The sequence below is a fragment of the Agelaius phoeniceus genome, chromosome 4 (genome assembly GCF_051311805.1).
Source record: "Agelaius phoeniceus isolate bAgePho1 chromosome 4, bAgePho1.hap1, whole genome shotgun sequence".
Taxonomy (NCBI): domain Eukaryota; kingdom Metazoa; phylum Chordata; class Aves; order Passeriformes; family Icteridae; genus Agelaius; species Agelaius phoeniceus.
Window position 1 is genome coordinate 11,630,335 of NC_135268.1, and position 270,568 is coordinate 11,900,902.

The following is a 270,568-nucleotide window of genomic DNA, read 5'->3' on the forward strand; positions in this document are numbered from 1 at the left end:
GAAGGAATCCAATGGAATACAAACTTCATAGAATACAAACTTTGACAGAGTTCAAACTTAATCCACAGTCCTATGATTGCTTAATTCTCAGTTTTTCTGAATTTATACTGGTATAAAAGCATGCTTTTGCAATACTTCAAAATTCTAAAACACTTTAAACCCCATATAAATCTTTAACTGTTGTTTACATTTTAAAACCCTTAAAATATTTTGAAATGTCCTTTAAATTATATTTCAATATGGGAATAATATTTTCCTGTGTCTGATATAATTTTTTCCCTCTGTGATAGTTTGTTTTTGCACCCTTTGCATTGCCTGCCTGTAGTGATGGTACATCTACTACAATTCCCTGTGTATCCTGCTGATCCTTGTTTTTCCCAAGATAAGGCAACCCAAGCCTTCTTGTTGGTGAGTGCATGTAACTAATGTGTGTCTATTGTCTGCTAATACCTGTTGCCGTTTCCTGCTGGATTGATATTTCATTTTGTATCCCAACCACACTTTAATTGATCTCTGGCAAATGGTTCTCTAATGGAGAAACAGAGAAGCTAATTCTCTACAGGGATATCATCTAGGAAGTACCATATTTTTGTTTCCTCTGGATTCTACCAAGTTTTTTTTTTTCTTTTTAATAAATGGAAAGACCTCTCTGTAGTTCAGAATCAAAAAAAAAAAAATCTAGGTATAAATCAGGATGTGAAAGGAGTTTCTGTCAGCTGGAGGAGATGGTGTTTATTTCACTCACCTGACCCAAATGTAAAGAAGCAAACACTTTGTACATTCATGTGTGTCTGGGGAGGATGTAAGCAGAGATGGAACTGAGAATGGTAGACCTCATTACAGCAACCCTTAGCACCATGAAAGCAGGGGAAACAAGAGATAGGCCAACAAGAAACAGCTTCAAGTTGCACCAGAAGAGGTTTAAGTTAAATATTAGGAAAATTTTTTTCATGGAAAAGGTTGTCCATCCCTGGCACAGGTTACCCAGGGAAGTGTTGGAGTCACTATCCCTGTAGAAATTGAAAAGACAGGTAGGTGTGGTGATTAAGGACATGGTTTGGAAGTTGTGCATATCTTTATTCTTATGTCTGTTTTATTCTTGCCATGAGCACTCCCTGCTGTCTGGGTCATGAAACCAGCTGCTGCATTTCTCCTCTACTTACATTTAAAACCTCCGCAGTCTCACAATTGTGGGTTTTTTAAAACTCAGCTTCTTTCTAGTCAACAGTGTCTCATACGCACTGGTTTCTTTAAGATCCTCTCCTTTTCTGACCAAGTCTTTTGTCTTCAGTCTGTCCAAACTTTTGTTGTTAAAATATTTCCCTTTTCTCACCTCCCTGACCATGTTCCCCTGTCTAAAATCTCAATCTTTATTTCCGCCATAAAATTCCAGCCAACCTCTTTATCAGTTCTGGTTAAATCTGCTCCCTCCTCTTGGAAAGCCTTTTCATCTCCAGTGCTGGCAATGCCTGTGGATGGGAAGCAGGGGGTGTTGTTATTCATTTCCTTCTTCAGCTTCCTTCATTGAAAGCATGCTCCAAACCAAAAACATGTGGTAGATCAAATTACAGTCACCTCTCGCATTTTTCTTTTAGGAAATGCCTGGAAGTGTTTACAAAGCACTCACCAAAAGCATTCAGAAGAAAGGCTGGGCACAATTTCAGTGCTGGCATGCCAATGTGGGCTCCTGTGTTTCCGGCTTCCCTTGCAGCCCTGGCAGCCTCTATGGAGTTTGTCAGCCAAGATCACACTTAGTTCCTCACCTTGATGGTATTGAGGTTGTCACAGCCAGCTTTTCCACGTGCAGATCTTTCTCTTGGGTTTACATGGCAAGGTAATATTAAAATGAGTCCTGCCAGGCCAGAGAAATGCACATATTTCCCAGAGTCTCTCACTACTCAACCAGAAGTAACAAACCCCTGGGAACTCTGGAAGAGGAACCATTTATGTTTTCTGAGTCAGCCAGTCACATAGGGTTCAAGACTGGTGCTCAAACTTCCAGAAATCATAGAATCATGGAATCACAGAATGGTTTGGGTTGGAGAGGATCTCAAAGTTCATCTGATTCCAAACTCCTGCCGTGGGCAGGGACACCTTCCATAGACCACATTGCTCCAAGCCCTGGGAAACAGCTTTGATTCACAGCTTGAAATATTTTTTTAAGTAATGTTTATATTTCAAATCCATGTCATGAAAGCCAGTGGCAAAAAGTCTTATTCATGGAGTGTTACTGACTCTAATTGCTTGTAAAAAGAACTGTGTAAACAATGGAATATTTTGTTTGCTCAGAATTCATTAAAAATTACTCAGCTTACTCAGCTCAAAATAACCAGGACAAGTGCATTAAAAAGAAATCACTCTCTTCAAAAGCATTATTTTAAAGGAGTATTCTTAATTAAGAATACTTCAAATTAAAAAAAAAAGAGAAGAAAAATGTATTCTTCAAAATTCGGGGATGAAACTTGAATCCTATCAGAGCATTTCTTGTTTCTTTCCAGTGCAAACAAATGAAAACATCTGTTTTGCTCAAGCCTGTATTTTTGTCCTTGCCCCACACAAGAAAGATAAAAAATAAGGCATTAATTTTTCATTTCTTTCTCCCTGTGGTGCTTCCAGAGGCTGGAGTTAAGTGGCCAGCAATGCCTCCCAGCCTGTCAGGAGTGATGGTTTTTTAGGCCAGAGAGAACCTTTGGTCTCCTGCATAGCAAGAGCGTGACACTGAGCTATCAAATTAGTTATTCTGCCAACATCTTCCTGGTTCACTGAGGAGTGAATTAACCCCACCTCAGAGTGCTCCAGCAGCAGAGGCAGAGAGCACACACACTGCTCTGCTTGGGCAGCAGGGTGCTTGCCAAGAGTGTCGCTCATGGAGAAATAATTCCTTTCCTTTGGGGAACCTTCAAGGAGCTACGTAGTGGGACAGCAGCAGCGAGAGAGCTTCTCCAGGGGGAGGAAAGAAGCCCTGGGACAGCTGCAGCAGCTCCACCATGGATCTCCATCACCCACCAGAGGGACTGGCAGCAGCTTCTGGAGTCAGCACTGGTCCTGTGGGAAGTGGTGCTGAGGGAGCTGCCCCAGCAGAAGGCCTTGGGATGGGCTTTAGGGCACCCTCATCACTTGGAAAGGAGGGAGTGAGTCTGTGGCACGATGTCACCGGTCCTTCTGCCCTCCAAAAGCTTTGATAAATAAAGTCCAGCAGCTCCAGTGAGAAAATAAGAGAGGTGCAACCTGTGGTGCAGCAGAGAATTCCACACTGACCTAAATCTGTGCCTCCAGTTCCAGCTGTTGCAGTGAACTGCAAACCCATGCATTTTCTGTGATTTGTCCCAGTTCATTCTCTTTTTTTACCCTGTTCCTGGTTTCCACAGACATTTTTGGTCTTTTCATTGCTTTACTGCAATGATGTACCTCTGACTGCTCCAGTGCTGTCCATTAGTTTCCTCAAGTGCTTTGCCCCAGGAATATGTGCAGCCCTGGGGAGGACCAAGATTTCTGTTAAAGGCCATCTGCTCATAAAGTGAGTATTTATCTAAACCCCAGATTCCTCAGGTGTTCTGGGCATTTCCTGCCCAGGCCTCTACTGTCAGTGGCTGTGGCACTTGGTCACAAATTAAACATACATCATTCCTAAAAGCCATCAAAATGAGCAGTACACACTGACCTCTTGGAAGCTCTCTTGACTCCTGCAAAACATAAGAAAATTGAAAATCTGCATTTGCAAGGTCAGAAATAAAACAAAAACCTCACTTCAGCTGTCTAAAGCCATACAAAGCAAAGACCTCACCAAATAGCAAACTCTTAAAATAAATACTATTTCCTTTGCCACAATAAATGTTTCAGTACAAAGTTGAATATATAATTCATTCCACTTATCTGTAACATTTTGTTAAACTTCAGGAATTTTAAGTGAATGACTTAGGTTTCTTACAGGCTTGAGCTGCACTCTTGAAAACCTTTTGGAGAAGAAAAATGTGCCCTGGGATGGCTTTGAAGCATTTTTTTGGTTCATTGTTGAGATCTGACATTCTCCAACAGCAGACAAATTGTTTCTGTGGCCTTAATGGAAATCTGAAGCTCTAGCCAGCATTTAGAATTTCTCCTCATGGACCGGATCCTTGGCTGCCATCCTGCCTGCTTTGGTCTGCTCAGGAGGAATTTGGGGAATGTACCAAATGTTTAAACTGCAGCTACAAATTCAGGTTTTCTTCAGCTCAAGAGGGAACTACAATTAAGACATGATTGTTGTAAGGAGAAAAAACCCTCTCAGCTGAAGTGTTTCCAAGCTACTCATCAGTTCCCTAGTGTTTGTCTTACAGAAATTCATCTAGTCCTGTGATATCAATCTTGTAAACAAATACTTACCTCTTGTGATAAAATTCATGCGTGATATTTCTCTAGTAACTCCTTGGCCTGTTCTTGTCTTCTTTTAGATTGGGAAATGTGGAAAAAAAAAAAAGTTAAAAAAAAATCTCAGTTTGGATCACTCATCCTTATAATGACTTTAAAAAAACCACAAAAACATCAACAAGAAAGTGAATTGAAATAGAATTTAATATTTTCTTCTAAAAATTCTTAAAATTAAATAATAACTGTATGGCACAGCAAGAGCAGATACTTGGTCCAAATGCTTCTTCTCATAATATACCATAAGGTAAAAAGTGACGTAGTGCCAGGGGAATATGTTTCATTTTCTTGTGTCTGTGTACATGTGGATGAGGAACCTGGCAGGCAGGTCCTGTTAAATATAGGGGTTCAGCACTGCTGATTGAGTTACCCATGCAAGTATTATACCCAGAGATGCACAACTTCCATGTTACTTTTTAGTTTGAAGGGATTTGGAAATGTGCTGCTGTTCCAAGTGCCAGAGATGGGAACAGATTGGAAATGTGCTGCTGTTCCAAGTGCCAGAGATGGGAACAGATCCTGCTGGTCTGAATGGAAACATCCTCTGGTCTGTACTGGCCCTGCTGCACAGAGTGTTTCCCTGGAGAGGAACTGATGGAGTAAATGCTTTGTACATGCTCACGAGTTCCCTTTGCTGCCACCTTTATGTCACAAATTCAGTGTGTTTGTACAAGGCACAGCTGCCTCACCTCACCTGGAGGAAAACTGCCTTCCTGTGTAGGCTCTGTACGTTCCTGTTCCTTCTGGGAAGGGTTGACAGGTTTTAACTCTTCATACGAGACCACAGCTCAGGATGCTGATTCTGGAAACTCCAGAGATTTGATGTAAAGCCCTTTGTTGGGTGCGTTTTGTGCACGTGTCTTCCCACTTAAAATGAGCATGGAGATGCTCCAGGCTGCCTTTTGTAGTGGAGCTCTGCTTGTAGCCTGGCTGCTGCTTGTGCTTTGTGCAGGTGTGGACTCAGCTCTTCGCTTGGCTCAGCACCACGTGGTTGATCAGAAAGGAGCAAAATCAGTTCAGGTTTATCAGAAAGGACCGAATGGCCTTCGGTGGCCTGGCGACCTCATTCCATGTTCAAATGCTCCCGGCTCCAAGGCTGTCAGAGCTCAAGGAGCATTTGGACAAGGCTCTCAGGCAGAGGTGGGATTTGGGGGGATCCTGTGCAGGGCCAGGAGTTGGACTTTGATAATCCTTGTGGGTCCGTTCCAGCTCAAGATACTCGGTGCTTCTGTGGAAGAGACCGAGACAGCTCAGCTGTTTTCTGTGACACTTCACGCGTGTCCCCAGCCCTTCTCGGCGCCCTGCGCGGGATGGATCCCGGGGCCGTGTCCTGTCGCGGCGGTGCAGGGCTGCCTGTGCGCGGTCTCTGCCGCGGGTCCCTTTCCCGAGCGGGCGGTGACGGTCGCGACCCGGCGCACGCGCGGTGCGCCAGTGCCCCCACGCCCCCCCCTTCCCACCGCACGCGGCCGGGGCGGCCGTGACGTCACGAGGTGCCCGGGGTGTGTATCCCCCCCTCTCCCCGCGCGCGGCCGGAGCTGATGTGACGTCACGAGGTGCCCGGTGCTCCGCGTCCCTTCCCGCTCCCCTCCCTCCCCGCGCGCGGCGGGGGCCCCTGCGACGTCACGGCCCCCTTGCCCGCGAGCGCACCCGCACGCGCTTCCCGCCGCGCGCCACCACCGCGCGCCCTCCCTCGCTCTCGGGCGAGGCGTGACGTCACAGGCGGCCACTGAGGAGAGGGGCGGGGGTGGGAGGGGGCGCGCGCAGGTGCATCCGCTTCCCTCAGGGTGCCTCCCGCCGCCGTCCCGGGGCAGCGCCCGGGGAAAGGTCGGTGTTCGCTCCCGGGAGGACAGAGCGCAGGTTCTTCCCGTGCTCCGCCCGCCCGTGTGAGACTCCCATGGGTGTTGCGCCTTCCCCGACGGCAGGGAGTCGCGGGCCGGGGTCGCTAGGGGGAGGCACGGCACCGGCGGATGGGCTGAGGCTCTGAGGCAGAGGGGAGCGGGAGGGGTGGGAGCGCCGCGCCCCCCGCCCCGGTCTTGCTTTCCCTTTAGCCGCTAGCTTTCCCTGGCGGGCGTGAGGAAGCGAGGAGGATACGTATTTATTTATTTATTTAAATATTTGTTTGTTTCCTTCCCTAAAGGGTGAGGGGAGGGGAGAGGGAAGACCGGAGGAGGGCGCGAAGGCAACGCCGTCACCAGAGGAGGCGGTGGCGGGGAAGAGGAGGAGAAGAAGCCGGCGCGGAGCCTCGCCTCACCTCGCCTCGCCTCGCCTCGCAGCCCCTCCGCCGTCCCCGCCTCGCCGTCCACGGCCGCCGGAGTCACCGGCGGCCGCCCGTCCTCATGATGGCTTCGACCACCTGCACACGCTTCACCGACGAGTACCAGCTCTTCGAGGAGCTCGGAAAGTAAGGACAGAACGGGGGGTGAAGGCACCGGGGGCTGCGGGGGTCGGTGCGTGAGCCCTGGGGGGAGCCGCGCCCCGGGCCCCCTCACCGCTGCCGAGAGCCCCGCGGGAGCGCCCGGGCTCCAGCCATACGACCCCGGGGCGGCGACGGGCTCTGGGCGGGTGGCGGGAAGCTGCCCCCCCAGCCCCCGTGCCGCTATTTATTGTTATTTATTATTTATTGGTATTTTTTAGCTCTTAGGCTGTCGCGGCGTGGGGGTCTCGGTGTATGAGGGGTGTCGGAGCGCGGGGGGTGCCCCCCAGCGGCGGGGCGGGAGGCGCAGCCCTGAGCGCCATGTTGGGTGTCGCCCCCCGCGGTGTCGCCGCTGAGGGGGACACGGCCACCGCCGCCCTGTGTCCCCCCGCGGTGCGCCGGCATGGACCCAGTGAAAACCCGCCCGCCCTCCGCCCCAGCTAGCGGGATTGGTCACACGGCTTCTACCCCGCGGAGTTCACTGTTCAGCTGAATAAAATCAATGCTGACCGTCCCTGACAGAAAACCAGAAAATCCCTTTTTTTTTTTTTTTTTTAATTCTGCCGACCTCACACCCCTCCATGCTGCCCGTTAGCTGGTAATGGCAGTGGAGTGTTTCAGCTGGACTGACACTTTGCCCGGTTTTGGTTTCCAGAGGGGCGTTCTCCGTCGTGAGGAGGTGTATGAAAATCACCACAGGACAAGAGTACGCTGCCAAAATTATCAACACCAAAAAGCTTTCAGCTAGGGGTGGGTATATTTTAATCTGGCGTTTGTGATGCCTCCTCCCTGTTTCTTGTGTTCATGTGCTAAGCATTAGGAAATGCTAAAAATAGTCGAGTATCTTAACAGATTTTTTTAATACAATTTTAATTATTATTTCCTGGGTTTGAATTTTTTCCCTTTATGTCTGATTTTTTTTTTCTCTGTTAAATGTTTCATGGATTGACTGCACGGGAGTCAGAGGTTGCTGTAAATGAAGAAAAGATGTTCAAAAACTAAAATCTAACGTAATGCAGTCCCTTCAGTTTTTAATATAAATAATTTGAGTCAAAGCATTTTGCAAGCTTTTTTTTTTTTAGGGGGGACGATGGTCAATAATAAGTTTCCATTACAGATTTTATTTTAAACATTTACAGCTTCACTGACTTCTGTGTTCCCATTGCATTTAAACATGAACATTAGGGCCTATCCGACTATGAGTGAATGAGGAAAAATGTATTTTTACCTCAGACTAAACTTTTATGTGAGAAGAAAATTATGATTAGGGAGAAAAAAAAAGTGGGTTTTGAGCTAACTGTTGTGGAGAAAGTCCCCGTGATGAAGTGGTGAGGAGTGTTACTGTTCCAAGGCTGCTGTACAGCTTGTTTCTGCCTTGCCTCTGATGTGCGTTTCCAGCAGCTTGTCAGCAGCAGCGGTGGGGTTGTTATGATACATTGTAGGTAAATATACACACGGTGTGGGCTGTTGTTGTGGAAAGGGAGTCTTAGCGGTGTCGTGTCAATTGCTCGTTAATTCCCAGCTGGAGTGCCTGTGACCAGGAGTCGGCGATTAGGGATCACTCACCCTTATCGTTTTCTGTGGTTTTATGGGAATTTGCAAGGAAGACGGCAGTGAATAAGTAGTGTCAGAGCCTAAAGGTGCTTGTGGCTGCTCTGCTTCTGGCCCACAGGAATCACTGCAGGTAAAGGGCAGCCTCAAGTCAGTACGTTTAACATAAGACTTTGCTTAGGACCATATGGCAAGTTCTGATAACATGCTGCTCTCTGATAAAGATCTTTCAATGGTTGTTACTTGTGGTTGGTGAAAGTTGTGTGAAAATATACTTTTCTCTGAATTTAACTCTTTTAACTCTTACTGCAAGATTACTTTTCCTTTATATTTGAAAGGTTACTTTAATTTTTTTGTACAGTTACAGACTTGAAGGTAGGTTAAGCAATTTATAATACTTGAGATAAATATTTTCCCAAGTTCGCTTTAAACAGATTTTTTTATTATTATTTAGCACAAAAATGTGATCTGTTGAATGTTGATGCATAAAATGAAACACCACACTTGATGTGATTTCATAGATCTGAGTAATTTTCAATGTGAGAAGGCATAACAAGGTCATCATCAGGTTACTGGTAACAGGTGGGGAATATGTGCCAGTAACCAGGTTACCAATATGTCATGGGTTGTGTGTGTGATGGGGTAAATCCTGGAATGCTAGGCTAAATGAGGAAAAACTGTGTTTATAATTACTTAGCATTTGGATTGCACTGTATTTCAAGCTGTAATTTTTTGTACTTGGTTCATGCAGGAGCAGGTTGGTCCTTGATGTGCTCTGTTAAGTAGCAGAAATATTCTGGGAGAATTTAGCTCAGAAAATGGATTGAGGCAAATTTGATACAGATTTTTTTGTGGGTCCAACCCATAAAGGAAAGGGTTACACTTCAGAGCTGAGCTGTGGAGTATCTTTGGGAATCAGAACATGCATGGTGCCTGCCCGTGAATGCAGGGAATGCCTTTCCATCTCTGTTTTCAGACATCCCAAAAATAATTGCAGTTTTTTACTTGCTGGGCTGGTTTTTGTGGAGGTTGTTTTGGGTTTTGGCACTTGGAAATCTACTAAGTAGTTTCTGAAGAGCAAGCTTCTTGGAGAAATCTTTAGAATCTTCTGAGGCAGTTTTTTAATTGTAGAAAGGTGCACTTGAATGGCACTTGTGGTGCAAAAAAACTAAACCTGAAAAAGCCTCAAACTGTGCTTCTTTCTCCTGGCTGCTATTGGGGATGGAGTTTAATAATAAAGTGCTGGTTTTAGATTTAAGTTTTGTTCTACTCCATCTGAACTGCTGCATGAGGAGGTAGCAGTTCACTTCTGTGTGTCACACCTACTGAAACACCCATTCCAGTGTAAATCATTGTGGCAGCTTCATCTGTGAGCAGAGTTAAGTGGAAATGTGTCCTCTTGGCTTGGAAATGTATTCCTTGTCTAAGGCTTGCTTCCCTTCAAATCTTTTAAACAAAATGTTGTATTTGGGCCTTTTTGCTTCCCAAGCTGGACAAGAGCAGTTTCAGTGTATGCTATGGAGGAGTCAAGACTTTCAAGACTAAATGAAACTTCCTTAAAGCAGTTTTGAAATTAGAATTTATTTAAGTGCCTTCAGCCCAGTCAGAGCAGTAGTTATCTTCCCCTTTCATCTCAGCCATAAATGTTATTGGAGATTTTTCCAAATTCTTACTTTATCAGTCTTTCTAAATCTGATCTGGTCACCAGCTAATGCCAGTGAAGGTGTGTTCCCACCAGTTTCCCTGTATAGTTACAGGGAAATTTCAGGCAAATTGCATTCATGCAGAGGCATGGGCTTTGGCTGGAATTTGGAGGGAAGCTGTGCCCCCCTGTTCTAGCAGAGGGAACCGTGGTGCTTTCAAGTTGATGGTCAGTTCTTTACAGAATTCCAATTCAATGTTTTTCTGATTTTAGTAGTAGAAGTAATAAACATTGGCAGTTTGAATCTATTTCAGTATAGCAAAAATCCTTTTACTTGTTATAATTACATATATTCTATTTTTAAAGTCTTCCTAAGGTGCTATTCAGAGTTTTGATCTTGGTGTTTTCTAAGTCTAAACTGCTTGAATATCCACAGCTGGTTTTGTATCAATAGGTTATGTTCTTGCACAAGATGATTATGCTGCTGATTGGAAAAAAGGAAAGCATAGAAAGGTATGTTACCCTGTAGGAGCACAGCTTGTGCTAATTGGGAGTGGGCCTGGAGCCTCATCCCCAATGGGCTGCAGCTGTGCCAGGCAGGGGAGCAGCATTGAGGGTAAGGAGCCATGGAGTGCCCGGGGGCACTGACCAATCACCCAGGGGAGCAGAGGGCACACAGGTGCTGTGCATGAACAGGAGGGCATAAAAGGCTGGGCTGAGGAACAGGAGGGGCAGATCCTTGCAGCCTTCTGAGGTGACCTGATGTTGCTGTGTATGAGCAGCCCTGATGCCTTCTGATGAGGTGTGGGGTGAAGCCTTCTGATACTGTATGGTGATGCTCTGTGTGTTGTCGCCCTCTCGACTGTGGCACATTTTGTGGTGTTATTCTTCCAAAATTAACTTCAGTGATGAACAAGCACACAGAAAACCAAGAATAAAGTGGAGAATGTGTGTTGGCTGGTTCTGGGCTCTGTATGGTTTCAGTTGATGAAGTCTTTGGGACTTCCTTACTCTTCAGTAAGGGCTCGGGCTTGTCTGTGTTGTTTTTCATGTGTAGAAAGTCATGCAGATAAAAGTCAACTTCTGTGAAATGACTTTACTTTTCCCCTGTCTCTTCCAAATACCAAAAAATGAGCAGGTTTTCTGTTTTGCCATTATCTGTACATCTTTTTCCTTCTCTTTTGAAAGTCATCTAGCTTTGATCCAAATTGATTTCACATAAACAGACTCATTTTCTTAGTAGGTTTAGCCCTCATTTTCTGTCTTCCAAAAAAAAATAGGTAAGAGGTTGCTTTTCTGCTCATACTTGAAAAGGTACAGATAGATTGGTAGATTTTCACTGGGTGTATGTATTGCCAGTAACTCCTACTGCCGGTGTCTAGTGCCTTGGGTGCAATGTGGTGGTGTCTGTGGGAGGAGGGGGTGTCCCAGTCCCTGCTCTTTTCTGGGGAGCTGGTGTCAGAAGCTGGGCACACCTCTGCCAGCCCTTGGGCTGCTGCAGCAGGACTACCAGCGCTTTGTTGATGAGCATATGCGCTACAAGGAGTAATGTGAGAGTCAGCTGGAGCTTATTGCTGCTCCCTGAAAAGCTCTCCTGAGCTTTCAGGGAGCAGCCATTCCTTTAGCTTCAAGCCTTGGAGGTGTGTTGCTGGATATTTATCTTCCTTCTTAGCAGGAAATTTCCCAAATGTTTTTCAGTATTTCTGCTGTTCTTTTCTGGGAGCTCGTGCCTACAGGTGCACGGCACAGCCAGAGGGGCTGGAGCCAGGCTCACCTGCAGCCAGCTCCGATGGGTGTGGAGGCTGCAAACCCCGCCCCTGGGAACGGCGTTCTGTGCAGCGTTGAGTAATTGGGCTGTGGGAAGAGTGCTTCAGCCTCTAAAGCTCTCCAAGTAGGGCACCTCATGATCCCTAAAGTGATTTAGAGTACTTTAGGGGGATGAATGAAATGGGAAGAGTGCATAAGGTAGTGTTGTTCAGCCCAGCTTTTTGTGACACAGGGCTAAACGTTTTTGATGTGTCACTAGACTAACATTTCCTTTAGTCAGGTAGCTTGTGTCAGTCCATGCCAGATGTTGCGCAGGAAGGCAAGCTCTAATAAGGCTTCCAGTGTTCCACAGGAGGAGAAAATAACTCTTTCTAATCTAGCTCAAGATGTTAATCTCTGAAGCACACATTTACCTGTGCCAGTTTATTACAACACACGTATTTTTAAAGGTAAATTCTGTTCTTACGCACACGTGACATGACTCCCACACAGACAGGACTGTCCTTGGGGCATTTAGTTGTCAGTGAGGCAGATTCTGTCTTTGTGAGGACAAGATTTAAGCTTGGGATTTTAGTGGTTTTCTTCCGTGTCTTGCTGTAGTCTTGTTTCTCTGGTTAATTACTTGTCTTAAGAGTGGTTTAAAACTGTTTTTCTCTAGTATGTGAGAAGGCTCACCTGCTAACATGTAGTCACCCTTTTTAACGTTTGTGGTCAATGTTTGTGTTCAGTTTAGTAATGGCATTCTTTTCAGTTTGACATCAGTTGTAACACAACACACTCATTTGAATGTTTATCTGCAAGTATTTGTTTAATTGCAAATTACTGTAATTTAGCAGGCTGCTGGTTCTGTTGAAATTGACTCCATTCAGACAGCTCAGGCTAATGGGGAGAGAAGAGTGTTATCAAAAAAAAAAACCTCAAAAGGGATTTTTGGTTAGGTGCTCTATTTTGTGAAGGTTTGGAGCTTTTAATTCTGTTTTGGCGTTAGCATTTACTCTGGTGTTAGTGAAGACCTGAAGAGCTTTCAAATAGCACTGAGAATAAGGACTTTGAAGCTCTGTGATGGGTGTTGGTTGGTAGTAATTGATTCTCACAGTTAAACTAGATTGGAAATGAAATGTCCTGGCAGTTCATAGTTAAATTATTCATAACAAATGCTGTGTTGATTTCAATAATGTCACTTCTGGAGTTTTTGCAAGAGCCATTGTGACCAGAATTTCTCTTAGAAAGGCATGGAGAGTAAAAAGGTGTTTGCATCATCTGTCAGCTCAGTTTCAGCAAGCTCCTTAGGGGAAGAGAGGGAAATGCATATGAAAGGGGATTATTGGGGACTTCTTTGGCTGCTGGTCTCCAGCCATCTTCTGTCAGAAGTTACACATTATGGCACTGATTCATGCACTTGTACTGCGTGTTCTCTTCCTGCAAAGTGGAGACTTCACTGCACGCTTGAACAGCTTCACTTGGGGAATTGCTGCTATTGGGAGAGAAGGGAGAACATAAGATGCAGGGGAGAATAGAAACAGAATACCTTTCTAAGCTTCCACATCCTAATACTGAAATAGGGATTTGTGCTGTTCCTCCTGGTCTGAGAGAGAATGTTTTGCTATGTTCACATGGTACTTCTGAATGAAAGGTTTGGGTCAAATACAAAAATAAGGAAACTAACACAGTGGTCAATACTTTGCATTTATTGTAGATTGGTTCTGTTTGTTGCACATAATACCATACATAGAAAATATTGTTTTGGGGGAAACCACAGGCCAGCTCAGGTGTTTGTGACTTGGATCTGACCTCGTTGACAGCCAAGTAGAAATACACTTGTTCCTGGAAGGACTGAGAATCAGGCACAGACCAACCAATTTCAAGCCCTCACTAAACAGTGAAATTGAATTGTGAAAATCCCGCCATATGTAGGCATGTATTGATCCAAATGCTGAACATTAATGCACCTTCTCAGGTTGTGACTGGGCTATGTGAAGCCATCTCTGCTATGTTTATTCACACTTGTATTGATTTCACAGTCTGGTTTGAGGTTTGGATCTTTTTTTTTTTTCCAAGGAATTGAGGAATGTCTGACCTAAGAGTCTGTAATAAAAGTCAGTGAAATATTTTGATTTACAAATGTCTTTACTGCCAAAATAGTGCTTTTTGTGTGTCTGTCCTTCATTTGACCTCCTGAGAGATGTAGGCCAGGGTGTTTGATATATCCAGCTTCCTCCTTCGTGCACATATATCGCACATTTGTCAAATGCTTTGTGAGGATATTGTGGGGGTTTGGGAGATGATGTGAGAAACATAACTACCTCTGTGCTTGGAAAAAGCTTACTAGAGAACAAAACCCTAACTTAACAGTGGCAATTCCTCTATTTAATTCCTTATTAAAATAATTGTGCTTTGAAATTGAATAAACATCTGCTCTGTTGTGGAGAGGCACAGGAGTCCAATCTGTCTGTTTATTCCTTGGATGTATTGAGCTTGTGTACATCTTGCAGTGCATGTTTGTGCAAACTCCTCATCCATTTAATCCTTGTATTATAAGAAATGTCCTGTGTGTGGTATCAGGGAGGGTGGAGAGTTTGTGTGACACGGGCTTGGTGTTTGCTTCCAGGCACACAGTTGTGCTGTTACCCAGTGTTGTTTTCTAGATCGTTGTCAGCTTGTTCTGAAATTCATTGGAGTTATTTGGATCAGAGAACTCAGCTTTGCAGCCCTGATAATTTCTGTGGCATCTGATCAGAAGCTGCTGGGTGTATTCTGCTGTAGTGAGGGGTTACCTAATTCCTCTTGAAACTGTCCTTTTAGATGCCACTGGACAAAAGCAGGAGCTGTCAGAAAAGCCTGGGAGTGGCAACTTTTGCATGGGTTTTTTTGCAAATTTTGCAAATTTGCATGGGTGTCTTATCCCTGATGGAGCTTCTTTTCTGATCTGGAGCTTCTTTAGTGGGAATTGACAAGTGTAAATGGTACTACAGCATATATTTGTTTTTTCTAATTAGGTTTTTCAGTCTAGAAAATGATAGGCAATGTGCTGAGCAAACTATTACAGAGATATTTGTGCAGTTATTGCTTTAAATGGGTTGTATTTGGTAGAAAGGAACTTTGCCTGCCTGGTAGTTTGAGGGAGCTTCTGTTACATGAATTCCTGACCTTTTGTCAATACTTTCTAAGTATTTCACAGCAAAATTTGAGAGTTAATGCAGGCTTAATTAAAAAAAAAGCCAACCCAAACCTCTTAAAAGTATCAAAGTAGATTTTAATAATTGGAAATGTGATGCTGTGGATATTTGCTGGTTGAGGTGAAGCATTTTATCTTGTGGTGAGAGGCTTTTAAAATTTTTTTTACCAATAACAAAGAATTTATCACTGCTAAATGTATAAAGTTAAAATCCTGGTGATGCTTTCCAAGAGAGCTGTCTGGCATCCATAAAACCAGAATTAATTTAGGTTTGGCAGTCACTTTCAACTTGAATGTAGAGTGTGCTTGTATATGTTCACAGCTGGTTGTGGGCTTTGTCTTGCTCAGTTACAGCCAAATCAGTCATTTTGGGCTGTTTTGGGGACAGTCTTTCCCATTGTCCTACATGTGCTCTAGGGAGTTGGTTTTTTACTGTGCAGCAGTTTTGACTCAGCCATTTGCTGCCCACAAATATCAGCCTTGAAGCTGATATTTGTGAGCAGCAATTTACTGCCTGTGTTTTCAGAACTTTGTTCCTGATTTAATTGTAGTTGGGAACTGCTTACTTGTAAGTTTTCCACAATGTGGATGCGAGTGTTGCAGCAAGTCACGTTGCATATTCATGTAGCTGCACAAACAGATGGGGTTCCTACATAAAATCCATATTTGTCAATCTGATGGGATTTGCCAAGGCTTAGCTTTCATTTAAATTATAACCTCCTGGAGAGATAGGTTCATGATTTAGTGAGTCAAGAGAGGCCTTCAGGTTATTTGTATTGCACAGCAGTTCTCAAGCTACTGCTTAGGTGTGATTTAGGTTTGGGAGACTTCTTGTAGGAATGGTTTTAATGGGCTACTGCTCATTAGAATAAGTACTTGCCAAATTCAGAGATTTCTCTTGAAACCTTATTCATTTGGGTGATGTAACTCATATCCTGCAGAAAGTGAAAATGTATAAGCAGTTATAACATGGTGTAACATGGACAGACTGGTGCTGCCTTGCAGGGAGCATTCTGTGCTCTAGGGCAGATGACCTTTGCTTTCCCTCAGGGTAGCTCCAGGTGCTGCTGAACTTTTGGTAGTAAAACACACTTGGAGACCTGCTTTACACCTTTCTTTCAGAGAAAGATGTCACTAACATTGTGTCTCCAAGATGCAAGTAAGGATCAGTGCAGAAACCTTAAAAAACTAGGTTTTCCCCATTATTTATTAAATGCTGTAGTTACAAAATTGAAAAGCTTGTCTTGGTGCTTTTTATACTGAGTCTGCTGCTTCTAAAATAAATCCCCCTTGGGTGTAAGGTAGCTTCCTGCTCCTTGCATTGCACAGCATGGACAACTAGGAATTTGTGATTAGGATTGCACTAAGAAATGCTCATGGGACTAAATGCCTTGCTGGTCATGGCATAAAAGCCCTTCATTTTCAGAAATTTTTAGTATCACTGCTGCAACTGGGGGATGGGAAAAAAACAGGGTTTTTGTCACATTTTTGTATCTTTTCATGGTACTTTGATTTTCATCATTGATACTCAGTAAACTTTTGCAGGTTGAAAACCTTTTGAGGTTCTCCCTCTTTCAGTCAGAGCCTCCTGCTAGTCTGGTAACTTGAGGGAAGTGTAAGATTTATAGGGAGGTGTGTACTGGTGCTGGATGGAAGAACTCCCCAAGCCCAGTGACATCTCTTATACCTGTAGCACTCCATGGTCTTTCATTGCCATTGCGTTTTTGGGGGGAAGGAAGAGGAACAAGAGGCCCCTGGTTCAGTGCTCTGTGTGTGTGCATGTGCACATGTGAGATGCAGGAGAAGATCTGGCAGAGCCTGTGTGTGCCCAGCCAGCTTGTTTGCTGTGGGAAAGTGACTAATGCTAAATAATCTATTAACTTAGAGTCACTTAACTTGTAATGAGGGCAGGAATTGGTGTCTTTGAGTTTTTATTTATTTGTGTTAAACATGATTTGTCTCTCTAAATGAAGTAATAAATTGCTTTCATTGCCATGTTAATCAAAACATGTAATGAGATGAATTTTCCCAGAGCAGAAGTTGCTTATGTGTGGTCCATCCCCTCTGCTTGGAGCTGTGTTTGGTGTTACAGATGTTTTGGGGACCAGATCGGTGACACAGCTCATGGTGGGACACTCAGTATCTCAGAGATGCTTTGAGGAAACCCAAAAGAAGAGGACAAGAACTCACAAATTATGTGTATTTCAAACCTTTAATAGGTGCAGATTTTTTTAAGTTTCCAAGTAATGGAATTTAATGCATTTTTCAAAATGGTTATCATTTGGTCATAGTGTGTTCTTGTGGCTGTGGAAATTTCACAGCTGTTACATCCCAACATTTAGACTCCTGAAAGTGCAAAATATTTGGAAAAAAATGGGTGTTTTTGTCCTTTAAATAGTGTTGATTCACCTCCATCACCCTGAAATAGGGTTGATTGCTCTGTTACAAACTGTGTTCTTGCTTAAGTAGTTTCAGGGATAAGGATTGCTCCTCTACCAAAACTCAAGGGAAGTCAAGTTCAGAGTCATGTTTTGGCTGTCAGTGGTCTGCTCTTTGTTACATGAAACAGGAAAACCAGGTCTAGTGAAACTGAACCTTTCCACTTCCAAATCACCTTTATCTGCTGTCAGACTTCTGCAGGGTAAGAGAACCTCTGAGCATTTAGCACCTGGACCTGACCTTCAGTGAAAATTGGGAAATGAAATTCAGGTGTATTTGAGGTAAAGTTGAGTCCTTCAACAGAATAAATATTGTGATTCAGTAATTGTCCTAGGGTGACATTATGATGCTTGTATCCCCATTCATGTGCTCTGTTAATGTTGGATATTATGTTCTGTACCTTTAAGACCGGCTCTGAAGAGGGAAAGTTTTGTTTTGGTTTTCTTATCAGCCTGGCAGGACACAGAGACTGCAGCTTTTGCTGCTTTTGCTTTTCGCTTTGCTCTCTCTCGCTCTTGCTTGCTTCGCTTCTGCTTGCTTTTGCTCATTAGCTAGTTTAGCTAAACTGTCCAAATTTCTTCCTGGACTGTTTCTCCTTTCCTTTTTCTGACCATTTCAAACCTGCCCTGGACTGGGACCTGGGAAACACCGAGAGTTTGCACCCTGTGGCCTGCAGCAGCTGCCCCAGCGCTGGAGGGACTGAGAACAGAGCGACCACCCCCCAAGAGAGACTTTCTGAATTTTTCATCTTTTTCAGAGCAGTGTCATCTGGTATTGTTCATTTTGTGTGCTGGGGGGTGCTGTGCCTATTAAATAAACAGGTTCTTTCCACTTCTCTCTGAGGAATCCTTCCTGAACCAGTTGGGGGGAGGGGCCGTGTGGGTTTGCTGTCTGGAGGGGCTCTCCTTTGGAAATTCTCCTCCAAATTTGCCCTAAACCAGGACAGTAATCAAGAAAATTAACTGGGGAGGTGAATGGGTTGGTTATTTTTGCTTTATTGAAGACAGAATTTAGTGTTGCCCTCTTTTACTTCAAAGACTTTACTAAATCTGGGCTGTAAATCAGAAATGGATGGTGTTTGTTGTCTGTGCCTGGGCTGTCCTTCAGAGAAGGGTTCATCTTTCATCAGTGTATTTATCAAGGACAATCTTATTCTGATTATTTTATGTAACAGCCATCTTCCCTTAGCTTCCTCCTGTATGACAGACTGGCCATTCTCCTTATGCATCCTACAAGCTAATTTACATATTTATATGTGGATGTTTGGAGTGGGGAATTGGAATTGACCAGAAAAAAAACACTAGGAGAGGTTGTCTGAGTATCTTTAGTATCACTGGTGTCTTTATGGCAGGGTCTTGCCTGGTGAATTCCAGTGTTTATTTACAGATTGATTTGGCTGGTTCTGAGGCTGGTAATGAAGGAACTCATTTAGTAATTTCACTTCAGCTTTGCCATTCATCACTAGGTGTCCTGTCACCTCTTTTACCAATTTCAAAGCTAATTTGGTAATTTCCATTTTTACTCATTCCCTGTTGCCTCATTTTCTTTGTTTTTCCTAAATATCGGAGCGTTGCCGGAGGCTTTGATCCCTGTCTGGAACAATTCCTCGGAGTGCTGTTTCAGAGGACTTGCTGTACCCAAGCAGTAACTGATATGCAAAGATGTAGGTAGCTGCAGGGTTTTGGGGAGTTTCACAGATGATGCATATTGAGACCTAAGTCCAAACCCATTTCTTTCCATCACAGGGATGTTGAGCAGTTCTTGACACAGGCGCTTTCTATAGCCTGCTGTTTCTGTCGCCTCTGTGCCAGGTCGAGTGGAAACTGCTGTGAAAATAGCTCCATGAAACAAAGCTAAATTAGGAAGAGTTTCTGTTGAGTGTTGACTTGTCTCTGCAACCACAGATGCTCATCTAGTCAACAAAATGGCTAAAGAAACAGAAAATTGTACAAGTGCACTAGGAGCAGCCTAGTTCATTGTTTAAAGTTCTATTGATTCACACACTAAATAAACTGAAACACTTTTAAAATGTTACTAATTGTTGTTGACTGGTTCAGTCAATAAGATAGTGTGGAAAAATGCTTAACCAGCTCAATGGAGTTTTTGAGGGTTTTCCCCAATTGCTTTGCATGGCCTTTTTAAATATTTTTTTTTTAATTGTAGCGGTCCTTTTTCTTCATGTTTCTCAAACTGCAGCTTATAGGCAGCTCGTGTTCTATAGAGCTGTGATAGAGGACAGCAGAAACTTCCTGAGCAGGGAAAATGCACGAGCTCCCAGTGCCCTGAGCTGTGCTTTGTGTTTGTAGTTTTGTGAGGGAACTGTGGCAGGTACCAATAGCTGTGCTGGTGGGAGGGGCTGTGTAAGAGCACCCAGGTGCTGCCTGGCCCAGGTTTCAAGTCTTGAACATGGGGAATGTGCTTTGGGCTTTTTTCAACCAAAAAAGTCATTCTAATGATATCAAGTCTCTGCAATCTGACCTTGAAAATTAGGTGGTTTTACATAAACCAACAGTGCTTGGGTATTGAGCAATAACATAAATGTGACAAGTAACGTGCTGAGCTATGCCAACAGGTGTGAGTACTCATGAGATCAGCATCTGGGTTTGCATCTGTCAGGTTTCCTTTCCTATGTAGAGAATAGACATTTTCATTTAAAATTACATAAAGTAGGTTTTGAATTAAATTTTTTTATTATTAGTAAGCAGAAAAGTTCCACATAAAGGCACATGCTTTGCCTGTTTGGCATTAAGTTTTTTTTTCAAGATCAAGAAGTGTTTTGATAAATATGGAAGATAGATATTTAAATTAAAGGAGTATTAAGTTCCTTGCTCTTGTAAATATTTTGGTCGATTGACTGATTTAATTTTTTAAAGGGCAAGCATGTCCCTTGATGTTGATTTTACTGAATCTTAATAATGAAAAACTGATGCTACAGCAGAACAACAAAAAAAACCTCCCATTATTTTTAGTGAAGTGTTTTGGTTGAATTTCTCCCTGCATTGTGTCTGACTTGGATCATCCTCAGGAAGAAGGTAAGATCTCCACAAGGAGAGCAGTTTTCCCTTGTGGGGCATGTTAGAAAAGTTAGTTTTACAGAATAGAGGGGGGAAAAATTGAACAGCTTGTTTGCAGTATTGAAATCCAAAGTGGAGGTGTGAAACACATCTGTGCTAACTCAGAATTAGCACTGCCTCAGGCAGTAAATAACAGACTTCTGCAATCATACGAAGTTAATACTTCTTATATTGTCAGACTTAAACAGCAAACATCAGTGGAACCAGATGGATATTCCTGACATCTCTTTAATGTTCATCAGACCATGCAAGTTCTAGATAAAAAATGGGATTATGGGAATGAGAACAGAACCATATACCTAATGCTGCAATGGCATTCCTCTCGAATCTTAGTAACGTGACAAATCTCAGATATCTCAAGTACACCTGCCTGCATCTGTGTTTCATAACGCAGAGTTAATGAATCATCTCAAAGATGATTGGAAAAGCATTTGTTAAATTTCTTCTAAATTATGTAATGTAAATTCAGTGTCAGAATGACATATACAACACTTACCTGAATTACCTGTAGTGGCTCCAAAATAAGAGGTCAAAACTCAATTAATTGTCTTACTAAGCAGAGATTATCAGCTCCTTTGGCAATGTTACTACTAATATTAGCCAGAATTTTTTAATGATACTGTGATATGTAGCTATATCAAATTATCACTGTGAGTTTTGGGTACTCAAAGGCTAAATCTGCTTCTGGACTCGCATGCTGAGATGCACAGAAGACAGGAGTTTGCATATGATGTTTATGTTTTTGAAGGATTCCCCTGCCCTTCCATGTTCTTTAAAAATGGATTTATTCTTTGCCCAGAAAAGAGGGTGTGAAGGAGCTATCCAAGAGCTGTGCAGGTTGACTTGGTCTGAAAGCCTCTGTAGAGGATGTTTAAGCACATGTGCTTTATTTTGCAACACTGAGTGGGCAATAATTTCGTTCCACTGCTGTAACCTCATCATGTTTAGTCTGGTACCTGTATCCTCAGCAGCTTCAGGTGATATCATAGAGGATATGGATGATGTCCATGTCTGTGCCATTCATGTACCCTTCTGATGTTCTCTTTCTCCACCAATTTTGCTGAGCTTCTGCTTTGAGAACTGTTGTTCTCAGTCTGATGCTTGAGAAGGTTTATAAAATAGACATCTGAGTGGCGTGTATAGGTTTGTTGGGTTTGTTTTGTTTTGGTGGATTTTGTCTGTTTCTCTTCTGCAATTGCTACATCCCGTCTCTGAGATGGGGTCTCCCTGACTTCATTACAAGGTAATCTATTTTAAACTCTGTCTCTTTCATGTTGTCCCTTTTGCTTGTTTTTCTTTTCTGTGTTATGCAAATACTCAGTGTAAAAAAAGTTCTTGTAGTTAGTTAAAATGTTAGAAAATCCTCTTTTAAAATGCATACTGTTTTGAATTGAATGTATTTAGGTTTTGGATGTATTCAATTGTGGCATATATTTTAACCAAAGTATTTTAAGTGTTTAAGCAATTTTTGGAGGTCACTCATTTTCATGCTAACATTTACCCACTCCTACCAGAAATCCATTCTGCTTCAGTTTTAGTTCAACTTCCTGGATTTCAGTTATAACCTATCTATGATAATGTAAAAATAGTATGTGGGACATCAGCTGGGGTCTCTTGATGTAACAGAGGCTCCTTATCTGAGCATGGACTCCCTGCCAGGTAGAGAAGAGGAGAAAAAGAAGCATTGGCACGGCACAGAGAGTTTCATGGGTACCAAGAGAGGAGGCTTCATGATTATTTTATAGGATGAGAAACTGGAAGGTCAAAAAAAGCCTGATTATCTTATGGGGAAAGTGTGATGGCTTTTTAACCTGGTTTTTGTTGGTAGTTTTGCCTTATCAAGAAATGAAAATATTATTCTGGCATCCTATTATCCTGTCCCTCTAGCATAAGAGCTGAAGAAAAAGGGTTTGCTGCTAAGAGATTATTCAGTCATAAACTATGAGGTGTACTTGGTCTTGCATCAAGATATCAAGCAGAGTAAGACTTTGCAGTACAGTGAACTTCCAATTGCCTGTTTACAAGGATACATTTGCCTTGTGAGTGTGGGAAGATTCTCCATATTTTCATAGGCCTTTTTATGAAACAGCTCAATAAAATGCTCTGCCACTGCTGCAGCCTGCTTCTCATTAAATACATTGATATTCTGTGGGGGATTGTTGAGTGACAAGCATCGCAAATGTGCCTGAAGTTTTCCTTAATGACTAAGCTTTATTGCCTAATATAAAAATGAGCGGCTGCGCAGGAGTGAGCAATGTTGTCAAACCTGTCATCAAGTTCTCTGAGTTGGTTTGAGTGCTTGTAATGTTCTTCCTTTAATTGACTTGGAAATTGGCAAAAGTTGCTTATAAACGGGGAAAAACAATTTTTAAAGATGGTGGGAAAATTTAGCTTTACAGTTAACTGTGCAAAGGCCTCGATAATTAGCTATGGTTATATTGCCTGCTTTCATCAGCTTGGGATTTTTATCTTTTATTCTGATAGGATGAAATAACTTATTGAAGAATCTGCAGCCCTTTGACAGTGTTTGTAGGTTGCACAAAAAAAAAATAGTAAAAATATCATATTTTCATTTGTTAGGTGTGCATCTCTTGTCATTACCTGAATGTCCCTGGTTTTCCTTTTGTCAACAAAAGGAAAAAAACCTTACCTTTACTGCTAAAGAGGTCAAAAATGAAAGTTTTCAGTGTTTTCAAAAATGACACATCATGGTAACAGTGTGGTGATAACAGATTGAAAATGACAAATAATTCAGAAGCTGTAGTTACATCTTCCTCTGCTGCAGAGGTGGTAGTTAAAAAACTGAAGAGTGCATAGCTTGGTAAGAACTGCTTTGAATGCCCTCATGATCATCCGTAGCAAGACCCTGTGAAGCTTTGGGAGCACGGCAAGGTGGGGATCTGAGAAGAATCCACAATGAGCTCTCCTTTATCTGATCTTTATATTTTAAGCCTCAGCTTAATCCCCTGTGTCTGTCGGAGCCAAAGGTAGGGCAGTAGTTGTGTCCTGGGGTGACAGATCTCTGCTGCATTTGTCACCAGTGTCATGACCAACCTTTGTCTTGTACCCTTGTGTGATCAGAATGGGACCTAATTTCTCCTCTGAACTGTGTTTTTCTGATTCGCCATCTCAACAGCATTAACTTTAAAGAATAGCTTGGGAAACTGCTATTTTTTACAGCAGATTTGAACAACTGCAGTGCCAAGGACCAATGGGGAGGCAGTGCTATCGGAATGGCAGGTGCCTCTTGCACCCTCTGCCAAAGAAATTGCAACAAAAGACCAAGAGTTTCCTTTTTTTTTTCCAAAATAGCATATTATATTTTTCACTCTCTTATACTTCTGCTGTGACTCCCCTTGAAAAACAGGAGCTAGATCAGGAGCCAAAGAATTGCCCCTGGGAAAGTGATAGAAATTTACCGATTAGAGGGGTGAATTGAGTTGTCTTTTGTCTTGGAAAAAATGAGCAAATAACTGAAATGGTGTCAGTAATTCTGTGTAGGTGTTTGTAATGCTGCAGCCTGTGTTAAATCGAGCATGGGATTCTCAGAGTGATGCCTTAACCAGCTTGGCTGAATCCAAGGAGAGTTTAAATTGGTCAGAACATGAGGGTGAGACCTGCACTGTAATTCTGACAGGTGACAGTCTGTAAAATGGCAATTTCCATCCCTCTGGAAAGGCTTGGATGTAGCTGTGAAAATTACCTGTGTGTTTTCTGATGTGGAGAGATGCTACCCAGCAAGTGACCCTGGAAGTAGTGTCAGGGATTTATCCCATGAGCACTGGAGCCAATAGGAAAATTGCAGAGCATGTCAAACATTTGATGTCTGTGCAGCAATGCTGCCACTCAGCCAGGCAGTGTGGAGCCTGATGGAGGAACTTTAACTGTCCCAAGGCTTTGTGCTGATTCTAGCAAGGGCTGTGGGGGGAGAGTTTTCAAAGAGGTTTGTCTGGCTGCTGGGGTCGTCTTTGTGCAGTGTGTGAGAACAGGGGTGCAAATGGACTTGGCAAAAAGTCCCATGATCTATACATCACCTGTGGCAGCTTTAAAGGAGAACTTGCAGCTGCAATATGCTTCAATGATCCAGTAGCTGCTGGGAAGGTTTTGCTTGGATCTTGTATCCACTTCAATACGCATATTTATAAGTCAGTTGGTTTTTCCTTGGAGAGAGCTTTTTGTCAGTGTAATCCCTTTTTATCAGGGATATTCTTTGATTAAATCTCAGATGTCTGCTTTTTTTAGTGTAAATGCTGCTCTCTTAGGTGGAAGTTCAAAGCTATGCACATGACCTATTGTTGAGGTCATGTGCGTAGATTTCAAATCAAAGATCTGATTTATTTTATGTATTAATCCAATTTAAAATAATTGTCCCAAGTGACAGTTCTCTACGAAAATCTGGTTTATATCCAACCACAAATTACTATACACTTGCTACTTCTTGAACTGTACTGGGGTTTAGATTTTTGAAGTATGTGCTACCAGGCTATTTGATTAATGATTTGTGCAGAGCACTCCAGTGAGGAATTGTAATTTTGAAGTGAGGAACTGGGACTAATTTATTCTCATCTCTAGAATACTCATAAGAGAGATGTCTCTTGTGTCAAATGGGATGGCTGGTACTGGCTTGGGAAGAAGGTTTACTTAAACAAAAAGATACACACTGTTGTTTTATCCTCACTCCAGTGGTAGTACTTTTACTGTTAGGGAAATCTGATATTGCATAATGTTAAAAATCAAGTTGAAAGGTGGTGAAACTGTGTCACTTAGGAAGCTTTATATCCTGATTCAACATGACAGTTTTGTGACTTGTAGCCTGTGAATAATCCATGGCACTGGACGTACCCTAAGTCTGGTCGTGTTTACATTGTCTGCTAAATGATCATTCCAAATCCATTTCTAACTCAGAACAGGGATCATCCTGCTTGGCTCAGTGATTGCCCAGTTCTACCCAAACCCCTGGGTGCTGGTAGCACAGGTGATCAGTGCATGCCATGGATTGGCCACCCCTTGGTGGCTTGGCTAATCTGAAATTTGACGTTTTATGTGTATATGTCTGTCTATAGCACAAGGATCAATTATTGGGGTAATTTCAACATAATGGGTGCTATTTTTGTTTGCCATAGAAATCCAGAGGCAAGGAAAGCTTATGTGCAATTTATTAGAGGTAGAACTGAACAGCTACTATATCCTACAATAGTATTAAATATCCTAGCAGAATGTGGCCCTTAATTGAAAACCCTTGTGAAATGAGATTTCTGTCCATGGATTTTAAAAAAGGCAGTTGTCCTTTCTACCTATTGCAGTGTGAGCTGTGCAAGCTGCAAACTGGTTACTGACTTGATTCAATATTTTCCTCTTAAACTCCTATCTGAGTTTTTGCCTCTCTGGGATGTAGAGAGGGGGAAATTGTTTGCAGGTAACTCTGGGAAGTAGTCCAAGAGATTTGAAACAGTTGTGTAGTGTTTAATGGAATACCAAGCAAGATGTGGATCCTTGGCACCTTGCTTGTGCTCTGCCTGCCTCTTCCAGCTTCGGCAGCTTCAGGTATAATCATGTGAAGGGCCTTCTCCAGTGATGCAATGAGCAATATTTGCTCTTGCTGCTGATATGGCACAAACAAGACAGTCCCTGTGAGCTTCACTTCTAAACGCTATTATGTAAAATTCATCAAAAATTTGTAAGGGCTGAGGTCAGAACATCTTGTTTGGGATTAGCATCGCTGAGTCTTGAGTGACAGGCAGAAGGAAAATGTAGCTTCTGCTTTCCTCTTTTCCAGGTGTTTCAAACCCACCTGGTTTAAATGTATTATTATCTCCAGAAAAGAATTTCTACTGGTGTCAAATACTGTGTAACCTGTTATGTATTGGTCTTTATTTTCATATGCCACAATAAAACATCATTTATGCAGAATAATTTTTATGCTAGTAGTTGACTGAAAATAGCGGAGAGCAATATTTGACATCTTTAAAGCTCAGGATGAGATGCTTTGATCATTATTGAAAACTCTATGGAAAAGCCTGGAGAAATTGATGCTGGAAATATGAAGTATTTTTTTTACAGGTGGGAAGGTGATAAAAGGTGAAAGGCTCTTCAGCTTTTTACTCTCATTTGGTTCAGGTTAGGCATAGTGTATTTAAAATGACTGTTGGATCCTAGGACCAAAAACCTCTCCAATGTTCTTGAAGGGATGTCATTGCTGACAGAATTTTTCTTGAGTGCTGGGAAATAATGTACAGCCTGACAGCTGCACAGTCCTTGTTGGAGCAAGGAGCTGTGCCTGTTCCTGGAATGCTGGATGCTGTGTTGCTGTGTGCAGGGGGATGCGGAGGGGCTGCAGCTGCTGGTGGTGGGAGGAGTGTCCTGCAGAGACAGCCAAACTGAACTCCTGCTCATGGCTGTCTGATGGCTCCAGTGCTCACAGCTACTGCTGCGTGTGCCTCATGTTCCCTGGCAAAGACACGTCTTGTACTGCCTCTTCACCTTTCCCAGTGCCTGTGTGTGCTCCTCTGAGGGATTATCTCTGTCTGATAAGCTCCTTAGCTGCTCTGCACAGGCCTTCTCCTTCACAGATCTTCCTTTGGGATATTTATAGGTGAGGCATTAACCATACAGACCTTCTTCTTACCGGGCTGAGGTGGGCTTCTGTATAGGCTTCTGCAGGTATGAAAAATGCCAATCACTTGTTTTTAAAATTTTAATAGTTTAATAGTAATAAAATGGTTATAAAAATAGTAATACAATTAGAGTAATAATAATTTGGACAAATTGAATTAGGACAATATGAGACAATAGAGACAAGGAGTTACAGACCAAGCATGAGCCCGAAAAAGGACATCCCTGAACAAAGGATTAACTCTTAAAAACAACAGCCTATTCCATATTCATACACTTCATACATGATGCATAAATTCCACTCAAACACAGGATTCTGTCTGGTCTGTGTCAACTTCTTCCTCTGAATACTAACAGTGCCTTCAAGGCAGGAAGAAGTTGATTTCTTCTGATAAGAGGGCAATAAATTCTTTTTCTCTGAAAGATTTAGGTGCCCTGTGGCTGCTATCTGGTGTGAGTGCCTCATTCCTCTCTTAAAAAAATATCCCACTTACATAGGTCTTAATTTAACTACAAAAGTTACCTTTTAACTACAAGACTACATTTACCATATTATTAAAATGTTAATACAGTGCTACCAATCAATACATCAAAATACACATAGCGAATATCTGCATAGAGCCATATAATATGCACTTTTCACAGCAGTCTTGTTTGCTAAGGAAATTCAACTCTTGAGTCTCAAAATTTTGGAAGGTGTTCATTTAGAATTCCATTCATAAGGAATATTTGTTTCTTGTGACTAGTGGCCCTCAGGGCTTTTTTCACCCCTCTTCCTACATTTCTGCAGTCTGCATGGGACAGAGGTGGCTTGTGAACATGCAGCAGAAGAAAAGAGCAAATAGAGGAGGCGAGGCTGGAAAGAGAGTGTGGTTTTTTTCACTTACTTGTTGGGAAGCTGTGAAGCCATAATAGCTGTTTCTCTTCCCTTTTGATACTTTGCTGTGACACTGTGGAATCAACCTCCAAGAGATGGAAGATGGCCTTGTGCTGCACAGAATTACTCACCGGAGGCCATTCATTCTAGGAGGCAGACTGTAATGGAAAGGAGGTTTTCCTGCTATAATTACCTGGCATATGTTTATGTATATCATCTCTTCACAAGAAACTCTTTGAAAAGATGACTGTGCCTTCAAATCCAGTTAGGCTTTTCAAATGGCCAGTAAGAAGTACATGGAAAAGATAACAAGGATCTCTGAAAAGGCTCCCTGACTGAAAAGCAGAAATTATCACTTTTCATGGAAAAGTCTCTCTCGTATAGTTTACGGTCATTTCCACATGAAATATTCAGGCTGCTCTTCTTCCCACACTGAAGTGTGCCTGTGAGCTATCATTAGTTACTGCACACTTGTACAAATCTGTGGAGAGTGTTGTTCAGATGTTAGTTCTGTGCATAAACTCTTCTTAAAGAACTTGCTAGGCCATTAATATTAGGCTGCTTGAAATAAGTGTTTCCTAACTGCTCTTACCTTTCTGGCAAAACTAGGAAATGTGCCTTGTCTTTTTGCCCAAAGCAAAAACATTATTGCTGCTGAAATTGGTTTAAAAGCATTAATGTAAGAAAGGCTTCAGTGCCACCTGGTAAATGACTTCATGTGCTTTTACACTTGACAATATGCAGATTGATTATGAAGCTTTTGACTGTCCAAGAAGCAGCCTTTGTCTCAGTTATTTCTCTTAGAATGACAGAAAATCCCTGTGTGGTAGTATAATTTCTAGGAATGACTTGTGAGTTTGGATAAAATAATTGTGTGGTTTATACTTATAAATTAATATCTCTGGACAAGTACCTTGCTAACTTCGTAAATTTTGACATGGTTCAGACAGAAAAGCTTATTTGGGGACAATTAGGTTAAATAGAATCTTCTTCTGAACAAGTCAGGATATGAAAAGTTTTGAAAAGTTTTGAGAATTTCAAAGTGCACTGAAATGTGCTGAAAAAGCTTTTCTCTTGTGGAAGGGGAAGAAAAGGGTTCTCCTTTGCTGGAGGGAAAAAAAACAAACCCGAAATTGCAACCCAAAAATGAAGAGCTCATCTAGAGAAAAAGTGACAATTGAGGAACTTGCTCAAGACACTTGGGCGTCTTTTGCCCACATTGTGATTCAAAACCTTGCTGAAGCGCTCACAGAGGAAGGTGAATGGGAAGCACTGTGCTTCTCATGTACCATGGAGGAACTGAAGACACTTTTGAGGAGGAACATTCCTTCTCTTCTGTCCAGACAAAATGAGGTCTTGACCCCTTTTCAATTCGCTGCTGTAGTTTTGGATTAATATTCTTCTGGATATTAAAGAAGAAATTTTACTTAGCCTGAAGGATCTGCATAATATTTCTGCCAAGGCTGTCCTTCATTGCAAGCCAGTGATTACCTTCCCTCCCTTCCCCTTGGACAGGTTATGTTTATAGTCATAAAGAAGCACCAGCTAAATATAAAACAAATGTAATTAAGCAGAGCAGAGGAGTAATACATTATTCAATATTGATATTGAAAGGAACGTAAATACTTTTAATTTTTCAGTGTAAGTATTTAACTGTGTGATTCTGATACCCAGTTATGGAACACTGCCACTATTTTAACTGTAGCTGTATGATTGATGTGGTTTTATAGGCTTTTCCTTTTTTACAGGTTGTCTACCAGAAAATTTCCTTTTTAAATTTGAATAAAAAAAAATTCCATTTCTGAGGCTTTTTTATCCTACTGCTGCCACATGCATTCAGTGCTAGCAACTCTTCAACAGCTAGCAACCAGATTGGTGAGATCCTGTGATTATTAGAAAATAAGTGAATAACAAAAATCCTTGCAGCTTAGGGGTGGGTTGGAGTTTGTAGGATTTTTTTTTCCTTCTATGTGTATGTTCATGATGTGCTTTTCTGCACTAAACTGCCTTAACAAGTCTTGTGGCCTTAATGAGAATGCTTCTCAATGTGTTCCCCCACTGGCTGCTCACTGATGTGCTAATCTCTGGAGTCATCTGAAGAGCCAAAGGATTTTAACAGGTAGAGAATGTGAGTCAGACACAGCTTTGCTGATCAAAGGTTAACTTGCTCTTTAGGACACTTCTGCTTGGCAGCTCTTGGAATGCTTTTTCACTGTGGAAATTCTTCATGTTTCAGCCTGGTCTGAATCCTTGCAAGATCTAGTCCAATACTTTCATTACTTGAGTTGTCTTCAGTTGAGTCCAGATTTGAAGTATTTGCTTTTGATATTCTCCTCTCTCAGATTCCTCCCTCCCTTTCTCCCTCCCTTCACTCTTCATCTCCCATTTGGAGAAAGGATGGTGCCTGTCAACCTCAATGGGCTATCAGAAGGGTTCGTAAAGCCCATGGAGTATAATTTCCAAAAACAGGTCTAGCTGATAAAACATTTATACAAGGAACTGTCGGGGAGCTTTTGGGCTGGCGAGGCCAAAGTTAGACTTGCCCAGTGCACTGAAAGCCAAATGTGGCCATCCTGTGATCATCCTTTGGAGCCCTCTGATGTGCTGAAGTTCACCAATAGCCAGATACTACATGGAAACTTTTACACTACATTCCTGATGGTCAATTGCCATCAGAATACCTATTTTATTTTTATCTGATAGAATTCAGATTTTTATTTCATATTTTGGGAATCATTAGAAAAGAGATAAAGGAGTCCAATTTCATTATTATTGATCAATAGACAATTTTGTTCAGGCTGGACTCACTTCTGCATCCTGTTAAACCTTTTGAACTGTCTAATTTGATCTATAAGCAGAGATATTGACACATGACCCTTAACTGCAGATATGTTAAATTGAGATACAAGTGGGCAATTAAAAATGTATCTTGAAAGAGGAGTGTAATGTATATGGTATCCAGCCCATTAAGCAAAATGTCAGACTGTAGTTTGGAATTCTCTTTGCTGGGGGAAATTGGAGATTAAAGTTCCTGAGGTAGTGCATAGTGATGAAAGTAATAGTGGAGCTTGGGGGATAGAAGATGGGATTTAAAAAAGATGAGCATATTTCACTTACACATGTATTTTGCAGGAAGTGAAGGACTGAACTTAAAATCTTCTGTGAGAGATGGTTGATATCTCACATTATTACCCTCTAAACAAATACCTCAAGAAGGAAGAAGAATTATTTTTAATTTTACACTTGAACCATGGATCAATGAATTCACATCACTGAGGGTGCTGCACCTGGCTGGTAGCTTGGCTGTCCTTCTGCATGCTGAGCACTGAGCTCACTTAGGATGTTTCAAGGCTTTGGATAGCTCCCTGATCCTTTTGGGTCCCTTCCAACTCAAGATATCCTATGAATTCTTGTAGTCTTTTATGAAAACCAAGAGAAAATGTGAGGATGAGCTCTGTGTTTACTGATGAGTTGGTGCAGTGGGTTCCTGTGAAAGCAAACAAGGCCTGGTTCCTGCTTTGCTGCTCTGAGCTCTCCTGGTGTGTTATATATAGAGGTAGGGGCTGGGAAGGGATTTCTCCTATGTGTGCTCTGCCCTGGTGTTGACAGAGCACAGCATGGGCCATTCACATGAGCTCCTGATGCTTCCCTTTGCACCAGCCAATGGATTCCTGCAGTGCAGGAGCTCAGATTGGTCTGAGGAACCATGTTTGTTCTCCACTGAAAAACCTGGAGTACAAATGCAGAGGGGAATCTCTTCATACTGTAGGGTTTTCTTGTTTTCTTTGTTTTTTGTTTTCCCTGTGGGAGTTACCAGAGCTGTCTTTGGTAGAGGCAACAAAGCCTGACATGCCAAGCTTTAAACTTTTTGAGGATTTGACCCATTGATCTTGCGTGCTGCTAAGTTAGAATGAACAATTAATTGGTGGTAGAAACCTGATAAACTTCCCGTTGCTTAACAACGTCAAAGCAAACAATACTACCATGTGTTTTCTCTGAGCTTGTTTGTATTTAAAATAGCTGTGAACATGTCAAGTGGGCACATGAATTAAGTGCTGTCCGGATAAATTACTTGCAGAAATAAATTGATGTGAATTTTAAGTACTCATTTGTTTAATTTGGTGATGTTGCATTGTGCAGAGCTATTAAATTGGGGGTTTTGCAGCTGTTTCACTTACACTGGGATCTAAAGGGCAGCCTGAGTTGCTTTGTGCTAGTCTCCTGTTTATGTGCAGCAAACATGGGATCCAATGGTAAAAACACTGGCACAGTGCCCAAACTTGTCTGCTTTTGGGAGTCTCCTGTTAGGTTGGGAATGGTGGAGAGAAGGAATGTTTGACAATGTCTAGTTACATACCTACTTCACAGTTAATTGGCATTGTGTAATCAAGCCATGCATCATTTGGCTTCATCAGTTAGGAGTATTAATGCTGTAATAAAGGCAAATACTGATTGGCGCAGTGGGCTTAGTGGGTTCCAGACAATGGTTTTGTACAAGGGCTGCCAAATTATCCAAAACCTTGACATTACATTATTTAAACAAAAGAAAACATGTCCTCATAAAAATGTAAATGTAGAGGCAGTATGGCTGAAAACTTACACAAGAATTCAAATTTCAGTTTCCCTTATCTCTGAACTGCTGCATGCGGAGGTAATGCAGTTTCTGTATTGCAGCTGGATGCTGGCAGGAGCCAGCAGCTTGAACCCAGTTGTGCACAGGAATGAGCTGCAGGCATGTTTGGACATGCAGGCTGCTCCTTAGTGTCCAGTTGTTCTTTTCACTTTACTTGGTGGAGGGAAGTTATGAACCTCCTAAACAACAGCCCTAAAAATTCCTGAAGTTATTACCTCATAAAATAGTTTTGTGGTCTTGGAAGTCATAAGTGTTTCAACTCTACTCTTTAGATGGAGTAAATGAGCCCAGTGAATCAAATATTGACCAAGAGTATTTACGACCTTATTTCTAGTGGTTTGTGCACACCCAGAGCATTTAAGTGGGTAAGAACATGAGCAAGGATGGGTCAGTTCTGTGGAACTTGGACAGGTTGTAGGTGGAAGTTCAGAAGCATAGGAATGTTCAAGTGAGCTGAGCAGACTAGAACAGCAGGAGAACTTCAGCCTGGGACCAGTTTATTCTTGCTTTCATTACTCTGGACAGAGAAAATAATAGGAAATTACTCAATTTACCTAGTTATATAGCATTTCTTTCCTTTTGGATCAAGGATTCCTTACCTGAAAGCAGAGCAGAACATTATTCTGCTACTTGCCAAAGTAGATATAACCCAAATAACAAATAATTGTTTCTAATTCTTCCATTAGTTCATGTTAGTAGTTGCAATGATTAACTTACCAAGTAGCCTGAAAGTATCTTCAGGTAATGCCAAGAGAATCAGTAGTGTTTTTTTCCTGTAGGAGTGGGAAGGCAGCTCTTGGGCCCTTGGCAGTTAATACAGGTAGCAGCTACACGCATGTCTTCTGTTCAGTGTCCCTTATGCAGATGTTGCTGCTGGATGTCAAACAAAGCTTCCTGGACATTCTCCTAAGGAATAAAATGAATGCAGATCAGTCAGACCATGGCTGCTTCAGGCCAAGGATTGAACTGTGCAGTCAGAACAGCAGGTCTTTTATGCAGTGAGAAATGAGAGGTTTTTATGACTCTCTGTGGCTTTTGTCTGAAAAATGTCAGTGTGTTGGACGCTGCTTGGCCTAACTGGTCAAAATTCCATGTTTCCACTTAGTGCTTTCTGTGGGCCTGCTCTGCAGAGGAGGTCGGTGCCAGTGTTGCACAGCACTTGGATCTATCACACTTTTGTTAGTAGAGAAGTTCATTTTTAATCTGCAGTTGCTTCTCTTTGCAGCTCCTAGGTGTGGTTCTCCCTTGTCCCTGTTTAGCAGTTCATGTTTTAGTTTTTTTGAGATAACACTGGATGGCATCGAAGAAAACAGCCTCATCTTCTGTATTAGGGCTTCCAGGTATAAATAGCAGAGTTGCTGCTGATAATTTATAGCTGGTGGCTGTGCCAGTTGGCTGTTTAATCTCTTTCTCACACCTCTGATAGATAACTTGTGTCACACTGCCTTTTGTAAGGGAACTTTTTAACAGATGCTATGAATTAACAATATTTAGTAGTGGAATTACTGATGTTTCAAGATGTATCATTCTTGAGGCAATCCAGCACAGTTATTTTCCCCTCTCTTTCCTAACTGAAGTTAATAAATTACTGAAAGAGATGGTGTTACTTCAGGGAAATGACAGCATGCAAGGTGTGCTCAGCAATTCACACACCGAATAGTCTCATTTCCTATTTCAGCTTGAGACCTTCAGGTCACACCTGGTCGTAAATTTGTTGGTGGTGTTCATTTTTTTTTTTGAGAAAAAGCTTTGGCGTTGAAAATGCGGCACAGGGAGTTTCTGCTTGATGCTAATCTTGAGCTGTGCAAGGCACTGAAGTGTTGTGTACACCTGAGAGATGAGATGCTGCTTACAGCAGTCTGTCAGGTTAGGTGTTCTGGCTTTGGTGCAGGGGTATTAGGAGTCACTGTGGAGGATCTGAACAATGGATCCCTTCCTCTTCCTTGCTGGCAAACAGCTGAGATCATCTTGGTTGTAAATACTGCAAACTACCTTCTCTTGCTGAGGATGAGGTATGGGAAGAAAGGAAGAAGAGCTGTGCAAAGGCATTGACACCTAGAAGAGTAAATGAGTAAAAATCTTTGAGAAACACTAGCATGATAACTCAGGTGTGACAGCACCCTTGGAGAGGGTGCTACCTGAAGAATGAATATACTTGAGAATTTAACTGGGTTTGATACCACAGCATTACAAATGTAGTTCACTGCACATTTACTGAAAGGAATCAGGCACCTGATATTGAAGTAATTAAACATCCTGGTGGAAGAATGCTGTCAGGCATTCGGATTAGTCTATAAATAATGATTGGATTTGATTGCTTAGAGATGATCATTAATCTCTTAGGAGAACTGTGGGACTTTTTTGTCAACTGTCTTCTGAGCTCACCAGTCATATGAAACTAGGAATGTATTTAGTCACTAACTTGTGTTTTATTAGAAACAATGTTTTCAGTTCAAGTAGTATATGAAGTGTAAGAGGTTTTAATTTAAGGCCTGACTTCTCAAAATCTCCCCAGTTACCTGTCCCCTAATATTGAAAGACATTCCTGAATATCCATGTGGGTGCTTTTTCCACATGATTAAACTCAGTTTTGCAGAATTCTCAGTAACAGAAGCAAGGATCTGTGGGGGGTCTCTGCACCTTGGGCTAATCTGGAAAGCACTGTTGATGTGGTGGAGCCCTGAGATTGTTTTGCTCTAACATGGCTTCAGGAATTTCTAAAATCTGTCAGGTTCTGTAAGTGTTACTAGCCATGTGAACCAGCAGGAAAAGGGAGATGTTCAGGAGAGCAGGGAAAAAGCTCTCCCTTGACTGAGCTGTGCAGGACCAGTGGAGCTGCTGCAGACTGTGGCCTTGCATCACAACTACTGCTCTTGCTTTTTTGGACCTGGGGAGGCAAGCTGCTCTTCCTGCAGTTTTTCGGCCAGATATGCTTTGTCTTTCGAGTTTCTGTGCATTTTTTCACCAGTCTCTGCTTTTTTTTTTCTCTCATCTGCTTGCCCATGTTTGTAGAGTGAAGTACCACATCTGCTCCCCCCTGTGCCCATAGGGCTGGGTCAGAGGAGGTGTGTGGGCCCTGGGGCAGTGCAGGAGGTCTCCCCTGCACATGTGTGGAGCTGAGTTCTCAGGAAGTGAAGAGTGGTTGGCTCTGGCAGCTGTGAGGCACAGCCATGTGATGTGCCTGGGCTCCTGCTGATGTTTGATCAGCTCTCATGACCGTGCTTGGGACACGGAGCCAGCCATGCACTGCTTTGTCTGGGCAGTGCTGCAGCTCCTTGTGCTCACTGAACGTGGTCAGCTGGGTGAGAAGCATTATTGGGTGTGAAAAACGCCAATCATTTGTTTTTAAAATTTTAATAGTTTAACAGTAATAAAATGGTTATAAAAATTGCAATACAGTTAGAGTAATAATAATTTGGACAAATTGAATTAGGACAATATGAGACAATACAGACAAAGAGTTACAGACGTCTGGGTACCTTTTTCTGGGCAGCAGGAGCCCAAAAAACGACACCCCTGAACAAAGGATTAACCATTAAAAGCAACAGCCTGTTGCATATTCATACATCTCATACATGATGCATAAATTTCATTCAAATACAGGATTCTGTCTGGTCATCCTCAGCATCTTCCTCTGAATCCTAACAGCGCCTTCAAGGCGGCAAGTTCCATTTCTTCTGATAAGAGGGCAATAAATTCTTTTTCTCTGAAAGATTTAGGTGTCCTGTGGCTGCTATCTCGCTGCAAGTCCTTTCTTTAAAAAAAGTATCCTACAGAGCATAGTTTCTATTTTAAAATTTTTATAACCTAAAATTATATTTAACACACTACTTAAGAGAATTAATACAGCATTACTTTCTAACACAACACATATAATATTCATTTTAATATTTGCAAAAACCCAATCATAAAATACATGCTTTTTTCACATTGGGTAATTGCAGACAGCTATCAGTGGGTCTTTTTCAAGTGGAGCATTCAGAATGGGGAAGTGAAAGAGGTTGCATTTAAAATCACATCTGTGTGGAGCTGATCTCACCTTTCAGTATTTAAAACATGAAAGGATAACTGTTCTTAGTGGTTCACCACTTAGATTGCTCCAGGGGAAATTTGGGGTTCGTAACTCACTCTGAGCACGTCTGAAGTTGGTGAGGGTAATTTGATTAATATTAGTCAGGTTTGAATGTGGCATGTTAATCAAGAATGCTATTTCAAGGGGCAGTAATGCCTCTCTGATGCTTTTCACTCCTGCTTTTGCTGCAGGGAATTATGTTCAGAATTTCTACTCTGTGATTTCTTATGTGCATCAGCACTGGCCTGATTCCTTGCATTGTAAGGAGGCAGTTGCACAGAGGGTGTTCTTGGCAGACAGAAATAAAAATAAAGACGCAATTTTGTTCACAGAAGTTTTGCTGTTGGTAGTAATGCAATTTGATTTTTGAGTTCTAGGACAAGATTGCTTTTTGAAACAATGTTAATTTTGTAATGAAGTCCGTGTGGATATAAGGGAATGCAAGTTGTTTTGTCCCTTTTTTTTAAGAAAAGCTGCTCCAGAAGCAGGATCAAAGTTCTAAAATGTGCCTCATCTATGTTAGTATGGTGCCAATGGAATGCTCTCCTGGTTATACTCAACACAGGTAATTACTGGTTTGAATGCTTCATTTCTGGCATTAAACATTGACTTTCTTTCAGAAGAAGTGGGTGCTAAGTTTCAGAGATGGCTTGCAAAATATTGGAATGACCTAAAATACTGTGTTCTGGAGTATGATGGTCAACCCCAGAAGATGTCAGTCACTTTTGAAAGGAGGTTGCACTGTCAGGGGTGTTTGCCTCCCTGGCCATGGCTGGCACTGCTCTCTGCTCTCACTGCTCACTGCTCTCTGCCTGCCACTGAAAAGCAGCAGTGTTCCCAGCTCAGCAAGGACTGGCCATCCATCTCCCTGGGTTCTCTTTTGGTGGCATTTGCTTGATTCTTCAAGCTGAGAGTCCTTGAAGTCCTACTGAAGTATTTCAGTGGTGCTATTTCAGCCTTCCAGTGTATTAAAATGTCCCCGTGGGTATATAGTGCAAACACAAGCGTCATTATCACATTTTTGTTTTGCTTTTTGACAAAGTGATTACACATTGGAGAAGTTTGTTACTCGCTCCAAGCTGCTAATTTTCATAATCTATTGGAGATACTGAGTTGATAAAAATAAACATGTCTCTTAAATCCTAAACGGGTTGCCAAAACTGCACATAGTGAGTGGCAGCTTCTTAAAACACTTCTTTCTTACACCTGAAGCTGTAAAATAGCACTTTGCAACAGCTCAGCTTTGGAATTCAGGCTGGTAAATCAATGGAGTTGGGAAATGTTTATTTTTTTGCAGAATTGACACTTTCCTGAGTACTGCAGTCAGATGCTTTAAGTATGGCAACTCCAGTGTTTAGAGTGGTGTGGTCTCATTTAAAATACATTCCAAAAGTTACTGCTTAGGGAAAGGCATTTATTTTATTGTAGAACAATGAAAAAGTAGGAAAGAAATGACACACTACTACCAAAACTACATTTATGTCAGTGTTGCTAAAAATGCAACATGAATTAATGTTTTTTTAAAGAACCACTTAGTGTGGTCTTAGTAGTTTATGTTTTAACTTTGCAACGGTCCTTCTAATGTGAAGTTTTTGCTTGAGTTTTTATAGGTTCATTTCCCTGAGAGTAAGATCTTGCTTGTTTAATTTCCTAATGGCCAGACCTTTCCTCAGGTAGGGTTGTGTGTTATTATGTGGATTTAGTATGCTGTGAAAACAGGTGAGGGTGGAGGTGCTTACATGTATGGGGGTGCTTACATGTCATGTTAGCACTGAACCCTGACTCCTGAATGGAGTTCAGCACCTTTAGCTGGGCCAGGAGGAAACCTGATTTTACTGAAGCTGGAAAATTTGCTGTACCAGATGGTCCAAACAGACAGGTTGTTCTTTATTCCAACTAACTGGATTTGTGGCATTTGCTACCAGTGAACTCTTAAGTTGTGGGATGGCTTTAGTAGCAAGTTGTCAGGCTGGTGCTAGATCCTGGGGAGTGTCTCACTGCAGGCACTTGGTGTGTTTCAGCTGACATGGTGAAAAATGCATTTCAGTGGGTGCAGAGTCTGCAGTGCCTGGAAATCCCTGCTTTTTGAGGCTGCTCCAGCCTGAGGTGCGCAGATCAAGTGGAAGCTGTTCACTGGGTGCTGTCTCAGCACTGCAGTCAAGTACTTTTTACATTTGTTCATATTCCCCGTGCTCTTAACACGGCTGTGGTTTGCTTTTACCTTTTTTGCTTCTGACATTCAAGTTGGTACTTCACCCTTGCTCAGTCATTTCATATTTACAAATTCTACATCTCCAGCTGCTTCGTACCTGTATCCATGGAATGCACTAAAGCTCACTTAAACAGAGAGCACTTCCAATGGCAACTGTTTTATTTAACTTGTATGCAGGATTGTTTACAAATGTAGAGCAAGGATTTCTAAAAATGTGCACAAATGTGAACGTGGAGGCCCAAAGCCTGTATTTGGGACTTTATTCTGGGAAAGGGAATTTCAAGGAATGAGATACATAATTATAAATCTGTTTCAGCTTGAAAATTAAGAGGGAAGTGCAAATCTTGCATCTGAATCCTGTCTAGCTTTCCTTTTGGCTATCTAGGTCACTGCTGTTAATATGTTAATATTTCTACATTTTATCTTGAGAACCTGAGCTCTGATGTCCTTTAGACAGATGTTTTCCTGAACTTTATTTGTAAAGAAGTTATAAATTCAGTTGATTGTGACTTCTTCCTGGTATAGGCCATCAGGCTGTTGACACAGGAGCAGAAGGCAAAGCAGTTGGTGCACATGGCTTGTGCAGCAAAATGTTTTGTGGTGAGTGTACAGGGGAGCTTCCTGGTTTCACCCTGAAACCCCACAGACTGATGCTTGTCTTTGGTATATGTAAACCTCATTTGCTGTGAAGCTGCACAGTAAATTTTAGTTGTTTTTTCAGTGTGCTTTGTGCTTTTACTCTCTCAGGGCTGTGGTTCTCTTGGCCTCTGCATGCATAACAGAAGTATTTGTTGTTGTTCCATGGCCCTTGCAAAGGTGAAGTCTTAATGTTTTTATTAGCAGTGTCAATACCTAAATATTTTCTCATGCTGGCAGAGTTTCTCTTACAGCTCACACTGAGGCTGTTGAAGCCAGCTTGACTGGGAGCACCAGAGCTTAGGAGTGAGAGCACTGTGCTCAAAACCTTGAAGGAGATACAGCAGGGGCTAATGATTTGGAATAAAACTAAAAGCATAATTTGGACCTCACAAATGATGAGGAAAGTCTATGTTCCAGATCAAAGACTTGTTAGTAATAGAAGAGTTGATTTCCTGCCTCTGTATTTTTAAACATTTAAAGAACTGCCATCGCAGTGTAGTTAAATTGAGGGGGTTTTTTTATTTTAAGTCTTTTGTACTTTGATTACAGTATTAGTAAAAGTATTGGTGTAGTTTTTTACTCTTAGCAGGAACGTTGGTTTTACTTTTTGTGTATTTTGGTTGATGATTGGATTTTTTTTCAAAGGCTAATACAATAATAATAAGTACTTCTTCTATTTTCATAATTTCTTTGTGGTTAGCGCATGCTTAAGAAACGTCAAGTGTAACTTCCTTTTAGCAGCCACTTGGCAAAGGCTTTGGCTGTAGCCTGATTCACAAGGTCGCATCAAGAGACAAACCTGAGAGATCTTTTTTGCAAGAGAAAAATGTTAATGTAATACTTCATCTTATCTTTGTATTCTTGATAGTTGCGCAGGTCACCAGCTCTTCACTGGTATCTTTGGACTGTTTTTAAAAAGTAGCAACAGAGGAAATTCTCCAGAGAGTTACATTAGAAATAAAACTAATAAAGATAAATGAGCTAAATAGCTTCAAAACATCCAATTAATAATAAAAGGCAACAGAAGAGTTTGTACAAACCCCATGGGAGGAAAAACTGAAGCAAGCCATGTCCAATAAATCTTCTAGGCTAGCCTACAATATATGGCAACAGTTACTTTGTTCAGATGTGTTTCTTTTGTATGGTAGCGCTGCTGCTTTCATGGATTCTTAAAAAAAATCCAACAAGGCAGCAGCTTAATTTCTGCCTGCCTGTGACTGAGGCCTGTGAGGAGGGAGGCAACAAAATAGATAATTTTCAGTATCTCGTTCAGTATAAGGTGTATTTGCTACTTCTACAGCCAGTTTGTGGTGCTGAATAGTCTTTTGGCTGCAGACACAGATACCGATACTGTTATGGTAAAAGCTGGATTGTGGGATGTTTGAGTGAATTTTAATTAGATGGGAAACAACTCCAGGAGCCAAGTTTTTGCAGCATGAGTCATGATGTGCGTGCCGTGGAGCAGTTCCATCAGTGAGAGTTCTCCCAGAGAAATGACTACAGTGCCTGGCCCTCTGCCAAGGAAGGGTGTGAGTTTCTGGCTTTGTTTACTGAGGTGACTATTAGCTCTTCTCTGAGTAAGAGCTCCTCCAAATTCCTAATTGAAAAAAAATCTACCTTTTGAGAAGTGTTAAACTCGGGAATGAGCAGCTAACAGTAAACTTTGTGACAGAGGTAATTGTGCTGCTGTGATAACCACGATTTTGGTGCTCTGTGGTACCTTTGACATGTGGTGGGTGTTGTGTGAGGTTGTGCTCTCCTTGCAGAGCAGGGCTTTTATTGGCAGTGTCACACGTGTGGGAGCTGCCTAGGTGAAGGCTGGAGGTGCCTATGTTCATACATGGTGCACAATAACCTGCACACAGCTCATGAATCAGGCTGGAGGAATGTCCAAGTTGGGCACTTCAGAGCCATGTTTTCCATGGCAGCATCACTCTGTTTGGCGCAGTGTAAGGAAGCATGTCCTAGTCATCATGCAGGAGTTGGAGTTGCCTGAGGAGCAAAAAGGGGGCAGATTGCAGAGAAAAATCTGCTCAGCTCTCTTTGTGGTAGGTGTCATTGCATGCTTGGTTCAGGCAGTGCAGGACTAGGTGCCAGAAACCAAGCTCTCCACACCTAGTCTGGGGAATTCAGGGGATTTCTGCTAGCAGCCTGATCCTGGTGCTCTTGCCAGCAAGTGTCTGTCATGATGGACGCCCTCTTTAGGCTACAGATGGCTTCCTTTCACTTCCTTTCACCTGAGCAATCACAAACTGCTCTGGTGTGCAAAGGGGCAGAGTGGATACAGTTAACTGGGGTAATTTAATTGGGTTAAGTGGGATAGCTCAGAGTGACAAGTTCATGGCAGATTAGTCAGGTACTGTTAATAAAATAACCATTACCTGAGCAGCAAACTCCTTTGAGTTCTTAACATGGGAAACATCTACTCAGTTGCACAAGTGCAGTCTTGATGTACCAGGTGAGGGCTTGAGGAATGTGTGTGCTCCTGTGGTGGCATGAAACAGGTAATCCTGCTTTGAAAAAGGCTATTGGAGAGCTTGGTTTAACACTAGTCCACACTTTGGAACCCTCTCTGGAAAATGCCTATGAATGTTTGCTCAAGGAATAAGGATGTGCCAATCATTTGAAACACTTTTGTGTGAAGACCCTGAGGCCAAATGTCCGTGACAGTCTGCTGGTGTGGGGTGTCCAGCATCTGGGATTCCTTCAGGCTGATGGCTCCTGGAGTCCCTCCTGGCTGAGGCTGGGCTGCTGCAGTCCCCCTGCTCCAGCAGGCTGCCCAGGAGCACGTCCAGATGGCTTTGGTACAGCTCCAAGGATGGACACTGCACAGCCCACCTCGCTGGGCAGCCAGGGCCAGTGTCAGTCACTCTCACGAGAAACTGATGAGCTGTACTGGAAAGAAGCTGAGAGTTGCTGCTTTGCAATGTTTTTTATCAATGCTTTCTGTGTCAGTTCTTGGATGCTGTAGGAGAGAAGATGCTGTGGTCCTTTTTCTGTGCTGAACTACAAAGCCTTTCCATCTCTGAGAGCTGTTTCAAACTGGCTGGGAGCTCTTGGAATTAGCTGAAAGGACTGTGGGCAAATACAGCATATGAGTAATGAACTTCTGGTTTATAAATTTGGCATAGCAGTGGGACTATTTCCCCAGTGCTTTGCTGGGAATTCAATTAGAAGTGGCAGTTTTAATTAAATAACACAACTGGGGGCTGGGTTATTTCTCTCCTCCAGCTCCTTCTCAGTTTTAAAAGAGAAAATTTGGGGGTTTATCTACAGTAATTTCATTTTCTACAATAATTTCAGTTATTCTATATGCTGAGTAGAACGTTGAGCTGTACCAGGGAAACCACATTGAATGTGGTCGTTTAATAATAGTGGTACGTAACATCCATAATTTAAGGTATTTCCATTAAATAACTTTTTTGGGTATTCAACAGATTCCAGGAAAAAAACAGCAGTACCAAAGGCTGATACTTAGAGGGAAGAGGAATTGAACAGAACATTATTTTTAATTTTTTCTTTTTATGTAACCTCTATCTGGTTGAGAGGTTTTCTGCTGAGTAAATTGCAATTCTTTCCTCTTAGTCTGAATTGCGTTTAATTCTTGTGGTTTAGTTGTGGTTTGGGCTTTGTGTTTTTTTGGAGGGGGCATGGGTTGTCATGGGTGTCTGCTGTATTTTGCCAGTGCCCCATGCTGTGATTTTTTTCAAAGCTATGCTTGCATCAGTGATTGGGGTTTGGCAATAGAACATCTCAGCCATACAATCTCTAATCAGAATAATAAAATTCCTGACTGAAAGTGAAAGCGTGGGTACTTAAAAAAAATGATGTTGCTGTAAATATGTTCTTATCTACTTATGTTCTGTAAATCATCAGGCTAATCAGATTCAGTCATTTCCCAATTAATATTGACTACTTTCTTCTTTTCTTTTATAACATCACTAAAATACTGTGCAATGCTAATATCAATGATACTCCAGTATTTCCCGCTTAGACAGCTAGTATTTATCACTGTGCCAGAATTTGGAGTCTCTGCAATATTAAAATATCTTCCCTGAGTTCTTTTTTACAGAAACAAGGGATAAACATTCATTATCTGGAAAGGGCTGTTGGCTGGGTTTGTTCTATCCCTGAGATTGTGTGCTTTTAAAAGATTTATCCCATCTTCAATGCTCTTTAAGTGGAACCAGGGATGAACCTGACACCGTGAGAAACTGGGATGCGTTGACTGTTGTTTTACATATGGGGTTATTGGGTGATTCTTTTATTTTCCTGAGGTACAGAATGATTTGCTTGCCTTGTTTGTTTTGCCAGCAGAGAGATAACCCAGTTTCCTACTGTTTCCCAAGAAGCTCGATGGCTTGGGAAAAGGCCAGCAGCTTGGGAACTAACACTACACGTGCAAATAAACAAGTGTTAATTCCCTTAATAGTGGGAAAAAGCTTAAATCCCTTTAGGCAGGTTTTGTGCAACCACTGTCCATTAAGGAGGATGGCTTTCCTCCTGGGGCCTCCTGTCTGCAGCACTAGATGATGGCTTCATCTTCTGCAGGAATTCTGTATACTTACACTTCCTTTAGTTATCTTATATATCCTTTTGATTGTCTTACATACACTGATTATGTTCTGTATCTTCTGGGCATAGCATATGGCACACTGTGCAGAATGCATGGCAAACGCGCATTTAAGGGAGAGAGTTTGTTTACCCAGTAAATCCCCTAAATTTGTCAAAAGCTGAAGTTTAACTACCTGTTAATGCTTCCTTGAACTTTTATTTGTGGCTGGTTATAAAAATTTTGTTTATTTTCTCCTCGCCTTAATTAAAAGAAGAAAAAAAGCCTCAGACTTCCTTGCCTGGGAGCATCTTTATTCTCTGTCTGTAGAATAAGTGGAGTGATGCAGCTGTTGAGTCAGACAAGCTATTTAGGCATGTCTTACTGAAATAAGACAAATTAGGAATTTTGTAGAATCCTGGAATGGTTAGGGCTGGAGAGTGCCTTTAAAGTCATCACATTCCACCCCCTGCCACAGACACCTTCCACTATCCCAGGTTGCTCCAAGCCCTCTCCAGCCTGGCCTTGAATGCTTGCGGGAACAAGGCAGCCACAGCTTCTCTGGGCACCCTGTGCCAGGGCCTGCCCACCCTCACAGGGAAAGATTTTAGCCTTGGAGCTAGTCTGACCTGTTGTTAGTTTGAAGCCCTTCCCCCCTGTCCTGTCACACAAGGCTGTTGTCCCGAGTCCCTTTCCAGCCCTCCTGTGGCCCTTCAGGCATGGGAAGGGGCTCTCAGGTCTTCCTTGAAGCCTCCTCTTCTCCAGGCTGAGCACCCTGAGCTCTCCCAGCCTGGCTCCAGAGCACAGACACCCCATCTCTCTAAGCATCTTCATGGCCTCCTCAACTCACTCCAGCATGGCCCCATCTTATCTTGTGGCCCCCACAGCATTGCAAGTGGGATCCCCTGAGAGTGCAGTCAAGGGTATAAGAGCCAAAATGAGGGATGCAGGATTCCAGGGGCTCTCCAAAATGCAGTTTACTCCATCCAAGAGGTTACAGCAGTCCAGGGTCGTGGGTGACAGAGCTGTGCTGCAGGCAGGCCTGAGACCCTTAGTTTTGGTTACAGTGCATTATATACTTTTCTTTACTGAGCATCTTATTGCAGTAGAACCAATCTGTACCTTAACTATTACCTGTAGCCTATCATAACTACTATAATTACCAGATTCATGTTACTATTCTGCAATCACTAAAAGTTAGTACATTACAGTTTAAGCTAGAAGTTGTTTTTCAGGTTTCTGGCAGTGGAAAATTCTGAGACTTTTTTTCTACTTGCCACATTTGCCGACTTGTTTGCCTGTGCTATCTTTCTGCTTGGTAAAAACATCTTCTTGTTTGAGGTGGGTTTATCCTTTGCTCTAAGCCATAAAAACCCCTTCTAAGTAACACACCCTTTGCCTCCTTGGTTAGCCAGTAAGACTGGCTCAGCAATTCTTTTTTTCTATATCAAACCTTGCTTTCATTTCTATTCCTTCATCAGACTTGACATTTAAAAATCTTTCTTCTGAGCACACATATCTGTGAGACTTTCTTGTCAAACTTTCATCCTTCCCAACAAAGGGGAAGAGTTGCCTCCCTTGACCTGCTGGCCACACTTCTTTGGATGCAGGGTGTGGTTGGATTTCTGGGCTACACATGCATGTTGCCCATCATGTTCAAGGTGCATTTGGCCTTGCTGAGCCTTCCTGAGGGTCCCACTGGCCCAGCTCCCCAGGCTGCCAAGGTCCCTCTAGGTGCCATCCCTTCCATCAGCCTGGCAAACCCAGCATAGGGCTCTGTGCTGTTGGCAGACTCGCTGAGGGGGCACTCAATGCCATTGTCCTTGTCCCTGACAAAGATGTTCCAACGCTTGCCCTGAGAAATGCCACTTGTCACTGGCTTCCACTTGGACATTGGCTCTCCTCTGTGATTTGGTTTTTAATGCAAACACTGCTTTTGGGGACTATCTTTCACAAGTATGTGTTTGCAAGGCTAGTATTTCTTTTTTTAATGATTGGTTTAACAAACCAAATGAATTGCAATTCTCTCTGTCCACAAGAAAATGATTCTAAAAATAATGTCAAGACAATCCTCTTGGAAAAGACCATACCCATGTAGCTCAGATGTCATGGCATTACTATCCTGGTATCAAAGATTGTTGTAATATAAAGCTTCAGATGGTTAAATGCTATTCATGCACATGGTATTTGAGGAGGAGATTTGTTTTTATTATGAGCAAAGGCTTAGCAACTTAGCAGAAAAAAAATAATACAGTGGGTTAGTCATAATCCACTTCTTTGTTTTAAAGCAAGTGAACAGATGGAAGACAATCAAGTTACAACTTAACGTAGAACTCCTTTTTGAGTGTATTATTTCCATTGTTTGAGCTTTTTATGGCCATGTAGAAACAGTGACTTTACCTATGACTACTGTTTGCTAAAGACTGAGGTTTAGGCATCAGGAATTTTTATTAATGCAATCATATCTTTAGTCCTCTAATACTAGTGCAGCCTACTGTTATTTTTGATGAAATAGTCCTGTAGGCATGTGCTTATGTATTCTTAGTGTTTCTTCTTGTTATGAGAAGTTTTGGCTTTGATGTGCTGCTTAAATTTCCTCTGAGTCATAATGGTAGCTGCCAAACCATTGTTTTTGTTCTATTTGGACTTGATTCTAGTTCTACAGTTGTTTCCTCCTAGGGAGTTAAAGTCCATGAGCTTTTATTAAGATAAATGTCAGTGATTTGGAGTGTATTTGCATAAAAAAAGCCCTTAGTCTCTGGTAGGTTAAGTCATGTGTAATGTTCAGTTTTAAAGGAACAGTGACTACAGGAAATATTGGATATAAAAGTTGTTGACCTTTTCTGCACAATAGAATTTCCCTTTCTATTAAATATTGAACACTGTCTCATCAATAAGCTGTCAGCAAACTGAACATCCTCACTGATCATCCACTGTTTAAAAAAAATCACAAACAATTAATGCAACACCTCGTAGAAATTACATCTGCGAGGCAAAAGATGGTGACCATTGGTAGGATTTCTAAAAATAAGGGTTGCCAAAGTGAAAACATCAAGTCAGAGTTCAGAATTTGCTCTTTGCAGCAGCTTTAAAATCAGGAACTTCTGCGTGTCCCAGCCAAGTGGCTGTCACAAATCATGACTTGACACCAGTCTTGCATGTAGTAATTACTTATTTATATTAAAATAAGCTGGCATCAGTCAGAAGCTCACAATTTATTTCAAATTACCAATCTGCTACCTACATATTGCAGTAGCTGACTGTGTTTTGACTTTATATGAAGCTGGGTTTTTTTTCTTTTGTTATTAGACAATATTGTTTTAATAACATTTGTAAGGAGAAGGAGTATTTCTCATGCATGTCTTGCTGCATCACTTGAAAATTTGAGGGTGCCTTCAAAATTTTAGTTGTCAGACAGAAGTCTGCTCAGAGTTTGCAGCATTGTTAATGGATTTAATGTGTTTAAGATGGGCTCTGTAGGACTGGAGTTCAGCAAGGCTGTCAAGTCAAGTATATCCTGCAGCCCATCCTCTCCAGTGAACTATTTGAGTGCAAACAGATGCTTTAGTGTCCATTAGATTGATGAGTCAACGCCTCAAGTTCCAGGCATCTCTTACATGATTTATTTTTCTGAACTTACTTTCGATTCCTAACATCTTTTTTTCCAAATATTGTTTCCTGAAAATTGCAACTTTCTGCAGGAAATGAGCCAAGAGAACTGAGAAGCCTAAAGAAATTTAAACGGCTCAGTAGAAAATAGAAGCTAGAAAAAAATGAGGAATACTGAATGCACTCACGTATTTATCAGCAGAATTTAAACAAGTAGAGGGCAGGCAGCTTTAAGTTGAGAAGCAAAAATGAAAGGAGGGCAGTGAAATAAGGGAAAATGAAGGACATGCAGTTATGTGGGAATGGCTGAAGAAGACTTGGCTGACCATCAGCTCTAGGAATTGGCAAATTTGAGTCACAAAGGAAAATAAACTGCTGTAGGGACAGAAGGAGGCAGCAAGGGGAAGATGAGGATGTGAAGTGCATTCAGGTTTTCCTGTTACGGCAAATGCATGAGGATGTATCAGGGAGTTGCTACAAGGTGCAGCTCTGGATGGGTCAGATGAAAAGAGGTGATAGGGACAAGATGGAGCACGGGGTGACAGAGTTAAGTGGAAGGTGCAGGTTGGTGGGAAACAGATGGAGGTGACCAGGTGATCACACTCACACTTCTGTCTCTCAGGCCCTTTCTGTTTACTTTGGCACTGAAGAGTTTATAGTACTCCATTCTGTTTCAGTAGATGTGCTGTTTATATAATAAAATAATAGATATAAAAAATAGATATAAAACTGCTATATGTAGTTGTGCACATACCTTATAAAGAAAACAACAATTAACATGTATATATAAGAGACTGTTATATATATATATATATATATATAACAGACTTCCACTAATATTTTTCTTGTTTTTCTGAGTCAGAAGAGTGAAGGGAGTGAATTGCCAGCTGGCTGTTTCAATCCACAGCAAATGAGAGTATAAAAAGGTGAAAAAATAGCATTTCTTAGCTTGAGCTCAGTAGGGTGTGCCTGTGTACTCTTGGGAACTGTTTAAAGGTTCCCAACAATTGGGTAAAGTCCAGTTTGCAATCGTACCATTCTGTTGATCTCTTCTTTCTGTTCATTATGGACATGGTTAAACACAAATCATGGAAATAAATGAAATCATGTGGGCTCAGTGCTTTGCTATTAATGTCACATGTTGTCTTCACTCCTTTTGCCAGCTCATGTGAAGTCAGGTACTTGTCAGTTTTAGCAGCAGTGCTAGAAACAGCACAAATGCAGGAATATCTGCACCTTTTGGTCATAGCAGGTGTCATAGAAATCAGGGATAAAGTGTCCAAAGAAGTGCCCTAAAGACACTTGCAGTGTCTCTGCTGCTGTAATATGTGCTTTGTAGATGGGAATCAGGTCTCTGTGTCCATTATCAATTTCTCACACGCTGTGAAGGGTAAAACATTAACACAGAAAGCGGGCGGGAAGTGGAAGAAAGCCTTGCAGCAGCATCAGTCAGCTGAGAACTGTTATTGTTGGAGGCCTTTGCAGCTGAGTACAAATGTGCCTTTTGTTTTCTTAATGCTGTGGGGCAGAATTTGAAGCTCTACAGGTGTGGGGCTTGTTCATTATTTCACAAAGCATCTTGGATTAATATCTTTTGCTTTTCCTTGATATTCAGCAGCTTGGTGGAGAGAAGTGTGTCTGGGAACACAGCCACAGAAATAACTGGAGGCACACTCAGTGCCCTGATTTCTGCTCTGTCGATGTTTTTGAGCAGTGGCCTAATAGCAGAATTGGCTGTGCTATTGTTGTTGTGGGCTCCTGCCCATTCTGGAGCAGGGTATCCATGGAGAAGATGCCTTCGTACCAATGAACACCTGGTGTGTGACTGCTGGGGAACATTAGGAGGGGCTGGGATTGTTTATTCCAAGAATGTCCCAGTTTCCCAGCTATAAATACAGGGAAGAGAGGCATAAGTAACAACTCTGTTCAAATATCTCCCCAGGAGCAGGTACTGAATGCTGGAGCATTCATTTTGAAAAAGTGCTGTTGGGAATTGAAGGACTGTGTTGCGTAGCATTTACTTCTTTAGGAATAACAGGGGAGCTAACTGAGGTTTGTCTGTGAGCACTGCTGTAGCATGAACTCAGTAATGGAAAATTCAAAGAGCTGTGTGATGGACTGTTACATGAATAAATGTGGTTCGTGTTTTATCTTACCAGCTGAAAATGAATGCTTGCAAAATGCTAAAGGTCTGTAAATTGCCTTTCATAAGAAGGAGCTCAGGCAGGGGCTTAGTAATGGAATTGGTCCCCACTGTCATGGTTTGACCAAAGAGGCAGCTAAACAGCCTCACTCCCTCCCTCTTCCCACACCCTGCAGGAGGACTGGGGAGACAATCAGAGGAAATAAAATTAGGATTTTTGAGTTGAGTTAAAGATAGTGAACTAAGACAGAAAAGGAAGGGAGAATAATAAAAGTAATAGGAGGAGGACGATGACAAAAGAATTAAAACATACAAAACAAGTGATGCATGATCCAGCTGTTCGTGGACCAGTGTCTACTCAGTTCCTGAGCAGCAGCCCCAGCCAGCTTCCCCCCAGGTTTATCACAGAGTGTTTGGGGTTGGAAAGGACCTCTGGAAATCCTCTAATCCAGTCGCCTGCTAAGGTAGGTTCAGCTGGAGCAGGTTGCACAGGATGCTGTCCAGGTGAATATAAGAAAACAAATATTGGTACTGCTGCAAATTAGTTATTTTATTTGCCTACCTAGTAGAAACTCAATGCAGGCGGTCTAATTTTCTGAGGCAGGTGTCATAAATTATAATATTAGCTTTGGATCTATTAGAACATCATTATATGAATGAGAACTAGTTCAAGATTTTAAGTTTATAAAGTCTATGAGTACCCCCAGTTTTACAGCTACATTCTGTCTGTTTCAGGTTTCACAGAATTTCATTAGTTATTGTAAAGGCTGAGATTTTCATCGTTCAGTGCATTAAATCTTGTTGTTTCTTTTTTTTTTTTTTTCATGGCTCCATGTCAGATTAAACTTGTAGGTGGCTGCAAGGTTTTTTTCCATTAATAAACCCACATGATTCTCATTGCTGCTTCTTTGCAATGGTATCAGTAGTTGACAGGCAGTGATCTTTTTCCAATCTTGGAAATGGGCTGTTGCTGTGGTAGAGGCCATTGCTCACTAATGGAGACTTGCTTTCCTAAAGTAATCTAGAATTTGTAGAGCATTCCTTCTGCATTTGCTTTGCTGCGTTTTGAGCTTGTATTTTTCAACTAATTACAATTTCTTAGGCAGACAATGTAGGAGACCTGTTTGTAATTGAGTCTAGGTAATTAAAATAGAGCAAAGGAAACAAGTATATAAATGTACTTGTGTGTTCCCTTTTTATTATCTGTGACTTTCAAGCTTGGCTTCCTGCTCCTGATAATAATTTTTCCTGGTTTGTGTTTACCTGGCAGGTAAAGCAATTTTAGCTGGTGAATTATATGTTGTCAAATTGAGAGGAATTAGCTCTTTGATCTTGATAAGTGACCTATTATTGCATTTATTTTTTCCACAACTTTTCCTGTGCTACTGTTGTAACATAAACATTTGACACCAGATGCTAGCCCAAACTTTCTCAGGGTTTGGGGAGTTTGTGCCTCCTTGGTAGTTTGCCTGGCTGTATGGCAGGACCCTTGTTTCCCAGTGGGCTGTGCAGTGGCACACCTTACCCGTCAGATGTTTGGGAGCTGAGTGCTTGAAGTATTTTGGTCTGCCCTGCCCTCTGACATTCACCTTTAGCTCCCCAGCACTTGAGCCCTGGCAGGAGGCAGGGTAACACAAATAGCTACGGGTGGCACAGCAGTTGCAGTTGCAAGGACTTGTAAACAGACCCAGTGCAGAGAGGAAGGAACAGGATTTCCTAAAACTCAGAGAACAACTGTGCAGGTTTTAGAGGAGAGTACTTTTCTTGGATATCACATGAAGTTAAATTTGCATTTGGTCCCACCCTCAAACACTTAGATACTGCAGACTTACTCTTCTAACAACACTAAGGAATGCTCTATTTCTTTGGAAGTGCAGCTGTCATCTTCTGGACCTTAATGTCCACTTGAATCCCTGGCTCAGGGAGCATTTAATGCTCTTTCTGCTGCCTCAGCACAGTGTGCAGGCTGTGAGGTACCTGCAGACACCCAGCAAGTGACTGCATCACTTCATACTGACTAATAGCAATTACTGTGACACAAACAACTGAAAGAGTTAAATGCAGATTTTCATTGTTCTGATTTACACTGACAGCAGAGAACTCCTGGTTGGTAATATACTGGTGTAGTTTGGAGTAAAAACCTGAGAATATATAATGCAGTCAATAATAATGATGATGATGATGTAGATGTTACCTTCACATATTGCAGTGCACGCAGCAGCATCTCTAAGATGTTTTTACTGTGATTTGAAAAATATCAAGTGTGCTTTTTTAATCAATACAGTTATAATCAATAAATTACATTAATCACATCTAGTGTCAGTTCAGAAGCTGTGATATAGCAGTTGATAGCAAAGAAACTTCAACTGTTTATATATCATATTCACAGTTGGAGATGAAGTTCTTTATTATAGCTGTGTTATTCCTGAAGAGTCCACACAGGATGTTTTTAGCACTTCATAGAAGCCTGTCGGACACCTTCCAGGTTTCTGGCTGTGCTGCCTGATCTGTAAATATAGCTGGAGGTGGTGCAGAGCAGCCCTGGAAAGTAGAGCTGGTAGTGCACCAGTGCCACAGCTCCCACACTAAATGTCCAATAGCCCCTGGATTGTTTCTTTGCTTTTGAGGCAGTGTTCACATTTTCATCTTTGTTCTCACCCCAGCTTAGTTCAGTTTGCCTTGCAGATCATCTCCCTACTTGCTCTGGGTAATGTGCCAAGTGCTCAGCCCAAGATTAAGTTACAGCCAGAGCTGCTGGACATGGAGGTACTATAACTGTAGATGTCTGTGCTTATCTTTCAGCCTTGCTGCAGCTGAATTCAAAAATATTAATGGGAAACCTCAGTGGCAGAGTTTAACTTTAGAAAAAGAGCTTTAAGCTTATGTTGCAGATTACTAGTTCTTTTTAATACTTTGAACTTCTGATTTCTTTTTTTTTTTTTTAGTAAACATGAAGGTAAAGAGGGTTAAGCTGACAAATTTTCTCATGCAAGTGGAGGAGGCTCTTAGGCCTCAGAAAGTATGATGGGTCAGTTGACAAGTTGACTAGCTCAAGGACTATCCCAGTTCTTAAAAGCATGTGATAATAATCTGAACTGTTAACATATGCAAAATTGTTTCACTTGTTGTTAGATTGACTGCAAATATTAGGAAGTACAAACTGCAGAAAAATTAAAATTAAACAAGTTTTCCTTCTTCTCCAGATTTAAAACATGCTGTCAGAAACTTGAAGCGTTAAGTATTTTAAAGGTGGTGTTTGCTTTCTCTGTTTTATTTTACATCTGTTGTTACAGTTCTCTTGACCTACATATCTAACTGGACACTTTGCAGTAAGAATTGAACGTCTTAATTCTAACATCTGATGCGAAATTTTTGACTCTGAAGAGTTGCCATCAAAGCGACTTTTTCTAAACTTGCTCATTTCTTAATATTTTCAAGGTTCAAAGCATATTCTTTACATTTCAAGCAGTTCTATTTTCCAAAGTTGGTATTTTGGAATATTTGTGTTGTCTATTGTAGAGAACAGAGCTTGACACAAGCAGTAGTATTTTATCTCCAGAAAACACTGTTAGGGCTCAGTGATGTAGAAGTCCTGCTCTATCCAAAGGTAAAAAAAATAGCAATTCAATATTACAGTTTGGGTGAAAATATTAGTGGATCTAAATAAAGGAGACATTTTTTACAGATCTCATCAGGTGATGATGATGTGATGATTCTTTAAAGCAAATACTCTAAACTATGTTAATCTTCATACTAACAGCAACTGTTTGCTTTCTTTTGATGCAGATCACCAGAAACTGGAGAGAGAAGCTAGAATCTGTCGTCTCCTGAAGCATCCTAATATCGGTAGGAACATTTCATTGCTTTGAACACTATTTATCAGTTTAGAAAATTTAGGGGAAATGGAAATTAACAAATACAAAGAGCAGCTCAGAAATCAAGTGCAAATATCTCCAGTCAAGACTCTTTCTTTATCACATGGTGTTCCTTACGAATTCTGCCGCGGGACGCAATAATCTGTTGGATTACTTGCAGCAGTGTGCAGTGGTCTCATCTCTGAGCCAGAGATGAGCATTGCTCTGCCAGAGCTCTCTGTGCCACGGGTTTGGGGGGTTTTGAGCAGTGTGCAGGAGGGGCTGTTTGCAGGATTGTTCATGATTTTTGGAGACCTGCAGAAGAATTTCAGCTGACAGTGTCTGTTGCACAATGAGACAGACCAATGTCAATAATTAGTGCTGGTTTTAGTGAGATGCTTATTTTATATTTTACTTTGTGTTTGAGATTCCATCCTTCCAAGTTGAAGAAAGCTCTACCCTTTTTATTTCCAGAGTTGTGTGTTCTACCCATGTCAAGCAAAAAATAAAGGTATTTTGGAGGACAGGGTGTGTCTGTCTCTTTGCTTTAGAAACAGTGTAGACAGGTAAGTACCTTGAACTTAAGAGTGTAGCTGGGTTTTTCAGTTTTTCATACACTGAATTATATGCCAAGGGTATCTCTCACAAGAATATTTGCTGTACCTGAGACTTCTGCAGAAGGGTAGGAATTTGTTTGTTATGGCATTTTTAGATTAATAAAATTGTTTGGTGCCTGTGATGACTTAAGTTTTAGCTTTCATATTTTTCAGATTCTGTACTGCTTTGGTGTGTAACTCTGAACTTCATATCAAATGTTAGCAAGTTCTCTTCACAGGGTAGTCAGACAAAACAGTCCTTCTCCAGCCTGAGAACCGAGGACACTGTTGTAGTTTCAGGCCCAAAGAAGTATAAACAATGGAGAATTGAGGAGAGCAGTCTGGGAGGATGGGCCTTGGTAACCTGAAACTGTAATTGGATCATTAACCCCAATATGTAAATGGGCCAAACTTATAACAGTCTGAAAATTTGTGAGCTGTCATCCATCTTGCATCCATTTTGGGTCCATCTTGGGCAGAGCCACAAGATGGCTCTTTATTCAAAGGTGTATCCTTTGAATAAATATCTACTTTATTGCTTTAACTCTGTCTAGCCTCTGTTCCAGGTAGCCTCTTGAGGCATCACCTGGGATGAAATCAGCTCCTTCCTATAAATGATAAATAGAAAGTGAAAACGAGCGTACCATGGCTCAAAATGACATGTCAAATTTCTGCAGCATCGCTCTTAAGCTTACAGGTTTGACCTAGAAATTTGGTTAAGAAGGAAGTGGGAGTGTTATTTGTGCTATTTTATCTCACCAAAGGTTTTGCATTGTAAAATGGTGAGAGCTATGCGAATGTACAAATGCTTTTAGGGAGGAGGTGCAGCCCTTCTGCAGCTCTGGTTACACACGTGGTGTAGTCAGACTCCAGAGCCATCCACCTGGGCCTTACTAGAACCAGAACACATTTATGAGCTTCCACAAGTTGGGGAAAATGAACAAAAGACAAGAGTGAACTGATGCAGGGGAAGGGCTGAAATGCACAGAACTCAGTTGAAACAAAAGTCTAAATTGGTCCCATTTGGTCACAAGTCCTCAGTTTGTCAAGTGGCTTGTTGAGCAGTGTAGGATGGAGTTCAGCTCCTCTGGCAGGCCAGCTGTTCCACATGCAGAGTTTGTATCTGTGAGGTTTGGCTTGGAGTGCAAACAGGCAATGACAGCCTGGGTGACAGGCAGGTAGGGCTCTTCACAAACTGCATCACCACCTGCACCAAGGTGTGCAGTTCAAGAAGGAATGGACAAGGTGTTCTGCTCCTGTTTCAGAAAAACTGCCATGTTCTAGATCTGTCTGAGAGGAGATTTTCATGACCTGGAATTACCATGCTAGGGTTTGGCATCAGATGTTGTGTTCTGTAATGTTCCTTCTCCTGCAGCCATGCCCTCAGCCAGCTAAATGATCACCCTAAAATCATTCCAAGTGCTGCCAGCACCTCACTGGAGCTCTTATGCTTGGGTCACTATGACATTCCTGTTTAAATTGTCATCTCTGCTGAGTAATGGAGCTGCATCACATCAGGAAGCACAAAGAGTGAAAAAGGAAGTGTGCCAGAGGAGGGGAGCTCAGCTCTTACAATAAGTGTATGTAAGTTAAGAAAAATAAAAAAAAAAGGTAACTATTTTTTTTCAGTGTGATTTCTGTAGGAAAGCAGAAATCTAGTTTAATTGATGGGGTAGTTTCTCAAAGATGACTGTGTACAGGGAGTTATTTTTGGAAAGCTAAATAAGGCGGAATGTTAAATGATTCTGTTTCTGTGCAGTCCTTACTGTCCATGTTCATAGCCAAGAAGCGTGATGGAAATCTTCCTTGAAGAAGTTGTTTCACTTCTTCTACAAGCAGATCTCCAGTACATCTCTGAAAGCTGAGCTTTTCTGTGCAGACACTGCTTTGCACATAACGAATTCGGTTCATTCTTCATCATCTTTCTTCTCTTCATCCTTTTCATAAATCTATGATTTCTTCTCTGTCCAGCCTTGTAGTTATGATGTCTAATGAATGGTGTAGGAAAAATAAGGAAAATGGATTGCAAGCAGTATTTTCTGTTCTCCTTTTTCACATCTCCATTTCCCACTTAAGTAATGTATGTGTGGAAGTTTAAAACCCACAGAATTTCCTCATCCTTTCCCCATACAGCTACTCCTCACCAACACTCACTGTTGTGATTTCTACCTCTTCTTACCTCAGTCCTTTAATATCACTGTAGTAAAAAGAGCGCTGCTGAATTTTCTGTGGCCATTAAAATGAGGCACAAGCCTCATTAGCTGAACTTGCAGGCTTTGCGAAGAAACTTTGAAAGGGGCTCAGAATCCTTTGTTTCCCATCAGTCTTTGCAATACTGGTATTTTCTCCTCTTCCAGCTGTGCTTGAGTAATCTGGCCTGTGCTACACTGTGGTAGGAAATTTCTAGGCAAACATAGCTCATGTTCCTGTGGTAACAGAGCTCCTGGGCTGCAGGAGGTTGTGCATTAGTGTGATTTTCAGCATTGCTGTGCTTCTCAGGGTCTTACTCTGGTGACATGGCTGTACATCAGTGCGTAGAGGGTTGCTTTTTTACAGAGTTTAAAATGGATGAAAATGTAGGTTAAGCCTTGCTGTTTGGAGCACCCAGTGCTTTATCTTTGTGAGATTGCACATGGAGTTACGATATAAAAGCTTATTTCCTTTGGTGAGCATGTACCCACACAGGATTTGTCATCTTGGGTAACTGTTACTTTTCCAAAAGTTCCATGTGTACTAATGCTCCCATTTTTTAATTTAGAAGTTCGGAAAGAAAATTGCTATGTAATCATCTCTTTACCAAGAAATCCGCTGTCATTTTCCCGATTTTCTCCTTTATCTTCTTCTGGTAAATTTTGATTTCTTGGTCTTCTTTTAACTTGAGGCAAACTTAGTTTTTAGCACTCTGATTTCTAGTCTTGCAATTGACATTTTCGGTGGTGTAACACTGTTGCACCATCTTGTTATGACGTTTGGCATGGATTTACAGCTGCTTTGCTGATTTTGGTTTATGACATCCCAAATAATGATAAAATCTGCATTAGTCTGACAATAGAAGCTCTGACCCATTCTGAAAAACTGCTGATTGAAACCTGGTGAAACCATGGAATTTTTTTTTTCCCAAGTAGAGTTTCTCTTGCAGGATTTGTGCTGTGTTTAGGTAATGTTTTCTTAATGGCAGTTACACAGTCAAGATCTCTCTGTAACTGCTGGGGGGGGGCTTCTGCTGGCTCTGCATTCCCACTTCCTTGCAGCCCATAATTCCCTGCCTCTGCCACCTCCTCCAGGCCTTAGAGACAGTGTACAAGCTGTGGCAGGCAGGCAGGGTCCATTAGCCAGCAACATCAGGCTCGAGTCTGGCTCTGATCAATCTTCATCCCTTGGCCAAAGGCAGCAGCAGATTTTACTGACATGTGGCAGCTCTTCAGGTGATAAATGAAGTTCTTTTGGCACAAGGCCAGGCTGTCCCTGAGTTGCTCTGTAAGTCAGGGTACTTGGAGGTAAGTAGGACTGCCAGGCACAGACTCAGCCCTGCTAAGCCTGAGCCTGTTTCTGTGTATCTGCTGGTCCAGCCTTGGCCAGGCTGGGCTGAGGCATTGCCACAAGAGTGCTCTGATAGCAGCAAGGCCTCTGCTCCAGCAACCACTTCCCAAGGCAGGCTGGCCTTGCCGCAGGCCAGGAGGCAGCCTCAATGCAGAACAGACTGGGACAGCACAGGGAAAGAGACAAATCCCTTATGTGGTTTCATGAGTGTGTTGGTGTCCATTTGGAGTCTGCTCATTTCCATGCTCTGAGCTGGGAACTTCTCATCAATGGCTGAGGCAATTGGTAGCACCCAAAGTTGGCGCTGCTCCTCACCGCACTCTGTGCTGGTGTCTAGCTTACTAAACCCTCCTGCCACAAAAAAAAGCAGGAAAAGCCTGCATTTTGGAGTTACTTCCTGTCCCCACTGTAACACAAAACACAAACACTCAAGTTGTTAAGTTCCTCATGTGGGAAAAATAAGAAACTGTGTATTGCCTTGTCTTTTTTGAGCAGAGAGTAATTAAAGCTGGGGGGGTGTCTCCTTTATGCACAAAAATATGCCCTTTTTGTTTATGGTCACCAAGTATGTGCATGACACTTCATAAAGCCCCAAGAATCTCAGGAGAAACACTATTAATATACAGAAAATGTGAATGCAGTAACTCCTTTCTGAATTAAGTTTATTTTACTATGGCACAGTTGTGAGTAGCTCAGCTGGTGCTAGTTAAGTTACTCTATAAAGCAAACACAGGGTAAAAATCAGGTCTGTTCAGATTAAGTGGATGTAGTTCTTTAGCACAATTTTTTTTTCTGAGCTTAATTTAAGGTTTTACTTTATGTCAAAAATATATAGTTCTTTCCTGATGGAGTGCAACTCACACCAATCCCCAGCTATATAAATTTATGCTCAGTGAATGTGGTCCTCAGGGATGTATGTATAGCTATGCAAATAAATAAATAAAACTTTTAATATAAATCTCAAGCTTTAGTTTGCGTGGGACTGATGCATTAGAGAATCTCACTTCCTTTAATTATTTTTATTGCTTAGATGAGCTGATCACTTCAACAATTTTAAATCTCATCCTTTCTGTTGAATTAATTAAATTTGCAATTTCTATCATGAATAAGGTACACCATAGTCCTTGAGAGAATTAAAATAAAATATCAAGAAACCAAATAAACCAGTGATATAGCATGATTTCATATTTAATGTAAGAGCCCATTTAGTGAGCATTATAAAATAACAGATTGAATGTTTAAAGTCAGCCGTGGCTACAACAAGTAACTGACTAGTGAAGTGCAACAACAGAATACAGAAGCTGGTTTTGCAGTTGCTATTTGTGAAATTAAATGTACTGGAACAAGACTGCACCAGGCAAGAGCACACAGGGGGGCATAGTGGGGCTTGTTGCAGCTGGGTTTTCTGCAGGCTTTCTCCTTCTCAGCAGTTTTTGACTGCTGTGCATCTGATTCCTTTTATTGCTGAAGTTCTTGTGAATCTGTGTTGATGTTTAAGAGGAAAAGCCTCAAAGTTTTGACTTCTGTGGTTGGAAAGGTTTGGTGTGAAAGGGCTTCCTCCCTAAAGTGAGTGGAATGTCAGAACCCCCCAGCAGTTAAAAGATTAAGTTATGTAGTGCTAATCAATGTGTCAGATTTTCAGTATGAGCCATATGAGGCATCAGCTAATGTGGTCTGAGTGTGCCAGCAAAGGAGGGGGAAGGCAGCTTTATTTGGTGTTACAGCTTTTGTCTCTTTTGTTTGCAGCAGAATCCTTTTATTCTGCTAAGTGGCATTGCATCTTTAAGTTTTGCTCTTCTGGGTTACTGTGGAGCATAAAAATGTCTTTGAGTGCAGACAATGACACCACTCTTTGCCATGCTACATTAGTTCTCTTTCCTTTTAATGGAGCACAAGGTTATTTTAGCTCAAGTGAAGCATTGCTGGCTGCAATATCCCTGATAACTGTAGCAGGATCCATAACAGACCGAGGAAATGAAGTTTCACAAAGGTTTGCCACTGATTTTGTAATTTTCTGCCTCAGAAAGTACATGCCTAATTTGCACCAAAATAGGTAATGATTCAGTATAAATCAAGTGTGAACCAGATCTTGAAGCATTTTCCATCCCTGCTTAAGCCTCTGTTTCTGTGTTTCCTTAAATGCATGAAAGTTCTTTTCCTAGTGTGTCCAGGTTCTCTTAAACATTTTTTCTTTCCCTGAAGTCCACTCCCCTTTTGCAGCCAGTCATTTGAAATGTAAAACAGAGTCACCCACAGAAACGGGAAGTGGAATTTGAACACCTCTCTTGAGGATCCTACTGTGGGGGGTGAGGACTGGCGTGGCTGCCACACTCCCACTTGTATTTTCATCTCGTTGTGTTTTACTTTCTGTATGTGTTTCCTGGAATGAAGAGTTTCATAATTGGCTGCACTGCTGACTTCAAGAGCTGTGGAAATAAACTCGACTGAAATTAATTGCTCTCTCTCTCTGCACACACAAGATGGATCTTTCAGAACTTAGATTTTTTTGTTGTTTGAAAGCTTTGTCTGTCATGAATCTACAGCCACGTGTTATGAATACGGATAGACATCATGACTCCCAGCTAAACCACAAATATGTAATTTTCCTCTGGACTCTTTCCTCCAAAAACAGAGATCTCTACTACTTCAGCTAAACTAAGCTTTTTCTTTCAGTTAAGCTAGCACAGACATTTTTAGAGCATTTTTAGGGGATGTTGTAAGTTCTGTTCCCTTTGCTTTTACAATGTTGCTGATGGTCTAATAGGTGAATTCTGCACTGGTTCTTGGATCGATACCCAAATATTGGGAACCTTTACTTGATCTGAGGGTGAGGAAAAACAAACCCCCAACCAAAACCAGGTTGCAGTATATTGGGTTGTGTGGATGGGCATCACTGGATGGCATTAGAGCAGCTCCTGCAGGGGCAGGGGGTAAAACTTGTCATGTGTTCTCTGTGATAATCCTGCCTCAGCCTTGACATCTGTGCCTCTGGGCTCAACCCATTCTGTGGGACACTTTTGACTTGACCTCTTCCCTTTCCCTAGAGAAAATAGGGAATTCATTCAGGCAGCATTTCTTTCCCAGGCAGCCTAAATCTGCCCATTTGGGGTGTTTGGCATCCTAGCCCATGGTTACTATCACCCAGTATGTCACCCTGTGTGGGGGATAGAAGATAAGAAAATAAAGACAGTGTGGAAAGTAATCTTACCCCAGTTGCAGCTGGGACAATTATCAAAGATTAGGAACAGGCCTGACTTTAACAGGCTACAGCTGTAACCAGTGAGAGGAAGAGTGCTATAAAAGAGTGGGGTGGCTGGTTGAGAAGGGAATTGAAGTCAGGTGGCTGCTTTGTGAAGAAGAAAGAGTCAGTGCTCCGAGGAGCTGCCCACAAGAAAGCACCAAGAAGGTCTGAAACTTTTGCAATAAGGAGACAACAGTATGGAACACCTGCAATAAGATAAGAACATCACCTTTCACCCTGCTTCTGGAAAAGGTACCTCCAAGGAGAAAGGGTTGGGCTGTCTGTGCCACTTGGGAGCTGCATCCCCCTCCACACTCCCACATTTCCCTGAGGCAAGCAGACAAGGATCTGTTCAGACATGGGGGCAGGGAGAAGGGACAGGATGGGGAAATGCTGGGCACGTGAGCTGGGCGCAGAAAGACGTGAAAGGAAGGTCTCCTGGCTTTGGACCATGGGTCATGTTTTGGTTTGAGCCATAAGTCAGAAGTGGTGCTTTGGGAGCTCACTGTGGGGCCTTGGAATGTCTTTGCTCCTTTTCCAGAGGTGATACTGAGCCAGGAGACTCATTAGGAGAGACAATCTGTGGGGCTACTCCCATCTGCACATACATCTTGCTTTACTTACCTACCCAGCTCTCTGCAAAAAAATATCATGGATCATGAAATCATGTGGGTGGGAAGGAATCTCTGGAAGTTACCCAGTCCCAACTCCCTGCTCAAACCGTGTGCAGTAAAGTTAGGTAAATCAGAGCCCATCCTGCCCATCCTCTACAGTTTGGAGACTGCAGAGAAGGAGATTGCCCAGCCATTCCAGGTACCACTCCAGTGTTTCATCACCTTCCTATCCATATAAATAAATAAATGCATTTCTGTGCTTAGCTGGGTTTTTCCAGTCTCCAGCATGTGTCTGTGGCCTCTTGTCTTGCCATTTGCACGCTGGAGAAGATTTATTTCAGTCTTCCCTGCTGATCAGCAAACCAACTACTGGAAGGAAAAGTGGATATTCCCCAGTACAGCAGCATCCGTGTTAGGATGTTTTTGTTCTTTTCTTGAAATTGCATTTGCTTTCATTTTTAAATATTGTGACATGAATTCCTAAAGAAAGTGTAATTTGACTATAAACTATAAACAGCAACTTCAGAATGCAGGATTTCCTTGCTTCCAAGGTGTGGATTTGGAAGTGCATTTTATAGGCTGAACTTGTATGTGCCATGTCAGGTGCATAAATCCAATCTGCTTGTGTTCTGCATTTTATATGCATCTTCTGCATCTTTATTAATGGAATGCCCCTTCAGTAAGAGATTCTGTATCATCTTAGATACCTATTGGAAACAACACATGGAAATTAGGACTCAGCCTGCCTGCTTAGCCCAGCATGTCCATAGCTCTGCTGGGGTGTCACCCTTGCCTGTCCTTGTGTGTGGCAGGGTGTGAGGGGCTGGTGCCAGCCTGGCTTATCTTCCCCTGGTGTCTGAGGGCCAGGGGACAGCACCAGTGAGTTCCAGACAGACGGACATCCCCCTAACCACCCCTGTCTTGCAGCAAGTTTCAAGTGCCCTTTAGATTTTTCCTTGCTCCTTCAAACTTCAGCTTTTGAGAAGTCACTTCTCATTCTGATTTTGTTGCCCTGCTGTTGGGAGTATCTGTCAAAGCTGTGGCATTCCAAAGGGTGCAAGCTGGTCTGCTCCTTGGCTTTCTGCTGCATCCTGGCACAGGGTGAATGCTCTGACCCTGCAAGTAACATCAACCTCCATCACTGGCAGTGGATAAATAGCTCCTAATCGCTCAGTTCAGGCTGGGCTTTTTCAGATTTCAGCACTGGAGACTTTCCTACTCCTACAAAACTGCTGATTCTGACGTTTTTTTCAGTTGATAGGGGTTTAATGATACCTCTCTCCTCCTAGTCACTTTCCAAATTTGGAAGTTCTTTTTATAGTGGCTTCACCAGAGTGTTAGTATTCTCATGGACTGCTTCTAATTTTAGTTTGTCCTCTACATGTCTGTCTCTTTTAAATGCATCCAGCTTCTCATTCCAGCCACTCTGGGCCAAGTATGACACTCTGCTCCTGATACTTGTGCATTGAAGATGTTCTGGTGTTGCATTGTAAAAAAATCCACAGCTCCTGCCCTTGTGCTGCACAGCAGTGAGTAGCACTCGCATGTCAGCAATTGTCCCACCCCAGTAGTGCTGTTTAATTAATAGGTTTGGTATGCTTTCATTTCCTGGGTGACCTTGAGGGTTATTTAATTGTGTTTCAGCAGTTTATACTTGGTCTGGTATCAATGGTGGTAGTGCTGGGATTGTGTTGAATTTGACAGTGCACTCTTGCTGGGAAGGACTTGATGGATGATCTAAAACCATAATTGCAGCTGACTGGCTTGCAGCTATCTTTTGTAGCATATATGTATTTTGGGAGTTACTGGATGTGCTAAATGAGAGGAATATTTAGAAAGAGATCTCAATTGCAGCTAGTAGTCTGGGTTTGTGAATACAGACTGGCTTCTGCTCTCTCCTGCGGCATTTCCATCCAAGTTTATGTGGGTTGTCACCAAGCTAATTACCATCTTACAAATGGTCCCACAGGACAAGCTCTCTAATTTTCATTTATTGTGAGACTGTGATTAAAAGACAATGGCAGTTTCTCATCATAAGCCTCAAGTTTGTCATCTATTAAGTCAACATGCATTCCCTGCCTTTTGTAAAACAAACACTTGGAATCATTTGGGATCATCACTCACTGGTGAACATGCACGTTAGGGAAATGCCAGTAATTTATAGCTGTCTCCAGCTGTGGTAGCACCATTACTGTGATAGTTAATTGATAGAGGGGCAAGGCACGTTCACCCAGAACACAATACAGATGGGTTTGAGCCCAGCCCAGTGGATAGAGATGGGGTGCGATCACTATGGGAACACTCTGCCTGGGCACTGTGCTTTGAGTTACTCAGTCTGACACTGTTCACTTACTGAGAGCTCCTCCTGCTCAAGTGTTGCTTGGCTAATTGCAGAGGCTTTTGCTTTTCCAGTTTACAGCAAGGTTTTGTTCACTGCATTGGATGGATGAATGTCTGCAGCACCACACAGATGGAAACAGGAGACCAGTTACCTGACTTTTTCCTGCTTTGACACTTTTCAGACTGTGCTTTTTCACATTTGCTCTGAGTGTAAGAAACAGACTCAGTCCCTGCATTTCCCCTGTTCCTGCCATAAAGAAATTAAGAGGGATTAACTGCAGTGGTATGGATGGAGCTGTCTCTGGGATGCTCCTATTGCTCCTATTCAGAATGTTCAGGATTCCTGGTTGTGAAAGAGGGCACCAAGGACAGAGACGTCATTATAATCATGCTTTAGGCCTGTTGCATTCATTTTAGGTATTTTTCCTCAAAGCTGGTAACACAAAATTTGGGGACCTGGTCCTGTGGAATTGGTTTTAGCCTTCTTTGCTTGCACAGACATAAAAACTCCATCAGATAAAGGAAGGAAGAAGGTGGCTTTACAGTGGTACTACCTAACATGAGAAAGTAATAGTTAATTCCACAAAATACAGAGTTCTCTGTGAAGTTGACTTTATTGTCCTGGAACTAATTTTTTTGCTGGAGCAGGTCCATGGGCTGCCAAATGCTGCCATCACTTCAGAATAAACCATTTTCTGATCTCCAAGGGCTGCTGTGCGTTGGAATAATGTAGAGCATAACTGAGAAGTGATTTAGAGAAAATGTAGATTTAGTCTGGTTGGAGACAAGACCTGGTATCTTAGCACTTCTTTTGGTTTTAAATTAGGTTTTTAATTTGGAAGAGTGCTCAGCATTCAAATGGCCCATTGTGATACATAGTACTGCCATCACAGGTGCCTGGAGCCTTAGTCCCTGGAGTGGAGGATAAATTATTTGGTTGTCCTGTTACCAAACCAAATAAACACCCATTAAAAGGTGGTACATAGTGTGATTAAGTGAATTGGTGGTTGTGCTTCAGTGAGTTTTGCATGAGCCCTCAGAAAATGAGCTCAGATCTGTCTGATGTTTATAACCACATCACTGAGGGGTGTACCTACATTTGTAGTGTAATTTATGGGGCTTTGACTTCTTATAGAAAAGATGATGCAATGTGTGATCCTCTCTGCAAATCTGGAATAATTGAAGATCCCACCAATCCTGTTTGATGTAACACTTCCTGCACAGTGGTAATTCATGTTACACTTAGCACATAGGAAGTAGAATTTTAGGTCTGTCTGCATTTAAGAGCTCCCCCAACTTAATTTATTTTAAACTGATGTAGCTATTTCTTTGTGGCCACCTACTGCTCTGTAAACTGGGAAGTTGTTTCAGCTTCAATTATCTAATGCTTTGTTTTAAGCTGAATTAAGAGAGCATAAACTTTGATTTTATGCCAACATAATAACATAAACTAGAGCATTTTTCTCTTGTAGACAAAGGTTTTAACAAGTAGTATTTGTAATGCTCACTCCACAGTCTACAAGAAATAAGAGCAAATAAAGTTCCTTTGTATATTCTTTTGTCATCTTCCCATAGGGGAGTTGGCAAGAATTCCTAGAGACAACTTTATTTGAAAATGAACTTTAAATGTTAGCAGTTTAAATGTTATTTACTCAAGCTTGAGGTAGAGTAAACTTTATGACTTGAAAGTTATTTATTGTTTACAGGTCTTTATATATATAGTTTATATATATATATACATACACATATATATATATACACACACGCACACATATATATATACACATATATATAAAAACTAAAGCAGAGTAGCTTTTTCTGAACATCTGTATTTTCAGGTGACAGGAAGGACAGGACATGTCCTTCATCAGCAGGACAGTAATGATAATTTTGACATGTAGATATGTATATGCTGAAAAACTACATTCAGCCTGTTTTATCCAGTGTCTAAGATAGATTTAGAGGCAGGGCCTACAGGAGAGGGTCTTTCCTTCTTGTTCAATTCCCCATCTGGCACTGGGCATTGGTTGAGGCAATTCCAGTGCACTTTGTTTTCTGTCCCCCATCACAGCAATGCTTTAGCAGTGAGATTTGCTGGTCTGGTTTTCTCTCCAGATGCATGTTTCTTATTCCTTTCTATTGTAGGAAATGGAAAGTTCAGCCTCATGGAAATATGGTTGTGGGTTCTGTGTTGTAGCTGCAATGAAATGTGTTGGGATTCCTTGACCATGAGTGTCAGGGATTTGTTTCTGCAGGCATAATTAGTCTCCCTTATTTACTTTACAGTGCTGCTTTTCTGAGAGAGCAGTTCTGTGTCTAGGATGAGTCATGTGATAAAAGCACATCTCTGTGTGCACAGTTATTACTTACCTGGGAAGCTGCTGTGGCAGATTGTTTACAGGCTCATTGACTGCAGGTCCTTGCGAGTGGTTTAAGCAGAAATCAGAGCAGAGACACTTTCATGGAGACCCTGGGTCACCCTGGAGTTCTGTGCTTGTTCTTCCCAACAGATGCAGTCCATATGGAAAGGATTTCTGCACATGTTTACAAGTGTTTATTTGTAGGAGTGGATTTGTTGCAGCTTTTTGTTCCTGTCAGGTTCTTAGAGCGGTTAAGTGCCTCGGAACAGCAAAATGGAATTTTATCTGTGGCCATTTGCATCACATCTGGGGGAAAGGAAATCCTTAATAATTAAGGATTGTATTTCATTAAATAGTAAATGGCCTGCTTGCTCTGTGGCATTACATGATCATTTATTAAATTCCTCGTGAAAGTAGTTTGTTAAAAACATCTTCTTTACCATAATTTATTGATCATGTTCCATCAAAGTGACCACAACACTCTTCCAAATAGGGTCTAGAAACATCTTCTGTTTCAATTATTTTCTCCATAATATATCTGCTTTACAGTAGAAAATTCCTGTTTAGTCGCAGATTTGAAAGTACTTCCTTTAAAAAAATGAATGTTTGTATTTTAAGTCAATACTGGTTTTGGGTTTGGATTTATATTATTCTTTTCCTTTTTGAGCTGGAAGTTTGTTTTTTTTTTTTTTTGCATTATTAGTAAAATGAAAAATTCTGTGGATCTTGGGAAAAAGCAAACAGGAATATCAATGTTTCCATCAGCCTTTGAAAAGAGAGGGGGCAAATGTTTCTTGGTGGTTCACTGATTGAATAAGGATAAATTTGCATGCAATTTCTGTCAGGAAAAGGGGAATTTACAGGGCATTTAATGCAGTCATCAGACTAGAGAGCTGGTTCTTCAGCCTTGCTGTATTTCCATCGTGCTACAAAGTAGGTGTAATATCATCTTCTGAAGGATAACTGGGGGAGAAGGGCAGAATGCTTAGCTGCCTCCAATTGCCAGAAGGACCTGTTGTAGAAGCCCTTGTTCACCTAAAGCAGTGAGAGACGAAAAAGCCACGACTGTGTATATAAGTACTATGTTTTCAGTATTCCCTTGGTCAAAGCTGGGATTAATTACAAATATTTTTGGTAGGATGTCAATATAGCAGTGGTCACTGGATTCAAATTGTATAAAAGAATTGGATTATTACTCAGTTATTGAATTGATATCTGACATAAACATCAATAAAGCTATTTTAAATTATTTTTTTCTTTCTTTACACAGTTCTTCTAATCAACTTTCAGATTAATTTTACTAGGTTACCTTGAATCCACAAGGATTTTGATTTTACTTGATGGTCTTTACTCTGATCAAGTAATGCTTTTAAAACTAAAAACCAAAACGGCCAAGACTGAAAAGTTTTGGGAAATTTAGACCTAGTTATTGCTGCTACTGACTTAAAGATTTATCCTAGGTTTTCTGAAGGTAATTGTTACTAAATAAAGGTGCCCTAAATACAGTGGTAATTGCTTTGCAAACATTGTCTGAGGCTGCTTGGGGCATACCTGGCTCATGTGTGAGAGGTTTCTTTTCTGTGGTTCCTCTCAAGTCATGCCACAGGATTGCAATTTTCTGCTTTCCTTTTTGTTTGAAATATTTAAAGTAGACTGACTTTGTTTTCATAAGCTGATGCTTTTAAATACCTTGGAGCTCGGTCCTCATGGAAGGGGAGCATTTAAAAAATAACCCTACATGCATCTCTGAGTGGTCATTATGTAAATTGTTTATATGTCTGTCTTTAATGTATTTTAAGAAAGGAGAGCCAAGAAGGGAGGTTGTGTCCTACCCAATGGTTACAGCTCCTCAATAGCTAATTTTGTTGATCTGTGGGCCCTACATATTATTTATATAAATCTGTTCCCAGCACTGTAAATATTAAAAGGGATTAAGTCTAATTTTTAAAAATTGGGTAATTGCATTGCCTCCATTCAAGTACACTGTGTGGTTTCCTGAGCCTGTTAATTTTAATTGATGTAACATCTCTGTGTTACAGCTTGTCCTTTTATTAGTTAACACTCCATGAAATTCTTATGTCTTTATTCCTCTTCTTACATGTTCTGATAAATGTAAAAATAGTTAAAAAATGTTGGTGCTTAAAGCATCAACACTGGCAGCTGAGACATCAGTTTGCTCATAGCAAAAATTTGTGTCAGTCTTTCTTTTAATCCATGCAGTTATCCTCATAAGGCTTAATGTGATGACATTTGTAAGGCTTTTTGTTGCTTTGTAAAAAATCTTGTTAAACTTAGAAATGCAGGCCTTCAGCTGCAAAGAGGAGCTGGCTCACCCTGAAACACAAGATTTCCAGTAAATGACAGGGTTGTATATTAAATGAAGACATGAAGGTGCAGGTGTACATTTTAGTTCCCTGTTCTTTTGTGCAACAACTCCGTACAATTGTGCTGTTTTCATACATGAATAATTAAAGGTGTGCAGCTCCAGCTGTTCCTCTTAACTTCATGCATCCAGGATATAATTCCACAGAAGTGCTCTGGGCACGTGTGCACACAGAAATGCACAAACACCTGTGTTATGGTGCACTGAAAAGTAACTAAAGCCTGTGGGATAAAGAGATAAGCATCAGTTATCTCAACTGCTCTACATGGGGACTCCCAACACAGAATTAGATGTTTTGGAATACCTCTTGGGTTTTTGTTCTTTTCTTATTTAGTTAATTTTAGCTGGGAAATTTCATTTTTAAAGACTGTCAAGTCTTTAAACAAGAGTGTCTCCATGACAAAAGAGCTGGTAATTTGAGGTCATGTGCTTTGACATCAGTACCTGGAGTCACTCAGTCTCCATGCAAAATGTGATCTTTTATCGGCTTTGACAAGTAATTTTTCATTTTTTCTGTAGCAAGACTCTTTTGCTAACATTAACACTTTGGCCAAGTGACTTCTCCACGTGCCTGCAGTAGGCTGGCATTTAATCAGAATACAGTTGTTTATTGTGAGGGCCTTGATGGGGTGGGTTTTGCTCCCAAATGAATATTTTTAGAATATATGGCATTTTGTTTGTAGTACTCAACACTTGCTGTTGCAATGCCTTGGGGAAAAGGCAGTATTTCCAAATATTAAATTCTCTAGATATTTTTGTCATAGTTGAGATGGTTGTAATACAAAGCAATACACTCCATTTTCAGAAGGCTTCAAACTGGTTTTATTCTAGCATGCATGCTTTTTATACATTCCTACAAAACCCCTAAGTTTACACTTCACTCATTGGTCACAAAAGACAAAGTGCTTATTGGAATAGGCAGTTGCAGGTTTCTCTTATTTATCCTTCTTTCTTTCTTGGTTTCTATGTCAATGACCTTGGTAGAAAATTATTTCAGGGGTAAATGTGGATCCTCTTATCAAACTTCTCTCTGACTCACAGAAGTCACTGCAAAACCTCTTCTACAATTTTTCCCATTATTTCTTATTATATCAATTTTTGAGATGCACATGAATAGAATTTTTTCCCTCAAGTTTTTGGCCCTAAATAATTGAATTTGCACTGTAATAAAAAATACCCTTTGAAGGAATTTGGGAGTTACATAGTTTTGGTTCACTGCTGCTGAATAGAGGCCACCTGCTAATGATATACACAGCACTGCTGATTTGCATAAAGTCATTTAATGAATGTAGGTATTGCATTTTACTGCTGGTGTGTTTGAGAGCATTGGGGGAGGATTATTTTCTTCAATATGCAAAGCATTACTCTTTATTTAGTGTTGTTCAGAAAGCAGCTGCCCTCTCTACAGTAGAGCATTGCTACTGTACTAATCTTAGCAGATTAGCCTCTAAATATTTCAGACTCTTAGGTAACAGCTCTTATTAGTGTTTGCCAAGTTCTCTTTGCTGTACCTGATGAGCTTTATTATAGAGGGCCCCAGGCTTCCATGGTATCAGCAGAGCAGTGTTGTGTGAGAGGAAATGTGAGTGTGAGGAGCAGTAAGGACAGCACAGACTCCATTTTCATGCTGAGTTCCCTGCCTGGGAGCTATAGCTGTGACTCTTCTGCACCACTGATTTAAGGCGTTTGGTGGCTCAGCAGAGATCATTTATAGCATTTAGACCAGGCATTCCAAAGAGGATGTGGGGACACGGTGGAGCACTGAGGTGCTGAGAATGAGGCTGCAGTGAAGCTGTTTTGTTTGAAGGGAGAAGATCAGTGCCAGCAGTAGCACTCCTGAGCACTGGGTCACAAACTTTTGCATGCTCAGTTCTGCTTCCTTGTGCAGGTTTATTGTGTTTACCTTGGGATCCCAGCACATTCCCCTTGGGATCCAGATTGAAAGCTGTAGGATGGATGCTGGCTTTGGTCTCAGTTCTTGGTACTGCTGTAAAGGCTCCTGCTCTGGTGTCCACAAGAGTTTCAGGTGAAGTTCAACTGGTAACTTTATTTTCCGTCCCTTATCACTTTGCTTTATGCAGTAGAACCGGAAAGGTGGCAAAGGGTGACTTTGCAGGAAGATGGGAGTTCTGACAGTATTAAGCCACAGCAGATCTGCCACTTCTCAACAATTCTGCTGAACACAAGGCTTGCTTTGTCAGAGGCAGCACAGCAGAAAATGCTTATAAACACATGTTTGAAATAGAAAATTGTGTGGTTCAAATATGAGTAAAAAATATATCTGGTTATGGATTTTCAGTGACTGAGAGGTTTTTTTTTCAGTTTTTATTTTTCCTTTTCAATTTCAAATGCAACAATTTATCCCATATCCACTGGCAGACAGGTACCAATTCACAGAACACCCAAAGCTGACTTAAGCCATTCCATGAAGTTCCTTCCATTACATAATGAAGTTCATTTTTGAAAGGGTAGGGGGGAGGTTTGGTTTGGGGTGTTTGTTTCTTTGTTTCAGTAAGTGGTGTACGTGAGGTGTGCATAAATACTGTATTACACTTTTGGAAGTAAAATGAAGAGAAAGCATCCTTTTCCTTTTTTCATCATTGCAGGAAAGCAGAAACTTGAAGTACTTTGCATATTTCAGCAGATATCACATAAGCTTTTGTGACTTTCAAACCCATTTTAAACCTCTACTACTGATTAATGTGCCCTGTAACCTCCTAGTGGTGCACTGATTTGAGACATCAAACTTCACAGAGTTACAGGATCTATGTCTCTGGGAGTCCACAGATCTTAATCTCTACAACCAAAGGGAAAATCAATGTCTTTACCATTGGCTGTCTTAATCCTTTTCCATACTCTGTTCATCAACACAATGGATGGGGTTGCATAGAGTGAGTTTTCCCCCAGGAGCATCTCTGGTGGTTTGGCACCTTGGTGCACATCTGTGCAGCTGATGTGCTGACCATGCAACAGAACTTTGGTGTGAAGTTCAGTCTTCTCCAATAGTTTGTCTTTGTATCATGAACTAATTCAGATACCAAATTTAGCCAAATGATCATGAGCAGTTTCACACAAATATTTTAGGCAATAGGTTTAGCTGTGGTGAAATATCTTTGTCATCGAGAATTTCTCTCTGACTATTGACTGTTTGACTTGACTCCTTGCCTGGAAAAATTTGATTTTCAGTGGAAGTATGTGGAATACTATATTTTGATTTTTATTCTTTTATATTTTATATATTTTTATACTTTTTATATTTATTTTATACTTTTTATATTTTTTTATACTTTGATTTTTTTTCTTTAAAGGCAGAAATTCAAAAAGGAAATCATAAAGTTATTTGGCTGTTATGTCAAGCTGTTTTCTGTGGGATAGGCACAAAATAGTGCAGTTCAGCAGAAAAAGTCACATAAAGGAGATCATTTTACTTTTTGGTCAGATTGGAGCTGGCCCACACTAATGGCTAAATGGAAGCTAATCAAGCTAATAGGAGTTCTCCCTAAAATTATTGTTAGGGTATTTCCAGTGTGATGATTAACAATTATTTCAGGTGACAATCAGTGCTGAGGCCAAAGTGGGGCTGTTCCTGATGGTTTGTGGGCTTCCAGTATTTCTCCAAAAGGAGGGACTGTAAGCTCCCTGGGTTCCTGTCAGGCATTCCATTGCTTAGGAGCAACAACTTTGAGTTTGTTAAGCATCGGTAAGAACCCAGTAGAGGAGAGGGGCCACAGCAGGCAGGAGGAAAAGGAGCTACCTCCATTTCTTTGGTGCCCTCTCACGTGTTTGTTAATAACAGCATTGATGAAATATCTGCAGTTAATAATGATTTGGTCTAACTGAAGTCTTTTCAGAAAAGATAAATGGAACTGTTACCACTGATGAGTGCTTTGTGATTCTGAAGAAATAGGAATGGCAGTGTGAGCTTCTGATGGGAGTTATTATATTGGATGAATAATCTCTGTAATTGCTGCCTTTTGGTTGGTCATGCCTGAATCCTGCCTGATAGGGGTGTGTGAAGAACTGTGTCTGTCTGCAGTGACTGCACAAATACTTGTAGTGCATCCCCTCTTAAACTTAGTGTATTCTCAAATTGTCATCCCAGTATCCCGTGTTTTTCCAGGGCAGACTGAGTGCAGGCAGAATATCTGGGCTGTGTTGGATTAGCCTCAGTGCTAATCCAACACAGAGGAGAGCAATCCCTGGTGCACCCTTTGCTCTGCACCAGGGATTGCTCTCCTCTGCCCTTGCTTATTTGGTATTTCCACTTCACAGACATAACCACGTGCCTGGATTGACCAAAGGTGCCAACATAAGCACATGCCAAAAGGCAGCTCTCATCTTCCCCAGCTGCCTCAGCCTGTTTTCCTTTTCAGAAACAATCAGGAGTATATGAGCCTGATTCAGAGAAGGATTTGTTCCATCTCACTTCTGTGATTCAGGCCTTTGGGAAGAAAAGAAAGGAAAAGAAAGAATGTGATCCTTGAAGAAGACATCCTTGAAGATGTGTCAGACTTGAGTTTGGCTAGCAGGGAGTTAGGCTCCTCTGGCTGAGCAAAACATCATCCATCTTCTAAAATCACAGCCTCTTTCTAGTCCAGAGGGACAGATCTGTGGTTCTGCAGGCACTTGGAACCAAGTCCTGTTCTGGAGAAGGAAATGACAAAACAAGAGCACCTCCTGCTTCAGGCAGACACCAAAGCTTGAGAAGCTTTCCAGGGTGCTATCCTGGCCTTCTTGGTAACAGGGATATGACAGAGGAAAATGTTGCTCTGAATTGAAAAAGCTGTGCTTGGAGTTCTTACTAGTCTATTTAATGAACAGGATTTTTCTATCGAAAAGTATCATTTGCTATGTATAAAGCTTAAAGAGTTGCTAACTTCTTTGTAGATGTACATGCATAGCAGACCAACTGAGCTCCAAATGTTACAGGTTTAGGGCTGTATAGCATCTGTGACATACCCAAGGGGCTGTACTAAATCCCATTTCATTAGCAGTATCTTTGATGCTGCTGTACAAAGCAATGTGCCAACAGCCAGATGTTTTAGGGGTCTCGGTCCTCAGCTAGAAATGTCAAGGTGCTCTTCTAAGCTGATACGTGGTGTCTCATCCCACATTTGGTTTGCTTTAAAGATGAGACATTTGGGGGTATTGAAAGCTCAGCTCAATGCAAGAAGACAGAAAGCTGATTTGGGGATGTTTGGGGGTTTTTTGGGAGGGTGGAGGGTGGTGTTGGCTGGCCCCTTCATAAAAACATGGAATAATCTGAAATACAGAACCAGCCAAAACCACAAACTCTGATTTAGACCTACTTGGCTCTTGTGAATCATCATGAGCTCTGCACACTGAGTCAGCCAAGAGCTGGTTTTCTCTTCAGTATTGTGTAAACACAAGATGTTTCTCTGGGCTAAATATTATTAAGTTAAAAAGTCATGTTTATTTGTCCTGTATAAAAAATGATTAATACAGAAAGTTACCATCTGGGGAGATCTGAAAATTCTTTTCTTTTACACTTTTTTGCTCAGCTCAGCTTTGAATACAGATCACTTTTAGGGTACCCTGATTTTTTCATTTGATTTTATAAGTGATAATTATTTGGATCAAACTACTTGACAAGGCTTCCTGTATTACCTTTGGAAATTGCAATTTCATTTAAAGTAATTAAGGAAAACCACAGGACTTAATTTGTAGTTGTACCACGATGTGGTGTGAATTCTTAAAATCCTAAGGGAAGATGATGCAGCTGACAAGCACATTTTCAGGGAAAGTTTTAGATGTGGACACAGAGAGCAGTGTGGAAATGTGGCATGGGGGCTTAGTTAGGATGTTCTGCGCTGGCCAGGAGATTTCTCTCTTTGCAACTCTTCACAGTATGTGTGAGAAATTGATAACAAGCCCTAGTAAGTTGTTACTCTGCTGAAATTTGTGACTAATTGTGGGGGGAATTTCCTCATCTTGCTTTATTTACAACTTGCAAGATGTAATACTGCTGAGAAAAAGGTGGTATGACACTAGAAAAATAAGAGTTATGGAAAAGGCTGTTCTGAGGGTAGGCAATTTAAAACAAAGCCCCAAAACCCACAGCTGAGAACATACAGAGGTGCAACACGAGCTCTGCAGTAGAATTATAACCCCCCTCCTTCTCCCCCAAACCAGCAACAGCCATCAAAACATGGAAAAGGTGACTGGTGTTTATCTTTTCTTCCCCATTTCCATAGTGCGGCTCCATGACAGCATATCAGAAGAAGGATTCCATTACTTAGTCTTTGACTTGTAAGTATTTGTTTTGCATTTGTTTAGCATGTTGGGAATGGGCTGTTCAAACCTGGAGATGCAAGTGCAAGCTCATGGGATAAATGCCTGGTTCTGGTGCCATGAGCTGCACAAATAGATGGAAACAGCTGGAAGGACAGGAACATATTTCATCATTTGCATGTGCAAGAACTCATTTGTAAGTGTTGCTGTAAGGATCCCATTTATTCCATAAAAACTCGTAAAACTCCACTGGTGAGGTGGATTTTAATATAAAGTGTAAGTATGTAAGTAAAAGTTGTGTTCTACCTACCAAAACGAAGCAAAGATCGACTCAGAAATAAATATTTGCTGCAAGTCAGTTGTCTAAAGGAAAGATAAAAAAAAGCATGTGGAACACTAATTTCCCTACAGAAAGTCTCAACTGCTGGATTAAAAAGGTAAGCCTGAGTTTAGAGAGGGAAAGATTCTTTTAGTATTTCATTCCTGATTGATATCTTACTGCTTTATAATGTTTCATTTTGACACCACTCAGAATGTAAAGTGCCCAGCATATAGAAAGGAAATTTCCTACTGATACTCTCTTTTGCTTCAGGAATTTAAGTCCCATGAGTTGTACATGTAGCGACTGGGCCTGCATGGAGCTTGTTTTTTCCAGATCAGGCTTTTTAGTGGAAGCAGGGATGGTGACAGCATGAACTGTGCGTTCATAACTTGAAAAGAGAAACTGATTTCCTCAGTCTTCCCTGGGATGGGCAAACTTTGCCACTCCTTTGAAAAGTTACTGCTTAGGGTTTTGGATATGGACAAACCCGAATGATAGGGATTGTATTGCAAGACTGACTTACTTAAGTAAAATTATCTCTTTGAACTGTAAATTTTTAAAGGGCAGTTTATGGTTTAACAGACAGCACACCCACCCACCTACCCAAAGAGTTTTCTTAGGTCCCCCTGTGGTTTTGCTGGTTAGAATGAGAATACATTATTTCCTCCAAAATGGAGTATAGCCCATTTCTAAGCATACAAACAGAAGTATTTGCATTCAGCATGGCTAAGTTAGAACCTGAATCTTCCTGCACACAAGCAATCGTGTGCTTTCATGTGCAAGTTACATTCTGGTTTACTTCCTGACTTAACTTTTTTTTAAAGAAATCTGTAAAGACTGTAAAGACTAGATTTCAGACTAGAAATACACAAATATTAAAATAGTCTGTCTGCAGTGAAGGGATTCAGGACTCAGATCCTAACTGGGTTCAACAGAAGCTTGTGTGTGATTTGTGTCTGTCCCAGGTAAGTGCTGTGACTGTTGGCTTGGAAATGGCTCCAGGGCACAAAACACATATTTGTTCTCTGACATGCACTGGGTTTTGTTTTGCTTTTTTTTTCCTTAAGGGCTACAAAGGAAATCTTTCTATGTGAAATTGGAAAAAGCTTCTTAATTCAGAACATTTCTAAGAAGTGCATGTAAAATTCTTAGTTCTAGGGACAATATCCCTTTTAAAAAACAGTGGCTTTTTTTGTTGTTGTTGTACTGCTGTACTGTAGGAAGTGTGCCATACTATAATTGCAGTTAGTCCACGTCTGCCTTAAATTTAATATATAGTGCCAGACTTATCTCAGGGGGTTATGATTGTGATGTGAACTAGAACATTTGAACAGCTTCAGAATTGTAGATAACAGTATCTAGATCTCGATAGTAAGAGAGCAAATAGAAGCCTGTGTTTTGCAGTAAAATGTTAATGCATAACCCAAAGATACTGCCTTGGCAGAAAACTAGATTCCACAGGAAGTGCTCTGCCTTGGCTAGAACTTCCTCTGTTCCCTGTCAGTCCCATTCAGGGCAAACAGAGGAACAGCCTCAAACATATATATATACATATATATATATATATATATATATATATAGCTTTTATGTTTTGGCCATGTGGTTTGAGGGGTTTGTAAAAATTATTTTGCAAAAAAGAATATGTCTAAATGGCAGAGGCAGTGACTTTGCTGACTGATCATAGTTTCTGGAGCAGCAACAGGTTAAGAACTCATTGCTTTAATGCTCACTAGTATTATTTATTAGTGAAACTTCACCTTTTACAAACATGTGGTTGCTCCATGATAAAAAGGTACTGTATGCACTTCTTGAACACACAGGCTAAGAAGCTCCTTTTCTTTATTTAGTTTTTACTCAGCAGGAGCCTGACTGTGGTGTAACACTGTCACTCCACCCACACATGCCATCATGTCATTTTCTTAATGATTTCTTTCAGACTGTGTGGGATTTGGTATGGCTGTTTCCTCAGAAATTTCTTTCAGACTTCATCCCACGTAAGAAAGTGAAGGGAAAGACTGCCCTTTCTGTGGATAGGAAAAAACAATCATTGTTACTTTCTGTTTTGAATTTCTAATAATCTCTTTGGATTAAATGCCACAGAGATGTCTGCAGCCTATCACTTCACTTGTATACCTCAGGCTGTGCTTTTATCTGGAGAAAGAAACAGTGCTGAATGTACTCCATTACAGATATGTTTTTGAGTGAACAGTTCTGCTGTCAAATGGGAAGATGGGAGTCTCTGGAAATCCATGTGGAAAATGGGTATTGAACAATGAACTTCATGAATTTAATAATGGACTTCATGAAGCTTTTACTCCCCTTCCCTATTGGTTAAGGCAGCTGCAGTCAGGATTTGCGTCTCTTGGACCATTTCAGTTGCCAAGCACGAATGAGACTGTCTTCAGTCTTAATGATGTTAGATGAGTTCAAATCCAATCAATTCTGTCAGTATTAATTGCTGTATCTGAATGGAAACAGCTGTAGCACTTGAAAACTCTCTTGTGCAAGTCAATGAGATTCCCTATTTTCAGTGCCTCCCGTTTTAATGCACTTGATGAGATGCAACAATTGGTATGTTAAGAATCCTGGCCTTGCTTTTAGATTCTAGCTGCAAGAACTGTGTAGAATAAACAGAAAATACAAAAAAATAGCCTAATTTGGAAAACAGTGTTTGCCTCAGGTAAGTGCCTGGGCCTCTCTTTCAGAAGTAGAAAGGCCAAAAAGATGAATTTAATAATTCTGTGGACACTGTAAGATGCTTCCTCCCATTTCCATTATCAAGGAAGTGAAGAAGTAAACGTAAGCCAGGAGGAAACCACGCCAGTCTGATCATCATCAGAGGCTGGTTTAGCTGTCTGTGCTAATGTGTGTGTTTCTCCTAATTAGTCTCTTTTATTTGCAAACATAAACCAGCAGTTTTTCTCATAGTGATGTGGAGTGCCTTGGTGTTGCTTCATGCTGCTTGTACCTCTTCTGTGTAAACAAACCTATGTGCTTTATTTGTTGCCACTTTAGTATGCTCTTCTCAAAAATACAAAAGAACCAGAGCAATTTGTACAAACCAGTAGCTTTTAGGTCTTTTCATCATTTAACAATGCTTGTGAATACCAAGCAAATGTTTAGTGTCAGCACATTAGATTTCATATCCCCTTCCTCCCTCCATGCTGGAGAAGAGCAAACATCAATTTGGTACTCTCTTCTTGTCTTCTTTCTTTAGCTTGGATCAAAAAGAAGTGTTTTAGGAAAGAGTAAGATTAAGATCAAAGGATGCTTTGTTTTTTCATTCATCACAAAGTGAGAATTATTCCTCTTTACCAGAACTGTGGCAGACAAATATATATGCAAAAAGGAGTTATGAAAGACTGTCAAAATATGCATCAATCAAACATTTTGTGCTACAGCAACCAAAGCCAGTCTCTGGAAGGTAGAAAGCAAAAAGAGAATACAAATTAGGCAACAAACTACTTTACCTCCTCTAGATTTTACTCCAGACTTTTGTACAAAATAGCATTCTGTTACCTGAAAATCTCTACATTAAGAATCAGTAAGACAGAAACTCAGAAAAAGGATGGTGTAACCCAAATATAAATGAAATAATGAAAATCATGTTATTGAACTGGCCTTTCTCCAAGAAAGGAGCTGTGCTGCTGGTTGAGCAGGGCATTTCTGTCATCATTTAATGTGGCTGAAAACTGGGCTCTTCTACAAAGTGTTACTACAGCAGTTTGCAAGTGAATGTTACAGTTCTGAACATTCCAAGTATTCTCACCTTGAATTTTTAATCCTAATAAACTTAACTGTATTCAATACTAATTGTGTTCACTGTAGTATAGATTTTTAAGCATCTCCATCTTTAAGTGTCTTGCTGCACACTCAAGCTTTTGTGTTTGGGAGTTTATTGGAAATGTAATGTGCTGATATTCACATTCATAGCCAGCAATAAGATACAAACATTGATCTTTCATCTAGGAATTATTTATGTAAGCACCTGTATATGTGAAGAATTGCATTTAGCTGTGTCAGTCTATCAGCCTATAGCATAGGAATGTTACAAGGAAGTGTCTTCCTGTGCTGAGTCCCCTCTTGTGACACAGGCAGAAATTACTGAAAAGCTCATGACTCTGCATCTTATAAGGATTGCTAGAAAACTTCTGATTTTAACCTTACATTTGCTTATAGGTATTGTATGCTCATGTATTATTGTACCAATATTATCCATTACAACTTCCCTCTAGGGAGATCCAGGCTAATGCTCATCTTAAGTATTTATTTTCATCCCTCTTAACCTTTGTTTTGCCTAGCTAAACTGGGTTGGCTTCTTTGAGGGGACCTGATGAGTGAGTGACTGAGTGGCCTGGTAGCTGTTCATTCTGCACATCCAATTCTCTTTTCTGAGTTTGAGTGGCTAGAACTGGTACAATATGAGGAGGTATTTTACCTTGCTGTCACCCTATTCCAGATGCAATCCAAGATTGTGGCATCATCCTGCTCAGGGCTCATTCTGGACTGTGATCTTTGGGATATAAAAACACAGTTTTATTGCTTTTCAACCACTTTCTACCGTTAAACCATTGATTGTACCAGGAGCCCCTGAGTATGCAACGATGCACAGCCACCTCTGTTACTGGCCCCAGGATCATACAGTTCTTCCCTTGTACATAACTTATTTTCAGTGGTGCTTTAACTAGACATTCTTACTTTCTCCACAAAGATAAATGAAAAATTTCTAGGAAAAATCTGCTGTTAAACTGATTACGGTACCCTGATTCTACTGATACTTCCCTTCCAACTCAGTAATGCTTTTTTTAGGCACAGCACAAAAAGCCAGCCCCTCTGGCACCTGGGTACACCTCTCTTGTGATTTGATCTACACTGAAAGACCCTTTTCCTTTTTTAGCATTGTTGTGTTTTAGCATTTCTTACCTTTGCCTAATATTGCAGTTTTCAAGTTATCCTGAACTGCATTGAGCTTCAGCCACAATTTTCCTGGGTGGTCAGTTCCCTTTTTCCTTGTAGTTTTACTCCTTCCTTTTGACATCCATAACTGATGCCTGGCATCTTGCCTGAAATGCTGCTGCCCTTGGCTTTTATTTACTATTTATGATTGCACTTCCACCACATCCATTTCATTCATGTAATGATTTGGATGGACAAACTGTCCACTTTAGTTCCTGCACCTTGCTGCAAAACCTCTTGCATTTCTGTACAAATACTTCACTTAGTCCTGTCTGACTTCTTCCTGTCAAGTTAATTCAAGGTGCACATTTTCACTTCTGAAATCTCCTTCTCCCCATCTTGCTTTTTGTAACAGAGTCACTGGAGGTGAATTGTTTGAAGATATAGTTGCAAGAGAGTATTATAGTGAAGCAGATGCCAGGTAAGTAATTTGTTTTTCTAATGATTTGCCTTTGATAGTTCTAGGATAGTTACTTAAATATATCCTGGTGTTTGGCATCAGTTTCCCAGCACAGTCTGTGAGACTCTAGGATTTCTCCAGGAGTTCTCTTAGACTTGGAAGGGCAGAGAGAGTTTGGCAGTTTGAGCTCATGACCATGTGGTGGAGAACTCATGAGAAGTCTTGGTGTCTGCTGATCTGAAAAAAGCTGAAGTTGGACCTCAATTAGTACAACTTCTACCCATCGTTTCCTCTGCAAACTGGACATAAAAGTTCAAGTATCTCATCTATGGATTCTTAGATTTGCTGATCAAAGTCTGAAGCATAAGTTGATCTTAAAAGAATTTTGCATTAAATATGATTTTTTTTTCTTGGTCCAGAAGTGCTAATTTCCTTTTCCAATTAGAAAATTTTTGTTGTGTTTCATCAATAAGCAATTATACTGCGTGTCTCATAATCTGAGCTCAAATATGAAATCTCTGGCAATTTTCTGCAAGTGCTTGTTGAAAAACTTGAATAATAAGTTGACAATTATCATAATTTGCATGCATAAAGTATCAGGGCCACTCATCTCATGTTTGTCCTCATATAATAATAAATCTTAAATACTGTCATAAAATTAAGAATCCTAAACATTGTGGTCAATTACTTTAAAGAAAATATGTTCTACCACCACACTCTTCACATTAATTGATCTGCAAGTAAATTTAAAGAATCCTTATATTTCTGTATGTTTACAAACGCACCCCCCCAGTAATACATATTTAGTACATGCAATTTTAAATTATGCCTTTACATTTGGAGATCACTGGGAGATGATTGGAAAGAATAAAGTATTCCTAACAACAGTAGTAGGATAATAATGAACAGACAAGAAGTTACTCTGAATATTAGGAAGCTTCCATTTCCAGATCTTACTGCATCTGTAGGAATGATAGATTAATACTTTAGGCATTTAAATAAAGAACAACATGCAGCAAAACACTCTGTAAAAGAGAAAACAGCAGTAGGGTTTAGGTGGGGTGGGAGAAGAGGAGCTACATTGAAAAATTTTTCAAATAATTTTTTCCCTGCTGTGATTGAAGCAAATTTCCACTATTGATGCCAAAGGCCAGTATATGTTGTCCTTGTATGTTTTTAAGGTAGTTGGGAATTAAAAGGAAAAATTGCAATGATGATTCCTTCTGTTCCAGAATTATGATATTTTGGAAGGGGCTGTGCATATATATATGTGTGTGTATATATATAGAATATATATATATACATTTTATTTTTTCAGTACAAATTTGACCAAAGAAATGCAATATCTAGTTATGATGCATCTCTGTATTTTGTGTATCTATCTATCTATCTATCTATCTAGATTTATCTAGTGTGTGTATGTGTGTATCCCTCTAGCAGTAGTTGCTGTTCTCTGTGGATGCCTCTCCCAGGACTGTCACACTGGTCTGCTCCTGCAAGCCCTTGCTCATGCCAGTAGTCTGTACTCAGACAAACCGAGCAGTGAGTTGTGAACTACTTGCCTAAGAAAGGGTTTTCAGGCTTGGGCTCCAGTTACTGATTATGACCATTCCTTCTGAATTCCATGGTCAAAAGGTTTTGGATGAGCAGCATCTTGACTCCTGTGTATTACTTATCATCACTCTACTCGTGCCACAACGATGTCTTTAAAAAAAATGCTAAGCTCTTGTGGTGCCAAAAAAAGTCCGAAAAAGTTCCAGTGCTCTAAAATATTAATATTTTAGTTGTGCTTTTTGGCATCATGGATTGACCAAAACTTGCACACCTGGGTATGGGAAAATAGGTGCTAGTTCAGTTACTGAAAGCACCAAATTAAAATATTTGTCTTAATTTTTAATGTGGATTTTCACTCCCCAAGTGACTCCTAACTAAACTAGAGCTGGACACTATTTTAAATGAAAATGCGTGCCACCTTTTTGAATGACTTGGCTTTGTTCTGCTAATAGTTTTAAAGAAACCGTTCAATTCAAAATGAAGAATTTTTTGCTTTTCCTTAGCTTTTGACTTTTATTGTTTCATTTGTTTTCTGTATATCATCTCATTTCTGACCATTTTCTTGTTTCAGCCCTTGTTGTAATGTTAACTTCACCACCAAAAATTAAGAAAAACAAAGCATCTCAATTGTTTTACTGCCTCCACTTTATTTTTCCTGTGGCAGTTTTTGGAAACTGGAAAAAACTTCCATACTGCTGAATGAAAATACAGTCTGATGAGTATGTCTCATAGGTGTCATATGTTCCATGTTAAATGTCTTTTTTGGTTTGGTTCTGGTTTTTCATTTTTTGGATGTGCTGGAGCTGGAAATATCTCAGCAATATTGTTGTTCCAGTTCAAACAGCAATCAAGACTTGTCAAGAGGTGTAAAATTGTTTTTGTTCTTTAACTTTTTCTTTTAAGTTTTATTTTTATTTTGTATTTAATGTGATTATGTGCCTTTAAAATGTTCTCCCTTCCATTCTGCCCTTGTATCTTTGCAGTCATTGTATACAGCAGATTCTAGAAAGTGTTAATCATTGTCATCTAAATGGCATAGTTCACAGAGACCTGAAGGTCAGTATCTGGTGCCCATCAATTGGATATAAGAATTTTGGGGTTTTCTTTCGGCTGGGTAGGGGCAGAGGGTGGGATGTGTGCGATGTTCCCTTGCCTATCCTATTCACCCTCCGAACAACAATAATGCATGATGCCTCTTTCAGTGTGTGCAAGTCTATAGCCTAACATACATCATGGCAAAGGGGGGGACGGCTGCCTAAAAAGTGTCTCTTGCCCAGGCGCTGGGTTTGGCCCCGCTGTGCCCGGTGCCGGGGCTGTCCGTGTGTAGCTGTGCGGGCCGGGAGGTGACCCCTGGCTGTGATGTATGGCAGCTTGCAGATGTGACCGCCACGGCTGCGCTGGGGCCCGGCGGGCAGTGCCACAAGGAGCGGCCGCTGTGACGAGCCCTGAGGCAAGTGCCGCTGATTGCCGGCTAAATTAAGCGGCTAGGAGCTAATTATTGACCTGGAATACCTGGTTTGGAGGGGCTTGGGGACCACTTCCATGGTCGCTGCCATTTCTAACCTAATTTTTTGGAAACTTCTACAATTCTTCAATGCCTCTGTGAAGGCTTTGAGTAAGCCAGGAGGGAAAAGCACAGAGGATGCCAAATATTTAATAAGACCTTGAATTAGTGGCAAAATTTGTTCCTTTTAAAAATTACCGTTTAAAAAGGCATTGGTGTTAATTTCCAAGCGAAGCCAAGGCAGCCGCCCCGCCGCCTGTGTGTGAGGGCAGCCCCGCGCCGCGGAGCCTGAGGCCGTGGTGCTCCGAGCGGGGCAGGGCAGGGGAGGCCGGGCCGGAGCGCAGCCACCCCGGCCGCGCCCTCGGCCGCCGCCCCGCTGCCTGCTGCTGGAACTAACGGGCGCCCATGGTGTTTGCATGCAGTCATTGCATTCAGCAGATCCTGGAGGCCGTGCTGCACTGCCATCAGATGGGCGTGGTCCATCGCGACCTCAAGGTGAGTGCTGCTGTCCCGCCGCCCTCCCGGAGCAGCATCCCTGCCCCACAGGGCCGCCAGCAGCCGAAATGTAAATGCTTCCCTCTTTTTGCTTTTCCCCTCGGTTCATTTGTTTTTAACTTGGCTTCACCTACATGCAACAACAAGCTCGTACTCATCAGAGGGAATCTGCTTGAGGCTGGCCAATACCTGGCTGTCCAGCACCCAGCAGTACGGGGAGAACAATACTGTGTGTATTTGTTGAATACATGGTCTTCTGTCATCCAGAGCTTTTGGGACAGGGCATGAGGGCAACTTCCCATGTCTCATCAGCAGAATCTATAGTGCTTTTGGGAAGCACAGTAGCCTTTGCATGCTGTGCAATTTATAGTGACAGAAGGCCAGCTGCTCTGGGATCGCTGGTACAGAGACCTCTCTCTCCTGCAAATGATGACTGGGCAACAAAACATCTTTAAAAAACAGGAATTTCTACAGTGCTCTCACCACACTCACCTGAGGAGTCCAGTTCCTTCTAGATGAGCTTTAACATTGGGATAGAAACCTTCCTGAAGATAACTCTGTGCTGAGAGAGCATTCCCTCTTTTTTAACTGTGTACATATCCAAATGGCTAGAGGCATCTACTGGAAGAATGCTCTCTGCCTTTAAAATATGTTGGCAAGGAAAGAAGCAAGTCTAGATAATTTTCTTTTATTGTGAGGCTCCAAGAGAGAAGGCTGTCCCAGAACTCATAGTAAGTTTGCCTTTTGGACACTTGAGCTTCATGATCCTCAAGGAAAAGAAGATGGTTTATTTTGAAATCAAATGGAAGTCTGCACTTCGATCCTTCATGAGGCAGAGAAAAAATGGTGTGCACGCTAAGGCAGCAAAACACGCTAATCCCTTGTGGCACGGATTCTTGGGCTTCAGTTTTTTTCTGAATTAATTCTGAGGAGCAGAAATTTCCTTCTCAGTAAGAGTTTCTAGTGGTTATAATGAATAATAATGTTGGAATCAGAATGTTGTCGCCTTTCTTGGCAACTTTTACTCCCAAAAAAACTGTTCTTGTCGGACTTTATAAGGTCCATGTCATTGTCATAAGGGAACACAACGGGGTTTGCTCCAAAAGCTCAGAGAGCAGGGTGAGTTTTGAAGATGTAGACCCCAAATTTTTTACTCATTATGCACTTCTGGATTTTCCTTTGTCACATTTATACAACAGGAGACTCACAAATCTCTGTGCCATTTGTAAATCTTGCATGACAGCTGGGTAACGTGGAATGAGTTTAAAGGGAACGATGTCAAATTTGTCCAACTGCTCCAGTGGTTCTTGTCCACACTGTACATGCAGTCCTATGCTTCTGCCATCAAAAGGAGTTTTAAAAGCCAGGATTGTAGCTATGCAAGCTGATGGAATAAGGGATGCTTTCTATTACTTTTCATACATTCACACAAACAACTTTTTCTTTGGGAACGCATTAAATCCAGCTGTTGCCTGCTCCCGACCATGCGTGGGTTTCTTATTCTGACAAATCCAGGATGAATTGAAAAAACAGTGTGAGAAAAAGTGTTTCTGCCAAGCTGTAGTGCCCGGTTTCATTTGGGAAAGTGAAAACTTGAGGAAGCAGAAAACCATCCTTCTTCAGTTACAGCTTTGTGGCAAAAGCCAAAAAACCCAAAGAATTAAATGAAAGACTGTGGTGAAATCCGAGCAGAACGCCATGTGCTGAAAAGAAGATGCCAGGAGGAGAACAGCAAGATGTGGAAGGTGCTTATGGGCTGGCATGGATCCTTAAATTGCAAAACTTGATGGATTTTTTTCCAATAACTCAGTCCACAATATGATGGCATGCTTGGGGATGAGGAGATTTTGGATGATCCCGTTTTATTTAACTTTCCTTCTAGGCTGATTCAGTAGCAAACAGAGAGGAGCTTTTGCAGCCTCTTATGACCTGCAGAAGTTCTTGCTGCTGCTCTGTTTGTAATCACTGGTGTAAGTCAGAATGGTGGTGGATCTTAGACCCAGAAAAAAATTAACTTAGCTTTACCAGCTAGCAAAAGTGCACTTCCAGGTAGGAATTCCAGTTCTTGTCAGGCCATAGCCTTCCTGCTTTTGTGAAACTTCTGTGATTTTGTGGTTACGACCCTCTTATCTTCCACCAAAGAGTGGCTGCTTTAGGTATATTCAAGGAAAAATACACAGAGCCTTAAATACTTGGTATCTTAAGGATTAAAGACCTCTGGGAAAGCATGGCATAAATCACGTTAATTTATTTGTAAGTAATTTTAGCAGTTAACAGTGCCATTGTGCATGCTTGGCTGCCGCCCATCACTGGGGAGCACAAGGTGACACCATGAATCCAGGAGCAAGTCCTGCACGGTGCTGTTGATGTTTCCCAAGTAATTGCACTCATTCCCAGTTAATGCATGGTAATCACCCACATGCCTCTGGCCAGCCTCAAACGGCTGCTGCATGTTGGTTAAGCACACAGTCCCACTTGGCATGGCCTAAAAGGCTGTTGTCTTTGGCATGGGAGTAAGTCAGGAATTCTGGTGGAACATACTCATCTGTTAAAGTGTACTTCTGCAGAGAAGAGACATGCAATGGAATAAAAAAACAGTCCCAAGAGGAAACCATAAACCAAAAAAGCCAACTAAAAACCAAACCAGCATCAGAAAACACAAAACCAGTTTTGAACAAAATCACTTTTTGGGAAAGCGGTATGTGCTCGGTGGGGTAGTGCTTGTATTTCATCCAAAAGGATGAGGCTTTTCACTGCTTTTGGCTTGCCTGAAGGTCACAACCAAATAGGATCATCCGCTGCTTTAAGAGGTTTATACAAGAACAGCATTCCAGGAATCAATTACTGTGAATGAGAGGAAACCTTGCAGAACTATGTGACTGTGTGTTGAAATTAGTGTTGTTAAATGGCAAGGAGTGTGACATTGCATTGATTAAACTAGAGAAGAGTCCTCAGCTATGCACTCACTGTTTCATGTAATGTAGTTGGGGTGGTTACTGATAATTTAAGTGAATGTAGAGATTGTGTTTTGTTCTGAGGGCCCTTCATCTCAGTTTTTAAAACTGTGAAAATAGAAGATTCATCAATAACTATTGATGAAAGTTTTTTAATATTGTCTAGTCTATGACACAGCGACAAAGCGATGAGTGAGAGGACAGAAAAGATGTTCCTTTGGTGAGAGGGGAAAAAGCCACCTTTAGACTAAAGAGTTAGGGCCCCTTGTAGTGTTAATTAATAGAAGTATCACCGTGGCTGAGGTCTTACTTAGGCTCAAGCATATTTTGCTGGATACCTGACATGTATTAAAGATAGGCTTTGCTGAAAGAGGCTTATGATCTTAATTGTTTCCAGCCTCAGTACATGTGTGGGATTAACTGCCATCACATAAATAGTACCTTGGAAGTGATATGATTGCTCCTGGGTTCAACCTGGAATACACATCAAAGAGTTTGCAGGATTGGGGCCCCAGCACCAGCCTGGCCATAGTGAAGTCCCTTGTCACAGACCACTGCAGAAATTTCTTCTAAGGAGTCACAGCAATACCTGTGAAAGTGAGGTTTTGTTATTTTGTAAATGTAGAACAAAACCTTTGTTAAAAACCATGAGCATTGGAAAGACACATGTGGCAAGAAAATGCTTGGAGGGTCACAGTTCTCTGAAATAATCTGTTGATTATTTCAGTATTTTTTTAGTTGTATTTTTAAAGCAAACATTCATACAATAAAGTTGTCTTTGGACAATTTACATTTGATGTATTTGCTAACTGGAGTTAAAAGGATTCATTATGAACAGTAGAATGAACACAATTGTTATGTTCAAATCCTTTACTTTTAATTGTGTGAGTGTACCATAGCATTTCATTTCAGATGTGACCAACATATACCCTACAGAACAAAAGCAAGGTGGGAACTCTCACTAACTAACGTGGTTATTTGTAAAGGTTCTCTGCAGGCACAAACGTGGGTGTGCTGGTTTTGCTGAAAGATTTGCAATGTAAATACACCTGCCCTCTGAATACAATCACGGGGCTGTCATTGTTGGGATGTCATGCAAAACATTTCTGTTTGACAGCTGTAGATGCCTGATCCTGCAAACTCCATGGGCTGGACTAGTCATCAATGAGTCCCTGTCCTTTGGGAGTCTGCTGGCCTATTTTTCCAGTAACAAGCTCTTGGGAATCTCTGAGCTGCCTTGTCACACAGCAGGTGTCACAGCTCCATATGCCCCTTCTGGCTCTCTTCTTCACCCTGTCCTTAGTCTTGCTAAGAGCTCATGAAGGCTGATTACAGGCCTGGTAATTCTTTCCAGATAGGAATGGAAAGTGCAAATTTTGCAATTTCATGGAAAAAACTCATGGGTTTCTTCTCTTTTTCACTCCTCTAAGTATTTGTTCTTTTCCAGAGTACTGTCTAAAATATATTTACTTATCTTTTTGTTTCAATTGTTTTCTCTCTCTGAATAAAGCCTGAGAACTTACTTCTAGCTAGCAAATCCAAGGGAGCGGCAGTCAAACTGGCAGACTTTGGATTGGCTATAGAAGTCCAGGGAGAACAACAGGCTTGGTTTGGTAAGTAAATACCATTTTTCCCTCACCATTTATTCAGCATAGTGGTTAAGCCTCCCCAGCTGCCCCACTCTCACTCCAGAGTAGAACATGTAGCTGTGTGACTCTTTGACCCTGGAAAACCTGGATTTCCTGATTCCTAGCTTGTGCTACCTTCCATCAGCCTGTAAATCTGACTGAGGTGCACAGAACCCCTTTTCTCCCACTTTCTCCTGAGTAACTATAGGCAGAAAATAGGGGTGTAGAACCTGGGAGGGAGACTGGTGGTTTCCCCTCAGATGACTGAGGAATAAGGCAGTAGGGTAATACTGCTGAGTGTACCTGCCCAGGCATCAGAACATTTTGTCTGAACAGGTCTCTGTCAGCTGGAAACACCTGAAAAATTGATTCTGAAGCACTTTGGGATGTGACTTCAATGAAAGGGAAAATAGGAGGGATTGAGCACCTCAGGCTGTAGCCAGACACTAATTACAGATTACTTGTTACAGTTAATAGATGCCTCAAGGAGAATGGTGGAAAATGTTTAATACTGGTAATTTTAAACAATAGTGCATGTACAATTGTGATACACATGTCTCACGTACCACCCTCTTTGAACAGATATGAAGCATGGGGAAAATTTTATTATAAATCCCAGGTGGAAAAACATACAGAATAAAATATTTATAGCAGCTGCCTATTCTCCCTTAGAGGAGCTAGAAAGTGCAGTTTTCAATGTAACAAAGTGCTTGGAGGCTTGGAACAGAGGCAGAAAAGTTTTCCTGGGCAATGAGTTGGGAGGTTGAGTGTTCACAGCTGTAAGTACATGTAGATGCACAGGCAGTGCCATTGGACATATGTTGGCAGCTTTATAAGCCAGCCTGTTGTTTTAAATCCAGCCTTTTTATAAATGGATTTCAGTAATCCACAAAAGACAGAGGAGATTGCTCTTGCACATCAACAAACAGACCAGTGCAAAAGGAGTGGAATAGAAACAAGGCAAAACAAGTGGTTTGTTACAATGACAAAAGCATCAGGTAAACAGGAAGCATCTCAAGAAAAAAATCAGCAGATTGAAGTTGACTTCAGGACTATTTTCTGTACATAGTGTACCTGCAGGTGATGCAGAGGAGGTTGCAATGCCCTGGAAAATCTTGGACTTTGGTTTTTTTTCTGTCATTTGGTTCTTGTGAAATGCTTGGTTTAGACTCATAGCATCATGAGGACTTGGGAGAAGGGAACAGAATGTCTTTAAAATATACATGTAAGGAGGAGTTAACAAGGTAATGAAAAGCAAGTAGCCTGAAGGGGGTCTTTATTTTAAAAACTGTATTAGTCAATAAGGTAAGTGGGTTCTGTACATTTTTTGGAACTTGCTCTGCAGAACGTTTCCAGAGTGGTCTGAGTGCCTGGCTTCAGCTTTAGGAGTGCATTAGCAGGGCAGAACGTGAACTCCAGTGGACTGGGCATTTGGAACTTTTTCTCACTTTCTTTCATAAGATTTTTCTGCTTTCTACTGGATTCTGCAGCTCTTAGTGACTCATGGTGTGCTCTGATTCTAATTATAGCTCTGCATCAGTATGCTCTTCTTTATTTTTTTCTTTTTTTTTCCTCTCCTTATTCTGGTGTAGTCCTCTGGTATGGTGGTCTCTTTTCTGCTTGAACCATGGCTGTGCCTCAGCAGGAAACTGGCTTGAACTCTGTGTTTGAATACAGGGAATACTTTCCTGGTTTGCACATTTGCAAAACAAACTTGTTCCTTGCCTATTTGTAGAAAGCCTGACGGGGTTTAGTTGAAACCTGCCACCCTCTTTAGCAGGTGCTTAATGTACTGGGGAGGTGTAGGGCAGGTTGAGCTCAACAAAGAACGGATTTTGTCTTGGATTTTGTCTTGGTCCTCTGGATGCTTGGAGAAATCATATGAGTTTAGGAGTACAAGGAGTTGCAATCTCTTCTAGGCACTGCAAAGTCACAGTTTCCAGCTTTGCAAATTGCTTTAGCTAATGGAGTTAATACAAGCAGCAAAACTTTTCTGAAAAGTACACACTTGTTTGGGGGTCCCTCTGAGCAGTTACAAAATAACCTGATATATGACAGTTACCTGCTTCCTTGTGTTTTTGTTGGTTTTTTTAAAACCAAAATCAGGGCTGTGTACCCTTCTGTGTGTGCTGCTCTAAACCACTCAGAATACTGAGGAGAGATTATTTTACTAGAGGATGTAGTGACAGGACAAGTAGGAATCACTTGAAACGGAAAGAGTAGGTTTAGATCAGATAATAGGAACAAATTGTTGCCTGTGAGGGTGGTGAGGCCCTGGCACAGGTAGCCCAGAGAAGCTGTTGCTGCCCCATCCCTGGAAGTGTCCAAGGCCAGGGACAAGGTTTGGACCAACCTGGTCTAGTGGGAGGTGTCCCTGCCCATGGCAGGGGGCTGGAACAAGATGATTTTTAAGGTCCTTTCAATCCAAACCATTCTGTGGTTCTGTGTACTAAAACTGTACCAGTTATTTCAGTTTAGATCTATTTGGTTTCTTCATTGAGAGATAAGGTTAGCTAAGTACTATACTTATATTTGCTTTAGAGTTTATTTTCAAATCTTGCATAGTAATGTTCATTGAGCTGTGGTAAGTTTTAAACTCAAGATGACTTTGCTTCCCCTTTCAAATGAGCACTGCACCCAAGAAGAGATATGAAACAGCACTCTATTTAAAGCTACTCAGAACATCTATTTTTCAGCTTCTCTAAGGAGCTTAAGATGTGTTTCCTGTGTGATAGTACTCCTTAACAATTCATAGCTTCCATATCAGGAGCCTGCAAAAAACAAGCTTATTTTTCATGACCATATTTTAGCTCTTTTCTCAGTAGAATTCACAAAATATGTTCCTTCATTTCCTCCTCCCACTCCCAAGTAATTGGTGACTGCAGGGCAAAGGCTTCTTTTTTTCTGTAGTTGTACACTTTATATGTTATCACTGTCTCTCATGAGTTTTGTGGAATCCAGGGTGATAGTGCACAAATGGCATGTGGTCCTTCATGAAAACCACCAAATTCTCACCTCTCAGGAATTCCCAAGCATTTCTTTTAGGCCAAGATGCCTGAAAGAGCAGAGTACTCACTGAAATGGTGCAGACTGTTAATGGTCATTAAGTTTTTATCTGTTACAGTGTTCTAAGAAAAGTAATGTTTATACCTACTTTTTGCAGTTCTGCTCAGAGAGGCAGCACTGCTGGTAATGAATAAAGGATGAAGAACATATAAATTTTAAAGGCCAGATTGCTTCAGAGAAGCTTCCTGTAAACTTTTCTTAAGAGGTTTCCAGAAGTGGAATGACTTGGCAGAAATGAGTTCTGCAGTGGAAAGATCAGATTAGATGTAGCTCTAATTTTGTGCAACCTATATCTACTTACAAATAGGGTACAGTGGCTACATACATATAGGGTATAGTAGCTGCCCCTCTGCTTACTTTTTGCAGAGCACATACAGGTTTTGACCAGAGTTGCCTTGCCTTTTGACAGGCTTTGCTGGTACTCCAGGATATCTTTCTCCAGAAGTGTTACGAAAAGATCCTTATGGAAAACCTGTGGATATGTGGGCATGTGGTAAGAAGTTGTTCTGAAAGTCATATACAGTTCACTGTAAAATGTCTTAAGGGTCAGAAATTATATCCAGGCTACCTGATATTGTGCATCAGAAAATAGGTTTTTAATAAAAATTCAGTATTAATTTCTAGCAGAGGTCATTGGAATTTTTGTTACCCTACAAGCTTCTTTTTTAAAAAATTATTTACTAAGTTCTGTTATCATGGCATTCTTGGCCATGCCTACACAACACACTTTGAAAGAGTAGTCAAAGAATAGCTGCAGGTGTATGGTGCCTCATTAGTTAGTAAACACACCAGTTCATACTGTGAGCTGGACATTTAGTTTTGGTTCACAAGGAGCCTAAAATTTGGTCTGACCAATATACCCCATCTGGAGGTATAAACCACAAAATTAAATGTTTTCTGAACTGGAGGACAGAGCAATTGCTTTATCATCCACTTCTCAAAATTGCCTTCTGAGGCACTGGCAAGTGGCAGCTCCCCAGCTGAGAACAGGGGCTGGTTTCCTTATTTCACTTCTACCCACACTTAGTGTGTGGTTTATCTATGAAAACACTTTTCTTCAGTCAGTCAGAGGGCATCATCTCTGTCAGACTAGCAGGTGGTCCTTTCAATTTCCTATTGACCAAATACAGAGAAATTTCAGTTTCCCAAATTTGCTTTGCATGAGAATAGTTATAACAGAATCTTTCAGACACCAGCATAAACCATGATAAAGCCATAAGAATGCATTTTCCTAGAACATCCAGAATCACGAAATGTTATTTCTCCAGCTAGATAACCATTTCCAATGTTCCTAATCTGATGTTGTCAAATGCTCATTATTGCCCATGTTTTCCCTAAGAGGTCACCTTGTCAACCCCACTTCTACTGTTTTCCCCAGCCTGAAGGGGCAGTATTTCTCCCATCCCAGTGGCTGGGATGATGCTCACGAGCCTGTTGTTTTACATGGTTGTTAGGTGCAAAATTCATTTCTGCAGTTTGTTCCTTAACACTGGTGTGAATTTTCTGCAGGAGTCATTCTGTACATCCTCCTGGTGGGATACCCTCCCTTCTGGGATGAAGACCAGCACAGGCTTTACCAGCAGATCAAGGCTGGTGCTTATGACGTATGTACCATACTCTATCTGTTCAGTTATTTGTAATTGTTTCCTAGAGGGAAAAGCTAAGAACTGATAAGGTGGTGGCATATGAATTCTGCAACATCATCTAATCATATTATGTTAGACAGACAAGATGTTGGTTGTTTATAAATGATGATGAGGTAAAGGCAGAGCCTTATAATTTTTAAGCTCTTGAATCCAGCAGTGGATCCCTTACGTAAAATTGTGTAAAGATTGTACAAGACAATATACACATGTGTGTATTTTTTTCTGAAGTTCCCCTCACCAGAATGGGACACAGTGACTCCTGAAGCAAAAGACCTTATCAATAAAATGCTCACCATCAACCCAGCAAAACGTATCACAGCATCAGAAGCACTAAAGCATCCATGGATCTGTGTAAGTAATTTCCACAGGTTCAACATGATCACTTGGCAGACAAATGGTTTATGGTTTGCTTCAGCATGAAGTACTGAGTGTGTTTAGAGAAGAACTTTGGTTCTTGTTCATGCAGCTGTGTAACTATAAATTGTTAAATTACAATTACACAGATATGATCAATAGTGGTCTGTATTTATAGAGATCTCAGCTTGGGGTAAGATTTTTGCAAATTTATCTCCTTTGCCTTGACTGTGTTGTGCAGAATGTTCCCTGCGAAAATTAGAGTGTTATTTTAAATTCTCATTGAGAAGAAAGTGCAGGAAAGTAACTTTGAGTTAGATAATGCTTTGCATCTTCATTTCCCTGAAATCATTCAGATAAAGATGAAATGTGCAGGCAGGGAAATAAGGGACTTGTGAAAAGTCAGTTTGCAGGTAGCAGAGGCCTGGCTGTTCCTGGATCCAGGACTTTTCTCTGTTCTCAGTATATTCCACACCAAGACTTTTCAAGTGGACTTTACACATGGAAAAGGCTGAGTAAAAGGAACACAATGGGTTAGTCAGACAAGGTAGAAATTAAAGGCCCAAGGGGGGGACCATGGGTTGTAATATGTGTGTTGTAGAGTAGACAAACCATAAACAGCTGGCTGGGTGCCTTAAAATAATTATTTTCTTCTTCTCTCAGCAACGTTCTACTGTTGCCTCTATGATGCACAGACAAGAGACTGTAGATTGCTTGAAGAAATTCAATGCAAGAAGAAAACTAAAGGTAAGAAAAAAACTTTGCTTGTGCAAAACAAATGGTCTCTGTGCAGATGTTTTCTAGATATTATTCTTAAATGACCTATTGATAGAAGATCAGCTTTTGGCTTGAATATCTTAAAATTTCCATGAAAGCGAATAGAATTTGGCTTTAATTATAATTCAAAACTATAATAATCCTCTGTATTTATACAAACTAAAGGTATGCTCTTGAAGGAAAATCCTTAAGGTTATTCTTCTGAACTATGCTTTGTTTTTTCTTGGCCAGATATGATAACTTTGCAGATGTGAACTTGTCTAATGTGTACATTACAAATAAGCTCCTATTCCTCCCTAAAAAAAGAATCTAAGAACAATAGTAAAGTCTCTTTCATGTTAATCTATGTATTTTGAATAATTGCTGAGCCTCTGAATACTCCTGGCTTGTGCATTACATACTGACAGTTGGTAAATATTTGGATATCAAGATTGCTGATAGGTGTGTAATTAAGATTAAATTATGATTTATGCACTCATGACATGGCATATGAGAGGAAGTGCACAGATAATCCATTCTCTCAGGGTTAATTCAGTAATTAGTGCCATTTACTCGTGTATTTTCCTTTTTGTTGTGTTGGCATTAGGAGTTTTACATATGTGTGATGCTAATTTGAGAAAATGTGTGTGTACACAGGGGGCCATTTTGACAACAATGCTGGCTACCAGAAATTTCTCAGGTATGTTCATTGAGCTCCAGATTGATGCAGTTTTTATATTTTAATGTCTGTGAAGGCTGAGGTCTAATTAGGACTCATTCAGGAGTCTCTAAGTGTAATATATATCATGTTATTTCCTGTGATGAAGCAAACAAGAATTTAATCTCTTTGGGCCTAAGAAATTCTCTTACAGGTGACAATCTGAATTTTCTGTAGAATTTGAGCTCCTTCCCTGTTTTTTGATTGTTACCTGTCAAAGACAGGTGGCATTTTCATGCCTATTTTGGTGCAGGCAAATTGAAAGTTATGCATATAGCTCCACATGCACAAGTATCACCAAACAACATTTTGAGCTTACGTATTTTTATATATGTGAAAAGCCATTCCATTATTCTGTTGCATCCTGCATTAAAAATATCATCAGTACACATTCATCTCTTTATTGCTTTGCTAAGGAGTAAGAAATGTGGTAAAATGAGTCCCCATTTTCTTTCTAATGCCCAGCAGTGCCTAGCTGGTGTAAGAAGAGTTCTTTCCTCTTCATGAAACAGTTTTGTCCTGATGGCTCTGGAGATTTAGATCTTACACTAAACAAGCTCTAATAGCAAAAGCTAAAATTGCTCTTAGCAGATTTAGAATTGTCCAAAGTAGTAGAATTGCCAGAATATTGATGCTGTGTTGAATTTTTCATTTTGCCATTTGAGATTTCTAGTGAATAGTGAAACAGAACACCAGATTTAAAAATCAGTAATTTTACATATCCTCCTACTCCGTGATGTAACTATTGGAGTGTAACATAAATTACTTTGCAGACAAAAACATGATAGTGCTCTGGGCATGTTTCGAATAAGAATAAGCACTGACTCATCCAAAAACATTACATAATCACAAATGCAAGAACAACTTGTTCAATTTGCATAGTACTTGAAATACAATTTCTTTCTTAGTTAAGTTCCCTTCTTTAGTACACACCTATACACAGAGGACCACATTTATCTAAATTACCTTGAGTTACTGCTTAATGAATTCCAGTGTCTGCCAATTAATTTAAAAGTGGGAAGGCTGTAGGCTGTCCTTTTTGTAAAAATGAATTACTGTTAAATATCAAACAAACAAATCATTCCTCATCCCTTTTCATAACTGTCACTGTCTATATATGTAAGGATCAAATTCAACTTCCACGAACCAAAAAAGCTGAAGTAGTTTTAAACAGTACTTCAGCATGAAAAGCAAACAGGTTTTTTGGCTTTTTTTGGTTTTTTCACCTGACATCTCTTGTTTTACACCATAGCCACCTGTGTTTTTTCTTGATGACATTTTATTTTTTCGGTTTATTTATTCATTGTATTTCATTGCAAAACATGCTTATGAAGGTCATTTGTCCATAATGATGTGGTTATAAAAGTGTTTTACTTTCCTTTTTTTTCTTCCTTTTATGTGGAATGTGTATTTCTTGTGAGGTAAGACCCTCAGCACGTGAAAGGAACATTTTTTTTTCTCTTCTCAATCCAAGCTGCTGTTTGTCCTCAATCACTTTAATTTCTCCATGCTGTCACAAACCATTTGTTTCCAGTCTGCTTTCTGGCCTAGTAGCACTGCCTTAGGTTTTATTTTTAGCTCTTGCTTGTAGTTGCAAGAAATCTCTCATTGTGGGCTTAATTTAGAATATGCTGATTGCTTTGCTCCTGCAAATTCTTGAAATATTTGATTTCTGTGCAGTATCTGTAATTAAAGAAAGATGAATCCAAATAGTATTTAAAATCCATTGCAGCCAAACCCAGCAGAGTGGTGGCATGTGTAGCAATCCACGCTGGGCACACTCCGAGGGACACAATAAATACTCAGTGTTATTGCTTGTGGTGCCCCCATTTTACTGCCTCTCATTTACCTGTTTACATAGAACATGTAGTCTTTGGCAAGCATCAAAAGAACTCAGAAATTTCATGCACAAATTTAGTGAAAGGACCTACAGCAGTCTGTAAGAATTAATTTATGTTTTCCCATATTTTTATAAGGGCTAAGAGTGTAAAACAGGCTTTGAAAGCTATTAACTTCTGGGTTTTTTTGTCCTTAGGTTTCAGAAATATCTCGTTCCCATTGCTTTCCCTAAATAAATTCCTGAAGGTAATGGAGTGCCCACAATATTTGTGGTAATGTAAAATCTAAGGCACTCTTGCCTCAGGTCCTGAAAGCACACATTGCCTCAGGGAGTGTCCAATCTCCAAACTATGTGGAGAACAATTTGGTTTCAATATTTACATTCATGTTTCTTTAAATGAAAACATGCAGTGCTACTGCTGCACAATACAGGCCAATTTATTTTTGTTCATTTTAGCTGTAAGATGTGGCTGTGTGGGAGGTCTAATGGTAGCATTGGCTGATGTCCATAGTTATTAAACTGCACTTGGAGGGCTGATATATTAATGAAGTTAGAAACATCAGCCTGGCTTCACTTTCCAGGGTTTATTTCATGTAAACAACACAATAATGGACATTAGATATTTCTGTACGGTTGCTGAGGTGATTCTACATTTTCTGTGCTGTAAAATGAGCACCTAATGCAGATGTATCTCAAAAATAAGCCACGATTACAAGAATTAGCTTTAAAGATAAACCAGATACTTAGTAACTCCCACATCCTCAGCCAGCCTGAGCAGCCTTGGGCATGTGAAGTCCAATTGATTTGGAGTTTTGGGGGTTTTGTTAAGATAAGAATGCCAGTAACGATGGGAGCTCCATGTTGGGACTGTCTCCCCTATATATAGAACAGCAATTTCTTCTGACCTGAGCTGTGGAGCACTTTCTGATGGGAAGATTGGGTCATAAACAACAATAAAACCCCAATAACAGCAGGCTTGTTGTGTAATTTATTATTCTTCAAGTCTTTGGCAGTGATTCATGAAGCATTTACGCTTTAGTGAATAGTTTATATGGATTTGGTAGGTCAGCCAGCATGTATTTCTGCTGTGAATGTTTTCAGGTTCAGAGCTGGGCTGTGCTTGCTTGCACGTTAGCCTTCCAAATTTAATAAATCCAGATTATTTGATGCCAGTTTTAAGTGGTGGAATTCAAAGTCTGGCACGTGAATAACATTATGGCAAATGAAATTTTGAAGAAATTTGATCAGTGTGGAACATGATTCAGAAAATAGCATGTTTTCTTCATTAGGAGCTGAAGCAAAGCCTAGAATTTGTTATTATTGCCTCACAGGCAGCAACCCTCGGAAACAGCTGGCAAATCATTCTTCCTTTCCTCCTTGCAACTGTGCTGCCCTTTCATGCAAGGAGGCTGATGCTGTCATGGTGGGAATGACAGAGGGGCATTATGTGTATTGGTACCATCACTGAGATACCAGTGGGCTCTGCAGACACCTGGTCCAAGTCCCTGCCATTAGAAAAATACCTTTTCACAATCTTATCAAACTCTTCCTATCATCCAATAGGAATATATTGCAGTTGTGGAAATGGCTGTAGCCAAAGCTGCTGCTTTTACACTCACCCTGCTTCCATTTCCTCTCTGCCACGCAAGGAGCTCTCTCCTTGTAGAAGTACAGTCAATCTACAGCTTTAGTCAATGGAAAAAGAGATGTTTGATAATCCTAAGGACTGGTGATTTCCTAAAGATTTCATTCCCCATGCTCAGAGAAACAAAAGGAGGAAATAAAAGCTGAGGACATACCTGGAGCAGGGAGGCACTGGGGGTTTGCTGCACAGCTGGGTGACCTCAGGAGAAACACCTGACACTGAAATTATTTGTCTCATTTTACAGCAGCCAAGAGTTTACTGAAAAAGCCGGATGGAGTTAAGGTAGGTTAAACACCTGCTTTCTATTTCCAAGATAGATTCTTAGTCTCCACCTGTCTGTAACTTCTGCCAGGTTTTAGAATTGATTATTGCTATTTCTTTCCTTCATAGATTCTGTTAGTAAGTGCCTCTCACTAGCTATTTGGAGTGGTTCAAGTTAGTAGCTGAAGCTTAGAAATGAAATAAAACAAATACTCGAAAAGCCAGCATTAAGTAAGCAGAAGATAGAAAACTACTGGAGAAAATGCTTTTTCTTGATTTTTTAATGAACAATGATTATGTAATTAATAACACAGAATTATCAGTTAACTTGTAAATAATAGTTTGGTGGTGGGCTTTTTAGGCATCACTGTTTATGTGCAGCTCTGTTGCCTCTTTGTTTCCCCCTTGACTTTGCATTAGATTTGGTGGAAGACCAAAAGTGTACATGTAGGCTTGGCTCCACATGAGGTGTGTTCTGCCAGATGTACTTGCTATATTTGGCAGAACTTGAGGGGTTTACTGTCTCAGATCAGCTCATCCTGACTAAGAGACCTTGCTAAGAAGGGAACATTTTGGCAGCTTTCGTACATGATTTAGAGCTCCTGTTCTCACGTCACCAGACCTTGCAGGAGGAGAGATGCTTCACAAATGAAAGTTCTGCATAAATACTTGGGGGGGAAAAAAAAAAAAAAACAACAAAAAAACCAAAACCCATTCAGCAGAAAACATATTTTGTTTTTTTTCTCAGTGGACTCTTAAAGACTAATATAATGCCATAATGCTTCAAGCTTTCTTTGTAAGATTCAAAAGATATTTTTCTGTGCTCTGTGTGTTTATTCAGAAGGGTGTCTTTGACCTGAATTTTAGTTTCCTATTTAATCTTAATGTCTTACTTTAACAAACATTATAAATACTTGCTTAAATACCACATTCACAGTATATTTGTGCCTGCTGTCTGACAAATGCACTTTGCCAATCAAAAAATCCCGAGCTTAACCCACAAAGAAATGAGTACAGTACCATTGCATTGCTTCTCACTGCCAAGCAGTGGAGATCCCAGTCACATGGAGAAGCACACATTTGGAACAATTCTATCACTGCTGGAAAACCCTGACCATGTTTCATTGTGGAATAGATAAAATTTATGCACTCTCTCTGACCAGTTTTCCTTTTTAAATATCATTCCTCCTACAGGTCTACGATGCTGTTTGTTCTATCACAATCTCAATTATAATATGGGAAACAATTGTTGCCAAAATTTTGCCTAAATTTCACCTGTTGGGATTCAGTTCTTTGGTTTTCAGCACATGTTACGTATCTGCTGTTAGTCTGCATGGTCATGTGGAGCAAAGGGAGTAAATGTACATCTGGGGAAGTCTGTTTTTGTCGTTGCTGTTGTTGAGATGCTGTTATTGAGATATTCTGTAGCATTTTTACACCCATTCCAACAGCTGTAGCTGTCTTTTTCGTATTTAAAAAAAAAACAAGCCAAAAGAGAAATATACTGTACTCCATGCATTGATACTGCAAATCCAACCAGTCACGTTTTCTTCTTTTCCTTTCTCTCTGACTGGTCAATTCAGAAAAGGAAGTCCAGTTCGAGTGTTCAGATGATGGTGAGGATCTTTATCGACAGATTTTTTTTCCTCCTGTGAAACATTCACACTTAGAAAACAAACAGTTGCATTTAGCTTTGTTAACTTACTGTGAGAACTGCAAGACCTTAAAGTACAACCTTGTGAATTTTAAGCCTGCAGTTGCTATATGCCATCCACAGTGAATTGTTCAGCCATTCTTTCAAACAAGTCTTTACTTTTTTTTAACCTGGGGACATAAAAAGCCAAAAAAGTAGATGTAACATCAGCCAATGCAGCTGTTCTTAGTAAATAAGAATAGTAACAAAATAGTAATCTTGTAACAGCCTTCTCTTTGTTTTTAAAACCTCCTTATTTCAAAAGCTAATAATATTAATATTGTAAAATGTAACACAAAACAAGTTGCACAGTGATACGGTACTGCATTAATTGAGTCACTGTAGCCCAAGATGCCATGCTAAATGCTCAGGAGTAAAAAAGCCAATTTCCCAGCCTTCCCACACTAGTTTCCCAGCTAGCTTGCTCCGCAGCTCCGGGCCGTGTCCCAAGGTGTCCCAGCTGACAGTCTCAATAACTTTCCTTCCTCCTCAACTTGTTCTCCAGTCTTGTGTTCATTTGGGCTCCGTGACCCCACACGGTAACTTCCTCTCTTGCTGTTGGTGGTGGTTTTGAATGTGACCTTTGAGGTGCTCATGAGGATGGGCTCTGCCTGCTGCTGCTGCTGCCAGCAGAGAGAAGGCAAAGAGCCCTCATCCACATCTTTCACTGGGAAGCCAGCTCTCCTTGGGAAGCAAAAGCTGCTGGTCAGGCGTGAGCAGCCGTGCAGTTCTGTAGGTAAATCCTCTGTTCCGTGGGTGAATGCAGAATTCCAGTGGCAGGAGCCACAGCATCCAAAGGAGGGGCACTGGGAAGGTGCAGTGTGGTTATTGCCAGGATCCCAAACTTCAGGTGTGCGTTAAGCCTTTGGTATAGAAGTATTGTGTGAAAGATAAAGCCCCAAGATACAGGCCTTATTTGGTAAAATATTTTCATATTCTATGGAAAAAAGGCCAGTCAGGATACTAGAGTTGTGCCCAGCTGTTTGGAGTGCGTGTGTGTCTGTCCCTGCACTACTGTCACACCTCAAAGTGACTTTTGGCAAGCGATGCAGCAATAAAACATTGTCCTTCACAAAAAACAGAAGAACACTGGTTAAGCACAAATTAGCTTTGAAGGAACTGTTTCATATGACAATATTGTAATCCTTTAGGAGTGGTTTCTCTTTGGTGTCAGAAATGCATGCACCATGTGTTCCTAGATTAATGTCTCTTTCTATGAGAGGGAAAACATGTACAGCTTATTGCTGTTTTCTTGCAAAGTTTCAAAGGGTTTTACCAAGTTCTGTTTACGTGGAAGAAATAACTGTATTTTGAATCACGTTCTCTCTCTCTCTCTTCCTGATGAGTGCTGGATTCTCAATACCTCACTGAAGAAGTTTTTAATAGATTTCCTGCAGTTTACAGCAGTAGCTGTAATGAATATTGTTTCTTTTCATAGGGCTTTCACCAAGGGAGTATGGACCAAAGCCTGCTCTCCTTACTCAGGCAAAATTGGAATTGAACTTTGACTAGCCTGTTTTCTTTATATGTTCAACCAAGAACACTCATTGGGATACCACTTGGGTTTTTTTATTAAGCTGCTACTGAATAGGACTGTATGAAATCTGGTGAAATCTTCATTTCTTTCCTTATGTTTTTCCTTTATGTCCATTTGCTTTTCGCTAGGGTCTTTTTAATCTAGTCTCTCAATGACTACACTGATGCAAAAATATGAATCTGTAGTTATGCAACTCCATATGCAATTTTTGTCTTGCTTGGAAGGTTTAGTCTGCTGTCAAGCAGCTTTGTTTGTGTTCCCACTCTTCTACAGATCTCCAGTAGAACTTTCGTTTACTGAAATGGGTGAGGTTATCTTTAAAGTTTTTTCCTGAGTAAGGAGTTCAGGGTTCTGTCCATCTCAGAATCCCATAAATACCAAAGCAAGTAAAATACTTGCCAATACTTAAATATCCCCATGGAAGACTTTATGCACAAAGGTGTTTGTTCTCTCCCTATCCTGACTTGAGACAATCCTACAGCTTACAGCTGTAATTCTGCATAGAGAAATGAAATTTATTTGGCAATGAGTAAGCCAAGTCAGGGCATAATCAATTGCATTTCAATACTGACTCATATGTTCTCTTAATGACAATTTCTGCAGAAAGATCATTGTTTAAAAAATAACTGCTCCTCATCATCCTGCTGTAGAGCATCATGAACTTTGCTTTAAAATCAAAGAAAATTATTTTTATTCTATATGGGAAAACAGTATTATTATTATTATAGTATTATATAGTATTATTATAGTATTACAGTATTATAGTTATTAACAAGTATTATTAAATAACATTTAGTGTCTACATAATGTTCCCTGATTAACTAACAAAACTACTTTATATTCTTCAAAGCCAGTTAAATGCTTTTTAAAAATTAGCAAATGTGCAGTCTGTAATTCATTACTACAAATCCTGTGGACATTTCCATAATTTAAACGTATCCTAAGTAAGATTCACTTCAGCTGCAGGCTCAGTTCCTGAAATCCACAAGTGAGCTGCCATGCCTGGCCCAAAGTAAAATAATCATCATAAAGTGCTGAGGACATGGAGTCTGTGAATTTCATTTCTTTCCATTCCATAAAGTTAATTACATTTTTAGGAAAATCCATTAACAAAACAATTTCAGGCATTTCTGGTTTTGCTTTGCACACTTACTACTAAGTACTATGACTAGAAGGTTCAGTAGAACTTGGTTTTTTGGATTAAAGTCTTTTCAGATCATCTGTATCTATATACCTAGTTCTGCATGATGCTTTGGACTACCCTTGTTAAAATTGGATATGACCAAAATGTACATAATATATTTTCCTCTTTATTGAGAGAGGAAAAAATACATCTTTCAAACCAGTTTGACAATACTTGAATCTTGCTTCTTAGTGCACGTAAAAAGTGGCTCACTACATTATTTTTAGTATTTCTGTTCTTCCCATACTCCATGGTATTAATGAAAGTTAAATCTTAAAAAATGGATTTAAAGGATCCGATACTTTGAAACTTCATGCTGAGCAGTTTAATTTGAATTAATATTTTATACAGATAAAAGGCAGAAGGTGTAGCACTACGCCAAGCATAAGAGATATTGTGAGGACCTATATGTAAAGTTAAACAGAGAGGTGCTGATGGCTGGAGTAAGGCTACAGGTACCATAGTGGGAAACCTGGTGCTTCCAAGTCACAGTACCAGCACTGAGAAGCTGCCAGTGATTTTCTGCTAAAAATAGCACCACAAAAGCTCAAGGGGCACAAGTCTCTTTCTAGCCTCAGTCACATTTATTCCGAAGTGGAATCAGAAGCCAGTAGAGCAAATTACAGATTCTTGAAGCACTACAAATACTCAAATGTTATTTATGGTAGGGATAATTCATTAGAAATAAAGAACTATTGGGTGCAATGACCGAACACCATTGCATGTCACGAAATGGCAGTGACTATTTATTTAGGACTTTAGTTCTTTATTCTTCTTAGACCTGCTTAGCTGCTACTTAAGGGCTCTCTGCTAAGTGTCTCAGCTCAACTCATCCATCCCTTATCTAGACCTTGGTGCAGGGCTCTGGCAGCGCGTGGGGAGGAGCTGCCAGCCAGCTCCTGGAGTTAGTGTCCGTGTTCCTGCAAGTTCCTAAGTTCATCTTTCTGTATTCTTTATTTCCATATCTATATCTATCTATAGATACCGATACCTGTCTATAGATGTTGTGTACAGAGATATAGATACCGTGCCTACCATGAGTTCTAAGGCCTGTCTGTTTCTGTTTTCTGCATACCTACAGATAAACAACAAAACCAACGTGGTAACCAGCCCCAAGGAAAATATTCCTACCCCGGCGCTGGTATACCTGGAATTTTCCTTCTCATGCTATCTGGAAGTTTTTGACTGTCCTTCTGTTTGTTCTTCCTTTTTTTTTTTTTTTTTTTTTTTCTTCTTTTTTGCTTTTTCATGCATTTACTCTGTTTGCTTTCTAAAAACAGGTTTTGGAAAACCCTTTTTTTGTTTGAATTATGCTGTCTTTTTTTTGTGAGGAAACCCATTAGAGCGTGTTTATTGACAGAAAATGTTAAATGGAATCTGGATGCGGTAGAGTCATAGCATTTGTAACCGTAGCTGAATTTTTTGCATGCTGTGCCAGAAAGTGAGTAGAATGCGCTTGGTGTTGCTCTTAAGTCTTTGCCTGATGAGTGTTGCCACCTTCTAATGCTAACCTTTTGCACCAACAAAATCTTTTAAAACCAGCTCTATTATTTTCTCAGCTTTGTCTTAGTTAAAGTGTTGACATCCAGGAGAGCTAACAGGATTATTACTAGACTGCCATAAAACAGACCTTATTCAGATTTTCATTCCATATTTTCTGAAACTCAGCAGGACTTTGCAAGACATCTCTGGGATCAAGAGGCATCTAGAGCTAAACATATTGCTTTTTTCTCTTCCATTTAAATCAGCAGGAGACATTATTCATTAATAAGCTCTACTAAGGGCATATTCCAAATCCAAGTGATGTTCCTGGATGTTTACTGTAGTCTGGCTTTTATTAATAGCCCTATTTCTAAGGCACCTCTGTATCACAGGGCTCACCAATGTAAATGCCAGTGCCAATATACATCGTGTTGTGACTTGTTGTTTCCCATGCACATATGAATCTTCGAAAACAGGGTAATTCACACACATTTGGAAGCATTTTTCCTCTGCAATTTTTTTGAGCAGCTGGCACTGAGGCATACAGTAAGTTCTTCCTAAGGCCGAGTCAGCAGGTTGCATGCAGGAGTTTATGGCAATCTGTTCCCAGACAGAGCAGTGCCCAATGGCCCATGCTGAAAGCATGCTGGCTGCCATTTCAAAGATGACTGAACCTTTTTTTAAAAAAGTTAAAGCATTTGGGGAAATTACACTTTTAAATGGCACAAAGATCTCTCACACTTGGTTTTATGCAGCTCTGCCAAGGCAGGAGTTCAGAGCAATCCACACATTCCAAACCACGGTAGTGTCTAGGGGTAGTCATCCTTAATCCTTATCAATTCCACTGTATTTCAGTTAGATGACTTCATGCTAATACAAGCAAACATGATTAAGGAGAAGTTATTAAGGCTTAAAGATTTGTGACTGCCCTGCCTGTCCAGGTTCAGACAGGAAAGCCCACAGAGCATTTGGCCTGCTCTCATCCAGAAGTGCCTCTGCAGGTCTCCAGAGCTTCTCAAAGCCCTGCACACCCCGGTCCTGAATAAGGTCTCTGCATGCTGCTGCATTAGGTGAGATGGCCTTTTTTGCTGGCTTGCTGTTGAGGAAATCTGTGTTCGAGACATCCAGTTTCACCCCCTGGCGACAGTTAACATTTGTTTTAACTCTTGTCAGTGTTCAGCATTTGTGAGCTGGCTCTTCTTGCACTCCCTCACACCAATGAAAATGTATTTACCAATGGGAACTCTTTCTCTCTTTATTTTGTTCTCGCTCAGGAGCCCCAAACTACAGTAATCCACAACCCTGATGGAAATAAGGTATTCAGAAAGAATCAACTCCATCTTGCTTTTCCACACCACACTTTCCATCCACTATTCCTCAGTGCAAGTAGGGCCATTCCAAGAATTTGTGAAGGAAAATCTCATTCCTGCGTTTGTACACCCAGTGTCTCTCAAGCCTGTTTTCATCCATGTCCATCTGCTGCGTGCATCCTGCTGCTTCTGAGCTCCTGAAGCTCTTGGGGGAGTTGGTAGCAATGGGCAGAGCTCAGTGCCCTGTGCAGCCCAGCCTGGGGAGCAGGGGGTCTCTCTCATTTCAGCCAAAAATGCTGCAGTCTAAGGGAAACCTAAGAGTGCTGTTCTCAGAGTGTGGTGAGATGATCCCGGCGAGTTTTACGTGCAGTCGTCACTCAGACAAAGATGTTATTTCCATTTATTCCATCTGCTGTTTCTCAGCATGCTTATACTCTGTGTCGTGATGTGTCTTTGCACAGGACTTTGGTTTTCTTCCATAACATCACTGGGCAGTTTCTAAAAATATTTCACATTTCAAGTGACAAAGAGATCTTTTGATTTTTACATGTTTTCTTCATGCTCTTTTCTTTTTCTTATGTATTGTGATGTTTGCATCTGGCAGCTGATCCCTAAAACGTGTTTTGTTTTGTTTTTTTCATGCATGGACTTGAAAAGGGCCAGGAAATACCATGTGTTAATGTTCCTAGGTTTCCTGAAAAGAATTTATGCTTCAACAAGAATTTCACTGTTTGCAGTGCTGATTTAATTCACATCCCATTTATCTAGTCTTAACTCCCTGTGGTTATTTCATAAGAGAAGGAGTGGATCTGAGTGACGACATAACGCATGCATCCATTCCTCAAGCATGGAAGTGCTGATGGTGTGTGTTGTGCTTGTGTGTCCCAATCCTTTATGTCCCCTGCATCTGTCCAACACAGAACTTGTGTTTTCATGTTACTACTCTTTGAGCTCCCCAAGTTGAAACTCATAGGCCACCAGCAGCCTGTGTTTGAACAGCAGGCTGATCTTTATCGCTGAAGTCCACTAAAGCCCAGAAACCCAGATAAAATATTGGCATGACTACATCTACTTGATTTTATTACATTATCTCAACAACTGAGATACTCAATGTCCCAAAAGGTCACAGCAAACAAACAAACCCCTTAATGTGGAGAGTTCCTCCTAAATTTATCTGAAAGACTAATCCTTGTAGTATGGCAACTGGAGTGGATGCTTCAGTGTTAGAGGCTACATCTGCCCTGTGAGCTTTGCATGGTGTTTACAACTCATATTTGTGTGAGGTTTTTGTTCATTTGTAAGTACTTTATCTAATCTTTGAAGTGCTGGAGCATGATACATCCGTGTAGAGTGGAATGTCTAACACAACCGGGGCAGGGGCAGCATGGTGGCTCATTCAGTTTTGTTTGTGTGTGACTTAATTCCTCTAGTTTGACTTATTGATGCGCATTTGGGTTTGGAAGGTCTGAGTAATGCATTAGCCCTCTTGAACGTTCCTTTGGCTCAGCCTTGTGAGGACACAGTAAATGAAGGGCACTGGCAAATTTACCTTTCATTATGTAATTGTAAATCCTTAAAAGAATTAAATACAATACCAGTCCTGTCTTCTGTGTCAGATAAAAACAGATCAGTTAATCTTTTTTGTTATTCAGCTGCAAAAAAAAATAATTTTACTTTTCAAGAGAGTACAGAGATAAAAAAAACATCTAGCTTAAAACTTTCCAGCTCTCTGCAGCTGTTAGATTTGACAGTGCCCTGTTGAATTTCCCCATTATATTTCATGTTTCTGGTAATTAAGGAAAGACTGAGATACAATATCCTTGCCTTTTTAAGTGTGATGGCTTAAGAATAAACTGTCTGATAGATGAGTCATTCCTCTGCATGACTGGTTGGTTGAAGAATACTGCTACAAAGATGCCTTAGTTTGTCAAAGTTCTTAATATATTTTCATCAATTCATCTTCTTAAAAAAAAAATCACAAAAACCAATATAAAAATGAGATCATCTGATCCAATATGCTTCAGATCACTGTCATTTGAATATACATTGGATAAGTCACACGAGCAGGAAATCGGTTGTAAATTGTAGCTTGTGGAAGCCTGCATATTTGGAAGGTGGAATTGGAATGGAATGACTTATTTTGCACAGTTGGTTTAATCACTAAGCTTAAAATGGCAAGCACTCCTACTTGGCTGAGGTAATTCATACATTTCAGATGGACTTTGTAGAGTTGGATGTTAAAGAAAAAAAAACTTTCCTGTACATTCCTGTGAAGTAAAAGCATCAGAGTGCAGGAATTGTGTTTCTGTTCCCTCCTGTGGAGAATGGCAATGTTTGACATCCATTTCAGGTGGAAATGTCTCAATCAGTGTGTGACCATTTGTTTGTGAATGACATCCCACCCTGCTTCAAGGCTTTGCATGATTCCTGTAACTAATCCTGTCATTTTCCTAGGCACGCAAGTAAGGCTTGCCTTGTTTTGTACATTTGACTCATATTTACTTCTCAACAGGAATCTACAGAGAGTTCCAACACGACCATCGAAGATGAGGATGTGAAAGGTATGATTTTATGCTGGAAATGTTTGGAGAAGCAGTAACATGAGTTTTGTGGTTGTATTTCAGTAGGCCATTAAACACAGGAACCCCTAATGAATTTTAGGAGATAATAGTGTTTTCCCTTTTTTAGAAGAAATTACTTTAGATGTGTTTGAAACTTAACTGTAATTTTTCAGTTCCCAAAACACTATTTCCCATGATGTTTTGGGATTAAGAGTATAAAGTTACTGCTTTTTGACTAAGATATTAGTTCCAGTAATAATAGAAGTAGATTATAAATGTCTAAGTCAGTGCTTTGTAACTTTTACTTAGTTTATGTTTAGCATGCCATTTGTGTTTTGGGTTTGGTTTTGGTTTTTTTTTTTTCATGTCACCATTTTTATTTTTATTCTGTTCAGATGCCAGTGTATCTTTTTGGTTTCCTTTTGTTCTGTCCATACACTTATTTTAATATTCTTTTTTTCTTTAAAAAACTGACATCAAAACTTTTTTTCTAAACCTGTTTTTGTAGCTTCACAGATAATATTTGTTTCCATTTTTCCTGCTCTAAACATTATGCTGTGATGTTACACATACCTATTTTAATAGCATTATGTTTTAAAATGCAAAGGGTTTGAAAAAAAATATTTGGTTTGTGTGTCTTTGATTCACAAAATAGGTTGGCTTTTGACCTCAAAAAGAATGGTGTATGTACAGATGAAATGTGGGCCAGAGGTGATAGTAAGATAAAACAGGGAGAATGGATGCAACAAAGTGGTGGTGGTTTGAGTTACTGTGAAAGGAGAGAACAATTATAGGGATCTGCAGCTGATGCATTGGAAAACACAGTGTAATTCACCTTTAATCGTAATGCTTTGTATTTCTTTCTTCGAACTATTTGATGTAGTTTAACAACTAAGCTTATGAAATTAATAATTTAATTATAGGGCCTCCGTGTGGTGATGTAATGTAGCGTTATTACAGTAGGGTTTTAGAAAATTCTGTGTGACACTTACCACACAGAATTGTACCTCAGGGGATACAATTATACAGAAACACAACAATGAAAATAATTTGCCTAATTCTTTTATATGATTCTGCAGTATCATGCAGTTGGATGGCCACAATATATGGTATTCCCAAACCAGAAAAGGGGATCTTGCAGTAAGCACAGGTCTGAGGAACAAGATCCTGTTTGTGTCTTTCCCTGCAATGTACAGGGATTAAGTTTTCTGTTTATTTAAGAGACAAATATAATTTCCCTCTTATTAATTGTTCATGAACTTGTGTGTTTTTCACTTTTTTAGTATTCCTCTCACACTTCCCATCTTTCCTCTGGAGACTGTTTTTCATACTGTTTTATTATAAATTAAAACTAACAGTGCCCCCAGGGTCTAATTTGTAGAATGATTCAGGGAATAGGCAGTCCTGCATCCCTGACACCTCTTACAAGCTCAAGCTTCTTGCTCTAGCAAGGCACTTAGGAAAGATTATTCCCCCCCCCAGAGCAAGATTGAGTCCTGGATGTATGTTTTGTAGGAGAACAGTGAGAAAGCTGTTCTCTTGTCAGCAACAGCTACTAGAGATAAAATACTGATAGGAACAAATGGATTGCAGAGGAAGGAGAGAGAATTCTCCAGGTCCTTACATGTATGCTCAAGATGGCTCAGGATGCTTGTCACCATGTTCAGATCCAGAAGGAATGCTTTGCACTTTAGATGATAAAGAACGTTTAAGACCTTTTTGCTTTTCATTGCAGCATGGAGTAGGGCATGGGAAGAGGCTCTGTCCTTCCTGGGAAGGAGTAGGGGGCTGTGGCTGTAACTGAGCAGCAGTATTAGTGTGTGTTTTATGGCATTGCAGTGTGATCCACAGCCCCCAGGGAATGGCTCTGCAGAGGCTGTGTGTGTTATTCCGTTCCCAGTATCCCAGTGCTGTACAGACAGAGCCAGGGCCCTTTGCTTTGCTGCAAACATCCAGCTCTGCACCAGGGGCTTTGTTCTGTGGGGTTGATTTGCCTCTCTGCAGAGATGTGGCTCCCATGGGTCTGTTTTGGGGTACAGTATCTCCAGTGCACTGTGGGAGCTGGTGCATATGCATGTCCATGCCAAGTGTTATGGATGTTAGGCTTCATTAAGACAGGGAGCAATTAAAAATGTCTTACATCACCTATCATTAATGTATCCTTAGGATCAAATTCTCCTCCTGTGTGTCAGGGGTGCACAGAGCATTCTCCTCTCGTGTCAGGATCTCGTCCTGTTTTCACTTTTGAAGGCAGGTATTTAACTTGAAGACAGTAAAATCAGGTTTACTTTTCATTTTTTATTTACTGGAAATCTTAGTGTCTGTAACTTTGCCTTGTTTACATATACACTTACCCCTTCCAGGACTTGAACATACTTCTTTTAGTAGAAACACTGCTTGCCAAACAACAGTGAGCTTTCATAACTCAAGCAATAAGTTAATTATATCGTTGGAGTCTGACATGGCTTGAAGCTGTAGTTCAGGTTCCTTGCTAAGATAAATTTCTGACATTAACCATCAATCATGGGCTTATCTGCATGACAGTGATCGCTCCTGAATATGACAGGACAAGACAGGAAGAACATGCTGAGAACTGGACTGTAGGCAATGCCTTCTTCTGGGATTGTTTGTGGGATTTCTTCTTCCTGTAGTAATGAGACTGGAACTATTGGGGAGCATCTCTGTAATATGGGTTTGATTTTTCAAGTAATGCTATGGAATAGCACCATTATTTTTGTCCACCGATTTTCAGAAAGGTGAGTTGTTAGATGGACAGGAGATGTGAATTTCTCATGGTGTCTTTTTGCCCCCAGAGACAAGAATCATGCTTGGCAATGGGGAATTACTGAGCTGTAAGGCGCTTAGAGATTTGAGAAACTGTGATTTACCTGTGCTGCTTAATACATCTGGAAGGTATATTGCCTCAAAATAATGTATTGGTAATTAATTGTACACCTGTTGGCCTAATTTGATTTAACGGTAGAAAGAAAGCAGTTCAAACTATTTCTTTTGGAATAAACATTCCTTAAAAATCATTCAAATTTCTAAGAACAGTTTTTCCAAAGCTCTTTCAAAGCCCATTGTGTCTGAGTACCAGATACAGGGGTAAATCTGCGCTGGCATCTGAACAGAGTCACTCACACCTACGACCTTTACAACTGTTCTTTGGTACCCACACTGCCCCTGAAAGTACATCATTAACATTGTTTGTATGCTCAAAATTTTCTAAGTTCTTGCTGCTTCTAATTAAATTATCATTATTTTTCTTTTGGCCTTCTTCTTTTCTTCCTTCACATGTCCTTGACCCTCACACAGCTTTCACAAAGGAGGAGGACATGGAGAGGTTGAGTTCCACCCACCACTCCTCCTCTTCCATTGCTTCTTCATCCCACTGGTCACCACCCTTGCCGTGCCCCAGAGGCCACTCCTGCTGCCAGTGCCTGCTGAGGAGTCTGATCACACTCTACCTCTTCATCTTTGTTTGTTCATATGTTGTGTTTCTTTCCATCAATTCAGCGGGCAAGTCCATGAGAAATGCAAACTCAGAGAGTCAATCGCTTGAGTCTGAGCTCTCCCACTCCACTCCTTCCTCTGTACTATGTAAGTTGAGAGACTCATCTATCAGATGATCTCCTCTGTCTCTTCTCTTCCCTCCCCACCATCTGACAGAAGCTCAAAAAAGGTCAATTGCTATGATCTACCTGATCTAGGAATGACCTGTGCTTAGCCTTTACAAAAGTAAAATTTTTTAGCTATTTTTTTCTTGTCATTAATTGTAAAAATATTTTCATCAGCCATAACAGCAGGATTAATATGTCTGTATTTCAGACAGCTGTATCTTGCAGGAGTAATCTTCGCAGTAGTTTTCAACTTAGGGAGAGACATTTGCCTTAACTCTTGCTTGGATCCTGGATAGGGCCTCAGTATTAATTACCTGTTACATTTATTATATCAAGTTCCTTTCTTGAGCATCCCCATTGATAAATCAGCCTTGAAGCTGCTGTGGCAGGTGCTAACTCGCAGCATTGATAGGACAAGTGGGAAATGTCATCCTCTGCTCAGGAGGAGATCTCTGATGATCAGTGACCAACTGACAGTAAAGGAAATCTCCAGTGTTAAAATATGAGAGGGGAAAGGCGCTCTATTGGTAGAATACACCAACAGCTCTGGGTAGAGCATTTCTTGTTTGTAAATGAACTCCGAAATTCTTCAGAAATTCCTTGGAGGGGTGAGACCTTGTAACTTGGAACAGGAATGACTTCCTGGGAATGAGGGTTCTGCTTGCCAGGTTCTGATCCTGCAGCCAGCGTGTGTCAGGATAGTTGCACTGGTGGTAAGAGCGGGAATTTGCACAGATAAAAGTGAGATCCAGGCAGGCCCTTGGGAACATGGGCTGTGTGTTATTGGCCTGAACCTTATTTTAAACATGAGTGGAATTTTTGGTGGGGTCAGCTAGTGCAGGTGGGAGGAGCCAGTCCCATAGGGGATGGGCTGTCTCTGGTCCTTGCTGTTGCCAGGTAATGCCAAAAGCACAGCTTCATTCTGTGGGAGCAGTGGGATAGGCTTTGTCAATGTATGGGTGAGTGTGGATCAAACTAGAAGTACAAACATTGCCAGCACAAACATCCCAGAGCCAGGGAAAAAAAGAGGAATTAATAGGAGTTCTGGGCTGTGTAACACAGAGGGTTGGCATGTCAGTAACACGTGCCATAAGGCTTTGTTCCATCTATGGTGCATACCCACACAATGCCTTTTATGTGCCCAGCATTTCCAGATCTGAGTGCTGCCAGCCTCACATGTCCAGTTCCTCTGAACTAGTTGAGTGATTAGGCAGGAACACAGTTTAAATGAAAATAAACACAGCAGCAAAGCTTGTTGATGTCTTACTCATCAAGACTTGGGACACCATTTCTGGAGACAGCAGCCAGATTCCATGAAATTGTTGGGAAATCATAGTGCAGTGTCTTGTAAGTGCAGTGACCATGATGCAGCTTTGATCTGAGACTGTAGGTGATTTATCATTAAAAGATAATAACTTACCAACATTTGCTATGCTGTATCAGTATTAGTGTAATTTTTTAGTTTAATTACGTAAAGAGAGAGCATCTTTAGATGTAATTGATTCCATACAAATAAAAATATACTATGTATGGCATGTGATAAGTTGCTTAATTTTAATTGAAATAGACACATGAATTTTGTTCGATCTGTTTTGTCAGTACAGGGTGGAAAAGTTCCGGGATAATTTTTCAGATATTTGCCTACATAGCTAAAGAATTGAAATTTTTTTAGGGCAGTAGCAGGCTTACCAGTTTTCAGATAGGTGAGAGATACCAAATAACCCTGATAAAAGTCTGCAGATCATCCATCCATTTCATAATTGGATGACTCAGAGTGAGTCTTTGGAATTGGCATGCTCTAGGAAAAAGATGCACATGTGAGAAGACAGCTCAGATGTTTTAGTCCCTATCAAACCTTAAGGTTCAGTATGGGCTAAGACATAAATGCTGGCGTTCTGTATGCTTAATCTTGATAAACTTCTTAAATGAGAAGTTCCCTGGAGCATGCCTTGTCATCTGATGGTCTAGGTGGTTTTATGTAGATCTGAAACCCAGTCAGTCGTTTATTTTCTTTTCAGAAATTATTTAGTTGGAATATTTGTGGCAGAAATTGTAAGAAAAGCTATCAGCAGAGAATTTTCAAATATTGGTGTCATGAGAAGCATTTGTAGGAACATTGTGTGATGTTCAGCAGTCCATGCTGAAAAAAAAGCTGAATGAAATCTGGTACATCCACACAGCCAGAACTTGTTATACAACAGAGGGTAAAATTTCTAGTATCTTCCTCTTTCTTTTCAGACTTTGGTTATTTCCAGAGCATAGAAATAATTTGACTGGCTGTGTGCTTTCCATCTATCTGGTGTTTGTTGGGACAATGTTCAGATGGGAAGTGAGGCCAGGTTCCCCCTGCTGTGCTATTCCATTTTAGCAGACCACTGTCACCTCAATACCAACTGTCCTGTTTTAAAACAACTGCACAACAGGGAGGATTGGTCCCCCTGGATTTAACCCTCCTCCACAGTGTAGAGATCTGTGTTTGAGCTGGTTGTCTAGACTCCCTTTAGCCAGTGCAAATAGGTCAGATGAGTCACACTTGTCTTAAAAATCTATTTTAGGATATGATGAATTCTGCCCTGAAAGTGCTGATTTCTCTCCCTTGGCTGTTAGGGAGGGGAGTTGAGAGAACAAACTCACTTGTCTGTACTTATATGTGTCCAAAATGCTGTGAGATTAATCCAATCTGAGGTATACAGAGACACATAGTTAAGAGTACCCAGATGAAAAGTTTTAAGGGTTTTTGCCTTGAGAAACAACATGTGAGCAAGTCAGAAGCAAAATCATTTTAATCATCTCCAAGTGCATGTGCAAATGTGGAACAAGGTTACCTTGTTCTTCTGGAAAGGTGCTTCTCTGCTTAGGCATTGCAGTGCAGTGGTGATACAGACAGGCATCTGAAGGGTTGATGGCAGGAGAAAGGTGTTTCAATATCTGCCTGAAGCATAAAGTGGTTTAAATTATTGTTTTCACTGGGGTCACTTTTGAAAAAAATGATGGGTAATATGGTGGCCAGTGAGTTACAAGGGCTCTTCTCTTGTGTGTCAAAAAACATGAAGTTTTAGCTACAGATATTTCTGAAGGCTTCACTTTCACATATCTACAGCTCATTTTTATACTGCACATTCTCTCTGCAATCAAAATACCAAAATATCTGTCATTTCTGTGTGATTCTTGTAGGTTGAGTTTATAAATATTTCTTGGGGCTACAGGAAGAGAAGAAAAGCCAGAGTTCCCTGCTGGAAAATGGCAGTTTTTGCTGCTATTTTATCCTTTTTTTTTCCCTGCGATATTTGATTTCACTACCTGGGGAACTGCTCCTTGTAGGTTGAAAGTATTGATAGTGTTAATGCTTTTTGCTTAAATGGTGTTTCTCCTCATTTTATGTTGTTTAAATCTTAGTGTTAATAGTGGTCTTTAATTTAGAAAGATTATCCCTCACCCTGTAGCTGAGCAAGGAAAAAAGGTAATGTACTATAGCTAGAGATTAATGACTCATTTAAAGTTAACATATGTGCTGCAGCAATGCTGAAGAAAACATTTTAGCCAGTGATTGGAAATGTTCTTTTTTGTTCTTTTTCTTATTATTTGGTCTTTTTATAGCTCTTCTTCATAATATTTTTGTTTCAACTGCCTTTGTCTTAGTCGTATGCCTACTCACTTGCCAAAGCAGGGGGTTTATTTTTTTAGCTGCTAAACCCCTATTAATTACCTTAACTCCTTCACCCAATGGGGAAAAAGGTGTTGTAAGGAACAGGTCCATGGTCTTTTCTACAGTGTATTTACTTGACCCATATTCTGAGCAAAGAATGTCAAAGCCACCATCTTCTCCACACAAGCTTGCTAGGCCTGCAGTCTGTTTCCTTCTGGTTTTCAGGAAAATGGCTCAGCACCTTTGACTTGTCAACAGTGTTCTTCCCTCACACCTCAGTTGTTTGAAAGACACAAGGTGTATTTTTGTTCAGTTATCCTTTGTGTACAGAGTACATATTTTATGCTGTGGAAAGCTATTGTCATATTCTAAAAAACTATAGATGTGTCAGGCTTTACTTTTTGAACTGACTGTGACCACACTCTGTGGAAAAAGTAGCTGAACCAGTTTTACCAGAATCTCATTACAGTTGTCAGTTTTGTTTAGGAAGTTTAGTTGCTGTAGTTTTATTTAGGGAGTCCTGACTGCACATCAAATGAAAAGTATAATAGCATGAAATTGCCACTGTACATCAAACAGCATAATTGTCCTAGAATTCAATACAAGCCAAGTTTACTATTGGACAAAAAAATAAATAATGAAAAAGTCAAATGCAAATGGTGATTGTAAGTGACAGTTATCTGGCAGATGGGAACTGGCCAGATGCCTCTTCCCTAATGCCTTGTGTTGTCCTTGTATAGTTTGGAGTGTGTATTTAGATGGAAAAAAAACCTGGAGTGATCGAAGAGCACATGTTATGTGGAGTCCATCAAACTCAGAATGAAAATTGGATAATTTTCTTACCACTCTAAGAACTGCCAATTATTTGTGTCAGATGCTGTCTGCAGTAGCAGGACACTGTTCCTACCAATACCATTTCACCTTAGTTTATGTCCAGTGCCTTCCCTGTTTTGTCCTCTGCACTAAGGGAAGGTGCAGGGATTTGACTGGATGCATATGGCCACCAAGTCACAGCTGTATTTTCTTTCTGCTGCTTTCCAGTCGCCTTCCAATTCTCTACTTGTTATATTTCAGTTTTCCCATCTTTTTTCTTTTCCTTACTCCTTCCAGGTTAAACTTCTGTTCCAATGACAATGAAGCAGTAACACTTTTGGTCTCTGTTTGTAGTCTGGCTCCCTGCACCCCCACAAATACCCACATGAGAAGGCATAAAAGCTAAAAACAATGAGGAGGAGGAGGTTTGTGCAAAATCACAGTGGCTCCTGAGTATTTGAATTAGTCTTTGATGTCTGCTGTTATTTCATACTGCCTTGTTCTTGTACTGAGTAAGGGCTAGGAAGGAGGCAGAGAATTTTGCACGATAGGATAAATCAGTTCTGGAGCTCCTCTCTCTGAATTGTGCTTCACCTCTGCCTTTGGCTCACTGCCAGTGAAACTGCATAGCAGATCACTAAATAGCAAGAAATGTAATTTTCTAATATGTGTGTAATTGTGTGTCACTAAAAGGTGAGAGTAGCATAGTGGCTTTCATAGTTTTATGTAATGCTTGTAATTTTGTAGAAAAATTGAGGACTGAGTTGAAAGGCAGATGATTTGGCAACATCTTCCTGTTCCTGACAAGTCTGCATTGGGAACTGTGAAGCCTTTCCACAAGTGCTGACACCAGTGCTGGAGTTGGATGGTGATTGATTTGAGGCAGTGATAAGTGCTGTAATCTCCTTTGCTGGCTTTGCTGGCCTCTGGAGCTTCCTGATGGATGTGTTTGACATCCCATGGATATGTCTGCAGACACAGCTCTCCTGAGTGTTAGTACAGCCCAGGCAAACTTTGCTGGAACCCCATTAGGTAGTATAAGGTGGCTTCTGTCAGAAAGCTTCATGAAAACATAGGTTCCACTGCAATTTCATTTTGGAGCAAAAACCAGGAAAACCAGCAATTTGGCAGCACAATTCAATTTCTTCCTTCTGGGCTTGATGTGGAATTATATCTTGTGTATCTCAACATCAAAGGTACTGTGGTAAAACTCAGGAAAGGCGTGACTGATGTTAGTGAAAAGGGGAATATTGCCAACTGTCTTGAGCCAAGTGATGATAAATTATGTGTCCATGTGGTTTTGTGCCTCTCGTGTGTGGGAACTTTAGTACCATTGCAGGCATATTAATTGCTGATATCATTATCCACTAACATGAGCTCATGATTATGTAGCAACTGATCAGAGATTTTTACCTCATTTCCCACTGTCTGATTTAATGGTCTGTAATTTCCTTGTCTCTGATTGAGATGTGTTACTGGGTTATTTAATCAAATCCTTTAGCTCAGCTATATGTATGTGAGATGCTGCGTGCAGAACTGGTAATTTCCTCACTGCACGAGGTCTGCTTGTTCTGGATCTCTTTTTGCCAGCCTTCTGTAGGACTGCACCATTATTTCTGACTCAGCCATCCCACCACTTGGCTGGTGCTGGCAATGCCATGCAGTGTCCACACAGTCTGCCCCATGTTGTTTAAACCAATGATGATGGAGGCATTGCTGCTCTCTTCATTAAAAGTCTTTGTTCTTTTCACAATCCTTGTGAAAAATAAGGCAGTTCATACTTGAAATGCTCTCAGCCACAGTGCTAACAGTCAAGAGCTGCTCGCAAAAAGCCTTGGTAGACCTTTACATCCACTTTTTTCACCATCACATTTTTTCTTGCTGGTTTCTTTTTGATCCTTTTCACCTGAATGCTTTAGGTGTGCACTAAAGGAGAAGGTTAACACCACAGTGTCAGTTTTGAGCACAGCATTGGAAAGGTAATTTCTCTGTGTGCTCCCCAGCATTTTCTTTTCAAGAAGAATGTGATCTCTCTCTGCACTTTCAGTTTTAACATTCCAGGCATGTTTTTGTTAATGGTCAAACCCATGTGTGGGAGTGTGCTGTACAACTGTTGCTTGCAAACAGAGCTACTACAGCCAGACTGGCTGTAAAACAGTAATCAGCTTCCTGGAGTTTGAAGTCTAGAGTTGGGCTTGGTTTGTTTTGCTTTTTAAACAGCAGAGCCTCCGGTGAAGGAAAGATAATTAGAAGTATGATAGGGAAGTGGATTGATCTTGACGTCTGTTTAATTTCCTTGTGGATACAGGAGTGCACTGAAGGCGAATCAGTGTAAAGCAACAACGTAACATCATGTCCTTTGGTTGTAAGAAGGAGGAGAGATGGCTGTTGTGGCAGCTGGGGAGTGACAGAATCCCTGTCAGCTGTCACCTTCCACTTTGCCTTCCCCTGTAAGATTGGGTTTGTGTCTCTCCCCAGCTCGTAAGCAGGAGATTATCAAGGTGACTGAGCAGTTGATTGAAGCCATCAACAACGGGGACTTCGAAGCTTACACGTAAGCTCCTCCTTTGGAGGGGGTGAGGACAGCTGGGGTATTTGACACTGTCTGTGTAAATATGCATGTTTATGTGTGAGTGCCTGTGCTTGGAGTTAGGTACTGTTGAAATGCCTTCCCAGATGTCCCCTTGAAACACAAGATACGTGCATGGCCACTTTTCCCTGGCTTCATACATCACTAGTTTTAGAAGAGCTGCTAGTATGACTCCAGTGTAGTTAGAAGAAAATATTTAAATCTGGCTTACATCATGATGCGAGGTGTAAAAAATATCCCTTGCATTGCACAGCCACGGTTTTCATTGTCACAAGTGAAAATTCCTACTTGTAATAACACTGACTTGTGGGTCTTTTTTTGGTCAAAACATGATTTATGTGAAATGGGGTCCACTCCAAGTAAGCTCCAAATTTACTAATTGAGCTGAAACCAGAACTCCATGCCTGCTCCTGATGTTAAGTTCTGTTCTTTTCCAATGTGATGGCATGAGTAGGTGAAATGTTTGGTAGGCATAAAAGAAACAGTTAAAAATGATCTCTCCAAAGCAGTGATCCCTAACCACGTGTGCTCATTGCAGAATTTCCTCTTTTCCATAGAAAAATCTGTGATCCTGGCCTTACGTCTTTTGAACCTGAAGCTTTGGGTAATCTGGTAGAAGGGATGGACTTCCACCGGTTTTACTTCGAAAATGGTAAATATTCCAGTTTCATCTCCAAGTCTTCATCTGTTCCTTGTGACTTGTGTCTCTCATCTAATGAGCTTTTTGGTCTGGGAGTTAGTTAATTGGCTTGGGCAGGGGAAGGGAGTATTATTTTTTTCAGAGTTCTGCTATAGGTGTTTTTCAGTCTGCTTCTGCTCTGCTCATTCACACATCACAGGGCACTTCACAGGGCAGAGGAGAGTTTCAGGTATTTGGAACTAAAAAGTCAAAATTAAGAATGAGTTAAGAGTTTAATTATTTTAACTGAAAATATTGAGTACAAATGTCATAAGACGTAATAGGGAAACTGAAATGTTGGGAAACTCCAGGTGGTGCCCTCCACTTTATTTAATCCATATATGTGCATGTGTGACGGTGTTTGCAGGGGTCTTAGGATGAGGGAAGAGACGAGAATGTTGACTCCATGTTTCAGAAGGCTTGATTTGTTATTTTATGATATATATTATATTAAAACTATACTAAAAGAATAGAAGGAAAGGATTTCATCAGAAGGCTAGCTAAGAATAGAAAAGGAATGATAACAAAGGCTTGTGACTGATCAAGACAGTCCAAACAGCTGGACTGTGATTGGCTATTCATTAGAAACAATCACATGAGACCAATCACAAATCCACCTGTTGCATTCCACAGCAGCAGATAATCGTTTTATATTTTGTTCCTCAGGCCTCTTAGCTTCTCAGGAGAAAAAATCCTAAGGAAATGATTTTTCATAAAATGTCTGTGACATGCATGGATTAAACATGTTTACTTATTAAGTAGTGTATAATAAGTGATTGTGCTCTTTCTACGAAGTATTTTAGTTGTAGGTGTGATTATCATAAAACCCTAGCTATGATTTTGTATCTGCTAAGCCTGAGATGTTTGTGTGTAAAACAGATTGGCATGAGTTCTTTTGGCTTACCCAGAGCAAATGTGGTTTCTCTTGTGTGTACCCCTGTGTGTGTATGTGTGTGTGTGTGATAGCTCTGTCCAAAAGCAACAAGCCGATCCACACGATCATCCTGAACCCTCACGTGCACCTGGTGGGTGAGGACGCGGCGTGCATCGCCTACATCCGCCTGACGCAGTACATGGACGGCAGCGGCATGCCAAAGACCATGCAGTCTGAGGAGACGCGTGTCTGGCACCGGCGCGACGGCAAGTGGCAGAACGTGCACTTCCACCGCTCGGGCTCGCCCACCGTGCCCATCAAGTAAGGAACTGCCCCAGCACCAGCTCACTCCTCCTAGGCACACCACGTAGTCCAATAGCTGCTTTGGGCCTTAAAAACCGCGAGCCGTCCTCTGGTAGTGTCATTTTTTGTGGTTGTTCATTATGTGTTATACCCACTGCTGTGTGTAGTGTTGGTGACAAGATTTCTAAAATAATGCGCTTTTTTGGTTGTTGTTTTCTACTCTGATGCCCACTGATCCAACTCGGTCCCTGAACCGACAGCTTGAAGAGCAGGAAAGTGTTTTGAACTAAAGAAAGCTTGATAGAAGTCACACAAAACAGGATTAGAAAACCTAGAATACAATTGCTGGAAAACCTGAGAAAACAAAAAGCAGTAGGATATATGGAGCTGTCAGAGCTAACCAGAAAGTTTCAAGTAAAATGCGTCATTATTAGGAAAAACTGAAGTTTGACTAATATTTAGTGTGATTTCCAGCCACCTCTACTTTCCCAGGCCTAGGTATGTTCACTGCAAGTTGGGTGTTAGCCAGTTTACACATTTACTCTGTAAATTGAGCCATCTCAGTCCCTCTCACGTTCTTATCTCTTTCCCCACACTCTCTGTGCCTAACTGCTGAGTATTCCTTGTTGGGCAGTTCTGACATCCCCATGGGACAGCCTCTCATCTCTCCCATCAGCATTTCTCTCTGCTGTTCATCCAGGCCCTGCCACACCCTCAGAGTCAGTGACCAAGGTCTTTGAGCCACATTGTCACCAGGGTTAATGACAGCACACTGGGGGTTGCAATAACAAAATAAAGAGTCACAGCTTGCTCAGGAGGTTCTGCTCAAGCCATTGGCTTCTCTGCTTCTTCAGCAGCCTCTGCAAATGAGCCCAAACCTCAGTGACTGGTGGTTTCCCAAATAGGCAGCCTGGTCCAGGCCTGGCTTTGCTCAGTTGTGAGCCCTCTGTGTAGGATACAATTCCATTTGCATCAGGTGTCTTAATGTGGAGACTGGCTGAATTTCCTGGTGTGGATGGTAAGGGCTTAGATTTCATCTTTTGAACCATCATGTCTCATATTTTACTCCTTGCAACACTGTTCTCCTATCTGAAATAATACTTGATGAAGTAAAAATAAGGTAGAATGAAGTGTTAAACTTCCATGGTGATGATTTTGTATTATTTTCTTATTTAGGAAAAAAGAAATTTTATTACTTAGTGATAACTTTTTTTTTCAAAATATGAAGCCAATGGGAACAGGAGCCAAATGTTTGTTTCTACATTCCAGCTGCACTGCCAGTGTTTCAACAGATAGTATTCAAAGAGCAGTTACTCTTCCTTGAAATGCAGTTTTAGGTAAATCTTTGAGGTCTTCAAAAGGAGTGTTTGTCAAGGGATCTGAGCTGGGTGTGTGTAGAAACCAGAAAGCCCAAGTGAAGCAGGTTCACCTGGCACACTGCACTCTTGAACAGTCAGTGTTTACAGGACAGTGGCATGAAATGGACTAGAGAATCATTTAATCATTTCCTCTGATTTTTTTTCTACCTTTGTCTTTTTTGGGACTACAGGTACTGTAGGATGTCCTTTGCATCTGCTTGTGCTCCCTAATAAAGATATGGATTTCTGTGACTGCCAAGGGTGGAAGGAGAAGAAAAATCACCATGGAGTAATTTTTTTGCAGTTGCAGAGTGGATTTTGTATTGGTGAATCTTTTGAGCCAATGGGGTCAGACAGATGAGATTTCAGGATTGCAAGGGGTGTCCAAGCTTAAGGGGTCACAGAGGAGCCTTAGAGCCAGACTGAGGCTTGAGGAGAGATTCCCTGAGACAGCAGCGTAGCCCTACTTGTGTAGCACTGGCAACAATATCACATAAATCCCATAACCAGCTCTCATCTTGAATTCAGGGGAGTTTTTTGGACTTGCTCCTAGCACTATTCCAAAATATTGTTGGTCTGATAGTTCAGAGCCTTGCTTTCCAGTGTAAAATTCGGTCATCTTCAGAGAATCCTTGGTTTTTCTATGCCATGGTTGTTCTCCTGTGCTGGTTAGGTGTGCAGACATGAACTGGTTTGTAGGAAGCCTGATCAGATCATTGCCACCTTCTACTTCTGTAGGGTAAGCAGCCAGCCCTACCTCAGATGGCTTTGTCTGATAGGATCTCCATTTTCCTATTACCTTATCTCCTTACTGTCTTTTTTTGTTGGAGGTTTACCTTTCCATTAGCTTGGCTTCTTCTGAAATGCTCTGTCCAGTTGGAGTCAGGGCTTTATTTAATTCCCCAATATCTTCTCCCTGCTCTGTTGCACAATTTTTGCACTTTTGTCATCTGCAGCGCATCTCAGCCAGCCACCTGTTTACCCTCAACTCTCATTTCCAGCCAGTGAGTACACAGAAACTTCTACAGAACGTTGCACTTCCTATTATTCCATGTAATATTTTTTGATTACCCAGCCCTCAAGGTTATTTGGTTCTCCTTGCACAGTGCTCCTGTTTTCTTTTCTATTTATAGTGCCTTCCACCTGAGTGTCAGTATGCTATGTGAGATCAGTCCTACTGCTTGTGCTCAGCACTAGGGAGTCTGCTCTAGGCTGATAACTTCCCTTTCAGCACAAACATTGCCATTCTTTCTTTATTCCCCATCTTCTAAAGTCTGACAGGGAGATTCCCATGTAGCACCTAGCCAGACCCATCTTCTTCTATAACTCATCCTGAACATTTTTACACTGTCTCATATTTCACCTTTGCTTTTCCCAGTCAGAGCAGCAAAAACTCCATTTTGGAAAACTAAAGGAACCTAATTAACTTATTGTTCTAGTTCCTTTATTTGAAATTTATACAGTCTACAGATACTTATTTAATTATTACCAACACACAGTAGTTAATAATGGCAGTTCCATAATAAAAAAGTATTTTACACATCATGTCTGAAGATGAATTTCAAATCTAATAAAGTTGCAAAAACAATTATAGCTGTGATCTGCTAGACACAGTATCCCAGATGGTGTTAAACCAGTTGCTGCGAGCACAGTAGCTTCCTTGTTTTCAGGAAGGAGTGTGCATAAATCTAAGGATAGAACTGAGCTCTTTGGTAGCTATAGGTACAGGGAGAGGTAACCTTGTGGCAGAGAACTTACTTGAAAAAGGATATGAGCACAAGTATGTGTTTAGTTTATAAAAAAAAAATTATTCATGGTTTTGCTGTGAATGAGATGGGGCAAACTTGGGTTTCTGTCTGGTCCATGGTTTCTCTCTGAGTGATAGGAGTGACAGTAGGAAATTGTTCTCTGTATCCATGTTCTTAGGGACCTGTGCTAATGTGTTTGTGCAGAGCTGTCTGCTTGTCCTCGGAGACTGCACCTGCCCAATATGGGCAGTCAAAGGGCTGCTGGGCCTAAAAGTGACTCCCTAACCTAACTTCAGCCTCAGTGAGGCTTATGTTCCCTCCCTGATCACTGCTCACACCTTCTTATACTTTGATAAGCGCAGTGCCAGAGAGCAGGAATGCAGAGTCAAGAGTTTATTCTGTGTTTGTGCAGTGCCTAGCGCAGAGGGATCCCAGCACGGCTGCAGCCCCTAGATGCTACGGTAATACAAATTATGCTACAACCTCAGTTAGCTCCATACTTGCTTCCAGCTCCTTTCCCTTCCTTCTCTCTCTGCATTTGGCTCTGGCATATCTTGCATGTGAATGACACCTGATTCTTCCTTGGCACTTGGTCCAATCTTTGTACAAGAGCCTCAGTCCATGGCAGTGCCTGCGATGTCCATGCTGAGGAAGTGAAGTTACAACCAGAGATTCACAGCTGAATTCTACCCTCCCTTCCTTAAGGAATCCCTTAAGACACTTTGGCTTCCTGCCTCAGTTTTCTTTTTTATTTTCACAGCCTCTCTGGCATCTTGCAAAGATGGAAAATGTCTGTTAAGTGGTTTGATAAATAAAGGAATGCTTTGCCTGAGTGGAGGTTTTTTCCCTTGTTTTTTCCCCAGAATCATGTTTAGTGATCTCGACAAGATGTTTTTTTTTCAATAGCATTGGCTAACACTTGAGCATGTGTTGTTATCTGGTGGTGATGTTACCTCAGTAATAGAAATCTGTTTGTTTTTTTTCTCCTTCCTCCTAGCTAAAAATATCAGCGGTGCCGCTCTTGCATTTTCTGTACCCAACGCACCTGGTTGATTACCATCTTGGCCATCCCGTTCTCTTCATGCATGTTTCTGAGTGCATGAAGTTGTGAAGGTTCTTCATGTAACACATTTGTGATGCACCACGTTGCTGTATATTCCATCTGTACACTGTTAACATTTCAATGAAGGTGATGTTCCATGCAAATAGAGAATAACAAGGCGTAAAAGACAAAAAAGAGATATTGGATGGACAGCAGTAGACACACAATACATTTGTCACTTGCTACATTTATGCCAAGACATAAATTTTGACAGACAACTTTAAAATCTAACATGTTTATTAAAAAAAAAGGAAAAAAAAAGAAAAAGTATATTTTACCTTCTTTTTTTAAGAACTGGTTTTTGACTCCTCCTTTTCTCCTGAGTCCCAGGATTTTGCTTTGGTTCTGGCAGAAATGGTTAGGATTTCCGCTGGCAGCTCCATTACTGTAAAACAGATTTTTATCCTAGATGGACAAAATCACTGATAAATGGGGAAGTGTTAATATCTTGGCTTTGGACCAGCTGCAGCCTTTTTAGTTTATTAGTCTATGTAAACTGGAAAAATCTCTTCATTTGCTGGCCTGGCCATTCCAGAATTAACTGTCAGTGTTCTGATGAGTCAGCAGCTTCCGTTTCTTTTGAGTCCTTTTCGCTTTCTTATTTTGCTTAACTGAATGGTTCTGTTGGATGATTAAGCAAAATTAAAAATTGTAAGGAACTAAGTGATAATTGAGAGACAGTTTTTGAGGATTAAAATGGAAGGAAAGAGAAAGATTTTTATCGCTTTTAGGATGTACTGTAAATTTTTTAAGGAGGCTTTAAAAAATATAATATGTGGGTTAATGTATAGACCAGTTGTGTGGATAATATACTCAAGAAATATTAGGCCTTAAAGCTAAATATGAAGAGTTTACTTACATTACACTGCTGCTGTTGCTTCTCTGGAAATGAATTACGGAGACATCGGTTTTCCGTGGGACCCTCTTGCCCTCAATCCACTCGTGGTTTCTCAAGCTCCCCTGGCAGCGCTCGGTGTCAAGGCCAGCAATCCCGACAGGCTTGTCCCAGCTCCAGGCCGAGGGTAGAACGCCATGCTGGCAGCACAGAATGCAAACTTTGCAACAGGGACTGGTTCTCCTTCCCTCACATTGCTGTAAAAACACACCCTTGCAAGAATTTCAGTTTCTTCCCTTCCACTGTTGCAGGAAAGGCCAGGCTGGGCTGCTCCTGTTCTCCCCGTGGTTCTGTTAGCAGCAGACTCCTGCTCCCCGCAGCGCTGTACAGTGCATGGTGTCTGAGTCAGTGTCCTTTTTAGCCATCCAAAATTTACAACTCGGCAGCCAGAACTTTTTAAAATGGGAAAGCTTCCTAATTTGTATCATTTCACCTTTCTGTGTTGATTACTAATCAGAAGCAATTCTTAAACATGTTGATGTTGTTACTAGTGGATGTATGGTAGATGGACTTAAGCTACTCTGATAATTACTACATGATTTTAAACAATATATATTTAAAGTAAGCATCTACAATAAATGTGTTGAGCCATATTAACCTGCCAATGGGATCTGTGAAAAAAGTAATGGCCTCATTTTTTTCTCATTAATTTCTTTTTTTTCTTTTTTTTTTCTTTTTTCTTTTTTTTTTTTTTTTTTGTGAAGCGGCTATAAGTGGCATAACTATATTTAAAATTAACAAATTAGGTGTAGGGTGTTTTTTTTATACTTCTAACATAGCATGTGGTGTTGATGTATTACTGTAGACCAAGTTTGTCTTCCACACCAAGACGTGAGGAACTTGTGATTTGTTCTCTCCACCACAACTGAATTATACACTTCTGTCATTTTGGAACACTGCAGTTTACCATGGGACACAGTGTACATATTTCTTGCCATAATGGTAAATGATTGATATATTTAAGAATTAATAAATTTGTGATTTCTGCTGACATTGTGCTTGTCTTTTAATTTCCCAATTAATTGTGATCTTTGCAGTGGAAAATATAGTGTCTGTTTGAATTAAGATGCCAGAGGCACAGATGCACTTTCTTAGGAGCTGAATTTTTGGTTTGAAAATACAAGAGTTTGCTGTTGTGGTTTTTCCTTTGGTTGGTTCCTAAGTGCCTTTCCTGGGGCTGATGGCACACTGCTCATGCTCTGCTTTGTTGGTGGACTGTGCACATACCTTGTGCTTGTAGGGCCATATTTAGAAATATTTTAGGTAGTTCCAACACTTCTGTTGCTGCCTTGCTGTATTTCATATATATATGCTCAGCTGTAACACAAGACTCTGTAAGATAAGTTATTGTATGCTATATAATGCCATAAAATATATGTAGGAATATAAAAACATACATATAGAAATATAAAATACACTTATGTCTATAAATAATTAGGATTTAAAATAACGTACCAGTTTAAAAGCTTACATATATGTCTGTAGTGATTTCAGTCTCTCTTAAACCATGTTGAGCCACAACTGAGGACAGTCTTTTATACCAGCAGAAAAAAGAAGGACGAAGGAGAGGAAACAACTTGCAGCTTTCCTGGGTTAGGGAGTGCAGAGCTGGACCGGGGCCAAGGCAGCGTAGCTGGAGCAGCAGCGTTGGCGTGGCAGGTAGCCAGAGCCTGTCCTGGGTTGGTCACAATTCCAGTGCTTCTTCTTCTTCTTGGGTGGCATTTTGTAAACAAAAAAAGGTAGTAGTCAGGAGAGCGCTCAGGGGATTGGAATTTTTCACTAAACCCCAGAAGGAGCAAAAGCAGTTTAGTCTAATGGGAGGTCTCATATTTTGTCATATCGCTTTTACTTACTTTTTTTGCTCATTTTTTTCCAGTGAATGCTATTCCAGAAATCAGTTCGATTTCCATTTTAACCATGCTCCTGCATAAAGCTGTTTGACAGCAGTGGAATTGCTACTGATTTCAGGTATGCAGAGAAGAGAGATCAGTGGATAAAACCAAATGTTCAGCAGGGGGCTGGAAGAACACATTTCTTCCATATCAGGTTGAATATTTGGGAAAGCACCAGGATTTGGGGGGTGGTTTGGGGTTTTTTAATGGTTATTCTTTATAGCACAAATATTTTAATCTGCTGCCTCCTGGTGGCTTTGTAATACTGTTTTCTATTTAGGAGTGTACAAGAAGAGGCTGTTTGTTCTGAGCAAAAGGGAGCCCAGTGCTTTCATTTATTCAGTTTTTAATGTAAGTAAGGAACACAATATTTCAGGGCCTGAAAATTACCATTTCCTGGGTCTTGAATATACCCTATACATACAGCTGAGGTAATCAGATTGATTCTGTTTTCTAAAAATGGCCTCCCAGGACACATTGAAGAAAAGTACCATCTCTTAGGGCTGTATATTAAATCCAGAGTTCATTGTGTCTAGATTAACTTCACTGTTTCTTCAGTGAGTTATTAATCCATTGTAATTTATCCTCTCCTTGGGCTATTCTCTCAGAAAACAGAATTGCTTCATGCTTCTCAAGGCTTTCCTTTCTTCTTAAATTTGTGCAGTCATACTTCATACATAACCCATCATAAAAAAAACACCATTAGTCAAAAAATTAACTGTAGTCATTGAGGAATTGATCCAAATTGCTTCAGGAGTTTTAGCTTCTTCGTTCCTTACAGATTATTGGTAAAAGAGAGGAGTGGGTGGACTGGAGTTCAGTGCTGCGAGGTGCAGCTGCTAAAGCTGTTGTTCTTGCAGGGAGAGTCCTGGGCTGACACCCCTGTACAGGGTACAGGGAGGTTTGGCTCCTCACAAAAGGGAACACTTAGTAATTCTGCAGCCCATCCAGGCCTCACAGGAAGGGAAGGCTTCTCTCTCTTCCCCTCCCTCTCTAGCAGAGATCCCTGTGGCTGAGCAGGACAGGTTGTAGGATCTGCTTCCAAGGCAGCGTGTATGTGGAAGGAGACAGGAATTCTGTATGCTCACATGCTGCAGAACAGCAGTGCCAGGGCTGCCTGATCTAGCATGTGCTTGTCCAGACCCAGCCCAGGCCAAAAGCACTGCAAACAGTAAGTTTGGGGAAGAGGAGAACATTTAATCAGAGGGTGTGGCGAAGAAAATCAGTGCAAAAAAAAACCAAGCTGATAGAAAACAGGATTTCCAAGGCAAAGAGATAGAAAAGCGCTATTTCTATGTTACAGAAATGTCACATTCTTTCTTCAAAGCGGTTTCCAGAACCCAGCTGTTGGGCTGGACCATCTTAGGAACTAATTGGGAATTAGGCCTATATAACCTTTTTCATCACAGTGACCTCTGAGTAGTTAACAAAGTTAAATGGCTAAATGTGGCAAGTAGTTGAGACAGGGCTGCTTCCTTAAAATAGCAAGGGCTGAGTGTGCATAGCCACCCTCTGAAAAGTTTTGTTAAATTGCAGCACAACATTTATCAGGAATCTGACACACCTTACTGCAGCCAAGGGCCTTGCTCTTCTGCTATCCTCTGAAGTCAGCCTATAATGGAAAGATGCTGTTTCATGTCAGGGCAGGACTGGCAGCAGTGTCTGTCTGTCACCAAGTCCCCTGCTCACTGTCAGGTAATTCCCAGGAGCCAGCAAGCTGGTGCAGGGGAGAGGGGAGTATTAATTCATTAATTCACAGCCACTGTGTTGGGAGAGAGCCCATGGCAAACAGAATGGCCCTGGGGAAGTAGAGACTGCTCACCTCTCTTGCCACTCCTTTTCCCACCCTGCTGAGGCATCCAGGGCTGGCCCTCAGAGAGGACAGCTGCCCAATATGGTGACACTCACAGGACCTTGAGTTACACCAAGGGACCCTGCTAGCAACAGCCAGCCTGAGAGCAGGGGTAAGAGTCTGCCTTGGAGAGCCATACAGCTCATTGGATAAATGAAGTGCTGAACATTGGTACCTAAACACAAGTCAAACCCTTAGTGGGGATGTAGAAGAGAGTGCTCCCAAGCACCCACCTCTGTCATGTTAGAGCAAGACATGAACTGAACTAAACATCATTCAGAGCTGTCATTGTGTCCTGCACACCAAGGAGAGGTAAGTACTGAGTCAGAAGCAAGAGTTCAGTTTAAGGTACCTGGGTAAGTTCCTCAGACAAAACGGGCACCTAAACATCTACTCCCTAAATAAAAGTGGTGATTTCTGGGGCTTTTTTCTGAACAAAACTTTTTAGAGAGTAAGCACAAAAGTGGGGTCATGCCAAAATTTGCCTGCTTTGTTCATTGTAGCAAATAGAGTTATGGAAATCTTCATGGATGAATGAAGTTTCTCAAGTGGATACCTCAGTTCCAAGCAAGTCTTTATAAAGAATAAAATCACAAGCACAATGAGTAAGTATGTTTGAAAAGTCTTGTTTATATCCCACTATGTTATCAAAATTCTAAATCATCAAGCCATTGGATCACCCAACCGAGACAGAGACAATCAGAAGTTGTAAAGGTGCACGTTTCTTTTTCCAGTGGTTCAAATCAATCCTCACTAACACAGGAAGGCTTATGGAATTTACCCTTATGGACATTTGCACTGTCATATGGGTATTTTTTGATTGAAAGTAGGTACTTTTAAGTAATACAATTTAGTAAATGAGAAAGATGGTTTATTAAATTAATTTGGAAATTGGTTGGAAAGGAGATTAGTGACAGATAATATATGTTGTAGGTGAATAATTGACAGCTTTGTGTTCTTCTCATGTAGCAGCCTCCATGTGAAACCCCCACAGTCCATAAATCACAAAGTAACAGAATGTTTGGGTTTCGAAGGGACTTCTGGGGATCCTCTAGTCCAGCCCCTGTTAAAAGCAGGTTCACCCTGAGCAGGTTTCACAGGGTGATGTCCAGGCAGAGTTGAACATCTCCAGAGGAGACTCCACAGACTCTCTGGACAGCTCCTGCCAGTGCTCTTTCCTTCACAGAGCCCCTTCCCAGCAGGTCAGGCCCTCACTTGCATGGGTGCATGGGGTTCTTCTTCCTGAGCTGTCAGACCCCACACTTGCTTTGGTTGGGCTTCTCTGAGTTCCTCTCCAGCCTGTCCAGGTCTGGCTGAATGGCAGAACAGCCTGCTGGCCTCTCCTGCCCTTTTGGAAGACTGGGATGACATTGGCTTTCCTCCATTCCTCCTCTTCTCCATGACCTTTCAAAGACACACCTAATCAAAGATAAATCTAATAATACTGGAAAGTTACTCTAAAAAGGATTTTGGATACAGTAGGGCACCTTTACACACAGAGAGATTGGTAGCATGGCCAGCCTTTTGTTTGCAGACTTTGTTTCTGATCCTCTGGGTGGCCTTGGGCTGCCTGGAGGATATGGTGTAAATTTGTGCACTAGTGACTGATGTGGCAATTCCCATTTCCAGCCCATCATTGCTATTCTTTGTGCAGCTAATGTTCACATCATCTCTCTAAACCCTGGAGAACCAGTGGTTTCCAGGGTTCTTTGACAATGAACAAAATTACCTTCTCTTAAAGACTTAAACATTTTCCCTGTAAGTATTTTGAAGAACCTGGGAATATGAACTACTTGCCAGCATCTGAGAGGGTGTTGGCACATCATTGTGGGGTCTGGTTTTGGAGGCACCATTTCAGTCTCCTGTTGGGATCTAAGCACTTTAAATAGTTACATTCTCTGTGATGCAGCCAGATAAGCACAGCAGCAGTAGGCTGATTTCAGGGCCTGGATTTAGATCCACTGACAAGGATCTGGGAGATGTGAGTAGGAGGTTTTGGTCTTTTGCATTCAGGCCAGGAATCTGAGCATGCGTTCCTTGTGCAAGGTCAGTTCCATAACTACTGAGTGAATATCTGAGACAGTTCTTGTCCATTTTTTCACTGAAAAATAAGTAGGGAAGGATCTGTTTTTTGTTTGGATGCAGTTTTTAAGAAATGGTCTAAATCTTCCTGACAACAGCGGGAAGGATCCCTTTCCCTGTGCATACATCAAGCAAAGGTGCCCCAAAGGTTTAAAAGTGCCAAGCACTAATTAACACAAAGCTGAGAGCAAAAAACACTCCAAGTCTCTTTTCTTAAACAAATGGATGTGTTTGAGGATTTAAATATGTGAACAGATAGAAAAACTGAGGCTTAAAAGTCCTGGGGTTTTGCTGATCCCTGCTTTGCAGTGGATTTCCAGTGCTGGGACCCTGAGGTGCACTGGGTGTCCATTCTCTCCTCTGTAGTTGAATGGGGATCTCAGTATTTGTGTCTCACCACGTTCACACCTTTCTATAAACAGCTTCCCAGTTAAGCCCAGCTCTTCACACATGACAAGGCAGAGCTACTTTGCATCCCACGAGTCTTACACTGCCTGCCAAGAGGATGTAAGGGGGATACTTGGGAGAGTGGAAGAGCCAGAGGACAAGGACTCCAGTTTTCATTAAGAGGTCTCAGGAGCTCACACTACTCCTCTCTGAGGAGGAGTAGCTGGCACAAAGATCCAAACATTTTGATGGCAAGAGGAGACAGCAGGTGGAGGCTTCTCCTCTGTAAGATCCTTTCACTGCTCTGCCGAAATGCCCCGGTGCTGCTCCATGCCCCTCTGTCTGGATGTTTGCCTCTTGTCTTTTGTGCTGCTCCTGCCCTACCTTCCTTCTTTTCCCAACCTTCTCGTCTTCCTCCCACATGAAACCCCATTTATCTCATTGACAGCAACGTGTGCCACTCCTTGGAATGAATCATTTACTTGTATGTCTGAAATTCTACTCCCCCATCTTCTTTTTTTTTTTTTCCATTTCTCTTTTGTGTGTCACCCTTTCATGTGAGACCCGTTCCCAGGATGCAGCAGCAGCTGGAACAATAGGCAGTGTTCCAGGAGCAGCGTTGCTGTGCCCTGGTGTTTGACTGGGAGCCTTTTAAAAGCATTAGCTACTTACTCCTCTCGGTGTCACTGCCTCCCTGCTTTCAGCCTAAGACCCTGGCAGTGTGTCATTTGCCCAAGGCCACAAAGTTATTGGATGGCAGGGGTTTCTAGGTCCAAGGGTGAGTTTCCTTCCCTCAATGACAGTGATTGCAGGCTGCCTGTGAAGGATTTATGGCCAGAATATAAGGGGAGCTCAGGGAGTCTTGAGCTTGCTAGCAGCCCAGCATTAGCCCCGGGGAGCTCCCTATGAAAAGCCAGGTTCACATCTGTCCTGGCAGCTGGAACTCTGCAGCACTTCTCAAATCTCTAAAAGGCACATCACACTGTTCTGAGGGCAATATTCCAATTGAGGGCAGCAGCCACAGACCACAGTCCTCACAGAGCAGGAATATCCTGGGATACTGAATGTAACACTAGTTAATTATATTAGCTAAACCTAGCTTCCTGCATCTGTCAGCACCTTAAAGGTAAGACAGCTGTAAAATATTAGCACTATATTGTCTTTGTACATCCAGAAAAAAGGCAAAGAGGAAAAAAAGAAAAACCACAGGAAATCCTTCCCAGGAAAAAACATAACCCCAGAGTTAGTGGGGTTTCTGTTTTATTTTTGACACTGATACTGACCTAGAAAAGGAGGAAGAACCTGATCTGATGTTTAGATACTAGATGAATCTTTCTGAGCTGGCAGTTAGACAAAGGAAGATTTGAGATGGTGATGAATGATGGAGAAGATGTAACTACAAGGTTTCAGTTTTACAGTGACTAGGTTCGAATGTGGTGCTACAGAGCATACACACACAGACTGGGACACAACAAAAGGTCCTGTTATTTATTTTTGCAGGGGTGACTTTTTTGAACCTAAGGGCTGACAAAGGGGTAACAGAAGTTTAATGGCCAGCCCAAGATAGTTCCACTACCTGCACTAGGCAATGGTACCAAAATTACTGGGAGCTACTCCAGGTCCATGAGCACAAAAAAATCTGTTTTGTTCTTATAATAATAGAATCCCAGAAAGGTTCGAGTTGGAAGTGACCTAAAAGTTCCAACCCCATACCACGGGTAGGGACACCTTCTACTAGACCAGGCTACTCAGGGCCCCATCCAGCCTCGCCTTGAACACTTCCAGGGATGGGGCAGCCACAGCCTCTCTGGACAACCTGTTCCCAGGTCATTGCTGTGAGATCCTGTCCTTTGACCCTGGTTACAAAGAGATCCTGCTCTGTTCTGAGGGCTGAAAACACTCAGTGTGCTGATACAAGAGAGGTGACCAGTCAGGTAAGTGGTGTCCTCAGCTTGTAATGAACTGGGATGGAAAAGGGGAGTTCAGGATTGGAAAAACTTCTATCCACCACCCTTCATTAGCATCTGCTCAAAGAGGCCAGTGCTGGGGGTTTATTACCTTTCAGAACAGGGGGCTGGATAACAAAGTTCAGGTTTATTCTTTTTGGAGTCAGTTCCCTCCACTTATGTTCTTCTTCCAGGAGGCAGAATTTACCTACACACAACATGAAATAAATCTCTCCAGCTTAGGCTTTCCATCACATTTCAGGGATCAAGTGCTCCTGTGGGAGCTATGGAAGATAGTCAAGGCCTACTTTATTCCTGTTGCTCCTCAAAGCGAATTTCAAGATGCAAATGGGAAGTAATCTAAACCGGATTTGGATTTACAATGCAAATATTTTTAGGGTCTAAGTCCCTTTGAGATGATTGACAGTTTGAGATGTCCACAGCACAGCTTGTACATCTGCAGTGAGGTCATTTGGACTATGCACAAATGGCTTTGGCCAGAACTGCTCATTTTCATAAAATAATGCAGACTTTATGTTACACTGTGGCAAGAGTCTGATCAGGTGTCCCACCATCACACAGAAATGACCCCACAGGAGTTATTAATCATTTCTGTGACAATTTGTTGGAGCACCCACTTGTTATTGTCAGCAGTGACAATAATGATGATGGTGGAGAATCTGAGCACAACCCAGAAAAATGCGTATTTGTATTTATGAGAAACATTGCTTTTGCTTCACTGCTGCCAGCCAGTCTGTCTCCCCTCAGGAGTCAGCATAGGTCAGATGAGTGAGGAATGAGATGCCTTTGATTCATAACTCAGGATAACATTTGAGAAGTTTCTGGAATATTTTTTACACATGAGCTGCAACTTCTCATAAGAGTTTGGTTTCAGGGAATGAAACAGCAGTTACTGAGAGAGAAAATGGGAATGTGAGGGAGAGAAATATTGTGTATATGTCTTCCATTTCCTCTTTAGACTGTAATTTTCTCCTTCTTTCTCCTTTGCAGTCAAAAAATAAAACGTGAATTTAGTGGCAGGTGAGAGTATAGAGATATTACAGACACACCATAGGCTTAGTCATACTCTTCTGCTGCACATATCTTCTTTGAACTGCACTTAACCATGTGAAGGATTTACATCCAGACAAGCAGAGGATAGCTCCAGAATAACACAGTTTATAGGCATTGCAAATAAAGTAAACCCAGCTTCCATCTGGCAGAAGAAGGCCATTTTCAGACACATATAATGATACTAGAAGCATTTCTAGTGTAAGTATATTCTTGGTGTGAAAGTCTGATCATTTTTCTCATTCACATATCCTAAAAATACCACCTGGTTGTTTTTCATGGTTGTTTTTCATCTCTATTCCAAATTTAAGGGTCAGGATTTTTTTGTGACTTGGGCAATGCTTCAGGGTGTGCATGGAATATGTCGTGTACAGGCAAACAGCAACCTGCAGGGGAACAATTCTCCTAATGATGGATGTAACAGTTCAGGCAGCATCTGAAATCATAACAAGTAGATAAAATGCTTGCTGTAATTAGTGGAATGGGGAGGTTAAAGAAGCGCTGAGCATGAGTGGTGTGAAGACTTGGCACAAGCTTAGTACATTAAGGGACTTGGACTCTGATGTAGTCCCTGGTATAAATTTGGAGCTGTACTTGGTGATTTGTAAGGAGAAAAAATTTCTCTTGAATATAATTCAAGTCTGATAGCAAAATGATGCTGAAGATGGTTGCAGACATAGGCTAGAGCTTAGAAGCTGTCAGGGATATAGAAGTCCTGCCACTACCAAAGCAGGTCTGAATTCCCATATACCATTTTACCCATCTCCTCCCACAGAAGTATTTCCACTTCCTAAGGGATGAGGCATTTTGCTGTTTCTGCAACATATTTATTTGTAAGTTTTTGTAAGCCCTGCCCAGGGCTTTCTCTTCAGCACTGAAATACTGTGTGTCCAGGAGACCAGCCAGAAACCAACCAGGACCATTCAATATTCCAGTGACTTAATGTCCAGAATCTGCAACAGCTTTTCTGGTACCTTTCAATTGTCAGGCAAGGCCATAAATGCCACCCTGTAATAAGTGCAATTCAGAGTCTCTGTTGCAAAGACCTCAGAGAAATGGCAATTTCTTTTTCAACATGTTGGAAGTAAATGCACAAAACCTGCTGTACACTATTCAATCGTGATACTCAGATAATAGAATAAGCAAGCTAGGGAAATTTAGTGCAGAAGCAAAGACCTCTAGGCAACGATGTAATATAATACAGAAAAGATATAACTCAATTGGAAATAGCCAGCTGGCACTAATGGCTTATTCGTTTAGACTCCTATTTCTGGGCTGTCTGGCTTTTGGTGAGATGGGAGCAAGGAAAATCACGCCTGCCTGCCAACAGCTATCAATAAAAGCACTATTAAGTAGAGCCCTGAAGCTCAGGGGCCACTCCAAACTACCTTGATAACTGGGAATGGTTTGAGGAGAGGTCAAGAGGAGGAGATGGTCAAGAACCCAAGCTTTGTCTTCTCATCAGTTTACTGTGGTACTGAGGTTTGGATAGTGTGCTGGGGGTGGGAATACACCACACCTCACTACACATGGCCACGACAGAGCGCTCTGCTCTGCACATAGCAGAGGCCTTGTCTGTGGCAAGCCTGAATCAACTAAACTGCCTTTTAGGCCCCTTGCTGGGCCTGACAACACAGCTTGGAATGACAATGCCAAATCCAGAGCCTTTAGATGTACTGGAGGAAGGGTGAGAGCTGTGGGAAGCAGTGGGCACTTAGCATCTGGCTGGGAATGGGCTCTAGCACAGGAGTGTGACCCATCTGTCTGGGCATTGCCATTTTGGGATGGAATGCATCCTGCCTGCCTTCCTCCCTCCCCTCTGGGCCTCCTGGACACAGAAACTGGTTTGACTCCTTGGTGAGGAACACAGGCTTGGTTTCAATGTCCTATTCCACCTGCTGTGATCAAGCCCAGGCCCCATTCATATGCTTATATTATCCCTTCTTCCATTGTTTGCCCTCTGTTTTGTCATCATTCTGCCTCACTTACTTTGCCTCAGTACCCTCCAAAATGAATAACCTGATGACTTTTTCCTGGATGATCCTAGTTGTAGTACATCCATAGCCGCACTTGGTACTTCTGATACTGTTACCTCGAGGAAATAATAATAATAATAATAATAATAATAATAATAATAATAATAATAATAATAATAATAATAATAATAATAATAATAGTGATGATGATGGCAACAGCAGTGACAAGGCTATTATTATGGAGTGCCTAGGAAAGGGTGGCTGACTGGTTTTGCTGGCAGGTATCCATGGCACAGTGGTTATAGCTGTACACAGGGAGCAGCAGGGCCAGAGGAATTAAGTCACTGAATGTCAGAGTGAATGACCCAAAGCTCTTGGAAGGAAAACAAAAGAGAGTGAGTATGTTCTGTGGCACCAGTTAGAAATGACTCATAAAGAACCATACATGATACATGAATTTTGGGTTAAAAGGACCTTAAACTTCATCTAGTCTAACCCCTCTGCCATGTGTAAGGACACCTCCCACTATCTCAGGTTGCTCCAAGCTTTGTCTAACCTGGCCTTGGACACTTCCAGGGAAGGGGCAGCCACAGCTTCTCTGGGCAAGCTGTGCCAGGACCTCCCCACCTTCACAGGGAACAATTTCTTCCTAATATCCAATCTAAATCTGTTCTCTGTCCATTTGAAGCCATTCCCCCTTGTACTGTCACTCCATGTCCCTGCCAAAAGCCCTTCTCCAGCTTTCTTGTAGCTGCTTAGCTGCAGTGACTTCACATGTATATGTAACTGATGGGTTTTTTTCATTATTTTTTATTATTCTCCTTTACCTTTCCAAAGAGTAAACCACACCTGGAGCTGAGTTATAGAAGGGTCTGGGTTGGTTCTCTAAAAGTGGTTTAGTCCTGGACATTGGACTGTTGGGTAAGGTGCCAGGTGTTCCTCGTTTCCCATCAGGAGAGAGCACAGCTCCCTCATTTCTCTGAGGGTGGTTGGAGGAAGATGGTCACCCATTCTGTGGGATTTGCGTTGTACTCCTGTGAGGAGAAACTTTGAGGAATTTGCTGTGGAATTTGGGATGCTTGAGCCTTGGTGAGAAGGAGCAGATTTTCCTGTGAGTGCTCTACAAACTGTGAGACTAGGCCTCAGTGGCCTCATTGTACATTGTGTGGGAATATGGTGTGGCAAAGAGCAGTTTGGGGGACTGGGAAGGGGGTGGAAAAGGCTGCCAGAAGCTCCATGAAAGTTTCTTTAAAAGGTCACGTTCTGCTGATCTGAGCTCCTGGTAGGAAAGCAGGCCTTGGGGGGGGGGTCCTCATGTGTGAGGGGGCCAAGGGGGCCCTCATTTGTGAGGAGTTTGGGGGACTCTTGTGTGCGAGGGCTTTGGGGGGCTCTCGTGGATGAGGGGGTTGAGGGGGCCCTTGCATGTGAGGGCTTTGGGGGCCCCTTGCCAATGAGGGGGCTGAGGGAGCTCTTGCACGTGAGGGGTCTTTGGGGGGGGGCTCCTGTGCATGAGGGGGTTTTGGGGGGCTCTCACGCATGAGGGTTTTGGTGGGCCCTCATGCGTGAGGTGGCCCCTGTGTGTGAGGGGCTTTGTGGGGGAGCTATTGCACGTGAGGGGTTTGGGGTGGCTATCGTGTGTGAAGGGGCCCTCACCCGTGAGGGGGCTGAAGGGGCTCTTGGGCATGAGGGCTTTGGGGGGCCCTTGCCCATGAGGGGGCTGAGGGGGCTCTCGCGTGTGAGGGGTTTGGGGATCCTTTGTGTGAGGGGGCTTTGTGGGGGGGGCCCGTTGCACTTGAGGGGTTTGGGGGGCTCCTGTGTGTGAGGGGGCTCTTGGGCATGAGGGCTTTGGGGGGGCCCTTGCCCATAAGGGGGTTCTCGCATGTGAGGGGTTTGGGAAGCCTTTGTGTGTGAGGAGGGCTTGGGCCCTCATGCATGGGGTTGGGGCCTTGTGTCTTACACAGCAAAGAAAAGAACCTGGAGGTGATCTGCCAGTAAATGTGGCTTGGATTTTTTGCTTCTTTTTATTGCTCCTTGTGTGGAAGAGGCTTTAATTTTAAAAGTGTGTTTTCTGCATGGAAAATGGAGTATCAGTTTGCCAGGTGAGCTTCCACCTGTGTTGGAAGCTTCCACCAGCTTCCACACAGCTGCTCTTGATGTTCAATTGGAGCACATGAGCCTTTGTTTAAATAATGTTTCATATTTTGGGAACTTAGAAGTATGTACAAGTCACAGTGTGAGAGCAGTTTAGTTAAATGTGCTGGTTTATTTTCACAGACTTGGAGTTAAGTGTCCTTTTGTGGCAAAGGTACTGCTGCTCATGATCCTTTTTTATGAAAATACAGTTTATGAGAGTAATGGATTTTTGTCTTGCTGGGAATTTTACTGGATGTATGCCAGAACTTTAATGTTGATGAGTTTTTTTGTATGTTCAGCTCTGTCCACACCTTGATAAAAGTAACAGAGCTGTTGGAGTTTTTTTGTGGTTTTTAAAAGGTGCTGATTAGACTAAGTGTTTGTAGAGCTTAAAGAAATTATGTAAATGCTCTGGTTGCTGTTGCATGTTTCCATGTGTTCTTCTTCATCCTGGCCACACTAGAAGGAAACAAGAGTGTGAAAATCCTTCTTTGTTATCAGACTAATAGTAGTGGCATACTCTTTATGGAAAATAGCTTTCTACATTAACTTCTGTTTTCTCACAATTTTTTTATGGATTGATAAGTGCTGAAATACTTAATGGTATTGGAATGATTATAGAAGTGTGCTGTTTTATGTGATGTTCACTTAAAACATCTCTCTACCAGCAATGGTATGTCAGTCACTGCTATTCTAGCACCACTGTGGAGAGACTGAGCCACAATTTAGCTCTGACTGAAGTTCTTAACTCATTTTCTCAGATATGCATGTGACTGAGATGTGCTTACATGGGTTTCATTGTTTGAACAAATAACTGTTCTGCCAATAACCTTGAAGTGCTGGTTTGTGGCCTGTTAAAATCCTCGTGCAAGAAGCAGATGAACCATGCTGCAGTTTCTACCACTGAAGTGCTGTGGGAGTCGTGTTTCTCCCTCCATCTGATAAGTAAGTAAAAATTGTTGTGGTTCAGATTATGTTTGCCTAATTTCAGCCTTGTACTGAGAAGAATCTGATATTGTTAAATGATTCACAGACTGCAAGAAAAATGATGATAAGTTATTTGTTAAAAGTGAATGTTAAGCTGTAATTGTGGAGTTTTCATGTGTTGAGGATTGTATCCCTTCCCTTTTCTGATTTAATTTCAAATTCTTTGTTTGATAAGAGTCTTGAAATACCAATTGAAAAAAAATATGGTACTGTTTTTTTAGTTCTATCAATTAATTAACTGTTCTGATCTTGTTCTAACAAACTCAAAGAAACTAAAAATGTTATTAGAATAGTTGTGATGTCCTTATACTGGAGATGTGATTATTATGTACTGCAGAGGTGTGTGAGGCAAAAGGGGCATTTGACTGAGTATCAGTTGAATTTGTACCAGCAAAGGATGTAGTTATGTAATGCTTGATTTTGCTGAGTTTTTAATTAATTTCTCTGTTTCCATGAAAGATAGATAGCTTTGTGGAAAATGAAATTAATAACTGTGTTCTTAGTCTCCAGTGACAATTAGCCTGTTGACTTGTATTGCAAAGGGAGAAGTATCAACTCTGTGCAACAGTAACCTGATCCACAAACTTTAACTGCGAGTGGTCTCCGTGTATTTCTGTTTATGTAACTGTATATAAGCGCTGTTACTATTGGAGAAAGTCACAGAGAAAGTCTTTGGAATGTATTTTAACGTTACAATCAATGAGGATTTTCTATACAGCATCTCTAAGTCCTGTTTCCCAGGGCAGTTGGTGAAACAGTTTAACTGCAGCAGTTTTGGATTGGTATAAAACTTTCTGAAGGGCCAGGTTGGGCTGAGCCCCCAGGTGGTCCAGCCTGTGCCTTACCTTTACAACCTTCTCTGGGTTTGGTCAGCTAAAGCAGAAATAGGAGGGCCAAAACTGTTCACCTTTTTCCCTTTTTTATTTCTTTTAAATGTTCTTTGTTGACCAGAGAACCTATCTGTGTGACTATAAATGTATTTTAAAAGAAGAAAATTTCTGGGGAGCTTTAGAGACTAGGAAGAAAATACTAGAAATTTTTAAAAAACCCCAAAACTATTGCACAAAAACCTAAACCCCAGAGGGTTTGCAGCTAGTGGTTCTAGACAGATTAGAGCACAGAGTCCTCATGTTCTGGGGCTGCAACCCTGAGAATCAGGTGAAGGGTTGGAACATGGGAGCACTCTGAGTATAAATAAATGCATATGTTGTTTAAATTCTAAAATTTAAAATAAGGGATGGGTAGTTTTTTGCCAATAGGGGAGGACTTGACTGCAAAAATGAAAAACTTGTGGCTGCATTATTGTTTTTTTTTCTATGAAATACTGATGGTTTGCTGCACTCTAGTGGTGTTCAATAGGAGTCCTGTGCGAGTCTCCAAGTTCTGCTCAGAGAAAGCTGAAGGGTTATTTCTGTCTGATCTCGCAAATGGTCAGCCAGCTCTTTTAAGCTATATTTTAGTGTTTTTCTTCTAGCACTGGAGATAGTCATAGAAACAGGTGCTCCCTGTGTTATTCTCTGTGTTTGGGATGACTGGGTGAAGAGGGATTGGGGATTTTGTCCTTACTGCTAGTTGTGACTTAGATTATTACTCAATGTTATCAGCGTAGTCCTTCTGATTAGCACCAGTGGCTTTTCATTGTACAGCTTAGAATGTTGGTGCATGATAAAAAGGGACTGACTCACTATTTGCATTATTTCAAGGAATACCCATTTAGGGGTGTGGGATTCATATTTGTTTAGATCTCCTGCCTTTCAGCCTGATATTATGCAACTTGGAGCTCAGGCAGCATCACATGGAGGCGGGAGGACTGGGTGCAGCCTGTGTCATTACCTGGGATGGTCAGCTGGAAAGATTCTAGCAGCAACTCGGGGCTGTCTGCGGGAGGGCAGCACCACCAGGGTTAAAATTGTCCATCTGGGTTTTTTTACACTCCACTCCATGCACTGTCCTCACCCAGCTATTCCACATCTTTCCCGCAGTGCTGGAGGAAGTGCACATGGGAATGAACGCTTCCAGAACACAGCCACGCTTCCTCCTGCCAGCAGACTTACCTTAAACTTCCGAAACAACTGCTCTATCACTTGTCTGGTCCTCATCTGGCTGTTGATTCTTATTTTGGTTTCTAACCCAAAAGCCGGAGTGAAAACTGATGTCTGGGAACAAGAACAGCAACACCACGGCCTGAGCCTGAGGCACACCTCACTGGGCAGGGCTCCCTGCCCCTCAGGTGACAAAGCCAAGCCTAAAATTTCCTACCTCGTGGTTGTAGAAGTGGCCATTGATAGAGAACCTGTGAGTTTCTACTTCTGTCCTGGTGATGGTGGGGAGCTTGGTCCTCCTGCGCATGGCCGCGCCATCGCTGCTGCTGCGGGGCAGGGTGGCACAGTCGAGCTCCTGCTCCCTCCTGGACCTGAGAGTGTGACTTTCATAGCATGGATAACCTGGACAGAAGAGAACCACACATCCTGTGCAGCTGCCAGCACCCCCAGAGGAGGGAGGCTCTCAGTGAAGGGCTTCATTTACTGTTTACTATTTATTATTTTTGGGGTGGTGGAGTGGGAAAGGAACAAGGCAGAGGCATACGATGAGGAATAGGCTGCTTGCAGGGCTTGCAGTTTGCTGATTTGCTCCCTTGGGAATGATTTCTTGGATGAAAGCACAGCTCATCGCCACTGGCTGTTCACCAAGTCACCTGCACAGCCCTAAGCAGCCCTAGGTGGGTGTTTCCCCAGCTTGCAGGGCATGTGACACACAGCAAAGAGATTTCCCTTGGCTGGCAGGGAAGGGCTGATGTGTGAGAGGCCTCTTGCACTGTCACAGAACACAGAATTTTTGGTTAACCTGAGAGCACCAACACTAACTTTGCTCGAGGTCTGGCTGCTCCTCAGTAGATTTCAGTGTATCCCCGCTGATGTGATGGAGGTCATCAAACTCTCCCCAGCGAGTCATTCAAAGACAAACACGGAGTTACCATTGACTGCTCCTCAGTAACTCCTCAGTGACTGCAGTTTATCCTGTGGCCAGGGGTCATGTCATACATTCCTATCCCTGCTCAACATACAGACTTCAGCATGGTCATTTTAGTTTAAGTCATAACAAAATCATATTAAAATATGGTATGACCAGGGATCCCAAATGTAACACATCCAATGTAAAACCTGTTGAACATCAACCAAGACACAACCTAAACAACTTGCAGTAATTCCTGATCTGTTTTACAGCAACATCCTGGATTAATTACACTCAGACTACCAGGCAGGCACACAAAACACACATATTGTTGTTTAATAGTTACAGAAGAGTTACACAGGTTACACTTGTGCTGTCCAAACCAGCTGTGTATGAGAGCAGGAAGTTCCATCCAGCCTTTCAGATGTCAATATTTCCATAAATCATTGCCTAAACTCTTCAGCATAAGGTCTTCATCCAGTTACTGCTCTGACTGAGAATAAACCAATTTGTAGTGCAATATGAAAAATGAATTTCATATGTATATGTTTATATAAATATATATATAAAAAAAGTTTCATGTGCAATTGCTGCTTCCCTGGAAGAAGTGCCCAGGATGGAGCTATTTAATGCTGTGAGGGGATCGGGGCCCCAAAGATACAATTCTGGCAACATCCTGGCAGCTCTGTAGGGAAATAAGGGTGGCACTGGCCATCAGCAGAGGCTTCAGACGTGACAATAAAACAAACCTTGGGCATCCCGAGGCTTTCCCTGCTTTCACTCACGTGGCAGCGTTTGGTTTTGGCATTTTTGTTCCCTCTTCTTTTAGCCATTTCCATCCCAGGTAGGACCTTCCCCGAATGGAAATAAAGATTAAATATTTTGACGGGATTTTGAAAAACAGAAGTTTTGCCATTGGAGAGTGCGATGTGCGGGAAAATTGAGGGAGAGGAAGGAGGGGATCAGATCTCGCCTGGCAGCTGTCAGATGAGCCGCACCTTATTGGTGGCAGGGAAAAAGCCGCTGTTTGAAACCCCCTAAGCTCCCAAGGCACGAAGGGCAGGAAATGCTGAAGGCAGAGCTGGGAGCGCACGGTCAGTGCCACCTCCTAGGCCAGGGGCGCTCGTGGAGCCGCCCGAGGACGGGCACGTGGAGGAACACACAGGCGGCCGCTCTGGCTTCCAGAACACCGGGGGCACCCGCAAAACACCGCTGCTGCCGCCGTTCTCCCGGCAGAGCCCCGGCTCTCCGCGAGCGGGCTCGGGGCGCCGTGCCCGGATCCCCGGCGGGGACGCCGCGCTCGCACCGCGCTCCGTGTCCGCCAGAGGGCGCCCTGCGGGGCCCCGGGCCCGATCCAGATCCCGATGCCGCCTCAATCCTCCCGACGAGGGAGAGGCGGCACAGCCCGGGACCCCTCGGCAGACCCCGGCAGGACCCGAACGCCCCATCCCGGCTCCGGCTGTGGGCTCCATCGCCCGCTTACGGTCAACCTCGTCCCGGCATCGTAGCAGGAGCGGGCATCGAGTCCAGGCTGGGCTTTGCCCAGTCCTCAGCCCACTCTCAAGCCCAGTCCGGCCGAGAGCCGCAACCCTCCCGCCGGGGCAGAGGCAGCCCCGCCCCGCGAGCGGGCACCGGCAGGACTCGGTCTCACAGCCCCGTCCCCAGTCGCGGCCCCGCCGCAGCGCTCCGGGCTCCGAGCGGTCCCCGCTACACGGGGCCGGGGCTCACACAGCGCCGAGCGAGGGTCCCGGGACAGCGGTACGGGGGGGCGGGGCCACAGAGTGCGGGCACGGGATGCTCCAGCGGGACCGCGACGGCGGCCGGAGGTCCGGATGCCGAGCACTGCTGGGGTCTGCCGAGGTCCCGGGCGGTGCCGCCTCTCCTCCGTCGGGAGGATGGAGGCGGCAGCGGGCCCGGGATCGGTTTCAGGCCCGGGATGGCCGCGGGCACGGGGCGCTGCCGGGTGCGGGATCGCGGCCGTTTCCGTGTGGGGCCGAAACCCCGCAGGGCGCCCTCTGGCGGACACGGAGCGCGGTGCGAGCGCGGCGCCTCCGCGTGGCCGCGGTGCAGGGGGCGGGGCCGGACGGCACAGGGGGCGGGACTAGCTCAGGTGTTCAGGGCGGGCCCAGCTCAGGTGTGCGGAGCCCCAGGGCGGCTGCGCGGGGCGGGGCCGAGGTGATTTAGGCCCCGGAAATCGCCTCGACCGGCATTTGCTCACTCAGTGCACGGTGCGGACGGGAGCTCCCTGTGCGGGCTCCGCAGGTAAGGCGCGGAGGCTTCGGCCTCCCCTTCAGTCCCTCTCTCTACCCCTCTTTCCTTCTCCGCGTATTCCCTTTCTTTCTCCCCCTCCCCTCTCGCCCTGAAACGCTCCTTTCCTCTCCTCCCAAACCCCCCCCCCCCCCACTCCTTCCTGTCCGGTCCCTTCCCCGCTACTCCCTTCTATTCCTCCTCTCTTCACCGTTGCTCTTCTCTCCCCTCGGCCTTTCCCTTCCTCTCCCGCTTCCCTCCTCATTCCGACCCCTCTCCCTCCCCGTCCTCACCTCCCCCATCTCTCCTGTCTCCCCGTCCTCCCCTCTCCTCCTTTCCTCGCAGCCGCAGGGCTCGGGGTGCCGGGCAATAATAAAGCCCTGAGGGCCGGAGCCCGGCGCCCCTGCCCTCGCTGGGACCCCCACACGGGGCCGGACCCGCTCTGCGGGTGCCCCATTGCAGTCCGACACACCGCCCCACACCGCCGGGGCTCCGGCTTTCCCAACATCACACTGGGGGGGTCCTGGGGTGGGGGGGGAGGTGTGGGTAGATTAGGCTGGACCCCCTCCTCCTAAGGGGGGAGTTGGGAGGGGCCCCCTCCGGAGGAGAGGGTCCCCGGGGGAGGGGGCGGGGGCCTGGGGGGGTAACCCCGCCTCCAAGCCCCGCCCTCTCCCCGGACCCCTCCTGCGGACGGGGTCCCGCCCCGGCCCCCTCCCGGGCACCCCATCTTCCGGACCGGGGCCCGGACGGAGGGAGGGGGGGTGGGGGAAGCAGAGGGAGGCACGTCACTCTGCAGCGTGAACACACAATAAAAAGAAAAAAAGAATCGCCAGACACACGACCGTCCCCTGGGGTCCTGCACCCTCCCCCGCCCTCCGGTCCAGAGGAGAGGGATCCCCGGGCGGGGGTCGGGGCGGGACCCAGCCCGCAGGAGGGGTCCGGGAGAGAGGACGGGGCCTGGGGGGGTGGTGGAGGTGGGTAACTCCCCCTCCAGGCCTCGCCCTCTCCCCCGGTCCCCTCCTGCGGAGGGGGCCCTCCGCGACCCCCCCCCGGGACCCCTTCCTAATAAGAAAATTAGAAAAATAAACTCTGCAATACTCAATTTATCAGGGAGTCATTCAGGGTGAACATTGGCTCTGCCTCTGTATTACAAGATTCAGCATCAGCTCATCAAATTCACCAACCAAGGCTGGGGAAACAGTGTTCAAAACAAAGGAAAAGTACAATGAGTACCTGTATCAGCTGAGCACAACACACTGGGATATAAAATGTCATTTTATGGAGCAGCTGGTCTGTGAGTATTTTAAGGGGTTTTTAGACCAAATTTTGCACAGACAAAGCCAGTATCCATTGCCTGACTTGAACTTCACCTGAGCAGCAATGGTTGCAGACCTCCCATACCTGTAAGCTGGGACAGACAATCCCTCAGCACTTACCCACCAGATTCTGGCTTCATGCTCCAGTGTGTGCACTAACACGAGACCTCTCAGGGGCTACCAGTATCAGGTGCACATGGAAACACAGGGGGATTGTTTGGCTCTTTTCCTATACATTTATATACATCAATTTCCCAGTCCTTGTATAGGAATTGTCAGTTCCCATGAAAAAGAGCAGCCTCCTTCCAGCTCCTCAGCCTGAGGGCCAAACAAAGGTGCTACAAACACACACCTTCCTGCCCAGCAGAGACTGTTCAAAGGCTCTGCTGTCCAGTGACCACCATGGCCTTTGGGGAATCTGGGATATCCAGGGCAGCCAGCCACAGCCACTCACTGAAGGCACAACACGAGCCATCTTGCAATGCTAGCCTCCCTAGGGAAGTCCATCCATTACCTTTTACTGGGGAAAAAGCCCACATTCTCTGTTGACTTCAGGGTTACAAAAGAGAGTATCTGCTTCTCATCCTGAGTCTTTAATCTGATAGGATGCCGCACGCCCCAGAATATCGACAGGATTCCTTCAATGAAGGGGGTGCTTCCTTCTTGCTGGAGAAAAACAGGGAAATAGTCAGTGCTGTATAATAATGGAGTAAAAATAATCAACTAATAATAATCTGTCTCCCCTCAAAGTAACAGGACTACAATGAAATTACTGAGGCTGACACAGCCCTGGAACAGATTACCTGGAGAATGTGTAACCTCAGTTTTGAGCAATTTCCAAAACAGCCAAAGCTGCAGGCTGACCTGATCAGTTCAGGAAACCAGTTCTGGTTTATTACATTAGATGGAACCTGTCGTGCAATAACAACACCACAGCGAGTGGAGCTGGAGTCCAGTGCTGTGAGGAGAAGAGAGCACTAATTTGTGATGTCCAGATTAGTGGAGTTTCTCACCCCTAAATCCTTACCTGATTACATGTCAGTTGCAGATTCTCTTGATCTGAATAGTAAGAGTTATAATTCTTCAGAAGAGAATTGAGCTGCTCTCTAGAATAAAGATCACAATGAAAAAAAAAATTTAACATCACTGTAAAATGTGGCAGGGTAACACCCCATAACTGCACCCTTGTATAGGTTTATTAATGATCCATACATCATTTTCTGAGAGAAAAGTTTTGCCAGGCTACTGGGTTGCTCATAATTTGCTCCTTTAAAGACCCAGAGGAAATTAATTAGTCAGCCTCACATGATGTTAATAACACTGCCCCAGCATAGCTCGTACTTTGCACCTCTGTAGCAGTCATGAGGGGGAAGCAAACAGAACAACATCCACATGCACCAGTGCTGCAGGTTGCTTTAACTAGGCTGCACTTGGTTTTCCCTGCATGCTGGCTTCCATTTAGTCCTCATATTGCTGCAGATACTTTTCCTATCTCCAAACATCTACAGGATGTCTAACATTTCTATTTCTCTCTGCCTGAAACAAAACAGCTTTGCACCATGTCTTTGCTGAGAGGAGAAAGGAAGGAGATGAGGAGAACCTCTGCCAAGAACGAGGAGCCACGGAGACAAAGCCAGCTGCAGCTCAGGCTATGGAGGGCTGAGCAATGACAGAATTATTGAAATGCATTTAGAGGCCATGAGAATGAAACACTGTTCCCCACACCATTTAAAGATGGCTCAGACTGTAATTCAAGCAAGCAATTCCCAGCAGCAGAGGTGGTTAACCATGGGGAACAACTGCATGGAAGTGTACAAATCCTTCCTTGTGGACTAAGGATTACAATGGTTCCATGTCCTGCCTCACAGTGAGGTGTGAGGACACTGAGTTTGTTTCCAAATACTGCCTGTTATTTCCATGTTTGTGGGAGCTGTTGGAACAGCAGGCCCATAGATGGAACACACAGCACCCGCAAACTCTGCAGCACACGTTCCTCAGAGAGCTGCTGGAGCTGTTCACAACTCATGTACCTTCAGAAATACTATTACAACTCCTCCACCAGTTTTAAATAAAGAAGTGCCTCAGAAACCTGACAGCCCAGCATGGGGACAGGCCCCAGGAATGTGGCTTTCCCCTGGGCCCAGGTGTGCACACACCAGAGAGGAACCAGGGACAGCCAGGGGGGCAGGTACACATCCAGGCTGTGCCTGGGGGAGAGGGCCGTGCAGAGATGAACATGGAGAGCTTTCCCTGGCACACCTATCCCTCTCTCTCCACTTAATAAACAGGACAGTGTCCTGTTGCTTCAGAGAGCCTTTTCCCATGGTGAGAAGGGAAAAGATCAACTGGGCTTTTACCTAGCAGGTAACATGAGGACAGGGGCTGCAGCACTAAACTCAGGGTTCATTGCATTCCCTGCTAATTCTGTGGATGTAAATTATTTATTTTACATTATTGCAATCCCACACACAAAAAATATTTTTAACTACCTTTATCAACTGGATTCTAAACAAGGATTCTCAACATTAACTTACTTCATTCTTTAATCCTCAGAATACTGGTGGCAAAAGCCCTTCCTTGCACTGGGTTGAGACAGCTCATTCCAGGTTCTTTGTGTCTCTGTGAGGGACCACATTCAGGCCATCCCACCAAAAGGGAATGCAAGGAGGTTTGGATGTGAATCAGAAGCAAGCCCAGCTCTGATCACAGAACTGGCTACAGACAAGCAAGATGAAGCACGCCTTGGCCTTGTACACAGGCAAGCTCCAGATGCAGCTCAGGATTACCAGGCAAGTAGGAGATAGATCTGCAGTTCTGTCTGACAGATGTTGTGACAGACCTGCTGATCCTGCTCCAGAGGTGCTTCAAACTCAAGTCTCTGCACTTCACAGCATTTGGCAATCACTTTATTGACAGCTGTTATCTCACAGGTTTTTTCCAAGTAGGAAGTTGGGAAGGTGAGCTTCCTGAAGATGGATTAGAAATACTTAAGGACTTGGGGCACACTCTGAGACTCACCTATTAATCTTAGTCTATGTTGACTGCAAAGGCAAATAAAATCATAGACTAACAGCAGTTAGTGGTCTGGTAAGGGTAATCTCTGAAACAGGTTCTGTTTCTCAGAGCAAGCCCTCAAGATTTCCACAGAGTTTCTTGCCTTGTCTAGAAAAACTTGCCATTACCTTCCTCAGAAGTTTGCATAAGTAGATCTTTCAGGTTTCAGCCTTGCATTACTGCAACCAACAGTGACAAACCACACAAGCAATTAGAAAAGCCCTGAGGGAGAGATTACCAGCAGCTCACTCTGACTTGTTTGTCCTTTGTAGTAGAAACATAAGAGAAAAAAACCCATTTTCCTTCTTTTTGCCCCAGAAGGGAATACGTGCACCAGCCTAGTTCCAGGAGTGGCCTTACTGTAACACATCTTCCTCCCGCCCTAACCTAGAGACAGATGCCATCTCTGCTGAGTTTGGTGTCTGGAAAATCAGCAGCTGTTGTGACAACAGCCAAACACAGCCATTAACAGAAACCAAAGCCAAGTAACTGGCAGAACAACTCAGCCCAAAAACATAACATGCTCTGCAGATTCACCACTTTATCCAGTAGCAAAAGCAGGATACAAAGGAGCTGCAAGGTCAGGTGCCCCAGTGGTGAACCACAACAGAGCCCAGGCTGCTCTCTGGAAACACCAACCCAGGACAGCTCACCTGTGCTCTCTCCTGCCCAAGCCCTACACACAATCCCTGAATATTTATGGCAGTTTTGCTGGAGAGGTGTTGTGGTTTGTTCTATGTTTGTTCAGTTTTCCCCCATTGTTGTGTTAAATGGTTCTGCCCGAAGTTTCCAGCAAGTGTCAATCCCTGTACCCCTCCCACGTTGTCCTGGTTACCCCAATGTATCTCGTTTGTTCCCCTCCCCTGGCTGCCTGCCTGTCATCCAGCACCCCTGCCTCTTTTTCCAGAAGCTTCTGGCTGGGGTGTTGGGTGATTGGATCAGGGGCCAGGGCCCCACCCGCAACTGTATCCCATTGGTTGTTTGCTGTCGTCAATCTTCAATGTATCTTTTGTACCCCTCTTCTGATTTGTTGTTCCCAACCCCGCCTATTCCCTATAAAACCTGAGGTTTTTCCCTGCCTCAGGGCTCAGACTTCAGCTCCCCGACCCATCACCACCCCTTCCAATAAAACCTCCGTCCCTCAGAAGATCTGAGTCGCCCTTTCTTCAAGCGCCCTGCAGCTTTGGAGTTTCTACCCGCGGCCACTTGCCCCAAAGCATAACATCGCTTGAGCACAGGGTCTGGGTTTCATGCCTGGGCAGTGCTCAATCGGCTGGAGGTTGGCTGGACACTGCTTCCCTAGCCTGGGCATTCTTCATCATCCGGCCACTGCTCCAGAGAGGCAGCAGTTCAGCCAGCCAAATCATCCCACAAGCTTTGGTCAGCTTGCCCCATCAGCAAGATTGCAGGATAGAACTGGAAGAGAAGCAGTGTAACAGCAGATTCAAGGTAGAGATGAGGGATGACAGTCTGGAAATTGCATTGGAAGCAAGCCTGAGTGCATATGGAATGTCAGTTGTTCTTGAAACACTTATTTCCCTTGATGCAAGGTGAAGAAAATTTAAACCATGGCTGTCATGCAGAAAGGTCTCAACTGGGATGCACATTTCACCACAAGAACAGGCAAGTACATAGAGGAATAAAGCCCCAGAGACTCTGGTTCACCTGATACATTTCCAAAGGCTTCTGCATGCCAAGTTCACACACATGAATTACCTCTGACACAAAAGCACTGCATCCCAAATTAACAGCAGCATAAAGGGAACAACTCTTGAAGAGAAAGGGAATGATGCATCTGCTGCCTGTGTGCCCTGGGCAAAGCCCTGACAGCCTTCCTTGGAAAGGGAGAAACCAGCATTGCCCAGGCCACACAGGAAAGCATCAGGAGTCAGGAGTTGTGCTCTCCTGCAGCAAAATAAATTCCATTGCAGACCCATCCCTGGCTGAGTCCACAGGTAGTTTCTTTCCCATGGGAGGACTAAGAGCCATGGGAATGAAGAGAGGAGAGAGAAGAGAGGCTCTTTCCAGCTCCTGCACTCTTGTCACCAGGCAAAAAACAATTCCCTAAGAAAGGGGATGGAGCTAAAGGCCAGGTGGCTCAGAGTTTGGGGCAGCAGTAGGAAAAATTCCTCCCAGGGAGACTGAACTATGGAAAAGCATCCCACAAATGACAGTTAGGCTGCAATTCTGAGCTTTTTGTACAAGTAGGTGAAAGAGACACTTCCTCTGACCACAGCAGAGAGCTAGCAGCCCAAAAGTCTTTCTGCACAGATACCCTGCCATCCAAGGCTGCCAAACCCCAGGCTGCAGACAAGCTGAGCTCAATTCTGGAACTTAGGGTCAATTCCAACAGATCTCCAGGACAAGAACGCCTTCTTCCCTAACTCGTAATTTTATTTCAGAATCCTCTAGAAGGGCTGCTCTCCTTAAGGAACAAATCCCACAAACCCTAAGGCTTAATGCTCTGTTCTTTTGATTCCATGTGAAGGCCAGCTCTGCTCTGTAGACAGCTTAAGCTAAGTGGTAGGGATTGCTGTGGCTACAGACTCAGCTGTCTACAGGATCCCCTGTCAAGGAATATATGTGGAATCACTTGAAAGAAAGCAGCAAACTCATTAAATATTCAGGGCTTTAATAATTTACCTGGTTATGAACTTCTCTTCATTGATAAAAACAGAAGGCAGATGCTGTGCCTTCATAGTCACTTTCTTCATTTACTCAGAAGAGATTAATCTAAGCAAAAGGTGAAAAAAAAGTAAACGCATCCACTACTGCTACTACAAAGGATGGAATAGTAATCAAGCACAAAGCTTTACTTGGCTAAGTGACACAGGCTGGGACAATCAAGCTGAGGGCTCACTACACCATATTTTGACTACTTCATACTTAGCCTTAATACCCAAGTATTTCCCACTCCTAGTAAAAAAAGCCATAAGCCATTCCCATCAAGTGTATAACAGCACCTTAAATCCCAAGCACTACATCTACCAGGACTTTCTCAAGCAGTTTTAGGATTTGTTCAACTCCAGGATTATGCTGGAGTTGTTAGCAGTCTGAGACAGCAGCCCAGCTACTGGCCAGGATCCACGCATCCACTATGGCCAGAGCATGACCGCTGTGACTCTGCCAAGCATCCCATCCAGATTCCTAAAACTAGGCAAGGGAAGGAGTGGTGATGGTCAGCAGTGTCCTGCAGCACACCAAGGAAGCAAGGGGAATAGCAAAGAGAGAACAAGACAGTAATTCCAGGGAGGTAGCAATACAATTTACAGATTTACACACAGGGATTCAAGCATATTATGCAGGCAATGAGCCAGAGCCACGAGACTTCAACAATTCATTGCTCAATAAACTTAATTATGGAGTCTAGGCTCTTTCCTTCACCCTCAGGTACTAGAATAAAAGGAAGACTGAGGAGTTAACTGAACAAGTGGCATCACACATGGCTGGGAAAAAAAAAAACCTCAGAGAATCCCATGAAAAGCAGTAACATCTCCAAAGACTACACTGGAATTCCACTTCCATTTCTCTTATTTGGACATGATGACAGGAATCTGGCTCACAGCACTTGATGTCCATTGTCCCTTATGCCAGGGGATTGACTTAATTATGGAGTCTAGGCTCTTTCCTTCCCCCGAGTTGGGCCGGGCCGAACCGAGCCGAGCTCAGCCGAAGGCAGCGAGCAGGCCTGGCCCGGGCGCTGCACGGGAAAGCGGCTGCCGCCTCCCGTTACACACCGGGCCGCTCACGGCAACCGCTGTCTCTGCGTCCGGGCTTGCCCGGGGCAGCAGCGGGCTGGTATTCTCGTAGAGAGCCTGCAGCGGCGAAGCCGGGACAGCCGCACAGGTGTTCGGGGGCGGGGCGGTGCCTGTGCGGGTACAAGAGCGGCAGCGGCGGAACCTCCTCCTCTCGGGTTCCGCGGTGGGAGCGCCCGGAGCGGCAGCGGCGGCGCGGAGCAGGTGAGCGGCGGCGGGACTGGGAGCTGGGCCGGGACAGTCCGCGGCCTGAGCATCTCCCTGGGGCGGTGAACTGGAATATGTCCTAGCAAATCATGGGGGTTTGTGGGCATAGGAGCAGGAAATGTTTCTCCGGGGAGTTTGCCGTAGTAAAGGGCGTGATGTAGGTGGTGAGCTTTTCAAGAGAAAATTTCAAGCACTTCCTAAAAATCGAGTTAAGAGATGCAAAACATCTTAAAAGCAGGGCTGTTTGCAGCTCTTTGCAAATTAAGAGATGCTTGATTTGTGGTTGGTGTAAAATATTTTTTTAGAACAGGTCCTTGCTGATCGTTTTCTTTAGATCGAACAGTACCTTTGAAACCTCTCTTACTATGTAATTATAATGACTGAAGTAAAGCCTAAAATGAACATGCAATTGAATCTAGGTATTGACGTCTAGCTAAATTTTCATACTCTTTCGTAAAAACTTTCTAAGAGCACTAAGCAAAAAAAAAAAAAATCTGAAGTACAGACTCACTGTCCATATATTCTATTTAGAACAGCCATTTGGTCTAGGCAGTACTGCTGAGCTTTGCCTTGTGGCTGTCACCAGCAGACAGGGACAGGTGTGGTTTTATAAAGCCTTTATTTTTTTTATTTTTTTAGAGAAGGAATTGAACAGCACATAGTGTGACAAAACACTGATGATTTATGAAATATTCATTCAGTACCAAATGAAAAAGGGTAAGGGGTGGGAGACGTTACACAGGTTTTTCTTCATGTTTTCCCACTGGAAACCTAGATCGGAGAGACAAAAGGGAGGATTTTGTAAAATGGCAGCATACTGGCAGCACCTCAGTTATTTGAGCCCTGTGCAGGGGCAGGTGGTAAAACAATTAGGGAAAGCACAGGTGGTGGTTAAAGGGAAGCTGGATGCTCTTTGGGGATAAGGAAGTGAAGTGGGTGGAAGGGTGGGCAGGAAGGGACAGAGAGACTGACAGAAAAAGGTATTTGTGTATTACTGCTGCTACCTACCTTAGGTTAAACACCAATTCCTAATATGGCTCTGCTCTGGACTATTAGGGAAGCACCCTGGGAAAAGGAACACAAACAGTTGTCAGAGAAAAGCAGGTTGTGCTTGAGAAGGAGCTGTTAGAAATTTAAACTCGTGCCTGAATTATGGTTCAAGGGATAATTCTGATGGTACTTCCTGACCCTAGGACCCATGTGCCCCTGGATGTTGTGTGTCTTCCAGTTTTGTCAAAGTAGCAAAGACACTTTTGGAACTGGTTGGAGACAAAATAATTCTTTCCTAAGTCTTCCCAATATATTTAACTATGTAACACTTAGGATATAAATCAAAAAAAGAATTCAATTAATAAGCACTTTAAGATATTAGTAATAGTTCTGTGCCTTACAATATAATGAGGTTGCTACTGCAAACTGTCGTTTATCCTTGCTGGCAATGCCATATGGCTGCAGATAAACCTTTTCTGTGACACGATCAGGCAAACTCCCAGTAGATCTGTATTTGCTGGGCACTTGTGAGAATTGATCCAGATGCGCTTTTTACTGGTAATCCTAGAGTTTTGTAAGGAGCTGTAGCACAAAAGGAAGTTTATGTATGCTAGAGAGAAAGTTAAATTCTACATGTGTGTATTTTTCATCTGTGGCTCTTCTGACAAGACCTGAGAGAACTTAACCTAATCTAAGACTGAGATGCGCTTTGAGCAGGTGGTTTGACTAAATGACCTCCAGACAACTTCTCCGTGTGAAATTGTTCAGTGACTGTAACCTGTGCAGCCAAGGTACACAGTGAGCTGTGGCCGTTTATTGTAAAGGCACGTGGACAAGTGACCACAGCAGTTTGCAGAACAGCTTTCTGTAGTGCTCAGCTCCCAGGTTCCTGTATATGTGTTTTGAGGTATTTTGTTTGTTTTTGTTTGAGGATTTTTTTTGTTGCTTTGGTGGGGTGTGTGTGTGTGTATTTTGTGTTTTGTTTCTTTAAAAAAAAGGGGATAGAAAGTACCTCTTCTCCAAGGCACCCCTCAACATCTGCCTGCTTGCAGCACTTTTCCACCATGGCAGTGAAACTCCCACCAATTGTCTTTATTTGTTCTTCTGTCATCTGGGGCTTGCGCTTGATGAGGTTGACGAGCATTCTGAAAAGAAAGCCACAAGACGCAATTAATCTTGCCTGCTGTAGGATTCCTGCTTTACAAGACACCATTCCCCCAGGCACAGCTCATTTCAGGGTTTTTTTGTCATGCCTAGATGAATCTGTGCCTGTTGGTGACTCCAAACTCCCAGTCTAACACAACCATCAGTTGCAGCTGAGTAAAAACTTAGAGAAATGATCTGTATGTTGTCCTAATTAAGTACATCCCAAGATCTGCACTGGCAGTGGGCCTACATGAAACTGGTCAGTTAAGGGAGTGATTTCAGTGAATAAAAAATTCTTTTGCCTCTTCCACACTACATGATGTTATATGCTGACCAGGTCAGTGCAAACACCTAGTTCCATGTGGATTTCTGTGTCACTAGTGTAGCCCCAGTCAGATGACACAACAGGGTGGAGCTTCCTTCTGTACTCCCAAGTGCTGCAGTTCAGGACTCCCCTACAAGGTGTTTCTTGGGGCTTACTTGAGCTGCCCTGCTTCGCGCTCAGGCGGAGGAGCAGTGCACAGCTTCTCATCGAAGTTAAACATCATGGGGTCGAAGGCTGGCGGCACATATTTGGTGTCTACGCCCATGGCAGTGAAACATGGCCTCCTGTACGAGTAGAGCTCGTTGCAGCACTGGGAAACCTGCTCATTGATGGGGGTGCTCTCCTGCCTCTTGCACATGTCTTCAATGATGATGCTCAGCTGAAAAGAAAAGAGCAAAGATTAGTTACATCTTCCCAAAAAACCACAGCAACTAAGTGATGTTTTTATCACAACAGCATAGCTGGAAACACCTGCTGAGACATGGTACGTGTTTAAAATTTAAAATATATAGGTACTCCTGGAGTGAAGCATTTCTTCATCTGCAAACAGTCAGGGCATTAGGCTCCAATCAGTAGGTTTGAGGGTTTTAGGACACTGTTTTAGGACATTTCCCAAATGCAACCTGCCACAGTCTCAGGTATGGAGCTCTAGGCAACTTGGTCCAGTGGAAGGTGCCCCTGCTCATGGCAGGGTGTGGGAACTGGATGATCTTTAAGGTTCCCTCCAACCTAGGCCATTTTATGGTTCTGTGATTCCCAATTCTATGAACTCACTCTTGCTTGCTGAGACAAAGCAAAGTTTAACTAAAATTCTCACAAGTTACCATCAGCTAGGTATTTAAGCTCTCACATCCATTAAAAAATGAACAGACTTGGAATTCTGTTAGGTAGATGCTTAGCGCGGTGTTTATGAAAAAACACTGTTTGCTATCTCACCAGAATGCAGTGTTTTTGTGAGCAGGGAAAATCTCCAGGAGGAGAAGGGGAAAGAAGAAATCCAAGTACTCACGTAGTGCTCAGAACAAGACATGCGTTTGTGCTCAGGGAGATTACAGCACTTGCTGCCAACCGCTGTCATTTTCTTCCCGATTTCAAGCAAGGTCTCACTTGATACCTGAGGCATTTTCTTGGTGTAGCGGACCAGAATTCTGGCCAAGTCAAATCAAAATGACAGTTAGTAGAGCATTCCTCAAATATGGGCACATCTGGGCCACTGAAGGGAAAAGGGAAGTGAGGACTCCAGAATGTTTCTCAGGAATCGCTCACCCTTTAAGGAAGTCTGCCTCGCCGTGGGTATTGAACAGCTCGCAGTTGGTCTTCACCACATCCTCGGTTTCCTTGACGTGCTTGTTCAGTTCCTCTTGCTGCAAACAAGTGCAAATTTGTTTGTGGTATTAGAGCAAGACTTGCTGCTAACAGTCATACAAATGTAACTTCTGACCTCTTCTAAGCCTTATCTACAAAATACTCATTTTGCAAGGTTGATCACTTCTGTATAGCCAGGCTGGTGTAGGCAGGATTTGATTCCCTTGTGCATCTTAAGTTCTAACAGAAATTTCCTTGAAAAAGGCAGCCGCATTTTTAAAATTTAGTTTAAGTTAATTACCTGTTGGACTTATTTTCTCAGCAGTGGGGGTTTATGTTTATTTGCTTAAATCAAGTAAATATTTCAAATTATTATCAACCACGAGGGGAACATCTCTTGGCCAAAGCTTTAAGGAAAACTCAACTTATGCTATGTCTTGTGTGTGACTGAGTTGTGGATCAGACCTGTTAGGTGTCTCTGTGTGCTGGCCATGCATGCTCTCTCCCATCACAATCCATGAGCAGCCATACTCAGTGTAGGCTGTGAAGCTCAGACAATAACTGAGCTATTGATTGTCAGCCTCAGGACAAGCAGAATCACATCTGAGATACAGAGGCATCAGACAGTTAGTTGAGTGAGACTAGTCTGAAATAATGTGATGTGACAAATTTGGTTACTCAGTAATCTGAGATAACCCTGCATCCTTGCCATGGGCCATGGACTGCTTCATCTCCCACCAGGACATTAACCCCCCCTGGAATTAGTCTCTCCAAAAGCTTTGTCTGCTCTGCTGTGGGAGCTCCTCAACACAGTTCTTTGATGACAGGTACCAGCCCAGCATTCAAGCCAGCTGCAAACACAGCTTTGCACCTACAGCGTTCCCGTAGCACTCAGCAGGGTTGTCTGTCTTGCAGCACTTATCCAGGAGTGTTTCATATCCCTTGGTAATCCTCATAATCAGCTGTGTGGAGAGCTCAGGGTGTCTTCGTGAATATTCATAAACAAACCTGGAAGGCACAGCAGCAGACAGAGCTCCTGAGTAACGTGCTTCTGTCCTCAGCACAGTGCAGCAGTAACAAGGACATTTCCTCGGGGGAACAGTGAGCCTGCAATGCTCTGGGCACTACTTACTCTGACAGGAATGCATCATGGTTTGCCTCATAGCTTTTACACACTTCCTTATCTTGAATGTATTTTTCAACTAGTGAAGGAAGGTTGTCAGGTTTGTCATCAAACTCTGCCTCCATGATGCACTTGGTCGTTTCCACAGCTGGCAGCTCGCAGCAGGGCTTGAGTTTACTTGAGAAAACATCTTGTTTAGAGCACAGAGAGGCCACGAGCTCTGACTGTAAAATTAATACATAGTATCAGACAAGCTATGAAATAATAATTTAAAGACAGGTTAATTAATCTGCTCTCTTAGCTTCAGACTCTTCTCTTTTCACTCAGGTCACCTCTTTACTTAGCACCTTAGCTAAAAAATGCTGTTTTCACACAAAGAGAAATAACTGGGGCATGGTTCCCTCCCTGATCCTAGACACTCTGGTGAGCCAGGGCACATCCCTGAGTGCTCTGTCACAAGGATGCCTGATGGATCTTGTTATTCCTGACAGGATGCCCAGCTCCGATGGAGGACTAACCCCAGAGCCCTGGAACGAGCCGGGTCAATGAGTGTGTTCAAGTTGGAGTCAGCCAGGCAATATTGACATCATCTCACTATTGCAGGGGCTTGTTTATCTGTTCTCTAGCATTCATTAGCACTACAGGAAAGCTGGATTAGTGACAGTATGCTCGACAGGGCAGGAGGAAAAATTGCCTTTTTGACTCTGCTTTTTTTTTCCTTTATTAATGATTGAGTTGAAGTGAATAAATACCATCAAGCAGCCTCCCTGATAAATGTTCTGACAGGGCTAGATCCAGAGCTGGGCTGAAACCTACTTCGAGTAAGAGTCAACTGTGCTTATCCTGAGCTTTTGAGTGCTTGAGGAACCTTCCAGCAGTGCTGAGTACCAGTTTAAGTTCCCTGGACTGTGAACATGTAGCTGCACAAATTACTGTCTTTCTAAATATCTTTCAAATATGTCAACTTCGGTCTAAAATAGTGAGCTCACCCAGTCATCCACGCACTCCACCATGTCCCCATCGCAGCACTCTTTGTAGACATCCTTCACATCGTGGACCATCTTAACCAGCTCTGCAAAGGGAGCCTTGGGGTATTTCTGGCTCAAACGAACAAGTTTACTGGGTAGAAAAGGAGAAAAAGACCCTTGTTTTAAAGCACTGTAGGGAACAGAAACCTTGCAAGTCACCAACACATGGTAAGGTAGGTCAGGATTGTTTCAAGAAAAGACTCATTCTTCTCATCTAATTCCTGGTGGCTAACAAAAAAAAAAAAATGGGGCATCAACATCTGCCCCAGTAAAGCCAGAAAGGACCAAGTCTGTGGTTTTCCTGTTCTGCCTGAACTGTAAGAATCACACCCCAGTATTCCCCATCACTTTTGAGCACCTGGAAAGTGTTCCAGGTTGCTTGGCACAGGTAGATACAGTCCTGATGACACGTTTAAATGAAAGCTGACTATGTCTATAAGATAATCCTAGTCAATGTTGGTATATCAGACTGGCCACAGAATGAAAGCACCTCTCTGTGCCCCAACAGGTGATCCAGTTATTAAATTGCAAAAGCTGTTCTTTGTCTTACAATCAAATGTTTTAACAACTGTGGTTCTGCCAAGTCTGACTTTTTGGTTGGCTTAAGGTTCAAACTAGCACCTTACTCTGCTGATTAGTGATGTGTCCATCACCAAAAGCTGTAGGCACTGGAGTAGGGTTACAGCTTTGGCAAAAGTGTGCCTTAAACACACTGGGATCTCTGGTTCTAAGGAACATTCCAACAGTTAATTCTCCATCCTCTGGACTGGTTCCAGAGATGGTTTAATTGCTCTGCAACTCTCAAAGCTGAGCTTTTCCTAGATCTCTCTCACAGGCTGACAAGCCTACATTTTATCCAAAAAAGTGATGGGAACTTACCTTGCTTGGAAAGTCCTCTCACCATACTTGTCGAGGATCCTGCATCCGTGCTGCTGCTGCACATCTATCTTCTTGGCTCTTTCCTTGATGACAGCTGCCTGTGGTAACAGGACACACATTGTCACATTGAACTCATTATGTGCAATGGATAGGATTAATCCTGGCCTGTCTCTTCAAGTTCTTCATGCAAAGCTTTGCATGAACAGTAGCATTCTGCCTGTTTCTCACTCAGTTGCTTAGTGTTTATCCACAGAGACCAAGGTGCTGTACCTTTGCATCCAAGCAAGCACCAATATCACTCTCTGAGCAGCAGCTTTTAAGTGCATTTTCATACTCAGCAGCCAGGCCCAGGATCGCTGGGGCGTGCAGGAAGGGGTTTCTTCTTGCAACACTGTAGACGAAACTAGAAGGAAAAGGAGTGCGTTTGTTCTGTGCTCCAGTAAATGGCCTTAAACCTCTTGTGGCTTCTCTAATTTCTTTTCTAGTTTAGAAATCTACTTCAGAAATCTAGTTCAGTAATCTGCTTTTGAGACCTAATGCCTGCTTGATGGGAAATGCTCTGCTAAATCTCACCCTTCCCAAGGCAGGACTCACTAACTGTGGGTAAAGGGTGAACTCCTGATGTTCTCAGCCATCTGGTTTGACATCCATCTGCTTTTTAAAATGTGTTGTCAAATACTTGAAAATTCTGTTTTTCAGTGTGAAAAGTTCATCTATGGACCTGTCACCAACATTTTATTGCCAATTTTTGTTCTTTTCACTGTTACCTTTCTTCCTTCTTGCCAACTACACAAAGAGCAGTGGGGAGCTGGAGCGAATAAGTTATTTAATCAGGACTGGAAACACTGAGTTTTCAGCAGGTTTGGGGAAGAAAGGTCACCCAAGAGGTATAAAATGGGATCCTTAACCCCTGTTTGGAATGCAAAAACCTGCTCTTGCGAGAGATGAGCAAATGTGATCAGGGTAAGAGAGGACAAGTGGCCATTTCCCTTACTTTCCCAGGAGCTGCACGCGGTGGTCCTTGTACTCGTTGCAGATGACATCAGCAGCTGGTCTCTGGTAGGGCTGGACAAAGTCTGGGTGCTGCACTTTAAAGGACAGGAAGCACTGGTTTCTTTCGGGATCAGCTTTACCACAGCAGTCAGCCATGTCACCGTATGAGTCACGGAGCTTGTCCACTTGGCAGATTTCATCCAGGAAAACAGAGGGCTGGAAAGGGAGAGGGCAGGGTCACAACTAGTGTTTATATATAGACAGTGCCATGTGTTGTCTGCTTATCTGCAAAAGAAAAGCCAGGCTGAACAGTAAATAGGTTTTTACTGAATAAGATTTAGACCATAAATCAAATTAATCTACTGTTTTTCAATAATTTTATAAAGTTTTATTTTAGGTAGTCTGGTATCAAAACGGTTCCAATGCTTTACTGAAAAAAATTAATTATAATTTAAAGTACTCTGTGCAAGACAGTGATCTACTTTTAAGCTAAACTGAGTTTTATAAACTAAACTGAGTTTTCAGATGATTTGAAGCAGAATTTGGTGGAAACCTTTAGGGAGAACTCATATCTAGCTGAAACTGTTAGATGTCCAGGAGTCCTAAACACCTGCACATTTCTTGGGTTACCTGATTTTAGAGGAATTTTTTAAACCCTCATAAACTAAGTGCCTTAAAGTAGCCCAGACACCTTTTCAAGTCACCCCAGTGTGAAAATCCACACACTTGGGTCACTTTAATACCTAGAATTAGGCCTGTACTTCACACCTGGCGTTTTGTACCAAGTGCTAATGTGTATTTTCAGGCAATGCTAGGCTGAATGTGCCAAAGTGTGGTATTTGGTCTCCAACATAATGGCTCCATGGATCATTTAGGCACTTGTTAAAGGCAGAGGTTTAGAACCTGACAAAACCAAGTTCTTTGTTTAAGCACTGAAATCTGAGCGTTGGCCTGTGACAACAGGCCCACCTGTAAGGTTCAGGTGTAAGCCCTCAAGCAGGGTGATCCTGGCAGATGCACAAAGCGAGGAGAAATGCATTAGTGAAGTTTCACTGCCTACCAGTGGTTTTGAGCACTCGGGAGCGTCCTCGTTGGCCACACACTTATGTGCCAGGTCAACCACATCCTTCACCAGCTTGGACAGTCCATCGTAGGAGCATCTCTGCAGGTACTGGGCAAATGTGATCATGGTACTGAAACACAAAGCACAGTTTGGAACATAACACTGAGAAACATCAGGCAGTATTTTCAAAGGTGCCTCAGAAATGAACTGGTTTCTTCAAATGACATGCACAAAGGTTCACCAGAATACCATGCAGAGCACAGTGCCATATTCTACATCTGTCTTATTCTCTTCTCCTCTCTGAACATGTTTTTAACTTTCTCAATAACCTTTCTACCTTCCCAATAAAAAAGTCTTGAATATTAAATTATAAACAAACCAGAAGAGACTGTGATTGGAGTTTTCTGTTGCTTTTACCAGCAGACTCATAAATGCCATGACCTAAGCTGGATTTGGCCACTGTTACCAATTATGACCTTCAGGCTGCCTTCTGTCAGCCCTTACATGTCTGTCAGGGCCCTCTGTCTTTCCCAAAATTAGTTTCAAATGAAGATGACTGATTTGTCTCAGAAAACCTGTCACAGGTTTGTTTTTTGAGGTTGATAGTTTGTGGTTTTTCTGGCAATGTTGCCAATGCAGCATAATTTCTCTTCTAGGAGTAGCAAACCTGCATCCCTCATGCCTATTTTATTTTCAGAGATGGAACAGAGGCTTTTTCACAAGCTTTGGAAGGAGTTCTTTTCCCAGAGAGGAAGTAAGTCATTGTGGCGTTTGCAGGTCTTAAAATATTTCTAGGTTTTGCAGTAACAGTAAGGGGCTAAGTCAGTGTTTCAGTGAGACATACACACTCCCTGTGAGCTCATACAGTGTGTCTTACTTTGCCTTTTTGGTACAGTATCAAGAGGGACAAAAAAGCCATCAGAAGATGAACATTCACTTACACTGCCTTAAATGTCTCTTCCTTCAGGTCGTTGAAGCGGTGGGCAATCGGGCTCTTGTGCTCTAGGAAGGAAAACAGAGGGAGCAATGGTGCTCACTGTCATACTGGCTGTGCTGGACCCTGAAAACACATTCTGGGCCCCATGGGCCAGATTCTCCCCATGTTCAGTATTCACCTGACTCCTTTACTTAATAACTTTAGAACTTGAACTCTTTCTTGTTCATTTGTCTACAGATACCTGACTCTTAGGTCTGCTTGTCCTTCTGAGGGAACCCCAGCCTGTGATTTTTATGATCCTAATAGAATATTTACCTCTGTAAGTAGCTACTTCATTCAGATACTCAAAAGGACTGTTGGGCCTTTACTATTTAGGGTTAGCAAATGTGTCCTTTGGGTAACAACCACCACCCCCAAACACTGCAAATAAAGCAGTGCAGCTGCAGTTTGATTAGAGCAAACCTTCTTCCTCTGAACACTGAGTTATTAACTTGTCAAAAGACAGAAATTCCACAAGCACAGTGCAGCTGCTTTTTCCCTGGTGGGAAAGGAAGAAATCCTGACTCATTGACATCTGTTCATGCACCACACAGATGTTGCAGAGGCATGGCACCACACTTGCTCAGCTCAGTTGTCCTGAGTGTCCTACCCATCTCCCCACTGTCTCTTCATTTAGTTTCTTTTCAAGTCAAGCACATTTTTCTGTTCAACATGGATCAGGCTCCCACGAATTGTTAGAGAAACTAAATTAAAGACATTAAATTGATAGAAAAAAGACTTCCAAGAGAAGTAATTAGTCATTTTTTACCTGCATCCCGTGCAGTTCTTTGCAGATTCCTGGATCTGGCAGAGCTCAGGAAGAAAATAAATGAAATTAATGTTAACCACTTCATGGTTACAGGTTATGATGTGAGCAAAATTGCTCAAAAATGCTAGGAAGATTGCAGGAAGAGCATTTGCTTATATACCCTTCACTACCTGTGCTTGTAAAATATTAACCCTTGAGCTGGCATTTGTGGATTGCCATTTGGCCTGAGGAGGATTACAAAACTTCAGCTGCCCTTGACAAAAATTAATTTGATATTAGTTATTTATTCTGTGTTGTTACTTTGGGCCTTTTCGTCCTGAAGAGGTTGAACCTCCCAGCGCCCAAAAAAGATAAAGTTTTGCGTAAATTTCCTTATCAAATGACAAACAAGGAGTTCAAGGCATCAGACAAAAATGTCATCAGGGCTAATCCTATAGCTTTTTTTTTTTTTTTGCTACTATTTGTTCAAAAGCAAAGCATGTTGGTATTTTATAGCAACAGCTCACCCAGAGAGGACTCAGTCCACCTGAAATTAGAGAATTTTAATTGTAAATCACTTTATTGAGATGACATGGCTAATCTAGACATGTGTGGCTGATTTGAGCTCCTGAATTTGTTAGGTCCTGCTCTGGTTTTTCCCTGGGTGCTGCTGCTCACTGATATCCAGAAAACAGCCCAACACATGGGTAAACATGTTTAAGAGCTGTCATTTCAGAATTTTTGCAATTTCTCTTTTGTACTGACATCCTCCCAAGAGTGATCTCTTAATTAAACATTGCTCCCATCTCTGTAAAATTTCTCATTGATTAGTCAGTAACTTAGGAGATCGGACACAGGAAAAACGTGCAGTTTGCACAGAGCCCCAGGACATGGAATAAATTACTTTTCAGGATACCCAGTGAGATGCTTCAAAAATTCCCAAACAAGTACAGGGCTGGATCCTTGCTGAGTGCCAAGTGGTGTAGCTTCCCAGCGGGAGATACTAGGATTTATTGTAATTAATTTATGTCCCCAGTGTGTGGATATCAGCCCACACAACTGGAGCTTGTGTGCTGCCTTGCAGCTCTGCTTTGTGAGCACCCATGTGGTAGAGCCAAGCCTGTGGTCTCCAAACCCTTCCTCAGTCTTTAAGATTCCCTTTTCTGCTCTGTTTTTGCTCCTCAGGTGAGCAGTTTTGCCATGACTGTCTATTATTCCTAATGGGAATAGTAAGAACAATTCCATGATCGGTCCTCTGGAAATTTGACTAAGTAAGTACATGCCTAATACTTCCTTTTGTTTCTGAGTGAGAGCTTTTAAAGACATTTGAAATAAAGCAAATGGTATGTCTAAGCTCAAAATATTTGCAGGTGATTTTCATTCAGGAAAATGCCTAGGCAATGCATCTTGTGTTCCAGAAAGGTTGTTCTTTTCTCCAGGAATAATCATGTAAAACTGAGATGAGTTCATAGAATAGTTTGATACAATGACGTTTCTACAGTCTGCTGCTGTTGCAAAAACTTTCTGCATTTTCCTGAGTCTGCTCCTGATATTTTTGTAGGTGAAAGGCAGCATTCTGATAGTGATTTAAATGAACAAGGCTCTATTTTGGGAATTAAAAGGTTATTTGGATAACTCTTACATGAAGGATGGTGCAGGAAAGCCAGGCTGGCAGAAAAGCAATGTTAGATATGTCATAATATTAGACGTGGGGCTTGTTTTCAGGTGGTTGTAGCAAAATCCCACATTTCTGGAGAATGATGGGAATTGATGAGCAATCTGGAGCTTTCAGACCTATGCTGCTTTAGCCTAACAAAATCTGGGGAAAGAGCTTTTTAATTCAGTCTCTAATTATTTTACTGACCATATCCCTCTGTCAGAGAAGAGCCATCTCCTTTCAAATCTTAAGAGAGCAGAAACACACATTTAGGTATTTTGTGGATAACTACAAGGTAGTAAAAAACTGTGGTATTGGTGAATGATGTCTTGGAATGGCTCTTGAGATGCTCTCAGGCTGTACCAAAGAAGTCTCCAGAAAACTACAGCTAAGGGCGGGGAGGGCAAAGCTGAAATTCAGCACATGATTGCAGTGTTGCATCTTGAAAGCTCTCTGGAATTTTCCCTTGCAGCATTGTGCAGTGTTAGCAGGAACACTCCTGGTCCCCTGGAGTTAATATGTAAGTTTGGAATACAGGGTCCATGTTTATTTCTAGATATCTTCTGTTGTCTGTCCTGTACTTGATGCCAATGGTTCATATAACTGCTGAGAGCTGAACTCCAGTGCTCATGTTTGTTTAACAGTATTAAATAGTATACTGAGTTTCTTGTTACTCAGTGCTTTCACACTGCATTTGATTTCACTCCAACAAAGTTGTCCTGGTATTAGAAAAAGGAATTTATCAATGGTACTTTAGCATGATCCATTTTCACACTCATTTATGTCTAAAGTTACATATGATGACTACTTTGTATTCCAGGTGTGGGGAACCAAAGGACAATAATTCCAAGAGTAATTGAGCTGGAAATAAAAAGGATGCATCCTTTTTAAATATGTCATCATACCAGCCTGTGCAGAGTGGCAGAGTAGAAACAAAGTGTACTGAGACTAATATGGAATGAGGCTCTTGAAAAACAAATGTGCTGTATCGTGAGAACAGCTGTCAGAGCTGTTCTGGGAAGTAAGTGCTTTTCAAAGTAATCTCTCAGAACCCAAAGGACATCAAGAAACCCTTTACATTTGTGGCCCTCCATTTTATTTACTGCTGTTTCTTCTTCTTTTTCAAGACCTGTAGTTCAGTTTGTGGGACTGGACCATGAGGCACACACCAAACCTGGAGACAGACATTGCTGAGCCAGTAGCTGCAGTGAGTAGCTGTTTTTTAATAACTGTAATGATCAGTATACTTCTAAATAAATGTCTCTAGCTCTGTATGTCTGTAGCTCTGGACATAAGGACAGCTATCAGGCATTACTTTTTTTTCCTGCTCTGGTGCAGGATGTTTGCCATTCTTATCACTGATGTCTGACTCCCGTGCAGAGCAAGTCAGACATCTCAGATATATGGCTTTTGTTTGAACAGAGATGGATGGACTCATGGATACAAAGCAAACATAAAGACACAAGGGGTTTGATCACTGTGGCAGAACAGGCAGAGACTGCTCAGCTGTAGCTAATAGCATTCCATGTCAGGTGTATCTCGTGAGCATATCTATCAGTGAGTTCTGATACTCAGCTGTTCCTCTTCTGCCATCAGCCACCCACCTGCAGTGTTAGTGAGTTCTGGATCATTCAGATAAGGGTTTTTGAATCACCAAGATGACTGTTCTTGCTGATCCTGTGCACTTGATCCCCAGGCCATTCTAGCATCCCTACTCCTTTGTCTCACAAGTCCATAGTGTAGTGATGTAGCTGTTTTCCTTATTCGGGACTGTTTGCCAACATCATTCTTTGGCAGCAAGAACAAGAACAGTTTTGCTTTGCCTATTAAGCATTCAATTGCCTGAATATATCCAAATATACAGCCTTCAGTGCTTTTTGAGGGTGTCAATTCTGAGACTTCTCAGGACTTGTCTCTACTTTCCATGTCTGTCACTGTCATATTTTCTGAAAAATCCCTTTGCCAGGATTTCGTCTCTCTGGGAGGCTGAGAAGCCTCAGAAAAGAATGTAAACAATAATTATCTGATTGCTTTGGAATGTGTTCTGGATATCGTTTTACCAACAGGTGCATCTTTGATTGGTTCCATGTGAATTGTTTTAACTTCATGACCAATCACAGCCAGCTGTGCTGGACTCTGAGTCAGTCACGAGTTTTTATTCTTCATTCTTGTTAAGCCTTCTGTCTGTATCCTTCTCTTTCTTTAGTACAGTTTTAGTATAGCATTCTTTTAATATAATAGAATACCATAAAATAATAAATTAGCCTTCTGAGAACATGGAGTCAGATTCTCATCTCTCACCTCTTCCTGGGAACCTCACAAAGACCACACTTGTCCCTATGACTTTTTGCTCTGCCAGTTCCAGTAGGTAATCCACAAGATAGCTGAGTATTGGCTTCATCTCTTACCCATTTCTAAGGTCCCTCAACAAAAATCAGTGTTATATCTTGGTATGGGTGTATCTAAATGCAAAATAGATGTGGGAAAGAAATACCCAAGGTGCAGCATTGCTCTATTCAGGAAGTCCTTCTCAGGGGGAGATTTTTCTTCAGTATTTCTTATAATGCCTTTGATTGTTGTCTCTGGAACTGAAATTGCTGCGGTGCTGTGATTGATGTTTGGCTCATGATAGGACTATCAGTGGAGATCTATTTTCTTCCTCTTACATAAGTCCCAGAGACCTTTGGAATCCAGTGCATTCACTTGTGCCCTAGAAACTTTTTGGCACTCTGTTTCCAATTTCTGTGCTGCTCTGCTATGCTACCTGATGGCCTTTGGCAGGAGAGAAGAGCCATTTAATGTGGTACAGTCAAGAGCCAAAGCTGAAAGCTTCTGCTTGGCAAGATATTGTTAATATTTCTTTCCTAAGTTTGATGTGCTTTAGCAATAAAAGAAATAGTGAAAACTTTTGAGGAACAGCAGGAAATGTTTGGAGCATTTTTTTTGTTTTGCTTTTCTTTAGGCCATTGATCTGTAACCTTCAAAATTTTAAAAAAACTTTTTTTGTAACTGTAAGCAGGTGTTTTTTGCTAAAATCAGAAACAAAACATGTGTAGATTGAATTAATGATTCTGGGAGCCACTGGGTTTGCTCTCAACTTGAAACACTTTAGGAGTTGAAAAAAATTCTGTGTGTCTAGAGGGGCTGTAGGACTTATGGAAGATTTCTGCCATTCTGCAGGTGCCCCCCACAATGTTACTGCATCATCTGGCAGTGCTGACATTCTTGCTTGCCTTATTTTTCATTTAGTTGCATTGTAAACTTAGGGTTTTCCCATTCTGGCTGAAAAACTGCCAAGCTGGTAAATATTTTCTCCTTCATGTCCATCTCCATAGAAACAGACTCTGTTACTGCTAGAATTGTTCTCTTGTGCTGTTTTTTCTGTTAGGACCTTGGGGTTTCTTTGCTGGTTTCTTTCTTGAGAAAATGCTAGTTCATCTGTTTAAGACAACTTGTAAATGTTCAAGCATTAAGGACATAAAAGGAGTGATTATTTTCTCAGCCTTTCCTCTATTCCTGAGCAAACAATTTCTTTAGATAAAGCCCTCACAACTTTGAAAAATTAAAATATAGTTGTTTTAAATGAAATCCTGGAGCAAGAATAGCATTTTCCACCTCTAATATTTCTTACTGTCTTTGGAATTTCTTTAGCTAACTGTTGGAGCCTCAGGTGGCACCTCAGCAGGAGAAGAAAAATTGCTAGAGCCAGTTTTAGGTCCTTGTTACTGGAGCAGGCAGGACAAGACATTTTAAAATTTGGCACCGCCATTTACTTGCTGACATAAAAGGATAGTTCGCTTCTGCATATTATGCTGCATTTACAAATTCTAGGCTCTATGAATGAAATGGGAAGCATCTTTCCCCATAAGTGAAATCCAAAGACATGGTGAAATATTTCCACATTCTGCCTTAGCCTGTGAAGCCAAGTTCTGTTAGTCAAATCCAAGTACCTGTACTTTTCTGTTGTAAAAATCAACTGTTTTTCAAGCAGCATTCAACCAGACCACATTTATTAGGTCAGCTCTGGCTTGTAGTTCCAGGTTCAGTACTTCCTTCAATGTCAATCAGATTGGCAATGATATTACCAGGATCTAAGGATCTCTTAAAAGAGTACTGGAGTTGCAGCAGCAACAAAACATGTCTTTCTTCAGGTTGCTGTTTTCCTTTCCATGTTCTTTAACTGGATTTGTTGCACTATGACATGTAGTTCTGGAAACTTGGGATTCCCAGAGTTAAGGAAGTGACTACAAATAATACAAAACTGAGGAAATATTGCTTAGGTTTTTTGTTTGTTTTTCTTTAGAGTAGTGCTTATAAACTCTGATTTTTGAAGGGGTTAATAACTGGGGTTTGAAATTCAGGCTCTCTGAGGGCCTTCAGGAAGACTTGTTTTTAGAAGCAAGGTTCCTCAGTACATTTCCAGAATCAGAAAAATTTAATCAGGGACCAAAAACTGCAGTTGAGCTTAGCAATGATCTGTATAGTTCATGTGGTTCTCTTAAATAAGTTATCAAAAGATTGGTACATACATAAGAGGAACTAAAGAAATCTATCAGGCAGATCTGTGTCTGTGCAAAGCCCAAATAGTGGTGATGTTTGGTTTGGTGTTTTTTTTTTAAATTTCAACACTACACTGAGAGTCCTTCTTAAGCCATGCAAAGAAATATTAACAAACTCTTTGCACATGAAGCTTTTGGTGTTGTCTTTTGGATCAATTAGGCAGAGGCTACATTCCCAAGGGCATTCCTCTGTGGCGCTCTCCAACCCCATGCTGACAGTCCTTGACATTTGCTTTCTGCCCAAAGGCCTTTTTTCCTCAAACCAACAGCACTTCAATATTGCCAGCCAGGCATATCCACAACCTATCCACAGGTCTCAGAAACAACTCAGGAAATTCAATTATAATAATTGGTGTAGTAGTACCCTTCTCTGGTACCTTGAGTTCAGTGTGAACTTGGAGTTCTGACTTTGCTCCTTGACTCTGAGTACTGGAAAGCAGAGTGGGTTTTCCCAGTGCAAAGAGGCTTAAAGGCTTCCCTTCAAGTCAGTGTAGATCTAGGCAGATGCCTGGCTCCCTGGACTGGGAGATTGGAAGTGGGGCAAATCATGTGTCCTACCCAATTTCTCCCAGTTCCTCCTGGCAGAGAGGACAACCTAGTGCTAAGTCAAGACTGAGGGCACTGTTCCTGGTGAGCCCAGGCAGCCTGAAAATGCTGAGAGTCTGACATGAACACAAGTCTCATGGTTTCTGAGGTCTTGCTGCACTGTTGGGCACTGCAGCCTCTCTGATATCAGCAAGGAGGAGTTCTGGGATGGATCCCTTGACATCCCAGAATACAAATGTTCTTGTATCACTTGACAGAAATCTCTCAAGTTCAGAGTTTGCCCTCCCTGCAGGTTTGTCAGAGCCAATATGGAAATATAACTGGACTTTATGAAAAGTTTATCTGTACTCTGATGTTTCCAGTGAAACATTTTGGATTCAGTTCATTTACATGCTTTATTGGTGCTCTTGCCAGTGCTGGGTTATTGGTTGAATTTGATGATCATGAAGAGACCAGTTTGGTCAGTCACAATCTGCCCTTAGTGAAGCTGTCCTGGGTCACTGCTCTGTCTTGGATGTGCATCAACACTGATTCCATGAAGATCTGCTCCAAGATCTTCCCCGGCACAGAGGTAAGGATCACCGGTCTGTAGTTCCATGAGTCTTGCTTTCTACCCCTCTTAGAAAAAGTTCCCCTGTCCCCAGTCCCTGGGAACTTCAACTGATGGCTGTGACTGTTCCAAGATGATGGACAGTGGCTTGGAGACCACATCAGTTCCCCCAGGACCTTGGGATGTGTGCCATCAGAGACTCGTGGCTCTAGAATGTTCCATGTCATTCCCACTATCCCACGGTCACAAAAACAAAGTCCACTGACATGGGCTTAGGTTATTTTGCCTGTCCACCCACAAGAGGAAAACTTCACACTCCAGCTGATCATAAAATTCAATCCAGAACATAACACCAGAATTGAAAATTGTGTAGAGAAACTGAAATTGAGACTAGGCTTGCCTTGGAACTTCTGTGTGTTATGTTAGTTAGTTAGTTTGCAAAGAAAAGCAAGATTATTTCATTTGATTCTTTGTTATCAGCTAGGCAACCTGTCTGCTTCCCCTTCTGAAAGGGAAATCAGGTTTTCCCTTCCTGCTTTTAGTATATAACTGCACTTTAGGCAGAGACTCTTGTCTCTTGGTTACTGATACTGCTTAAGGAGCTTTTTGGCAACTCACTAAGGTTACCAGGTCTTCTGTGCAGGATCTTGAAATATATTCAGCATTGACCTAATTCTGGTCATGTTGAAGTCAGTTCCAAAACTTGCCTGATTTCTCTGGAAAGCGAGCTAGTTAAAAGGCAGATTGTATCTTGGATCTTTACAGGCAGATTTTCAACCCTCCCTACAATGTTTTAAGGAAGTTATTTCACAGCAAATCACAGCAATGTGTTTAGATTGGTTAGTGGACGAGTAGGATGTACCTGCAAAAGCAGGTCTAGCTCAGGTAATACTGAGATTACTCTAAAAATAATGTTCAATCTTTTCGGAAAGGAGAGCTCTGACAGAGAAAGCTTCGGTGTGTCCTGAATAAACAGGTATCAGCATTCCATAAGAACTTGCCCCCTGAAGCATTTTCCAAGCTCTCAGGCAGGAGCAATCTGCCACCTACTGTTAACCTAACTATTTGCTAAAAGAGGCCGTAGACCTCAAAACTGAGAAAAATTTTATGTTCCTGTTGGCAAAGAAAGTGACAATTGTAGAGAATTGCCAAAATGATGTATCTAAAAAAGAGATCAGCCCTCACTGGAGTTGGATTAGTAATGGAGAGAAAACTCAGCTTGTTGATTAGTAATGATGTGTGATTTATTTGGTGCTCTTATTGCAAATTATTTGTGTAATCCTTATGGAGGCACTTTTCTTGGAGAGTGTTTGCATTGTCCTTACAGGAGTCCTTTTAAATTAAAGAAACACAGAATGTGAGAAGTTCCTTAAGATATGAGGTACTGCTGATAGAGAACTCTACAAATTCTGGACTCCTCTTCTGGCTTGTGACAGCCACTATCTAACCAAGGGATGCACAGGATTTGGCATTAGGGTACATAAATGTTACATGTCAAGTGCTTTGCTGAATCCAAGTTTAAAACTCACGGAAATTAAGAAGCATTTAAGAGTTTTGGTGTACATAGAGAGACTGTAGTGATGTCTGAAGGTAAGCCTGGTAATTTATATTCAAACTGAGTTCTATAAAGTTAAGTATTGGAAATTAATATATTGTCTTTAAATTTGCTGACTTGATAACTGAGCTGAGGCTTTGCATCAACATTCATGAATGAAAATAAAAGATATAGATTTACCTTTCAAGACGCTCATAGGCCTACTCACTGGACAGTTAGAAGTTTGACATTTAAGATATTTCCTCATCAAAAAAATCTAAATTAACTCAGAGTCATAAAGAGGAAAGTAAGAGAATGACAAGTGACAGAAAGAAAATTCACCACAACAGCACTTTTTCTCTTTATTGAAAAGGTTCCTAATTGAGGAACACAGAGCTATTCAAGGCAGCTCCTGACTTTGTAACTAGCTAACAAAGTCAATGGCATTGTAAATGCCACACACACACAGAGAAATGCTTGTTTAGCCCATTGGAGATAAATTGCACGTAAAAAATCACTTAATATTTACTGTCAAATTAAAAAAAAATCAAGACATAGATGTTTAAGAATCAAATGCTTTAGTAAAAATTAATTTACAAAGTGTTAGAAAGACTTAAAATCAGACTAGTTTTAGCTGCAGGTGTGCTGCTGGCTTTTAGCTCCACCTGCTGAGTCCAACTGAAATAACAGCAAGCTTGAGCTCTCCTCTGTTTTTAAAAACCCTGTCCCAAGGGTCCCTAAAGCAGAGCAGGAACCCACAATATTAGTAAATAAGTGAAACAGCGTGCAGTGAGCAAGTGAGGGCAGGTTCTGCTTGAAAACAGAGGCTCCACGGGACCTTGGGGGTTAGGGAATTTTAGACCATCAAAAACTTGTAGATGGTTTTTCTAGTTCTAATTTGAACTCTGTAAAAATGTTCTTCCATTTTAAGTGCCTTTCTGAGATAGCAAAGGCATTTCATACACTGCCTTCACTGAATCCAAGGTCTTACTGAGTTTTACATGGAGATTCCCACTCCCTTCCTTATCCAGAGATAAAACCACCCTGGGAGGATAAATATTGTCAAGGCACACTCTATATGAGGAGAGAAAAAACAGCCTGAGCCTTGTTGTTCTGCATGCCAGCAGAAGGCTGCTTGCATTGACATCTTCCAAGCTGCCCCAGGAGAATCTGTTTCAAGGACTAACTTCAGAACTAATCAATTGTTGACTTTAAAAAGTGGTTACTGTAGAAATTATCATTATGGATTGGCTGAACCCAGGCAAAACACTAAGTGTAAGAAATGTTTAACCTTCTAGCTGACTAGTGTTCAACCCACAGCTCATGCTGCCTTAAATGTCAGCAATTAAAAAATAATATAAAAAGAAAAAAAACAACCTGCAAAACATTTATTTGACAAGTAAGCTTTAGGGTTCAAATATAGGTGATGCGGCTTTGGCTGGAGAGGTGTCATTTAGAGTTTTGGATTACAGATCCCTTTTACATGAAATACACAAAAAAAATTCACTTCATCTTATGATTTGTCTTGTCTTTGTTTTATGTTACCTGTGACCACACTTGAAGAGAATGAGAAAGAATCCAGAATCTTTTCCAGATGCCCTTTGCCTCTATTTGCCATGGTGTTTTTCAGGTTTATACTCACGAAGGATGATCATTTCGAAAGCTTATCAAGCAAATTAGGAGCCTAAAACACACCTTTGGAATAATTTATGCATGTTAAAATGTAAGGCTCACAAAGCACTAATGCATTTTAGGATTTCAAGTGCTTAAGCTATTTCTTAACTAAGACCCCCTAAGTACTACATATATTACAGAACCAATGTTTTGTATTTTAACAGAGCACTTGCAGATTTATTAATTGAATCAGTTGTTGAAAGGTTTTGCTTTCTGTATTTGTTTTTCCTGTCACAGTTCTCCCTGTGAGGAGGTGGTCACAGCTGGCCTGATGTTCTAAGAGCAGCTCAAAGAACATGTATCATCAGTGTCTGGCACAGAACAGGAGTGACTCGCAAGGCACTCGAGCGGGATGTGTCTGTGTGTTTGCAGTGCCATGGATCATGGGTAAGGACAGCCAAAGGCAAATCACCTGCCTTACTGCACCACAGAGGCTGAGGTTGGTCCCAACGGGGCTCTCACACTGCAGGGGTTTGAGTGTGAACAGTGATGTCAGTGCACTTTGGGAGTTAACAGTAAAGTAAATTTACCTTCTGTTGTACCTCTGTGCACTTCTCCTGGGCTAGCACTGCTCCTCTTCAATTCTCCACCTGTTTGGATTGTCTTTATTTTCTTTACTCACAAGGCCACACCACCTGAGATGCTCACAGGAAACTCACTGTAATGAAGAAACACAGATAGTTAGTAAGTGTAATTTAAAGCAAATGATATGGCTCCATAAAATCTGTTCTAAATCATTCTTTTCCATGTGCAATTTACTGGAATTATAAAACTGAGTGGTTTAGACAAGGCTTAAAATGCCTGTCATGGAAAACTGCACTTCTCTGAATGTTCAAACATTTGTGTTCTTCTCCTTCTTTCTCCCTTTGCCTTGGACAGCAGGCATTGCATTCTTGCTGAACAACTTCAGTTCTGTTACTTCTGTTTAAAATCAGTCATGGTGGTGTAATTGTGGCTAATCTTACCACCCATTACCTAGATGGATCTTCCATCTAGGCACCAAGGAGGTCCAGTGAGCGAGTCCCTTTGGTGTGTGTGTTCAAACAATACAGGCTGGGGTTCACAGTTCCCTGAATGATACCCATAAAAACATTCCAGCCGATATAGAAGCTGCAATGGTGGCAAAACTGTACATCTCAAAGACAACACAAGCATTCACCAGTCAGAATGGCAGGATTGGGGTTTGGATTGAAGTTAATTTGGATGGTCAACTTGGTAGCCTTGTGGAAGTTATAGCAGTCCTGAGTTTGGGTTAAAAATTCAAGAAGTTTTGAACTTTTTTCAGCCCCTGTATTAATTACAAACAAAATTCATGCTCCCTTGACTTTGACAATGACACTGCTTCCAGCAGCTGTAAAAGAAACTGAAAGCAGATCCATGAGAATTATTATACAACAGCAGAGGTTTCAACGCATTGTTTGTCCTGTAGAACTTTTTAAGGAATCTGGCACACAGAAGACAGTTCCTGAAAGTATTCACTGAATCCAGACCCCAAGCTTTCCCGCTACTCCTATGAAGTGCTCAGTGGAATGATCAATAACCTGGAGGAAAATGAATAAGTACAGAATCAGAAATCACAGATGAAAAAGAGAACAAAGGATTGTCATTTTTCTCAGTATTTAGGAGGGTGGTGAGGCCCTGGCACAGGTTGCCCAGAGCAGCTGTGGCTGTCCCATGCCTGAAAGTGTCCAAGGCCAGGTTGGACAGGGCTTGGAGCAACCTGGGATAGTGAAGGGTGTCCTTACACATGGCAGAGGCTGGAACTGGGTGGTCTTTAACATCCATTCCAACCCAAACCGGTTTGTGGTTCTATGATGGTGTGATTTCCTGCAGCTTTATGCTACCAATAATCCCAAGCACCCAAAGTTAACCAACTTCACAGACTCGCCAGGGAAGGAAATGTGGTTTTTAGGAATTACTGCCCTATTTAGAGCCTACACTGACTTTTCAGTGATGTGCAATCCATTCCCTAAGAGCCCTATGAACAGGAAACACAGCTATGGGTCATACGCCCCTGTGGAAACTGGGACACAAAAAAAACCCCTAATTTAAAAAAAATTTGGATTATTTACTCCATTATGTCTTGGTGATTATCATAGTATTTACAACAAGGTTTTAGTTTGGGTTTCTAAAATATAAAGTGCTGGAGAAGTGTCACACCTTCCCAAGGCATTCAAACCATCCAAACCAAGATGGTTAGGAGCAGACTTGTGTTAGCAGCTTTTGCCTATGACAATATCAAATCTTATAAGCTTCATGGGTCTAAAACTGATTGTCTCTAAAGAACTCAAGAGCTTTGCTTGCTGTTGCACTTACAGAATCTCAGAGTCACTTAGATTGGGAACCATCTCCAAGACCATGAAGTCCAAGCTGTGACAAGTCACCAGCCCAGAGCACTAAGTGCCCTGTCCAGCCATCTCTTGAACACCCCCCAGAATTGTAATTAGCATGGGCAGGAGGCTTTACTCCTTGATAATGCCTTTATTAAAAGTGACCAGCTCTGGGGGGAGAGCTGATGGCTCCACACTCACACTGCCCCTGCCCCCAGGAGACTCTTAGAGGAGGAGGAAGAGTGCAGTTTTGTCCCCGGTCTGTGGGAAGAGCTGGGGGTTCCATCCTCACGAGAGCATCGGGAAATCCCTCTGTCTGTTGCTTTGACCGCCAAGGTCCTGCCTCTGGCTGAGGTCCTTCTGGCTAGGGTGAGGGGCAATAAAGGGTCTCAGCATCTCTGCAGGCTCTGGACTTTGTTCCTCACGTCTAGTCATCCCTTTGATTCATCAGTTTTGTGTTGGCTCGTTGTTTTAGGGGTTTTTGGCTAGGTCTGGCGATGGGGGTCTCTCCCACTGCATGCTGGTAGCTTTTTCTACTTATAACAGGAATGGTAACTCCACTCCTTCCCTGAGCAGTCCCAATGCCTGACAACCCTTTCTGTGAATAAATTCTTCCTCATTTCCCACCTGAACCTCCCCTGGCACAACCTGAGGCTTGTTTCTTCTTCTATTGCTTGTGAACTGGGAGCAGAGCCCACCCTCTACCTGGTTGCACCCTCCTAGTTCCTTGAGCCTCCTTTTCTCCAGGCTGAGCCCCCCCAGCTCCCTCAGCTGCTCCTCATGATTTCCTCTCTAGACCCTTCCCCTGCTGCACTCTAGCACAAAAGGCTCAAGCTGGGCTGGCGGGGAGAGCTGTGAAATGGAGGAAAAGGACTTGCCCTGCAGTGCCGAACGAGGAGGCGCCACTCTTTGATCAGAACAGAGGTCACCGCCATAAAAGAAACGGCACCAACAGTCTCTGCCAGGCCCCTCCGCCTGTGCCAACATAAGCGGTGCTGCTAACTGCGCTCCATCTGACCCCGGGCTGGGGCGTACCACGCACAGATTAAATACTATTGCTGCCTTCGGTAGCAAGAAGCTGGAGCCTTTCCAAGTCTAACAGCCTGAATGGATACTTGGAATAGGGTGCAAATGCAGCCGGTCTCACAGGCAGATTTGTGATACACTGTAGCCCAGAGTAAGCACAGCCCAAGCTCTGCGGCAGAGCCGTTCACTGGAGGCCATTCCCCGCCTCACACCGGCTGGGAAGGGACAGGAGAGGGCAGAAAACAGCTCCAAACCAGCCCTGCAGCCACCCTTCCCGGACCTAGGTGGGTCAGTGTGGTGGATTTGGACCTGTCTGGCTGCTCGTACAGCCAGAGCCATCTCGGGTGTGTTTTGTTTAAAGTCACCCACCTCTCGCATCAAACATTGAAGTGACATCCTTCTCACACCACAAATCTCAGCTGGTAGGGCTGAGATTACCTGTATTTACACACAAGTCTCTTTTCTGCCTCTTGTGATGACAACAAATAATGCATAAATGCTAAATAACATATATATTATATGTAATTGTAACAAATAACAAAGGTTTCATCTCTGCTTGCACCCCAATAGAAACCAGTAAAATCAAAGCATTTGCATTAACTTTAATGCAAAAAACCTATATCTATAAGAGGACAACAAAAGTATTATTGTAACTGATCTCCCATCACACATCTCATGCTGGTATGGTTTGAGATTTCTGCACAGTCACACCAGGAAGTTGGAAGTTGGCTTAGAATATTCAATTTATTCCTCCTGGATTACATCAAACTATCATCTGCAGAGATATTTATAAAGGAATAAGTAATAATATATAGATAGATAATATATATAATAATAGATCTTGCACCTGAAGATTAGAAGTTAATCTTCTGAATTGGAAGGCACGATGAGTGCCAGTTGAGGATTTATTTAAAAAGGAATGTGTGATTTCAGAGGAGCTGCACACCTGACCGGTGCTATCCAACATCAGCCAAATAAGAGAAAACACCTAATTACTCAAATGACAACAACCTCTCTTCATTTCTGTAAAATATAACCAGTACAGGCATTGTTGGTTTGGAACACCGATTCCAAAACACCCCTAGTGTACCAGTGCATAGAGCCATTACTGATTTTTACAATCACGTGTTTCTGTGGTGAAAATAATTTTTATTTCCAACAGGTCTAAAAAGACTTCATCTTTTTACTGTTGCCCTAATGGAGGCAACAGTATTAATAACCCAAGTACACTTTAGGGATGAAAATCTGGGCTGGGGGGCCTGAGGGCTGAGCCAGGGCATGATGACATATTCAAAGGGTTTCATTAAAGAAATATGGTCAAATTGGCATGGGCATGGGCATCTTAATGTTGGTCATTTTTAGTGATATTGTAAGAAAATTATTGTACAACAGGGATTCGGAGGTTACTCTTGAATGCAGAATGCTTGGCGGGAACAAATTGTGTGCAACACAGAATCCCAGAGACACTTAGGCTGGAAAAGACCTCCGACTTCAACCTTTGACAGATCACCACAGACTGCCATGTCCAGTCGTTCCTTGGACATCGCTTTTAACTGGAATTCTGTGCTCTGTGGTTTCACTGACCACCACTTTTAGCGATACTCTATCAATTTATTTTCCGACCCTTTCAACGACGCCCCCCCGCAATTTCTATTATCAGAGGCGTTAGGAGGTTGCTTTTTAATGCATATTGTCCTCACGGTGTGAGAGACCATCACTTTTAGGCGGAATTCTGAGAGCCGTGGGGTTTCAACACGGGCCTTCCCTCGCGGCGTTTTGCCGCCCTAGGCGCGCTCCCTCACGCTCTGAGGGCGGCACTGCCCCCACAGACCGCGGGGCCCCGCCGGGTCCTGAGGGGGTAACTCGGCACCTCCGTGCCCACGAGGGGGCTCTCGGGGAAGGTTCCCGACAGAGGCCAGGCCAAGGCACCCGTTGCCCTTACCGAGGCGCAGCGGGCCGTAGGCTGAGGGTGATGACGCAAGCGGCGGTTCCGGCGCCGGGGCGGTGACCGAGGCGGCGGCGCGGGCGGAAGGAAGGGAAGGAGGCGGGGGGGAAGGGGGTGCCTGGCCGCCGCCGCCACGGTTCCATTGCCGGGAGCGGGGCAGGGCCGTGAGGGGAGCGGGAGCGGGCGGCGTAAGGGGGGAGTGCGAGCGCGCGCCGCGTGAGGGGAGCGCGAGCGGCGCGAGCGGCGGCCGCCGGAAGTATCGCGAGAGTTGGCGCGGCGGCGGCGCCGGCGCTAGAGGTGACCGAGGCAGCGGCGGCCGCGGGCGCCTCCTCCTCTTTTTCCTCCTCCTCCTCCTTCTCCTCCTTTTCCTTCCTCTCCGGCCATGGAGAAGGCGGTCGGCGCGGCGGTAGCGGTGACGGCGGAGGAGGGAGGCGGTGAGGGCGGCGGCGGCGAGGCCGGCAGCGCCACAGCGGGGCCCGGTCCCCCGGAGGGGCCGAGCGGCCCCGCCGCGCCCCCGTCGCCGTGCGGGCCCGGGGCGGCCGGGCTGGTGCGGGTGTGCGACCTCCTGCTGAAGAAGAAGGCGGTGCCGGGCAAGGCAAAGCGCGGCGGGCGGGCGGCCCGGCCGGCCAGCAGCAGCGAGAGCGGCGGCGGCGGTAGCGAGAGCAGCAACAACGGCAGCGACGACGAGGAAGAGGAGGAGGAGGAGGAGGAAGACGAGGAGGAGGAGGAGGAGGAAGAGGAGGTCTCCGAGGTACGGCGCGGGGGAGGCCCCAGGGTTTTCCCCACTGATCCGCTTTCATAATTCCAGCTGGCTCCCGGCTCCCCCCGCCTTCAGCCCTGCGGCAGAGCCGGGAAGGGGCAGCACCTCGTGGCGGGGCACGGCCGATCCCGGCCTCCGGTCACCCCCGCCGCGGGGAGCGGCCCCGGGCCCCTCTCCTCGCCGGGATGCGGGGCCAGCACCCCTCGGTTTTCCCCAGGGCTCGGGGGCTCCCTGCGAGCCGCAGCCAGCGGCCTCCTTCGTCCCTGGTGTGGCTTTATCCCGAAGGGAAGGGCCCAGGGGCCGCCGCAGGTGCTGTGTGCCATGTGCTGTATCGCGGTGGTCGCGGGAGCCGAGAGAGGGAGAGCCGAGCGGTGGGAATGCTGCTAGCTGGCAGGGCCGGCATGAGGCTCCGGGGACAGGCCCGAGCGCTGGCTGCGGGGCTGGGAAGGTGCTGGCGCGCCCAGCGGTGGGAATAGATCCTCTTGGAGAGCGTGAAAGCAGGTGAAGGTGCAGCTGAAGCAGGTGAAGGTGCAGCTAGGCGAGGGCTGCCAGAGAGCCCAGAGTGTTGAACTGTTAAATGGTGTTTTCTCCGAACCTGAAAGCCTCCCTGATTCCATGCAATGCAGAAACAGGAAGCATTAATAGTCGGTTTTGTCTGGTGTTGGGATTTTCAGGTAGGTATGGTTGGAAAAGGCCTGTAAGGCTAGGAGCCCCTTATTTGCATATGTAGTCACATAGGGTTGCTTTGTTGAATGGTGTTAATTCTGTAACCTCCCCAGCTGAGCATTCACTTCTGCTTTGGTTTTTTTTTTAAGTAGTGGCCACAGAAAAGTTCTCTTGAAGTTTTTAGCTTTTCTTTGAACTTGGTCTCTAAGCGGTTTGGCTTTTGAGCGATATATCTACAGTTCTGTTAGAAATTGGGCAGGAAGGAAGGGTCTGATAGGTTCAAGGAAGGGCTGGGCTGGGATGGTGATAGCTTTTTCCACAGTTAAGCAGCACTCTGCATTTCATTCCTGCTGAAGTTGATACAAGAAGCATTTTATCCAGCTGTTTGAGATAAAATGCACGCAGTGAGCATGTCTCAGAGTTGGTACTCTCCTTTCTGTGGTGTTGGTTTTCAGCAAAGTCAATATCATTGTGTAGGTAGAAGTTTTTATGATGTAAGACTTGTAGGATAACTGCTTTACTGCTGAACTATGTTGTCCAGCAGTCCCATGGGTGCTTGGAGGGCTCTATTGAGCATAGACAGGCCTTTGGGATTTGCTGGTGCTGTGTGTTGAAGGGATGGAGGCCCTGCAGTGACTTCAATGTATCGGTTGACAAGCCCGAGATCAGTTGTGTGTGGTGGAAACATTCAGCAGAATTTGTGTCAAGCCAGACCTGCTGGTGAAGCCTCAGGCAGGTTTTTATTTAGTGGTCCACAGCCATTCTTCCCAAGGGCTCCTTAGACTGGGAGCTTCCAGGTGGAATTGTGTGTGTGGCAGAGAAGGGCAGAGACAGCTGAAGAGTACAGGGAGTGGGTGAGGTGAGCCTTGGCCTGCTTGCTGTACCTTCAGAGGCATCTGTTTCCCATTATTTGGGACCTCCAGAGAGGAAGAAATGGCAGTGATCATTAAATATCATGAGACAGCAGAATAGTTCACTTTTTTTCTTTGACAGAGTGACATGTGCCATAGGTACTGAGATAGGTAATTTGGGAAGGGAGTTTGGCCATCTGGAAACTTCCCCAATGGTTTCATCTTATCCTATGTGAGGGCTTTCCCAGGCTGGGTGGTCTGGGATTAAATATTAAGCAGGGCTAAGTGAGCAAGTGAATAATATTGAGAGCATGAAATTCAGGATTCGCAACAAAATATATGCCACGTGCTTCATTTATAATTGTTCTTGGTCATGCAGGTTGCTTGCAAAAATCTGTTCTAGTCTTTCTCCTAGTGACTTCAGGATGAAAGGATGCAGCTTGTAGAATGTGCAAAGCTGAAGTCACAGTTTTTAGGAATGTGAACATGAGGATGGCCTGATTACTGGAGCAGAGCATCCAACTTGAACATCGTTCCTAGCAGTTGCTGGGAAGGAAAAGTGTTTTGTGTGTTCTCAGTGAGAGGGAGGTTTCCTTGTCTGAAAGGAACCTGATAGTTAGTTTTGGCTTTTAAAAGCTTTAAAAAAATCCCACTGTAGGAACAAAGGGCTTTTTAGTTGTTTGGGGGTTAAAATTTCATTTTATTTCACATATTCTTGAGTTGTGCCCAGCTCTTCAGTTTGATTGTGGTCTTCTGACCACGGGCGGTGTAGAAGGCACATCAAGTGAAAAACAGAAAGAAGTGCAAGTTGCTGGTTTCGCTGTGAACGGAAACTACTGTGGGAATGCTGCAGAAGCTGGTGTTCCCTCCCAACCGTTCCCTTCATTATCTCTGTAAACTTAAGATAGTTTGTCTTAGGCTATTTTTTGCCCTTCCCATGCTTAATACATTAAGACTTCTCTAATCTCCAAAGCAAAGTGCTTCTAGATTGGACTGCTAATGAGCCTGCTTCTAAAAATCAGGAGTACTGTAGCAACAAGTCCAAGGGGTTCTGAAGGGAAACCTGGTGCATCCTGAGTAGTCACAGAAACCCCAGGAGCAGAAAGACATTGTTCAGCTCAGTTGTTGCTGAGCTGACAGAATGGAATCAGGAGTTAAAATCAGCTGTTTTCATCTCCATGTCTGAACTCCATCAGATCTCAGTGTGGCAACACAGGCACTGTGGAGAGCTTTGGGAGAAGTTTAATGGGAATTTCATACTAACAGCCTTATGAGTTCATGGCAACCTCCAATGTTGGCCTTTCAAATTGCAGAAAATTGCTGCAAAACCCCAAGATTTTAGGTAGTGGGGTCCAGTGTTGTCTGTAAAAGGTAAATTGCCTTTTCCCTAAAAAGCAGTTGTTAAAAAATGGGAACTTTTCTGGGTATACAGGAAGAGGAATCTTGAGGTATGACAAGAATGACAGTAGGAGTTACACAGCAGGGGAGGTCAGCTTGTGGGTTCCTTCCAAGTGTTCTTGTATGCGCAAATTTTGTTCAACACTTCCATTCATAGTGAAATCATGTAAAAAATGAGCAGGTCCTCGTGGTAAGGTGCTGCTTAGAAACTGAGTGTCCAGAGCATTAGGGCTTCTCTTATTTAACACTGAAAGGTTTAGTTGTGTAATAAAAATTGTTTACAAGCTTATTTCAAGTCTGTGAACTTGGAGGATGTTTGCTGCTGGCAGTGGAATTTATAATTGCCCTTTATATCCATCTTAGGACTTTGTGAGTTACATCTTGCCCATGAACCTTGTGGTGATCCAAGGTGTAGATCCACCTTGGATTTGTGTGTATTTAAGGCAAAGTTAATCTGAAATCTTGGGCGTCCTGGTGTGGTTTCGAGAGCATCACAGGTACATGGTTGTAATATTTAAATTGGAAAACACTTGAAGAGCTTAAGTGTTCAAATTAGCTTATTTGAAGCACAGAATTTATTTTAGCAATCTGTTTCCTTTTTTTTAACCCTGACAGTCTTCATCAGAGTCCTGGAGTAAGGCCTTTGGATTCTGCAGGGCCACCATGCCTGGCTTGACCCCTGTGTGCTGTGTTCCCTTCACTGCCGTTGCTCTCATGTGCTTGGGTCCTCACAAATGTGACTGAGCTTGCAGCTGATGGGCCCTGTCCTTGTGAGTGTGTGACATCCTGACCTCCACTTCAGTCTCACATTCTGCTGCAGTGTTTATCTTGTAATTATTTTTTTCCCTGTCTGTTTCAGCTGTCTTTTGCCTGTACCACTTAGTTCCTTCCACTCAAAAGAGGAAATAAGAGAGAAATACTGTAGGATGGTTCTCAAAAATCCGTGGAATCTCAGGGCTTATCCCAGGGCTGTTGGTAGGGGAATCCTACAACCAGGTTTCACAGTAGTGAGAGCGGCTGTAGATGACCCCAGGAAGCATTAGTCAAAACTGCTTAACATCCCTTCCTTACTGTTCCTGGACTAGCTTCTAGCAAAATTAGGTTGGTTAGACCTGATGCTTTTTATTTTTTTTTTAATTGTTAAATATTAATCTTTTTAAGTAGTCAGTGAATATCTGGGTTGAAAAAGAACCCCCCAGCAGAGAGTGACCACTGCAGAAGGTGGAGTTCAATATTGGTGGCACCATGTGAATTTGTTTACTTCCTTAGATATTTCTTCAGGAAATGTCCGTATAAACACAATTCCCGTGTGCAGGCTGGAGCCAAACACCTCACATTTTAAGCCAATAATTCAGTTCTGTAAAGAGAATGGTTTCTCTGGAAGGGGTTTAGCTTAGGAAATTTAGATGAATTTCCTCATCTGTCTAGGTTGAAGGCAAATGGGATTACATGTGTTTGTTTTTTCCCCTCTATATGTGTTTTAAAACCAAAACTGTTGGTGTTTATTTATGATATAGCTGATTTGCAATTTGGTTTAGGAATTGAAAAATCAATGCTGCGGATCCAGGATAAGTAAGAAGCCTTTGTTTGGAGGCTAAGGGGACAAGCCCTTCTAACTTGGTGTAAAATAAAAATTGCCTAAATTTGCTGTTAGTGTCTTTGGGCCATCTGAGCAGAATCCATGGCTGCCTGGAGAGACATTGTGTGTTTTTTTCTGAAATGCTGTGCTTTTGGTTTCTTGATGGTGTGACTTTGTAGGTGACTCAAGTGAGATGACATCTTGAAGATGTCCTGTGTCTGTAGAGCTCCTGCACCTGTGTGGGACTTCCTTTGTCTTGTCCATAACTTTGGGTCTGTTGAGTAAAAAAGCTGTTGGTGAGGAAGGACCAATGCTGGTAGATGGTTTGGGTAAGCTCATTGAGCTAACCTGTGTACTTAGGGAAAAGGTCTTCCTTAATGTGAAGTTGGCAGTGAATATCAGTGTGTCTTGGTGTTAGTGTGGGAATTCTGGTGACCTCCATCCAGGCATTGTGCAGAGTCCACAGGAATTCTGGAGGAAAAAAACCCATTGTTGGCCAATGAAGGGCAGCATTTCCTCTGTGTTTGCACTGGCAGTGCTTTGTGTTAGTGGGTACTGGGAGAAGTTATCTCAGCATTCCAGATGTTTTTCAGCTGGGTTATCCCCCTTAGGCTGTCCTAAGCTCATGACTGTGCAGAGAGCTGAAGCCACATGGAGGTATTACTTAACTGTTGTGTCACCTTGTTTTCACATGAGGTAATAGTCGTACACCAGGCTAAAAATCAGCCACAAAGCCAAACATACATCCTTTAATACATCCTTGTTTGTGCTTGCAGTATTTTCTTTTGGGCTGCATGTTGTCATTAGGGTGATTCTGTTGGTGTTACCCAAAGCAGTTTTTAAGAAATTCACATTACTGGTGTTTGATGTACAGGAGTCATTCCTCTTATGTATTTTACCTGCATCCTCAAATTCCTGGAGCATAATGGTATATTTTAGGAAATGAGCTGAAGTAAACCTTGATTTTATGTTTTTCCCTGCCCCACCCCAATATCTTACGTGGTATTAATCATCAAGAGTGGATAATGTGTCCAAATAAGCAGCTGCTCACAGCTAGAAAGATGTTGGAACATTAAGAAACATGATGAAATATTGCTATTTAGAATATCACTTTGGGGTTTTGACTTCCATTCTCCTGGAGTTTAACCTGAAACAATCAGAAAGTGTCTAGGTTCTTTATTTTTTAGGTTAAAACTGAAGAGATTTTGCACTCAGTAATCCAAACTGCTGCTGAGGGGGCTGCCTCATATTTGGCCTAGGGTTTGCTTTGCCTTGTGCTGATGTACAGGGAATGGTTCTTTCAGAGTCTGTACATCTGTCCAGCTTTGCAGGAGCAGTTTTGGGGACTGAAATCCCAGCAGAATCCCAGGGGAATATCTGAACCCCCCTCTCGGGCAGGGAATGATTCAGAGATAAGAGGAGGAAGGTCGCTCTTATCCTCCCAGCTGTACCTCCCAGTCCTTCCCACACACAAGGAAAAAACCAAACACTTGAAGGAGAGGCTGGAGCTCCCCTGTGCATCTGTGTCTGGCAGGTGACTCACATGTTTTCCTGTCCTGGAGCTTTCCCATCTCCAGACTTCAGGTATTCTTGCCTTTTGTTCAGTCTTGTCCTGAAATGCTTTGCCAGTGGAATTTTCCTCTTGATGCTGTTCTGCAGGTGTGATTTGTTCTCCTCCACAGAATGGGGAACAATGCTTTAATGAAGTTGAAATGTTCAAATCATGATGTGACTTTAGTTTTTTTCCTCAAGTGCCTGGTGCTGTTCAGCCCCTGCACCAGCGTGGGTATCAATCCCACTGAAGTTGGGGGAGTTGGGCTTGGAGGAAGGCAAAAAAAAAAGGCATTCAGTGCTCCTCCCAGCCACTTGGGAAATGATGTCGTTGAAAAAAAAAACCTCAGTAAGAGAAAAAACACATTTCCAGTTGATCAGTTCCTGGATCCAGTTTGTGAGGCACAGGAGCTTGTGCTGACACAGCGAAGAGCAGGAGCTCAGGCAGGGAGGAGGGTGAGAGGGTGAGCACTGCCTCTTTTGGTGGAATAATTCATTGAAATCCCTGTCATGGAAAACGTTTGCATTGTTTCTGAGGACTCCAGTTCGTAAGGATGGTAGAGATCAGTGGGAATTTTTATCTTCAAGGGCAAATTAGTCTTCTTGATGCTTTCTCTGGATCTTCTGTTTGGAAGTGACTGGAACAGATAAATCACACAGATTCCTTTTTTTTTTTTTTTTTTTTTTTGTGTGTGTGTGTAGCTTAAAAACTTAGAGCTTCTTCAGATAAAATCAGCACTGACTTTTCTCTCTGGTATTTGTTCAAGTTCTTGAAAGCAGCATATTAAGGATAGGGAGAAAGAGAGGAATTAAGCAGGATTTTATTAAAATATTGCAGCCTTTTGGTTTATCACCATCACTTTTGTGTCACTTAGTGCACTGCAGCAAAGGAGTCACTTTGGAGACTGACTAAAAAAGTCACAATTATGATCATAATCACAACACAAAAAACCAAACTGGCTTAAAGAAAAAAGCACTTTGAATGTTACAGTCTGCTCCAGGGATGAACATATGCCTTCTGTCCATCTCTGTCACTAGCAGAAGTGAAAGCTGGCATAACAGCGTGCTGGTATTTTTGTGGAGAATCAGCTTGATCAAAGAACTCCTCGAGGATAAATATAGTGGGCAACTTTCTGTGCTGAACTTCAGAAAAGGCCTTTTCTGGAGCTTGCATGAGGGAGGAAATGTTACAGTTCTGTGTGAAATCACTCTCTAAATGCACTCGTGTCTTCAAGGTTAGAAAATTTACTAGTGTCTTTAGGTTGGGGTGGGTTTAGAAACATGCTGGTACCTGCACTACAGCTGGGTTCTGCAGAAATCCTTGGGTTAGAGAAAGGCCCAGTGTGATGGGTTGGCTTTGGAGCTTCCCTCTGCCCTCTGGAGCTGAGCACTGCTGGCACAGCTGTGCCAGGGGCCTTGTCTGTTATCAAAGCTGATATGGATGCTGATTCCTCCTGTGCTTTGGAGCTGTTGTGGCCCAGCACTGTGTTCAGTTACATCAGAGTATGGCCAAAACCTCAGTTAGACCTAGAAAAATATAATATAATAATAATAATAATAATAATAATAATAATAATAATAATAATAATAATAATAATAATAATAATAATTTACTGGTTTAATAATAAAGTGGGTGAAGAAGTGACACCCAATAAGCACTTGCTTGAGCGAATTAGATTTGAAGTAAAGTTACCAGTAGAACTCAAAGAACTTTATTTTTTTTTAAAAATTATATTAAAGAAATTGCCAAAGTGTTCTCAAGAAAGGCAGATGTCCTCGATGGTGGCTTTCATTTTAATCCAGAATTGGCTGTTAGAGAGCACGCAGCCTTTCCAAAAACCATTGGAATACCTGTTAATAGAAATAAATCAAGCAATTGGTTTTATAACAAAATATTGTCCAGAAGATACTTAGCTTTTTAAAAAAACTTTTTGTCAACTTCCCCAGCATTTATTAAACTTGGTCATACTAAAATAATTCTATCAGGCTCTGTGTGTATGATGTAATTTAAATGTGGTAGAGAGGAAGAAGTTCTTCTGTGGGAGGGGGGTGTTGGGTTGACAGGGGACCTCAGCTTGCCTGCTAGGGCAGTGAGGGGTTTGAGGAGCATTTAAGGTTTTTTTGGTTTGGATTCTGATATTAGCCCAAGACTTTAGGGTTAGTCTTGGGCTAAAATCAGGCTCTTACTGTGAGCACATCTTGAATTGAGGGCAGGTGTTTGCCATTAAAAGTTTTATCTTCTTGTAATGTGAGATAAACTGAATGTGTGATTTTATTTCTGGAGGCCCAGCAAAGAGGAGGTGGGGAACAGGAGGTCCTGAGCTCCAGAGTTCAGCTAGAAGTGTTTCTGTCTGGCAGCTGGTCCAACTGCACTGGTAATAAATGCTGGGAGTTGTGCTGTGTGGTCCCCAGTCTGTGCTGATCTTCCAGGTAACCTCAGATGTAAAAGGTAATGAACAACCATATTAAACAAAAACAGAGATCACATTAGTATCTCATTTTTTATTCAGTTTATGTGGTTTTCCTTCTTCAGCCTAATCCAGCTTGTTCTGTTAAACTCCAGGCTTGATATTGCTGTCAGTGAATGGAGTCAGTTTTCCAGCCATTTTAGTCTGTGAATTTGAAGATGCCAGCTGAGTAACTCTGATTATTGATAGTTTTGTAAAAGAAAGAAACCTCAAGTACATTGTTATGGTTCCTGCTTTTGGAATAGGTTTCAAAATCTGGTATTAACCCAGTCCAAGTTCATGATGAGCAGCCTGGATGTAGAGCTGTTGAAACAACCATCCAGTTCACAGCCAGGAAAAGGAAGACGGGGACATCCTGATCCTGAAGGTCCTGGATTGGAATTTGATGTGAGAATACTTGATATAATATTCACTCAGTTAGAATTTATGTATGGAAGTAAATGCTAGATGAGGTCACTTAAAAAGGAGTAGGAGACTTGGTCCCAAATAGTGGCTTTTCCTGGTTTAAGATTTCCTTATTCTTGGCAGGGAACGTGTCTGCACTTGAAAACTTTTTAAGAACTTGCACTCAAATTTTCATGTTCTCATGTGGAGATAACTTGGATTAGTACCTGCCTTAGGATTTGAGAGGTGTTAGTACGAATCTTGTTGGACTGTACATGCTGCTTGGTTACACACAGCTTCTCTGTCACCAGTATTTCACATGTGGAATGAGAAAGGAATAGAAGTTCATTTGTTTGAGGAAGGATTTTCCATGTCCCAAGTTGTGTTTTCTGAACATGTCGCTCATTTCACTTGTGTTTTCCCAAAACCAGGGTTCTTGAGTGTGTTCATAGTCCTTGGCCTGAGGACTTGGAGCATTGTATTACCCAGTGAAAACTTACTGGCTTTACTCTATGGATAACTTCAAGGAAGATCTCTAATAGGAAGACACGAGAGTGTCCATGAGTAATCTTGCATTTCTGCCAAAAAACCCTTTCAAAATGCTCGTGTGACTTTTGTCTCCCTTTTTCAGGTCTTATCAGGTGCATTTGGATTTGCGCTGGGCAGTTCCTCTATAGCAAAATCATAGGAGCTATCTTGTCATGGTTGTTTTTTCAGTGATGTTGGAGTTCAGTTCATCTTCAGGGCAGTGCTGTGGATGAGTAAAGGTACTTTCTTTGCTCCTTTTTTCATGCTTAGGTTTGCCTTAGGGAGTTGGAATCCAGAACGGGGCTGATGTAAGCACTGACCAGGGTGGAAGGCTCCTGGCTGATGAGCAGGGTTTGTCTCTCTCTGTGTCAGGGTGCTGCTTGCTTGCTGGGCTGTGAAACTCTGCCCAGGTGTCAGATGCATTTAGGCAGAGATAAATAAGGGCTTAATTCAGAAATGTTTTTATATTGTGCCTCTGGCTCCTGGCTCAAGATGGATGGTGTAACAATAAGAGGCTGCTGATAAAGTGGGGATGATGAGCTCACAACTCTTGACCAGTGTTGCAGTCTGCCTCCAGGCAGAGCTTGCTTTTGGCATTCCCTGTCTTCAGATTCCTGGGAAAAGTGCTATGAACTGAGTGCTTTTTGGCTGAGCTTGTATGGTCCGGTAGTGAATCTTTGTATTTCTATTAACTTCCTGGTGTGATGGTGCTAACTCTTAACTCAGTTGTGGAATTAATCACCTTTTTTATTGACCCTTGAATGAGAAATCCTCTATGAAATGCTAATGCAGCTGGAATGCTGAAATTCCTAATAGCCCAGCTGTAACTGGGAGGAGGGCTCCACCTCTTTGAGGAGGCTTCTCTGGGCATGCAGTCCTTCTATCCCCTGATCCCATCCTGACAGTTCATGCAAGTTGCCAAGTCAGCTTCCCCAGCACAGTGCTTCTGTTCAGGGAGAGCAGATTGGAGGAGGACTTTATGCAGGGAATTGTGGAAGTTACTCCATCAGACAGGTCATAACCATCCTAGTCTCTCAACTCAGACTTGAAACCTTTTCTGTGTATGCAATCTTTTAAATGGACATAAAAACCTCCGGATGTGCTAACTGTGGTGCTTTCAAAGGTAGCTATGTCAGATACCTTTTCCAGATTCTAGTTTCCTGGAGCTGTCGAAAACCTAGATCTCATGGATAGCATAAGAAAAATAATTCCATCCTTTGCAGCTGTGTCCCTTGACCCAAAGGAGTAGCACTAACTGAACAACAAACTCTGAATGTGTCAGAAGGGTCTGGAATGCTGCCCTAGGCCAAGGGAAGAATAGGCTGGAGAGAAATGAAAGATGTGTCTTGGCAGGAAAATGAGGTTTTGAGTGGGAAACCATCTTGGATGGTCAAAAAAAGTTGTTACATGTTTGTTAGAGAAGAAAAATATGTGGCTTGGTTATCAAAGTTTCCTTGTCTGTGGGAGATAACGGAGCTGAATCAAGGAGGGTGTGATAATGACAATGGGCAGCAAGGATCATCTTGTGACTGTAAAACTCGTGTGAAAGCTCCACTGCAGCTTTTGGCAGCAAAGTCTGAAATGCTCAGAGAGACATGGGACTATTAGGCTGAGGGAATAAAAAAAATTAGAATAAAAGTATGTCTTCAGTATTTATCAGGTTGAAGCCCATCATCCTTGCACATCCCCACCACAGTAATAAAAATGAAAGGAAGAAAGTAGGTTTCTTTTATTTGGAATTCACTAAAGCACCTGCCTGAAGGATGCTGGAAATTTAGCCAGGCTGACAACTGCAGAGCTGTGATTGCTGCAAGAAGTGGAGTAAAAGAAACCAATATACAATGTGAAAATAGGAAAAACAGATGGGAGTCATGACTTCAGGTGGTGCCTGAGGTTTGGGTTTGGGCTGACTTGTTTTTATGTAATCACCGAGGATCTAGAGTTGGATCAATCTCTCTGGAGGGAGAACCTGAAACAGTGGGTTTAAAACTCATTTTGTTTTGTAGTGACATAGAACTAAGGGACCTTAAAAATTGCACCAAGTGGTGACTGATGCGAACAGCCCCAAAGCAGAGGTGATGCTTTTGGGGTATAGCAAGGTTTTTGTGTTTAGAACAGAAGAAGCAGAGAATAATGTTTTTAGTGTCTTGGTGGTTATACTGATATGATGGAGAGCTGCAAGTTATAGGCTGTATTTCCTAATGAAGGTGGATAAATCCTAGTGCATTTATCTAGAGCAGTGAGTACCCTTAGGGGTATCTGTGGGGGGAAACATTCAGTTGTGGCTTAGTTGTAAAGGGGTTTGAAAAATTGTTTTTATTGGGAGAGCAGCTATGAAGAACTGGGTTCAGTCCAGCAAAATGAATGTAGGTGGGATTATCAGCACTCTAAAAATGGAAGAATTGGGCCCAACACAAGTTTGAAGCAGCCTTTGAAAAATCTGTGTGGATATTCCTTGCACTGAGTATTGTTCTTGTATACCAACAGCTGCTCCTGTATCTTGTCATGGTTTTTTGTTTAATGTTAGAAGAGCAAACTTGGTCATTTGATGGTTTTAATGATGGAATTTTTCCCTTGATGAATTAACTGAGTCTTCTGATTTCAAGTGTATTTCTAATTAATGTGAAATGCCGTCTTGTGTGTGTATCTTGTTTGGATTTTTCATTGTGATAGGTACCTCGGTTTTCAGGGTATTCCATGTGATAGTGGTGGGGGTTTTCTTCCTGGCACTGTAGCAGATAAACAGAATGTCACAAAATTTCAGCTGGAAACCCACTCTGGTTTTTGATCTTAATTGTCTCGGGAGCTTTATGATTCTGTCTGACTGTGTACCTACTTCTGGAGAGGGAAATACTGGGGAATGCCTGCTGAAGGGTATAACTGATAATTGGTACTGTATTGAGGGCCTGTCTGCAACTCTGCTTTTTTTCTTCTCAGAATGATTTGGGTTTTTTAGTAATTAATGCACCTCGTGATCTTGCTGTAAGGTGTTAGCAGCTGCATGGGACAGGGTTTAAAGAGCTCAACCTTGACTCTGTGCTCTGAAAGCACACACAGAGAAGTGTGTTTATGCGCTTTGGGCCAGTTGGTGACCAGTACTGCTCGATCAGCTGGAACCAGATAACAATGTGCTTTTGTGATATGAGAGTGGGAATTGTCTGATCAATTGTTCAATGCTCACATTTCTGGGTGCCAGAATCTGTCTGGGATCAATGGTTGAAATGCCTGTGCCTCAGGGTGACATGATGCCAGCTCAGAATTGCTGGTGGCTTGCGTGCTACCACAAGGTTGGGATGGAAGATCTTCCTAAAAACTGCCTGTGAGCTCTTGGGCATGCCCAGCTCTGCTCTGCATGAGCAGCAGGATTCTCTGGAGGGTTTTTTCTCCCCTTGGTCATTTCCACAGAGTTACCAGTGCTGTGTGGGGAGCACAGGGCAGAGCAAACCAGCCTTGGTTTATAACCCATCCCTCGGAACACTCTGAGGATTCCCCTTGGCTTAACACGCTTCATGGGGCTGCAAACAGGGCTTTTGTTCACTGTTTTTAAATCTGTCTCCTCAAGCTGCACTTCAGATGTTTTATCTGCCACCTTCTGTGGGGAACAGGAGGGTTTGGTGTGTTTTAGGCTCACAGAGTGTATGGGAGGTGATGGATGGACACACCTCAGACAGCTACGTGGTTTTTGGGCTCCTCTTTATCAGGAGAATAGGCTGAGTTTTAGTAGTGGATGGTGACAGTGAGGACGCTGAGTGGATCATGCCCCTCAGCATAAGGCTAAATAAAGATTGTTAGCTTTCAAGGAGGAGCTGAGATGTTTTGAAGAGAATGTGTTTTATCTTTCCTAATCAACGCTTCAAGTAATTCCTAGAGCTGGACTTGAAGGTGAGGACAAAATGGGTTTGTGCTTACCTGTGCAGAATTGAAGATGTATTTCCTGACCTGTGTGTGAAACCCAAAATCACACAGTAGAAATAGAAAAATTAAATAGTAGAAATTAATCATAAGGGTCTAAATATTTTTTTGCTTTTTCTCTCGAATTTTTTTGACTTTTTTTTTTGTCCTTTATTTTTCAGGAACAGAAGCATGTGTTAAGCCTTTATTTTACACCACTATGAGATCTTCAGTAAAACATCAAGAGCTGGGGATGGGCTTTTTAGAATTTGGTATTCCATACTGTGAATATTTTTTAAGTATGAAAGAAAGTCTGAGATCTCATTTTGCAAGCAACTGCATCTTTCTAAGCCAGCACCAGAGAGCTGCAGATTCAGGTGGGCCAGGGGAGAGGAGGAAGGATTGGGTATTGAGGTTCTGAGTGTGAAATTTGGAATGTTTTGTTTGCTGCCCTCGAACAAATGTTGAGGGTGACTTGCTTTCAGTGCCAGGAAGGTTTTTCACACAGCCCACATGTAGAGTCCTCCCATCTCTCATGGTGTAAGGGAAGCTCTGAATTGTTCTTTGAGTTAGGGTTTGTAACTGAAGTGATGCTGTTGCAGGCAGGGCTCTGCAGTTTCCCCAGCAGAAGGGGAAATGGTTCAGCTCTGAAGGTGATGGTGTTCCTTCTTCTCCTGAAAATCTGGTGCTTAATTTCTGGATCTGGGGGAGCCCATGCTGTGCAGTTTGCCCTGTGTGGAGCAGACAGCTGCTTTTGTTCCTGTGTAATGCTGCCTTTGCATTTGAAAATGTTTTCTGTGGTGTCCTGTGTGAAGTGTCTCTAGCTCCGTGCTAAGTTGTGTGCTTTAAGCTTCTTTCTTTTTTTTTTTTTTTTTTTTTTTTTTTGGTGTGATATAAGGTATCTGTTAATTCTTTCTGAGGCTCAGAAGACTGAATAACTTGTCTTTAGAGACATGAGTGTTATGTGGGAGGTGGTGGCTGGTTTTTTCCTTTTTTTTATATATATACAAAGAAATCCTTCAAGCTGTCAGGGACAGCTTTGTACTTGGGCTAATGTTTGTGCATTATTGCTGGATTTCATGTACATTGGAACAGTTGCAAGAGGCTGCTGGGGATGTTGGAAATGCCACCCTAAAAGCATGACTCCAGAGGAACAGCGGAATATTGTTCTGTGAGTCTTCCTTGAATTGGTTCTGAGTAAAACTGTAGAGTCTGGGCTGTTCTCTGAAGTGGAAAATGAGTGGAAAAAGAGTGGAAAAATGGACAGCCTGGGCAGGTGTTGAGTTTGCGTGAAATGAGGGCCTTTGTAATAAGCAAGTAGGATGTAATTCCCATTTTTGGTGGTTAAATAACATTTTGAAATGGAATAATGAAGCTATGCCTAAAATTTATAATGATCAAGTGGAATTTCTCTTTGTGATGTTACTTGCCAGTCTGGCCAGCTTTTTAAATCCAGGTGAGAATATTCTTGCTGTTAGGCAAGTGTTTTTAGCAATTAGTATTTTTTGGGAAAAGATAATTTACCTGAGTGATTACTATGAGTGTTTCTTCAAGTAAAAATGGGAATTTAATTATTTTGGCCGTTGGACTCCTTTATGCTCTGCTGAAATGACATCATGAGAGAGGAGATTTTTGGGGGGTTGACAAGATTATTATGCTGGATGTTTTGAACTGGAAAATGAGTTATTTTGAGAGCTGCAGATATGATTGCTCAGTGATTTTGACCTGCAGCGTACAGAATTGGTCTCAGTGTCATCTAGGGTTGTGGAATATGTAAGATATTATCTTTTGGCCCATTTCATGGTTTGGGTTAGGCAGAGACCTGTGTAGGTAAGAAATAGGTGCTCATCCGGGTGGGTAGATGATGATGTTTCTCAAAGCTGCATTGTGGAAGAGGTGCTAACCTTGCTCCGTGCGGTCAGCACCTTTTTCTCCCGGTGTCACAGCCAGTTTCTGGAATTGCTGCCAGCCGGGAGCTGGCCGGAGGAGGGAGGGATGCGTGCAGCTGATGAAGCAGCACTGGAAGAGCTCCGGGAGGGTCTGGTCTAATGGGAAGCCAGGTCACAGCACAGAAACAAATGTGGCATGGCACGGATCTGCCTAACCTAAGGGCTGAGGTTTCTGCGAGTTCGCGGCGGGGAAGGAGGTGAAATGATCCACGGGACATATAAAAATGAGCTGGTTCTGCTCGGTTTTTTTCCGTTCAATTGCTCGGTGTGTCCGTCCCCGCGGCGCGGGCGTTGGGGAGCGGCGCGCAGCCCCCCCCCCCCCCCCCCCCGCACGCGGTGGTAGGCGCCGGGCGCGCACGGGGTGGAACGGTCCATTTCCTGTTCCCGTGCCGCCGGCGGGGGGGGCCCGGCCGTGAGGGAGGGGGCGGCGGGGCATGGCGGCGGCGCGGTGAGGCGGGGCGCGGGCGGCCGCGATGGAGGCGTACGTGCTGGAGGACATCCTGGAGGTACGGCCGGGCCGCGAACAAAGGGGGCCCGGGGATGGCGGGGGGCCGCGGGGCCGGCACCCCGGGCCCGGCCGTTGGGGCTGCGGCGCTCGGTGGGGCCCGGGCAGACGGGGCCGGGCACCGGCGCTGCCCCCCCGGCGGGAGGGTGCGGGACGCGCAGCCCCGGCGGTGACATTGCGGTCACATTAGCGGGGATTTCAGCCACTGCCTGCCATAACTCTCTCTCTCTTTTAATCTTTGTTGCCAGTGTTTCCGTTCCATAGAATTGTGGAATCACAGAATAGCTTGGGTTGGAAGGGACCCTGAGGATCATCCCATTCCAGCCCTGTGCCGTGGGCAGGGACACCTCCCACTATCCCAGGCTGCTCCAGGCCCTGTCCGGCCTGGCCTTGGGCACTTCCAGGGATCCAGGGGCAGCCACCGCTTCTCTGGGCAGCCTGTGCCAGGGCCTCAGCACCCTCACAGGGAAGGATTTCTTCCAGATACCTAAATCTACTCTCAGTCAATTCAAAGCCATTCCCCCTTGTGCTGTCACTGCACGCTCTTGTAAGTAGTGTCTCCTCCTTTTTCCTGCAAGTTCCCTTCAGGTGCTGGAAGGCCACAGTTGGGTCACCCTGAAGCCTTTTTCTTCCAAGCTGAATAATCCCAATTCTCTCAGCCTTTCTTCATAGCAAAGGGGCTCCATCCCTGTGATCACCTTGGTGGCCTCCTCTGGAGTCTCTCCAGCAGCTCCATGTCCTTCCTGTGCTGAGGACCCCAGAGCTGGAGGCAGGACTCAAGGTGGGGTCTCAGCAGAGCAGAGAGGCATGTTTCATGCAGCATATAATTCCTCTTACTGCATTTCCAGTTGTCAAAATGTAGTCTGTTCTTGCTTCCTCTACAGAAGTAGATCTCCCTCTGCAGCAGTAATTTATTATGAAATAAATGGCATAATCTCTTCCTGTGAGGGTAGGCTGGAAGTAACCTTTCAGCCAAATGGAGGGACCAGCCCAGAAGTCATAGAGTGAAGCAGGTCTGTATTACAGGTTATATTTGCTGTAATAGTTCAAGGAAACGTTCCCTGGCCCAGGTTGCCCAGAGAAGCTGTGGCTGCCCCTGGATCCCTGTAAGTGTGCAAGGCTGGGTTGAACAGGGCCTGGAGCAACCTGGGATAGTGGAAGGTGTCCCTGCCCATGGCAGGGGCTGGAGCGAGATGATATTCCAAACCATTTTATGAAATACCTTTTTCTTGTTCCTGTGGTTTTTCAGGTTTTGCAAGCAAAAACATTGCCAGATGACTTGTCTGAATATTTGCATGCGTTCTTTATTGTAAACGAGAAGCCACAACCTTATTAGCTGCTGTCAGAATTCTGACAAAATAGTGCTTCCACCAGTGCTTCTCCTGTAGGTTTTTTCCTGTAGTAGCCACACTTAGGTTACCCTAAAATTTTTTATCAATAGGAATACTGCTGTTAACTTCGGTGTGGACTTTGGAACTCTTAAACATAATTACATCCAGAATATTAACTCAGCTGTTCACTTTGTGCTGAATAAACTGGCACAGGTGTATGAGCAAGACATTTTCACCAATATCTGTGTGTGTGGCTGGGTTTGTGTGGGGAGGTAGGAAGAACAATTGTGAACTGGGCTTTGTGCCATCAGATAAATATTTCAGTACTTCACTTGCCTCATTGCATACTGAAAGCTTTTCCTTTTTTTTTGGTTCTTTATTTTAACCACAGTTGCCATATGCAACTTCATAGTATGTCAAATTAATAAGGTACCTGGTGCTTATCAATAGTCCAGTTTGGAAGGGCAGTTGGGGAGTTAATTTTGTCACTATAACAGAATTTGGACTTGTGTGAAATGAGGAATTACATCTTGCTTCCCAGTGGGATGTGATGGCTTTTCTTTTTGACAGTTTTATCACACATTCACTTCCTGTTCTCAACACCAGCTGGATCCAGGTAAAAAACACCCTCAGGAGTCAGGCATGGCCTGCCTGGCTTTAGATGTGTGTGAGGTATGGCTGAGTCAGTTCATGAATCTCCCAGGTACTCTGGTACCAGTGCAGTCTATTGATGGTTTCTTAGCACATCACTGGAAGCCGTGTCCTGAAGTACAATTTATAATTCCCTCCAAGCTTGTTTCTGTTGTGACTTCCAACAGTGTTTACCGTGAGTGTCTTATTTTCCCATTTCAGGGCTTTTTTTGTTTTTCTCCCATGGAGCAGTTTCTGGTGCTCATTCAAAGGCAGCAGTGTGGAGATGGAGAGAACTGCTCTTGCTTGGGCAGCAGATCTGTCATCTCTGTTGTTCTGAAAATAATTGGTGCTGCTTAGTATTTGGTTCAGTTTGGAGTGATCATCAGGCCTTGCGTCTTCATAAAATCTTCAAGAATGTTCTCCCTCTAAGCTGCTTATAATTTAAAACCAGAAAAAAGGTGTTTGCTATAGTGGGCTAGGTATGTTCAGTTGCCAAAGAGACTGAGGTTCAGATGGTGTTAGAGGTCCTTCCTGCAAGGGCTGCCTCTGAGGCCAAAATCACTTGTGAATGCTAAAACAAAAGTAAGTCTTCAGCAAATGGAATGCAGCTGCAGGCAGACATGGCTGTCAGCCCAGAGGATTTCACACAGTGTCCTGGCTGCCCTGTGCTCAGGCCACCTTGGAAGAAGGTGCAGGTGGTGCACTAGTGGAGCTGGCTTTGCTGCTCTCAGCAGATATAGCATTGTCTCAGCTCTGTCACTCGAATCTGGCATGGAAAGCTTTGTGTGGGGATGCAGGTGAATCAGAGGCCAGCACTGTGGGGTTACCCTGCAGTTCACTGCTGCTCACCTGGTGCTTTGGCTCCTGTGTCCTCACCATGTGTGTGTGTTGATGTGGGGCTTTACTGACACAAGGCTTTTTGCGTGGGTTGAAGCTTTCAGGTTTTGGCTTGCACGTGCCACGGAAGGAGTAGTGACATGACAGCAGACCTTGGTATGGCGTACACCTGTAGTTGTGGTTTTGGTGCTTGAATTAGTCAAGATCAGTACTTGGGTGGGAGAATAGGAGGTTCAGTGCTGACAGATGAAGATGTGGTCTGTGTTGTGAGGCTCATAGCTCAGAAATCCACTTAGGAAGCTTATGACATTGGAGAGGTAAATTTATGTTCCCTGTGTTGGTTTGAGACTTTTTCAAGAGCAGCAGCCATGTGGTCTGACCTTCAGGTCCTTTGAAAGCTCATTTGTGCTTGGCTTTAGGGAGACAGGCTGGGCTCTAGCACAGGCCCACATGTGGGGCTTGCTCTGTGTCCTTACTCGGTGTTTTGTGTCCTTCACCTTTCTAGCTTAAGGTGGGTATCTTTCACCTGCTTTGAACTGGAACTTAAAATCACTGTGAGAAAACTTTCTTTGTTACTGTGATATTGGGAGTATTTCCTGACTGCAGAAGGGGTTTTTTAATTTGATTTCATACTGGAGTCATGGGGATAATTTAGTAATGCCCAAGATCCTGCTTTGTATGTGGCTGCCAATGGTGCAGGTGAGGTGATATGAAAGGATCAGGTGTTAGACCTTGGATAGTGTAGCTGGAGCACAGTGAGGACAGCAGAGCACAGTTCAGGTGGTGACCACAGGATTTACACAGAGCAGGGACTGCCCTGCCTGAGCACACAGGTGCTCCATGGAACGCTGCTGGGAGGGACAGCAAACACTGAGTAGCAGAGTCGTGTCTGCACTGCACATTCAGAGGTCAGGGAGGCCTCTGCAAGGCAATTTTTCTTTTCTTTACCAGGCCAAGTCTTTTAATATTTATGAACATTGTAGTCTCTCGGTCTGAAGATTAAAATCAGCATTATATTGCTGTGTTGGGGCATTAGTAGCTTTCCCATGTTCCAGCTCTTAAACAGGCAAATCCTTTCCTTGTTTTCTTTCTCACAGTTTCTCTTAGTAATCTTGTCTGGTTTACTTTTTACCTGTTTTTTTGTCTTTAAAAAGAGATTTCCCATATGAAGTCGGTGTTGGCTGCTGTGTGCTCCAGTATTTCCTGGTGATTTCAATCATAGAATCTCCTGAGTTGGAAGGGACTCAGAAGGTTCCCCTCTGAAGTACAGCTGGAAATCCAGCTGAGTTGTTGCAGTTTTTCATGGGCTGTCAGGACAGGCTCTCTGTGCCTTATTTCCAAGTAAGTTGGAGCCCTGCTGTAGTAACCCTTTCATTGAGGCACCATTACTAAGTCTGAGCCACATCTAGTCCCAGCCCCAAATGGGACAGAAAATCTCATGGATAGAATTCCTCTGAGTCTTAACCTGTTTCTTCTTGACTTGCAGGGAGAGGTTACAGACTTAATGGTATAATTTGAAGCTGTTCTTGTTGTTTATGCTTTATTGCTGTATCTCTTTCAGTAACAGTAATATGAAAATGCAATTATTGTGTGAGAAACTTGTAAGTAACTGATTTCATACAGGGAAACTGTTTAAAAGATCAGTATCATTCCATGGTTGTCTGCCAGTGAGGGTCTTAGTAGCTGGGAAGTCTTAGCCAAGGACTTGACTAGCAGATGGGATCAGTTGATCAGCAAAGGTCTCTTTGGACCCAGGCTCTTCATCTTTTAAGCTCTTGGTTCAAATGAAGTCCTTAATCAAAAACCAGTGAGAGAATTGAGAGGGATATTTCAGACAGATGGATTTATTTAGATTTTTTCTGGTTTTTCCCACCTCTTCATACATCCTGTCTTTAAATGTTCATAGAAATGTTTAAAGAGGTTGTTTCCACGGCCAAGGTGCTTGTTACTTTTTTCCTGCATGTGCCTGAAATCTCTTCAGATCTTTGCCTCCCTGGAATTTGCTGGCTGTGTTGACTGATAGGAAGTCACATGCTCTAAAGCTGAAACCCACACTCCAAAGAACCTGTTGCACTGCCTTGGCATCAGAATCCTGCAAGAAGGAAATCCAGGGAACTGGCTGGTATAAATAGTGGTTCTGTGTCACTTAATGGCCATGTAAATATGGAATAAATAACATTAAATATCTTCATGGAACAGATGTGATGGGAAGCATTAAAGAGAGACTAGAAATGAAAATTGTTGTGTTGACTGCAAGGAAATTGGCACGTGATGTTTATATCTAACATGGGAAGCAAACACTGAAAAGCCAAGACTCCCCTTCAACTTGTCTTTGCCCTTAAACATTGATTTACTTTTTTTAAATAGAACCTCTTTTTGATAAGATGGGAAAAATAGATATATTTGGACGTAGTCATACTCGTGTCTTGCTTTAACTACCTTCACAAGTCTGTTCATTCACCATATGTTAGAAACTGTTCAAACCCTTTCAACATGCTGCAGCTTTCAGTTGGGTGTGCCAAATAGAGCAAAAAAAATTGTAACTCATTTATTAGATATGCCTAACAGTGGTTTGTATTGAAGGAAGAATTCAGGGACTGTCAAACTTGTCAGAATTTTAACCAAATGAGTTGAAATTATTAGAAATAATTCCTTCTGTGCTCAGTTCCCCAGGCAGTAACAATAGGAATTCTAATCAGATACTCAACCCAACTGTCTCCTGCTGTAACTTTATCCTTTCGCTTCTCATCGTAAGAGAAGGTTGGTGAACTAGGCCATACTGGTTCCTTCATTGAAAAAAATACTTGCCTTGTAAATGCCAAAAAAGGGAAGGAAATCTGCATTACGGTTCAGCTGGTTCATTTCACTCCTTTGTTGGGTTCATTTTTTGTGTGTGTGACTGTGGTTGGTGGTTTGGGACAGTGGCACAGCCATGTCTTCATTTGACTTTATAGAACAGGAATAAATACAAATGAATTAAAGTGGAATAACTTGAAGTAATTTCAAAGCTCTTGACCTAACTAGTCATATCTTCCCAAACTATATTTGGTTAACATTATTAATGTCTCTACTTAATATGTGAACTTGGTTATGCTGCATGATGAGGGATATCAGCACTTTTTAATATCAATAATTATTTCAGCAAGATAATTACATGAAGAAATGTAGATGTCCTCTAAGGACCTCTGGTTTCTCCTGTCCCCTCCCCAATCCTGATAGGTTAAATTGGATGTGAGCTGCAGAACTTGTGGAGGCGGGATAAAAGCAAGTTCTGATGGAAGTCATCGGCACAGGAAGAAAAAGGGGATTTCTGTAGTTTGCCATAAACTGAATCTTACGTAGGGTTTGATCTCCAGATTCTGCTGTGATGGTGAATTTCAGGCAGTAGCAGCTTTGCTGGTGTCTTTGCTCTTTCCTGTCTTGGGAAGTAAAGGTGAGGGAAATGGTAGCTAAACCTTCATACGCTGGAAGCTTTCACAGTTTCACTTGAGTTTTGGGGAGACTGTAAGCAAAATGCACATGTCTGCAACATCTTTTTTATTATTAGATATTTGAAATCTCAGTCCTTCTGGTAACAATAATTTCTGCCATGTTGTGTTGTATTTTTTGTTTCTGATGTGGATTAGAGTCTACACCTCCTGTCCATCAGTCACCTAGCATAGCATGGCTTGAGATAAGGAGCCTGGTCTCAAGAAAGATGAGTTGTGGGGCAAAGAAACTACATTTGTTTGGCTTTTTCAGACCTTGGAATTGTGTTTGGCATTAAGACTGTGAAGAGAGGGATAGTCCTCTCCTAGGGTGTCCTTTCAGTGAACTGGTGCTCCTAATAGCTTTGATGATGGCACAGGAAAGCTCTGACCAAGCCAAGCTACATGTGGCATTGCTTGATGAAAAAATTTGTTCTTGCATTCCTGCCATTTTTTTATATTTTTTAATCTATCTGCTCAGCAGTAGATGCTGTATTGCTGTGAGAAACCCATGCACACGTCAGTGTTTCATTCATGCCAAAGGGAATTCTGAGCTGGACTGGAACAGAGTATCTGTTTGTGTGTTCATCCTGTCCCTCCTCCACATGTCCTCCTTCCCTTCTGCTGCCTCATCCTTCAGAGCAGAGCACTTGCTTGCTGTTGTGAGGAGCAGCCGACCAAAACCACTTACAGAAGGGAAAGATTGCCTGCCAAATTTGTGTAAGAAAACATGTGGGCAGCTTCAAACTATTTCTGTTTGAAACCCAGCTGGTGCTGTGCAGTTGAGGCCACTTGCTCGCTGTGTTTTATGCTCAGTGGCCACAGTGAATGGTTGAATAAATTTGTGTGTCCTAAGGGTGACTGTGGACCTGGTGCCTGAAACGGCCATGGCAGGGTGTGTGCAGGAGTGATCAGAATTGAGACTCTGAGAGGATTTTCTTTTTGCAGGAGCAAGGAGGAGGAAATGCTGCCTGGGTGTGCTTTCAGTATTGTGTTTGAAGGCTTTTAATCTGCAGTGTTGTCTTGTGGGGGAGAAACACAGTTCTAGGGGGAGTGTGGGTTATACATAGTGGGCAAAGCAGGCAGACTGGAGTGGGAGGAGAACAGCTTTTCTTCCTTGCAATGCTGGGAGAGATGGATGTCTGCCACTGACATGTCTTCCTCCCAAGTAGATCTTAGTTTGCCTGAGCACAGGCAGGGAGGCAGTCTGCTGCTATGGGGGGGACAGACAGGGCATGTGAGTGCCTTGGGTGACAATATTTTTTGCCACAGTTCATTTCCAGCACTGCGTTAACCCACTGTGCTCCTACTGCAAAATGCCATTTTCTTATCCTGGGATTGGTATATCATCGTTTCAGTGGCTAAAAAAAAGTGGATGTGTGTTTGTTTCTTGCTTGATGTTAACCTGATGTTGTACAGGAGTTGTTAAAGCTTTGAGACACCACAGGGTTGGGTGACAGCTCTTGTAGAGAAAGCTCTCCAGGTGATTTTTGGGCATGAGAAAATGTTCAAAGAGCTACTACAAAAATAAAATTTACTTGTCCATGAAGCAGTGAAGGTGTTTTTTCTTAGTTTTGCTGCTAACTGAATGGCTTTGTGGTTGGGAAGGGGAATTCCCTGAAGCATCAGGTTTGTGTGCACCCCAGATCCAGTTTGAGTAGTAAATTGGCCCTGCACAGGTGGGTGCCACTGGGTGCTGGTGGTGGGTTTCTGCAAATGCTGTAGGGAGGGCCTCATCCCAGGAGAAAACAGAGCTGTTACCTTGGAAGGTGTGGGGAGGGCAAGGAGTTCCTTAGAGCTTTTTAAGATGCAGTGTTTGAGTCCATAGGAGAGGACATTCGGAATCAGAATAACTTCATTATACAAGATACCAGATCCTTTATTTCTTCTCCCGTTGTTTCTCTTGTCCTGTGGTCTGACCAATCTGTTTATCTCAATATCTGTGTGTGGTGATGAAATGTGGACAAACATGGATTACTTACTTGCCTTCTGATACTGTTGAAGTGAAATACTGTTGACTTGATAGCTTGTCTGCTATATGGAATGGAGGTCTGTCTTCTGTTTGAAAGCTTTGTGGTGTAAATGAGCATGTGAGCTGTCCTCTCTTTTGACTATGAGTTTGACTTTAGGATCAGAATTGGGAAACAGACAGAAATAAGTCATCTGACAACAGTTAGGAACCAGGAGTAAGCTCCTTATGGGAATTGTAGCTGCTGTACTTCTGCTGTAGTCACTTGTGGATGCAGGAGGAACGCAGCCAAGCTGACTAGGCTGGTTGCTGAAGGTCTGTGCTGGCTGAGAAATGCTTTCTGGCACATTCAGTGTAAAAATTTAGAGCATTTATTGTTGAAGACTGGAAAAGTCCGTGGTTTGTCTCTTCTTAACCTTAAAAATGCAGCATGTTTTGTCAGGGAAAACTCACCATGCAGAGGCTTCCTTTTGGGAAATTGAGTTTGGATGGCCATAGATGATCCTGATTGAGGGGTAGGAGGGTGGTCTTGCCTGTGACTGGCATGATGACCTGTAAATGCCTGTCCTCTTTTTCCTCTGGATCTGCATGGTTGCTAAGTTCAGCAGCTTGCTTGGCATGGGCTCTGGAGGAGCTGCTTTGATCCGAGGGCTGGCTGCACTGCAAGGAAGGATCATGTGCTCAGATGGGAGAGAGCTGCTCCTGCATGGACACACTTCAGCTGTGCTGTTAGGAAATGTGGATGAAGGCAAGGCCCCACAGCTCAGTCTGCCCAGAACTTTGTTGCTGCTGGCTTTGTCCACTTAGGAGCTGGGATGTGGTGTTTCCATTGTTCAGCTGTGCTGAGCTACAATCCTTAGAAAAACAACTTGTTTCAGCTGGAAATGGATGGGTGTGCACAGTTCTGAGCTGAAACTTGGACACAGTGCACGAGGCCGGGCAAATGGAATGGGGGAAATATTCCAGAAAAAGTATTTGTGAGAAGTTGTTCCACCTTGAGTTGTGCAAAGCTGAACTCCCTTTTCAAAAGATGAGTGAAGGGTTGAGGTCTGTTGCAGCAGTCTGAGTGTGACATAGAAATGGCTGCTTATTGAGCTGTGAGAAGAGGGCTCAAGATACTTCTCCTTGAAGACTCTGCTGGCAAGTAACGTGTGGAAAAGCCCCCTCAAGTTAATAATTGATAAAGATAATAAATTATCTTTGGGATTTCAACCTTGACTCTTGTAGAGATAAGATTGAAACAATGCATTTGTGTTTTTAAGAGCTGAGGGTTTTGGGGTTTCTTTTAGGTCTTCACCTTTTCCTTAGGTGTCATTTTAAAGGAAGATGCTTCAAGGATCCAAGCCAGTCCCTGTGGATCTGTCAGTGTAGGTGCTTTATGGCATGCTTAGGAGTGTCTTGTATTGAGAATTAGCCAAATCTATCCTTGGACAGTCAAGGCAAAAGGTGAGTCCGGTGGACAAGGAACGTGATTAACTGTTAGAGAAGGATTTTCTCTTTCTTGGGAGCTCACCTTCCTTAAACAAGGCTTAAGAGAATAATTAGTCCCTTGAAAGTAGGGCAGCGACGAATAGGACGTAACAGTGCACAGCAGGACTCCAGTCCTTTCTCAGCAGTGCACAGGTTGTCTGCAGATGCTGGTGCTGCTGCCAGTGAGCTGTGTTTCAGGTAGAGGGCTAGAATCTTCTCTTCAGAGCAGAGTCATGCTTCGTGTGCTTCCCAGGTTTTAATTACTGAATTGACCAAGTTGAAACAACTTCATGTAGCACCTACTGCAGAACTACATTGTCCTGTACTGCTTGTGTTCTTTGTCTTCCTCAGTTCTTGCTGCTGAATCAGACAGAGCTGGCTGTGTCATGTTTAAGGATCTTTCTGAGTCTGGTGATGATCCTCAGGATTTGCTTATACAAGGAAGTTTAGAGTCCTTGAGCTGTCCTTCAGGAAAACTCCAGAATGCTATTTCTGTAGCTCTTGTTACCGAGCCTGTGGCACAGTCTGGGGGGTCAGAGGGAACGTAACCCCTCTAAGCTTTTCAGGGCTGTGGTGAGGCAGCTCTGGTTTGAGTGGCCCTGTAAGTAATTTGTTAAGTAGCTTAGGTGGTGCTTACCTCAGGTACTTGAGGGAGAGTCTTAGGGGCTGCAGTTCTTCAGGTGTGACATTTGGGGATTTTGGCAATGAGGGTGATTCTGGGAAGCTCAATGGTACCATCTCCTTCTTCATAGTTATGTGATTCCTTTACTTGGTCTCTGCTAAATAGATGTAACAGTGAGGAAGACTTGACAGGTGACTTGCTCAGGGATGCCTGCATAGGCTCAAGCTGTCCCTTTAGTAGCCCTCAGCTGTTGGGTCTTTTGCAGGGATTGGTTTCCATTTTGGTTCTGCAATGGCACGGAAAGAACCTTTATTACAGGTGCTGCTGTTTGTCTGTGGCTCTGATGCAGACCACCACATCCCCAGTGATACACAGGAGTTATGCATACACTGTCAAAGCTTTGCTTCTGAGGTCAGTTCTTTGAAAGCTGCTCCAAAAGAAGGGGTTTCTGTCAGAAGTTCTGGTTGAGGGAGGGTTGGGAGGAGGGTGAAGGTGCGAACTTGTGTTGAGGGCTTGGATTGAAAATGTGGCAGCTTTATATTGTTGATGTAACAGTGTTGTCTGAAGCTCAGCTTTCAGAGGCATGAGTGTGTGTTTCAGTGGCTTTTTTTATAGAGATGTTTATAGCTTGTTATTCATGTCAGAGATTAAAATGTGTGTTTTTCCCCCCACATAAATGTGAAATTTGGGCAGGGAAGTTAAAATGATAGTGAGATGAGGTGTTGCTATTTTTACACTGGCATGAATTTTTTCTCGCATGAACGGTTGCAGCTGAATACCAGTTAATGCATGAATTTGCTTCATGTGGAAGTATGCCAAGTGCTTGGAATGAGGGTTTGAAATGGGAAAAGAATATTATTCCTTGCAGTTTCACAACCTTCTCATAGCTCCAGCTTTCAGTATGCCTGTCCCTGTGTTTTTATTGCTGTGTATGCTGCTGGGAATGCAGCGTGCGGAGGAGAGGAGGGAATTTTCCTGTGAATACCTCAGCACCTGTCTCGTCATCAGAAGCACACTGCAGTCCTAATGCAGGTGTCCCTGCAGCAGAGACTCGGCTGGTGCCAGTCCTGGGGACTGTGTTATGCCATTTCAGCAGCAGGCTGCTCCTCTCACCTCCCTCTCCTCTCCCCCTTTCCATTTTTGTGGCAGCAGCGAGAGAAATGGAGAGTACAGTCAAAGGAATAAAATGAAAGAAGACACTGTTGAGACGTTCCAGATCTGCCAGCCTTGGGATTTGTGCTGATTGAGGCATTTTGGTTTGGGGAGGGTCAGTGCACATTGAGAAGACAAGGGATGTGATTGTGTATCCCAGATCAGGGGGAGCAGTAGGACTGCTCCCACCGTGCAGGGAAGGGGTGCTGCTGTCAGACGTGTCTGTGCTGGCAGTGCTGCTGTAGTAGCAGGCTAGGGCAAGTGAGAATCGCACAGCTTGCTCCTCTTAGGAAATACAACTGAGGAAAACACACAAAATCTGCAGAGCTGAAATGGAGTGGGCACTTGATCATCTGCTGCACTTGGCTTCCATGTCTGCTTTCCCTTGCAGTGACCAGGAGCTGATCTCTGTCTAATAAAATGGTGTCTTGTGTAAGGAGCCAGAAAACCATCACTTACATTTCAGGGTATGTCATCCAAATGGGATGGTATTGAGGGTTTGACCCATAGAAATGAGAGGCACTGCCAGAGCCTTGGCTTCAGTAAAGCCTTGGATGGAATTTTTTCTATAATGCGTTATTAATGTTGTGAAGATCTGCAAAGGGCCTTGAAACCTGTGTTACTAAGTGGTGGTTTTACCTGAAAACATGTAGGTGAAAAGGCAGAACCTACAGTTTGCCTCAGTAGCTAGTTTGTGAAAGTCAAAATCCATTCTCACTGTTGTGTTTGAAGACATGTGTAAGTTAATTTCTCTGTCTCGATGTTTCAAATCCAAGTATTTTTTCCAGTAAGCTGTCCTTACACTGTGATGGGCTTAGGTATTTTGAAAATATCAGAGGTGGTATTCTGAAGGCTAAAAGGTAGCAGGGTGTGGGAGAGCAAACATGAAGTTCTTGCTGTAGTATGGGATGTTGTATCTTGCAATTTGCAGAGGTTTTGGGTTGCCAATTTAAATAGTGTGTTTTGGATCCAAAGTGAAAACTTGGTGCTCAAAATACTTGGCCCAGTTTGTCACATTTCAAATGATCCTTGCTTTGTTTTTATTCACTCCTGCCTCATGAATCCCTTGATGTGCATCAAATGGTTAGATATAAGGCATGAAAAAGCCCTAGCAGTGTCTTGCAAAGTGAACTTAGCCTGTTATTAGTCAGAGCTGGACTTTGTTCTTGCTCTGGGAATGGGGGTTTATTTCCTCTGTGTGTTCCCCTTGCAAGGTAATAGTATAAACATTGCTATTTCTGTGTGAAACAGACTTCAAGTGTAATCCTGAAGTGAACAGTGGAAAATACGCTGTCAAGAAATGCTCGGTAATGTACGAAGTGTAGATAGATAGATAGATAAATTGTTTTTCAGTGCAGTGTCTTGGAGGTGTGAGAGCTGAAATGGTTCTGGAGGGAAAGCCGAGATTATCTTGGATGGGAGTTGCTGGAGCAGTAGGAAAAGTAGTGTGGGTGTAGGTCAGGCATGAGGAGTTCCTCCTGGAAATCAGGATTAAAACTGCTCACTGGAAGGGAGTCATTTTTAGCTGAGTAAGGAAAGAATCTGAAACTTCCTTGCTCTTCAAGCAGAGAAGTGGGGCTGAAGTCTGCAGAGTAGGACTAAGTATGACCTGGTCATAGTTGTGGTTTTGCTCTGAAGGTGGCTTTGCAACACCAAACAGAGTTGACAATTCTTGCTAAATTTATTGTTGTTTTTAAAAACCTTCTGCTACTTTCCAGAAGTTTTGGAGCTTGGAAAAATCAACTGTTCAAGTGCTTGCTAACTGGCAGTAAGTGCCTCACAAAGAACTGATCCTAAAGGAGTGTCAGGTGAGGTTTGTCTTAGGGGGTACAGTTTGCTGCCTGGTAATGGCCACTGGCTGTTTCTTGTCCTTAAAGTTCTTCTGAAGGGCTTTGCTCTGGTCCTCTTAGGATTTGTTTGGTCCCCTCTGGGTGTCAAACACCAAAGGCCCAAATGCCAAGGTAAAAATTTAGCAAGTTCTAAATTTTATTCCTTGCCTAATAGAAGATAAAAGTCCTCATTCAGAAAAGCTGAGACATGAAGTATGTGGAAAATAGGGGCCAGCCCCAAAAATAAGCAAAATAATTTTTTCCTGAGAGGTGGAATTTTTTTGTCTGAGCTGGTGTGGTTTATCCAAATGCAGTTTCAGGTGCTGCTGTTTTATATTGCGGTACTTAAAAACATTGAAGCTTAAAAAGTAAATCCTGTTAGGTTAATGAGCCTGACTGGCTGTTTCCCAGCCATGCAGAGCTGCTGTGTGCAGCCTGGCTGACAGACCTTCACTGCAGTGCTCTGCTGCCTTGGTGCTGCCTCAGGAGCTCCACACTGATGCTCTGACCCTGTCAACAGACCCTGCTGTCTCACAGATGGCTAAAGGCAGCTTCCAGAGAGATGGCACTGGGTGTTTGTCCCAAGGTGCCACTCAGGTTCTCTGAGCAAGGCTTTGGGCTGGCTAGTGACACTGAGTGCCCAGTTGTGCCATTTGGGACACTTGTTGCTGCTCTGCCTCCACGTGGCACGTAACAGAGGTGCTTTTAGCTTTTGTAGTTTAGACAGAGTTTTGTAGTTTACACGGGATTTACCCGGCTTGCTCCAAGTCAGTGCTGGAAGGCAGGAGCACATCAGCACTGGGTGCATGCAGGATGGCCTGAAGGAGAAGGAGCAGGGAATGGGATCAGCAAAATGGGCTCTTGGAATCAGACAGGGAACCTGAGATGGGAAGGAGAACGTTGCTTTTTTTACAGCCTTTTCTCAATGCTTCGGGGTTGTCCTTAGAGCAAAGATGTCATTTTGGAAAACTGTAACTCAGTGATAACCAAATGCTAGAGATGCTCTGTAAATGAGCAGAGCCATGTACTGATTCGGTGGATGAAAAATTGAGCTTGTGGCATTTGCAGTGAGGCTGGTGGGTGCTGAAAACCAACTGTTTTCTGCCTCGTTCCTAAAGTGATTGTTTGAGAGGTGGTTTTATTCTGGTAGAGCTCAGTTCATTTTAAAGCTCTCAGGTAATGCAACTTGGTGGCAGGTCCTTCGGCTGGGAGTAAGGCTGGAGTTGCTGTTGTTTAAACATGCAGTGTTAATTCAGGTACTGTATACTCATTTTGGGACTTTACCTAGCTTGGTACCTTAGCTGATGGTGTGGTTCTAGAGGAGCTGCTTGGTGTTGGGTACTGCATTTCTTCCTCCTAGGAGGAGATTGTGTGAAGAGACAGTTGTTTGTAGGTGGGATGTACTTTCCCCTCTCCCCCCCTCCCTGGCCTGGTATAAAATTAGTAAGATGCTAATCCTTGTTTAGCCTTAAAAGCAGCAAATTTGAAATCAGTAGATAAACCAAACCTTTTCTTCAAGTCCTTAATGCTAGAGAGTTGTTGTTTGTTTGGAGTTTTTATGTGTGTGTAATTACTTGGGGTTTTGTTGTGTCTTCTTACTGTGAGGGACACTCTGAGAGGAAGTTGATTGTTTGACCTTTTAGTTTACATCTGTGTGAAATGTTGTGGAGGCTTGGGTCCACAGTGGGATCTGTGCTGATGGCAGTTCTGTGTGTGGGTGGCTTGATGGAGAGAGATGGATGAAGTCAGAGTTAGGATCAAGAGCTGAATTCTGTCTCTGTTTGGTTCAGCACTATGTGGTGGCAGAGGCACACCAGCTAGGGCAACTCGGGTGTGCTTTGTCTGCCTGTCCTAACCTGGTCTATGTTCAAATGCCTGTTCAGAATTTGGTGTTTGTCAGTCAGAACAAACTTACTGGCATCTTACAGGGCTGTCATCAGGGTGTGCAGACATGAGTCCTGTTTGAGAGCAGCCAGAACCTGGGAGTTTTTTTCTCCTGGCACCTTTTTGATAGTAGAAGTATCAAATATACTAAAAATTGTTTTGAACAAAGTAAGGCTAGGCCAGGACAGAACATGAGATTCTTACTGCAGGATGAGAGGGTAGGAGAAATCTTGTAAAAGGGCTGATGCTGGGGCCCTGAACAATTGGGTTATGTCAGAGTATTGTTGGATTGGAGCAATGGTGATGGAGCATGCAGATGAAATATTCTGATATGTAAGGTGGAGCATTTGTATGCTATTCTACACTTTTTTTAGTCAAGGGAAATAAAATACGTCTGAAGCCCTTTAAAGGAAATGTCTGTTTACTTGACCTGGTACATGGAAATGCTTTATCTTCATTTGCAGCTTCTGTGGAGAAGGCAGGGTTTTCTGAGAAGCAGAAGTAGAGTTTTCCCTTCTACCAAAATAGGGTTTTGTTCCCTGCTTTGGTACACCATGTCTTTATCACTGTCCCTGTATGGTACTTGGTGTTGTGTAGAAAAACTAAAAAGACAAGACTGTAATGAAACCCTGTAGGTAAATAACAGTTTTGAAACTGCAGAGGAGATGAGAAGTTCTGAAGCTGCAGGCGGAAGGTGGATCTCTTCGACCTTGCAATAGAAAAGATTTTTACTCTGTATTTAATATTAAAAATAGTGTCAAGTGTTTTTCCAGTTAGTTAATTTCTTGTTCTGTTCTGAAATGTTTTCAGTGACAGCACATAGTATAATCATTCCCCAAACTTTATTGTGAGGATGTTTTCTGCTAGTCCCTCATGGGGGTCTCGGTGCTGTGTTTGTGGGTGGATTTCTGCTTCTCCCTGTTCTCCTTGGGTTGTTTATTTAATCACACCATGCACATATTCTTAGCTGGAAGGAAGATACGAGGATTTTTCCATTTGAAACTTAAACTGCGTGAAAGACCTTATTTTGGGGAAAGATGTGTGGGGGAGACTAGTTTTCCTATTTTGACTTTCTTCTTAGCAAATATTTCATAGTGTTAGGAGGAACCATGACCAGCTGTTCATTATTTCACTTGGAGGGGATTTTTTTCAGTCAGTCTGAGCAGTTGGGATTTTGCATGTGTTGGGTGAGCCAAGAATCCTTGCACAGCTCTGAAGTTTGCCTTTCCAGGGGTGAGAGCTGTCGCTGGGCTCCTGAGCAGCGCAGCGGTTCCTCTGGCTTGCCGCAGCAGGCTGCCTGTCCTCTGCAAGAACACAAATGGCAAGTCCTCAGATGAACCACAGCAGGCCTGAAATACCAGTGTAGGTGCAGAGAGCGGTGCTGGGCAGAGGACCCTGGCAAGACAGGGTTCCTGAGGACTGGAGAGCAAACTTGGAGCTGCCTTCACCAGTTTGCCAAACAAACTGCAGAGAGCAGCCTGTGTGAGTATGGCTGGAGAAAACATTGCTGAGGAGCGATGGGCAGTGCTGCTGGACTGTCCTGCTCTTCGCATCAGAGCCACTTTGGTCTGGAGCTGTAAGTGCTCCCTTTCAGCTTGATGTTCTCAGATTTGGAGGAGGAGAGGAGTGTGGCTGCAAAAGAGCAGAGGGAGCCTTTAGAGGTGCCTTTGAGATGTGTGGTTGGGTATTGCCAAGAGCTGGCCAGAGGCTTTGTTTCTCAATGGTGGTGTTAAAGGGATAAAATGAAGAAAATAGGGAAGTAGTGCTCAGCCTGCCTTCCTTAGCGAACAAGGGATTTGGGGTGAAGCTGAATGTGTCCTGCAAGTGTGGAGTGGGAGACAGAAGGCAAAAGTGGTGTGAGCTCCCCGCTTGTGACAAGAGAATGGATGGGGGAGGCTGGAGGGACCTTCCAGGAGTCCTTAGATGACCTGCTTGCTCTTCTGGTTTGTCTGCCAACATAGATGGGTTCTTGGGGAATTTATCTGCAGGAATCTGAACTTGTGATGCTCATGAGACTGCTTTGAAATTTTGGAAACACAAATGAAGCTTAAGAATAAAATAATTTTCTGTTTCAACGAGGTATATTCCATGTGGAAACAGATGCAGACAGTGGCTGCTTTTATCCAGAGATGACTGCAGTTTTTAATTATTGTAGGGGTGGCACATGTGGTTTCTCTGAGGGGCAGAGTGGCATTCAAATTGATTCTGATTTTGTATTGGGATTGGGATTAGGGTTTTGAAACTAGGAATTTGGAAGCTGTTGAGCTTTGTAATTGTTTGGGTGACTAGTTCACAGGCTATGGAGTGAGCTCACGGAACTCTCAGAGAACTGTCTTCTCTGCACTACTTGTCCTCTAGCAGACAGGATAACACAAATGAGTATTAGGGCTTTCTTCTCTAAAGCACTCATCTCCTTCCAAATTTCTACTTATTTCACAGCAAAAACAGATGGACAGCACAGAAAAGTAGGGTCTTCAGAAGAATTCAGACAGCTCAGCATCTGTTTTCTAAAAAAGGCAGATAAACAGTTGCATATTCTATAGATCAAGTTCGAGAAAATGTTTTCTTGAGAAAGATGCTGTGACATAATTTTATAGTGGCATTGATAATTATGTGGAAGGTGTTGCTTGTCCATGTGGTTCTTTTCTTCGGATGTTGGATTAGGAGACATCAGACCTGAAGTGAGATACCTGAAGCCACCAAAGTATTTAAAAATAAAATGCTTAAATAATAACTTCAGCTGTAGGTTTTTTCTGGTTTCAGTCTGTTTTGGTCAGTTATATCATTCTTAAACCAGGTCTATTACTTTTCAGGTGGAATCATTTATCTTGGACCAGGATGATCTTGAAAACCCTATGTTGGAAACAGCTTCTAAATTGCTGCTGTCAAGTACTGCTGATGGTGCTGACCTGAGAACAGTAGATCCTGAAACCCAGGCGAGATTAGAAGCTTTGCTTGAAGCTGCGGGTAAGTCCTCGTGTCCCGTACAGGTTTAACCCCAAAGCCCTTACAGGAGTCCCTACTGGAATCGCTTGCGTAAGGCTAATCCATGGGAGCAGGATACAGCTGTGAAATGACTGGCAGGGTGGGGTTTGGCAAGGGTGTCACAGAAGAGAAACAAGTTCATTTTTGAGTACTCCAACGTCTGGGAAATCAGAATTTCACGTGAAGATGTTTCCAGTCAGACTTCTCCAATGTTGGCATTTTAAAAGCCTGAGTCAAAATTGACACCTGACTTTGGCGTGTGCCATTTATGTCAAACCCTGAATGGCTCAACAGGTTTTATTTTGTTGTAGTTGCTGTATGAAAAGCTTTCCTAGTTGCTTATATTACGTAGTTTCAGTAGCTGAAAACTGATTCCTTCTGTGGATTGGAGGGTTTCAGTCACGTGCAGCTTTGAATGAGTGTTGTGAACAGTTAAAGCCATTGTTTTGGAAGCTGTAGTTGATGGTGCTTGGAACGTTCCTGCCCACAGCTCTCAGAGGCTCACTTTGACCTTGTGTGTTCTCTCCTTGCTGGCACGCGTCCCCCTGGGCTGCGGATGGGCATGGCAGGCATAGGGAAGCTGTCGACGGCGGATGGGAAGGCGTTTGCGGACCCCGAGGTGCTGCGCAGGCTGACCTCGTCCGTCAGCTGCGCCTTGGATGAAGCGGCCGCCGCGCTGACCCGGATGAGAGCCGAGAGCACGGCCAGTGCAGGACAGACAGACAAGTAAGGCAGCCTTGGGCCTGGAGCCTCTCAGCCCTTTGCTTCTGCTAGAAGCAGTTTTTCTTGTTCTAGCACTTGCACTGAGGGCATGATGAAACTCTTACTCAAGTGGAGTTGGTGCCAAGTTATCACCTTTGCTTCTCCTGCTTAAATATTTGTGGACTGGCACGTCTTGCAGTAGGGAGTGAAGCAATTCATGCTGCTCAGAATTATGGAATGAAACTCCAAGGAGTTTATCGTGACCAGCTGTAGAAACATTTCTAAGCTCTTCAATGGTATAGGCCTTAGAACTGTTCCAGACAGTTGTAAATCCCCACATGGGTCATTCAGTGATCGCAGGAAACAAGATTTCAGATTAAAAAAATCTTTTAGGGAATTTCAGAGTGCCTTTTTAATTGAGGAAGGGAAACGGCTGCTAGGGATTGGAGCTCCACAGTAGTCAGTGTCGCCTCAGCCAGGGAGTTGCTGCTCTTGTACTGGACTTGGTGGCTTCACATGTGCGTTTTTTTCTACTGGGGTATTCAGGAGGGAAAGAAGAAGGATGTTTCCTTCCAGGCTGCCATAAGGCTTCAGTGCAGTGGAAGCAGTGTTAGTAGGGACAACCAAGGGTGCTGTGCTAGTCAGAAGTTTGTTCCTTCTATACGGAATAACTCTAAAGAAAGATTTCTTGCTGTAGGAACAGCTTGAAGAGCAGTATAATTTTGGGTTATGTCTGCTTCTGTTCTGTCTGCATCCCCTCTTCTCCTCTGCACCTCTTTCTTGGGAATGGTGGTAGTTGCCAAAGTTGTTATAAAAACAGAGGTTCTTGGAAATTAAAAAAGAAGGTCAACACGTAGTGAAGAGACACATTTCAGAACTGATTCTCCATGTATTAAAATTATGTCTGGTTACAAGACTCCTCTGGTATTTTCAGCACAGGAGAGAAGGGAAGTGGTTAAGTTTCCTACAGAAGAACACTGATGTTGGTGATTTGTTTTAGTTTAATTAATAGTTACAGTGCTGAGCAAATAAAGTTTTCTCAAGATTGACAGGTGATTTCCATGTCCTGGTCCTGGGATATCCTGCATCTATTTCTCTGGTAAACTTCTATTAAAAATTAATAGCAGGAGTAGATATGGACACAGCCTAATTTTCAGCCAAGTTAGCTGGGAAACCTCAAGTGTAAAACTGGCACTTGTTTAATTAGCAGTTGGCACATTTTTAGCTGGTGTTTCCTTTTTTGCTGATGTGTCCTCATGGCACACTGGAGCTGAGGCAGAGTCCCTTCCCACTCTGAATGCTTTCCCCTTGTTAGCCGCAGCCTGGCCGAGGCCTGTTCCGAAGGAGACGTGAATGCTGTGCGGAAGCTGCTCATTGAAGGCCGCAGCGTGAACGAGCACACAGAGGAAGGGGAAAGCCTCCTTTGCTTGGCCTGCTCAGCAGGGTATTATGAGCTTGCACAGGTTGGTTTCCTGGCTGTTTGTACCATGTGTGTGTTGTACATAAAGAGATGTTAAATCAATCTATTAGCATTTTGTGCACCTGGAAGGGGTGTTAAGGTATTGAGAAATGGCAGACGATCTCACACATACACTAAGTGTTGCTGAAGCATTCTGGGTGCCTATTTTGTGCCAGGATTGCTCACCCAGCACTGGGGTGAAGGAGGGGGTTGGTAGTGCAGGGGCAGGGTTTGTCCGTCGGTGTTGTTGATCAGTGTCTCTTGGCAGGTTCTCCTGGCAATGCATGCCAATGTGGAGGACCGGGGAATCAAGGGAGACATCACACCTCTGATGGCTGCTGCCAACGGTGGGCACGTCAAAATTGTCAAGCTGCTGCTAGCTCACGGTGCTGATGTGAACGCACAGTCATCCACAGGTAAAGGGACTCTTGTGAGCCACTGCAGAGCTGGGATTTGCTCTGTGCAGGCAACTTGGTGTGCAAGTTCAGGAGCCATAGCTCTCAGCCCAGCTAGGCAGAATGCTTCCTTATGGTTTTGCCATTTAAATTCTCTTTTTTAAGTGGAACTCTGAAGTATTGTTGGATGCAGATCAAGTATTATGGAGACATAAAAAGATGGATAAGGTCAGTTAGTAACTGGAAGAGGTTTGAGTACCTAGGATTTGTTGTCACATTTTAAGCACAGTTTGGTAAATTTGTGTGTATGTGGAAAAGTTATTTGGTGGCAGATCAGGAAACCCAAGGGGAAAAGTGAGAAGAGGGCCTCCCCTTCCACTCTTCCCGTGGTAATTTTCTAGCGATTTGTGTTGAAGTGACCAGATTGGGAAGTCTTGTAAGTTTTTGTAACCTGGAAGTGGAGAGCTGGTGTGTAGTCAGCAGTACCTGATGAATGGAGAGCTGACCCTGAGTGAGGGGGAGAGGGGGATACCAGAAGACGCCTTATTTATTTTTTAATTTTTTTTTTCAGTGAAGCAGTTTTCTCAGTGGTAATATGGCCTTGACCTGTAACACTTTTCAAGGTGTCTTTCACAGAGGCAGATTCTTTGGCTGTTGTGTGCAGATCCATGTTTTTATATTTTTTCCACCAAAGTTTTTTTCCTCTCCTTGTAAAGACTGGGAACATTTTGGAACCAGCCCCTTGCAGGTGTTTAAGACCTGATTTAGAAGCAGCAGTTAATTCTACTCCGGGTTTTGAGCTTTCATTTTACAGCATTGCATGCTCCTGCTGATTAACAGGAAAATGGATGGGGGTTTGTGACTGGGCTAGAAATGGGAAGAGAGGTGCATCAGTGCAGGCACAAGGAGGTCAGACACTCAGTCTGTCAGCACCAGGCTGCTTGGTGCCACTACTGATTTCCCCCTCCCTGTAGTTGTTCATCTGTAGTGTGAAAAGCCCTGTTCCATCAGGTATCCAGCTAGAAGGGAAGGAATGGAGCACCAGGTGAAGTTCTGGGTGAAGGAAGGCCATCAGGTTGTGTTCCCAACCCCTGTTCTCTCTGGCCCAAGGCAACACAGCCCTGACGTACGCCTGCGCCGGGGGCTACGTGGACGTGGTGAAGGTGCTGCTGGAGTCGGGCGCCAGCATCGAGGAGCACAACGAGAACGGCCACACGCCGCTGATGGAGGCGGGCAGCGCCGGGCACGTGGAGGTGGCCAGGGTGCTGCTGGAGAACGGGGCGGGCATCAACACGCACTCCAACGAGTTCAAGGAGAGCGCCCTGACGCTGGCCTGCTACAAAGGTACTGTGCCGAGTGGGCACAGGGGTCAGGGACAGCGAGGAGTCCGAGGAGTCCTTCAGCCTTGCTGCCCATGGCCAGGGGAATTCAAAGGTGTGAGCACACCCTGTGCTGCTCCTGTCCTGGCTGTGATACCACTCAGGGAGCCCTTCAGCCTTGCTGCCCACCACCTGGAGAATTGAAAGGTGTGAGCAGACCCTGTGCTGCTCTTGTCCTGGCTGTGATTCCGCTCAGGGCCAGCGTGGATTCCTTCAGCCTTGCTGCTCACCACCTGGGGAATGGAAAGGGTGTGAGCGCACACTGTGCTGCTCTTGTCCTGGCTGTGATACCACACAGCACGCCTGTGCTATGTGCAAAATCATCTGTGTGCAGAGTCTGAGTATCAAGATCTAAAACTTTGGTCTGAGGTATGATTATTTAGAAGATGCTCTGTTAAACAAATGAAGAGACAAGGAGCTAATGTGTTAGATTACAGAAAAAGTAAGCTAAACTTTCTGTATTACAGCTGTTTTATGCCAGGTACCTCTGCTTAAATACAGCAGATATTTCATTTTAAAGGACTTGCACTGGCAAATCACAGAAGGTTTAGGACCTTGCCTTTTATGTGTCAGTGCTGAGGACAACAGGCCTTTGTTTCCTCCCTTAAAGCATTAAGCAGCAAAATTGCAGCCCCCCAGAAAGGAATGAAGATGTTTAATTAAGAGGCAAAATCTGGTCCTACAGCCCAGCAGCTGCTGTTATAGGTACTTAGGACATGTTTTATTAGGCCCTTGCCATTATGGAGTAGTTGATGTTGGTAACAGAGGTTCTTGTGTGGCACCTGTGTAGAAGTTGGTCTTAGTCTTTCATGTATATTTTTTACCAGCTACACTGATAAGCTGCTGTCCACGTAGATGGCAGAGATACAAACACACCTTTCCAGAGTGGACTCTTTATGTTGTATCACAGACATCCATGACCTTCATTGTATGCTTTAGAACACTATGAGTGTTGAAATGCACTTTCTCAAGCAGTTTCCTTCTGTTAACTATTTTTCCACACAGGCCATCTGGAAATGGTGAGGTTTCTGCTGGAAGCTGGTGCAGACCAGGAGCACAAGACAGATGAGATGCACACTGCTCTCATGGAGGCGTGCATGGTAAGAGATATAAGGCTTGAGCAGTGAGGTCTGTGGGCTCTCTTTTCTTGTTGAAGATGGAGAAAGTGGTTCCTTTGAGTTTCCTTCTGGTACAGAATCTAACTGTGATGTTTTGGTTCTCTTGTCTGCTTCATGTGAAGTTAACTTTATTGTTAAACTGAGAATTATTTTCTTAAATTTTCTTTTTATCCTTCTCTCCAAATAGATTCCTCATGTGTTGGGATTTTCATGGCATTATTAGACTTGTGTAATGTCACACTGTGAACCCGTGGCTGTAGAGGAGGGCAGTAAATCCCTGTTTTGTCTGCCCTTCCCTGAAACAGCTGCAATGGTTCTAAATCAGCCAGTTGTGTCTGCTGAAAGAAGTTAATGGTTTCAGATGGGGGAATGATTAACAGAAACCATTACACTTCTTGAAAGTTGTTCCAAAGAAAGTCACGTAGGTAAACAGAACTCAAGCTGTCCTTTATCTCACCCTGAAATCTTACTAGAGCAGCCACATGAATATCCTTGGCCATGGCCTTGCAGCCACTTCCTGGGAGTTGATGGTAAAATGACCTTGTTTAATGTTGCAGTTGCCTTCTCATCAGGATGTTTTTTGTGGTGAAGCTATGGATCAAGCCTTCCTTTCCTTGTCATTCTCTTCTGCCCTTTTAACTCTTCTAATAGACTAAAAAATTTCCATCAGACCCACAGATGTTGGTGGGTTAAGACCTAATTTTTGTTAAAAATTACTGAGCAGTAGGAAAATATTCTTCTCCCTTATTCCTGCAGGAAGCTGTTCCTAGGGAGGCAGTTCCACGCTGGTGCTCAGAACTGGCAGATAGTTCAGTCTCATACCTTCAGCTCTGCTGACAAGAGAAGGAGCAGCTTTCTCTAGCAGTATTTAAAAACCTTGCAGTGTGAAATGAAGCAGAGCAAGGACTTCCATCTCAGCATGTTCTTTGTGCAGAAACAGTTACTGCTCTTGTGTGGCACAAGAAAACTTCCTTCTCTGGAACAGCTTTGAGCTTGAATGTGTGCTCACAGAATTATCTGTCTGTGGCATAGCCAGTGCAGGTTTAAACTCTTCTGCAGCCTTGTGGATTCAGGAAGACTGGTGCCTGAGAGTTTTTTCAGACAGCAATTAATACTGATTTAATGCACAGGAGGTGTTGGACAGTGGCAGTTGCCTTGTGGGAGCAAAAAGCAGGGTGATCTAGTTGTTATTTCCTCTCGCTGAAGTACTGCTGCCCACAGAGCTTCAGCTTTAAAATGCAGCTGATGCTCTTGTGAAGGTTGCTCAGGTGACTTTTCCTGATCCCTTAGCAGTTGGAAGGCTTTTCCTGGCTGTTCTAGGAGAGCTCAGCAGCCCCACCCCACTGCAGGGTTTATTAAAGCATGGATCCAGTTCCCTTGTGTGGTGGGGCTCCAGCAGTTCTCCTGCAGGCTGCTTGGCCCACATAGGAAGCTTTGAAGCAAGCCTGGGTACTGTGTCGTGCCATCCTCAGCATGGAGCAGGGGTGAGCAGGTAGCTGTCTTGCCAGAGCCTGATGGATGAGGCACCGTCTCTGCATTTCCCTGAGGAGAGATTCTTTATGGAGGCTTGGAGTTTTTCCCTAAAATAGTACTGTCATTTCATGTAAAAGGTGAATATGTCCTAGTTAATGTCCTAGATATTTTTCTGAGAGGAAGCCGTGCTTTGCTCCCTGGATATCAGAATAAGGTATGAAACACTTGAGAAAATGAAGCGGAAAAATGTCAGATGCAGTTTGGTGTTTTGTCTGGAAAAGAGCTTTTTGGAGTTGTGGTTTCCAGCTTGGCAAGGATGGCTGTGGATGAGATTTGCTGCCTCTTAGGAATTAATCTGAAACCAAGGTGTAGTTACCTCATTCAGTGACAACCTTGGGAATGCCTTGTGTTCCTGGTGAGTGGCTGTTTATTTGCTGCAGCCCTCCAGTGTTTTGTTTGTCAGATTTTGGTTCCTTCAAGTTGGAATGGTGGCCATCTCCTCATGGAGAAAACCAGCTTGGAGAGTTCTTGCTGTTGTTGGAGCACAGTGACCCAGCCAGGCACTGCTTCTGTCTGAACAAAGCAGCGTGGAATGGCAATTGGGTGTCTCACTGTCAGGCCTCCAGTGTAAACATGGAGCTGAAAAGCCACTTCAAATAGTTCCTGACTTTATGGAATACTGAAAATGTGACGGAGATCCTATGCTGAAGTATTTTGCAAGGAAGAAAGCAAATTTAAGAGCTGCCTTGTGGTAGAAGGGGTTTGATCACAGTGGAGCATGATCACGGTGTCTGGAAAACCCTGCCAGAATGCTGCCAAGGGAAAGCTGTTGCTCGGGTGGGTGGCTCCTGGGATGTGTAAGGAACCCCTGACAAGTGGTCTCATTTTGGCTTTTCACTTGGAGGGAGAAAGTAAGTCTTGACTCTGCTGTTAAATTGAGCATTGAAATAGTTTTGCAGGGGAGGCAAGCCAGGTCAGTGTGCATAGCTGCTTCTTAAGGAAGGGAGGAAGCAAAATAATCTCACTGTTGTTCTTGTGGAGGAGACAAGCTTCTAAAACAGTCGTGAGCTCCCTCTTGACTTTCTGGGCCTTATTTTGGAGTTCCCCCCTGCCCCAAGGATGTTGATCCCAAACACCTGAACTGGAGTCTGATACAAAGTTGTCCAGCTTGTTGCTTACACCATTGACAGAGAGGTCTGATATGAGGTTCACAGCACATATTTAGTAAAATGTGCTCAGCGTTTCTACAGGAGCTTGTTCAGTAGGAGACCTTATGCTTTATCCAAATACTTAGGGAAAATATTCAGAAAAACTGTTCAGAAAAAATTATATTTTTGGACTCATTTTACTCCCTCATGGCTTTTTGTGTATTTTGAGGGAATTTGAGTCTGTGGCAAAACCATGGAGAAAAGCAGTTTTTCCATTTGGTCAGTCTTCTGATCTTGTTTTTTTTTTTTTTGCCTTTCCAGGATGGTCACGTGGAAGTGGCAAGGTTACTTCTGGACAGCGGAGCTCAGGTGAACATGCCTGCAGACTCCTTCGAGTCCCCGCTGACCCTGGCAGCCTGTGGTGGGCACGTGGAGCTGGCAGCTCTGCTGATTGAACGTGGAGCTAACTTGGAAGAGGTCAATGATGAGGGATACACGCCACTGATGGAGGCAGCTCGGGAAGGCCACGAGGAGATGGTGGCACTGTTACTTGGGCAAGGTAACTGCTGCTCAGCAGGCTGGGGGAGAAGCTCTGAGCTGCTTTGATTTTTGTTTTCTTTGGTTATAAGATGCCTTGTGCATGTGGAGGTGGTTTGTGTGCTGATCCTGCCCTCTGTAACCAGTGTTTTGTGTTGTTTGCAGGAGCAAACATCAACGCTCAGACAGAGGAGACGCAGGAAACTGCATTAACTCTGGCTTGCTGTGGAGGGTTTCTGGAGGTGGCCGATTTTCTCATTAAAGCAGGAGCTGACATAGAACTTGGCTGTTCCACACCTTTGATGGAAGCTGCTCAAGAGGGACATTTGGAGCTGGTCAAATATTTATTAGCTGCAGGTATGGAGTCATTTTGTTAATGCTTTTGTAAATGCTTAATCTAAAGAGAAAAATACTTTGTCCGATAGTCATTACATTTTCTTTAGCAGCTTCTTGAACTTGACTGTGAAGGTCTTTGAAGCCCAAAGTAATTTACTGGTTGGACTCTAATTTAGCTTTTGAAGATTGAGTTGATGTAAACTTGTTTGGAGCTAACTTGCAGTTTGTTTTTATTCCTCTTAGAGTACAGTCAGGTTATCAGTTTAATAGATGCTGGATTGGAAGGGGGAAGCTTAATTTGCTGTTTGATCCTGTAAAGATTGTGGAGGCTTGTATGTTTTCTGTAATGCCCATCATAAAGCTTCCAGTGTTTTGTCCTTTCTGTTTCAGGGGCTAATGTGCACGCAACAACAGCAACAGGTGACACGGCACTGACGTACGCCTGTGAGAATGGCCACACTGATGTAGCAGATGTCTTACTTCAGGCAGGTGCAGATCTGGTAAGTCATTTACCTTCCTTAAAAAGTGTCAGTAGGATATTAAATTATCAGCATCTGATATTCTTCCTGTTTCAGTGTTCATTGATGAAAATTGGCACTTTCTTTAATGTATTTTGGGCTGTTAGATTACCCCAAAGTACAGAGGTCAGTTACAGTCCTCTGGTGATTGATGTCTAAAGCATTTCCAAGCCATTCAAGGTTGCCTGGACAAGAAAATAGGGAATTGGATTCTTTTGATGTGGTACTCAGCTTCAAATTGTTGAGTTGATTCTGGGTTAGTCCTTGTACCTGCAAATCTGTTCTATTCCTTATGCATCAGATAGTTGACAGTCTGTTTGGTGTGCTGTAATGGAATTAAGATGATGGAGGTAAACTGGTTTTTCCTTTTCAGTACACCAATGTGTTATCAAAAAGTGATGTTAAGCATGTCAGAAGATGTCCTGTTGAACTAAAATCCCCCTCATGTGCCTTGAATGCTTTTTGTCCAGAAGTCCTACCTGTGCAGAGACAGGTGGTGAATGGTTCACCTGCATTCAAGATACCTTCAGTTCAAACATTAGCTGAATATTTATGGCTAAGTGTGTGAAACAGTAGAGAAGGATGTTCCATGTCTAGCATCTTTCTATTCAAAAACTCAGGAGGCTGGCTTGCCTTCTTTCACATGCCACTTTGGATTTTGAAGCCTTTCTTTATCTGCTCTAGGAGCATGAATCAGAAGGTGGAAGAACCCCTCTCATGAAAGCTGCCAGGGCAGGTCATGTTTGCACTGTTCAGTTCTTGATTAGCAAAGGTAAGAATGTGGAATGGTTTGGGTTTTCCTGACATTAGAAATACTTCAAGTTAAGAACATGTCAAAGCTAGTGTAACTTCCTTGGATTTGTTTTAAATGTCCTAGCTCCAGTAGGCAATTGATTCTCCAACTAGGCATGTAATGATTATCTGTGGTTTCTGCTGAGATTAGTGGAACTGCATGTAGTTGTAAAAATAGTGTATTTCAGTCTGTAATTCCTAGTAAAAGCAGCATTAGTAGGGATTCCTGGGGTCTCCATGCCCCATGGTGCAGCTTTGGAGCACTGTATTTGGCAGTTGAACTACAAGTCCCTTTTGGTTTCCAGAGTTTGACTGTAGTTTGCTTGACATTTCAGTACAAACCAGGAATTTCCATTTTCCTTCTCCTGGGCTGATTGTCATGAGTTTTCTTGTCCCTACCTTGTATGGAGTAGGACATCTGGCAGGATGGAGTTTTCCCTGTGTAGATTGCAGAGCAGTTAATTGTGTTACATTTGATAGAGGTGCTACCTGTTGAAGTCAGTTTGAGCTGATGTTTGCCCTTGTGTTTGTGCAGGAGCAAACGTGAACAGGACCACAGCGAACAACGATCACACAGTGCTGTCGCTGGCCTGTGCCGGAGGTCACTTGGCGGTGGTGGAGCTACTGCTCGCTCATGGTGCTGATCCCACACACAGACTCAAGGTTTGTCCCTCACCTCACTTGTTTTCCTCTGAAACTCAGGATACCCAGCTGGATTGTCTCCTTTTGTGTTCTGTACAACTCACCCAGCCTGTGATGATTTAAATGAAAGTTTGCACAAGCAAATGTTCTGCTCGTGTATGTGTTGTTGTAGTGCAGGTCTCTTGATCAACCATGAGTATGAAGTGCTGATTGTGGAAAGGGAAAAAATTTAAAGTATTATTTATTTAAATTTTTTTTTTTTTAATACTTCATCAAGCCTGTAAGTTTAGATGTGAGCTTGTGGAGATGGAGTATTTACTAGAACAGAAAGCAGTCCCATAGGTAGTGTGTTGTGTGTCCCAAAATGCTGCAGTGCTGTTTTCATGATGCTCTGTTTTAACTGTGTGCTCTTTCCCTCTCAGGATGGATCGACCATGCTGATTGAGGCGGCCAAAGGCGGTCACACCAGCGTGGTTTGTTACCTTCTAGATTACCCAAACAACTTGCTTTCTGCTCCTCCACCTGATGCCACTCAGCTGACGCCACCATCCCATGACCTCAACAGGGTAAGATTCCAGGGCTCATGGTCCGCATGGTTTTTTTTTGCACTTGGTTACTCAGGAGTTTAAAGGTGAGAGAAGAGTCAGTCATGTCCTATCATAAACTGTAGGTGAGCACACTTAAAATTACTTAGAGCTGCAAATCTGTTCTATTCCTTACGTATCAGATAGTTGACAGTCTGTTTGGTGTGCTGTAATGGAATTAAGATGATGGAGGTAAACTGATTTTTACTTTTGGGGAAGACTTTTCAATGTTATGATGTAGTGCTCTCATCATTCTTACTGTTCTCTAAGTATTGCTGGAAAAAAACACTGAGAGTGGACAAAACCAGTAAGTGCAAAGATCTGCTTAAATGAAACTCTACAGAATTGAATTTATGGTCCATTGTGGCTTGTATTTGCTGTACTATAGTACAGCACTGTACCAGGCTGAGTATAGTTCTGCAAGTAATTTTTTAGGTTAAAAATGCAAAGTATGTGGAGATCACATGATCTGCAGGTGTTAATTATTGAACTCCGCATATTAAAAACTATATTGAATGTTGTTAGTCACCATTAAAGTCTACTTTTCTAACAGATTTTGTTTGCCTTCTGTTGAATTGTAACTAGCACAGAGTATGAGAAAAGTAATCTGTTCGTATCCGACATTTTAGGCTCCTCGAGTACCAGTGCAGGCGCTGCCCATGGTTGTCCCACCCCAGGAGCCTGACAAACCCCCTGCTAATGTCGCCACAACCCTTCCCATCAGAAACAAAGGTCAGTCCTAGTTCTGCAGCTTATTTTCTAAATATCCTTCCTAGGTAGAAGATAGAGGCTTGCACTTGTAGCAGAGTAGCTCCTATGAAGAGTGTTTATGGATTCAGTCAAGGAAACTGCAATTTTGATTTTTTTTTTTAATTATTTTTTTAAGGATTTGCTTGTCCACCAAGTCAGTCATCTAAGCCTGTAATCATAAAACATCAAGAAATCTCCCTAAGTAAATATGTTAAAATCTCTAGTCTGACACACTGAACTAATGCAGAATGTTACTGAGAAGTCTAGAAATTGGATAATGGAACTTGCAAAACCCATGTTGATCTCCATATCATAGTTGATTTGATAACTTGTGTTTCCTTAGGGTAGTAGTCTGGGAGTGGGTTTGACTAATTGGATTGAAGGCGGAATTTCTTGTGCAGTAAAATCTTTAGTCTGATGTGGCTCAGGTCCTCCTAGGACTAAATTTGCATCTATTTTGCTCTCGCCATTTTGACACTTAATGCTTTCTGTACTTAAGAATTCTCATCAAAAACCAATTTTTATCAAGCATCAGCAGTAGCAAATACAGGCGTGCATGTCCTAAAATTAATCCTGTGTGTACACTTGTATTGTTCTGGAGATACAGCGAGGATGGCTGGAAGAAACTGGGCACCTCCACTGCCTCAGATCCTGAGTTTTGAGTTGCCTTTCGCCCTTCAAAATTAACCGATTGTTGCTTCTCCACCTGGTATGGCAGAGCATGTCAGCTGTGTTAGTGGGGACTTCTGCATAAAACACCAGTTGGATTAGTCCATCGCTTGTTCTTGCAGGAAGGCTGAAATACTTGCCTTGCCTGGACAGAGAGCTGAGCTTTGACACAGGCAAAATCGTGTCTGCTATGGATAAAACCTAGTGGCTAAAGACACCCTGTTAGGTCCTGCTAAATGTAAATGACAGTCCTGGGTTCTGGCACTCTTTGTCACCTGAGCAGAGCTGGATACCTGGAGTGAAAGGATGCCTAGTTGTAGAGAGCCTAGCACTTGTTAAAGCCTACCAAGTTGGTCGCAAAGCCGGCAGCCTAGTCCCAGTCCTAGAGGTGTTTTTGTGTCCCTTGGGCTGCGCTTTGAGGGCTGTAAACGTTTGTTTATGTCCCAACACCATACCAGACACAGAACACCAAGTAAAGAGGCAGCATATCCTTGCTTTTTGTTCCCAGTTTCCGTGTAGCAGCACTCGGTAGCAGCGGCTCAAGACAATCGCTTCCTTTGGCAAAAGCGTGCCGATTGCTGGAGCAGCCCTGTCACCGTAGCACAGGGCTCTGTGGGGTGCATGTGCACTGGTGTGGCCTGTTAAATTGCAGTCTGACTGCTGGGTACCCGTTGGCAGGTGTCCTTGGAGGGCCTTGGGGACACGCTGACCTCCCACGGGTGCCGTGCCACGCAGCGGCCCAGCAGTAGCTCTGTAATGAGGATGCCGTTGGTATGCACTTCCATTGCTTCTGAGGGGGTTTCTTTTTCACACAGCTGCTTCTAAACAAAAGTCCAGCAGTCATTTGCCAACAAACAACCAGGATGTACAGGGTTACATCACCAATCAGTCTCCAGAGAGCATTGTAGAAGAGGCTCAGGGCAAGTTGACAGAGCTGGAGCAGAGGATAAAAGAAGCCATAGAGAAGAACGCTCAGCTGCAGTCCCTGGAATTGGCACACGCCGACCAGCTCACCAAAGAGAAGATTGAGGAGCTGAACAAAACGAGAGAGGAGCAAATTCAGAAGAAACAAAAGATTTTGGAGGAACTGCAGAAAGTGGAGCGAGAGTTACAGCTGAAAACTCAACAGCAGCTAAAAAAGCAATATCTAGAGGTAAAAGCGCAAAGAATTCAGCTTCAGCAGCAGCAGCAGCAGCAGTCTTGCCAGCATCTGGGACTACTGACTCCCGTTGGGGTAGGAGAACAACTCTCAGAGGGAGACTATGCACGATTGCAGCAAGTGGACCCCATCTTGCTCAAAGATGACCCTCAGCAAGCTGCTGCGCAGACGGCTTTTGCTCCAGTTCAGCCTCTGGCCATGCCACAAGCTTTGCCTCTGGCAGCAGGTTCCTTACCTCCAGGGTCCATCGCAAATCTTACAGAACTGCAAGGTGTTATAGTTGGACAGCCAGTGCTGGGCCAAGCACAACTAGCAGGGCTGGGGCAAGGAATACTGACAGAAACACAGCAAGGGTTAATGGTAGCCAGCCCTGCTCAGACGCTCAATGACACGCTGGATGACATCATGGCAGGTGGGTTTAAATTGTTATGAGCAGGTATAATATTTGCTTGACCAGTCGAGGGTATGTCCACTTCTTTTTATATGTGTGTGTGTGTGTTTGTGTATTCCCACGAGCTCTACGGCAAGCACCACTCGTCCTCTGATCCCTGTCTCAAGGAGTTGGGAAAAGTAGCTTTTAACTTTTCAGTTTGCAGGATGAGCTGAGCCATACCTGTTGGTCAGGTTGGTATGGTGGAGGGGCATTTTTAACTCGTCATAGTTTGGGGAAGGATATATTAAAGTTCATGTGGCAGTTCTGTTTTGGCCTGATTGTAGCTCAGGAGTAGCACCATGGTGGTGCTGGGCAGTGCTTTGGGCTAGCTGAGAGCTTACTTGTAGGAGGCTGAGCAGCTGCAGCACCACAACTAGCCTGTAAAATGTGAGGGACCCGTGGGTTATTCTTCAGAATAAGAGCTGCTCCACTTGGCCTTATGTAGTCTACTTATTGGAAGCTTTTATTTCTGCTTGGGAAAAAAAAAGGTGATAATCCTATGACTTTCTGAAACATCTCCTCATAAAAATGGCTGCCAGCAGAAAGCATGTTTAGCCTTACCAAACTCTTGTCATTGCTTCAGAGAATTCTCTGCCCAGTGACATGAATGCTCTAAGGCCTTAAGCAGTAAAACAGGAGAATGAAGCAGGTTTTAAATGCGAGTTGTCACTGCTGTTTTAGTTTGCACCTCACTCAGCTGTGCTTCATCTGAACCCTTTCCATGCTAAAGCAGTCATTGAAATACCCCTTAGCTGAACACAGGTGAACTGGTAGGACACAGTCTTAAAAAAAGGTCACTTGATGAAAAGGTACCAGATGCTCTTGGTTAAGCTGATGCAGTCATTTTTACAAGTGCTGTCCATCTGAACAAGTCTGCTTTGCAAAGCTGTTAGCATGAGGGATGTGTGCCAGAGGAAGGCAGGTCTCAGAGAAGGTGTTAGCCCATAGCTGGTCATGCATGTACTGCCAGAGTTTTGGAGCAGAGTAGTAGTACAGAGTCGTGGAAGGTGTGGTAACTGATTAAAACTACCAGGTGGTGATTTTTTAAAGCACTTGGAACACCACTTTTGAGGTGAGACACTTGATGAGTGACCTTGTGTCCAGGCAAAGCTTCATTAAAGGTGACAAAAACTTCTTTGCTGGAAATCTCGTGTTAGAATTGAAGCATAGGTGTAAAGATTGGAAGTGGATGAAAACACAAATGTAGGCATGAAAAAATAGATAAAATGACATATAGCATGCACTGACAATAACAGTTTCTCTCGTGGAACTGCTGGGGTGCAGGACAACATGAATTTAAAAGCTGGGATGTTTGCTGTTGTTGGTAACTTACAAAGAATCTGTGCAATGCACTTGAGTTGTGTTTAAATGCAAGTTGAACCTGGAGTTAGGACGTTTGGGACCTATGTTTAGCTGCATGTCACATCCTGAGCAGGTGTGATTCCAGGTCACCTGCTGCATACCTGAATGCCTGTTTGTGCCTTTTTGAGCAGTCAGGTATTTCCAGTGGGAATTGGAGGGAATATTCTGGTTCTGCTCAGCCCCACTTGTTAGTAATGCGTGCACACATGCAGTTGAGAAGGAAGTCTGAATTAATTTTCTGTCAAGTGCCTGTGATTATAGGGTGGTTTTTTTTTTAGCAAGAACAGACACAGGCCTGAGTACAGAGCTTCAGTGCTAGCCTGTAGTGAGTCCACAAATCACAGTTTAAAATGTGGAGCTGAAATGGGCTCAGTGTAGCACACAACATTTAAGTAGCCACTAAATATTTGGTTAATAACTCCATGTACTGCTTTAAAAGACGCTTCTAGAGTATTCTTAGAGATGTAAATTCTTGTTTCAGAGATGCCTTGAGTTTAGTTCCATTGCAGAGCTGTGTTTGCAGCACCAGTTGCAGAAACAAAGCTTCACCTTGGCTGTGCAAACTTGATTTAATGTGCAGCTCTGTGCTGTATTAGTTGAAAACAATGGCTAAGTAGTAAATAATAGTTAATTTTTTCCTTTGGGCTCCTTTATGATCCTGCTGGAGTTGAGGACAAGCAAAAGGTTTGCTCTTGAGCTTCAGATGTCAGGCAAGTTTTTTGCTTGCTGTGAGGCTCACAAAAAGTAGTATTTTTTAGGGTTAGTTGGGTAATGCTTGTATGGAAACATTGCATCTGTTAAGTGGTGTGGTAAAGATCTAGGGAGAAAAATCACCTTGTTTTTAATAGCAAGCCTTTTACAAAGTAGGAACCATTCCAAGGATTGTGTCCAGTCACAGAGCTTTGCAAAGAACTTCAGGAATCTTGAAGCTCTTGATAAAATGCATTCCTGGAAGCTACCTTGTGGGTTGAGTCAGTTGGAAATGCAGCTGTCTGAATTAAAACATCAGAAAGCAAGCTGTAAGCTTTTGACAGAGACTCAATACTGGAAAAAAAAAAACAAACAGTAGAGTATCAGCATCCCAGGAAAATCAGGTTGTGTCCCACTTGGGGCCTGAGCAGGAGAGCTGGTTTCACATGGGGTTGGCCTGCCTTAGGCTGCCTTGCACATTGTTAACCAATAACCACCAGGACTGCAGGTGTGCAGTGGTTCTCAGGCTCCATCCAAGGAGCCCTTCTTGCACAGCAGCAGCCCAGTGTTGGTGCTGGAATTCAGAACATAACCTGCACTGTTACAGTCCAAGGCATGTTCTGCATCTCAAGTGCTCTAGAGTGATTTTAATCCTGTGTGGCACCAACATGGTTTGTGATAACTGAGGTACTACAGAGGAACTGGGGGTAGAGAAGGAACTGATGTGGAACAAGCCTGTAGAGCTGGCTTGAAACCAGCTGGAAAAGGCTGAGATGTCTCGTACATTTCTTGTAAAGTATTTTTTTATTCCGTCCCTCATCTTGCCTCATTGCTGTGTAATGTAGAACAGTTTTTATCTGTCTGCTGTTGACAGTGCAGGAGACAAGGAATCAGTGCATAAGACCAATGCTGTGCTCACAACAGGACAGCACTTGTGGGACATGTGATGGCCACATGAGGAGAAGTGAGATTACAAGGGCATGTCACTCTGGTGAGGCCAGTGGGCACGGGGGAGGAGGTAGCTGCTCTGAGGGTGTCCTCTCTTCATCCAAGCTAAGAGAGAATTGAGGTATGGACAGAAGAAAATCAAGATGAAGAGCAGGTCTGTTCCAAATATCAGTAAGCACAAAACTGATTGTCTTGCTAGCCCAGCAAATGTCCAGGACCGGAACTGGAGTAGTCAAATGGTGCTTGGTGATGTCTTCTGACCAAGAAGCTTGATGAAGGTGTAGGTGCTCCTATACCAAGTCTTGTATATACTAAATATTCCAATAGTGACCTAACTTGGAAGACTTGGATATCCCAGGCATGAAATAAGGATGTTTCCACGGTGAGGTACAGACTTGACTTCACTTTGCCACTAGGCCATTAGAGTAGGGCAAGGATCAGAGTGCAGAGATAAATATTTGTGTCAGTGTGTTTAGCATGTAGAATCAAGTTGGTTACTCCTCTCAGTGCTCCAGACTGCTCTGAAAACCTTTTGGGTTATTGAAAACTTTGAATATTTTAGGTTGGGCGCCATAAAAATTCTGTTCTAATCACCCTTGGCATGTTCATTAGAAATTTGAACTCCACGCAGGTGATGTTGAAATAAATATTATCAAAGTGATTACCCATAAAAGTGGATATTGTGTCCAGTGAACTGTGCTGTAGGTATCTGAACTAAATTTGTGAATTATTGCTGGAGCACGTCTTTCTTTTTTTGGGTTGGTTTGTTTTGTATTTTGGGGGTGAGGGGGGCAGTAATTGGGGGTTTTTGTTGTTTCTTCTCCCCTCGCTACAAATGTAAAAAGTAGACTTTATCTGAACTGAGACCTTCTTAACTGACTTGATTTTTTTTTTTTGCCTGAGAATTTACTAATGTCTCCTGTAATAGTGAAGATGCTTCCCAGTCTCCGTTTTGGGATTTGAGCAGGAATTCTTAGAAGCTGTTTAAAACACGTGCAGTTTTTGACCTTATGTCAAAACATTTTGGCACATCTTCAGTATGTTAATTTTAATCCATACCTAGTGTGATTTGTGAGATAACTTTTCAAAAGGCACTCAAAGATCTAGATCAAGGGGCTTGGAATTCTGAATTCTGACTTTGGTAGGAAATTTTGTGTAGGAAGTCCAGAAATTAAATTAGTTCTGGGTGTAAAATACAGCTGCCTTGCAGAGGTGGGAGCACACAACTGGGCCTGTTAGGATACAGGTTTTGTGGCATCAGTTGGAAACTGTTCCATTTTGCAGTTTATAGTGCTTTTGTCAGCTGGACAGAAGTGTGTGGTGCTTCACCTTCTTCTTTGCTGTTACACCTGAGAAGCAGCTGGAGAAACACTGGAGAAGTGACAGGGAAAAAACAGTGAGTTCTTCTGAGGAAAAGTAGGAAAAAGGGTGTTGAGGTTTGCTGTGTACTCCTGAACATGCCATGCACAGAATGAACCTTGGGAAGCATGGCAGTCGGTGCTATCTGTGTCGTGTCCATACACTGTTATCCCTGTCACTGGTGTTACCTTTGCTTACCTAACACCTGGACCAAACTCTCTGCAGCCTGCTGTTCCAAAGCTTCCACTTCTCTGGTTTCAGCAAATTCTGCCATGTGAGCATCCTGCCCTGTTGCTTTTTTGTTATGTTTATGGAGGGGTGGGGGTGAAGGCTGAACAGACTTCTACATGAAAACATTTAAACTGCTTTAAGAAAAATTGCATAGGTACCCGTTGGTTGGACTTGGTCTGCAGCCCTGCTTCCAAAGGTATGGAGCTCCAGGTCCAAATTAGGGCTGATTTGTTGTAGGAAAGATCTTTGGGTTTAAAAAAAACCAAAAAACTTTTGGTGGGCTTTTAGAATACATGTCAGTCTCATACTTAACTCTTTCTTTGATTGAATGCAGTAAACCTTTTTCATAGTTCAAATTCTGAGAGTTAAAGGATCAAAGGTTGAGCTCAATGTGTGGAATACATATATTTGTGGAAAACAACAGTTTTTGAGGAGTTCCATCTGTTGGTGGGAATTCATCCCGCTGTCCCTTTATTGTCACATTACATTGGGAAGTGTTTTGCTTTGACTTAGTGTGGTTCTTCTGTCCAACAGCAGTGAGTGGAAGAGCATCTGCAATGTCAAACACTCCTACCCACAGCATTGCAACCTCAGTGTCCCAACCTCAGACACCGACTCCGAGTCCCATCATTTCTCCTTCAGCTATGCTGCCCATCTACCCTGCTATAGACATCGATGCCCAGGTGAGCCTGCCACTCCCACAGATTCACCAAGCTGCTTTTTCCTGCATCCTGAATAATTCACTGGTGGCAAACAGCTCTGCTGTATAATGGATTTGGCTCTGGGGACTGGATTTGCTGCTTTTGGAAAGGCAGAGCAACGCCCCTGAGAGTCACAACCCACTTTCCTCTCTGCTCACACTGAACAAAAAAAAGGTCTCTGAATGACTAAACACTTGCATTTCTTATTCCTTTGTTGTCAGTGGCATTATGAGAAACAGCAGAGTTGCCTACTGACAGAAATTAAATGTTTTCTGGCCTGGTATCCTAAGACAAAAATAATCCTTAAAGCATTGCACACAGAGTTTTTGGTTGTGCTTCCAAGTTGTTTGCCAGAGATCATGGATGTATGCAAGTCTTGAAAGTAATAATTGCTGTGATTTTTTTTTTTTTTTTTAGCAAGAGGAAATAATTCAAGCTCTCGTTTCCACTAAGGGAAAGGCTTTTCTGTATGAAAATAACTGTTAAAAAGGCAACTTTATTTTGACTTGGAGCTAGCTAGCCATCAGCAAAAAGCATACACATACTAACTGGCATATATCTATGCACAGCTCTGGGCTATACATAACATGACTGAGAATGGGCAGCATGGAGCAGAGCAAAGGCATGAGATCATTGGGGAGAAAAGGAGAGAAAGTTCTGGAAACTCAGCCCTTGCTATTTAGTTGCTTGTGGCACTTGGCTTGGATTGTGCCCTGATAAAGCCTTTGGCTGGAGTGCCAAGCATTAAAGACAGAATTCTTACCTTCATTATACCATGTAAAGGTCACAGTCAAGCAGTGGTAAAGAAGTTAATCTGGTTAGCAGAGCACAGATGAGAGCTCAGTTCTTGAAGAATCTCAGTTCTTGTCAGGATTTCTTCTTAAACCTCCCAGCAGAGCTGCCTTGAGAGGTAGAATCCTGTCATGAACTTGCACACAGCTGTTAAGGGGGGCATCCATAAACACGCTCTTAGCTTATGGAAGCTTTTCCTTTGGCATGGGTACAGTTATGTTTTGGCTATAACGGGGCTGTACTTGAAAAAGCAAGTATTTATCTTGTGTTTATGTCTGTTTGGTTTAGACTGAGAGTAACCATGACACAGCCTTGACGCTGGCTTGTGCTGGTGGCCATGAAGAGCTGGTACAAACCCTGCTGGAGAGAGGAGCTAACATTGAGCACAGGGACAAGAAGGGTGGGTGTCTCACCATGGCAGTATGAACCCTGTCTGCTTTGCCTGTGTGTCCCACTAAATAAATTCCCAGTAAACCTTCAGGCTTGCTCTTCTGGTGCTGTAACTCGTGTCATGTTTTCTGTTTCAGGGTTTACTCCGCTCATTTTGGCTGCTACAGCTGGCCATGTGGGGGTTGTGGAAATCTTACTGGATAATGGAGCTGATATTGAAGCCCAGTCTGAGAGAACCAAGGACACTCCCTTGTCTTTGGCTTGTTCAGGAGGGAGGCAAGAGGTGAAGTAAACCTTTCATCTTGAGATGCAGTGTGTGAATGACATACTGTGTCAGTACAGTACAAGAATCTTCCAGAAAAGATAGAGTCAGACAGGATGTGTGTTTAAAAAATGTGCAAAGAGCTTCACATTTTCCAATTTACACATTACCACATGTCTCATCTAGACTCTTTTTCTCTTTTGATAACCGGACTGGTGCTGTGCAGGTGTCCTCATGAATGCAGTCATTAGTGCCCCATTATGGGACTTTTATCAGCATAATTAAATGTAGATATGAAAGTAAACGCTATCATGAGTATTCTTGCTGAGAATCAGGAGTTAGACACAAATGGGTTACATATATGAGCATTATAGTTTTTGAAGGAAGAAATTGGAAAAAGCTGGGCTTTGGGTGGCAGAGATGATGTCAGAACACCTTCCTGCCCAAATTTTGGGTTTGACAGTGTATTTGTTCTGTGATTTCATGGGAAAACATTCTGATTGAGAATTGTGCAGGTCTGATCTAAACTTTTTTAATGCTTAAAACCTGAAAGTGAAGCAAATGTAATATTGCACTGGAAGTGACACCATGGGTTTTCACCTCAGTGTACACTGTGATTTTAAGTTGCTAGACAGTTCAGTTTCTGGTCATGTCCTCTGCAGGAGAGGACAAAAAGCAGGAGTACTTTGTACTCCATATTGAAACTAAATCTCTGGGTCTGGCACGCTTTAAAGATGGCTGAAATAATCATGAGGAGATCTGCTTTTTCTTACTCTGCTGTTGAATTTGGTAGATTCATGAGCAGCCATGATAGATTTTTTTTTTTAAAGAAAGTTTTACAGTGGCTTTGGGGACACAGGTGTGGCCTCATGAAGGCAAGGGGTATAGCAAAGCAACTGATTAAAGCGCCTGTCTTAGCATTGACATCTTCCAACAGAACATTTAGGTCTAAAAAGCATTTGTGTTGGCTAGATTTGTTGCAAGTTTGGGAGCAAACCAGATCTTGTGTGTTGAAACACTGCAGGTGGTGGAGTTGCTGCTAGCTCGAGGGGCAAACAAGGAGCACAGGAATGTGTCTGATTACACACCTCTGAGCCTCGCCGCCTCGGGTGGCTACGTGAACATTATCAAGATTCTGCTGAATGCTGGGGCAGAAATCAATTCCAGGCAAGTTCCCTTCACAGCCCTTATCTCGTGTGCTTGGTTGTGAGTTATGTGAGGAAAGTGTGTGTGTTTTCCCTGTGTAGTTTTCTGTGTATGTGCATTTATGCCATGCTTTTGCATCTGTTGGGAGGTAGAAAACATCTCAGGTGTGAGCTGCAGGGGTACAAGGAAAGGGCCAAGCACAGGCTATAAGTCATAAGCACACCTCATAAGAGATGCCCTTCAATTTGAAGCCATCAGAAAGTAAAAGTGGAGTCTCTAAAGTAGAAACTCTTGTCCTAAACCATACTTGCTGTGGAGAACCATTTGTAGGTTCAGTAGAAGTTGGTATGCAGCTGATTTTTCAGTGTGTGAATTCTCTGCCTCCATTAGTTTATTATAGTCACATTTCTGAAATGACCTTTAAAACAGTTGTGGTTCTTCCTTTCTTCTCTTTCAGAACTGGTAGCAAATTGGGCATTTCTCCCTTGATGCTGGCAGCCATGAATGGGCACACTGCTGCTGTCAAGCTGTTACTGGACATGGGCTCTGATATAAACGCCCAGATTGAGACCAACAGGAATACAGCTCTGACGCTGGCTTGTTTCCAGGGAAGAACTGAGGTGGTCAGCCTGCTGCTTGATAGAAAAGCTAACGTGGAGCACAGAGCCAAGGTAAAGAGCAAACAGCTGGAGGGGGCTCCAGAAAGGAGGTGCTTGTAATGGTGTCTGCATTGGTATCTGATTTTCTTGCCTTTGTGCAAGTCAACTTCTCTAGTTCAGTTCTCCAGTCCAGTTAACTGAACTGAACCAGATATCATATAGAAAAAAAATGGCTGCATTTAAGGGGTAAGATTTTGGTGGTTGCAAAGCTCATCAAAAAATGTGTTTCTTCAAATGAGTGTTGATTCATCTTGTGGTGCTTACAAGCATAAGGACAGTAACCCATGGTGTTTGTGAGTCAGATAAACAGTGTTTCGGGTAAGCCACTCTCCCCCCACTAATGGCTTCTGTCTGCTTGTCCCAGACTGGTCTCACTCCATTGATGGAAGCAGCCTCTGGGGGATACGCAGAGGTGGGCAGGGTCCTGCTGGACAAAGGTGCAGATGTCAACGCTCCCCCAGTCCCTTCATCCAGAGACACAGCTTTAACCATTGCAGCAGACAAGGGGCACTACAAGTTCTGTGAGCTCCTCATTAGCAGGTATGGTATTGGTATGTGAGTAGCTTCAAGGGAAACCTGGCTGTGTTTAGGCTCCATTGTCCCCATGTACAATCGTATTTCCAAATAGCCAGCAGGGGGTCAGGAAATGGGAAAGGTTCTGTGTGTCTGTTGATTGCTATCACATAATTTAATTTATCCCAAGGACTCAAATGAAGTTCTTTTTGGGGTCAGAATGCTTCCTGTTGACTAAATGCAGGGTTTTGATGGCATGTGTTTGGTTTGTAGGGGAGCTCACATCGATGTGCGGAACAAGAAGGGTAATACTCCCCTGTGGCTGGCAGCAAATGGGGGGCATCTTGATGTGGTCCAGCTGCTGGTCCAGGCTGGAGCTGACGTGGATGCAGCTGATAACAGGAAAATAACTCCTCTCATGGCAGCCTTCCGAAAGGTAGGTGGTGGAGTTCAGCTTGGCTCTTAGCTAGCATTGGCCTGTTCATCCCTACATAGCTGTTAGAAATAGAACATACTGACAGAAACTACATATTTAATAATGTATCTCAGTTAATTTGAATATTTGGCATTGAAGCTTCAGAAACAGGTACATGTGTCACCTGTGTAATGCCTGTGTTCAATTCTAATTGCAATTTGCTTTATAGGCAATGTAGTGACTCTGGTTTTGGTGTGTGTGAGTGGTGAAATTTGCAGTGTTTCTGTGTGATAGAAGTGGGGGGAAATAGGATTGGTTCCTTAAGCAAGAGAGGGTGAGGACTTTCGTCAAAAAAAGTGCAGTTCAGCCTGATTTGAGTCTACAGATGATTTCTGTTAGTAAGGGAGTGTAGTTGAGGTGTTGCAGTACTGGAAAAATTGCAGATGACTGTAGAAGCCTGTAGCTGTTAAGCTGTTAGAGATGGGCATCTGAAAACTGCCCTAAAAAGGCAGAAGTTTTTCAAGTACTTCTGGAGTAAGGGCAGCCTGATGAGAGGTCATTACTTGCCTTCTCTGATGGCGGAAATGTGCCTCACTAGTTCAGAAGGTGAGAAAGATCTCAGAAAAAGCATTGAGAGTTTCATGTGGTGAGGAGTTGGAAATTAATATTTTGCAAGGAGTGCTGGGCTGAAGTGTTTCTCAGTAAGCCAGAGGCAGCTGGTCTGATGGAAAGGGCTGTCCTTGCACTATGTTTTGCAGGGCCATGTGAAAGTGGTGCGTTACCTGGTGAAAGAGGTGAACCAGTTCCCCTCAGACTCAGAGTGCATGAGATACATTGCAACCATCACTGATAAGGTAAGCTGGGGGCAAGGAAACACTTGACAAGGAACAGTACTGTGTCTCAGTCTCAGAAACAGTGATCTGACCTCTCTTCAGCTCACTGGCCACCAGCTTTCAGCCACAGCACGAGTCCCATTGGAATTTTTCGGGAAAAGCAGCAGGAAATGAGAACACTGGCACTTTGTTCTCAATGCACTTTGTCATTTCAGGAGATGCTGAAGAAGTGCCACCTGTGCATGGAGTCAATTGTTCAAGCCAAAGATAGGCAGGCTGCAGAGGCCAACAAAAATGCAAGCATTCTTCTAGAGGAACTGGACTTGGAGAAGGCAAGTGCAAAGAGTTGCAGCTGGGAATATTTCTCTCTTAAAATTCCTATTTCATGTTCCTTCAAGATGATAAGGTCAGTAAAAGTAGTTATTGGGGTACAGGAGTGTGTGTAATGACCATAATTGGAGTGTCCAGAGCTGAGCATCTTGCTGTTCAGGTCATCTTTGGACTTTGCTGTTATCCTGAGACATTGGATCAGGAAATGCCAATATAACTATTTCCTCTGTACTAAAAGAAGGATTTCTGAATGTGATTTGTCAAAAAAAAAAATGAATGTGGCATTTTCTAGTCACACTCATATGGATTTTAGGTCTAAACCAAATTTGGTGTCCTAAATAGTAAAAGAATTAACTAATTTACTAAAAACCATGGTACTGTAGTAGAAATAAAACAGAAAAATCAAAGGAAATAAAAGCATTTGGATTTCTTGAAATGCATGGGACATCTTGTAATGCTGTTCCATGTGCTTAACTTGTAGTTAAGGGAAGAAAGCAGGAGACTGGCTCTGGCTGCCAAAAGAGAGAAGAGAAAAGAGAAAAGGAGGAAGAAAAAAGAAGAACAAAGGCGAAAACTAGAAGAAATAGAAGCAAAAAATAAAGAGAATTTCGAACTCCAAGCTGCTCAGGAGAAGGAGAAGTTAAAAGCTGAAGGTGATTACTGCAATTATTCCAAGAAAAGAATGAAATTCGGTATGAGCTGGTATGACATCTGTAATAGATTTATGGATGTCTCATAGTCAACGGTTTTGGGTGTTTCTTGGAGCTTTGCAAAAAAGTTAGTCCTAAAGTTTTTTGATAGGACAGGCGTGATTTGGAAAGCAAAACACTCAGGTTTCCTCAAACCAGTTAAGTTACTCCTGCTTTTTCTTTCCTCTTGTATCAGATGATCCCGAGGTCCCAATGGAGCCTCCCAGTGCTACCACCACCACCACCATAGGTATATCTGCAACCTGGACAACGTTAGCAGGCTCTCATGGGAAGAGGAATAACACCATCACCACCACAAGCTCAAAGAGGAAAAACAGGAAAAACAAAGTAACCCCTGATAACGTTCAGATTATATTTGATGATCAGCTTCCCATTTCCTATAGCCAGCCTGAGAAGGTGAATGGGGAATCCAAGAGCAGCAGCACTAGTGAGAGTGGTGACAGTGACAATATGAGGATCTCCAGCTGCAGCGATGAGAGCAGCAATAGCAACAGCAGCCACAAGAGTGACAATCATTCCTCCACAGCTGTCACCAACACACAGAGCAACAAAAAGCAACCGTCGGTGCTCGTCACTTGTCCAAAGGATGAGAGGAAAGCAGTGCCTGGCAAGTCATCCATCAAGTGAGTTCATGTGACCACAAATGCAAAGTGCAAGTCATCCTTTTTTTCTCCCCCACATAATGGTAGCATTTAATTTCTTTTGCAGGTTGTCTGAAGTTATTAATGAAGTGACAAGTAATTCCTTGTCTACTTGCACAAAATCCGCTCCTTCTCCCCTTTCTTCTCCAAATGGAAAGCTAACCATTGCTAGTCCTAAACGTGGTCAGAAAAGGGAAGAAGGCTGGAAGGAAGTTGTGAGAAGGTAAGCAAAATAATTCCCCTAATTCCCTTTGGTGCTGTCTTTGTGTGGCCTTCCTTGGAGTTACTGAACGACCTTCTTAGTGGGTTTGAGCTGCTGCTGCCTAAGTTGAATTAGAAAATACAGTGTTCTTTTGACCAGCTTGCCCACAGCTTGTTGCTCTGCAAGTGTTTCCTACTTAATACTGTTTCTCTTTTTGTGTAGATCCAAGAAGGTTTCTGTCCCATCAACTGTGATTTCCAGAGTTATTGGCAGAGGAGGGTGTAACATCAACGCGATCCGGGAGTGCACGGGAGCACACATAGACATTGACAAACAGAAGGATAAAACTGGAGACCGAATCATCACCATAAGGTGGGTGAGCAGGATCCTGCATTGGCTCTGTCCTGTGGGTATTTTCTCCTTTTAGAAAGTTGGTCTGCATAGGAAAATTAAAGGCTTGATCTGGTTGTTCCTTGGAAGATCCCTTGAAAGCAGGGAAGATGAAAGGAGTGGGGAAACAGTACAAGCACCAGCAGGTACACAAGACAGCTTGTGAGAAAATAAACGTTGGGATTCTGTGTTTGGGCTCGTTAATACATGGTGAAATATGAAAGAATATTTAGGGAAGCAAATATTTTAACCATTTGATTTTTTGGGGATTTGGAGTATTAAACTTGAATTTCTTGAGTAATTGTCTGCAGCAGGACTGTGCTAGGCTCAATTTTTGAACAGAGAGTTATTTTCCTGTTTGTGTTAGGGTGATAGAAGACAGGCTGGATCCTGTGTGGGAGGGCTTTGGGTATAATGTGTGTAAATGCTTTGGATGCACTTTTCCCTGTCCTTCCTTTCTGTAGGGGTGGCACAGAATCAACCAGACAGGCCACGCAGTTGATCAATGCTCTGATTAAGGATCCAGACAAGGAAATCGATGAACTTATTCCAAAGAACCGTTTGAAAAGCTCAACTGTAAATTCAAAAATAGGGTCCTCAACACCTGCCACCACTACAGCTGCTAACAGTTCTCTCGTGGGCATCAAAGTGACCACCGTAGCTGCTTCGTCGACATCTCAGACGGCCTCCGCGCTCACCGTGCCTGCAATCTCCTCGGCATCCACTCACAAGAGCATCAAGAACCCCGTGAACAACGTGCGGCCCGGTTTCCAGGTCTCCCTCCCGCTGGCGTATCCTCCTCCGCAGTTTGCACACGCGCTCCTGGCCGCTCAGACGTTCCAGCAGATCCGTCCCCCGCGGCTGCCCATGACGCACTTCGGAGGCACCTTCCCGCCGGCCCAGTCCACGTGGGGCCCATTCCCCGTCAGGCCACTGAGCCCCGCCCGCGCAACCAACTCGCCCAAACCTCACATGGTGCCTCGCCACAGCAGCCAGAGCGGCGGCGGCGCTCAGGCCAACGCAGCGAGTTCTATGACGACGAGCCCCACGGCCACGACGACTTCGGTGGCTTCTACTGTGCCTGGATCTTCGGCGAGCGGCAACCCGAGCTCCCCCTCGGTGAGGAGGCAGCTGTTTGTCACCGTGGTGAAGACGTCCAATGCCACCACCACCACCGTGACGACCACGGCGAGCAACACGAGCACGGCGCCCACCAACACCACGTATCCGACTCCTACTGCCAAAGAACACTACCCCGCATCCTCCCCCTCATCTCCCTCTCCTCCCGCGCAGCCGGCGGGCGTCTCCAGGAGCAGTCCTCCTGACTGCGCCACGGCCGCCTCTCCCAACAAAGGCGCGCCTCCGTCCGAGCCGGACGCGGGGAGCCCGCCCGCCGTGGATGCAGGCAGCTCGACTGGCAACAGGCAGCCCAATCCCGGGACCGGCAGCTCCTCCGTGCATCCTGCTCATCAGCAGCCCCCGGGAGCTCCTCTGCCAGAGGCCAGGCCCCCTCTCCAGCAACCTCAGGTTCCCGCACCAGATCCTCGCATGGTCGTGCCTCCGAGTTTAGCGGCGACGAGCTCATCCACTCCGGCAGTCGGTGCGAGCGGCGCTCCCATGACCTACCCCGTGTCCCAGCCAGCCATGGGCTCAGCTCAGCCCGCAGCCAAGATGGAAACCCCAGCCATCAGACCGCCTGTCCACAGCGCCGGCAGCGTCCCCAAGAATCCAGCTCCCGTGCAGAACTCCCCCGTCGCAGTCCTCAACGTTAACCACATCAAAAGGCCCCACAGCGTTCCTTCTTCAGTGCAGCTTCCTTCTACCTTAAGTACACAAAGTGCTTCTCAGAATTCGGCCCACGCGGCGAACAAGCCCATGGGGAACAACTTCAGTGCTACCCTGCCTTTCGGGCCCTTTAGTACGTTGTTCGAGAACAGCCCCACGTCTGCTCATGCCTTCTGGGGCGGCTCCGTTGTTTCCTCTCAGACAACACCGGAGTCCATGCTCTCAGCTAAGTCCTCGTTTTTGCCAAATTCAGATCCGTTACATCAGTCTGATACTTCCAAAGCCCCGGGTTTTAGACCACCGTTACAGAGGCCAGCTCCAAGTCCCTCAGGTAAGCCTCTGGCTTGTGTCCATTCCATAGTAATACAGTTCATTCTTGTGTTGTTTAAGTCAAGTGGAGTTCATTTTAAGTGCCCTGTCAAATCTAGTAACTGTTTGGCAGTTGATGGGCTTGATATAAGAGGGTTTTTGCCATTCCAGTCTGTTCCTCTCCCAGTAAATGAGATGATAAAACACTCTTATTTCCACCCCCCTTCCCTACCAGATAGTGACTGTTCCAGTTTGTGATACCTTGTCCTGAGGCTGCAGAAAAATGTGCAGCATCTTCCAAGGGCTAGGGTGGTAAAAAAGTGAGCTTGTAACTTACAGGAGGTGTCTTCTCTTAATTACTAAATTTGATCCAAAAAATGTAATTTCCTTGACTGCCTGCATTTTTTAGTAAGACGTTTTGCTTTCTCCCCAAAACAGAAGCCAAGAGGTTGTCACAGAACCTGTTACAGAGCTTCCAGAAAGTACAGAGATAGTTTGGACCATCTCTGCCTGTTTTTGTAGGAGCACTGAGGTGCTAATAGATTGAGAGATAGAGTAGCACTTTCTTTCCTATTTTGTGAATATGATGGTGTTTTCATTTTTTCACCTTGATGTGCTAGTCAGCATTTTTACTAGGGCCCTGTATTCTATATCTGCCCCTAAGATACAGAAATGCATAAGTCTTAGATCCCTAAGATTTTATTTTTCCCTTTCTTCATTGAAGAGGACATGAAGGGAGCAGTAATTCTTCTATTTGGGATATCGTTCTCAATTTAGGTGTGCAGCACAACTGCCACACACTGAACAGACTTGTGGAGTGTGAAGCTTAATGCTCCAGTTGCCTTTGGAAAATTGTAACACATGCCCCTAAAGATGGATTGGATAAAAGTTTTCTATTTCCATGCTACCAGGGACCTCTTGCTGGAGTGTTGGAGTTGTGGGAGTCACTTGTGCCCACTTTCTCTCGTAGGTATTGTCAGTATGGATTCTCCCTATGCTTCTGTAACACCTTCTTCTACACACCTGGGGACCTTTGCCTCGAACCTGTCGGGAGGGCAGATCTACGCGCCCGGGACACCTCTGGGCGGCGCGCCTGCAGCTGCTAATTTCAACAGACAGCATTTTTCCCCTCTTAGTTTATTGCCTCCATGTTCATCAGCATCAAATGGTGAGTTCTGGTCAGCAGGGAGCTGCTGAGAACCTGCTGTATAAATAAAATTGTCTGGCAGAACTGTATAAGGAGTTCCAGGATAAAATCCTTAGGGCAGGTTCTGGTTCCTCCTCTACCTCTGGCCCCTGCAGTTAGGAATTTTTTGGACAGAAAACAAGCTGTGGAGTGCTGGCTAATTTAGGGAACGTGTTAATCTGTTTTATTGGCAAAAACAATGATAAACCCCAGGGAACAAATCAAAAAGAAAAAGAAAAAACAAACACAACAAAGGCAGGTTTATGTGGGCTTATTTGAGCTCTGGTTCAGGATATAATCATCAAATCCTCTGTTTCTGATAGGCAGTGATGCTTAGTTAAGGTTTTGTGGTGTGTGTCCTCCAGTGGCTGAGCTACCAGGGCATGATAAGTGTTTTATATAAGGGGCTATATGGTGGTGAATATCTCTGTGCTCTGGAAATAAAATGATCCTGAGGTGGATGAATGTGGCATTAACCAGCTCCCCTTGTCAGTAGCTGGACATGGAGGGCAGGTTTGTGGGGTCTGGCTGCCATCACTAAATGCTCCTGTTGCTCTCCTTGCAGAATCTCCTGCTCAGTCCGTGTCCTCTGGAGTACGAGCACCCTCTCCCACCCCTTCAGCAGTGTCCTTGGGATCAGAAAAGCCCAGTAACGTTTCTCAGGACAGAAAAGTTCCTGTTCCCATTGGGACTGAACGGTCTGCACGCATTAGACAAACTGGAACGTCGACTCCTTCTGTAATTGGGAGCAACTTGGCTGCTCCGGTGGGCCACAGTGGGATCTGGTCCTTCGAAGGTATAGGTGGCAGTCAAGGTATGTGGTGTTATAGGTGCACTTGAGTTGATCACACCATTGTGTTTGTCTTCAGCACAGGAGCATGCCAAAGTGAGTGCCTGAAAACACAGAAATGTTCTTTCCAAAGGCTTTGGAACAAGGACTTTTCTTAGCCTTCCTGTCCACTTAATTGTTTTAACAAGGTTTCTGAAGCCCTTGGGGGTTCTGAAATGTCCTGGCTATGAAGATTTGGTACTCCCAAGTAGGAGCAGGAAAAATAAAAACAGGCCTTCCAGGCATGAGCACAGTGAGGAACATTGAATTGAGGAAGAGGGGAAATGGAGGTGTCACAAGATAACTGTCTGGAGTTTCTTGTTGATGAAGAGGTTGTTTGTATGGTAGGAGTTAATATTTAATTTGTAGCTAAGGTAGAACTTTTTGTGCTGAGGATGGTGCTTTTATAAAGTGATAAAATTCCACATTTGCGTTTCCTTTATTCTTTTCAGCCATCCGCCTTCTACTAGCACAAGGCTCTTGGCTCTCCTGGAGTCACATAGAATCTAGTATTTTTGATTTTATTAACAATTTCAGTTAGTGATCTTACAGCTTTTCTTACTAAACCTGTCAGGAGTCTTGGATGCAATTTCTGGGAGACTGATTAACTTTTCCCATATTAATTGGGGTTTTTTTGTGGGAAGTTTTATTTTTAATTTCTTTAGGGTTTTTTTTGCTTGGGATGGGGGGTATGAATATTGAGGCTGTGTTGGATTGGACCTCTGGATGTCCTGTGAGCCTCCTGCACAAAATAGGGTTTGCCATGAGTTCTGCCTGTATTGCTCAAGGCTTTATCCAATCTGCTCTGGAAAACCTGCAAGGACTGGAACTGCTCCACCGTTCAGAGCAATCTGTTCTGCTCCTTGACTGAATCCAGACAGCTGAAGGTTTTAATTGACTGACTGTGCTGGAATTTTTCCCCAAATACAAACTCTTTTTTTACTTCACTGATGGTCTTTTCCCAGATAAAGCTTTAGAAATTCACTATTTATTTGCCTTGTGTAGCTGTGAAAGTTGTCTTTTGTACCTCTCTTGGCTTTTGGGATGCTGCTTTCTTTCTGCTTTGGTCAATGACTTCAACATTGTGATTTTCAGTTCACATTGGGATTGGCTCTTCTCTACTTGAGTATTGGAGTGCCTCAGAAATGTTTCTGTACCCCTTCTCCAAATAATATTTTTTTAATGTTTTGTTTTGAAAATTGGATTTTTTGAATGTCTGGAGTTTTAACTGTAGCACCAATACCAAGCTGCCTCTGAATTCACAGAATAAGGACATGAGCACATATCTGCAGCTGGTCCTTTCCTGGTTTTGGTTTGCGCAGATCCTTCTGTGTCCGTTAGAATACGAAGTAATTAATGGAAGAATGGTAGTGAAGTAGAGCAAATAGTCTTCATAGTGTACATACCCTCTCCACAGCACCAAAGGCACGAGGAATTGAGGTTTTTGGAGGATCTGAGGTTTTTGGAGGAGGGAGAGTTAGCCCAAATTCCAGCTTTGCTGTTGAAATGGAGGAAAGTTGCAGGGGCAGCGCTCTGGTTGCAGGTAACTGTCCCAAACTCCTGGCAGCGGCTCAGGGCTCCTGGCCCTGCAGGTGGTACTCCTGGTGCTGTCCATCCGTCCGTCCATCCGTCCATCCATGCCATGTGCTCCTGCACTGTGGAGTGGGTGGGGGCTGAGCTCTGTGGGCTGGCAGGGGCAGGGGTGCCGTGGCTAACGCCGTGTCTCTGTGCTGCTGGCAGACAAAGTGGACTGGTGTCACAGCGGCATGGGCAGCCACATGATCCACAGGCCCATGTCCGACCCAGGCGTCTTCTCGCACCAAGCCATGGAGAGAGACAGCGCGGGCATCGTAGCGCCTTCCGGTACATTCCATCAGCCCGTCCCTGCAGGATACATGGACTTCCCAAAAGTTGGGGTAATGACCTCCTTGGCTCCTTTCTATCCTGCTGGCCATGCAGCGGCATTCATTAAATCATCCTGTGACTGTTCCTTTCCTTCCCCCCAGGGAATGCCTTTTTCTGTGTATGGGAATGCCATAATTCCTCCTGTAGCCCCCATCACAGATGGTACTGGAGGCCCCATCTTTAACGGGCCTCATGCTGCTGACCCATCTTGGAACTCGCTGATAAAGATGGTTTCTAATTCCACAGAAAACAATGGGCCTCAGACGGTAATTGCTCCACTTTTTTGCACTGTGTATTTCACTCAAAATGTATAATGATTCTTGTCTGTGTAGTTAGACATTTGGGAAGACAAGTCTTGGGGCAAAGTTTCATATGAAAAGCCAGTTTATGTGCTGTTAGTTGAGCTTTCCCTTCCCAAGAAGGGCACACAGCAACAGTGCTGCTGTTGGGCTCTGTAGTTGAGGATGTTGTGACTGCATTAGGAGCACCCCAAGGAAGGGAGTAAGTAGCTCTTTGCTGCTCTGATCTTGCCTGGCTTGTCCACTGAATATAATTTAGGCAGAGGGATTAATTCCCCTAAACCTCTTGTTCTTACTCAGGAACTAATACTATAATGGAACATCAGTAGCTCTGGTTAGATTGTATCCTGTGATTGTGTTTAATTGGACAGTGATCCCTGTTACAGTGTTACTAAATAAAGATGTTTCTGGGCTGAATTCGCTTGGGAATGATTCAAGCTGTGGGGAGCACTCCCAGCTCTGCTAGGCCATCGGTATGAAGGAGAGGGGATTTGGCCACAGTTTAGGTATTGCTCTGAGGTGGCTTCTCATCCTTGCAAGGTGATTTCTGGTTTCATGAGGAAACTTTGTCCCCCAAAGAAAGCTTTACTGGGTTAGACCTGGGATTCCCCAGAGCTGAAATTGTTAGGGGAAGATAAGGTGGCAGGAATCAATTTGTTGTTTGTCTGAACTTAGGGTCAAGAAGAGTGCACATCCCTTGCTCTGAATGTGGAGGGATTTGGGAGCTGGGCTGAGCAATCATTTGCTGCACCCCCAGAGCCCTGTTCATGGTCCTGGCCAGAAGTGTGACCCTGCAGCCCCTGTGAGCTGTGCCCTCCTGGAGCAGCCCAAAGCACGGTGCTAACCTGGGTTTCTCTTGCAGGTGTGGACTGGAACCTGGACACCTCACATGAACAGTGTGCATATGAACCAACTGGGCTGAGTGGGATCAACGTGCTGGCCTTGAGATTCCTTTTTTTGCAGAGGAAACCACAATTGGCAGAAACAGTTTATGTGCTCCCAGATCATTCTACTGATGTGCTTGACTGAAGTGTGTAGGCTTTTTGCAGAAGAACTTACTAACTGACCTTTTTCTGTGAACATTGTGACCACCCATTCCCCACCATCATATGTTTCAACTTAGTTAGACTTTCTTCTTTCCTTTTCTCCTCTTTTTTTTTTTTTTTTGACATAACTTTCTGTTGAAGCTGTTCTTTGGCTGGTTGGTTTTAGTACTGTAAACTGCTTCTGAGCAAACACAGAAATTTAGCAAAATTATGTAAACTTGATCCTGAAGTTTTAGAATGGCAAATAAATGTACAATTGTTTACATAACAAATGGCTAAGCAGAAAGTAAATTTCAATATGTCAGTTATAGAGGCTCTACTTTATGTAGACTTAAATTAATGTGAGATATGTACCTTCATATTCAGAAATCTGGATGTTTCCTTCATACATTAAACTATTAATAAGCATAACTTTTCTACTTGTGTAATTTAAATAAGTGATAAAAAGAAAAACACCCCAGGCATTATCAGAGGGCCTTTTCCAAATGTGTGTTGGATTTTTTTGAGAAAACATACATTCTTTGTTTGACATTTGAGGAGAGCTTCCTTGCTGAAGGCTCCAGAGGCAGGTCTCTTCCAGAATCAGGCCCATGTAGGTTTATTTGGAAGAGTCCAAGTGGGAATTCCCGTGTACATTGTTCGGATCTGTCACCTGTGGGCAGAGGTAGCAGGAGATGAAGGAGGGTGGGTCCTGTGAGGCCGGGCTGGGGAGAAGTGACCCAGATCCAGTGAGGATCCCTGTACAGCTCCCTTAGAGAGCACTCAAAGGAGATCTACTGCTCAGATTTAAGAAGTATTATATGGTTTTATTATCGTTCCTCCTTAGAAAACCAAGCAAACACCTCAGCTGGCCACAGAAACTACTGCCTTTTAACTATTGTGGTATTTGAGGTGTCCCCAAACCTTTGGCATACCCAAGGCTGTATACCTGTCCTTAGGTGCTGCTCTGAATAAAAGCAAGTTCCTTTTCCCAGCAGTCTGATCTCCTGAAATACATCCTGTGAAGATCTGGTGCTAGCAAAATGGATCCCAGAGTGAGGAACTGCTTGGAAAAAGAAACTCCATTTCACACCTTATCAGGGTGTGGGTGAGTGCCCTTCCCCTCTGCTGCTGCAGTCATTTGCGGCAGGCTTTAGTGCTGTTTAGGGTTACTAATTATTAATCCTACTGAGAAATAGTGCTCAGTATTTATTAGCACCATGAATTCCAGAGTATTTTGTTGACCTGGGAGTTACATCCATGCCTGGGGCAGTAACAGGCCTGATGCCACCACTGTGGCAGTGGGCTGGGTACAGGAGATCCTGGGTGGAGGGAATTGGACCATTTTTATTTCCAGATAGTTTTGGGGTTTTTTTCCCCACAGTGTAATGCTTTTTGTTTGTCCAGTAAACCAAGCAATGCACTCTTTTGGGAGCGGGCAGGTGCTGTTTATTTGGGGGAAGGGAGCAGACCAGGGTTAGAACAGGAAGAGAACACAGTGCAGTGCATGGTCTAAGGGATGTTTTGACCTCTCCTTGCCACAGAAAGGGATAAGGAGATGGGTCAGAACCTGGCTGGGAAGAACATTCCTCATGTGGAATGATGAAGTGTTTGGTTATGATTAATTACTGTAGAATATAATCAGGCTGAGAGAGTTCGGGCTGTTCAGCCTGCAGAAGGGAAGGTTGTGTGAGCTCCTCACCGCAGCTTTCCAGTATCTGAAGTGGCCCAAGAGGGACTCCTGTCAGGAACTGCAGTGATACGCCCACAAGCAATGGGTACAGTGGAAAAATTTAGACTAGCTATTGGGAGAAAGTATTTACTGGAAGAGGGGTGAGACAGTGGCCCAACCCCGGCAGGGCTCAAAGCCGGTTTGGACAACACTGCCAGTCCTACGGTGTGATCCCTGGGGATGCCCGGTGCAGTGCCAGCTGTTGGACTCCGTGTTTCCTTTCCAAGTCAGCACACACTCTGTGATGTGGCGGGAGGTGTCCCGGCCCGGGGCAGCCGGGTTCCGACCCAGCGCAGGGCACGCCGTGAGGCGCCGCCCTCCCCGTGCCCTCAGCCGCCAAGGGGCGGGGCGGGGCGGCGCATGCGCTGCGGCGGAGGGGGCGGAGCCAGTCGGCATGTGGCGGCTCGCGCGGGCGGGCGTGCGGACCCCGCCGGCCCTGGCTGCTCTGGCGGCGGCGGGAGCGGGGCCGGGCGGACACGGCGGCACCGAGGGCTGGTACGAGTGGGCGGCGCGGTCCCCGCCCGTGCACTGGGCCGAGGGCGGGCTGGCGGCACTGCAGGAGGCCACCGGGCTGCCCTGCTGGGCCGCCATCGCCGGCGGGGCCGCCTTGCTGCGCACCGCCGTGACCCTGCCGCTGGCCGCGCAGCAGGGGCGGCTGCTGGCTAAGGTGCGAGCGCTGGGGGGCTCTGAGGGAAGGACCGGTGGAGGGGCTGAGGGGGCCGTGGAATGAACATCGCAATTCCTTTATTGCAGCGGGTTTGGGGGCGTTCGTTTGGGATTTTTTTTTAACGAATTTTTACGGTTTGTGCTTTTTTTGGTTGTAGAAGTGAGCGTGTGTTGCACTCTCATGTAGTAAGGTCTCTTATGCTGTGGGTGGTGACTTTGTTCACTGCCGAGTTGTGTCCTCATGGCCTTTAATTTATTATTCTTCATTTTATTTATATATATATACAATTTACGTATTTTATCATATGTAACACAATATATTTGTAAACTACGTACAGTATATTGTAAATAATACATTCTATTATATTGTAGTGGTTTTGGTTTGTTAATTTAAGATTTTTCTTAAACATATATGTATTTTCTATTATTATATATTTATATTTGTATGTTATTATTAGTTTTTTTAATTGTCGGTTTGGGGTTTTTTTAACATTGAAGTGCCATTACAGCTGGGTCTTCTTAAGTGGAGTAGCTGATTACAAGTCCTGAATGTAGGCAAAAAGATGCTTGTTAAGAATTGCCCTGGTTTCAGCTGTAATATAAATCACTTTCTTCTTTAAAAAGTATAAAATCTAAAAAGATTAAAATTCTGTCTTCATTTCATGCAGTAGTAAGAGAGTATCTTTGATTGTTACTGCAATTACTTGTCACTGTTATCTTCGCGTGGTTATTTTGTTTAAGGATGAAAGGTGTTTACTGATGTTGAGCGAGCCATTAACAAGATGCCTTTTCCCTCACAGGTGTTTCCTACCCCTACAAGTGTTAAATTACAGTGGTAACGAATACGTTTGATGCCTGTGCTGGTATTAAACCATAGAAAGTGATTAATTTGTGTAATACCCATTGAGGTATTGAATTTTACAGTGGCAATGTGTATTAATTCCTGTACTTTATTAATATGTATTAATTCCTGTACAGATATTAAATTTTACCGTGATAATTAATAAGTCTAATACTTGTTCAGGAGTCGAGTTACTAGGGATAAGTAACAACAGAGGTGAGGGAGGGAGGGAGTGTTACCTGCCACTGTGCCCAACCAGTTCTCCTTTTCTTTAGCTAGCTGGAAAACCTGCAGCCTGAGATTAAGGAGCTTGCCCAGCGCCTTCGCTATGAAGTTTCAGTGCGTGGAAAGCAGCTGGGGTGGTCTGAAAAGGTGGCCAGGTATGAGGGGGATTGCCCACACCTCCTGAATCCATTCTGGAGTGGGGTGTGGCAGGAAGGAAGATCCCACAAACAGCGTTATGGCAGCAAGGTTCTGCCGCGGCCCACAGCTTAGATTTTCTTTCCCCGCCTGTGATTTATTTATTTATTCTGTTGCCTTTCAGCCATTGTCCATGTCAAAGCTCAGACTTGTGCTTTCCTCTCCCAAAGGTCCCACTTTGCCCGGAACATGCGGAGGATTGTCACGGAGCTGTACATCCGGGACAACTGCCACCCCTTCAAGGCCACCCTGCTGCTGTGGGTGCAGGTGCCCATGTGGGTGTGCGTGTCCCTGGCTCTGCGCAACTGCAGCATCGGTGCCCTGGGCTCTGAAGGTGGGGAAATGCACTTGTGGAGGGTTTTGGGGTCAGAAAAAGGGTGTTGTCCCACAAATAGGTGCTGTACCTGGACACAAATCTTCTCTCACTGTCACCTCTTATCCACTTGCTGCCTTCACAGGCACCTTGTTGGTTAAAGAGCCCAATGTCCCAAGCTTGGTGTACAAGCTGATATAAAAATCAGTCAGCTACTCAGGTTTTAAACCTAATATAGTTTAAACTTAATTAATTAATTAATATCAATAATAAGTAATAAATATTTGAAATTAGTTCTAAACTTAATGTAGTCTGACAATCCTGTTTAGCAAATCCTATTACACGTGCCACACTACACTCACTGTTAATCTGTTTTTCTTCTCTTTCCATTCTCTTTCCATGTGAAATACTGTAGACAAGGTGAATGTGTAAGAGTCTTTTAAATTTAAAAAGAAATATACTGATTTTTTAGACAAGAGTTTATACTTTGTTCTTTTAAGCAAAGATATGGCTAGTTATACAGCTACTAAGAAGAATATAATTTTCTCAAAATCAGGAAATAAACGCTGTAGGTTACTGCATTCCTATTTCCTCACTGACTTGTAAAGTATTTGAGATTGAAGTATTTTTTATTGCAGATTTACCTGTCTGTGGCTGTCATGAGCTAAGCCAGATCTCAGCTTGTATCTCTCACTTTTCTTACTTATATTGGTAGTAGAGCGTTAGACCAAAGATTTCGGCTTTAATTGTACTTACCATGTGGATAAAACATACCTAGAAACTTTGGTCTCTGATTTAACATATGGTACAGTTCTGGCTCACTTGAGACAGCAAATTATACTGAGTTCTGTATTTTCTTCAATTTTTTCCCTGTAGTGCAAGAACAGTTTTCCTCGGGAGGAGCACTGTGGTTCACAGACCTCACAACACCTGATTCCACATGGATTTTGCCAGTGTTCCTGGGGCTGGTGAATTTGCTGGTGGTGGAGGTATGTTGGTGGGATAAACGAGCAGCAGTGACTGCAGAGGGCTAACACGTAAAGGTGGCTGCAGATTATCACTGCTTCAAATGCACTGGGCAGAAGTGAAACACAATCTCTTTGCTCTGTGTATTTTAATGTGTTAGGTGTTTTAGTTCAGAGGCCTCCAGGTCGGATGGGACATGTCTCAGATCTATTTGAGCTTCAGTAATATTAGTCTTGACTGCAGTTTCTTTTAGAATGCTGCTCTGATGAGATTTCTGGGTGTTAATCCTCACTACAGCCATTTCAAAAAGAGTTTGTTTGTAACTGTGAGTTTCTCCCCTTTCAGATCTTTGCTTCCCAAACAAAAATGCCAATTTCACGGATCCAGAGGCTTGTCACCAACTTCTTCCGTGCGGTGTCCGTGGTGATGATCCCTATTGCTGCCACAGTGCCTTCTGTAAGTACCCAGGTGACCTTTGGGATGTCACCTGTGCCTGGGCTGTTCTGGTGCTTCAAGGACAGCCCAAAGGCCTCACGTGTTTCATGTCTCTGCTGCTGTGTGCTTAAGAAAAGTCACATATTCTGTGTGTATGCTTAAATCTCGTTGCCTTTGGGATGTTTTTGTTCAAGGAGGAAGACTTTGCAAACTTGAAAGGTGTTAATGTCCATGTAGCCTGCAAAAGGAGAGGAAAGCTTTTTGTCAAGACACACAGGCGAATATTTGTTCACTGGAAACCAGTGTAGTTCTTAAATTAGGAAATTTTCCACATCTTCCTTTCTTCAAACGCTTATCATTTTTACCAGGTTTTCTACTGCAGAGTGTTCTTAGTAAAAATAAAGTGTCTGGTTGTTTGGCTCAATTATAGTTTCAAACACAGAAATTGAAGGAAGCTTAATATGAATTATTTTAAGAGCTGTCAAGTGTCAGTGTAGATGGCACTTTTCCCCAGAGGAGTGCAGAGACAGACAGTTACATTTCACATGGAAGCCATTATTGCAGATGAGAGCAGGAGGAGTGGTTTAGGTGAGTTATTTTAATCAATCCCTGGGAGTAGCCCACAGCTGTGGTTCAGGAGGAGCTGCCTGAAGCTGGTGCTTTGCTTGCCTCCAGGGAGCTGACGTGTGCTTGTGTTATTGCAGTCCATGGCGCTGTACTGGCTGTCCTCGAGCCTGGTGGGGCTGTCCCACAACCTCCTGCTGCGCTCTCCTGCCTTCCGCCGCCTGTGCCGCATCCCCAGGACCCCGTCCCACTCGGACACGCCCTACAGGGACATGCTGGCTGCCTTGGCCACCAAGTACAGCTTCAGGAAACAGCACCTCTGAGCTCCAGGAGGAGCTGCATCAGCAGTGAATTCATGCTGTTCTAGTGAGATGTACTTATTTGCTGTATATTTATTTTCCAAATAAAATGCTGGCTGGCCACGAGGAAGGATTGGTCAGCAAAAATGTGTCTTTACTGGTAAGCTTTGTTTCAAGGGAGTCCTTTTGTAGCTGCAGTAGTCCAGAAATCCAGGTTGGTCTCCTGAATTATCATAAGAAATTGGCCAAGTGAGTGTTAAATAAAGCTGAGACTCATGTACAGTGCCTCTCTTATAATCTTAAATCCTAAAGGCGAAAAGGTTTGGGTTTTTTTTGTTAAAATGATCATGAATTAATTATTTACCTTAACTTTTTTCAAGATTCCAAGCTACTACTGTGATGTAAACTAACAAAAATTCAGAAGCAGAAATTTTTAATGCAGACTTGTAAACATTTATTTGAGTTGTTGTGATAACCTAGTGGAACTTGACAGATAGGGCTGACTAAAACCAACAGTTTAGAAGAAAAAGTGCAGATGTCATTGGACTCACAACACTGCACTTTACCTGTAGGGATGTTTCACTGAGGTCTTCCACTGTTTTCACTGTTAGGAGTCTCACAACATCAGTGATAGTTATGTCTGAATGCTGCCAGGATGTTTTTGTACCAAAAAAACTTCCCAAAACAGGTGTGAAACTGAAGGCAAAGCAGCCAAAAACATCTCATCTAATGGTGTCTAACAATTCAAAACCCACAGGTAAGGAGATGAGAAGGTATGTGATAAAGCCCTTTCCAGGTCTGCATTACAGGTAAGATAATGTTCTAGATTTTTAAAGGGTCTTAGAGGTTTCTCTGAATGAATATTGTCATTTTGTCTCATCTGAAGGTGTTGAGAAAAGACTGTGGAAAGGGGAGTGAGTTTTTGTCTGGCAAGCTGGTGGTAGAGGGAGCTGGTGCTCCATGCAGTGCTAAGGGAAGTCAGCTCTCCTCACTCAGCAGTCTCACCTGAGAGGGGCTCACATTCCCAGCCTGGGAACAGGGCAGGCTGGCAACAGCTACGTCTTGTGTCAAGTAAAAAAATAAAATTATATTTTTTGGGAAACATAAAGAGGGCTGTGAAACTGGTCACTGAAAAAAATGCCTCACAGCTCTGTCGGGACCCCATATGTTCAATGCAGGAAGCTGGCTTTGCTAGATTTGCAGTTCTCCATTTGTTTACGTTTGTTTTACACCATTTTAACCTTATAAAATTACACTCAAGACCTGCCAATGCGAGATAAAAGAGAATAAGGTTTCTCCAGTGAGTGTATTTGGTGGTGGATTTATCACAGCATTATTTTAGGTCTGGAAGAGGGTTGTTGCAATACTGCATGGACTTAGGAGGGACCCTAAGCTTAAGGAACTGAAGTCAGGCAATCCAGATTCCCTGAATGGGTTCTGTTCAGAAGTGCTGAAATATCCTGGCTGGGTGATACTTGTTTCATCCTCTGTCCTGAAGATACAGTGTGAACTTGGAGAACTTGATGCTTGTTGTCTTTGTGGTTGTGCCATGCAAAAAGACATTGTTTACACAAAAGCTTACCTCTGTTCCCAGCCATAGTAATGACTCTGTTCCAATACATTGTCTGGACTAAAATCCTTGTCTCAGTGTTAGATGCTCTTTCTAGGAAAGAGGATCGGAGATTTGCTGTTTGCCTTTTTATGGTAATGCCGTTTTTCTGTTGTCAATCCATGTCGATGAGACAAAGATGGAGCAAAGATACATTTAATGATGTGTGTCAGGTCAAATGAATGCTCCTTGACTGAGGAAGGGCTAAGGGAGGTTTCTGGAGAAGAAATCAGAAAAACCTGTTGCTGTGTTCTCTCAGAAACCCAGCTGAAGTGTCTTAAAAAAGCCTGTACAATATATTCTTTGTGAATGACCCTTTATTATTTAAGTAATGTGGTTTATAGCTCTGTTTTAACTGTGTCTCCACCTCTCCTGTTTGCTTCCTGTTCTGGCTTTGCTGAAAACAAAGAGATTGTAAGCAAATGAGAAAAACCCAGTAGTGAAAAATAATTGTGGTTTTAGAAAGGAGGGCAGTTTCCTTCCTAGCCCCCCTCTGATTATTGGCCTGAAACACTGTAAGTGAGATGAGCTGGCCCCTGTCCCATTGAGGAATGAGATATCAGTATGATCCAACAACTTTTACAGGCACGTGGAGGGGATGCTGCTGTCTGCCAGAGAATTTGACACCTTGCCAGTCCACCTGGTGGTTCTTTGGGGTTGTTTTAGTGGGGAATCCAAACTCCTCATCCAAAGCTCAGTTACTAGGATGGATTCCTTGAAGTGCAAGAATTTGTTTTCCTGGACTGAGTGTCATTTCTGGCATGGTTCCATGATTTCTGGAAAGTAAAAATCTTCAAAGTACTGTTTAGTGCACTGCTGTACACACGGGGGTGCTCCTGCTCCTGTCAGCTGCAGGGTTGCTGGGTTCTGAAATCCAGGACAGGCAGTCAAGCATTAGACTAAAACTTTTTTCCTCCTCTGTCTTTCATCTTGGTGCTGTTTCAGAGCTTAATCAGGCTGTCCTTCACAGTGTACACTGCTTTTCCACCTCACCGCTGTGCCCCTTTGAAGTAACCCAGTGCTCAACACTGCTGAGTTGAAAATAATGGGAAGAATTTCTTGCTGCTCCCTCTTTGTGGCTGAGGATGCCCAAGGGAAGCAGGCAGATGTCTGGAACAATCTCTGGTTGTCTTTGCAAAGCCCTCCAAAGTTTGTGCAGCCGTGTGGCCAGCTGCCAGCAGGATCCCTTTTTCACTTGGTGTTATTAACCTACCTATATTTAATTAATCTGACTGCTTTCTAATGGTAAATAAGGTATTTGCCATTCCTTTGAAGCTCAGCATAGTGCTAAAAAGCAACAGCAGCTGCTGCTTTCCTGAGTGAGGTGTTCTGTTCTATTTTCTGAGTTTCAGGGATCACAGAAAAATTGAGAATGAGGGATTAGTGCTTCACATCAGTGGTGCCTCGATGATTTTGATCCCTTTTTGCTGCACAAAACTGTGGTTATGGGCTTTGGGTTTGGGTAGGGATGTTTGAAGAAGCCTGTGTAAATTAGGTTCATCATTAAGGTGAGTGCACACATCCCCATGTTCCTTTATTTAAGGAGTTGAGGTCTGTGGATTCATTTGTCAAGATACCTATTCATAATTTGATTGCCTTAATTAACTTTGCAGTTGGAGTAATAGTAAGTAACTTTTTTTAGCCTGTTTTACTTAGTATAATCCCCTGCTTTTGTTTGAAAGTGGAAGAGACCACTACTGCCTTATTTGTAGGGACTGGGCTTCTGGAGGAAATCTTCCAGCTCCCATACTCAAATCCCTCATGAAAATAAGAGGGATTGTGCTGTGTGCTCTGAGACTTAATATTACCTGGCCTTTTCAGGCCTGGAGAGAGGTAGGGAGAGCATTTCCCTATGCCAAGTACCCTGCCTTCCTTCCTGCAGGGCAGTCACACTCCTGCGTTCTCACTTGAGCAGTAGAAAGGTGGTTTTGGTACTTGCTACTGAGAACAGCAGAGAATTTGGGATGCTGTCACAAGATTGACTTTGGCTTTAGGAGTCCAAGGCTCAAATGTGTGAAATGGAGGGGACAGAGAGGTTGGAAAGCCACTTGGAATATCAGTGGCTACCACACAGGCAGTAATGGGAAGAATGTTAATTGGAAACAAATGCCAGCCTTCAACATCATCCATTCCTGAGGAAAATGGCCCTGTGGACTCAGGAGTTTGGGGCTGAGTGTGTTTATCTGGAGTGTGCTGGGGAGCTGTTGGTCAGGGGTGTGCAGTTGTTCCAGAGAGGGTGGAATGCCAGCCCATGGTGAGTGATGGATCCTTGGAAGTGCAAGAGGGGAAGAAGGTGTGTGGATTGTAGTTACAATGTGCTCTTGGCAGGCAAGTAAAGCAAGCCGGGAAGTGCTTTTCCACTCTGGTGTTTTAAGATGACCTGAGATGGGCCAGGAATCTTCAGGCACGGACATGGTAAGTTTAGAAATACTTAAATTTGAGCAGGGCAGATCATCTGCTTGGCTTTAGGGCTGTGATGGATTCCCATTTGTCCTTGTGTGTGCTTTTCACTTGGGGAATGTGTGTAGGAAAATGGTGAACTGTGAACCTTATCTGACAGGATAGCATTTAAAATATGGATTTCCTGGAAGTTTTGAAAGGCTGGATTTGATTTGAGAAGTCTAGTGGAGGTACCAGAACACTCAAGTGCAGTGATTTTCTTTCAGCACCTGAGTTTGAACAGAAAACTGACCTCTGTCCTGCTGACAGAGGTTTATCAGGCATACCTCAGTGGGAGCTGCTGCAGGCAGAGAACACGTTCTTCTGGATGAATTCCTGACCTTGAGCCCTCTCTGTCTAGAAAATAAATGATAAAATCTTCTACTGGGGGAAATCAGTTGCTTAGAAATGTAGCTAATAAAATACAAATAGTGGTGGTACTCTCTAGGCACGTAATTTCTGCTTTGAGGAAGAGCTGGAGATTGAAAGTTGGCAGACAGCAACTTTCTGGAGGTTTCATATCAATGGAGCTTAAACCTTGTAGGTACAACTAAAGGGATTTTAGTTTAGGTTTAGTTTAGAACTCAAGTTCTTTGTGCATTTTGTTAAAGTCCAGCTGGCCACATAATGAAAAAAGGTTTTTTGGGTTTTTTTTTTGAAGGGTCTGTAAAGAGGTACTTGATACTCACTTAGCTGTTTGGAAATATTTCTGTTTCTTGTTTTTAGGACTTCCTTTAATGCATCGCCAGAGTTACAGTTGAGCACTAGGTCCTATTAACTTCTGTAAGTGGAGAAGGTGCAGCTTTGTCAGAAGGGAAATGGGGAGGGACTGCAAGTGGGTCCATGGATTCCCAGGTGGGGCCATTTGCCTGGAGTCCCTGATTTTCCTCTGTAATCGCTGTGCAGTTCATGGTTTTTATTTCATTACTGCCTAAGTGCTTGCTCCAGAGTGCAACCAATAATTCTGTTGTATTTTACAAAGTAAACAAGCACAGATTAATTTGCTAATAAAACTTTTGCTAGTCTTGCATTTTTCCACTTTAAATGCTCTCTCTGGAAGGCTGAGAGATAAGCTTTATTTGGAGATATTTAAAGTCATGATTTCAGAAGTAAGTCCCCAGAGACTGACTTATGTACATGACAACAATCTTAAAAAAAATATATGGTGACCTTTTCCCCTTCAGATGCAGATTGTTTCGAGTGAAGTGATGGTAGAAGTTGAGAGAGAGGAGGAGCGGAGATGTTTTGAGCTGCTTTAAGGCAGCATAGCTGTACCCTGAGAGCTGCTCCTGCAGGTAACTGCAGTTCCCTGAGCTGTGTTTGGTTGTTTCCCAGCATTTCCCGTTGCTGCTGCAGTGTGGCAGGGTTGCCATGGCATGTCAGAGTGGAGCAGAGTGCAGCTGACAGACCATGAGGGCTTGGAGCTGCAGTGTGTGTGCTTTTCCAGGGCTGCCAGCTCCCCCAGGACTGCCTCCAAGAATAGTCTGGCTCAGCTCTGGGTCTAGATCATGGTGGTTGCTGCCACAAGCTGTTTGCTCTTGTGGCAATGCAGAATTTGGATTGAAGATGCTGGTGGAAAATCAGACTGAAATCTGGGAGGTGCTGCACTGCATAAGTGAGGCCTTGACTACTAAGCAGGTTCTAAAAACCCTAAAGATAGGAAATACTGAATACAGGGAAAAGTAACTCCACTACTCTGGCCAAATGAAATCTGTCTGGTGCTTTAGCCTTTTATAATATTTCTCCCCAGGTTCTGTGAGGTGAGAGGATGTTCTAAGGCTGTTAAATTATGCAAAACACAGATTTGTGGTTCAAGGCTGAGCTGAGGAGCTATGTTCCTGTGCTGTCAGCATCTGTGGATTTGGGTTGGTTTCTGTCTTTCCTCATTGCTCTTTGGATGAGCATCACTGGGACTTGTTGTGGGCCAAAATTTTTCCAAGTTTTGGCCAAGTGTGTTATTTTTATGCTTCATTTGAGTGAATCCATCTAAGTTCACCCTTTCAGAGAGTCTCTGAAGTCTCAAACCTGCTGCTGCCAGCAGTTCTGTGACTGATTTCAGTGGAATAAAGATTTCTTTCTTTTCTCTGTTTCCTTCCTCCTGAGAGTAGAATGATACAAAGATTGTTTCTTTTTTACCCCTTTGCTTGTGCCATGATTTGGACACATGAGTGGACAAGGAACATGTCTCCTTTTTTATCTGTAACATGACTGCCAAAAATACTGAAATGATTTAGCACCCAACACTTGTTTCTCTCCACAGTGTATGGGTTATGGCTGAGCATTCCAGCATGCGTGGTAGGATCCTTTCTGACTGTTTCCATCTAAATATTTCTGGTTTATGAAAGGAAGCTGAGCAAATAAACTGCTCCTCATCATAGGTCTCTCCAAGTTTAGAATATCTTTCAAATTGCAAAAGAAAAGCTCAGAGGGGTCAACTGTGTGAGCTCTGTCTGAAGTTTATCACTGATTAAACCCCCTCAGCTTATTTTATGTAGACTTCTTGCCTTTTTTTTGGGAACAAGCCTAATTACTATTCCAAGCTTGCAGCCTCTGTTGCCTTTTATTACTAAAATTTGATGCTGGAATGCTGAATATCTTTGTGAACCCAAGGATATTCCACCCCAAAGGCTTGATTCTCAAGCCATAAAGGCTTTGTGTAGGGAAATATAAACAAAACTGATGAAGGAATTTGGAAATGCAGGTTTTGTGTATGGGTTTTGTGCTCCTTCACACCCTGAGGACAGCCAAAAGGCAGGTTTTTCTATTGCATGTCATAGGAGCTCACTGAGCCCTGGAAACAACAGGACCTGACTCCTAAGAGCTGTTTTCTTACGTGCAGAAGACATTTTTGCTCTAAGGAATTTACTCAGGGAACCTCATTAGTGTTACATGTGGCATGAATTCACCTCCAGAGACATGTAACCATCACCCTGGATCAGTGCATCTGGATGGTGGCAAGATTCTTTAATAACCAGCTACAGCTTGGTTTCTGTAGAGTTATACCTTTTTTTTATTTAAAGACTACATGTGTGTCTGTATGCAGACACAAAGAGGGTATGTGACCTAGGGATGTACATTTATTTGCCATTTATTTCCTTGTGCCTGTGGCTGTGTGTCACAGAGCACTGTGAAATGGCCACAGACAGTTTCAGTGCTGGCAGCTGTGCCTCAGTGCACAGGGTGGGTAATGGATGTTCAGAGGGTTGGGGACTGCATGAGGCTCTTGAATGTGCTGTGGGAGATGGAGTTGGAATGAGACCCCCCCCTGTTAGGTTTCTAGGATGGCTGTCCTAATGCTCTCTGCCTTCCTTGAGGAGCCATAGGTTGTTTAGCAGCCATCTGGCCTTCAGGCATTGCATTCCTTGCCTTAAACTGCTCCCATCAGCTTCATCTTCTAGGAGGAGTCAGTGTGGTGTGGTTTTACTGTCTGAGTACTGGCAGCTGCTCCTCACGAGCTTGTTGGGCTCCTTTAGACCCAAACAGGAAACGCTAACTTGCCATTTGGAGTTTTCTTTGTGCTCCTCGTAGAAAAGTCCAGTGCACTCTCGGCTGAATGTTTCATTTGCTGTGGGAATTTCTTTGGCTAATGCAGTTTTTAAGACCTGTTGGTTCATTCAGAGGTCGAGGAACATTTATGTAAGAGAGTCCTCAACAACATTCCTTTAACTTGGCAAGCTGAAAAAGCACAGCACCAATTTTGTCTTCTCTTTGGAGTATTAAATTTTTTGCATTGATCCTCTTAATTTCCAAAGAGTAAAACTGCTTTAAAAGTCTGGATACAGCATCATGTAGAGACAGGCAGTATGGATTAGTTCCCATTGATGGACCTGTCTCCCTATTAATGAGGGTTATCCCAAACCCCAGCACACTAGGTTTTCAGGTAGACAGAGGTAACATTTAGCTGAGCTTCCACACTCTGCCTTTCTGCTGTTGGGATTTTTCAGGCATCCAGACATGGTGGAGATGGCAGGTGTGAGGGAAGGCTCTGTGTTCTCTGTGTGTAGCTATTTCTCGTCACTGAAAATTCCACAGTAATTTGGTGGTTTCTGTCTTACTTGCTAAGCAAATAAATTCTCAAAGGCATTTATCTTCTCTCAAGTCCATGAAAACCCCCTTTACTTTTTTGTAAATTTCACATTAAAACATCAGGTTAGGAAACATTTGTACTGATTTCTTTCCCTAAAAAGGCAGACAGACTCTTGCCAGATCCAGCAAGGTAGATTGAGGGCTGATTTTCCTGGGCTGCCTCATGTCAGTTCAAGCAATAGGAAAGTGAAATATCTCTCCAGAGGGGTGTTGGTTTGGTTGTTTTTGTTTTTGTTTTTGTTTTTTTTTACATTAAATGTTCTTTCTTGCCGCTTCATATGCAATTATTTGATTGTGTGGGCACGAAATTCATGTTGAGATTATGTAAAGCTGAAGGAGGAGGAAAATCAGGGGCACTGCTGAGACACGGGGGGAGATCCCTTGCTGCTTCCTGTGATTTCAGTTATCATAGAAACACTTGAAGGGAATCTGCCCTTAACTTTATTTGCCTCCTCACCATTTCCTTTGGGTCAGAATGATACTGATTGTTTATCACCCTGTTTATTGACAGATCCTCTGCTCTGCAAATATGAACCCTGGTTTAACAACAAAAGTGTGTTTTATTGTGGATTGATGGAGATGTGTCAAAGCTGTCTTGTTAGGGGAGGTTTCCTGAATCATGCTGGGACATTATTTTGTAGAGGGATAGCTGACATGGCAAGAACCAGGGTGAACAATTATGTGTCAGTGTGTGGGCTCTCCTCCTGGAGACCTCACCTGGGCAAGTGAGGCAAATGACATAAGAAAGGGAATTTGAATATGGAAAATTTAAAAAAATGAATTGGTGAGATGCCTGCATTGAAGAGAGTAGTTATGGAGTAATATTCAAAATTATTTTGACTGTGTGGCAGCTCTGTCACTCCACTGCTGCTTTTCAGGACTAGTACTTTTTACTCACACAGGATTTTTATGATTATGAGAAATTAGGATCCACTTGTTGGGTAACTCAGTGACATCAGAACATTCCCACTGCTCCAAACTGAGAAGCAATGATGCATGTTTGAAATGGCCAGAAAATAGCCAGTTCTGTCCCTTATCCCAGGAAAGTTACCTGCTAAAGCTGCTGTGTTTTGCAGGTTTTTTTGGGGAAAAAAAAAGACAGTGGATGTGATAATTTCATGTGAGAGAAACCCCAGGTGATGACAAAAAGTTGTTTTGTAAAGTCCTGAAAAAAAACTATTTTGACCTTGAAACGTGCTCAGCCTTTTTTGTCGTACTGCAGTCCTTGCAGTTATACCGGTGGTGAATTAATCTCTTTGTTAGCTACGTCTGAGTGCTCAGGAAAATTGATCCCTCAGCTGGGCGAGCATTCCAACATTGTTTTTGTGCAAAGAGATGTCACCATTTTTAATAGCACATCCTGGGAGGGTGGCTAAAGCTTCTCACTGCTGATAGGGACACGACTGGGCTTTAAATGAAGGTTGGAAACACTGGCATACTAAGTATATTCTAGCGCCTAAACACATATACACGTGTACACACACACTTGTGTCTCTGTCTTTTACATGTGTGAGCCTTAAGAAAATCTGCAGTTTTGCCGCTGATCTAGTAGGTTTCCTGTCTGTAACAGGAAAAAAATGTGATTTTTAACTGTATAGGTGTGGAAACTCATCTCTCGAATCAGAACTGCAAGGGAAAACTGCTATTGTAAAGAAAGGTAAATGGCAGCTTCAAAATACTTCATACATTTATCCTTTTTTTTTTTTTTCATTCTAAAATTTTGGTAATTTTGATAATTGCTCTCAAGCCTTTTCTAAGTGCTTTTTTGTAATGACTTTCAAGTGCTTTCTCAGATTTGTTTTCAATATGTTTGTCTTGTAAGCAACAATTGATCCAAGTATTTTACTGCCTAGAAAAAACAAATCCAGATTTTCAGTAAGCATTCCTGAATTTTTAAAAAGTTTTCCATACTGCTGGAGTATTGGAAAAACTGCAGTTCTTATGGTCCTTTATGACTTGAGCCCCTAATATAAAGCTATAATAAAAAATTTGATTTCTAGCTTAGACTTTTATGTGCTTGACCTCCAAATTTCAGACACTTCTTTGTTGAAATTGAGCTAAACCTAGGAAGCAAAGTGTTGTGGTAAGTGATAGGCGGGAGGAAAGTACACATTGTGCTTAAAGCTTCTTCCTCAGGTGGTGATTAGTTGGCCTCCTAAGATTATTAATGAGGTAGAGAAATTATTGCTGAAGCAATCACGGAGTCTGGTTTTCTCTCTGGTGAGACAATTTGGGTCCTTAAAAAAACACAATCAACCTACATCTTTTTGGAGTGGATGAAAGTTGCTGATGCTCCTGGCTGATGATGTTAAGATGCTGCTGCCTCATTTCTGCACTGTTTTTATCCACTGGAAGTGGGCTATGCTGGCACAGGTGTGAGCTCACACATTGCCACATGTGCATATCTGTTGGACTCTGTGTCACTTTCAGGAGTTTTCACACTGAAACAAGCAGCTTTCCAGATATTTTGTGGTACCTCAAAACACTTTTTTTTTCCCTATAAGTGTTTTCTAACTGCTTTTTCTCAGAAACACTATTTATTTTCTCCCAAAGCTGGTAGTCTGAAGTGCCTTTTACTGTTTCATAGAATTCTCTGAGCCAGCTGCAGGTGATTTGCCTTTTCTTTCTTCCTGCAGTACTGTTTGGGGAAGTTTTGAAGTAGAGGAGAACTCCAGCTGGAGTCCAAAGTCAGTGCTCAGGAGAGGGCAACCCTGCCCAAAGGAGCCTTCAGGTGGGTTCCCAAGGGGTACATGGGAATTTTGCTTTTTTTCAGTCATGGACTCATAGAGTTTTGAGATTGGAAAGCCCTTCAAGGTCTGAGTCCCCCTGTTCCCCCAGCACTGACAGGGACACCACTAACCCAACTTCTAAGTGCTTCATGCTACAAGTGAGCCAGGAGTAAAATGCACCTGGTAGCACTAGAGTGGGATAAAAGGCAGTTCTTTATCAGGAGCCATATAAAAAATGAGATCTCCTTTCAGTGGGGTCTGGGTTTGGTTTGGTTTGTTGTGTTTTTTAAGAAACTAATTTGGAATTTAAGATTTTTATGCCCTAACCTGCTCATTGTGTTTAGGGGAAAGTAGTTTGATTTACTCTTGGCAGTACACAGAAAAAGGCAAGTTCTCAAGAGGTTCAGTAACAAATTTATTTTCAAGCTTACAAAGGTATAAGAAGGTACTAGGCGAATTTTAAAACAACATCCAGACAAGGGTAAGATGCTTCACGAGCTTTAACTTAGCAAACTTAAACTCAGCCAACTTTAACTTATCCAGACACAACAAGGCACTTGCTAAGGTAATGACTGGATTTTTTTGGTCTGGCTTACACTGTATTTTATTATATTCTATTTTGAGAAGAAGAAGGTAGGAGATGAAAGAGGGAAAGAAAGAAAAAGAGAAAAGATATATATTGATCACCCCAGGATCCCATGTGGTCTCAGCTGCTTCTAAATCCATGGCAGTGGAGTATCTTAACCTATGTGTCACTTCTTTTATCTGCTCTGGTCTCCTGGGGCCTCCCCCAGGCACAGATGCACTTTAATATTCACTGTGGGGCCCATGCAGTCAGGTATGGCCATTTTGGGTCTCTAAGCAGTCTCTGTGGGCCAGCAGCTGCCATTTTGTGGCTCTCAGTAGGCTGTGGGTCAGTCACTGCCATTTTGTATAAGGACACAGGTCAGTTCCTGCCATTTTGGAGTTCTCAGCAGGCTGTGGGTCACTCAATACCATTTTGTAGTTCTTGGCAGCATGTGGGTCTGTCACCGCCATTTTGTGGCTCTTGGCAAGCCTTGGGTCATTTGCTGCATTTTGTTGCTCTCAGCAGTCTGTGGGTCAGTTGCCACCTTTTTGTGGCCCTCTGAGGGTCATTCACAGCCGTTTTGGGGCTCTTGCCAGTCTGTGAGCTGGTTCCCACAATTTTGGGGCTCTAAGCAGTCTCTGTGGGTCAGTTTCCACCATTTTGTGGCAGTCTGGGGGTCAGCAGCCGCCATTTTGTGGCTCTCAGCAGGCTGTGGGTCAGCAGCCGCCATTTTATGGCCCTTAGCAGAGTGGGTCAGTCACAGCCATTTTGTGGCTCTTGGCAGGCTGTGGGTCAGCAGCTGCCATTTAGGGGCAGGTCACAAATGAATCTGCCTTTTTGGGGCAGGCCATGCAGTCAGCCTCAGCCATTTTGGTGTGGACAAGAGGCTGACAGTGGCTCAGAGGTGTGGGGTGGAGCTGGGCCTGCCTTACGTACAGAGAGCTTGGCCTGTGCCCCCCTGCCCTGCTTCCCACCTGGCTTTTTTGAGCCACTCAGCCATTCCTCTGGTTGCCCATGACTCTCAGCAGTGACCAGGACCTCAGTGATGGGGCCTTTTTGTCTGTGATGCTGGTCCTAACCTAGAAGACGGAGAAAAAAGAGAGGAGAAAGAGGAAAAAAAGGAAAGGACTGTCCTACAGCGGACAGGCGCTATTCCTGTAATCAAAAATGTAAGTCCCGTTAATACAGATGTTCTGTTCAGCTTCTGCTCAAGATTCCAGCTTTGACCATAAATCAGTTCTTCTTTGTCCACCACTGTTATCCCCACAAAAAAACCTCCTCATCACCTCTTTGAGTAATCCTGTCTGTGAAGCCACTGTTAATGTTATGACCTGCCCCTGAAGGTGGGAGTAACCCAAGTTGTTAATAGATCCCTTGAGGTGGATTTGAGTGAAATGACTGGTGTTAAATGTAACTATAAATATAAATAATATAAATATGTGGGGTTTATTTTAGAACAGTTTGGTTGCAGTGGGAAGGAGATGTGTAGCCATTTTGTTTATTATCTGTAGAAATGTAGCAATATAAAAGCATAAGAACATAATCAAATGAAATATGTAATGAAGAGAAAGAAAGGATAAGAGTAGAAGGATATCCCCACCCATGGATCCAGCAATGACACGTCATTGTTGTATTTCAAAAGTTGGTTGGTCAAAGTGATGGTCCTGGTGGTGAATCTTTCAGGGGAGGGGGAAGATCCTGAAACATCATGTTTGAGTAGTGTGTGTTTGCTGCCAAGTTGTGAAGAAAATCCAACTGCTGAATTGCTGCATGTCCCTGAATAATCACAAATTTGACAATTTCTAGGCATGTACTAGTTTTTTTGATGACATGAGTCTCCTCTGCAGGATCAGGTGTGTATAATATTTATGAAAGAAAAGATCCACCACCAGAAAACTCTACTCTACGCTTCAAATGGAATTTTCAGGAGGCTACCCAGTTATCCCAGCTCTAACCCAGGTTTCTTAAGCCCTCATGCTGAGGTGAGAACAGGCTCACTCCAGGAGGCCTCAGTGCTGGCTGCTCTGTATCTGTGAAAGCAGCACCATGATTTTATAGCCTTTCTTTGGATGTATTTGGGGCATCCAGGATCAGCTTCCTGCCTGAGTCGCTCTAGACAAGTAGAGAAATCAGGAGATATTCTGACAGTTGGCAGGATGGAAAGAAACTGTGTTTGTTCAGGTGGCAAAAGGGTGGGCAGAAGGTGCAGCAGCAGGAGGAGAAAGCCATGGAGAGGCTGTCTGAGGTGGGAGGGATCGAGGAGATAGGCAGGGAGCCAGGCACGAGGTGAGCAGGGACAGAAAACATCTGGAGGGGAAGTACTGACACATGCTCTTGTTTTATGTGTCACCTGGCTGTGAATGCTGCAATAAAAAATAGTCTCTTACAGGACAGGTCAATAAATGAATTGAAATTGCAGGCTTTATTTCTGAACAAGTCATGCTTCTTGTATTTTCATGTATTAAGGATGTAAACACTTTTCTGATAATCATGAAGCTGTTTCTCTGTAGGGGGATAGAATATAAGTAAATAAAGGTAGTATAGAAAGTAATCTTATCCCCTAATGAGTTGCAGCTGAGCCAATTATTAAAGATTGGGAGCCGGCCTGATTTTAACAGGCCACAGCTGTAGCCAATAAAAGAAGAGTGTTATAAAAGAGTAGGTTGGTTGATTGAGGGGATCTGGAGTCAGTTGGGTGCTGCGAGGAAAACAAAGAGTCAGTGCTTAGAGGAGCTGCCTATGAGAAACATCAAGGAGGTACCAAACTCTAGCACTGTGGAACCTTTGCAATATAGTGACAATAGAACTCTTGCAATATAATGACAGAAAATGGTGACCCCAACATGACTTTGGGAAAAAGGACTCAAATATTAAACTATATGACCCTGTGGATTTGGGAAAAAGGACTCAAATACTAAACTGTATGACCCCATGTATTCGGGAAAAAGGACTCGAATACTAAACTATATGACCCCGCAGTGATTTGGAAAAAGGACTCAAATATTATATGACCCTGCAGTGATTTGGAAAAAGGACTTAAGTATCAAGCAATGTGATCCCATGGTGATTTAGGAAAGAAGACTTAAACATAAAGCAACATGATCCCATGGTGATCTGGGTAGAGAACTGAAAGAGGAAAAGCAATAAAACTGAAAGAGGAAGGAGAGAATTTACTAAAGCAACTGTAAGAACTGGAAAAGGAATAGTTTTGTTATTTAGTACAATGTGTTTATTGATTGGTGAAATATATAAATTGCAGCTATTAATGTTTGCTAAGCATAAAAGATTTTGAAGATAAGTACTTTGTAAACTGAAGAAAAGCTACAAAGCTGAACTAACGCTTAGAAATATATATATTCATACTATAGTGTGTTGTCTGAACGTTTGTATAACTATTAGTTCTGAATGAAATACATGAATGTGTCATAATGTTAATTTATTTGAA

At 43.0% G+C, this 270,568-nt stretch overlaps 5 protein-coding genes and 1 long non-coding RNA gene across 28 annotated transcripts; 4 read left to right on the plus strand and 2 right to left on the minus strand.

Moving 5' to 3' along the window:
• Positions 1-6,108: 6,108 nt before the first annotated feature.
• On the plus strand, positions 6,109-127,478 carry CAMK2D (calcium/calmodulin dependent protein kinase II delta). Of its 14 annotated transcripts, XM_077176794.1 has the most exons (23): positions 6,114-6,228; positions 6,542-6,805; positions 7,473-7,567; positions 53,601-53,660; positions 74,958-75,012; positions 80,628-80,693; positions 83,210-83,282; positions 88,690-88,792; positions 92,283-92,366; positions 93,383-93,477; positions 93,748-93,870; positions 94,537-94,620; positions 95,287-95,329; positions 99,077-99,114; positions 100,677-100,709; positions 104,588-104,647; positions 106,263-106,304; positions 108,811-108,859; positions 119,417-119,492; positions 120,086-120,180; positions 121,174-121,402; positions 124,903-124,951; positions 125,488-127,478. In XM_077176794.1, exons 2-22 carry the CDS (start codon positions 6,741-6,743, stop codon positions 124,907-124,909), a joined length of 1,575 nt encoding a protein of 524 aa, XP_077032909.1. In that variant the 5' UTR covers positions 6,114-6,228; positions 6,542-6,740; the 3' UTR covers positions 124,910-124,951; positions 125,488-127,478. The 14 variants fall into 14 exon arrangements, with proteins under 14 accessions (XP_077032916.1, XP_077032921.1, XP_077032913.1 ...); XM_077176798.1 differs by lacking the exon at positions 83,210-83,282 and adding an exon at positions 84,153-84,225 and having other exon boundaries at positions 6,112-6,228; positions 99,080-99,114; positions 124,903-127,478; XM_077176797.1 differs by having other exon boundaries at positions 6,113-6,228; positions 99,080-99,114; positions 124,903-127,478.
• A 15,126-nt stretch (positions 127,479-142,604) lies between these two features.
• On the minus strand, positions 142,605-153,096 carry LOC129120401 (ras association domain-containing protein 6-like). Its single transcript, XM_054632992.2, is given in 6 exon segments — positions 142,605-142,969; positions 143,073-143,257; positions 143,678-143,799; positions 147,843-147,994; positions 148,356-148,434; positions 153,026-153,096. Coding segments are annotated over 6 exon segments (813 nt in total). The 3' UTR covers positions 142,605-142,765.
• A 1,078-nt stretch (positions 153,097-154,174) lies between these two features.
• LOC143693921 (uncharacterized) lies at positions 154,175-175,977 on the plus strand. The gene is made up of 6 exons (XR_013181942.1): positions 154,175-154,341; positions 166,106-166,191; positions 167,398-167,598; positions 167,705-167,784; positions 172,097-172,253; positions 175,678-175,977. It is a non-coding gene; the product is annotated as an uncharacterized LOC143693921 (long non-coding RNA).
• On the minus strand, positions 154,947-176,098 carry ALB (albumin). Of its 2 annotated transcripts, XM_054633279.2 has the most exons (16): positions 175,971-176,098; positions 164,942-164,985; positions 164,138-164,198; positions 163,194-163,326; positions 162,135-162,349; positions 161,411-161,543; positions 161,141-161,238; positions 160,223-160,352; positions 159,243-159,457; positions 158,986-159,118; positions 158,072-158,169; positions 157,815-157,953; positions 156,961-157,184; positions 156,347-156,479; positions 155,353-155,409; positions 154,947-155,115 (listed from the first exon to the last, which is right to left on the minus strand). In XM_054633279.2, the coding sequence occupies exons 4-15, from the start codon at positions 163,320-163,322 to the stop codon at positions 155,359-155,361; spliced, it is 1,698 nt and encodes a 565-aa protein (XP_054489254.1). In that variant the 5' UTR covers positions 163,323-163,326; positions 164,138-164,198; positions 164,942-164,985; positions 175,971-176,098; the 3' UTR covers positions 154,947-155,115; positions 155,353-155,358. The 2 variants fall into 2 exon arrangements, with proteins under 2 accessions (XP_054489254.1, XP_054489253.1); XM_054633278.2 differs by lacking the exon at positions 175,971-176,098 and having other exon boundaries at positions 164,942-165,041.
• Positions 176,099-181,123: 5,025 nt separating this feature from the next.
• On the plus strand, positions 181,124-249,888 carry ANKRD17 (ankyrin repeat domain 17). 7 transcript variants are annotated; one of them, XM_054633267.2, is made up of 34 exons: positions 181,124-181,492; positions 215,279-215,432; positions 216,020-216,176; positions 217,468-217,615; positions 217,880-218,027; positions 219,117-219,350; positions 220,391-220,485; positions 223,446-223,683; positions 223,827-224,018; positions 224,388-224,497; positions 225,200-225,287; positions 225,843-225,970; positions 226,372-226,515; positions 227,163-227,265; positions 228,768-229,523; positions 234,669-234,817; positions 235,916-236,027; positions 236,155-236,300; positions 237,304-237,446; positions 237,883-238,096; positions 238,449-238,624; positions 238,871-239,033; positions 239,771-239,866; positions 240,061-240,177; positions 240,657-240,867; positions 241,061-241,508; positions 241,594-241,749; positions 241,951-242,100; positions 242,583-244,234; positions 245,183-245,380; positions 245,964-246,212; positions 247,968-248,143; positions 248,234-248,398; positions 249,294-249,888. In XM_054633267.2, the coding sequence occupies exons 1-34, from the start codon at positions 181,124-181,126 to the stop codon at positions 249,351-249,353; spliced, it is 7,845 nt and encodes a 2,614-aa protein (XP_054489242.2). In that variant the 3' UTR covers positions 249,354-249,888. The 7 variants fall into 7 exon arrangements, with proteins under 7 accessions (XP_054489242.2, XP_054489244.2, XP_054489243.2 ...); XM_054633269.2 differs by having other exon boundaries at positions 240,657-240,828; XM_054633268.2 differs by having other exon boundaries at positions 234,672-234,817.
• Positions 249,889-250,648: 760 nt separating this feature from the next.
• Positions 250,649-255,845, plus strand: COX18 (cytochrome c oxidase assembly factor COX18). 3 transcript variants are annotated; one of them, XM_054633280.2, is made up of 6 exons: positions 250,649-251,855; positions 252,975-253,075; positions 253,286-253,449; positions 254,305-254,417; positions 254,740-254,850; positions 255,534-255,845. In XM_054633280.2, exons 1-6 carry the CDS (start codon positions 251,433-251,435, stop codon positions 255,714-255,716), a joined length of 1,095 nt encoding a protein of 364 aa, XP_054489255.2. In that variant the 5' UTR covers positions 250,649-251,432; the 3' UTR covers positions 255,717-255,845. The 3 variants fall into 3 exon arrangements, with proteins under 3 accessions (XP_054489255.2, XP_077032922.1, XP_054489256.1); XM_077176807.1 differs by having other exon boundaries at positions 251,290-251,683; positions 252,971-253,075; XM_054633281.2 differs by having other exon boundaries at positions 251,717-251,855; positions 252,971-253,075.
• Positions 255,846-270,568: the final 14,723 nt, after the last annotated feature.

Excerpts from the sequence above, each read along its gene's own strand:
- CAMK2D (XM_077176795.1), top strand. The coding sequence starts at position 6,741 with ATGATGGCTTCGACCACCTGCACACGCTTCACCGACGAGTACCAGCTC. Across the intron at positions 95,330-99,076 it reads GGCTACCAGAAATTTCTCAG|CAGCCAAGAGTTTACTGAAA; the intron begins GTATGTTCATTG and ends CTCATTTTACAG. Across the intron at positions 120,181-121,173 it reads CCGGTTTTACTTCGAAAATG|CTCTGTCCAAAAGCAACAAG; the intron begins GTAAATATTCCA and ends TGTGTGTGATAG.
- ALB (XM_054633278.2), bottom strand. The coding sequence starts at position 165,026 with ATGAAGTGGTTAACATTAATTTCATTTATTTTCTTCCTGAGCTCTGCC. Across the intron at positions 163,327-164,137 it reads GAAGAGACATTTAAGGCAGT|TACCATGATCACATTTGCCC; the intron begins GTAAGTGAATGT and ends TTTGTGTTTCAG. Across the intron at positions 156,480-156,960 it reads CGCGAAGCAGGGCAGCTCAA|AATGCTCGTCAACCTCATCA; the intron begins GTAAGCCCCAAG and ends CTTTCTTTTCAG.
- ANKRD17 (XM_054633267.2), top strand. The coding sequence starts at position 181,124 with ATGGAGAAGGCGGTCGGCGCGGCGGTAGCGGTGACGGCGGAGGAGGGA. Across the intron at positions 216,177-217,467 it reads AGTGCAGGACAGACAGACAA|CCGCAGCCTGGCCGAGGCCT; the intron begins GTAAGGCAGCCT and ends TCCCCTTGTTAG. Across the intron at positions 236,028-236,154 it reads TGAGCACAGGGACAAGAAGG|GGTTTACTCCGCTCATTTTG; the intron begins GTGGGTGTCTCA and ends TTTCTGTTTCAG.
- COX18 (XM_054633280.2), top strand. The coding sequence starts at position 251,433 with ATGTGGCGGGAGGTGTCCCGGCCCGGGGCAGCCGGGTTCCGACCCAGC. Across the intron at positions 254,418-254,739 it reads TGAATTTGCTGGTGGTGGAG|ATCTTTGCTTCCCAAACAAA; the intron begins GTATGTTGGTGG and ends CTCCCCTTTCAG. Across the intron at positions 254,851-255,533 it reads TTGCTGCCACAGTGCCTTCT|TCCATGGCGCTGTACTGGCT; the intron begins GTAAGTACCCAG and ends GTGTTATTGCAG.